This window comes from Pyxicephalus adspersus, chromosome 3 (assembly GCF_032062135.1).
Source record: "Pyxicephalus adspersus chromosome 3, UCB_Pads_2.0, whole genome shotgun sequence".
NCBI lineage: Eukaryota > Metazoa > Chordata > Amphibia > Anura > Pyxicephalidae > Pyxicephalus > Pyxicephalus adspersus.
The window spans coordinates 82,911,258-83,157,928 of record NC_092860.1 but is presented as its reverse complement, the minus strand read 5'-3'; the positions used below and the strand labels follow the sequence as shown (position 1 = coordinate 83,157,928).

At 37.9% G+C, this 246,671-nt stretch overlaps 7 protein-coding genes and 1 long non-coding RNA gene across 12 annotated transcripts in view; 3 read left to right on the top strand and 5 right to left on the bottom strand.

Annotated features, from left to right (window-relative positions):
* Positions 1–24,182, bottom strand: part of SHROOM3 (shroom family member 3) — a 172,341-nt gene extending 148,159 nt beyond the window's left edge. The window contains exon 1 of the mRNA XM_072405481.1: positions 23,456–24,182. Within this exon, the coding sequence (XP_072261582.1) occupies positions 23,456–23,599 (144 nt within the window). The 5' untranslated portion in view covers positions 23,600–24,182. The remainder of the gene's footprint in view (positions 1–23,455) is intronic.
* A 3,867-nt stretch (positions 24,183–28,049) lies between these two features.
* Positions 28,050–57,279, top strand: CCDC158 (coiled-coil domain containing 158). Of its 2 annotated transcripts, none has more exons than XM_072405480.1 (23): positions 28,050–28,164; positions 29,918–29,960; positions 32,606–32,754; positions 33,919–34,160; positions 37,079–37,185; positions 38,341–38,653; positions 39,141–39,214; positions 39,353–39,463; positions 39,677–39,779; positions 42,972–43,082; positions 43,261–43,467; positions 44,349–44,822; positions 45,020–45,209; positions 45,857–46,009; positions 46,374–46,486; positions 47,038–47,196; positions 47,932–48,024; positions 50,679–50,828; positions 51,173–51,276; positions 51,689–51,756; positions 53,643–53,813; positions 55,271–55,372; positions 56,739–57,279. In XM_072405480.1, exons 2-23 carry the CDS (start codon positions 29,932–29,934, stop codon positions 56,777–56,779), a joined length of 3,264 nt encoding a protein of 1,087 aa, XP_072261581.1. In that variant the 5' UTR covers positions 28,050–28,164; positions 29,918–29,931; the 3' UTR covers positions 56,780–57,279. The 2 variants fall into 2 exon arrangements, with proteins under 2 accessions (XP_072261581.1, XP_072261579.1); XM_072405478.1 differs by having other exon boundaries at positions 51,137–51,276; positions 56,739–57,274.
* Positions 57,280–66,632: 9,353 nt separating this feature from the next.
* On the bottom strand, positions 66,633–70,008 carry STBD1 (starch binding domain 1). Its single transcript, XM_072405477.1, has 2 exons — positions 69,073–70,008; positions 66,633–67,857 (listed from the first exon to the last, which is right to left on the bottom strand). The coding sequence occupies exons 1-2, from the start codon at positions 69,986–69,988 to the stop codon at positions 67,148–67,150; spliced, it is 1,626 nt and encodes a 541-aa protein (XP_072261578.1). The 5' UTR covers positions 69,989–70,008; the 3' UTR covers positions 66,633–67,147.
* A 10,469-nt stretch (positions 70,009–80,477) lies between these two features.
* On the bottom strand, positions 80,478–92,044 carry FAM47E (family with sequence similarity 47 member E). Its single transcript, XM_072407100.1, has 9 exons — positions 91,857–92,044; positions 91,673–91,734; positions 89,648–90,017; positions 88,727–88,899; positions 86,441–86,607; positions 84,880–85,067; positions 83,060–83,218; positions 82,033–82,110; positions 80,478–80,675 (listed from the first exon to the last, which is right to left on the bottom strand). Exons 2-9 carry the CDS (start codon positions 91,720–91,722, stop codon positions 80,532–80,534), a joined length of 1,329 nt encoding a protein of 442 aa, XP_072263201.1. The 5' UTR covers positions 91,723–91,734; positions 91,857–92,044; the 3' UTR covers positions 80,478–80,531.
* Positions 92,045–94,396: 2,352 nt separating this feature from the next.
* Positions 94,397–108,185, bottom strand: HPSE (heparanase). Its single transcript, XM_072405476.1, has 12 exons — positions 107,774–108,185; positions 103,022–103,170; positions 102,065–102,190; positions 101,803–101,976; positions 101,043–101,214; positions 99,496–99,543; positions 98,638–98,731; positions 98,117–98,223; positions 97,299–97,413; positions 96,693–96,820; positions 95,563–95,706; positions 94,397–95,438 (listed from the first exon to the last, which is right to left on the bottom strand). The coding sequence occupies exons 1-12, from the start codon at positions 107,962–107,964 to the stop codon at positions 95,279–95,281; spliced, it is 1,608 nt and encodes a 535-aa protein (XP_072261577.1). The 5' UTR covers positions 107,965–108,185; the 3' UTR covers positions 94,397–95,278.
* A 3,775-nt stretch (positions 108,186–111,960) lies between these two features.
* KLHL8 (kelch like family member 8) lies at positions 111,961–136,549 on the top strand. 2 transcript variants are annotated; one of them, XM_072405475.1, is made up of 10 exons: positions 111,961–112,065; positions 117,868–118,136; positions 121,319–121,867; positions 122,865–123,051; positions 126,362–126,505; positions 127,648–127,759; positions 128,632–128,800; positions 130,203–130,362; positions 130,831–131,032; positions 135,126–136,549. In XM_072405475.1, exons 2-10 carry the CDS (start codon positions 117,924–117,926, stop codon positions 135,163–135,165), a joined length of 1,776 nt encoding a protein of 591 aa, XP_072261576.1. In that variant the 5' UTR covers positions 111,961–112,065; positions 117,868–117,923; the 3' UTR covers positions 135,166–136,549. The 2 variants fall into 2 exon arrangements, with proteins under 2 accessions (XP_072261576.1, XP_072261575.1); XM_072405474.1 differs by lacking the exon at positions 135,126–136,549 and adding an exon at positions 132,068–132,689.
* A 2,933-nt stretch (positions 136,550–139,482) lies between these two features.
* Positions 139,483–210,788, bottom strand: AFF1 (ALF transcription elongation factor 1). Of its 3 annotated transcripts, none has more exons than XM_072405472.1 (21): positions 210,568–210,788; positions 197,633–197,753; positions 195,968–196,810; positions 166,098–166,139; positions 164,752–164,835; positions 164,234–164,270; positions 163,832–163,883; positions 162,903–162,958; positions 162,764–162,803; positions 160,171–160,300; positions 157,755–158,675; positions 153,741–153,841; positions 153,102–153,336; positions 150,852–150,946; positions 150,678–150,741; positions 148,357–148,493; positions 147,911–147,982; positions 147,704–147,797; positions 146,534–146,577; positions 145,903–146,117; positions 139,483–144,659 (listed from the first exon to the last, which is right to left on the bottom strand). In XM_072405472.1, the coding sequence occupies exons 1-21, from the start codon at positions 210,582–210,584 to the stop codon at positions 144,538–144,540; spliced, it is 3,522 nt and encodes a 1,173-aa protein (XP_072261573.1). In that variant the 5' UTR covers positions 210,585–210,788; the 3' UTR covers positions 139,483–144,537. The 3 variants fall into 3 exon arrangements, with proteins under 3 accessions (XP_072261573.1, XP_072261571.1, XP_072261574.1); XM_072405470.1 differs by having other exon boundaries at positions 145,903–146,120; positions 162,764–162,801; positions 162,904–162,958; XM_072405473.1 differs by lacking the exon at positions 210,568–210,788 and adding an exon at positions 201,170–201,917 and having other exon boundaries at positions 145,903–146,120.
* Positions 207,921–231,833, top strand: LOC140326660 (uncharacterized). The gene is made up of 3 exons (XR_011919914.1): positions 207,921–208,340; positions 211,788–211,815; positions 231,355–231,833. It is a non-coding gene; the product is annotated as an uncharacterized lncRNA (long non-coding RNA).
* The last annotated feature ends 14,838 nt before the right edge of the window (positions 231,834–246,671 follow it).

Genomic DNA, 246,671 nt, shown 5'->3' with positions numbered 1-246,671 from the left:
TTCACTCTGCACTGCAGCCAGCATCGAGGAGTCACACAGAGGCACACAGTATCAGGTATCAGAGGATGTCTTATTTGTGGGGGGGTGCTTTATTTTAATTGTTTGAGCAAAAATCGGGGGGTGGCTTATTTGATGGGGATGCCTTATCATCGGGCAAACACCGTAGTTCCAACCAAGATTGCTTGCTGCTTCCCAGGTTCTACTCGGTTTCAGCGGGGGCGGGGGCATGGGCAGCATGGAGTGAGGGTCTTCCAGCTAATGGCATCAGTATTACTCACCTCATTGTCTGTGTTTGAAAAGTGCTCTCATAAAATTTTAACATTTCAATGCCTCTACCAAAATACCTTAAAATGTTATATAAATATATTCTGTTGGTGACCAGAATCGCACTGGCTAAAGTGACTGACTTACCTAACATCCCTCTCGCCTTATTTTCGACAAGGACAGCCCCCATGCATTTGAATTTACCTAGAATCTATGGATCAGCTATTGTTCTTCAGTACATGACCCTTGGTGACGTGGAACCTTTTCCCCTTCATCATCTTCCCACCTTCTCTCCCCCCCCCCCCCCCCCCCCCCAGGTTATATGTGTCTTCCCATCTATAAGAGTATTTTGTAATCTCATGGCATTGTATTGCACTGTATTGTGGTGCTACTGGTGTTAACACTTACTTTGTTTTTGGTAATATTGTATTGGTCCCATTATAGACATTGGAAAGCTATGGTCGACACTATCATGGCATCTAGGTCCATTCATAACAGGTTACTTTAGGGCTAAACCTTTTTTTTTAATTCTTTTATTGTGTGGGAAACACAATTGCAAAATGACAATGTATTCACACACCACACACACAAAAACTTGCATTTCAAGCAATAATCCGCCACTGTCTAGTCTAGTTGAACATGTAGGTGGATTTCTGCAGACTAGGACTAATTACATGATGTACTGTAAAGTGGATGAATTGTAGACCTTTTTGTTTCAATAATTTTTTATTCAATATTTTTACAGACAATAACATTAAAATAAAATATTCTTACACAAAAAATGGACCAAATTTTTTAGAACACAAAGAAAAAACATATATAAAACTAAATAACAAAACAAATATAAATACAAACAGGTGTAATGGGGAGGTGCATAGTAAAAAAACATTTTTGAAGAAAAACCAGGTTTGCTAGTAACAGAAACAGTAGGTCACATGTGTAATAGCCTGCGATCTAAATCCGAAGCATGGTAGTCCAGCCAGGGAGACCATACTTTATGAAATCTAGAAACATCTAGAGTCATTAACAATCGCAGACATCCTTTCTAAGACCATGGTATCAGATAGCCTAGAAATGACTACTGAAAAATTGAGAGTAGGTTTCTGCCATGTGGCAGCTATAACCGCATAGTCAGGAGTAGTCTGGAGGATAAACGAAATAAGCGTGCGCTTATGCTTAAGCAGAGAAGGATTTGGCTTGTGAAGTAAAGCTTCCCAGGGATCTTTCTGTATGGTAACATTCAAAACTGACCTAAAATTATTATATACCCTAATCCAAAGTCAACGAACCTAAAGGGCAATCCCACCATATATGTCGAAAAGAGCCAACATTGTCATATGAGGGTTCAAAAGTGGGGCAATTAAGGATCCCAGACAGGGGTGTTTTCCTATACATCAACCCTGCGGGATGTTTAGGCCTGTCCCATAGACCTAGTGCATACGACAAAGTGGCGTCCTCAACTAGTGGTCACTTAAAAGATGGTATCCATAAAAGGTTAATGCATCAGCACTGAGGGCAGTTGCACCGCGTATATCTGGGCCTAGATTGGGAGATCTTGAGATGGCTGAAGTGCCACCAAGGGAGCCAATTGGGCTGCCAGCAGATATTTATAAAAAGTTGGAACTGACAAGCCTCCTGATAGTTTAAGGCAGTATAGTACTTTTTCAGAGACATGGGGTCTATTTGGATGCCAAATGAATTGGAGTTCTTTCTTTTGTTCAGCTTTAAGGACCTAAGAAGGAACAGGTATGGAAAGTGTGCGAAATAAATAAAGTAGCTTCAGGAGATAGGACATTTTAAATGCATTAATCTTACCCAGCCATGACAGCGGGTAGCCCTGCCACTTGGTGTGTAGGGTAGAGAGTTCTTTACCCTCCTGGGCGGTTCATTTGTGTCCAGATTTATATGTCTAAAAGCGGTACTTTGTTTTTCATGACAATTTATTTTACAGTATAATATAATAGTATGAGTATAAAAAAGTTTAAAACACAAAATCATGTCAAAATAATAAATTAAATACATTAAAAAATATATATTTTTTTATTTTTTAAAATTAAAATAAATAAATAATATACTCATACTAATATATTATACTGTAAAATAAATGTTCATGAAAGAACATTCCATATTTTTGTATGGAATGCAATACAAATGGATTGTAATTTCCCGCCCCGAACGAAGGTCCACATGCACCGACATCACCGGGAACTCCCCGGTGACTCGAGTGCAGAGAATGCCGGTCAGAGGAAGAAGCAAGACACAAAGGACAATGGAGGATGCTGGCGGATCAGGTAAGTCTTGATTTACTATTATTTCCTATAGGTTTAGCTACACCAAGTGTGACTCTGGGTTACCGCTTGCAGCTTCTTTTTCCTACCGCGAGTCACACTCGGGGTTACTGCTCAGGAGGTTAATTATTGGCAGGTAATTTACTTGGTAAACAGATGACAGCCTAGATGTGATTTTAATCTCTAGGTAAGAGATAGCCTCTAACCATTGAACATTGAAAAGCTAAGTGAGTTTGCAAAGCCTCCACTACCGAGGGTGGCAGAATGACATTCAGTGCTTTTGATTTGCTATCACTCACGAACAATCCAAAGATCTCAGCAAATGTGGACAATAAGGAGCCCAAATTAGGTAGTTTTGTGACTTGTGATGTGAGGGACAACAATATGTCCTCAGTAAAAAGCATGATCTTATGTTCCATGCCAAAAACTTTAATGCCAGATACTGATGCAAAACCCATGTACTTAACCATGGCGGAAGGGGAGGCATATAATGCGGATATCCAGTAAAGAAATTTGTCCCCAAATCTCCATTTCCTAAGCACATCCTAACGTCCACATTTAAAAGAGAAATTGGCCTATAATTGGCCCAGGAGCTGGAATCGGTTGATGGCTTGTGTATCATGGCAATAGATGCTCTCAGAGATTCAGATGAGAAACTGGTACCATTTCAAACAGTTGAAAAGAGAGCTAAGGTGTGGTGTGATAATTTCAGACATCTTTTTATAGATTAGTGGTGAAAAACCGTCAGGACCAGGTCTTTTACCCGTTTTTAAGGACTAAATAGCCGTAGTTATCTCACTTTGCGTAATATCTTTTTGCAATAGATTTAAACCAGAGGACAGCAGACTAGGTAAATGTATGTTGGCAAAACCTTATCAGCCTGCCCAGTGTCCATCTCTGGAGAGGTCGAATATAAATCTGACAAACGGGTTAAGAATTCTTGCACAATTTCCAAAGGATTGCTAGTGGGACGTTTTGAGGGAGTGCGTAACGAGATTGGCGTAGCTTTCGGGGCTAAATTGCACTATAATTTTGCTAGCAGGGTACGGGGTTTGTTGCCACACTGATAGTATTTCTGCCTAGTCCACTGTAGCTGACATTTGGCGGTTGGGGTCAAACATAAATTTAGCTTGGTACGAGCTTTGCGTGAAGCAATTCCTGGAGTAGGGTTTAATTTATGTAGTGAACTGTTCTAGAATATTCAGTTTCCAAACAGATCTGGGTTTATGTACGCTCTTTTTTCTTGGCTGAAGCTAGTTGGATAAGGTGACCCTGCAAAACTGATTTATATGCCTCCCATAGTGTCACATATGAAGGCACTGAACCATCATTAATGTAAAAAAATTCCTTGGAGAGGATAACCAATTTATGTACTACGTCAGGGTGTGACAGAAGAGAGTCATTGATCGAGCACACACGGGCGCGTTGTTGAACCTTTAAAGATCTCCAAGGAACAATCACCGGGTCATGGTCTGACCACGACATGGCTGAGCATGAAGCACCCAAATTTGGTCAATCCTAGAAAGGGAATCATGTGGAGCTGAATAAAATGTATAATCTGGAGCCTATGGGTGGAGTTCACTGGAGGCCCATATCCCTAAATTGATCGAGAATGACTATCCTGTCTAAAGGTGGGTTACTAGAAGATTTAGAACATCATTTACCATTGAAGACAATGTTCGAATCTCCACAGCATATAAAGGTACCACACGTTAGTCGAGCCTCCCCATGCATCTTCCTAAAAAACGGAGCCGGAGGAGAATTTGGGGCATAATACACAAGAAACCTAACAAAATTTTGAATATTACCACTTACTGGCCATCAGGCTCAGCCACCTGGTTCACACATACAAATGGCAGCCTCTTGTGAAACGCAATAAGGAAACCCCTATGTTTGGTAGCCGCTGAGGCATAAAAAACTTGAGGGTATTGTACATAATTAAACCTGGGACAGGAAGATAGAGAGAAATGGGTTTTTTGAACTCATGCTACGTCTATACCCGAGGTATGGAAATAATTGAACACCGTCTTTCTATTAACCGGTGAATTTAAACCCTGTGCATTAACCAACAGTACTCGGAGGGTCATAGATTAACCAGGAAAGAGAAAGGACCAATGAATCTAGCCAACCTTCCCTTCGTCATTTTCAAAGTCAAAAACACGATCACAAGAACACAAGACCAACTACAGTAAAGAATATTAAAAAACAAATCACAAAATAAGCAGGTGAAGCATAAAGAACCGAAACCTCCACAAAAAACGATAGGAAACGCTATCAGCTAATGACTCCATTAGCTGATAGCATAGCAAGAAATGGACGTAGAGCCTGATGTTTAGCCAAGGTAGAGGGAGCCAAGTCAGCATATAAACTGTATTCTGTGATTTGAAACTGCAAACGTAAAGCGTTGCAAGCTCTCAGTAAAAGTAAATCTTCAGTGCGGAATTTTGCTATAATATCTCTGGGTGGGCCATCCTGTATTTTTAGGACCTAAAGAACGGTGGATCCTATGCATTTCCAGGCGTTCAACCGGGATCTCTGGGCCTAGCTCATGGAATAGGGCTGTAATACATCCCTGTACGTCAACAACTGTTTCAGGAATACCTCTTATCCTAAGATTGCTCTGGCGCGCACGATTCCCACAATCTTCTAGTTGATCTTTTAGCAAAAAAATTTCCTTCTGGGCCACCTCTAAATCCTGATCTAAACTTTCCAGAACTGTCGTGGAGTCATCCATGCGGGTTTCCAGGGATGCAGTATGGTGACCAATGTCGGGGTGTAATTCCACTTTAATGGAAGTGGATGCCTGCAACAATTCATCACAAATCATAGATTTCAGGCATTGTAGGAAAGCCGGATCGTCACTTTTTGATGTCTCCTTTAGCTGAGGAGGAACCGATTCCATGCCGTCCTCAGGGTTGAAAATTGTTGTCAGGGTTGAAAATAATGAAAAACCATATATAAATATTTTTTATTTATTTTTATTTTTAGGTTTTACAGAATTTGAAAATCATTGAGCCCCGACACACTGCTAATATTTCCAAGGTAACAGCAAGTAAGCATAGCTGCCTTCCCTTTTGTAAACTGATATTGGTTGAGTGTAAAGCACTTAGAATAGACAAAGCTCTATACAGGTGATTTAAAGCAAAATTGCATACAAAAAAAGTTCTTTACAACTCTCTAGGAAAATTATTCCTAATGAAAAGCCCTAGCAATATAAATAAGTGATACTGTAAGCTTCAGTTGTTTTAATTTACTGAAAACAAAGAAATCCAATAACCTCCTGGCTTTAGGTTCTGTCTATACTTTTGCTCGGTTTAGTGATCCAATAATAATTACTGCATGCTTAATTGTTTAATTTTGTAATCTGCATTGCAAGAAAATAAGCAATGTCATAGTGAACAACAAAGATCACTGTAATTACTGGGTGCACCTTGGAGCTAAATGTAATCCTACTTGGTAAACTGATAGTCTATTTAAACGCATTGCTATTTAAAGTCCTTTTATGATTTTTTTTCCACAAAGAAATACACATATCAGATTATTGGCAGACATTTTTGGGATTAAAACATGCCCAGGGACTGAGTAAACTATTGCATAGTTTTAACAAATTATTAACCTGTCAAGAGAATTTGAATTTGGAGAATACACTAGCTCAGGTAAAGTAGAAAGAAAAATAAAAACATGGAATTCATGCACATTTATTACTTAAAAATAGGCAATATTAATACATGAATTGCAGACACAAGTGAAGCAATATATCCTACAACACCTACACAATCTGGTTAATCCTACTAATTGCAAATATTTTGTATGTAATTGTGAATGTTGCTTACACCTCACAATCCATGCTGGTTGAATATATAGTCCTGCCACAGAATTGAGTATCTGTACAGTGAAACTCAAGCACATGGTTTATTTTAATGTTTTATTATGTTTCTAATATCAAAGGCTGACAAGTATTGCCAGGGGGCAATTACCAAGCAAGGTGTAAACCCTTTTAACATAATAGAGCTAATAAGAAACAATAAAACTTGTGGTTAAGCAATATAATTATGCTGTACTTGTTGCGTTTCAGGTTGTGTTGCGTTTCAAGCATTGTGTAGGAGAAAGAAAAGCAGATATCGTTCGAGGACAGTGGTAGCCAAATTATAGGGGGTTCAAATTTCAGCTCCTCAGATCACCAAGGGACTGCAGATAAAATTCATAATTGTAATGCTACTGAAATTTGTTATTATTATTATTACACAGTATTTATATAGCACCAACAGATTACGCAGCTCTTTATAAAGTCCATAGTCATGTCACTTGTTGTCCCTCAAAGGGGCTCACAATCTAATGTCCCTACCTCAGTCATCTGTTAATAACTTTAAGTATGTTAATCTTTAATACAGGTCATTTTTTTTTTGGGGGGGGGGGCAATTAACTTAACTGCATGTTTTAGGAATGTGGAAGGAAACCTGAGTAGCCGGAGGAAACCCTTGCAAAAACAGGGAGAACCTGCAAACTACATGCATATAGTGCCCTGGCCAAGATTCGAACCTGGCACCTAGAGCTCCAAAGGCCAGAGTGCTAACCTCTGAGCCTATGTGCTGTCCATTGTTAGGCACTGCAGACCTTCTCTCGATGGCCAAATACTGCAGGCATCCTACTGGACAGGGTGAGAGACAATAAAGGTTCTACAGGAAATAGAAAATGTGGACATGCTATGAGTTGTTGGCGACTGGGCACAGGTCTCAGTAGACAGTCATAGACATGTTTCATGAGACTGCTGGAGATCACTGATAATATAGCTCCTTCACAAATCATTTTTTTATCTGTGCTTCCTGTCACCCCATTAAAATTTACTTTTGGCACATTTGATATTTCTCACTGCAAGATTTAGAGAAAAAAGAATAATTTTTTCCTAAGAACAATTTTGCTTCACAGACTGTAGACTGCAGGCCACATAGTAAATACAAAACCACACATTGGACACTGAGGGTGTAAGGACGGGTCTTGCATTAACCACCTAGCCGTTAAGCCCGACCTTCGTACGGGCAAAAAAAAATGGCTAGGATGGTTAAGCCCGTATTTTTGTCACATCCTTACCTCCATGGTCCCGCTGTGCACATCCAGCGTCGTTTTCCTATTCCAGCGTCGTCCTCCGTCCATCGTCGTCCGCCGATCTTCCTCTCCAGCGTCGGGTGCCAGCGGGACCGGTAAGATACCGGCCGGCGGAACACAAGATACCGGCCGGCATCTTACCTGGTCCCGCTGATCGTCCACGTCCTTCTTCGTCCAGCGCCGGATGATCTCTGAAACGAGAAGCCGTCTGGCGGAGAAAAAAAAAAACGGACGGCTCCTCCCTGCGTGCGCGATGACATCGGCGCGTGTGCGGGAAATTCAAATAGAAACTCATTCATTCATTTTGTATTGGATTCAGTACAAACTCCTGTATTCAATCCAATACAAAATAATTCAAAAAATTACAAAGTATATAATTGGTAAATTCAAACTGTCATTTTGTATTGGATTGAATACAAACTCCCGTATCCAATCCAATACAAAAAATAAAAAAAAATAAAATAAAAGTAAATAACTTGGAAATTCAAATTTATATTTTGTATTTGATTGGATACAAACTTGCGTATCCAATCCAATACAAAAAATAAAAAAAAATAAAATAAAAGTAAATAACTTGGAAATTCAAATTTATATTTTGTATTTGATTGGATAAAAACTTGCGTATCCAATCCAATACAAACTAATATAAAATTAATACAAAGTACATAACTGGTAAATTCAAATGCTCATTTTGTATTGGATTGAATACAAACTCCCTATTCAATCTAATACAAAAAAATAAAAAAAAAATAAAAGTAAATACATTTTTTATATTCATATTATCTACTAGAACCCCTGTTCGGACAAATTTCTGTAAGTTACAGGTCTACAATTTAAAAAAAAAATTTCATGAAAAACAGTGGATCACTTTTGGTACAGAAATCTAGACCTCAGTGTAACGCTCAGGTGGTTAAAAAGATTAACAGGTTTGTCAAGCTATAGCTATATGAGGATAAGTGCAGTTTTACTTCTAAGGCTCCATCAAAAAGGTGAAAAAAATGTAAGGGTGTTTTAGAAGTTCTCTACTCTGCTTAAAAAATTATATCTTTGTTACTGTTGTAACTGTTTTATTACTTCCTGTCTGATTAAACTGTTTTCAGCCAGACAGTAAAGCTACGTACACACGTCAGGTTTTTATCGCCCGATAATCGGCATTGGCCAATTATCGGGCGAAAATCTGCCGTGTGTACAGTCGGTGTCGTCCATCGTCCGGACGACCGACCTGCCGGATCCACGGACGATGGACGACAGCCGATTCTAATGAAAGGGAAGGGGAGAGCGCGCAGCAGGGTGCCGCTCCGTCGCTCTCCCCCTCCCCTCTCCATAGAGCATGAACGGTGCTGTATGTACAGCACCGTTCATGCATCGTGCACTCCCTTGTCGTTGGAAAGGATCGTGAAAGATCCTTTCCAACAACAAAAATTGCAAGTGTGTACGCAGCTTAAGTGAAGGGAAATCTTTCCGATGGAGCACCCAATGGCAAAAACACCTAGCAGGTGCTTCAACTCAATGATCATACGAATGCGTGATCACTGTGAACTGTAGATTTGAAGTTTATTTCAGGGCATCCATGAACATGAGAACATTTTTTCAAGGGTTCCTACAGGGTACACAGGTTGGAATAGTCTGTTTTTGCCCCTCTTTTTAACATTTGGCATTCTTTGTGCAACTTCTCTCTAAATCTACACTGCATTTTGGGATTAGCAAATTAGTAAATAAATAAACAACTGACTAAAGCTATTTTGTTGGTCCAAAATACAAAGGACAAATGTGTGCTCTGTTGAAGTAATAAGTCATTGACCCAAATAAGGAACAAAAATAATTTTAATGAGTCGGCTGCCATAGTCAATTGTGCGTGTTTCTTGAGCAAAGCGCAGTTAGCCATTAAATAATGTGACAAAGCCAACATTTGGAATCAAATGGTTTGATTTGATTCCAAGAAAAATAATATTGTGCTTTTATAACTCTATTCATATTTATGTTTTTTTAATCATCTATACATATAATTGTTATGAACTAAGTAATAGCATTGTTGTAGTTTTGGAATTGTAGTGGAGAGAAATATGAACTCTGATTGTTTGTTTCTGCTATTTGGGGTTCTATTTACTTCCTGTATTACTGACAGTGGTTTTTACATTTGCCATCCAATATTAAGAAATGCCATTTTAGCTGACAATTTTGGTCAGAAAGTAATTTTTTCTTTATTTGCAGCCTGTGTCATGGCCACATTAGGAAGCACTAAAAATAATTTTGTACAAGAGACAAAACAGCCATTTTGGGTAGAATTTCCTACCATTTTGTGTTTAGGTATTCTGAAGTTGCTATATTTGAGTAGCTTTAAACCGTCTAGTCTAAAAATATGTGATGTATTTTGAAGTTTTGCTTCAAAAGTGTGCTGTCAACTAAGATACAAATGTATGGCGTCATAGAGACTGTGCTACATTGCTCACTAAGTGAGTTTGCTGTAGGAACAACCTCTATATGTCTAACTCCTCTACACCCTATTCAAAAAAGTGTTTTGACTACACATTACAAGCAAATATAAATTATAAACAGGTAACGCACAGTACTATAATATGGAATAATATATATTATCTATGAGGTCAGAATATACAAATATTAGCAGTTGGACATGGTAAATTAAAAATAAGCAGATGTCTTACATATTGTTCCTATTTATATCACACAATTCTGTAATAGTAATGCAGAAATTTCCGTTTTACTTTTGTGCAACAGACATTTGTTGTCAGACATCTATTACATCTGTTGTGCAATGCCTAATAATGTTCTTGATATTTACTTCTTTTCATTGTTCAGTTAGTACTTCATTGTACTTTGTTTACCCAGCAATTATGTACTGAGTTTCGTAATCTGATAGCAGTGTGAGAACTAGTGTACAGTTCACTCAGGTGATATTCTTAGCACAATCTACACATTCAGTGTTTGGTAAGTTTTCAGACTTACATTACTTCCTTTTTGTGTGGTCTTGGAATTTGTGTTCTATTTTTCATGAGTTTTCTATTGCAAACCTTCATTATTATTATTATTATCATTATTATTATTATTATAAATAAACAGGATTTTTATAGCGCCAACATATTACGCAGCACTGAACATTAAATAGGGGTTGCAAATGACAAACAAATACAGACAGTGACACTGGAGGAGAGGACCCTGCCCCGAAAAGCTTACAACCTAGTAGGTGGGGGAATTACCACACAATATGGGGGGTGATAGGGAGTGGAGGGAAATAGTGACGGTTTCAAAGGACAGAAGAAGATGGGTAGGAAAGTTTAAAAAAATGGGTGCTCTCTTAAATGGGCAGAAAGTAGGAGCAAGTGGAATAGGACGGGGAAGACAGTTCCAGAGAATTGGGGCAGCTCTAGAAAAGTCTTGGAGCCGTGTGTGTGATGAGGTTATAAGTGAGGAAGTCAGTTGAAGGTCATTGGAGAAGCGGAGTGAGCAGCTGGGGGAGTATTTTTTTACAAGGTCAGAAATGTAAGTGGGACAAGAACTGTGGAGGGATTTGAAGGCAAAGCACAGGAGCTTGTATTTGATTCTAAGATGAAATGAAAGCAAAGTGTAGAGAACTGCAAAGAGATGCAGCAGAAGAGGAGCGGTTGGAAGGATGGATGAGTCTTCAAACATGTAAAAGCAGAAAAACTGGAGTTCTGACAAGACTGTACCATTAACCGTAATTAAATGGGGCTGATATACCTACCTAGGCAATTTAAGGAAGTTTAAAGGACCCTTATTAATTGAAAGCAGGAATCCTGAAAGACTGTTCTAGATCTGAGAGTGCAGTGCACACCTACACTAATATGTAAAAATTAGGTAGAATGCTGGATGTTCAGCCTGTGCCAGATGAACTAAAAAAAACTAAATTCCGGTCTGTCAAATTACTTTTTTTGCTGCCTTCTATTTTTGCCAATCTTCCATTGTTGGTATTAGTTTATGGTACAAAACTGGCATCTGAAATCTCACTGATCTAGCATTTTTCCTCCCTTTTACTCAGCTGTCTTCCCTAGGGACACACTGGGTCTACTAAAATAATAAACATTGACATACAGCACCAAATTAGAATTCAAGGAGTCTTTGGATTAGACGTGTCCACATTATTTGTGGTGTTACAGGTTACAACCTGTTCTGAGGGTCCAAAATGTCTTCTTTCTTTTTATGTGATAGTGAACCCATACTGTTGCTTCCTTATTAGGAATTATTATCATTAAGGTTAACTTTTCTGCTTCTTAGAATGGCTCCCTCCTCACTGGACACTGGTGATGATTCATATTCATTGTCCAATGAATAATCTAGAGGATAATATTTGTCACTGGAGGCTGAATTACTGAACTAAGAACATAATGTGCTTCAGTCTTTGAACTATGTGTGTCACCATTCTGTCTGTGCAGTGTGGAAAATGAATAAATCAAAGGTAATGCTGTACAAATAACAAAAACTTTTTCCTGGTATAAGAATGAACATATCATTCTGAAAGGTAATTTTCTTGGTATGTTTGTATTGCTCAAAGTCTGTAGTGTATTAAAGAGTAAAGCTACCAAAATGCAACATTTCAGTAACTGTGTGTGTCCGACTGGTGTCTTTTTTCATACTTTATGATCTCCCTACCACAAATCATTCTTGTCTTGTGTGAATACTCCTGTTGCTCCAATAGAGGAAAATGAACAACATCTGTATTCTCGCCATTCTCTAAACCTGTTATTAAAAATTCAACAAGGATAGGGAGAGCTAAAAGCTGATCTGGAAACTTAAGCTGAGAGAACCCTACCAAAAAGTTTCCATGAGATAAAATAAGTAATTTTATTAGTTTTGGAATATTTGGAATCTGTAGCTTTTTCATATGTTAATATTGATCAGAATTTGTCACATTCTTGATGCAGTCATGTGAAAGTTCAGTCGAAGATTGTTAGCTTGGCATTACATCTAGACCTCATTACCACAATCACGCATTGGACAGCTTAACCCTATTTCAATTGTTCTAATAACCAATCTCACTTGTTGGAATAAAAGAGAATAATAGAAAAGCTGTGTTGTACCATGCTTATGATGTAGCTGTCCTCACACAACCTCAGAACTGTCCAATAAAGTATGCCTAGTTACAACAGGAAAGAAATTCCAGTCTTTTCCTAATTAATGAGAAACCAGAAAACTACGGACACAAACCAAGTGCTTGCAGGAATGACAGACATTACTGCCAGTTAACTTAAATGAGCCTGGCATTTTTGTGCCAACTAAAAAGCAGCAGCACGCCTCATACTGAAGGCTTCCTGATTTAGGAAACTAAGAAGTAGCAGTTGCCTGTCATGTCTGTTTCCTGAGAATACTCAATGAGCAGAAAATGCACAGATTAGAATACACAGGAAGTATTTGTTCACAGAGAAACACAGTGCTTAAAGTCTTTAGAGGAATGTGGGGATTTCCTACTTAATTCTCTTTATTCTCACATTAGTCTATGATGATGCATTTTTTACACTTTTTAACAACAAAAATGAATATTCCAAAAAACCTATTTAACCTCCCTAGCGATTCATTTCTTTCCGGTTTTAATGTCTAAAAGCGGTACATTGTTTTTCATGACAATTTATTTTACAGTATATTATATTAGTATGAGTATAATAAAGTTTGAAACACAAAATCATTTAAAAACAATATTATGAATAAATTAAAAAATCTATATATTTAAAAAAAAAATTTTGGTGGCCTACTGGGCCAACTCCTGGGGTGGATCGATGGATGCTACTTTGAGTTGATTGCTTGTTACCGCTGTTGGCATTGGGGGCGCCGTTGGCCATGGACTACTCTGCATTAATGAGATATGACTATTTCTGTAAAATTGTATGCCTTTTCACGCTTTTATTTGCTTTTGCCATCTGTATACACTGGTTTGAGTTCTGTAATTGTCTCTTTTTATAAATAAATGTTAAATAAATAAAAAAAAAAAAAAAAAATTTAAATTTTTAAAAAAAAAATACATATTATACTTATACTAATATATATACTGTAAAATAAATGTTCTTGAAAACAATGTACTGCATTTACACATATAAATCCAATGTATTGCATTCAATACAGTTATTTTGTAATGAATGTAATACAAATGGATTTTGAATTTCCCACCCCGCCGGCAATGTACACACGCACCAACGTTACCGGGAACTACCCGGTGACTCATCGGATGCAGAAGCCGGCCGGAGGAAGAGAGAACAAGACGGAGATTGCGGCGATGGAGGGCGCGGGACGCTGGCGGATCAGGTAAGGCTGTATTTACTATTACCTCCCATAGGTTTACCTACCCCGAGTGTGACTCGGGTTTACCTCTTTTAGCAACTTTTTTTCTACCCCGAGCCACACTCAGGATTACCGCTAGGGAGGTTAAGTAGAGCCTGGGACTAACTAAATAAACCCAAAATAACATGGAATTATCCACCAGGTTGAAAATCAGGCATATATGTATGACCCTGGGTGCAGTTGGTGGAGTGATAATCCAGTGAAGCAGTCTAAAATCAAGGTGTAGTGATGTGTCCTAAAGAAATCAACATGCCAGATGTCCATGCTGTTTTGGGGAGCCAACAGAAGAATTACCAGAAGGGGGTACTACCATAAGACATGGAACTAATATACTATTTTCTTCAAAGCTCACAATTATCAGATAATGTTTACTATATGTGCTTCCAGTGCTGATAAATCTTAGATTCAGCACAAAAGGCCACACAACAGGACGCCAAGGACGGTATTCACAATGCTAATATTTCTGAACATGCAGTTTGTGCCAATTTTATTTTTTATCTGCCAATATTCTCCTCTTTGTCCCTTGCATGGGCACCCATTATCCTCCCTGCCTTTCTGCTCCTCTCCTCTTTAAGGTTACATCTTCATATGAGATTAGCATTGACCTCATTGTATGTGGCCTGCCCTAGTGGGTAACATTACTTAAAAAATACAGCGTCAGTTATTAAGCCAGTTATTAAAATCTGGTGTAATATTTTACCAAGCTTGGTGATTGTATACCATTAATGTGGATGTAATCCCTATTTCTCCAGGCAAAAGAAAATCTCAGTGTAACAAAAATTATTTTAAAAAACAGAAAACAAATGTTATATTGTATATGTTTATAAATATGTTTAGTTTGTAAATATGTTTATATTGTGCTTACTGTGTCTCAAAAAACTGCAGCCATTCCAGCTAGTAATATAAGTAATAGTAGTATTATATATGCCTTTTTCATAATAATAGCATTTTTATTAGTAAATCCCAGTATAGTTTGGTTGTATACTAGTGACTATGACCACTTAGATCATGAGATGTATCTGTTTTAGCATGCTCATCATCATTTTTTTATAATTTATATTATACACACATTCTAAATAATAATATGTAACAGAAGTGGAACATTTCAGTTTCCTGCAGGCATGATATTTAATTATGTAAAAAGTAAAATACCTAAGAAGTGGCAAAGGCTCAAGTTGGCAGATCTTTTCTCTTTCTCCATAATCAAGTTGAACGCTTTACTTTATTAAAAAGAGGCCCAAGCTTCTTTCTACATAGACTTCTAATTATCTGGGCTACATTATCTCAAGTTTTTGATTTTATCTCCTACTATCATTTTTCAAGTACCACTTAATTTAAGTAAAAATAAATTAAAAATACTTCATTCTTTGTTAAATCTGTCAAGCATGACCTTGTTGGAGGGGAAAAAAATCTAGTGTAAATTCAGTTGTGGTAACTTGACAAAAGAACACTTTATCTGTAAACCAATGCATATTTTGAAGAAAGGTTTTATAGAATGTATTATTCTTTAAAGTAAATTTAAAGCCCAAACCTATTTTTTTATTTTGGATAGAAAAGAGGGTGAAGGAAGGTGTTGTGTTTTAGACTGATTTGCCCCTTTCTGGTTCTCAAACTGTATTGTTCTGCAGTAATGCTGGGCACAAACATGGCAGTTTTTAGGCAATTTTATCTACAATCAATCCACATTATGATCTAAACTGGTCTGTAGTATCATTGTATCATCTACAATGATGACGGTAAACTTTTACAAACATTTAGAATTATTTAGGTGCTTATAAAAGTTTTGCTGGTAAGATGTATTCATATTATTGGCCATTTTTGGGACTAAAAACAGTTTGAAATTGTCTAACAACTGGAGTGTGTGGCCAGTGTGTGTCACACCTTTTATGTCTTTACAAATATATCCAAAAAAACTATCACTATGGCAAACAAACATAACAAAATTTTTTTTTAACTAAACCTGTTGTCTATAGTCTGTTATAAGTGACATGTTGACCTCTGGATGAGGCTAAATATCACAGCTAGCTCACCCCTGTCCCCGGGATCAAGAGTGACATTTGTGTAGAGTGTAGTAGACATCCCTGTGTCCAAAAAGTATCTTTGCTAGACCTTGCTAGTCGAAAAGGGTTATTTTCTAGAACTAGTTGGTTTTGCCAAGAATGGGCCTGTTATATTGGAGCTCTCTAAGACTGACGATGATGACTATCATGAAAGAAGCTGGGTGATCCAGCAAACCCGGAATACATTTCTTAAATATCTTTAATAAATCAGGGCCAATGTGTCTAAGGAGATGGTGCTGATCTATACACATGTTAAATTTCACATTGTCAAAGACTGAGATGTGTGTCCAGTTTGATGTTAATGTGTAAACTTTAACACTTTGATGACTTGAAACTAAGAGTTGGTGCCTTTAGTGGCAGAACACCAAGAAGCAGGACTGCCACACACACTCTTTGGCTCTCTGTGACCAAATGGAGAAGTACAGGGGTGAATATGGTGGTGTAAGATGACTAAGTAGATTTGTGGAATGTGAGTCTGTCTGTTCTAAAGTGAGGAAGAACAATTTCTAGCACAACAAATCTCTGCTAGAAGCAGGGAAGTTAAAGTAGAAGTCAAGGCTAACTAAGTGGCAAACATTATAGAGGTGTTGCAGTCACAGACTCAAGACCCAGGACACATGACAGGAAACTTGATGCATGTTTCCAAGTCAAACAACACCACTGGTGTGTTATAGGGTCTTTCACGATAGGTGGAAAAATGTCCAGTATGACACTAATTTTATTTAGCTCTGTCGCATAAATTTACAGAGATTTTTGCTTAAATTTGATTTTTCCTTTAAATCATCTCTAAAAGTAAATGATTCTGAGTAAAGCAAAATATTTTGTCCTCAGTTTGGTCCTTGCTGTGTGTTGAATGGGAAAAAACCAGAACAAGTCCTACTACACATTGGTGGACCATACAAAAAGAATATATATAATATATGATTACATATTACAGATACAGGTGTTTAGAAGATTAAATCAAGATTATTTCCGCCCTTACACCAGAGAAATTTTTACATTTGTTATTTTACAAACTGAGTTAAGGTGTTTTGTTGCTTCATTTTTTTGTGGATATTACATTTAATTTACCTATTCTGATTTATTTTTCAAATTCTTTAATTAGGCCTAATTTAACATGTAGGCACCTCCCCCATTGTATGTAACTTATCTCCTATCTCCTAGATTGTAAATTCTTTGGGGCAGGGTCCTCTCCTCCTCCTGTGTCATTGTCCGTATATGTCTGTCATTTGCAACCCCTAATTATTGTACAACACTGTGTAATATGTTGGCACAATATAAACCTTTTTAATATCAACAATTACTTATGGTTGTCTGCATGACAAAGGAAAAGAGGTGAGGGGTTGTAATTCAAGAATCCATTTATAATACCCTGGTTGCCCCTTCCACCAGCTATGATCTGCTTGAAATTGCATACAGAAGTACAAAACAAAGTGAAGATATCACTGAATCCACAATAAGGTATGCAATATAATGGAAAGTAGGTTAGGAACCAGGAACAGGAAAAATACTGGTAGATCACACTTCAGTTATAGGCAAATTGCAGTATTTTATCAAAACTTGGTATAATTGTGCTCTTGTACAGTTCTTTTATAGACTTGGCCTAATGTATTTATTGAAATATAGATTGTTATAAAAAATCATAATTAAAAAAAGTTTATAGAAGGAATAAGTGAATGGAATGGCCTTCTTTTTTTAGTCTGAGATTCCTTCCCTACATAAGGTAAAAATAAGACAGACAGAATCCTTGGCTAGGATCTTGTCTTTTTAAATTATAATGATATGGCTATTGAAACACATTCTATACTTAAAATAATCTCCCAAATATACTACTTTTAGCTATGTACAATGGGCGTGAGCTTATTTTAGAACAGAACCAGTTACCATATTAACATTCCATCGGACAATCAGTACTGAACCTGTATTGTGCTCTTTCAAAGTGAACCAGCTTTTTTAAAACTTCTCAGCTGGAGACCTCAGAGTTTTAAAAGAACAATTAGGCCAAAAACTTGAGTGATGTTCAAATCTTTTCTGTTCCTCTCACAATAATATGCTGTGCAATAAAAGATTTAGTTGTCAAAGTGGTGATATTTCTCACTAATTACTGCAAGTCTAAATTTATTCTTAACAACGCTGTAATAATGTGTTAATGCTATTATAAAAAATATAAATACATAAAATGAAGACTGTGCTGTATACTGAAAATAGTTTAAAAGTCAACAAATTACAAATTCAGTAAAGCAGAATAGCTCTACACATTCTGAGCACAATAAGCAAAGGCCTATGAATGTGCCTGATTGATTCTGAAGCCAATAGAAGGCGTTCACAGGATTCCATTGTATTCCCTGCTGAAATGACAAACTCATACACCCTCTTCTGCTACATAACATTGACTATCTAATTACTGTATAATTTTGCACAGCATAGAAAACATCCTGGCCTACAACAGCATTATTAAACATTATACTATAACAAAAAACTGTATATTGGGCAGAAGTCAAACCTCTACAAAATGGTTTTGAATATGCATGCAAAAAAAATATTAGGTTAACCTCTTCACTTTGTGTTTGGTAATGGACACTGCACCTTCCACTGAATAAGCATCAGAAAAAGCAGCAGGTTCCTTAAGCCCACCTAATAATTCAGTCTGATCTAACCCACTCTTCCCCATCTGTGCTGCCCTGGTCCTCCCCTTAGACCAGGGGTGTCAAACTCTGGCCCGAGAGCCAAATCTGGCCCCCAATGTCCTTTTTTTTGGCCCTCAAAGGAATCCTAAATATGAATTGCAGCTGGCCTGCCGCTGCATTGAAATAGCGCTGCTACTACAATTCCCAACATCACTCGCATCTATAGACCAGCAGGCTCTTTACCTATGCATAGCCCCGCATTGGACTGTTTTATGGACCAGATAATGCCGGTAATTTTAGTAGTGGTGCTATTTCAATGAAGACAGAGTTTCAGCGGGGGGCCACTCATAAGATTTAGCCCCGTATTGGCCGCGTCTGGCATTTCCAGCACTCCCCCTCAGCTGTACTTTTCCTTGCTACTCCAAGGAATAGACTTGAATGGTTGGATTTTCATAGAAGACAATTTGGTATTATTATTGTTAGCCTGTGCAAAAAGGTTAAAAGGTTATTGAAATTTAACTCAGAAGGCTACAAATAGCGAAAGAGGCATAAGATTTTTTCTTAAGTAAACTTTAAAAATTCATAGGCCTCTTTGTCTATTGAGCTGAAGTCCTGGAAACTGAAGATAAGCAGGGTGATTATGCTGAACTTGAAGAGCAGTAGAGAGATCTGCCCCTGTCTTGCCAGCACTGACACAACCTCTGCCTCTAAATGGTCACAGAGCCTGGCACAGTCTTTGGACTCCTCTTCCTAGGATCTCCTCGTCCTGGCTCCCAAGGACAGATCTCATGCAGCTGCTACAATAATGTTGAAAATGATAAGAAGGGGGATTATACCTTTAGCCACTGACGGCCAAATTTATGAGAGCTTTAAGGGAACAGTTACATTTTCCTATTCTTGCTGATATCTGCATATAAGTCACCTCATGATTTAATGGAATAATCAAAGGTAGATAGTATAAATCGGTCTTTTCCCTATAAACTGACAACCTATGAATGTATACTTTTAAAATGCTAAGTAATTACATTAAGGCCCTCCACCCTTTTCACTGTGAGTATGATATTCTTGAAAGTGGAAATAAACATTAAAAACAAAAATTATGACCAGTCAGCTCTTTATTGCAGATGGGACATAACTTGTAAAACACACTTACCTGCCTGTTTGCAATCTTCTATCGAATGTAGACTGAGCTGTACATGAGCAACTCAGTGTACAATGTGGCCATACCTGGATGCCAGGAATGAACAAAATCTATGAATAAATTTGCAGAACGTACGTAACTCTAGCCATGGCAGAAGACCCAAACCTAGAAGACTGAGCAAAAACGTTGGCACCAGCAATGGAGCAAGGAATGCTGAGTTATAACCAACTTTAAAATTGTAGGTATTCTTAACAATTGCATCACTTATTTTTAATTTATGTACTACTGTTTTCTTACTGTTTTAGTCATAAGATATCTGTTTATTATTTGTATATTCTCATATTTGTGCATTTTATGGAATAAAGGCAAATAACATTCTAAAGACAAATAAAGTGGCTTAAATGAAAAACAATTAGCATTATACATAAAGGTCTCTTAGGAGTCAAGCTTTTGCCCATTTAGGGCAGCGGAACATGTACAAAGACCAAATGTGCATGTTAAAGTAAATCCAAGGCTCAGGTGTTAGAACTTCACTCTCCATATGTATTTGGTCATTTTTGTGTGTTCAGATCTCGCAAGTAAATGCAACATAGTAATTTTGATACTATCTTATTATATATCTAACTTTAAGTTTTCAACTTTATATCACATTAGGATTACTTAGAATAGTAGTCAGTAATCAATGACTAGAAAGACTGAAAGCTTCCTCTGATCAGCCTTTATTTGTTCAGATGAACATCTAATGCATGATACACTAGGGGTTCTATTTAAAAAAAAAATACAAAAAATAAAGGGAATGGGACATTTTCTCAAACATTCCCTCGTGGTAATCCAGGTCCACGTGTTTCAATGGCAGTAATTGATTCCTATGAGGGAATGTGAGATTCCCTGTTTTATAGATTGAGCCCTCAGTGTATAATGAATTAGATATCCATCTAAACAAATGAAGGATGGTCAGAGGAAGCTTTGAAGATTAAAGTTAGGATGTCAAAGTAAATTGTTTGTGCAATCCAATGCCAGAAAAAAGACTGGCAGGAAAAAGTAAGAATAATAGAATGACAAGAGAGGAGACATCTTTTTTTTTTTGAGAAAAGATTTATTTAAAGAAAGATTTAAATCTTTGTTTCTGAAATGCTCTCTGCCAAAAACAGCGTTGGCCCTCTCTTTAAATATATAAATGTTTATGTTTTGACTCCACTTTTAGCGCTGTGTCCTATCAAGAGAAGACGTCTTTACAGTGAGAAGTACGACAGATGTCACTAGAACAGGTGTCCATTGCAATATTCCCTGTCTCTTCCTTTTTTGCTGAAAACTTAAATTTTTGCCTTTTCCCCACTGACATTGTCACATGGACAAATAGAAAGTATATTTCCCTAACAAGAAGACAGAAAAAAACAGAGGTTCCTACTCCTCACCACTGAACTGAAAATTAGGAAAAAAACAAGTTTTTTTCTTTAAATACATTTTGAGCTCTTTTTATAAAACCGAGAATCAAACATTGCCTCATTGCAGGATTGTTCTTTTGATATTTGAAGTTAAAGCTGACAGAAGAAATATGATAAATTGTAAATCATCATGTAGAAGCAAGTAATAATGTTAGGTTCTAAAACAAAGGGGGTAAAACCATAACTAGACATAAAGCTCTGAAAGCATCCATCTAAATTAGACAATTGAACTATATATGAACCATCCTTAGAATAGACAGAAAATGTAACCCACAGGGTACAGAGTTTTAACGTTATGAGTATGTAATGCGTACTGAAAGACATTTTCGCTTCCACCTGCTAACTTTACCCTTCTCTTTCACACACATGGGTCTATTTATCAATAGTATCAAGCAGATAACTTGTTTGTTCACCTTTATTTCTAATTAACAGTTTTAAAATCAACAGTGATCATTTTTTTACATTCTTTTCTTCTTTCAATGTAGGAACATGTCTTATATCACTCAGGAACCCTTTCTTTTTTTGTTTTGAAATGGTTTATACTGCTATTTCATCCCCTCCTCTTTTCCAGAGGTTATTTATCCCTTGATGACCTATGCCTGCAGTATTTTGTATTCTCCTTTACAAGTCGTTAGTGCTAAGTTCATGATTTACATGATTTACATGTCTTTAGTGCTTAGTTCATGATTAAGCGGTTCTGTTTTACTGAAAAAACGTGGGCTTGTTGTGGGATAAAGTATTTATCATCCTATGGATACTGTCCGTTTTAAACAAGCATACATTTCCCCTATTTTTACAAAGCTTCCTAAAGTAACAAAACCTGCTTACCATAACAATTGGGAATATTTATACTAATGGCTAAAACATATACAGTACCATGAGGATTTTAGGGTTTTTCTGCTGAATCTATGAGATTGTATTGCTGTGGTCCAACCAGTAACAAGAAGAAAAAGTAAAAATTGGAAGGAGTTAGCAGCAGACAAAACAATCACCAAACGCTTGTAGCCAGCTTGTAGCTAGGGTTAAAACACATAGCCAGTCTGACAGTAATGGACCACATGCCTTTGGTATCAGTGATGTGTACAACCCAAACTTTTTTTGTGGGAAAGGGTTTAAACAGAAACTGTCAGGTTTTACAGACATTGGAGGCTTCTTTGAAGATACTTCTTCACTTTCTGGTTATCCCCTGGGCATTGCTTATCTGGTGCAGATTTTCTCTTCTCTTCCTGTCTGGTAATAGTTGTCACAAGAACAGGAAGTGAGAAGGGAATCTCCCTTAACAGAACCCCCAGATAACAGTAAAACCTGGACAGGGTTCTAACCTATAATTTGTTTAAAAAATGACTATAAAAACACCTATATATGACCAAAACACATTAGTGTAATCACCAATCTAACCTTAATCCTTTTTGGCTCCTTGGGGGCTCCCGATCAGATTGCTTGATTATTCATACACACAGTCATTTGTATACCATTTTTCCAGGTTAGGGAAATATAGAACAGATCAGTATGTGATCATGTTTTAAAATATTTGTTTCCAAGTTTCTATCATTCTATCAGCCATAATTTTGCAGTAGATTTAAAGTATCTTCTTTATGCCTTACAATCCTACACAATGGTTGTGGGTTACTTCTTTTTAAACTTGTGATTTGCTAAAGCATTAAAACTGTACTCTAGAATAAAAATTTAGCTGATTCATTTTAGGCCTGAAGAGAGGGCACAGTGACAAAAAGAAGAGTCAATTATTGTGGGCTTCTTCACTCACTGTCCAGTCACAGGGAGGAGTCTAGAGGGGGGCTTTAAGTAAAACAACAGCAGAGATAGATCTCCTAGAGATTGCTGTGACATGTTAAACAGCTGTGTAAATCGTAGGACTTATTCGACAAACATAATACCCAGCCAGGTACAACACCCACCTTACATGCATTTCATTTTTATAAATGGCTGTTTGTCTTAGATTTAAAAATTATTCAGAATAAAAGAATTTAGAAGATCAGTTTTAAAGTTTTCACTAAATATATATCAAAAATTGTTTTAGAACAATATGAAATCAAAACCCACACTCTCTTTGCTTTCCCTTTAAACACATACTTACATATTGTATTACCTGTTCAATACATTTTTAATTTGTTGATGAGTATATGTACAAAGTTCATAAACTAGAGAAGTGGGCGCACATGATCAATGAAAATATATTGACTTATATATGCTGGTATATTACCTTTGAGATGGTGAGGGGTTCTCCATGCTCCAGCCCTCCTTTTAGAGAGAACCCCCATGGAGCTCCACCTTGAAGAGTTGCCTGTAAGTATAAAGATGCAACACCCAGCTGGTGGGGGGAAATTTTCCAGTCCATGTCGTCCATGGCCTCAATCAGTCAACATTGTCACTTCTCATTAGTCCTTATGCAACTTGTGAAGGTAAAGATCTCCCATTAGATGTCCTAAAAATGAATGCAGAACACAAACGACCACATGAGCTGACTCTTGTGCCCTTAGGAGTTGATTAAATAGAATTCTCGACTTCTTTCCATTTACCGCTATCTTCATTCCAAAGGCAGGTCCACAGAAAAAAATGTTGCTTCATACAGGCAACAAACATCAAACTATTAAAACTATGCATGCAGAACAGTGACATGTAAAGCAGTGTTTGTTTTTGATTGATGATGCTCCTTCGCCTTTCCCCCAGACTTACCATTACAATAGGCTATCTTTTCAGTTCATTGCATTCAAAGAATGAGATCTCTTAGCTGTTTTCAAGCTGCATGGGTTTCTACTGAGTGAGCTATAACATGCTCCTGTAGTCCACAACCCTTGGAATTTCCACTTGTTGCTGTGAATGTGAAATTATATCAGAACAAAAGCAAATCAGGCAGAACTTATGTACAGGTCAAGCCGAAAGTCTGCAGGTGGATGTCCTCAGAGCAGAGGAAGTGAACGTGTAAGGCAGATCTGTAAATTCCTCCTCTTTCTCCAGTACATCAGTAGATCAGACCATAACTGCACTGGGAGAAGGAGGGGGAGTGGAGGGTGTGAGCCAAGGATTAGTACAAGTCATGCTGATTTTACGCAGCAAGTACCCAAATGATATGCAGCTAAGAATAGAAAGAGATGCTCGAGAACTGAGTGCTTCAACACTTCATGTATCAGAAATCTTGGCACTATGGAACATTCTGATTGCAGTATCTGCTCCTAAATCCAAGTTATGTATTAGTTAACACAGTAAATGCTTTGACAAGGCTAATAAAACACAGACTTTTGGCTCTTGAAAAACTTTTAACACTTCTGTAACAGTAGGTTTTGCTGTGACCAGTGTACCTGGAGAGACCTCATCCAGGTTATTCCTCACCATACTAACACTCCTCTGCAGTAAGCGATTACTTACAAAAGTTATGAGCAGTGATCTTTTGTTGCAGGGGGAAGTAGGGCTAAATTAGCTCCACTCCATCTAACCCTGAAAGCTAAAGGTGACAGCAAATGCCAATGTAATCATAGGTGATGTCATAACACTTCCCCTATTCTAATCTACTACAAAACATAATGTGCTCTATATAGTAGTACTCAACCTGTACCAATGGTGACTGCCAGCACTGAGGACCACTGGAGACAGCAATCTGTGCTCCACACCTCAACTGAGCTCTATAACACCATGGGCCACACAGTGAGCAGGCTGCATACATTAAAGCTCAACTCCAGCTTTACTTGTACAGTTTTATAGGTTCATCCTCCCCTACTCTAATAACTTGCTTTGATTTTACTGCATACTGAACCCATTCTAGCCCAACTCTTTCTTTCACTGGATTTCAGTTCTTAGCATGTGTTTAATACCAAGGCAAGGTGCTTATGACAGATGTCACTGCTAAGTAACATATAGGTCTGATATTCTATACAGCTCTGCAATAAGTCTTCCATGGGTCTGTTACAATGGTCTACACTGGGGGGTTATAAATAAGGTCTGTGAGGTCTGCACTGAGGGGTATTATTGGGGGGGGTCTGTTGCTGGGGGGTATCATTGGGGGGGTCTGTCGCTGGGGGTTATCATTGGGGGGGTCTGTCGCTGGGGGTTATCATTGGGGGGGTCTGTCGCTATGCCATGGGGGCTGTCACTGAGCATCTGTCAGTGAGGTGTACTCCTGTGGTCTGTCACAACGTTGGTACTCAAGGATTGCAGCAAACGTGCAGTAGATGATGTGCATTAACTCAGACTCTATTTCACTATACCCATGACTCTATAGCAGTTTCATTAAAATATGAGAAAGATATGATTGTGCCCCTGACCACTGGTGGTGGGTCTGTGCCTGATGTATGCAATGCGATTTTGTCACTGAGGTCTGAACTAAAGGCTCTGTCACCGACTTGACTGTCGGTGAGGTTGGGCTGCACTGGGGGTCTGTCATTGAGCATTCTATCACTAAAGGTTGCACATGGGGTTTGTCAATGAGGTCTGCAATAGGAAAATGTCAATAGGGGTGCATCTCTGAGGTCTCTTACTGAGGTGGTCTGTACTAGGGTTCTGTCATTGAGGGGTCTATCACTGAGGTCTACACTGAGGGACCCTGTCACTGAGGGTCTGCTACTGTCCCTTAGAGACTGTATCAAATGTGTGCGGTAGCTGCTGTGCAGACTTAAAACATCCTAATATTCAGCACTATTTGGCAATGCCAATTTTTTCGCTGTAGAAAAAAGTTTGAAGGTACCTTTGAAGTGTAAATATTTAAATATCAATAACATGGCTGCATGTTCACTTTAAGCATGATTCTACATATGAAAATAAGTAAGAGACACAAGTAGCCATAAAGTTGTTTTTTTTTTTTTTTTTTTTCATCTGCAGGCTAACAGCTTTCATGTAAAACTGATCAGGACGGCTGTAACGTCACCCAACCACTACTACAGACTGCGGAAATGCATGCTAAGCCCCTGGTTCTCACCCAGCAAAATGCTTTCCAAGAAGAGGAACACAAACACTTTATGGGGTGTCCTAGCAGGGAGAATGGAGGAGAGATCCTATGTCTGAGCCTTCCTCCATAATATGGACATAGAAGTACTCTGCTCTGAGCAGGTTCACAGCTATTAATGAAAATATAGGCTTGCACAATGAAAGTATGTTTTTTATTGTGAGACCTTGCTTGTTCAGCAACAAACACCTGACTGATCGCTGATTTTCATAGCAATATAGTTCTCAAATTCTGCCCCAAGGTCCCTGTCCCACCAGTCATTTTTTCCTGGTGAAAAGAACTCCCCAGCAACAGAATCACTAAGGAGGGCAAAAAATCCTTTTGAGGGTAGGTGCCAAGGGGCATCTTTTTCAAATCCTGTTTGCCATTTAGGCAGCATGGTGGCTCAGAGTTTAGCACTGTGGCCTTTGCAGCCCTAGGTCCCAGGTTTAAGTCTCAGCCAGGACAAAATCTTCATGGAGTTTGCAGGTTCCGTGTATGTGGGTTTCCTCCCAGATGCAGTTAGGTTAATTGGCTTCCCCACAAAAATGACCTTAGACTATAATAAAGACAAATGACTGAGGTAGGGACATTAGATTGTGAGATTGTGACATGACTATGTACTTTGTACAGAGCTGCATAATATGTCAGCGCTATATAAATACTGTGTAATATTATTTACCCTTTCTGATTATCTGAAATAATGTAATTTGACTAGTAAACACATGGCAAATGCATGCATGCCATTGAACAGCAAAATGGTATTTGACTCTTAGGCTCGCTACCACTGGCTGCGTGTAACAATTCTAATTGTTGCCTCTAAACTGTACTGTGAAAGTTGGTGGGACTCCACCTGCTTTTTTTTATTCTTGTGTACAATAAGGTCTATTATAGATGGACTGTGACATTGAAGTGTGGTTACCACATACATGAACCACGCCTGTGGTTGAGGCTCTACATGTAGTGCCCCGGGGCAAAGAATGGGGGCGGTAGTGAGCAGATCACCTCCTACTATAAAATGATGTGATGCTGACTCATTAGGAAGCAGTCAGACCTTGCGGGGGCTGAGCTCCTGGTAAAGTGCCAGCCATAGGAAGCTGCAGTTCCCACCGCATGTCTGAACAAATCATTGCCCAGATTTTATGACATCTCACTCATCCGTGACTGAAATGTTGCAGAATATCTCTTTCCCCTGCCAACCAGAAAGCAATGTAGGGTGACATGGGCACATTCCTGGGTTCTAGGAGGGAACACAAAGAATGTTTCTAGCACAGGCATGGGCAAACTACGGCCCAATAAGGTTGTTTCTCCGGCCCTTTGGGTGGTTGGCGTCTCTGGAAGGAACGGGCACCGGCCAGAGCTGCAGAACACGTCCCCCATTTGTATCCTGGCTCCTGGAGGTGGACGTGTCCCTGCACACACCTGCCCACTCTCCCATCGCAGGCTCAGCGGGGTTATGCCATCACGATGTCACGCTCAGTGGGGTCATGATGGCATAACCCCACCTACTCTCCCATCGGTCTGGCCCCCCTGTCAAATTTTATATCAGATTGTGGCCCCTGACTGAAAAAGTTTGCCCACCCCTGGTCTAGCAGCTATGAGCCAGGATAAAAAAAACACTGCAGTCATTAAAAAGTACATATAAAAACGTTTTGTTTTTCTACAATGCATACACGTTCATTATACAACAACTTGATTAAAATGAATGATAAATGCCACGATATTAGATAGGAAGATATCCTAACTACCTGTAAAAGTAGTTTCTATAACACCTGACACATCCCCAGTGAGGAGCTCAGACATGGGCTGTGTGTGAACCTGCTGGCAGCTCCCGGGGTGGGCGGGGTCCATCCCCACCCTGCAGGCCTGAGGTGTCTCCATGGAAACAGAGAAGCGTCTTTACTAAACCGACAGTGTGTGTAGAGAGGGGGGTGGGGGCGCCTCATTTCCCCCCATAGACAAAGCGAAGCCCTGGTATCGGAGTGGCACGGACACTGGTGAGACTTTATCTTGTATATGGCCAGGGATGTGGGTGAACCCAGGCAGCATTTGTCTGCATTGTCCCCACAGCATGGCTGTCCTGGGATATCAGGTTCCTGTATTGTGCACCTGTACAAGGATCATGGGGGCTGTGATTGCAGAGATACTGACTGCAGGAAGAGCAGCCATTACTTTTATTTTGTACATCACAATACATGACTATGTATTGTGAAATATCGTGATATGTGTACATCAGTCACGTATTGTGTGATATCGTGATATGTGTAATCCATCACGTATTGTGTGATATGTGTAATCCATCATGTATTGTGTGATATCGTGATATGTTTATATCAGTCAGATATTGTTTGATATCATGATATGTGCAGATTGGTCATGTCTTGTGAGATATCGTGATATGTGTACATCGGTCATGTATTGGGTGATATGTGTACATCAATCAGGTATTGTGTGATATCGTGATATGTGTACATCAATCACGTATTGTGTGATATCGTGATATGTGTACATCAATCAGGTATTGTGTGATATAGTGATATGTGTACATCGGTCACTTATTTGTGAGATATCGTGATATGTGTACATCGGTCACGTATTTGTGAGATACTGTGATATGTGTACATCGGTCACGTATTGTGTGATATGTGTACATCGGTCACGTATTGTGTGATATCGTGATATGTGTACATCGGTCACGTATTGTGTGATGATAACGTGATATGTGTACATCAATCACATATTGGCAGCTGCCACTTGCAGCAACATACACGCTCAATTATTGTCACAGGAAACAATGTTTCCTGAACCCTTCCAGCGACAAAAGAGTGATAGATGAACGAAGAAGCTCTCCTAGTCCCTGCTGCTCAAAAACACCCCCACAGAGTGATGCTGCCACCACCATGCTTCACTGTTGGAATGGTATTTGGCATGTGGTGAACAGAGCCTGGTTTCATCCAGACAAAACATTTAGAATTCAAAATAGTTCAATCTTGGTTTTATAAGGACAGAGCTTGTTCTTCAAAGTCTGAGAGTCCTTCAGGTACTTTTTTGCAAACTCCAGGTGGGCTTTCATGTCTCTGAGGAGAGGCTTCTGTCTATACACTCTGCCATAGAGCTTTGATCATTGGAGGACTGCAGCTATCTGGATCTCTGGAGATCTCTGACTGAGGTCAGAGTGATTATCAGATTCTCTCTCAGCTCCCTTACTGAGGCCCTTCTCTCGTGATTGCTGTTTGGCTGGCCATTGGAAGTTCTGGTTGTGCCACACTTACTCCAAAATGTGTGTACTCTGTTACATTGTACCCATGCTGGTCACTTTGAAAAAACATAACACACTTTCCTAATTTCCTTTCTTTTAATTTAACATGAAAGCTCAATGATATTAAAAAATAATTGATAATTGCCAAATTGATCCATGTATGTTCTGCATTAGAAAGCACACCTGACCCAGGGAATCTCGCTCTGTAAGTAAACTAGTAATTTTTTATTATGGAATTTATTAAAAGCGATGGCTAACTACAAGAATTCACTAAAGACCCGTCAGGTATACGATAAGAATTTGTGCCATGTTACTGGAAAAGAAAATAAATCTGCACTGATCCTATGACTGTACAAGAGGGTATAACAAAGGACACAGAACAAGGGCAGCAAACAGATGGTAGATTACAGGCTTCAGTTTTACTTCTTTCCCCCTATCATCCATACTTGTAACCAGTGATCAACATGTAACAAATGTCTTTTCTTTTTCAGATGTTACCAGGGCAATGGCGAGCAGGAACCTCCTAGCACTAAGGTACTAACAAAACATTTCTGACTAATGCATGTAAATATGGGACAAGAGTTTTGGAATGGATTGAGTGATGTGTTAATAAAAGACCCCAATATGCAAATTCCAAGAACAAAGCTAGCTACCTGATATTCTTTAGTGTATTTGTTTTGACTCAGTTGTTTGCTGTGCAATATCATTTTTGTAAAATAAAATGATGATATTTATTAGGATCTATATTACAAGCTAGAATAGAGTTAAATGTGTTATGAGTAATTTTAAATCTGTTTCTCGGAGCTGGCGCCGTTTATTGACCTGAAAGGTAGTTTTCTCAGCTTGCAGTTTTACACCTGGGGTTTGACTGATAGGTCAGTTATTGATTAAATAAACATAGGTCTCCTTTCCTTTGTGAGCCCATTTCTTGCCCCTCACCACCCTTTAGTACAAAAACTTATTTATTGTGCACAGATATATTGCAATGAATAGAAATCTCTGTGGTGTAATAAACTCTTATGTGATCCTATATATCTAGCCATGTGGTCAGGCATTGAACATCTCCTTCACGTCCAGCCCAAATCATATTAGGAGGAAATGAGGAGGAAGTAAAAGAGGTTCCTGTTGCCCAATTGCACTTGGATATTACACAAGTACCCCAACAGAAAAAGGCTTTTCACCAGTCCTAGAAGTGAGCTGTGTTTAGGTCTGTGTGATGCTGGGAGGAAATCCCAACACCAGCCCGATCCCCACCGCATGTCAATGGGCTCTAAATCTCAGGCCCTAAATCTCATTTAGGCAATGTCCAACGGTTGCCAATAGATATTGGATGACCGAGACAGACTCCTAAAGCCAGTCAGATCCTTGACATTCAACATCTTTCCTCTGTCTATTGCCATCTTTTGTGCGATTTTAATCATTTTAAATTTAGGAATTGTGATATAGTTGTTATGGGGAACATTTTGAAGTTTTGGAAACATAGCCTCAAAATATACATTAGGATCAATAAGCATTCATGGCAGCCGTTTTTTATAACCATTATTTTTAAAATCTTCATTTAGGTTCCAATAGGGGCAAAATACAAAAAAAAAAATTTGTACGTTTATTGAGCAGTTAAACATACAATACAAACATGGTTGATACAGTGTGTGTGTGTGTGTGTGTGTGTATATATATATATATATATATATATATATATATGGTATTTATATACCATCTGTTAACATATAAAATCCTTGCATGTAGAAAATTCTAGGACCTATGGAACTTTCCTGTAAAAGGCATATATGTTGATTTAGGAATCTGGTCATACATGTTACAATCTGTGTGTACAATTTTGTTTATTGTTTGCCTTGATTTGCATGGAAAAGAAGAGCAACACAGAGGCAATAAAAATTCAAATCAAAACCTGTGCAGTGAAGGGGCCTACCTGAACGAATTTATGTATATGTAGGAGATTTAACTACATTGTTACTAGTAGGCATGTTTGCCCTACACTAATCTGTAAACAAAATACATGCGTAGATATATGTTTGTATATAAGTGTGTATTATGTGCATATATTCATTTGATTTTGTATAGTTCATTTACTTGCATGTCCATGAACTGTAGCATTCTAAACAGGCAAAACCTTTTTCAAAATAACTAAACTAATTGTGGAAATTTGCCATTGAAATGTTTTTCCAACAACCTTGATTAGCTGCTATTGTTTACATGCAGAGTTTTGGTCGGTCTCATTATGTACCAAAACAAAATTGCGGGAAAAAACCCAGATATTATGCAATGCACCAAAACATACACTGACTCATAATTATAATAACAACTGCTGAGTTCCTTAAGCTTGTCTTATTAAAGCAGCACTATCTGAAATTCTTTATTCTGTTATTCATTGTGATACTTTTTATACATCCACCTCACTTTTTGCTTTGTCTACCCCAAAATTGCATCATATTTATGTTTTTCTTCAGAAACTATTTCTCCAGGGGAAATAACTAAAAAAATATTTATTAACATGAATAACTAAATATTTATGAACACTAACTATGCAGGTACTGCACATGTACCAGAAAGCATAGCAAATCCAGTGGACACACACCTGACTTTTAGCTGTCACTTTGCAAATATAAATGTAGCAGTCATACACACTGACTTTGGCTCTTGGGAACGCCTGCTAAAATAAATTAAAGATCAGTGGGAAAAAAGTCTCTAAATTGGTGACCAATGGAAAGAACGCCCCCCCTTACAGCTAGAATATGTCCTTTATAAATACCTCAAGCAGCTGAATGGGAGTGCAGAGCCTCCTCACGCATCCCAGGAGGCTTTTGCCTGCTCCTTCTGTGCATGCCCAATCTCAGGCATATGCAGAAGGGACTTTTTTTTTCCTGTAATGGGAAAAAATGCTGATCTCACGCATGCCCAGTGAGATCGGCACCCTATCTCATGCCTGGCAGGCTACGTCACCCAATCTCATGCCTGCACAGTGCGAGATTGGGTGACGTAGCCGGAAGACAGAAGAATGCATCAGCATGACAGCCAGGCAACTAGAATTTTCAAAAAAATAATCAGAAATGGCAACCTCCATTTGCACAGGGATGCATAATGATAATAAATGTGGGTCGTTTTTACTTTTTTATACATTATGTATGCATTGTTCATTAATCACTTTTTTTTTTCCGTAGGGCAGAGCTGGATGAACAAACTAAAGAAATCCAGAAATTGCAAAAAGAAGTAGAACGAGCTACACAGCATACAATAAATCAGCTGTCCTTGCCTCTTCATGAAAAATGCCACAAGAACACTGCCAATGATGATAATACCAAATCTAGATGTATGTTTTGCTATGTTGCACTTTTTTATGTTTATATATTTTTGCATGTTAATTCAAATTTGCTGTATAAGGGTTATAACACTCTTGTTCTTATCTTCTGTTCAATAATATTTTATCTATTTTTTTATGCCACTAAAAGAATCTTTAGAATTTTGAAAAATATGTTAAAGCATTTACATCATCCTCTGCCTTCCTATAGATGCCTATAGTGGATGCAAAAACATCACTAGAGCTAATTTTTTGTGTCCATAGATACAATTACCCAAAAGCCTGATGCATTTCTGCAAAAGGCCATTGATCTACAACTTTATGCTCGGGATGTCTGTTTAGACTATTGCAAACAGCCTTGGTCTTTTAGATAGGTACTTTTTAGCAGAAAAGGACTAAGATTAAGATAGGTTAAAGTAGCTGAAAAACCTCGGTCCTTTCAATACTGTTGGATAGGGTTAGGTTAAAGTATAAAAAAAACTCAAAATGTAATTACATTTAGTTGGCTTTAGGGTTGTGTATTATAATCGGTTTTAGTGTTTAATTTGAAAATCCTCTTTTTTAAACAGACACTAGGGCTGCGTACACGTCAGATGATTCGGACGAGAGTCTGACGTGTACAGTGTTCGTCTGACATCGTTCATGGATTAATCCTGTCAGATAGAAAGATTCCTTTCCCTACCCATAGTCTACTTTTTTAGATAAAGTGGTTTAGGGGATGTTTAGAATTTTCGGAAATTTCAATGTCTCTCACAATTTGCCCTGGCAAGAAGCAGTAAAATATCCCTAGTTATTAAGTTGGTTTTGTCAGTAGGGTATGAGGACAGAATTTACATGGCGTTACCACTTATTTGAAGATTATACTAGAAGAACTGAAAATACTTTTTTAAGTATACGCACCTATCCCCAGCGGACATTAATAAAAAAATCTGTCAGAGGTTGACCCACGCCCCCACTGTATTCAAAACATAGAATAAAAATACACTTACCTGGAGTTGGGCTTTAATGAAAATTAAGGTGGAACTTTAGTCACTCAACTTCTAGCAATTTAACATCTGTACATTCCTTCGTGCCTATATCATCCTTTGCTCTTCTGTAGGCTATACTAGCTCTGACCACCCAATTGGACATGTATAATGTGTATGTGTAAATTTCTATTTTTTGTCTATTTTCTAGTATCGCATGTTTCCAGTTCAGCAAGAGGTAATCGCAATGTGTTATCATCAGTGCCTCCTCAAACTTTTAAAAGTCAACTGCAGGCTGGTCTTTCAAGCTATATAGAAGGTGGCTTGGCAACACAATGCAGTGTATTGCAAAATGGACTAGATGGAATCACTTACCTGTCTGATAAACATTCTGTGAAGACATCACTGAAGGATTATTCCTCGCTGTTCATAAATTCACAAAGACCTGAAGAAGTAAGTTAAACATGATTTATGTTGTGTGTTGGTGTTACCACACAGGTACCAACTGTCCAGGGTTAATGAGTGATTAGGAGATGTTGTGTTTCAGTCCAACCCAAAGGTAACCTCTCACAACCTGAGTTTATGATAGTTTTATTGTAATTGTAAACCAGTCATCAATGGTCCACTGCTTATGTTTTCTAGTAAAATACAAATGTCACAGGCAACTCAAGTTTATTCAACGTTGTTTCTTCTACAGCCAATGATGTAACACTATGAAGTGAAGTTGTGCTGACTTCAATTATTCAATTACACTGGGAACCAATTTTGAACACATTTTTTTGTTGACTTCAATTTTTAAGCTATTTACACTAAAATAGGTATGCTGATTCTGAACGTGCAATTAGTTTTCTTCTATCTCATCAGGTTTTTTCTCCACCACTTATATTAATGCGATTACTGTAGCGTGGATTTGTACAGGCGATTCATTTACACACAAGACTGTGGTCAGAGGTTGTGTGCTGCTCTACGTAGTGAATAGGCAAAATTTATTTTTATACTTACACACGTATATCCTTTCTTTCGGATCATGTCTGGCTCTGCTGTTTCTCATCAAGTGCCTAAACAACCCTGATTCATTTTGTTAATTCTGTGGCAGTTTCACCATTCCCAGTCAAAGGGCGAACATTTGTAGAGCAAGCCTATTTGGCATATTTCAAAGTTAAACCTGGTGATCAAGATAAGTCTTGGGCCCCTCATAAGGTGGGCAAACAGTGTGTGGGGGTTTACGGCTGTGGACAAATGTAACACGTGATAAGATGCCATTCGGTATACCTATGGTTTGGTGAGAGCCAGGAGATCATTTCAGTGACTGTTACTTTTGTATAGTGAAAACTTCAGGACATAACAAGAAAAGTAAATGTAACATAGAGTATCCTAGTCCACCATCCGCTATACGCCCAGTGGCTCATTCAGATGAAATCACATTGCCTGTTTTTGTTACACTACCCTCTCTTGAGAAACATGATCATGGTGATGAATTAGGTGACAACAATGATGAAGAGTTTGAAATTGAAGGGGACTCTGTTCGTAAGGGATTTGATCAGCATGAGTTGAGTGATTTGGGATTATCGAAAAAAGCTTCAGAACTCCCAGCATCAAGACTGCGTAAGAAAAACTTACTTGAAAAAGGAATGAAGGTATCGTACTTTCGAATCAGAGAAATTGCATTTCTGCAGTACTTTAGAGCTGACAGTGGCTTTGTGTATTGCCATAACATACCTGGTTTATCGGAGGAATTGGGAATGCCAATCTATAACTCAACTGAATATTCATTGATAGCTCAAAGTGGAGCTTAAAGTGTGTCCTCCTTCACAATGGCAATATATTTGGGTCAGTCCTAAAATGGTATGCTTCCTTCTTGGTCAGCAACGCGGCTATACCAAGTATCTTTGTTATCTGTGCTTGTGGGACAGCAGAGCTTGTGAGAGGCATTAGGTGGAAAGGAATTGGCCTCCAAGATCTGCCCTAAAACCAGGTGATACAAACATTCCACATGAGCCAACTGAAGGAGACTGTTTTAAGTACTTCATTTTGACATTTCCTAGCCTGTCATTTGAAAAAATAAAGGCCGGTGTGTTTGATGGTCCACAGATTCAGCAGCTCATAAAAGATTAACATTTCATCAGGAGAATGTCAGAAGTCTAAAAGAATGCTTGGTTATCATTTAATGCCATTGTCAAAGACTTTCTTGGAAACACACGGGCAAATATTTACACAGAATTGTCCAGAAACACTTGGAGAGCTACAAAATGCTTGGTTGCAATATGAGCATTTTCTGCATCTTTCCATCTTTCTAACTTCCCGTAAAACCTTGGTGCAGTCAGTGATGAGCAAAGTGAACGATTCCACCAAGATTTGAAGGTTATTGAAGGACGGTATCAGGGTAGATGGAATGTACATATGATGGCTGACTATTGTTGGAGTATCCAGCGGGATTGTCCTAACACTGAATACGCCAGGAAAAGCTATAAGCGTAACTTTTTGCCTTACCTGCTTACCCGAATAATTTTCAAATGTTTTACTGTAAAAAATTCTCATAGATTAACAATAAATCCTTTGTATGAACAAAAGAATTTTAAACTGTACATTCGAGTTATTATTTTATTATTTTTTCATTGTATGTAAAAATTGTATGTTTTTTGACAAAATTGGAGAGTACCCTGTATCGTAAAAACTGTATGTGATAGCAAAAAACTAGGGTCATTTCTGGATTCACCACCCAAAATTTAGTAAAAAAAACAGGTGTAAGATCTAACTCAAACAAGAAATGCGTTCTTCAGTGTTATGTAGAAACATATTTTCACTTTATTTGACCTCATTTTCTAATTTAAGGAAAAATTCACTTTGAATAGTAAATAAATACACATACAAGTTAAAATTCTCTACCACTTTTTTATATTGGAGTCATTTTTTAGAACAAAAATGCTGAGCTGCACATGCACGTTATTTTTTTATAGAAGATAGTGAACAGGCAGATAGTTTTGCTTTATTGCAGAAGGGACATGGTCAGTCCCTTACTGGAGTGAAGACCTGCATGTTCACAGATTTTGCAGGAGTGATATATGTATTACTGTAATATATGTAAGATGCGCTACATTTAATAGTAGTGTCTTTTCAGGTATTGAACTAAATTGAATTGAACACCATTGTAAGTTACTGTAAGGTGCAGTGGGTTAAAGCAGAAGAAAGTCAACTGCTGTGTGTCAGGGTTTTGCCATTATGTGCAAACATGCTAAGCTTTCTTTCGGAATTTAATTCTTTATTGGCCAGGTGCTAAAGACATAGAGCCTTTGGATTTTGTAGTTCTAGTAGTTTCTGTTTTTATTTATTTTTAACTAGACATAATAATGCTCAACATTTTCTCTTTATAGAATAAAAGTATACGAGAGAACCTTCAACAATCCCTCGGCCATTCAATCAATGAAGTGAACTTGAAGGTACAGGAACTAGTAAAAAAGAATGCTGAGATGGATATTAGGTAAGCATGTTCTTTTTCTTTTGTCCTTGCTGGAGCGTATATTGGCCATTTCATTTAGCGCCATTTTGCTCACATTTGGAATGGCTTGGGGAAGGGTAGTACTGGAAAAAGCAAAAGTTTGTATGGCAAACCATATTCCACATTTAGGCTGATACACCACAGAGATGTAGTACCCACTAACCAATAACAAATGTAAAGCTCAGTATACTGAGAGCCAGGTGGAAACAAAAACATGTTTATTCTCTTACAAATACTCATAAATGTTTAAATGATATGATGAAAAACTTAATGTGAAAGGGAAGGATAACAGAAAATAAACACAAAGGTACTGCAACAATCACCAGCCAATCCTCATTTTTCCAGGTATTAAATAAAACAAGAATTTCAATTGGTTTTTAGGAACAAAGCAAAATTATAGTTTTTAATGTACAGCACTGCGTAATATGTTGGCGCTATATAAATCCTGTTTAATAATAATAGTTTCCCTCCAGTCCAAGTTAAATACATATATATACAGGCCCTATGTCTGCTTAGGAAAACAATGTATTTGCTGCTAAGGCTGAATAGCTGTTTTAGCTATTCATCAATTTCATGCTGTGTATTGAGATTAGGTATGCTGGTTTGGACCTGTGTTGACAGGTTTGTGTTGATGCCATCAGTTTAATATAAGTTTGAATTGCTTCTGAAATTCTTAAATTTATTGACAGGTGCAGTTATACTCCTTCTTCATAACGTGCCTTTGACCTGCTTTTTGTAGGCTTTGTATTCTTATGGAGTTGTATAGCAAATGCAAAACCCATCTGAGGTTGACAAAAGCATTCTGACACAGCTCTAAAGTGTTTTTATGCTAATACAAACCTAAAACATAGTGTACTGGTCTCTGCCATGCCGGGCAGTGTTTAAATTCTTTGCAGGACCAGGCATTATTATAGAGTGGCTAGGCTTTACAGCTAACTGCCTAGAGCAGGTAAATTACCCTTTATTCATCTTTATGAGCCACAGTTGCACTAACACACCACAGCAAAGACACTTATTTGAAGTCTTGCAGAGTATCTGTGTATCAACAGACTTAACCATGTTTTGACTGGTAGAACTTGACCTAATTCGTTTTTTTGCATAGTATCGTAACCTATGCATAATTCTGATTTTATGCAGATGTAATGAATCAAAAAGCCAGGAAGAAGTCAATAAACATCTTCAAATTAGAATACAGGAACTCGAGACTTCCAATACAGTGCAAGAGGAAATGCTGAAGCAGGCCCATGCCTATATTGATATTTTGAAAGAGATGTTGCAGAAGCGGGATCATGTACACCAGAATATTCAGGAAACCATTTTAACATATATCAATTGTTCTGGAAAAGAAATATCTCCAACCTGTGATCTTAGCAACCTTGGAACACTTGTAGTAAAGGTGTATCAGGAGCTGGCTGAAGAAGTGTCTTCTCTCAAAACCAAACTTAACACTGTAAGTTAATATGTTGATTGTGTGACTGAGCTGTGGAATAATACATAACTTAATAATGACCTGTGCAGCATTACGGCTTATGGGTTAGCACTCCTGCTTTTGCAGCGCTAGGTCCCATGTTCAAATCTGGCCAGGACACTGGACTGCATGGAGTTTGCAGGTTCTCCCTGTGTCTACGTGGGGTTTCCTCTGGGTACTCTGGTTTCCTCCCACATCCCAAAAACATACAGTTAGGTTTATTGGCTTCCCCCCAAAACTGACCTTAGACTACATTAATGACGTATGACTGTGGTAGGGACATTAGATTGTGAGCCCCTTTGAGGGACAGTTAGTGTCCTGACTTTGGACTTTGTACAGCGCTGTGTAATATGACGGCGCTATATAAATACTGTGAAGATAATAATAATAATAGCTGAATGTCTTTAGCCTGGGCACAAGTCTGCTTCAAAGGACCCAAACATTGACTGCAACATTTTGCCTCCCTTAGAGAGAAGATCAAATTGATGTTTTGAATAAGGAATTAGAATTTAAAGAAAACAATTTAAAACAATGTCAAGAAAAGTAAGTTTTATTACTGAACAACTCAGGTAATAGGCATTTCTTGCTTTGTTTTCTTGTATTTTATGTTGAAGATTATGTGGATAAAAGCAGACTTATTGTTTTCAATATCTGATATTTGTTATTTTCTTCTGGATTTAGGTGTGATAATTTGAGTAATGAACATGAACAGGAGATGGCAGCAATGAGCCATGAAATGAACACTGCTAAGAGTCATGCCAAGACTTTGCAAGATCAACTCGAAACCTTATGGTATTTTTTTCTTCATTTGTATCAAACTATTTTTATTTTTCACACATTTTAATTTGTATTAAACAGAAGCATTATACAATTACAGGGTTTTTAACCATCCTCCTAATTTTCTCAGCTTTAGGCTTAGATACACATTGAAAATTCTATGGATAGAAGCATTATGTACTAATTTCTAGATGTTAACCCATTTTGTTTACAATAATTTTATTTTAGGCAACAGAATACAAAGCATAAGGATCATGTAGAAAAGTTGGAATCTGTAGCGTCTGAACTACGCTCTGAACTAAAAAGCTGCAAGAGAACTTATAAAGACAAGGTGAGAGCACAAATATCCTTCTAGGACACTGTAAAAATTATGTCAGAGCACCTAATTACTAAATGGATTACAAATAGAAGAACAATCTGGGTATATTTTTTTAAAAACACACATAAAGTGTTCTATTTTGTGTTTGGTAAAAATTTGCACAGTATTTTTCTAAGGCATAAATTGTGGCTTCACTGTGTACTAATTGAACTTTATTGAATATTAAACAATCTTATATTATACCAGCCTAATCTTAAAGGCAAAGACCCCACCAAAAATCAAGATATTCATATCACACAGTCTGTCAGCACTAGACTGGATGATTCACTCCCATTATAGAACACCATGATAGAGATGAAAGAACAATATATCAGGAGGGATCAGTAGTCAGTCCTTTTCGGGTATATGAGCAGAGATAGCAGAAAAATGAGGTATGTGGAGCAGGCTTGAGAACTTCCCCTTACAAGAGTTCCCCTTACATTGTCACATAGGTTTCCCAATAAAAGCTAGGGAACTTGCCATTCTCTCCCTGTTGCTTACTGGAAGCTGAACCCCAAGCAGATTTAAAAGGCACATACTAATACATTTCTGTATTTATAAATACATCCTGAAATTTATTTTTTATATGCATTCAGTTTAAGCATCTGAATTTAATGAGCATCAACCTTTCTATATCAGAGCTTAGACTAGCATTTGCAGCACAACCAGCCAATAAGTTTCCAAAGAAACAGCACCATTGTATGCATTTAATTTGTAAAAGTAGCAGTTTGCCTGATGTTTAGCTATAAACTGCATGCTTGGGCATTATGAGCATGCATTCTGAAGACAAAGATATTAGTTAACTTACTGTATGCCTGTGGATCCAGCTGTTCTGTAGAGTTTTTGTTCCTTTCTTAAAATTTGTGGATCTAAATATCTGATCTCAATAATGATTCTCATAGGAAGATGTCTCAGAAACAAATCAATTTATCTAACTGTGAAACATTTTACCTGAAAAGTGTAAAGCTAAGTATACACTAACAATTAATGTCATTCTCACTTCAGAGAAGCCTGTTCTGTTCTGTGGAGCAGGGAGTAGAAATCAGAGGCATCCTGCTGGATGAGCAACAATGGTATACAGAGGCATTAGTCCTTAGTGATCCAACAGGTCAATTCACTAAAGACCTGCAAGACATCAGGGGACACATGAACAGGATGCTAACAAAAAATAGAATGTGTTTGTGTATAGACCCTAAATTAAAATGACACACTTTCCTTTTGTGCTAAAACTCTGGGGACCTGGATAAAGATAGGAATATTCATATTAGGTGCTGCTATCTTAAAAGCATGCATATCTAGGTAGATCAAGTATCTGGAGACTTTTCTGCCTGCATGATTGTTCCAGGTCAATGACTCACAAAGCAGTAGAGCAACATAGTACAGCAGAGACTACAGCTGCTTCATTTTCAAAATCAAGGCAGCAATAACAATTCTACTATTTCTGTCCTAAACCAGTTATATGAAGTTTGAGCAAACTTTATTCTAGAAAAAAAATTTATAAACATTTTGCATTTTTTTTTCATACATCATATTTTAACTGGTTTAATCAGCTATTCTATGTTATGATTTTATGATTTTTGGTTTCAAGATTTCAAGTGTCACATGTCTTGTTAATTTACACTTGTTAAATGCCAGTTTGTATTAAGAAGCCTGGTGTTTCACTGTTGACCTTACCAGAATATTCTTGCTTGTCATATATACTGTGCCCTTTCCCTCTCGTGGCATGAAACCAAAACCCCAGACGTGACACACTTGCACTCTTGTAACCACTTCTGTTATATTTTTAGCCTGTATTACATCATATGCCCATGGTATTGCAGGCTTTTTCTCGTCCAAGTCCAAAAGGGACTATCTGACCCTTCCAAATTATTTCAAATATTGACACGTGTTTTTTTTCTCTGTGTTCATTTTTATTTGCCTAGCTCCAACATCTCTTTTGTTTTTACAAAATATCAGATTTTTTCCTCAAGTTTTAAATAATAAATTAATGTGCTTATCTGGTATTATGCTGTGAGACAGCAGTCGTTTAGCTCATTCTGCATAATAGTGAGGAATGTAGAAAAATGTGTTTGGGACATATTCACAGATAACCAATCATTTGTGCATTTGGTCATCCTTTAGCTGTTACCCAAGCAGTGTTAGGAAATATTTGCCTGTTTGTCTTGTATTTTTTACATTCTTTGTGACCTATGTATGCGTTGCCTGTCATTGTAGGCCAAACAGACTTTATCAAATGTTCCAAAGCCATACATGCTAGGTTTCAATTGTATTTCTAGCTATTTTTAATGTAGCAGTAAAATGTTCAAACACCATATTTGTCTAGAAAATCCCAAATGCTATGAATGTTGCTGGAAAAGGAGAGGAATAATCTACCAGTGGGTACACTTGATGCACCTTTCAGAGGAACCTGTTGAGGTGCATATGGCCTCTCAAACCTTTGGCCCATGGCCCTCAATAGAGCTGACAGGTCATTTGAGATAATAGATTGGCATATGTGTAGCTGATCTGGTAAAAGGTGTTCATATGCAGAAATGTTCAAGTCGACAATGCCCACACTGGTTTCGAAATAAAGGCATGCAGGCGGTGGGTTACTGGATAGCAGCAGGATGCATTATGGACAGGCGGATGACTAGTATCCAGAAAAAAGTAGGATGGTATGCATAGGCAGCAAGCAGAAGTGGCACAGATGCAGCAAACTGGTTAAAAGGCAAAGTACAAACTGGGTGACTAACAGGCAATAGGTTAAAATTGACAAATAGTCACCCTGCCATTTAATGGTAATAACAGTTGCCAATATTGGTAATTGTCTTTTAGTTGATAACACTAATGTATTCTGAGCCAAGAACCTCCAGACTTATTATAAATTTGCACACTTAATAAAAGTCAATGCAGTCTTATGCCGGGAGCATTCCATGGAATACCAAAGGCTCTATATTATAGGTAAAATTAAGGCACACTGTGGTGTCCAAAAATTAGGAGTATGGTGGTCAAAGATATTACATAGGAACACTGCAAATTACTGGAACCCTTTTCTACTAAAGACAAAGGATTAAGGGTCATATGTAAATAACGTACATTTTCCTAAATATAACACCCCTTTTTATCAATATGTGAGAAAATAGTTTGTTACTGTGCTTGAACTGATTTTTTTTTTTTTTATTCTAGGTGGAAGAGCTCAGTAATCAGCTTTTGATAGCCAACACTGCCCTGGAGAAATCTCAGAACGAGCATACTCAACTCAGTCAGGATTTTGATAAACACCAGCAGGAATTAAATGTAAGAATAAAATATGTGACCTTTTTTAAGCTTGTTCGATATCCAGTTATAGAATCATAATATTGGTAAATAAATTATAAATTATTTGAACAATGTAAGCTGTAGAAATATTAGAAAATGTTTACCTATAAAAATGGAATGAGTCCAATAAATAATTTTTTATTTTTTTTTGCTAAAGGATTTGCAAAATGCTTATAAAGTATCTGAAAAACAGCTGCTCTTGGAAAGAGAAAATAATATGCAGTTACAGGAACAAACGAATGTCCACAAGCTCACCAATGAGCACTTACGAAAAGAGTTGATAGAGCGGAGTATGGAAGTGGAGCGCCTCCAAATAATATTGACTGTGGTAAAAAAAGAGAGTCATCAAAAGGAAGAAGAAAAGGTATTGTCTTAAGGTTATGTGTGATGCTGCTGTGCCTTTATCTAAGGTTTTACTGAAAGCTGAAATAAAGTCCATTCTTATGAAAATGCATGGTATTCCATGACTTTTTACATTTATGGCAGCTTCTAAGCTATAGACATGTATTAAATGTTCCACTAAATGTCTGAACTTCTCTGTAGCAGAAAAGTGCTTCTCTGTCCAAAAGGTTGAAAATGGTGACATTTTGGAAATGTGTCAGACTTGCCCTGCCTTGCCCAAAAATGCCAGTTCATTTTTATATACTTAGTTTAAAGAACCAGGAAGCTGCATTCTGGTAGACAATTGTAATATAGGTATTGTTGCAGGGGCATATATGGGCATTGTCACTGCTTAGCCTATATGTCAGTCATCTCCTGGCCACACCTAGACATGTCCACTGCTTACTAGATTGACAGCAATGTCTCTATTGCTGAAACCTTCCTTGGAGGCAGTGTCTGGGAAAGGGATCACATGAGACACAAATGAAGGAGCATTTGGCTCAGTCATAAAGCGTAAAGAAAATGTTTTGTTCAATTAATGAAGCTTGTTTTTAACATAGTATCTGAATTTGGTAATTGTTTAGTCTGCCTTTGGTTATACTTTTTTTGTAACATATAATTATGTTGACCATATAACCACTAACTGTTACCAAGTGCCAAAAATTGCCCTCCTCTGACAAATATTGTTGTGAGTTTTGGGCTAGAAGACCCAGCTAGTCACACAAGTTGCTAAAATCAGTGGAGGCTATGTTTCCCATATACTTGATTATCAAACTAATAAAATGTGGCTCATTGAAGGTATTTTATTTATTCACATGGAAACATACATATGAGTAAACTTTATTTTTTGTTATTTTGTCCCAGCTGAAAACTATTAAAGACAAAACAGCAAATTTGAACATATTGACATGCCAATTGGAGTCTATGAAAACTACATTGCAGAAACTGACAGAGGAGCTGGCAGCCAAAACACAAAGACTGGAAAATGCTGAGAAAAACATAAATGAATTAAAAGGTAATTTGGCAGAGAAGAACAAAGCATTAAAGAATGCAGCAGAGGAGCTGAAAAAACTGCGTTTTTATGCAGAGTCCAAAAAGAAGGAACTGCAGCAGTTAAAAACAACCTCAGAGCAAATGTCAGAGATGTTGGAAGATACAGAAACATTAAAGCTGCTTTTAGTGGAGAAAGATAACATGATAATGACACTGCGAGACCAAGTTCAGACTTTAACTCGAATGGTTGGGCAACAGAACCAAAAAGTGGGGACACTGGAAGCAGAGAAGTCCCAACTTCTAAAGGAAGCATCTCTAAGGGATGCATTAATACAGGACAATAAGGTAAATGCACATAATAAATATTATTTAGTTACTAATTGTTGATCGAAATCTTTACTTTTCATTCTCTAAGCTAAAAATATTTCTTGTTCACCTATGCTATTGGTTTGTCATTTGTTATACTACATACATATGAACAAAACATACTGTATGGCTGCCCTGCACTGTCCTTTTTTTTTGTAAATTTTTGTGATTTATAGGATGTGGCAGAAAAGAAAGACACAAAAATCCATGAGCTGGAAGAGATGTGTATATTGTTAAAAATAGAGAAAAGCAAATTGAGAAATGAATGCATTGAAAAGACTTGTGAAGCCAACAGGTTAAGAAAAGAAAGAAAGGAAATTGTAGCTGAGCTCAAAGAAACGCAAAGTGAGCTTGAATGCCTATCAGGTAAATTTAAGCATAAGGTATTGTACTTGCTATATATACCCAAATTTTGGTTGGAAAATCTGATAGTTTCTTGTGTATAGGAAATGCATAATGTAGCATAATAAGTGTGCATATTGACACATACTGATCACCTTTAAAAAGGTGTCAGGGAATCATATATTAGGCAAAAGGAGTCTGGAAGTAACAAGAGGGACATGTGGCATAAGGACAGCAGTACACAAAGCTGAGTAACTCTTGGTCATATTTTTGCAGATCCTTACTGTTAAAGATATAACATCAGCCTGTAACTGTTTTTGTTCTGCAAGGGTTTGTGGCTTCAGAGTCATATACTTCATGTTCTGCAGCACTCAATTATCATGTCATTGATGGATTGCCCCATAAATGAACTAGTGTCAGCATGATCTTTCAAAACACAAAATGAACTTCTATATGAGATTTTTTCCTACACACCTTACATACCAAAATGAGGTGAAGGAACATGTATTATAGAGATTTCCAAACATTTAAGAGCACCTCTATGCTCTCGAGGTTGAGATCCCTCCTTAAACATTTCAGGACACACTCCCCTGATTCGCCAGAGTTCACTTGGATATTGGGTTCATTCATATTAAGTATTTGCTAATGTTGTTCTGTGTTCGTTTATGCAGAAAACTATAAAACACTGAAAAGGAACACACAAAATAAAACTGAAGATACAGAAAATGCAACTTCCATTCTTAAAATACAACTGAAAGCAGCTATGGCTGAACTTGCGCAGACCAAAAACACCCTGAAAACTGTAGAGGGTTGTGATGGCCATGGTAAGAAATGCTAGATTTTACTCTCCTAAGACATGCATGGGAGAAAAGAAAGAAAAAAATAATTGAACTGTTAATAGGATACTGTAAACTAGGTAATTGTTTCGTTTTTGTTTATTAAATGTCCTCTAATGTGTTAGTATTGGTTTTAAAGTGAATCTAAACATCAAAACAAACATTTAATGTATTGCAGCTTTCCTGTTCTTAGATATAGGGGTTGCATTCTTTTTCTTTGTATAAGGCTAGGAACATTTTTAGCAAAAATGTTATTTTTGATGAAAATCCTTGTCCTTGTCACTTCCTGTGACTTGAAAAGGAAGTATAAACACAACTTTTTTTTTTAAACTCCTTTAATATCTTCTTATAGCTATTAAAATTGCAACACAAATGCAAAAGAAAATCACTGCCAAAAGAGAACAGATTGACGCACTACAATGTAGGATACAATTTTTGGAGGAAGCCCTGTCTAATGCAACAAAGGTATATTTTGTATATTTTTTCATTTTACTATAAACTAATACTGTCTGTATTGTAATTTTCCTATTGTACTATGTTTATTGTTGTCATATATCCCATCAAAAAATGTATTGAAATATATAGCTGGAGCTCGCTCCTAGTTGGGTTAACAATGACCAAAGCTATGACACTAGTGTTCTGGCCAGCCTCCTGCTGCCTTCTGCACCACATTATTGGCAATGAGATTGCTTGCCTCATTAAGGAACCTGTAGTTGTGTGTAGAATGTGGGAGCAATAATAGCTTCCGCTTCAGTTCTATAAATCCTGGGGTTAAATGAAAGCTAACTAAGTAAGTATGCTTAGGCACTTCTTGGTACCTGTTGTTTTATCTTGATAGTGGTGACCATCTTTTAGAGTATGGAGGTTCCGTTCATGTTTGTGGTAAAAAAATGTTAACTCAGTTGCAACATTTTCCAATGTAGTATATATTGAGATGAATTGTAATCACCAATTTGTTTCTTTGTGTATTTTTTTATCTTTTTTTTATTAATATTAATATTATAATTATTATTTAGGACAAGCAGTATATAAAACTGGAAAAAACAAAGTTGTTGAAGGAGTGTGCCAGTCAAGCAGCTGAAAAAAATAGACTGTGTGATGCCGTTGAGGTCCTGAAGTCAGAGAATATAGCTCTGAAAGTAAATGTGGCAAATACAGAAGCCACCCTAGACAAGGTAATACCCAGAAATGCTTGTACCACTATATTTAAGAAACAAAAATGGGAAACTGATTTAATAAAGCTCTCCAAGACTGCAGAGGATAGACTATCATGGGAGAACTTGCATGATCTAACAAACCTGGAATGGATTTGGTCATGGATTGAAAACATTTACAAAAACAGCATCCAGGTTTGCTGGATCACTCATGTTCTTCCATGATAGTCTATCTTCTCCAGCTTTGAAGAGCATTAACAAATCAGTCCCATAGTCATGATATTCTTAATTTTGTTATACATTTCTAAATAATTTTTATTTTTGAATTGTATGCTATTATCTCTAAACTTTATATTTCAATTTTCATTTTAAAGGGTGGCCTTTTTTTGCAAAAAATATTTTAGCAATGGATGTCAGGGACTGGTATGTGTATTGGACATATAGGAAGATTTTTGTTTAATTATTTTTTTCTGCTTTTAGTCCTGTTTGTATGTGTTCCATTAGCCCCAAACCTGGACAGGCTCAGAAAATTTGTCCTCTGTATGTCCTGTGGACTACCCCCAGCATCTCACAGTGCAGTTTTTCCCTTTGGCTTTTCTACCGGCTGTTGGGGAACATACATTTCATTGTAGGATGTAGCAAGTGTTTTAGTTGTATAAGCTGTGTCTTCTGTGGCAGGTTCTCTGTATTGGTTTAAAGAATAATCCAATAATTATGTTCTATAATGTAACTGGTGATTTTTCTTATTTGCTGCAGACTTTGTTGCAGTTTTCTGAATGTCAAGCAGTAATCCAGCGTTTAGAGCAAGAAATAACGCTTTTAAGGTTACAGCACACACTGGACTTGAAGGCAAGTAAAATTATTCCAGAACTTTTTTTGTCATTTACTTTAAACAATGATGAAATAGCAAGGATATCTTTGTTCTCCTATGTGCATAAAAGTACACCTAAACTTATTTTAAACTTGTATTTTTTATAGTATCTGCTATTATGTAATTGAATGCATAGTGCCAGCAGGGGCTCTTGTTCATTGATTGAGATTCCCCTCATTCTACTGGCTGGGCAGTGAGGGCGATGGTACATGACATTCCATCATATATGTGCACAAAGGTCAGAGGTTTTGTTAATTCAAGAATGATACAAATATTTACAGGAAGGTTTGCTGTATCAGATTTTACATACTCTATTTGTGTTCTGAGCTTTCCCAATGACACATGTTTTTTAATACATTACCAGGTGTCAGTAGTATCTGTTACTGTCCTCCAACTAGGATGTATTGCCACACTGCAGCTGTCTTTTTCTTCCAGTTATATAGAAAAATAACTTTAGCTACTACGTGCCTGATTTATTAAACCTCTTCAAGACTGGAGAGGATAGACTACCATTGGTGAACCTGGATGATCCAACAAACCTGGATTCGATTTTTTAAAATCATTTGCCATTCTTTGGCAAATTTTTTCAATCGTGGATCACCCAGCAAATTACATAATTTGTTATGCAGAATAAAAATTCTGTGCCCAATGCCAAATCAATTTATTGGCCATTTCAGAACTATGGTGTGTACCACAGCATTCTGTAGTAGGCTCAACCACAGTCCCAACCACTCACATTCACCTCTTGGGAATCAGTTTATGCACAGGGCTGCAACAGATAGCACAGTTCTGGAAAGCATCAGGTTGCTATTGGGTGCATGGTTTCTTTTAAAAGAATCACACCGCAAATTACATCATTTGTTATACAGAATAAAAAATCTGTGCCCAATGCCAATCACTTTAATGGCCATTTCAGAACTATGGTACACCACAGCATTCTGCAGTAGGCTCAACCACAGTCCCAACCACTCACATTCACCTCTTGGGAATCAGTTTATGCACAGGGCTGCAACAGATAGCAGCGCAGTTCTAGAAAGCATCAGGTTGCTATTGGCTGCATGGTTGCTCTTGGAAGAACCACACTACAACTGCATCCAACTGTGTTATCTGTGGTGGAGTTTGCCACTCCCAAGCACACAGTAGCAATTTGCTATGCAGATAGGAGCAGCCAGCCACATAGTTTCCTGCCATAAAAATAGGGTTTATAGAAAGGGTTCTTTTAAAATGTTATTACTTGTTTTCTGGAAATGTATAAATCCTTGTGAAACAGGCTCCAAGCCACCACTTCTAGCACAATAACAGCAATATCCTGTTATACTTTCTTTTCCCTGAACTCACAATTTCTTCCAAAATATTCATCCTGTGCATGAAAACAGATAAGATTGCAAGTTCAATCTCCCTGGAACTTGCCCACCTCCTCTCTTTCTCTTACGAAGGTTAAATCAAGAACACCAGGTGGAACCCTTATACAGAATAACAGTAATATAAAAAGGTCAACATAGCATACATTTAATATATATAAAAAGCGTTAAAAAGGAATATACAGCTTAAAATGCCAGCTCAAGCACAGCTGACACTTTTACTTGATTGTCTATCAAATGCACTTACATTCTGAAGCACAGCTGCTGGTGTACTAATTCTGTTTTATGACCTTTAAAATAAAAGGTTAAAAGCTAACTAATGAGTGATCACACGTGGTAGTGGAATGTCCTTTATAAACATTGCTTCTACTAAACACTGTGAAGGTTCTACTGGAAACAATGAATGCAGCCTTATTGCACTGAGTGTATAAACAGATGGAATACACACACACACACTATTATTATTAATATTATTAATATTGTTCAAGGCGTTCTTGTCTACAAAAGACTCACCCATTACCTGAGCACCAACTCTCTCCTTGACCCCCTCCCGTCTGGTTTTAGAGCTGCCCACTCCACTGAAACAGCCCTTACTAAAGTGTCCAATGACCTCATCAGAGCTAAGTCTCAAGGCAACTTTTCCCTGCTCCTTCTCCTTGATCTTTCCTCTGCATTTGACACTGTTGATCACCCCCTTCTAATACAAATCATGCACTCCATTGGTATCTGTGACACTGCTCTCTCTTGGTTTGCTTCTTATCTGTCTGACCGTCTGACCTTTCAAGTTTCTTTCAATGGTAACTCCTCCTCACCCACTCTCCTCCATGTTGGTGTTCCCCAAGGATCAGTCCTTGGACCGGTCCTCTTTTCTCTGTACACCTCCTCTCTCGGTAGTCTCATATCCTCCTTTGGCATACAGTACCATCTGTATGAGATTGTAAGCTCTTCGGGGCAGGGTCCTCTCCTCCTGTATCACTGTCTGTATTAGTCTGTCATTTGCAATCCCTATTTAATGTACACGCTGCGTAATATGTTAGCGCTATATAAATCCTGTTTAATAATAATAATAATAATAATAATATTGTTGTTATTATTATTATTAATAAACAGGATTTATATAGCGCTAACATATTACGCAGCGTGTACATTAAATAGGGGTTGCATTTGACAGACGAATGCAGACAGCGACACAGGAGGAGAGGACCCTGCCCCAAAGAGCTTACTATACCATATAATGTGCTAATTGCTAATTGTTTTGTTTATCTTCATAGGAACTCAATCTTCCATTTTCACAAGAGATATCTGCTAGACCAAGACATAGGATAGCTTCAAAATCTCTCCTTCAGCCTTGTGATGATGAACAAGGTCAAGAGCATGATTTACTTGTCAAATCTTGCCCCAGAGTCTTCATGTATACAGAGGTAACACATGATCTGTCATCATAATAATCCCTATTGGCAAGATCTTTGTATTTTAGTGGGCAAAGTTCTATTTGTGTGTAATCTACTACAATAACGGTACTTATCTGCCCAATTGTAAAACTGAATATTCTAAAATGTTTGTGTTTTTTTCAATACATCTGAACATAAACTGTATATTCTTGCTAAGGGGTGACAACAAGGGGAATGGCCTTAAGCACCTGATGAACTGGAAAATGTACCCATTAAAGTTGTAAAACTATTTTTCCAGTCCAGTTTTTTGCTGACTCTTTTGTTGTTTACTGTTTCAGTCACCTGCTAATTTTAACATGATGGAACCCTCTAAGGAGGCAATAAATCTTTCAGATGGCTTACCTTGTGCACCCTTTAAAGATGAAGCACTTGTGACACCAAGTATGAAAAATGAGAATACACCAACCCATATTTCTAAGTAAGAATAAATATCTTTCTGGTAACTGAATCCTTTCTTTTTCAGACTCTACTGCTACAGGCACTCTCAGCTTTCAGATTCAAGTCATATTTTTAGCAATCAAAGAATGTTTGCATCTAGTTTAACAGCAATATAAAAAATAATATTATATATAATCAAACTGGTCTCATTGTCCAGGCCATTGAGACTCAACTGGGCATGTGAAGCAGCCAAGGAGGCTGTAAACACTGCTGTCAGGATGTGCAGTCCAGCATGACTATTCTATTCTGTGAGTCTTCGGGCACCAATTAATTTCTAAAGTACCTGTCCTCCTCTGTTTTTGTGTTTTAGATGCAAATTGCAGCTATCCTTTAACTTGAAAATATTTGTATAAAATATTGACTTCATTTTCATGATTTTCATCTGCTTTTAGGGAGCTATTACCATTGCACACAACTGATCTTGAAAATAACGTTGGTTGCTTATCACCTATTAACTCTGGTAAGTTTAGGGACTTATTTACATTATTTTTGTATCCTATGGTGACATTTAGTGGTTTTGCAAGCTAGGAGAACTGATTGCCCTTAACAGAATCAGTATAGCTTAAGTCTCATTTAAAGTCCTCCTATTTTTATGTAGCACATATATGTGGCAAACTAATACGGACTAGCTCCTGACTTTTTTTTTTTTTCATTTTAGATAGGCCGTAAGAACAGTAAATAGGTCAATTGTGGGGCATTTCCCCTACATATAATTACATAGTTAATCAGGTTGAAAAAAAGACATAAGTCCATCAAGCTCAACCACTATGATCCAGCAGAAGGCAAAAAACCCTGGTTCAATTTGCTCCAAAAGGGGAAAAAATCCTTACGTGTTACTAGAAAATCCAGCTTTTTCTTGAAACAATCTATAGTAGTTGCTGAAACTACTTCCTGAGGGAGCTGATTCCATATTTTCACAGACCTTACAGTGAAGAATGTCTTCCTTTAACCAGAGCTTAAACTTCTTTTACTTCAGATGCAAAGAGTGTCCTCTTGTTTTGTAACGATCTTAAAGTGAATAATCAGGAAGAGAGTTCTCTATATGGACCATTTATATATTTACACAGGGTGATCAAATCCCCCCTTATACCTATTTTCTTAAGGTAGAATAGATTCAGTTCAGCTAATCTCTCCTCATAGCTGAGCTCCTCCATTCCTTTTACTAGTTCCCTTCATTTCTGTTTGTCTAGTAGGTAGACATGAAATGGGGGATCAGGAAGACACAGGAGGTAAACATCTGACGGAGCTTTACCTGCAGTCTGTTTTTCCACTTAAAAATTTCCAATTATTTAAATTAGACACCATCCACAAATAAACAAACAGAGGTTAACATCGCTTCCTATCTGTCCTAAAATAGGAAAGAAAACGTTTTGGTTGGATTTGGGCTTTAATGTGTGTCTAAACCTATAAAGAAAAAGTTTATAAATTGTAGCCTACCAAACCTTGGATGCAGTGGGTGCACTAGGTTTCCATTTTTTAAGCTTCTTTTCTGTAGTTTTTAACTAATGATTTGTCAAACAGGACACTTATTGTCCTACCACAACACTTACTATTGTACTGTAAACCTCCATTCCAGACTATTTTTCAGTTTGGATATAGATGACCAATGCCACAATAAATTCTTAACTAAGTAGTGTTATGTAAAGCCAGAGCTAACATGATGGCATGCTTAACTGGTTATTTCAGGTTGACCTGGTTCTTCTTTCAGTTTCTATTGTTTTAGATCTTGACCTTAAGATTGCCTGACCTGACCTTTTGTTTTGATTTCCTAACTCGAACTTTTGCCAACGTTCTTTTTTTCTCCTTCTATCTGGTAATGTTGTACTATTTAGTGTAATGCTTGGTTTTCACTCACTGCTACTTAGGTGTTACCAACCAAATGGGGGATATGGTTAGAATCCCTGTGTGTTTGTTTTCTTTTTACAACTGTCCAAGATGGAAATTTCCCTCAATTTGTTTGAATACCACCTCACTTCCTGTGTGAAAAAATTTCTGTGTGTGTTGTAACACCTCCTCAACTTTATTATTATTATTATTATTATTATTATTATTAAACAGGATTCATATAGCGCCAACATATTACGCAGCGCTGTACATTAAATAGGGATAGCAAATGACAGACTAATACAGACAGTGATACAGGAGGAGAGGACCCTGCCCCGAAGAGCTTACAATCTAGTAGGTGGAGTCTTTTATAGACAAGGCGTTCAAGGAGTTTGGAGATATATGGGAGAAGGGAGATAGGACGGTAGTTGGAAGGTAAGGAGGGGTCCAGTGAGGATAACTTTTGGATAAATGTTAAAAAATGTGGGTCTCTTTTGTGTATTAATTGTTTCTCTATTTTAGTGAGCCCCTGTTATACCTCCCCTCTGAAAATGCATTACAAAAGCAAAGAAATTCTACCAAGATCTCCAGTACATTCATTGCTGACAGCTCCAACTACTGATACTGATATCTGTGACAAATTGGACAGAAATCATTTCCTTGAACATGTCTATGCTGATAGCTTTCCAAATGGTATGTCATTTTTATCTGTGAATTACTCGTTTTATTTTCTGATCTAATAGTTAGAACCTTTTTTTGGGTTGTTGCTGTTTCTTTTCTTTTGGGGACATGATCCTTTACTACCTGTTTCAGACAAACAGGGATTATTATCCTGAATTGGTGCCACTGGAACAGATGACCAGAATTGAAAATCTCCCCTCACCTAGTGTCAACTGTAAATGTTGGATTTCCACATTACAGATGCCCCATGTCAAGTGCCAAGAAAATGCAACTCCATTGTGCATGTGTGAGAGAAGCATCATTATTGGGCACTTAGGAATTAGGTTAGGAATTAGGTTGCGAGCTCCAGAAGAACTGGAGAAGATGGTAATATTTTTTGTAATATAAACCTAATGAAAAGGTTTACTATACTAATAAACCCTATGCATGGTTTTAAAGTAGTATGTTCTTAAATAGTACCTAGAAACCCTTTCAACAATGGCTTTTCTTTATTAGACCAACAATTCTTAACTGGGTATCTATGGAACACTAGAATTTCTCCAGCAATTTCTAGGGATTCATGACGGACCTCCATCTGATAATGTCTGCATACTTCTAGGTCTACAACCACTTGATAGAGATGGCAGCTTTACAACAATGATCTTATTACTGTCTGTAAGGGTGGTATTCTGACCACCACAATAAGGACAGGCATTCTTTCCTGACCTCCAGTGTAATGGGCATTCTTCTCACTGACCCACACGATGTAGCATAAATGTAGTCCAACTTACCTGCTGATCAGTGAGCTGGAGGTATGTTTTAAATAGCATTTTTGGCCAAATTGTGCTGCTGCTGCTGCTGCTATGGAGATAGAGCATTAGACTTTGATGTTTGGCAGCATTGCCTGGATTAGAAAATTTGGGGTAAATAATGACTAATCCTTTGTCTAAAAACAGTATATAAATATGTGTTTTCACTGTGTATATCCAGCTGTTTACCTGGAGGTCATCATTAGCATATACATGGATACAAGCGTGGGTAATAACTTACCGGTATATCTAGTGAGGAAAGAAATATAGGAGCTGTCACTGCTAAACAAGTCATTAACTTGGAACAAATATGCATTACAGAGGTGTTTACAGATTTTATTTTATAAGTGTGTTTTGTTTTACATTCTTATCTTGCATTCACTTATCACTGGAATTATTTATAGATGTTAGTACATTAGTACAAATAGGATATAGGAATTTGAGTAATTACCATTGTGCAAGAGGGGGGTAATATTATGTTAGTATTAACAAGACAATATTCTCAATTTCCAAGTGATTATAAGCATTACAGCAGCTTTGTTTGTGTGCCTTAAGATAGTTATCATTCACTAATCATTTCTGAATTCTATCTAGCATTTTATCAGATTTCAATTACTAAAATAAGATATGTACTTACAAACTTATGGACGTCAGTTTTAATTCCTGCAATTTATTTTATAGGTGAACAGTATAAAGAACTTACAAATAGTACCTGTCAGATACTTCAGCACAGATTGGAATGTTTACAAACCATTGCTGAAGATCTGAAGATGAAAAATATAGGTAAGCAGAAAAACAGGCCAGTATTCTGATATGTGTATTCTTTTTCTCCAGTATAAGAATCCTTGGATTAACTAATGCTGACAGGGGATCACACAATCACTTGGCAATGATATTTAGGTAGGCAAGATTCATCCAGTTTACAGAAATAGTGTTAGAAATTTGAGTCTTAGACTTCAAAGTAAACAAAACATTGGTAAAATTTTAATTTGGACTAAGAACTACAAGGCTCTATCACTCAAATGGTAATTCACGTTAACACTGATTCCATTGCAATCAAACAAAATCTAGACATGCACCGTTCTTTTATGACAGCACAGCACAATAAGCACAGAACAACAAATGGTACGTGAATTGTGTTCTGCAGTGAGGGTCTGTTTTCACATGTTAGTCGCTGTACGCACTCCCTTCCACAGGAAGTAGCCAATATACTGCAGATATAATTTTGCAATATAATTAGTTTTCTTGAGGACACACAGCAGACTGACAACACTGCTGCTAATTGCATAGGGGTATAACATTGTCAGCCTCCTACACAAAGTGCTTTTACTGAAAGGATCTTCAGGTAAGAAACTTCCTAGTAAATTCACAACTATTATTTCCTTAAGAGAACCGTATACAAAAAATTATGCAAAACACACTAAAAAAATACACATTTTTTACACTAGATTTTACATTCAGCAGTTACTGGAGGCAATTTACGCTGTAAACATCTATAACTTTCTACAAGCTTGAACTGCAGGGAGAGCCAAGTACCAATATCAGCTGTGGCATGTTGCAACAGACATTTAGTAATAAAATTTCCACAGACAATTTCCATTAGAGTAAACAACACCCATGACTGATAAATGTTGAATATCATTCAGGCCAGCCAAACAGCTTGTCAGGCCATATGATGGACAAATCCGCTCTAGTTAGTTGCTTTTGGCCTCTTGCAAATAACATTGTTCACTTAGGAGAAGAGTAAATACATTTATCAAAGGATACGTAATTGAATTAATACAATTGTGCTTTATATGTAGGCTGTTTTTTTAGCATCCTCTTTCCAAAATCTGTATTCCATAAAAAAACCTAATAAAAAGAACGCAAATCAATAGCCAGGTAAATGGTTTACTGAAACAAAGCCAATAACCTAGGTAGTCATGTCCATTTCTGGAAAATTTAGAATCTAGAAGAACCAACTGCAGCAGTCATGGAAGCCAAGAGCAAGTGATTATTTAAATCCCTTAAGATGTCTTTAGTAATTAGCCAATTAAAACTTTAATGTACTTAGAATAAGATTTTATGCAGTGCATGTTTTACCAGGATGTGTAAAGGCCAGTGTTAAATTTGGAAGACTTATGTTTGACATTAGCTTTTTCTTTTTCAGAAATGTCACTAATGATTGGGAATCATGAAAACGATTGCTAATATAGCAGGAGAGCCAGAAATCATTGACATAAATAATCCAGTGCACTTTATTTATTACGTTTACAGCCCTTTCTCAAATCATGGTATAAATAGTGAATTGCAGAAACCTGAATATTTCTGTGTTTTTTAAAATAACTGTCACATTTTTCCACAAACAATGCTATTTTACTTTGCTAATTTATGATTGGTCCTTATGGATTACTGCATACCATTGTACTTTACACTGCAATAAAAAATACCCAATTTGGTATATGCAACTATTCTTATTGTGTATAGCTTGTAAAATGTTTGTTTTTGCAGATTCTAAAACTATGTAAAGTATACATTTTAATACAAAAAAACTTTAGTTACAGTACCTTAATGCATTTTTCATTTAAAAAGTTAAACTATAATTTTATTTCATTTTTATAGTTCAAAGCTGTACTTTTCTCCATTTACCAGCTGTTTGTACTGTTCTTTTTCAAACCTGACTATGTAACTATGATATGAAGATGTGGCTTCCATTAATCTTCTTTCTACCACAAACAAAAAGGCTGCATGAATCCAAGAAATCCAAGAAAATCCTAGGGATCTAAAAGGCTGAAGTCATGCTTCCTCCCTACAATATCTGTTGTGCTTAACTGCTACTAAATGAGGGTTTACATTTCTTAAAAACTTGGATTCCCACCTGCCAATATGCTTGACTGCTTCTGACCCCAGTTCCTGCTGCTGATAGCAACCTCTTTTATCAACACAACACAAGAGTTGAAGCCCTCCATAAAGTTGGGCCATTAAGCAAAAGATCGCTGTCCACCCTCTGTCCCTTGTCTTCATTTCCTTTCTTTAAACTTTTATAGCCTGTGGAATAATTAAATCTTTAGTGAAATAAAATCTTTAGTGAAAAAAAGCCCAGAGTGTCAGCAACTTCGCTAAAAATGCCTGGAACATGCACTGCATGTAAGTGTATGGTAAACTTCAGACAAGACAATATGAGTTGCCTGACCATCAACTCATTTAAGGCTGTAACCATTGCCATATTTTCTGAATGAAAAACAATGAAATGGTTAACTAAAGTTGTCCTCACACAAATACTGCCACCTCCACCAGAAATATCTCAAGAAAAGCAAGGTTCCTTGTCGAACCTGATTTTGCCCACTCCAGTGGCCATTTACCCTAAAACCATGCATCCTGAAAATATGCCAAAAACAAATGGCTCCTGCTGTATTAATGAAGAGCTGTATCGCAAAATTATTACTAAGGGGTCCTATCCAAAATGACCTCCAATTATAATCAGTCAAGAAGGTAAACCAAACCAAAAGATTATTCATAAGGTCATGTGCGGAAAGCAAAAATTTTAAAAAGCATGTTAAAATATGGGTAAGAATAACCAAATGTTTAAATCTAGTGTCAGCTGCTGACTTTTTGTTGTTAATTTTTGGTAATTGCAAAGCTCCTAAACATAGTATTGCCACCAAAATTGTTTAAGGGAGGAAGGTGAATAGGGGAATAGGTGCACTTTCCTAGTGAGAATTTATTTTTAGGCATAGCTGTCAAAACACATTTTTTATAGCAATCAATGGATAATTAGCATGATAATGTCACTCATTTGCATTTAGATGCAATAGGTTTTTGTCTTAAAGAGGAAGTAAACTTAAAAATGCCCAAAATGAAAAAAACACCTTCAATCCCACAGCGCAGTGGTCTGAAGGTGTACTTCACTAGGTCCCACGTCGCCCCAGCCATCTTCGCCTCTTCTTCCGGTGCGAGATCAAGTGACAGAGGTTGGAAAAAAAACGTACCGATCTCACTGAGCATGCGTAAGATCAGCAATTTTTTTCGCTTTTCCCAAAAATGCTTATTTACACATTCATATCTTTGTGTTTTTTTAACTAATAATTACATGTGCCAGGTCCAGTAATGTCTAAATATGAGATCCCGCAGTGATCAGATGATTGTATTGCATCTTTGCTGCACAATGACAAGAGCATTGTCCAGTTGGGTGAGCTCTTGTCATCGTTTAAAACCAATAGGGCAAGAAGTTAGCCAAGAACTGATGCTTACTATGTTCCCTTTTCAGACCATTCTCTGTAAACCCCAAAAATGATCATGCGTAAAAATTTCGGCAGATCAGCAATTAGCCAATGAAAGCTGTCTTCAGTTCTCCCCCACATTGACAGTATATGACAATGACAACACCTGGGCGGAGCTCTTCTCATTGTGTATGCCAATCCTGCAAGGGATTGGGCAAAGACAGCTGTCCTCAGCTGCCCCGTTGTCAGATAACTTCAAAACAATGATAGGAGCTCCACCCAGCTTGTCACTATACTCAGTCAATCTGACGAAGTAATTGTGTTCCACCAATTCAACAAAGCATCAGCCGAGGACAAAGAACTGTATATTACACTGGGGAACAATTTTCAACACATTTTTTGTTAACTTCGGTTTTTAAGCTTATTTCCACTAAAATAGGTATGCTGATTCTGAAAGTGCGGTTAGTTTTCTTCTATCACGTCAGGTTTTTTCTCTACTGCTTATATAACTGCAATTACTGTAGCGTGGATTTGTATAGGCTATTCATTTACACACCAAACAGTGTGGTCAGAGCTTGTGGGCTGCTCTACATAAAGAATAAGCAAAATTTATTTTTCCACTTACACACGTATTTTCTTTCTTGCAGATCATGTCTGACTATGCTGTTTCTCATCGTAAGTCCCTAAACAACCCTGATTCATTTTGTTATATCTGTGGCAGTTTCACCATTCCCCGTCAAAGCGCTAACGTCAGCACATTTGTAGAGCAAGTCAAGTTAAGGCTTGGGCCCCTCATAAAGTGTGCAAACAGTGTGTGGAGGGTTTACGGATGTGGACAAAGGGAACAGGTGATAAGATGTCATTTAGTATACCTATGGTTTGGTGAGAGCCAGGTGATCATTTCAGTGACAGAAAGTGAAAGAAAAATACATGTAACATAGGGTATCCTAATCTTCCATCGACTAAACACCCAGTGGCTCATTCAGGTGAAATCCCAGTGCTGGTTTTCGTTACACTACCCTCTCTTGGAGAACATGGTTATGGTGATGAACTAGGTTACAACAATGATGGAGTTTGAAATCGAAGGGGACTGTGTTTGTAAGGGATTTGATCAGCATGAGTTAAGTGATTTGGCACGTGATTTGGGACTATCGAAGAAGGCTTCAGAACTCCTAGTATCAAGACTGCGTGAGAAAAACTTACTTGAAAAAAGAACGAAGGTATCATACTTCGAACCAGAGAAATTGCATTCCTGCGGTACTTTAGAAATGACAGTGGCTTTGTGCATTGCCATAACATACCTGGTTTAATGGAGGAATTTGGAATTCCAATCTATAACTCTATAACCAATCTTTAAATGGCGACTATTCATCGATAGCTCAAAGTGGAGCTTAAAGTGTGTCCTCCTTCACAATGGCAATATATTTGGGTCAGTCCCAATTGTCCATTCAGTTTCTCTTTCTGAAGAATATGCAGACATAAAGAGAGTCATTGAGTTGTTGCAATATCACCAACACAATTGGGTCGTCTGTGTTGTCCTTAAAATGGTATGCTTCCTCACCTCTGGACTTCTGTGGCTGAATCCAGCCAGAAAACTGCTTGTATAGAGGATTCAGAAGAGTGTCTGATGACAATTGACCAAATCTGAAAAGGTGGTCTACAGAACTTTATATGTGTGCTCTTTAAATTGTAAGTACATCTGCCTTATTATCCAAAAAATGATGTTTGAATAATAATGTTCCACAAAAACTGACCATTTTAGTGAGCATGTCTATATGACTATAGTCAGAACATTGGATATTAAGCTTTGCTGGTGTCTAGAACTAATGTGAAAATGTTACTGTTGCATAAATATTACAAATGTAAAGCATATTCGACAATGCACACAGCAATCCTTCAAATGCCAATAAAAAGTAATGTAATGCCTGAAAAAAAAAAAAAAATGGTATGCTTCCTTCTTGGTCAGCAACGCCGAAAGACCAAGTATCCCTGTTATCTGTGCACGTGGGACAGCAGAGCTCGTGAGAGGCATTGGGTGGAAAGGAATTGGCCTCCATGATCTGCCCTAAAACCAGGTGATCCAAACATTCTACATGAGCCACTTGATCCAAACATTCTACATGAGTCTCTGCATATGAAACTGGGTCTGATGAAGCAGCCATCTTTCTAACTTTCCATAAAACCTTGGTGCAGTCAGTGATGAGCAAGGTGAACGATTCCACCAAAATTTGAAGGTCATGGAAGGATGGTATCAGGGTAGATGGATTGTACATATGATGGCTGACTATTGTTGGAGCAACCGGCGGGATTGTCCTAACACTAAACACTCCAGGAAAAGCTATAAGCATCCCCCCTGCAGCATGGCGCCTCCGTTCTGCAGCTGGATCGTACACACTTCCTAGGGGGAGAGAAGGGGAACGGGTGCAGTGCAGTTCCACCCTTTTCAAGGGGCCCTGCAATAAATCATCAGGCAGTGCAGAAAGCCCTGCCTTACTCCTCCCTGCTGTTTCCTAGCACCCCCAGCTGCACATCTATAGGCATGCTGGGGATGTGTTTCAGTGTGAGAAGGCTCCGTGTAACAGTGGGGAGTGGAAAGAGAGGCAGAGAGGGCAGTCTGAGGTGAGCAGTGCTGGGTTTCTTGTGCACCTATGACAGGTGAGCTGTAGCTTTCCTGTCACTATAGTCTTGTAATGCAATGTTTTGCCATGCAATGCACGTGCAATGTTCTGCCATGCAATGTCTCTCTCTCTCTCTCTCTCTATTTCTCTCTCTCCTCTCTCTCTCTAGCAGAGCTAGTGTGATAGGCAAAATACTGTGTGATTACTATGACAGTGTAGCAATTAGCAATGCATGGAACAAATAATTCCCAAATATTAACGTATATAATTTATTAAATATTTATTTATACAATTTGGTTCAGAATATTTTTTTTCTTGTTTTCCTCCTCTAAAACCTGGGTGCGTCTTATGGTCCGTTTAAGACCTAACAGCTGTTTCTGCAGAACAGCGCCATGAAAACATTAGTGGCCAGTGTACTGGAGTCCCTGTATTGAAAATGCGATCTGAAATTCATCCCGGGAAATTGAAGGATCCAGATTATCAATGGTCATATTTTCGATTGTCAACTGTATGTAAAATTGGTGTTTTTGCCAAAAATGGTGAGTACCCTGTATTGTAAAAACTGGATGTGATAGCAAAAAACTGGTCATTTCTGGATTCACCACCCAAAAATTAGTAAGTGTAAAATCTAACTCAACAAAAAATGCGTTCTGCAGTGCAATTAAAAAACTAAAGAAAAACTAACGTTTTAGACGTTACTATGTCAGTATCTGTGTATCTTTTGCTGCTTATTTGTGAACAGCTGCTGGTGTAAAACGGTTTTTAGGTTAGTAAATTGATAAGCACACAAACACTTTATTGGCCACAACCTACCTTTTTATTGTTGCTTACCATGTCCATCCTTTTATGTCTCCAGTCTACCAATCGTTTGATGACTATTTCCAGTAGGATAATGTGCTATTTTACAAAGCCTAAATCATCTCAAACTGGAGCATGAATTTATTAAAATGGCTTCCACAATCAGTTTTCAATCCAAAAAGAGCAACTTTGGAATGTGGTGGAATGGAAGATTCACAATATGTACGTTGACAAATCAGCAGCAACTGTGTGATGTTATCATGTCAATTTAGACCAAATTGAATGTGTTCAGCACTTAATTAACACGTCTTTACCACAGTTCTGCAGGCAAATGTGGGACAAACCCAGTACTAGCAAGATGTACTTAATAAAATTGCTGGAGAGTGTATATACAGTTGTGTTCAGAATAATAGGTCAATTAAGGCCCTTATTTAAAGAGGAACTATACCCAAAAAAACAAAAACACATTCAATCCCGCAGAGCAGACCGATTACTCCGAGGGTGTCCGGCGTCTGGTCCCGCGCCGTCCCATCATTTGTCACGGAGCCAGCACTCCTGAGCAAAAAGGCTCCGGGTTCTCTACCCCTTTATGTAAAGTAAAAATTCTGAGTATAAGTACGCTTTAAGGAAGGAATGCAGCAAATGTACACGCTGTAAAATCGAGCATGCCAGACATTGTGATGAAGAACAGCAAGTTTTGAATAAAAAGTTTATTGGAGAGTGGAAAACATTTAAAAAAGTGCAGAGAATGATAGGCTCAGCTTAAAAGATTTCAAATGCTTTAAAATGGCAACCAAACCTGAAAGACATGGACGAAAACAGAAAACTACCATAAATCATAGAAGGTCTAAAGTTCCCCATGAATACTGTTACAATGAGAAGACACCTATGTGAAGCTAAGCTATCATCGAGAAACACCTGCAAAGTCCCAGTGTTGACAAAATACATGCTGAAGAGGCTACAGTTTGCCAAAGAACACATTGACTGGCATAAAGAGAAATGGTGCAACATTTTGTGGACAGATGAAAGAAAGATTGTTTCTTTTGAGTCTAAGGGACACCCACAGTGTGTCAGACGACACCTCAAGCACTGAATTCAAGCCACAGTACACTGTGAAGACAGTGAAGCATTATGGCATCATAATATAGGGATGTTTCTTATACTATGGTGTTGGGCCTATCTATTGCTTACCAGAGATCACGGATCAATATGAAAACATCAAAATACCTGAAGAGGTCATGTTGCCTTATGCCAAGGAGGAAATGCCCTTAAAATGGGTGTTTCAACAAGACAACAACCCAAACACACCAGTAAACTAGCAATGTATTGGATCCAGGCCAATGAGATTGATGGTATAGAGTACTCAGCCCAATCCCCAGACCTTAATCTAATAAAAAAAAACTTGTGGGATGACATAAAAAAATGCAGCTAGAGACAAAACAAAGAATTGTGAAATGAAGTCCAATCACAATGGGCTGGAAAAACCTGTTCACAGGTGCTAGAAGCTGGTGGACTACATGCAACACTGATATGCATATGGTTATCAGAAACAGTGGTTATACCACTAAATATTAGTTCAGTGATTTTAAGGAAAGCACAATTTTGAAAGATTTTTCAGTTTATACAGTAAATGTTTGTAAAGAAATGCAGAAACAATTTCTTTTTTTTTGAACAGCCTAAGATTTCGTTTTCTTTCATTTTTGTAAAGGAATAACACATATATTGATATATTGTTCTTCATGTTTTGATTTGGAATAGAATGTGTATTGTTCCCAATGCATTTACATGTATGGAAATAAAGGCTATTACAGGTAGTCCCCCGGTTAAGGACATCTGACATACGCACGCCTCCTTGATACAGATGGGGCTTCCCTGCTCACTCGTGTGCAGAACAGAGGCTTGAACAGGGAGGGGCAGTTTGCATGACTTGCAGAAGAAATATTTTACTAAACACAGCTGAGGTTGTGGGTGATCTTAGGGGGGAAAACTCTTTCTGCACCCGCTTGTAACTCTTGCCCGAGACAAACTCTGCAGTTACTTCTTTTTGCATACCAAAACACAGCTTGCTCCAGAAGTTATTGAATGTCTAGGCTCCATCCATAGAGATTTTTTTTTGCTTTGTTTGTGATTAGCTCACAGTGAGGATTTTATACAGTTACTGACACCACGCTGCCTAATAATATGTTGAAACAAACATCTGTCCTAATTGCATTTATTAAAATAATGTACCTGTTCAGACTTCCAAATTCAACTTAAGAACAAACCTACAGTCCCTGTCTCGTATGTAACCCTGGGACTACTTGTATTTTGTTCTTTATTCAATTTTATTTAAACACACTGCTAATATTCTGAACACAACAGATTATGTTTATGTATTTATGGATCCAAATTTTATAGTACCAAGTTTCTGCTTGGCATACACTTAATGCAGTGTTTAGAGTCACTGGTGGTAAAATAGAAGTAAACAAGTATAAAAACTAAAAGCAAACTAAAAAAGGCCTGGCAGCATTTTGCTTTGCAGAAAATTATCTTGTACTTCAGTTCTTGGCTAATATATACCACCTAACTTGTTGAATGCTTATTTTCTAAACAGTTCAAAAACTTGTCACTGTCCCTAATGTTGCCCAATAGAAAAAGCAGTCAGTTGCATCTGCCAACACTGCTCATCAATACCTCAAAATTCAGGAGAACAGATTTCTCACTGTATAGGAGGTAACTGCAATATGGTGATATCCTGTATATGTTAAGGAGAATATGTTCAATAATTAGCCAGTGTAGGCATTTTTTGAGTGAGGGTGCCTGGTATATTTGGAGAGCATATGTGATAGTGTTAAAATAATATTTTCTTTGGTTCAGCCCCCACCCTGTTCTTTAACAACAGCAGAAATTGGGAGGAGTGGTTGTCACAAAGTCAGGGTCATTAATGGCTATAAATAAATTGCAGAAGAATGACATACTAAAAATAATTAAAAGAAATGTCTATATTACCATTGCCAAGATGTTCCATCAATTTCTGTCCTGGGAAAATATCTTCAGTGGAAGCCAAAAAAACATGACGAAGACTCTAAACCTTTCCCACCCACTCTAAAATTAAATACAAGTTTAGGCCATAGTCGGGTTTTAAAGTAAACCAATACTAAAAACAGACTTATTTTACTAGCCAGTTTAGATTTTTTGCATGCTCTCTACATTACCTGCCACAAGGTTTATCATAAACACTTTACACTTTGATGTATTGCTGGTGCCTGAAAGGAGAAAACAGGGCACAAATGCAGGGCAAGCAACTTAGTGCTTGTTGCCAAAGTAGCCAATCACCAAGCTGAAGTTAAAGAATAACTTTCCTGGGAGAGATGAAATGAGCTACCTTTATTTAGACCTACTTTTTAATTTATGTCACCTGGCTATTGTGTTGACATTCTGGATTGGGAAAGTTCACATTTTTGATTTTTAAATATAGGTGCAGTCTGCTAGGCTGAGCAATTCAATGCCTTTTGTCATTGCTTGATATTTCTCAGTCTCATTTGTTGTCTCTGCCACTACAAAAGATGCTCCGCTGCTGATCCCACTTTTTTTATTGTCTAATGTCAGTTTAATATTAAACATTATTTATTTTACACCAACCTCTTTGTGTCTGGAGGAAAAGCTCTGGATTAGGAAGGAATTCTTCACTGTAAGGTCTGTGAAAATGTGGAATCAGCTCCCTCAGCAAGTAGTTTCAACAACTATTGTAGATTGCTTTAGGAAGAAGCTGGATGCTTTTCTAGAAGCACAGAATATAACTGTGTATTAAGGCTTTAAAGAAAAGATAACAGTGACCGGTGATCCAGGGAACATCTGATTGCCTCAAGAAATCAGCAAGGAATGTTCCCCTTGTTGGAGGGTTTTTTATCTGAGATATGTTTATTTCCCTAGTGGTTTACCTTGATGACCTTATGGGTTTTTCAATCTGATTTACTATGTAACAAAGTACACAGCGCTGTACATTACATTGGGGTTGCAAATGACAGACAGATACAGACAGTGACAGAGGAGGACCCTGCCCCAAAGAGCTTACAATCTAGGAGGTCCTTTTGCTGAACTTAGAATAAGATTGAGAAGAGCACCCTTGGTAATCATATAAACACTATACACCTTGATTGACATAGGCTCGTTTCCACTTATCATTCATCAAGCCACCGTGGCAGATTGATAAATGATGTTGGGCAACCATTGTTTATGTCAAATTCACCCAAGAGGAGCAAGACCATTTGTCTTGGAAGACAATTATATGGCATGTGTACGCAGCCTACGTTTGATGGGCTGGCAGGGGAACACATTGATGGGTTTTTGCCATTGGTCAAATACATGTAGGCATCACAGAGCATGTTCACAAAAATTAAATCCTTGGTATAGAAAACAAAACCAAAAAAAAAAAAAAACACAGCTTAATACTTTTTAACTTTCCATTCAAAAATACCTTTATTGCACTGGATTCTATTACAAATATATAATAAACTATATAAAACCGCATCTCTTTTTTTTTTTTTTTTTTTTACATACACCTATGGACAACAAGAACAAATGTTTAAGAATATAAAGAAACAAAAACTATAAATGACCACATTTCTAATAAGCAGGTTTAGTAGATTTTGTATGCTTAGCATCAGACAACTGCTTACCTCTGATTCATACCAACCAAAACAAACATATTTGTAGGCTAAGCTGTAACTAATAAAATCTGGCCTAAAAGCTAGACTGGTAAATACATTCTTAAAAGTTCAAAAGGCCAGACAAAGCCAGGTAATCATTAAACTACACTGAGCAAACTTACAGTTTCACAATGTAACAGGCCTAACCAACAAAACTATTGTATCTTTCCTAATTACATTCTACTACAGAAGACATAGTCTAAAGTCTCTAGAAATACCAAGAGGATATGTTAGAAACATCTAGAAATACTTCTGTTATGGATAACCCCACCACTGTTGGGCAGCAATATCTTCATGGTTGGTTCTTAAATGCCTGTTGTTGCACTCCTCCCATCGTTTTATCTTCCCATTTTCCACCATCACAAATTTCCACTCTATGTTAGCATCAGCTGGCAAAGTGACTGTATATGACCAATACCCATCTTTATCAGAAGTCAGAGGGACAAAGTTTTCCCATTCACCAAGTTTCTCATGATCTCCTGTGACTGCAATCATCTGAGAGTTGGAGTGTGTGATATAGTGCACTTTGAAACTTAGACTTACACTCTGTGGAATTGGCTGTACAGCAGCAACCCTCTTTGTCCTTTGAGAGTCAGCATCATATTGAGTGACAAAGCAACCATTATCCCCAGAGTCTGATTCTTTTAAATCAGGTCTTTCCTCTTCTTGATTAGATGAATGTGAGAGAACATTACATTTGTCCACAGTAGAACTGACATGACTTGTCAAAATTGCATCTTCTAATTTCTCGGGGACGGATACCTCTTCATGAAAACTTTCACTTGTTAAGTTGTTCATTTGTGATATGTGGCCATTGACTTGGGCAGCTGACTGATTTTTACCAGCCAATTCTGATTGTTCAGAAGATTGAAGTTCTTGGTCAATATTTTCATTTGCTGATCTATTTAACTGAGAAACTGAAACATTCTGTAAATTGCCATTTGTTAAATCCTCTTGAAGACTCGCTATGGGAAAAAAAAATGTCACAAGTCACCACATGAAAACATGAAGCGTTATCAAAGTTTTCATATCATAATAAAGTAAATAATAAATAAATAAATAATAAATAAAAATTTAAAGTTTTTATAGATTTAGGATTGTAGCTTGAAACAAGACAATAAAGCCAAACTGGTATCTCACACTTTTGTCTCCATTTATAGATCCGCACTCCTCCAGGCTGAGATTTGGAACAGATTGTACTTTTCAAGTACTGCAGATTGTACTATCTGCAGTACTTGAAAAGTCATTATATATATATATATATATATATATATATATATATATATATATATATATATATATACACATACACACACACACATTTTTTTATATAGGGAAAGTCCAAAACCCAATCAACTTCTCATTTCTGTGTCTTTGCTGAAGGTACCTCAACACTGCCTGGCTTGTAATCCCATTGTCAGCAAGCAGTTAAATGAAGGGAAACCCTCTAACTTTTTGCCAGTCTATTCTATTAAAAACACATGAATGTAGTATTTTTGGTGATGTAGGACACTACAATGCATTTGTTTTTAAAGGTTTATAATTAAGAGCTGTCATTAAAGAAGGGTATGTTTTTCAGCTAGTGTAGGTGACTTGTTCAGGGGTAGGCCTGCTTTATCCTCCTGGCTTCACTATATTGTTATTGGCATGGAACAAGAATGCCAGAAAGACTTCTCACCAGGTTGGTTAATTACTTGGTAGAAGCCAGGATCATAATGATAGCTCTGGAACCTGCATAAAATCAAGTCAGCACTCAGTTTTTGTTTTTCTTTATAAATCTTTTAGAGATCTAAAACCCAGCCTAAACGTATCTCAGGCAACTGTGTCTGCCCTAAATCAATAAAAAATAAATACCTAATATAAGACACTCTTCCTTGCCTTTACCTACACTGCCACCATCCACAATGGCCCAATGTTACTTGCACCAGGCTAGGAATATCCTCCATGTAACAGCACAATAATTGTCCACCCAGGCACAGATCCTGGTTTTATGGATTGCAAAGGGCAGCAGAACTCATAGCTATTTTACAAGCAATACACATAAAGACACCAGGTATGTCCAGCACAAAACGCCTTTTTAGAATTTTGGATAACAATAAAAAAAAAAAAAAAAACATTGCGGCATTTTTGACCTCAAGGAAGATACTGATCACTCAACCATGTATACATTTTTAAGATACCTGTTGCATTCTCCTTTTGAACATGATCTTCACTTCCATTCATCTCAATTAGCCCATCATCTTGAACATGAACAGGCTGCATCAAGTCATCCACTGTCTTGGCACTGATGGACATCACTTTATCTGGGACAACTGAGGGTTTAAGATCTTCACCAAGAGAGCAGCAGACTTCTGTGGCAACCACTAACTTTTCGTCTTTGGTAAAAGAGGGTCTCATATCTTCCATGATTTGCACCCCATGCTTTTCTACACCAGCAGAGTGGTTGACTTCTGCCCTGATCTCCACCAACTCTTCCCTTTCCTTGTATGAGACTTTTAGGACATCTTGAGTGCTCTGCACAGCCTCTGCCCCAGGGACAGTGATTTGGTGTACATCTCCCCTTCTGTTCTGCACAATGTCTGCCAAGGGATTTACATCCAGCTGAGTGATCTGCTCTTTTGTTTGGTGTGCTGACCCATCTGACAGGTTGTGATGTTGGCCATACATCTCCCCTGCTTTGCTCGCCCCTGCATGGCTTGCTGTGTGGTTCAGCTCCTGCTCCCTATACAGATCTCTACTTTTCTCACTGAAGGTGTCAGGGTTTGCTTCATCTGGGGTATTTTCTGTCTGAGTGTCCCCAGGGCTGCTCTCCTGGGTCTCCCGAACCCCTGGTGCTGCTTGGGAGGTCAGTGCAGACACAGAACTTTCCAACTCCTCAGGCTGGGAAGTGTTTTTGCATTCGGTCCCCTGCACTGTTTCTGCAGTCTCAGGTCTGTGTTCTGCTGTATTCTGTGTCTCCGATCCATTCTTCTCCCCTCTGCCCCCGAACCATACCCAGGCAAACACAGCAGTGATTATACCCAACACCAAGACTGCCCACATGCTGCTGTTAGATGCAGAGCCTTGTCTTCCCTGCACAGGAGCCCCACTCACCATCCCACATCCAGCCTACGCACACTATTAGTATCCCAGCCTGATGTCTCCGCCCCCTTCTCTGGAGACCACACCCCCTCCGCTTTATCCCAATTACAGTATCACCTGTACAGCCCAGCTGCCAGCGTGCACGAGACTGAGCGCGTGTCAGCCCTTCACCTCCGTACTGCGCATTGCAGATTTGCTCCGCCCACTCCTCGCATGACCCTGCCCACCTACCTAAACTACAGGTGCCTGATTAACTCCTTGTGTCCTGCTTTGCAGCTACAGCTCTCATCTTCTGAGAGTGTATTTAACCCTTTCTACACCCTAGTATAATATGCACCCATCTCAAGTAAGAAGTCATTTGTTTCTGCCCTCTCTAATACCCATTCTGAGCTCTGTCATTATACCCAGCATTTCTCTGATTCTATTCTCATACATAGATAACACCAACTATGCACCTGGGCCTAAGCCCCGCCTATATTCCTACCTGCCTGGTGTGGGGTGTATGGGGCCACACAGGTATAGTCTGCAGCACTGACAGAAAGCTTGGCCCACAATTTTGGACGCCTTGCAGGAGAAATGCCCTGATACCACGGGCTTTAATACTCTGTGTGGGATGTATGGCACTATCCAGCACACTACATTGTTCTAAGTACAGTATTTGAAAAAAAAGTGTTGAGTGGCCTGAGGAAACTGCCTGCCTGCCTGCCTGACCACTTTCTGTCAGCAAGCTTCAGCACATGAAACGGGCGGGGTCACATGTGAAGGCGGACGTGACTGTGTGGAAATGGGTGTGGTCATGTATTTGGTGGGCAGGGTCATGTGATTGGCTCTGTGCTTGAGGTTGTACACACTGGCTGTGGGGGTAATCAGGGGATTCTGAATTTTTACGTAATTTTGGACACCATCCCACCTCCACCTGCACAGCCTATTAGTATCTCAGCCTGATGTTTCCCTCCTTTCCCTGTTAGAGATCACAGCCCTCCCTGCTTCATCTCAATGACAGGATCAGCTGTCTGCACTGACATCAGGGGAGATCAGATTATAGAGGATGAGAGACAATCTTGGATTACAGAGGGCATGCAGAGAAATTTTCTCTTATATAACCAGCATCGCTTTAGCGTTTCTATTTAAAATGCTCATTTGGAGCTCTTGCCAATTTACATCATGTGTCCGTACATGTGTTCAAGTATCATAAAATGGAAACTTTGAATCGTGCTGGAGGACGCCTGTTCAGGACTAAACAGCTACTGCAAAATAGCATATTGCTTTAATATTACAGCCAATTTCAGTGCATTACTATATATTTCTATTTTTTTGCAATTTGTGTCCTATTAGGGCGATTTCACTTTCTATCCTGAAAACTCAGTAAATGAGAGAATATCTTTCCAATGTGAGGAACAACACGAACATTATAAGGAATGTGTTTTTGTATCTTGTTCTTATGGGAGTTTATACAATGGATTGAACCCCACATTCAATTTGAGACAGTGATGATCAGAACAATTAAAACACAGTACAATAATAAAAACCCGGGCCTAGTACACACATTTTGATTTCCACTTCGCATCATTCAAAATTTCACAAAGTAAATTTTTTCTTTAAAAGGAAACTTGTTTTATTTATTTTTTGATAAATCAGTGTCATAATTAACTCTTGTCTGCATTTTCATCCACTACCTTTTATATTACAGATTATTAGACTAGAGGGGACAGACAAAGCGGAAACAAAATATCCATGGCTGGATGACTCAGCACTGATTCATTTCATCATTAGAAGGAAGTTTAGGAAATATCCTTGGGCAATATCAGAACATTAACATTCGGCTACAGTTAAAGGGAAACAACTCATTGATTAGGATAACATATTGTGTGTGCGTGCTGCTCAAAGTACATAGGCTCTGCATTTGCCAGGGAGTGCTGTATGAAGGTTTGCTTTGCTGCCCAATGTTCCAGACTTGCTAAGCTTTGGCTTCTTTGATTCCCTACAAGTGACAGCTGTTCCTACTTAGGGCTCCCCTAATGCACAAAATATTTTTAATATACATAACTTTCTGTCAGGTGGTACGATGGGTACTTTCTCAATCCTTTACAGCAGTTGGCAAGTCCTAAGAGATACAGAGAATCGTGCTGATGCCATCCTCTCAGTGCCATTCACCACATCAAACACTATGATGTCAATTTATAAAGCAGTGAGTCCTGCATTCCCTGGTGGAAAATAAATCACCGCCACTGAAACACATGGAACTGGAAGATTCTCCAACAGATAATGTTTCACTGAATGTCATTATTTACTGCTTCATAACTAGACCCCTATGAATAAAGAGTGCCATAGTGATGCCTTCTTAGCATTATGGGTCCATGACACCCTTCATTTATTTGAAAGTGTATAAAAGAGTAGGACCAGTGGGGTCACGTATATGCAAAATATGTACAATCCCTCAAGTGGGATGATTGCCAACCCTGGTAGTAAAATCAACAAAACAAAACAGAGGGGAGAAAAGGGTTTTTTTGAGGCAATTTCAATTATATTCAATAATCAATATACAAACAATAATCAGTATGATTCCACCTAATAGGCAAACAATTTTTTATATAATAGCAAGACTAGACATTTATCACCTACTGTACAGATATTTAGTCATTATCAGAAATGAGTTTAGCAAAAACTGGCTGTACATTGATGCAAAATAAGCGATGGAACAGTCAGCAGGTGCCCGCAGCCTTGTTACCCGATGCGTTTCACCTACATTAGGCTTCTTCAGGGGTAGCTGTGCTCCTTAGTATGTATAATCTGAGTGCAATAATAAAATAAGAGAAATTATAAGTCTAACATAACAGTATGTTGCCAGTATATACAGTCAATATAAATCATTAGGTAACATAAAGCATCTCAATCACATAAGAACGTTGGTATAATATATATGAGATACATTGTGAAGTTTTTTTTAGAAAAAATAGTAAAAAATTAGGATAGTCCTGATAGTGCAGGTATAAGTGTTAGGAAACATCACTTACGTTGACCTGGATAAGGAGTATTATGAAGTAGGTAAGTAAAGGGATCCCACAGTAGTAGAATCTAAAATAAATAAAATGGTAATAAATAAGTTGCTAGATAGTATATGATCTGGAGTACTAAATATTGACCCAGTATCATCTTTAATGTATTGACTATAATTTCTAGTGGTTTTTAAGTACAATATATCCCATATATATAGAATATAGATTAAAGTAAATGTTGTAATAAAAGTGCAGTTTAATACAATACCATTTAGAATTTATCCGTTACATTTATTATATATATTTAATATATACAAACATTATATCCAAATAAAATAATTCAAATATGACATTGTTGTAACTCCACACTCCAACTAAGAACAGAGATGGGTTTTCTTGAGAAAGAAAGCATACAAGTGGGAGTCAACTAAAACTCAACCCACCACTCGGTCCTCACACAGCCATACCGGACCCACACCCCACAACCTCCTAGGCATTTGGCATCCCACAACCATCCCCACACATTCCCTCTATCCCCACTCTCTCTACCCAGACCCCTCCCACACACACTACGCAAGGCGAAAAACGTTACAAGAGCGACCTGATTGAGTAATCACAACAGGACCCAAAAAGAAAGCCATCACTGACCACTCATCCCTTATCCCAACCCCCCCAGTCCCCCCATTGCCACATCACTAAATATACCTATTGACACCTCCCTGGCTAATAGCACCTTTACCAAACATACTATCACAGACCAACACACTAGCTTGGAACCACCCAACACCCTCGAACACCTCTCTCTACCCCTGAACTCACCGGAATTTGCTCCACTACCTTCTATACCCGTACCTCAGACCAAATTTACATTTGGAGCCATCCCCAGAATACCCATCAATGATACTTTTTTAAGGACACTTTCCTCCAAAATACCATCCCAAAAATAATCAAAAGGATCAATCCAAAGTTTTTTCTCAAAGATCCCAACAAAGAACCCAACTTGAAAATAATTAATTTATCATCCTATAAACTCAATAAGGAAGAAGAAAGTGCTAAAAATGGCCCTTACTTCTGCCCTTCGGGCAGAGTCAACAAATTTGAACTTATTAAAGAAGTACATTTATTCACACGTAACCTCACCCTAAAATTGATGTTTGATAATACTGAAAAACCTAATACTCCACAAGATAACTCCTTTTTGAAAAACTTCAATATTCAAGACTTTATAACCTTAAAAACTCTGCAGGAACTTTTGAATGAAAATACTAGTACCAACACGGTAGATACAAGCCAAGAGATCACCACCCTTCCTAAAAAACGACCCAAATCTACATTTTACCCACCTCTTTCCTATAACGTCCATGTCCAAACTTTTGTGAATTTGGTCATTAAACCATTTTGGAGTATGACTTCAAAAAATTACATCCCCCTTCAAACTTTTAAAAAAAAAACAAAAGTATGCTCTGAAAAATCTTCAGAATAACAACTTGATTACCATTAAACCTGCTGACAAGGGAGGCTGCATAGTCATATTGGATAACAGGCATTATGAAGTTATGTGCTACCAAATTCTCAACAACACCGAATAGTACCAAACCTGATACCATCACCAACTTCTATAAAGAATATTACTCCATTATCTGATTTGGATATGCAGCAGGTACCATTGGTACCCCAACAAAAAACTATCTTTGGAACAAACACCCTGTCATGCCAACCTTCTACAGTCTACCCAAAATCCACAAAAACCCCACCAACCCCAATGGGCGCCCAATCGTCGCTGGCATTGATTCCATATCATCCAATGCCACCAACTTAGTGGAAACTTTCCTCAGATTATTTGTAGTGAACCTCCCGTCATATTTACGAGACACCATACAACTACTTGATATTCCTTGAGGGACTAGAAGTACCCCCCAATTCCACTCTAGTCACCATCGACGTGGAGGCCCTCTATAACTGTATCCCCCATTCATTGGGCCTAGAAACGATAAACTCTGTCATCATTACCAATAACCCCATGTACCCAGCCTACAATGCATTCATACTATCACTGCTTAACTATATTCTCACCAAAAATATTTTCACTTTCAACCATAAACATTACTTACAAGTGCAAGGCGTGGCCATCGGGACGAAGTGTGCCCAATACGCAAACTTCTACTTAGATGAATGGGAGAGACAACTCTTTCTAGATCCTAAATTCACAGAATTCCGATCCCACATTTTAATGTGGCGTCGATATATCGATGATATCTTTATCATCTGGACTAACACCACTGAATCCCTTCAATGCATGTTCAATTTTATTCAAGTTAACACATTCAATCTCAAATTTACAATAAACTCACGTGCCAGTAAAGTCCCCTTTCTTGACATCTTCATAATGTTCACTGATAATCACAAAATCTTAACAACTCTGTATAGAAAGGAAACAGCAGGGAACACAATCCTACATGCTGAGAGTTCCCATTCAAAACCTTTACTTAAAAGCATAGCTTACAGTCAAATGCTTAGACCAAGAAGAAATTGTTCCTCTGACTTAGACATCAGAACTGAAGCTAAAGCACTAACCACTAGACTCTTAAACAGAGGCTACAGCAAGTACAGAGGCTACAGCAAATTGCTAAAAAAAATCATATCACAAAGTCTTGGTTACCAAAAGGGAGAGCCTGATCCATCCTTCTCCCAAATCTTCTACCAACCAGAAACTACATCTGATTACCAGATTTAATCAGGATCACAAAACAATCCTGTCGAAACATTGGAACATCCTATTGGGGGATACTAACATTAAAAAGCACATCAACATGAAACCCCAAATAACCTACAGGAAGTCAGGATCCTTAAAGGACTCCTTAGTCCAAAGTCATTATGATCCCGAACATACAAAATCTAAAACCACCTTGACAAATGGCATATTCCAATGTGGCCACTGCAGGCAATGCAACTGGATTCATGAGAATGAAGCATTAAAACTACCTAATGGAACTATACATAGACTTCACGAACATGTTAATTGACAATCCATGGGCATTATATACTTATCACAAATGGCAAAATGCTAACGCCTATTAGTGTTCACGTAGGCACCGTACATAAATTTGATGCGAATTGCATCAAATTTGCTGCCCTTGAAACCTAGGGTAACCTAGACAAAACTCTATTACAACATGAAAGCAAATGGATCTTTCTAATAAAAACTAACTACCCACCTGGATTACACAAAGCATTTAGCTTCAAACCTTTTGTGTAACTTTCAGCATATCCTGATTTCCTAATTTTTGGTCATTGCTCCAATAAAAGATAAATCTCTGTTCGTAGTTTCAATGGACTATGGTTACAACATTGTCATATTTGAATTATTTTATTTGGATATAATGTTTGAATATATTAAATGTATATATCAAATGTAACTGATACATTCTAAATGGTATTGTATTAAACTTCACCTATATTACAACATTTATTTCAATCTATATTCACATTATATATTTGATATAGATTGTACTTAAAAACCACCACACTTTTATACTGTTTGTTCTTGTATTAGGATACAGAATTTTTATTTTTATTTTTACATTCCTTTTCATTTCACATTTTTGCTATAAACAGTATCCACACCTCATGTATGTTCCCGACATAGTTAACCTTAGTTAACCTGAGTTAACCTTGCCCCATGGGCGTCACTATGATGCCCGCGGGACGGGGTTGATGCATTGCCCGGACAATGGACGAGACTCTCATTGAGTCCCGGACGTTCTGACGTCAAAGGGAGATCCGGAACGCTGACGCCCACATGCCTTTAAAGTGGGTCCCTGGAATCCCTTGGGGCGTGCATCCTATCCTCAGGAGGACGCTGCTGCTGCAGCACACTCTATCAAGTTGGTGACATCGATCAGGTATGTACTCTTACCTTCATTAATGCCCCTACTTATGCTCTTTTAGACTTACTGCACACGCAACAGTATTTACCCTTTTTTTACTTTTTTATGTGCCTTTTTTCATGAGCCAACAATTAGTACTCTAATTTAAACATCAATAGAAATTATAGTCAATACATTATAGATGATACTGGGTCAATACTTAGTACTCTATATGATATACTATCCAGCAACTTATTTATTACCATTTATTTTAGATTCAACTACTGTGGGATCCCTTTACTTACCAATACGTTGAATGGGTAGGCCATATAGGCGACCCTCATCTCTCTTTCTCTTACACTATTTTTTCTAAAAAATGTCACAATGTATCTCATATATATTATACAACGTTCTTATGTTATTAAGATGCTTTATGTTACCTAACGATTTATATTGACTGTATATACTAGCAACATACTGTTATGTTAGACTTATAATTTCTCTTATTTTAAATAATGCGCTCAGATTATACATGCTAAGGTGCACAGCTACCCCTGAAGAAGTCTAATGTAGGCGAAACGCGTCAGATAACAAAGCTGCGGGCATCTGTTGACTGTTCCATCGCTTATTTTGCGTCGGCGTACAGCCGGTTTTTACTAAACTCATTTCTGATGATGACTAAATATCTGTACAGTAGGTGATGTCGTCTTGCTATTATATAAAAAATTGATGGGACTGAAATTGAGAAGGTCTTGTATCATTTTTTTCTGCCTATTAAGCGTAACCATAATGATTATTGTTTGTATATTGATTATAATTGAACTTGCCTCTTTTGTCCCCACTGTTTTGTTCTGTTGACCCTTCATTTATAGTTTGTCTTCCATTTGAATGCTGGATGTAATTCAACTCAGATGCCTGAAGAGCCAAAAAAAAGTTTTGTGAAGGAAAAGCTCCAGAATGAAGTCAGGCAATACAGCCATGAAACCAGCAAAATCAGAAGAGCTCAGCAATGACAACACCTGTATTTCTCTCATGTTTTAGTGGTGTCTGTCCATGTGACATGCTTACCAAGAAGTCATCCAGGAGCATTCTGATAAGAGGTAGGGAAGCACAAATCCATTTGCAGCTCTTAGGCAATAAAGCTGTGTTTCAAGCTGCCTAAATAAACCAACATCCCGTACTGCAGGTAACAACATTTATCAATACAAACTTTGTATGGATGGGCTGTGTACAGTATAAATATTCTATCTACATGCAGAACAGATAGTATGCTACTATATCAAATATTACTTGTATACAGTACACTGAGATGGGACGGAACATTTGATTAAGCCCTATAGCAGGACATCAGGAAATTTGATTATACATAGCTACATTGACAAGATCTTTCCCTTTGGGTAAACTGAGTGCAGCCATAATCTAACAGTTTAGTAATTACGGGAACAGGTTTACATCAGAGGGGACCGCTTAATGTTATGGGTAGCTTCAGCTGACTGTGTGAGGATAGGAGGAAAATTGAATGTGTGGTGTGTACACAGGATGTGAGTCACTTGAATGTGTATGCTAGGTGGGAAGGTGAATATGTATGGCAATATTGAGGATAAGTGTTAACAAGCAATAGCTCTGGGATAAGAACTAGGTTTGTCTAATGACTTTCATTTTATATTAAAATGGTGGAAACTTCAGAATGTAGCCTGCAAAATATCTTGAAAGATTATTTTTTAAATGGTACTGACCTTTTGACCAGTTGTTAGTCGATAAAGCCAGATAACAAATTTTACTCATTTGTCTGTTTCGATTATTCTGAACATACCAGAGTAATTACAGTACACAAAGAGCATTGTATCTGAATTCCTGTGAAAGATACATATTCTGATACCTTACTCCTTGCTTAACAGAAAGTGAAGTAACTCCTGATCTTCATACTTGTTCTTGGCCAGTGGCTCACAATATACTGGGGCATTTAGGTAGTAGTACACTCCGGAAACTTGAATTTGCAAAAGGTGAATTCAACAATGAAAGTCTTCATCTTTTTTTTTTCTGTATGACTTCTTCAAGTTGGATGGGCTGGGACGAATACACACTGCCCACAGTGACAACCATACCATGCAAAAGTGTCTTTTTGTGATCTCTAGTCAAAAACATGAAGGGGACAGGTCCAGACCCATAAGGTAGTTGATGCAGTTGCAGTTAATGGAGGCATTAGCTTCAACCACATTTCCTCCATCTACCATCACAAAAAGGGCAAGAAGGGTTATCATTGCAGTTTTATCAGGACACTTATAATTTACTAAAGTACATTTAGTTTTTGTCCAAGGCGCTTGTGAAAGTCAGTGATTTAGAAGGAAATTGGCTACTATGACATGGATGAAAAATGTGGGTTCCTTCCTGGCTTTTATATTTATGCGGCACTAACTTGTAACAAGAACGTAGCAAAAAACAATTGAAGAAAATGTCATACCTTGCAGTAAAAGAAGTTAGGCGTGGCAGCTTACGCATATCTACTCTCATGGACATATGTACTTTAAAGCTAAGGCATAAGACACCAATTAGTTTTATGTTTTAAATAAATAACCCCTGCTATAATGAATAAAGATAATATAGAACTCACTAGCTAATTAGACAAAAAAAACACTTATGCGAGTATTGGTCTCCTGATTTCCTTGCCTGATGGGTCCACTCCCAAATACCTATATCAATACAGGAAACAGTAGTAACCTAGAGGATGGCAGGTGGAAATACACAGTCCTACAGGGAACACAAGACACTGACACTCCCCTAAACTGTTGATTTTTGTTGATACAGAAAGCTCAGAAAGCAACATCTCTGTTTGGAGTGGCATTTAGCAGAGCTGGTGCCAGAAAAGATAAGGGCAATTCTTATTTCACTTTAAAATTGTTGTCAGAGTCATTTTAACAATAAGAACTGAATGTATTTAGTGTAGCTAATATAAATACCTGGGCATGACTTTATATCAGATTCTTGTGTTTTTTTTGTACTGTAGAGGCACCAGGAGCCAATCAAGTGCCACGTAGTGTATGATGAAAAATAAAATGGTGACAGGAGAGAAAAGCAAATGTGATCTCATCAGTCTGTTGCTGCCGGACAATGAAGTCTCAATTCAGAAGAATCAAACAAATGTCTGCAAGCTGCATTTGCTCATATATAGCATTGCGAGATCTGTAGTAGTAATATGACAAAAATAATTTGCGGAAGATGCTAGAGGCAACCAGATCATTAGTCTAGAGCAAGGGGCCTCAAACTATGGCTCATGGGCCACAGCCAGTCTTTTGAGCTTTTTGTACCAGCTCTTCAAGCATGAATGCCAGTGGCCCCTTTAAGCTACAGTGACTTCTCAGCCCAGGTTATTCAAAATAACAATCCTGGTGTACAAGGCAAGGTAACTATATGCATGGTATGAGAGAAGATAATATACTTTTACTTTGAGACGTTGGATAAATATTCAAAACTTTTCAAAGTAGCTGCTTTATTTTTCAATCTTGGAAGTCAAAAGGTGAATTTGAATATTTCAATACCCTTTATGGCTGTATTTCCTATTTATAATGGTAATATTTTAATGTATTTGCCCTTCTACTTTACACCTTTTAGTACAGTTGAATATGAGAGTGATCATACACAATAAAACTAAGCAAGGTAATATTTAATTGAAAGGAAGAAAACGTGACTGCAATAACATTAGTTTATTATACTTTCTTCATGGGTTGATGCTGAGCCAGACCGGTACCAAATGTTCCCTGCTAAAGATGGAACTCGGGATTCTTTTGGAATTGCGGTTTCGAGAGACACAGGATCTTTTTTACACAATATTTTGTTGAGAAACTGAAAGGAAATAAAATCTGTTTGAATACATGCAAACCATGATAATGTTATCAAAAAACAATAGAAAGTGTCCATATACACCACTAGGGTGTGTTATGGTGCATTATGCGGCACATTAAATTGAGTTGCTTTACAGTCTATTAATTTAAATAGGATATCAAATAAGCCTTGAATTGAGCATGCAGTATTTGTGTATAAGTAGGTATGGTAGCATGTTTTTTGCTGGGGCAATACTAAGCTATCAGAAAACTATCTTGGAGTATAAATCACAAAGGATGGCACTGCAGCTCACCAACAGGGTTCCAACACATGGTGGTTTAACATGGTATATGTGTATTATAGTGCACTAGTGTGAATGGACCGTTAACACTTTCCGTCACCACAGTAATTATTACAGCAGACATATCCACAGGTTTCACAGGGAAAAACATTTATTGGGAAAAACGTTAAGCACCCATGTTGTGGGTAGTATCAGTGCCCTATTGCTCCACTGTTAACACTGACATCTTTTTCAGCTAGGTCTTCTTTTGGAGTTAGCATGGGCATCCTAATTGTTGAGTCTGGAATAATGCAGCTTCCATACATGCACACAAGATTGAATTCATCCAGATACCCAAAAGATGCCAGGCTAGTAATCAGAGCTGCACATGTGCAGCTAATGTATCTTTAGAAAAAGTATTTCTGTCATACAAAATTCTCAATCTACAAAAAAGAACACGGGGTCTTTTTTGCAATAAAAGCCTTTGTTCTTTTGATCAATATTTACAAACAAATCAAATCTGTCTACAACTGATCAAGTAGAAATCAATGCTGGTGTACAATGGTGGGACAGACAGCTATACAAACAAATCATTCGTTCTAAATATTCCTTTTAGATTTCAAAATGTAAATTGGCAGGCATTGAACTTTAAATTTCTTTTTCACAATGTTTTAGGAAAATGTAGGTGCTTGACCGAATATGTACCCAAAGTAGTTAGGTGGTGGCAGCTCCAATCTTGCCTATGTAAGCAGAATTAGTCAAAGTAAAGTATCTTATCTCAGCAACCAGTCTAGGTAAACAGTTCTCATGGGAACAACTAGGACTTTGATGATCAACAGATAATGATTTGTCCAAAAAGCAGAAGTCAGGGTTTTAGTAATAAATGTGTGTACCTAAATTACATGGTCTACCATCCATAGTCAGATATAGGTAATAATAATAACAAGAGAAAATACAGGTGAAAGCGCTATTAAAGGGCAATCCTAATATTTTGCTTCACTTTCCCTCAGAAGCACATGGCTTTAAAAGTTTATAATCCAGTGAATATTTATCATGAAAAAAATACTGCCCAGGTCATAAAAAAATAGCACACATCACCTCAGGTTTTCTGTAACCTTTCTTCTCAATAAACTCTTTAAAGGCAGAGGTTCCATGAAGCTGCAACAATTCTTCATCCTAGAATGAAAAAAAACAGATGCTAAATAAACTAATTCCAAGATTTAGGAAACAAAACCTGCATTTAGTAATGCACAAAATGACTGAATTGCCCAAAGAATGTAAATATTATTATTACCAACCAGTATTTATATAGTGCCGACGCAGCGCTTCACAAAGTCCGAAGTAATGTTACTACCTGTTCCTGTTGGTCACTATCTAATGTCCCTACCATAGTCATATGCCATTACCAAAATCTAAGGTCAATTTTGGGGGGAAGGCAATAAAACTAACTGCATGTTTTTGGAATGTGGGAGGAAACCAGAGTAGCAGGGGGAAACCCACGCAAACATGGGTAGAACCTGCAAACTCCATGCAGAGAGTGCCCTAAACCTGGGATCTAGTGCTGCAAAGGCCAGAGTGCTAAACCGCTGAATAAAAGATTTTCCTTCTATAAAGTTATATATGTGTCTGAATTTTAGAATCCAACTAATACTTTTCACAGTTTCTGTTCCAAAGCTTACATTTGATAAGCCACATGCCTAGTGTAAGGCCCAGGAACCGAGGTTAATATTGTAAGATTGTGGCTGTTGGGAGTTACAGTAAAGTACGATGCAGGTGATTGGAGGTGACTGGCCACTCTTCCTGTTGCACCAACATCAAAGCATCAGCAACATTTTCAATCTAGTAAGCAGTATCCTATTGGTGTTGGTCTTTGTCAATGCACTAGTGACTCTACATTGCAAATGGTAACCTACAAACATGCGTCTGTCTTGTCATCATTACTGTGATATGCTCCCAGTAAATTAAATATCTGGGTTCTATATGAAACAAAAAGAGCATATATGTAAGAAATATTTGAATGACCACCCTTTCCTATCTGGGGTCAGTTTTATTGAAATGGAAACGGCTAATCTATTGTGTTTTAGTTCATTAAAAAAAAAAAACGTTTATTTTTTATGTAAGGTACCTTTTGGCTAAGCTTGGTTTTTGAATGAATGCCCTTTTCCATATTTTCCATTGCTGGGTCTTTTAATGGCTCATTGGCTTTCTGTTTCTTCCATGTTTTAGGATCCAGATACCAAGCTCCATACCTAGATTTCACCCAGCCTGGGCTGTGCATAACCTCCTGAAATATAAACCAGGTCAGAATCATGTTGTCCTTTATTTCTTGTCTAAAGGCAAAGAATCATGAGTAGGACTATCACATCGTCCTACAGCAGCCTAAATGTGGCACAAAAACTTGGAAATAAAACAGTAAATTAAACAAAGGCATTTAACAAGAAAAAAAACACACTGAAGAGGGCTAATACACACTAAGAATAGAAAAAATGCTGAAATATAAAAAAATTAGTAGAAACGATCTACGTTTAGACTGGAAGCTAGGTATTAACATGAACACCATTAGGTTGGCTTTTTTTAATATCAGAAAAATTTGTGTGTGTCTCTACTTTTAGAGATGCTTCTACCTACCATTTTTTTTGGTTAGAGTCACGCATTTGCAGCTCAGCATATCATGTTCGTACAATTTTTATCCTTCTGGCACAGAACTACAGTACACATGCACATTAATTTATTCATCCTGGCCTGGACAATGAAGATGCTGAAAACCTTAAAACAATGACATTGTTGTGCTGGAGGGATTCGTTTCAAAGAAATCCATCATGATGAGCAAATATGTATACTTGCACAATCTGGCAAAAATCACAGAACCCATATTGTTTGTTTCTGCTGGAGGCTTAGTACTGCTTTAAAGGTTTCACTTTTCAGCATCATTCACTGATGAAGACCAAAAATGGGCCTGATTTATTAAAGTTCTCCTAGACTGGAAAATATACACTATCAGTGAAGCTGGATGATTCAGAAAACCTGGAAAGGACTGGTCCAGGACTAACAAATAGCAAATGACTTAAGAAATTCATTCCAGGTTTGCTGGATCACCCAAGTTCACCAAAGAAAGTGTATATTCCCCAGCCTTGGGAGAGTTTTAATGAGTCCAATGTGTGGGGTTTACTCAAGACTTATTACCCACAATCAGTCCAGCCTTAGGTGCAGATCCCAAGGGCACATCCAATCCCTCACCAACTAAATTTACAACATCAAAAGGTCACTATTCAAGGAAATTATTCCAAATGCTTCTGCATGGTCTACATTTAGAATACACGGGCTGTAAGTTTGCATCATGTTTTTGATCTCTGTTATATTCTGTAATTCTTTTTAACTTCTTCCAGGATCTCTATGACTATGTACACTTCTGTTACCGTACACACAATAGATAGCGAACGATCGTTTGTTTCCAGCGACATTCCTCATTCATCATCGTCATTGGCCAGTCGTTGTTCACTTTTTTTGTTAATGATTATCGGATCGGTCGTTAATCGATAATTATTTCACGTGTGTACATAGCCTAATTCCCCTGGAAAAAAACATCAGAGACTATAACGAAGTACAGAGACATAAGGCAAACTAACGGTCTGTGTATTCTTAGTTGGAACCATGTTTGTATAGTAGCATTTGAAATAATTATTTTTTAGAATAAACATTTTTTTCAAGTTTCAATATCCCTTGGAGTATCACCCACCAATAAAATGTGCCATTACATTTGGTTATCTAAGGTATAATGATACTGGGTGCTAATGGGTGCTTGGTCAAGCAACTATATCATGTAACAATGCCAATTACAAGAGGTTACTAATACGATTTATCATCTAATGCCTATTTGTTTTAAAATCCCATGTTTCTGCCTATTCTGGCACACATTTGACATGTAAAAATATATACTGATCTTGCCTTGAACTGCTCCATGGACAAAGACTTTGTAATATCTTGTTGAGGTGAGACACCCACAGACATTCTCAATTCTGCCGGTACATTGTTCAGCTCTACCACATGGATTGGGATGCTGAGGGTAGGCTTTGTGTCATATCCGCTGGCAAACAGGCTAAAGATGGTGGCTTCATTGACACTGCAGGTTTCTCCTCCCTAAAAGGAATACAAATGTAAAGTCAGCTCCTGATTAATAGATATGAAAAGACATGTTTCAGGTAAATACAAATGCAAATTATTATTAGGAAGTATCACTGCATTAAATTAAATATGCTAAAATTAGGATAAGGGGAGGTACCTTAGAAATTGTACATACTGCTGTAGCCCTATCATTTATTACAGAACAGTTCATAAACAGCTAAATCATGGCACAACCTATTGTTTGGGGTTAATATTAGGCAAGTGTACAATGAATATGATCTAGTAATGTGTAGTGTTTCTAGCAATGCCTAATGCAGACCTTTTATAGCTAAAACAGGGCTGTAAAGAAAAGACTTAGCATTTTTAGAATAAATCTAAAAACACCATAATATGCACACACTATCATTATAAGAAAGTATTGTATATTGTGATATTTATTATTATGATTTGTGTGTGGTCATTTTGAACATATCTTCTGTTCTTTATTCTAACAAGCCCTTTTTATAAAACACAGTTGCCCTTTGTGACTCAAAGATTGATACATCAATCAATCCGGTTTTTCTGGTTTGAGAAATCATTGCTTTGTATTATCCAGCCAGGGGAATTCAAATCTGAAAACCTGTATTGGCTTTTACCTATCGATGGGAATAAATAGTTTGAACATCCAAATTACTTCAATCAGGTTGTCTGTGATCCTCAGAGGGATAATAATTGACAAGTCCAGCTGCTGGGGATGCCCATAAACACAGACATCCCAACCTGTTGAAAAACTTAATCTGTGCTCTTCAGTGTAATAAAGGAAAGGTCAAACATTGTGCATGTGATATTATCATTGTCAGCCAAGTATCACTGCATGTCCAAGCAATTAGGCAAACTGTTGTTTGTGGTTCTCAGAGAAGTAAAGACATAGTAAAAAAAAAAGTACCATAGTCTGGCCTTGGATACTCATTTGTTTTTACTGAGTTTCTTATCATAACTTGGATGCACCACTAAGAAACAGTTATACCCTCAGAGCAGCAAAGTGGCTTATATCAAGTAACTGATTGGCAGGCTTACAAACTGAGAGAACTCCAAAGGTCAAAAGTGAAAGCCACACACACTGGGTTTCCATATTCTGCCTGAAAGTGAAAAACCTCATAAAGAGCCGTCTACTAGACTAAAGGCAAGATAACAAGACAAGCCACAATAACCACAAGCCACTTGAATATTTGATACTGCTTGGCAGCAGACAGGGATAGGGTACAAAGAAGGAATCCTAGGTTGGCCTGATTTCAATACTTCTCAGCTCTTAGGATAAGTGCACATAAACTTGAGATGCCCTGAACTATTCCATCTAGCAAACCTTATACTATACAAGAGATACTAAGTTTCAAGTAGTGCACACTTGCCAGAGATGTCACCCAGTCACAGAAGTCCTTAGTCACTTGCTTGACACTTTCATCTAGTGCTGGTGCTAGTGGTTTTGGAATCTTGGATCTTTTTTCCTCCTTTACAGGCTCTTCTTGTTTGGCTATCCATGTATATGGATTTTTGACTCTAGATTGTTCACTCCTGAAAATACGAGAGGTATATAAAACATATGATCAAATCTCATTATGTATTAGTAATAGACACTGCATTTAGTCTGATATATTCACAGCATATGGTTTCCAGTACGTAGATTTCAGCTTTATTTCAGTGAGTTGGACAAAAAAATTGCAAAAAATGTGAGGAACTAAACCTTTATTTTTACACAATCACTTCATTTCAGGGGCTCAAAAGTAACAATTGGACAATTGACTCAAAGGCTATTTCATGGGCGTTATGTCATTATTAATTAAGCAGATAAAAGGCGTTGATTTGGGGGGGGGGGGGGTTGCGCTTGTATGTGGAAGATTTTGACAATCAGACAACATGCGGTCAAAGGAGGAGTGGCAAAATCTACAGTTTGGTACATCATGAAAAAGAAACAAAGCACTGGTGAACTCAGCAACGCCAAAAGACCTGGACATCCACGTAAGACAACAGTGGTGGATGATCACAGAGTGATTTCCATGGGGAAGTGAACAAGTGAACAACATTCTCCAGGAAGTAGGCGTATCGATATCCAAGTAATCGATATCCAAATACTATAAAGAGAAGACTGCATGAAAGTAAATACGGAGGGTGCTCTGCAAAGTACAAGCCACTCATAATTCTCAAGAATAGAAAGGCTAGATTGGACTTTGCTCAGAAACATCTAAAAATGCCCGCACAGTTCTGGAAAAACATTCTTTGGACGGATGAAACCAAGATCAACCTTTACCAGAATGATGGCAATAAAAAAGTATGGAGAAGGCTTGGAACAGCTCATGACCCAAAGCATAGCACACCATGGCGGAGGCGGTGTGATGGCTTGGGCGTGCAGTGGCACTGGGACACTAGTGTTTATCCATGATGTGACACAGGACAGAAGCAGCCGAATGAATTCTGAGGTGTTCAGAGACATACTGTCTGCTCAAATCCTGCCAAATGCAGTCACATTGATTGGGAGGCGTTTCATAATACAGATAGACAATGACCCAAAACATACAGCCAAAGCAACCCAGGAGTTTATTAAAGCAAAGAAGTGGAATATTCCTGAATGGCCAAGTCAGTCACCTGATCTGATCCCAATTGAGCATGCATTCCGCTTGTTGAAGACTAAACTTCCGACAGAAAGGCTCACAAACAAACAGCAACTGAAAGCCGCTGCAGTAAAGGCCTGGCAGAGCATTAAAAAGGAGGAAACCCAGCATCTGGTGATGTCCATGAGTTCAAGACTACAGGCTGACATTGCCAGCAAAGGGTTTTCAACCAAGGATTAGAAATGAACATTTTATTTTCAGCTTTTTTATTTGTCCAATTACTTTTGTGCCCCTGAAATGAAGCGATGGTGTTAAAAAACAGGCTTTTGTTCCCCACATTTATTATGCAATCTTTTTCTTCAACCCACTGAATTAAAGCTGAAAGTCTGCAGTTCAACTGCAATTGAATTGTTTTATTTAAAATTATTTCTGGTAATGTACAGAACCAAAATGAGAAAAAAAGTTGTCTGTCCAAAAAAATAAAAATTTGCATAAAATAGATATTTGTTACAAGTTACAAGCTCACTTAAGGTTTCTTAGCTTTTGGTAGTTCATTAGAAATGTATCACATGATTTCACAGAGAAAATGTGGAATTGCTCAAATTCTGTGAGCCTTATTTTCCCAACTAATCCCCTTCAAAACTATTGTTTCAGTATTTGGAGGATGCAGGACAGTTATTCTCCTAGGAACTATACAAATGAGATCTCTTTGCTTCAGTTCCTGTTGGAACAGAATTGGTTGGCCCTTACCAGTGATTTCCACTCCCTCTGTTAGATTTTTTTTTTACCATATAATATAGAGAAGGCAATATAATTTGCTTAAACTCATAAGGAAGGATTGAACACCCAGTTGGAATTAGGAACCATTGAGGAAAGATTTCACAGATCTCTTCTAGAGTTTGCTTTACCTATTATCCCTTCCTCCTACCTCACTCCATTATGTTTAATACTACAGCACCAAAGTGCTTGAAGAAGAAGCAGGTTAACGCTATCATAGGTCCGCTTTACCAAACCATAACAATTCCTACTACTTCTAAATCGGACACCACTGATAAAAAAAATGAATATGGCTAAACAATGCTTACATAGTTGACAGCCTTGTGCTGGCTTCACGTGATTTCACACTTTGTGTTTCCTGCAGTTCTTTTGCTGGAGTTATGACGTCTTCCTCTTGATCCTCAGGGATAGCATCATCAGAACCTGAAGGACTCTTTAATCTCATTTCAGGGTCAAGTATTTCCACAATGTCTTCAAACAGCTACAGAAAACAAATAAAGTAAGATTGCCAGAAACTTGTGGAACTACATCAGACACCAGACTACTAGTCTTGCCAGACTTTTCCACGTGTTTTTAAGTTCACTTAATTTTATATATTTTTTTTTATTTTAAACATGCAAACAGCTGAGTCCATTGTTAATTTACAACTGTATTCCCTTGCAGTCAGTTTTAGGATACTTGCTCCCCTACCAATATTAATGACTTCCACTACAACCACAGCACAATTTGGACAACAACACTGGTCAAAACACATCCTTAGGCTGCTAATTGGAAGGGGTAAATGAGATTCCGCTAGCATTCACCCTAATAATATTGCAGGCGGCTGATGGATGAATCAAACATAGCCAAGGTGAATGCCATTTAACTGTCAGTAGAGAATATTTTATTATCTCTTGTCAAATCTTGGATACAATGTAGGGGCAAATCTTAGGAGGACATATTCTTCCATTATTTTGCTAATATGTTTTCCATGGTTCTAAGACTGGAAAACACAATTCATAATTATGCAGGTTAAATATATTTTCAATTTCTGGGATGAAGTTTCCTGTAAAGTAATTTTTCTTACCTTTACAAAGCAAACTATTTCCAGTACCTACTACATCGAAAAATGCACAAAGGAATAGGTACTGAAAAGAGTTACAATTAGGAATAGAATTTTAAAAAAGAATGAAGAATAGATTTTTATATTATTTTCTAAAACATGTTTAAAAGTGAACTGTGGCCCTTACTTGAGGTGGTATGCCGTCTTCTAAGTGAGGGTAAAGAGCCAGTGGGTGTTGTGTAAGGCCATATTCTATCTCAGCAATGTATTCCCGCCGTTGTTGCTGCAGTGGGAGGAGTTTCGAGTAACAAGACTGCTGTACTGTAAACCTTTTGGGTTTCTTGACAGGTTTTAAGGTATGTACTGAATCCTGCAAGATTGGAAGATGAACACCAGTGGATGGAACATTTGTAGTGTCTGAAGAAGCAGGATAACCATCTCGGAAATCATCTACACCTTTTGGCAAGAATCTCCATTGGTGGCAGTTGAGAGCACCAGATAAGTTTAGTTTATGGTTGGTTTCTTTGAGAAACTTTCTGTGCAGCCTTTCCTTATACCTGCAACAACAAATGAAACACAGAACAAAAATATAATTATGTACTGTATATCCAAGAGTCAAATCGTTGTAAATTGACAAGTAGATGTTCTGCCAGCCACATGGTAAACAAAACATGCTAATGTTTAAAAAATCTATAATATGACTAAATAATGAATATACTAATGAATCGTGCTAAATATACCTGTTCTGAAAGTTGTATGTGCTTCTAAAACAAAATGAAATCGCATGACTCATGGGGCAGCAGCTAATAGTAAATCATAGTCAATACAACCACAAACTTTAATTGAAGTCCCCTATAATACTCTAGTATATGAAAGGCAAAAAAGGCAGCAAAGATGACTGCCTAAAAGCTGGTTATTCAATGTGTTACCGATACAGATAGACAAATATGAATTTTTGGCTTAAAGCAGACCTATCATCAGATTTTTTACATTATGTAAAGGGTGGCTGTCTTACTTAATGGAAAAACATGGGGGTTTTAACTCCTTTTTACATTTTTGGGGAGGACTCTGCCCTTTCTATCATTACTGCTGTGGAAGTAAAGACTGAAGGGGAAACCGCAGCCTCCTAGGATACCGGCATTACATAGCCTAGGAGGCTGTGGGCTGCTCGTTCTGTGCATGCCAGAGATTGCGTGTCATCAGGGTCTTTCCCATAATGCAAAATTAAAATGTGTTCAGTCTCATGCATGTGCAGTGGGATTGGCAATTTGTTTGTGTGAGTTTGGGTGACATTAGAAGAACCTAGAAGAAAGAAGATAGTGGTGCTGCATGGAACAGCAATCACTGGAAAGAAAGAGGGAAGCTGAGCCAATGCAGAACTCGCTGGGCTTGGTTTGTGGATGGAGGGCTTGTCATCAGGAAAGGTAAGGGATATTTTTTTTTTCTTCGGGTTCAGCTTTAAGCAAAGAAATTAGGGAGGGGTAGGAAAATATAACAATTTGTTTAGAGTAAGACTGGGGTCAATAGGAAAATTGTGATTTATTTTTGTTTATTACCATGGTGGAATTTTAACAGTTTGCTTATTGACCCTAATCTAATTCTACGAAGTTTGCTACTTCTCGCTATCCTCTTTCACAAAAAGCTTTCATGCATTAATCCAAAAGCCCCCAATATTGTCATTTCTTAGCTCATTGGCCATGGCTGAAAGAGAAGCATAAGATTAAGTGTTATTAAGAATTTTACTAAACAATCCTGAAATTTTAACAGTGAATCTACAATTGCATCAAACAATGATATCACATATTTAAAATACTTGGTGAGCTGTATTTAATACAGGAGTTATTCTTCTATACAGGTAAGCTGTGAAATAATTCCATACTGCTATATACAGGTGTGACATCAAAGTAGTTAAAACATATAAAGTGAGCACATTTCACAATCGTTCTGTGAAGAATGGCAATAAGCAATGTTTTCGGTTTTATTCCCTTTTATAGTTTTAAGGGTTTGGTCCTTGAAAATTAGAACTGTATAGGAAAATCAGTTTATTCTACAGATGTGACACGTGTACTGCAGCTTTTGTTTATTTTTGCGGAATGTAAGATATCAGTAATGTGTTTTCAGTTTTCTTAGACAAATCAGTTTCATGTTATATGTGTAAATCACAGTTGTTAATAATTGTTGAGTGAATAATAAAAATGGAACACAGACTTACCAAGGGTGACGAGGCTGCTGATCATTTTTACCCTCGGCCAAGGAGGACATTTCTCATCAGAACTAAACACAAAACAGAATATTTACTGAGATGTACACATGTATTCCATCTAACAAAGACACAGGTCATATGATCTAATCATTACTGAAAACATACTGCATGGTTACATGTTTCCTATAATCACCTGTATACTGATTAATACATAAACAGTGCTTTGTAGTGTTTACATGCCCAGCACCAGCCAGCTCTTGTTTTCCCTTCTATTTTGGTTCCCATGGATACCAAGGCATTCCTAGCAACCAGTGGCACGAGTTGATGATGTCACTAAAGCTGGACGAAGTTTATGTTCTGTTTTTTTCAGTGATGGTTACGTTAGATGGAATCAGTTGGGCTTCTAGTAACCAACATGCAAAACTAATAAAAATATTATCGAACATTTGTCTGTTTATGTGAAGCTGGTGTATTTCTGTATACGAAACTGCAAAGTCAATCACATAATCTACTGTCTCCATCTAGTGGTAGAAAGTGAGAAGAGCAGAGAGAAAACAAACTTTCATCTAATCAGCATGTGGAAATAAGGCTTCCTGGATGTGTTTGATTCCATGACTTGAGTCATTTCTGGGTCATTCCCCTGGAACAATCATTCAAAAATGCTACAAGTGAAGTCAGGGCTTCAGATCTGTATTCTTGGTACACATCAGTGAACTCCAATGCAGTATGACATTTTAAGTAATACAGATAGGGTGTTTTTGTCCCCAGGTATCATTGCAATTATAAAATAATAATTTTACATGTGCATACTGGGAACAGCATATTTTCTTACTGCATGTACAGATTATAAATTCGCAGTCATTATACCGTGCTCTTCCGGTGCATGTGAACAGTGCCCACAAGAATACTTCAACCAATCAGTGACAGGTCACAAAAAATATCCAAGTTTTTGTCTAAATTGAGCATTTATACCTTAAAGTGAAACTTTACTTAAAAAAAAGCAAATTCTTTATTACAATGGGCAGAAGACACCCCTTATGCAATAAAACATCACAATATTTTCTGTAATGTACACCAAGCTGTACATGCACAGCTAAGTACACATTCCTTGCATACCTGGTTGCTGGGAATGAATAAAGTCCTGTGCACATGTGCAGAAACTACAACATTCTATCCAAGCCAATCAAAATGGCTGAAGATCCTGAATGCAGGACAGGACCGGAGGAAGATGCCAGTGCCCAAGATGGAGTGGGAGAAGGGATGTGTGTACTTAAAAATGTGAACAGAAAGATACAACTTAAAGCAGTAGAACAGGGGTCGTCAAATTCTGGCCTTTAAGCCAGATACGTCCTAACCAGTAGTTTGTTCCGGCCTAATGCTCCCTGGCCAATTTGGCCTAATGCTGGCCGGCAACCCAGGGGTTGCTGGAGGATCGGCCAGGGGGCGTTAGGAACTACCGGAGTCGTCGCTGCGGTAAATAGGGAACGCTCCCTGAAGAGAAATCCCTCTCCACCACAAGGCATACCGAGGAGAGAGATTTCACTTTAGGGGGCGTTCCCTGGTGGTGGCGGGACTCAAGAGTCCGGCCTAGGGTGCTACCGCCCACCCCTGAAATGGCCTAGTGGCCATAAAAGTTTGCCGACCCCTGCAGTAGAACATCGACTGCCCGCTCAATTGTTTTTTTTTTTTTCTTTGAAGTTTAGGACCCCTTTCATATATTTCCCCACCAACTATGTACCAATTTTTTTTTTGCCATCAATTCAATATAATGTGTAAGTTGACCTTTGCATGAAATCCAGTCTGATTTTATTTCCCCACCATGACTAATCCTGGGACTTTATTGGGAAAAGATGGGTTTGTAAAACTAAGCTAGCAATGTAGCCAAAAAAAAAAAAAAAAAACATATCATTTTGGGTAGTCTCCAGCCTGTCTCCTGGAGACATCACAGGCTCAGGGCAATGGGTGGGTTGTGACATCACTCTAGGGGAAGTTTCTTCACCTTTCAGTGGCACACGGCTGTTCGTCCATTTAGTGGTCCACGACCTGCAAAAGGTTGGAGACCACTGGTCTATAGCACTCCTTTGGGTGGTTAGATTATTTATTCATTTAAACCTTAAAGTGGAATCTTTGGCAAATAACACATGCACCATAGCTACACGTAAAATATAGGAAGCAGGTATCAAAATACCCCCCCCCCCCCCCGAGTACCAGAATATAACCTTGTATAAGTTTGATGAAGGTTCTTGTGTAGCAGATAAGTAATTTGCATGAACAGTACAAGGTAATACTCCTATATACACAGCAGAGAAGATTTTCTGACATCACTATGGTGCTTGTACTGTCTAGGACAGCCTGGGCTCATGGAATTTGTGCGAGATAACATTGGGCAGATTAAACACCTCCAGGGGAATAAAGTAATGTACAATATAACTTTGGCTTACATGGTGACTATTTAAAAAAACAAAACTGGTTGTTCATTTTATTGGACTATTGATTTGTCCACTATCCCCCTCTACTTTTCCCCCATTATGCAAGCCTCTTAATGTCTAACTAGGCTTTTTATACTCTTATTAACAGAGCATGGCACAACATAATGGTAATATCAAACTTTACATTTATATAGTTTTTAGAAAATAATCCAGTCCTTATTCTTTCTTAAAAAGCACACATTTTCATGTACTTTTGTATTGACAGAAAATAGACAAAATAGACAAAAGACATGTGACAACTGAAAAGAGTCAAGTCTTTAATCTCATTCATGTATGTAACAGTAATTGAAAAACAAACTATAACACAATCAGTAATTTACTGAACAGTTTAGCAAAAATCACTTGATTTAAAAACAACAAATCCAGCAGCAAGAGTGCATACCTGAGGAAATACATTATTGATTATCAAACAAACACAGTACACAAGATCATCCTAAAGTTTCGGATGAAGAGAAAACAGTGCAAATTCAAGTTTAAAAAAAATATATATAAATATGTGCAAAGAGCTACCAGATTTAAATACAATACAAAAAAAGGCAGTAAAAAGGTGATTTTTGTAGATTTTAGTTGTCAAAAAAAAAAAAAAAAAAAAAAGACACACACCTAAAAATTCTGTCATAATATTAAAAATAGATAAAATAAACTGCACACAAAGCAACATTTGGCAAAAAAAAAACAACATTTCCACACAAATCAAATTTCCTTACAAGTTTTTGTAAATGATAACAAAACTATAATAGATAGTTTGGACACTCTTAGCAATAAGTAATCCAAATCAATCTGGCACTTTGGCGATGGCAGGCTGATAATTTAATGAAACAGACTTATGTAAACACTTGCTGTACGCACCATGTTATTAAATATTGGATTATGTCCCAGGACAATTCTGCAACTTCATTAGGAGACCAACGCACAAGATATTGTTCATTTTAGGATGTTCCGCCACAAAAATAGGGTGCAGCTGTCCATATCACATTTCAGAGTCAGCATGGAATCTGGTCCACTTTTGTTTCAATTTTTTAAAACTTTTCTTAAAATGAATGATGTATGGAGAATTTTAGGAAAGCCCAGTATTTCATACTGAGGCTTAAATGGTGTCCAATAAGGCAGCCGTTTCCTTTAGAAATCACAAGCAAGCACTGGCCTCAGCATCTTTTACAACATAAAAGACAAAACTTAGAGAAGGGAGAACAAGAGCAGAGCCTGGAGCTTTTTCCTTTCCATGTAATGTAGGCAGTGTTTCATTATCAACCATTTTCAGCACCTCACCATTCAGCAAGACCGTTCTAAGGAAACAAACAATTGAAAAGTGAAAGGGTAGAATCTTCAAAAAAAAAATATGTTTTGGTACAGATATCTCAGGCCAGCACTAATGTATGTACTTCACTTTCATAGTCCTGGTTGACTTACTTGGAGAAAAGTCCTCCATCTCCAGGTAGAAGCAGATATTCATCAATTAACTTTCCAGACAGAGAGCTTGGCAACTGTATTTGTTGGGAATTGTTGTTCAGGTTCAATGCAAATATGGAAACATCTCCCTTTTTGTATTTTGGACTGGTAAAATAAAGACAGACCTTTAGTATGCCAAATATCTCATTAGTGTACAATCTGAGAATAACTAAATGTAAAACCAGTTATAGGGAAGATTAGGATATATGTACCTCATCTTGTAAATGTGAAGTCACCCATCACATTAAAAGACAGATAAGAGCAAGAGAGGTGAAGCCATGCACAACTTTTCAAGAGAAGGCAAGATTTGGGCAGTATGGTTTCTCACTGGCTAGAACATTTGTCCTTGCAACATTTGGGTCCCAGGTTCAAATCTTGGCCAGGACACCATCCGCATGGAGTTTGTATGTTCTAACTGTGTTTTCATGGGTTCCTTGTGGCCACTTCCATTTGGCTCTATTGTCCCACGAGCATACAGTAAGGTTATTTGGCTTTCTTAAAAAATGGACCCTAGACTGTTATTGACGATGATAGAGATATTCGATTGTGACCCCCCCCTTGAAAGACAATGAAGTCTATCACCTATAAGCACTGCTTAATATGTTGTCACTGTATACATACACATAAAAGCAAATAGCTGAATACACATAAAACTACTTTTGTTTTTTATATTTGCCAATCCAGCGTTCATAATTCTGGAGCCAATGCCACTAAGCAGAACTACCAAGACAAATGATCTTCATAGCTCTCTATGAGAATTACACTTTCCCCACTGAAGGCCAGCGCATAAAACATTGAAAACCAGCATGGGAGCATTCTTGCACGGACCAAATCATAGATGTAAGGGGGAATCTCTACCACTTAGCATGATGTAAGGGGCCTTTCTCCCACATACCACCAATGCAAGAAGGTATTTCTTTATGGACCACCTAGTTAATTAGTGCATCTATCTTATCTAGTTTTTTTTTTTTTTTACTACTGAAAGTTATCATGGTTTTTATAGAGAGCGGGAGGGGGTATCAAATACTCAAGAAATTACACATTTACAGAAAATAAAAAGAAACAAAAAAAAAAAAAAAAAAAAAACTTACTTGTTAGCATTTGTGCAATGGGCATAAACCCGAGTCTTTGGTTCACTTATATTCTTGGGGTTTTTAAAGCCGACATTCAAGACAACCAATCCAACCAGTTTCTTAAACAGCAGAGATAACCAATAATCCTATTTATAAATATTATATTCATTATTATGCAACACCTAAGTCCATCAATAACTCAAATGAAATATTTACATTTGCCATTAAATGCACAATTCTCAATTCCATCCAAAATGTTTAGGCTTGGATAGCATAGAGACATACCAAAATTAACACTCTTCCCCCATTTCTGAGGAACGATTTCCTTTTCTTTAGGGTTTGCTTTGACAGAAATATGGAAAATTTAATAGCACCTGACGCAGGCTAAAACCTGCATTGTTGAATGTCATTTATAATGAATATACTGCCTTAATGCAACACACATTAAAGCAAGAAAGCAAGTGTAGTAAAGCCATGATCATTCTGGGGTTGACCTGTGTTTTTACCACCTGGCTTCAACCAGGCAACAATAAAAAGCATTAAACTAGTACGCACAATTTACCCTGTTGTCACCATGTACTTAGGGTGGCTAAATGGAACAATATGGATTTTTGCATAACTTACAGGCAAAGGTTCAAAATCAGAATCCACCAGATTGTACGATCCTGCACCAAAAAGAGCCTGCCTCATAACCACATCAATTCCCAATTTAGCAGACAGTCCCAACTTGTCTAACCACCTGTTCAGAATAAAAAAAAAAAGTGCGATAGTGACTTTATGTTTTTATTTGTAAATGGATAAAAATAAAAAAAATGTACAAAACAAATAGTGTAAAGACAAGTAGTATAAATACATGTGGACCACAAAGATTTTCTCTTATGTTATTCTAAAGGCTGTTAGTTTGTTAAATTTTAATATTACAGGTTAAGATACTAGATTGCTCTTTGTGCAAGCTCTTACAGATAGTACTCTGAGAAGGTAATGGATAGTGCCGATTACAGCTACATTTGAGTTTCAGACTCACATGTTAAATACTTAGGGGCCTCAAAGGTGCTAATAAGCATAGAAGCCATTTGTAAACTTGATTATGCTCTATACAGTATATAAAAAAGGATTGCCATTACCCCTAGCCAGAAAACCTCTCGTTTTGAAATTACTTTTACTTGGGATTTAGGGTCTAAAGTGGGATCCTATTCATTAGAAACTTGCATTCCTTTATTCAAGAAGACAAGAAAAGTGCTTCAGTGGCCAATGAAGATCCTTCATTCCCGCAACCCCCCCCCCCCCCTTTAAAATTTCTAGGGTTGCTTTATGGAGGCTAATGTTTGTCTGTGCACACAAGCTAGAATTATGGGAGGTTCATTATAAAAGAAACCTTATGCATGAGTAATTGTTAGTTTTCCCTGGACTGGACTTTTTTGAACTGTCGCTATCATACTTACATAAATCCATCAATGTATGCATTTGACAATCCTGGGCTTCCACCACCATATGCAGAGCTTGTTTCACCCAACCATACCAACTTTCCAGGAACAGTCCGATTAACAATCTAATGCAAATAAAATATTTTTATGACAATTTGGCAAAAATTTATAATTTTCCATATAATACACTTATAATACCCTACACTAATAATAAATCCAGGCTACATCACAAAGTAATTACCCTCTACTAGTAGCTTCTTTAAATAATAAACACCTAGCAGTTTGTTGGGAAGCCAATAGATTTCTACAATTGAAAACAAGAAGGGCAATAAAGTAACCCTTACTTATCCTTTCTAGTTACCACTAAAAGTTGCTATGTTAGTAGCAAGTTGAAAAAACTATTACTTCCTGAAAAACTAGTTTAACATAACTTGTGTTTTTTTTTTTTTTTTTTTTTACAAAAATCAGCTTAGTAATGATGCTTGATGTCAGGAGTGACCCCCTGCTTGGAGGCACTGCAAAAATGGCTTCATACATACCTGCAATACAGTCTTTATTTCTGAAGCTAAAGAGTCCAATATATGAGGATTAAGAAAGTCTTCTTTAGAAGCAGTTCGCCCATCAACATAATAGCTATTGATAGTTTAAAGAGATAAATTGCAATTAGTATACATAAAAAAGTAAGAGCCATGCTAACTACTTTATGAACTAACAACTGCAAGTCATTAAAAGTATTGACCAAAGCAAAAAATTCTCTTAAAATCTTTATTTTATTTTATAGACTGGGAAAGGATACGATGCCCCATAATGTTTTTACTTCTAGCCAAGTCTTTGTTGGAAACATTTCCCTCTAGCTTCATGTTTTAAATTATTTCAGACAGAAAATGAAAGAAAATCTAATGAAGGGCAACCTTCTATTCTACTACAGAAAAACTTTGCATTGCTGTTCTCACATGCTGTCTGGTAAAAGCATTGTTAGCGGAACAGGAATGGAGAATAAATATCTCCAACACTGTCCAATGCAGCAATCAAAGTCAATTCCAATCCATCACTATCCAAAACTAGAAAGAAAAAAAGCTTGAGATACGTTGTGTGAAGCCAAGGTAGTAATCTGTGACCACCGGTCAGCTTCTAAACTGTCCCTGAAAGTGAGGCCCTCCTTGTGTGGAGTCTTTGAAAATTTGTGTGACAATGCCACATCACCATGCATGGGCTTTTAAACCCCATTTTTCCCATAAACTTGTGGGAAGGACACTGACATTTGACTCGCACTACAGATTGATGGGAGTAAGGACAATATTTTCATAGGAAAACCTTGATTTATTTGATAAATTTTGATTTATGCTTTACTAAGAGCAAAATTAATGCATTACAATAACGTTTATGTTTCTACTTACTGGTGCCAAGTAACAGAGTTTATTACTTTACCACCTGCTTCTAGAAAGCTGCAAAAAAAAAAAAAAAGCATATTTTGTTAATCTTTTGTTTTGTATTCTTTAGATTTGATATGGGAAAATTCTGAAACAAAACACATTTGTTGTCACCAAATTACCCCTCTGCATTGCATTGAAAACTGCAGTATACCAAAATTATATATGGCAGTCTGTCGTGCAGGAGTATATCAGGGAAATAAATACACTCCCTTCCAAAACGCCCTTCCAGTGGCATTTTTTTCCCTAAAGAAGTCTCCCTAAGGGGAAGTGGAAATACCACCTTAAAAAGATAATAAAACCATGTTCCTCTTGATAGACTGTTCCCGTTTCCTGTCCCAGTCAACAGGGAAAAATTTTCAATGAAGACATGGACAGCAATTAAAAAGTGACAAAGTTTTAAACCTTTCATTCATTATTAAAAAAGGAAAAAAAAAAACACTTTTCAAAGAGAAAGACAGGACTAACATATACAAATGTCCCACCTTACTGTTACAGAGTTGGTACAGAGCTGTCCAAGACAAAACAGTATCCTGGTAACTATGGTTGTTAGTGGACAGAATAGCCACTTTCATGTTCACTGGAAAGCAAACGAGCAAAGAGAACTCTAGTTCACACATACAATAGAACAGCAAGCCAGTATATCATATAAAAAAAGCCACAAAACACATGTATTGGGGTGCAAAAGATGCCAGCTGCACTGTCCTCTACCATGGAATAAAAATGGAGATTGTTTCATGTCTGTCTCTGTTTCCTTGTTGTGTTGTACAACAAATATAGAAAGAACAAGAGTAGAAGGGGTTTTGAAGACTAAATTATAATTATGTAAATCAAACAATACATCATACATAATTACATATAATTATACGATAGATCTTTTGCCAATTGTGTAATCATGGGATTGGGATATTCTTGCTATGCATCAAAATACCACTATCATTGATATAACCGTGTCAATCTCTTTCACCCAACACGTTTCGACTACATTGGCTTCTTCAGAGATATTTTATGGACTAAATGGTCTAAACAGAGAGGTATAGTACAGATACATAGGTATTACATATATAGAGATTGCATTTACTCATATTCTTGTAACAAGTTTCAATACGTAATCATTTAAGGTGCCAAACATAAAATAATCATTTAAGGTGCCAAACATAAAATAATGCATCAGTCTATTACCATGACTTAGTGTATATACACACTCAGCAAAGAAATATAAACTATATATTGCTATTCAAGGTGGTATTGTCACTTCAGAGATATATTGTATAATTATATGTAATTATGTATGATGAATTGTTTAGGATTACATAATTATAATCTTAGCCATCAAAACTTCTACTCTCGTTCTTTCCATATTTCTTCTGCCATGGATGCCAGTGTAGTACATGGAGGTGCCTGTGCCGAAGATCAGTAATTATTTGTTACAAGGAGCACAAGGTGGGATATGCAATTAATTCAAGTGTTCTCAAGAAAGGTAAGGTAATCAAGAAAGGTACATCAATTTTTACCTTGTCAGCATTTTTTGAGATGATTTTTTTGGTTGGCCGATATCAGGACCATAGAGTCCAGAATTTTTGTAGCAACGGTACTTGCCGAGTATCCTGTGCAAATGTACAAAATCCTTGCCAAGCTGAAAGCCATCAACATGTAGTCCAGACTTCTTCTTGAAACTGTTTGGTTCTGGACAAAAATAACCAGTAAAAAAACAGGAGGTCCACCTAACAGTATTTTTTCTTAAAAGGCACCTTCTCACTTTAAACAGATAATATAAAGACAAGGTAAGGAAACTACTTACAGTCCCAAAAATACCTGATGTAGGGTGACAATGAAGCTACTTCATAAAGTACATTACAGCAAGCCTTACTGGCAGGATCACCAGGAAAAAATGCAGATAAGGAAGCTAATGCTGCCACCACATCAATGACTGCTAACTTGCAATATATCACATTTCTGTTTTTAAGTTTACATACACTTAAAGATACAGTTTTTATATTTGTTATGAACAGAAAGTATCTCCATGCAATAGAAAGGAGAAATTGCCCTGCTTAATACACCAATCATCAATCTCTTTCTGAATCCAAAGGATCGATTTTATTGCAGTCATTGGACTGATAAAGGGGATATGAAGAGGATTACACTGTACAGGGTCAAGGTAATTAAAAAAAAAAAAATAAGGGGTCATCACACAGAGGAATTGGACGGGGCAAGTGGAATTATTTTTTTTTCAAGTTTTTTTTTTTATTACCACTAGGTGTTTTAATACTTTACCATTGCCTAGTTCCCATGATAGGTTATACTTCCTTGAGGCACAGTAATCAATAAGCAGTTTGGCGTTGGAGCTATTCCACTGATCATGTGCATTTCTCAGCAAGGCATTAAGTCCAAAAATGAGATGTAAGCCTGAGCAGTTTGCAAATCCGTACAACAGATCTATGGTTTCTTCTACAAAAAAAAAAAAAAAATTATAAGGGCAAATTTGCAATAATAAATTATATAAAATAAACATATATTATTAAAAATATCAACTTACTTGTTATTGTAGAATTTTTGTATTTTTTAAGAAATTCTCCTTTGAGTATAATTTGCTCTTGGAATATCCACTGATCTTGAAGTTTATTTTGCACATAAAGAGCTTTGTTTTCTTCGCATTTGTTAGCTGAAAAAAAAAAAAAGTTACTTATGAATTGCTGAAAACAGAATTGTTTCTTCTTGAAATTCAAACTTTACTTTCATGAAATCTAATAGCACTCCAAATATTACTTTTATCTTGGTTACTGCAATGAATGTTTAAAGTTTTCCCCAGTTTTTTTATTCCCTCACTTCCTTTCCCTGGGACTTATGTACATGTTTATGTATGGTGCAGTTGTCAATTTGAGAGAAAGGCACAGATAAAACCCTCTCCTGTGTGCCTGCATCTGCACTACAGTGCACCCACTATACACATCCCATGCACAATATGTACAATTTTAGTTTAAACTCAGAATTAATGACTGAGCTGCTATATGTAATGAACAAATTGCTGTCTCACATACTGTACATATTTATGTGCTTTACACAAACTTAAAACACAGACACCCTAAACGTAAAAATCTCTAAAAATAAATATTACAATAAATTTAAAGAATTGTTTATCTAGTACAAAATAAACAATACACTATTTGCTCTTTCTGTTTGACCACATCCTTGCACAATTTAGCTTGCAAAGCTTGTCTTTTCTGTTTTCAGAACAATTCACCGTGCTTACATATGGGCCTTACAACAAAACATTTCCTGTACATTGACACAACCATCATTCCCATCCAAAAGTTACATCAAGGAGTTACATCAATTTAAAGATGTATTCCTGCTCTATCTTCAGTCCTAAATAGACTGAAAGTACTTTTACTAACGTTTTCCTTCTCAACCCACTGTTTCTCTTACTTTCCTTAACATCACCGTCTTTTTGATCACAGAAAAAACATGCATTGCTTTATTAAGCTTAGGTCACCTTGGTTTCTCAAATTAAAATCCCGGAAAAGGTTTTCCTTCTCAAATGGATTTTTTTCTGGATCGAAGAACAGGAAATCTGATTGCGTTCCTCCAAATCTCAAGAAAGCAGGAGATAAACCTCTTGTTAAAGTGATTAATTTTTGAGATCTAGAAGAAAATAAAACATTTTAAGTTCTTGCTGACCTGCAAAGGTACACATACTGCTAAATTTAAATATAGAAAAAAGTAAAGCTATGATTTCTCACGTGTACTTTACTTCCCTGGTTCCCCCCCACTCACCATCTAACATACTAATTATATTTTATCATCAGACTATATGTGTCACTACAAAGTTCCAATTGACAAGACATTTTACAGCAGGACTTCTGCAGTTCACTGTTAACCAGTCCTTAAACTCCCCAAAGCACTGGTTATCTTAGAAACAAATTAAGCCGGTTAAAATCACTTTTTTTTCAAGCTTTTGCCTGTGGTCCAGTAATTTTTCTGAAATTTGACATCGCGTCTCCAGGCGGTATGCCATTGGACTTCTTCCAGAGACTTGAATGAGACCCCTTTAACCACAATGTTTGCAAATAGCTGAAACACTTGAGACTGGCACTGACAATCCCTCCCACCATGTCATCACAGGATCTAATGTGGTATTATTGAACACAGACTTAATTTAAAAATATCATTGACATATTGATGGAGGAGGAGAAAGCAGGGAAGGCAGCCATATAACCTTCACTTAGAAGTAAATGATCTGCTATTGCTAACTTTTTTATATCATCAGGTATGTTTAATATTAGACTAAAAAAAAAAGTTACAGAGAGAACTATCAGCTAAAGTCCAATGACAGTATGGCACATATAAATGTGGCTCATATTAGGTACATATTTACTTTATTCTAAAAACTAAGCAATTCAATTTTCCATACCCACACCAACCAATTCCATGGCCATAGAATCCAAAGGTTTTGTCTAAATATGACTAATTATAGCATGTACCCCATAGAAGGATGGCACGGCAGTTACATAAAGCCAAGAGACAAATGTGGTACATCAGTGTACCAGGATAATAAGAAGCTTTCAAGTTACTCTGTCACTTTGCCTAGTATGGTTAAAAGGAAAGATTGTACACTAACAAATTTCCAGAAAAATAGAAGTGTATTCCAAATGGGGGTCCAGTGTTAGGTTTAAATGGATTAAGAAGTGTAAAGTCTTTCTCCGCCAAAACCCCTGATTGATATTGCTAGGTTTTGTACAGGGGCTACAAGGACATACAATCAAAGTCACTAGGACACCAAGACCAATCACAGTAAGGCTCATGGAGAACCAGGACAAACATTTTGTTTAGGCACTGTGCAGAAATATTATTTGCCATTTTTCTATGTCTTTTTAAGCTAGCTTTCCGGTAATATTTGTTATCCCTTACGGCCATTCAACTGGACTTGCGCGTGTAATATTGAAGATGTTTCGTAGCTTTCTAGGCCATTTCAGCAGTTCTACCAGTGTAAGGATTTTTCTCCAACATTTATATCCACACAACACATATACTGGGGTATTATCTTTGCACTGGTAGAACTGCTGAAGTTTCTTGGAAAGCTACAGAGTCCTCACATTACGAGAAAAGTCCAGTTGAATGAGCATAATACTACTAGTATTGTTGAGTTGAATGAGCATAATACTACTAGATATGCAATGACCTAGATAGCCGAGAGCATTCACAGACAAATAGGCAATGCTTTATTTTCCCCTTATTCACTGAAATTAGAACCACACTTTCTCCTGCATAACCAAGGACTTTAGGTAATCCTAAAACATGCTCCATATCCCTCTGCCACTGACGGAGGCACTGTATCAGAGGAAACACAAACCCATAGTACCATGATTCACACTGAACTGCTTTGCAACTCCGCCAAGTGAAAGTTTAGCAGAGGTTTGTGTAAAATGAATACCACAACTGCAGAACCCTAAACTTTCAACACACAGCACTGCCACTCATACACATTAGAACATAAGCAAAGAAATGAAGGAGAAAGGCCAGGACAGATGAGAAGTAAACTGGATATAAAATAAGCTTGGCTGAAGGCTGTTGTCTCTAACGCTTGTGACAGAGTGCAGGGAAATAGGATTAATCAATTTCAACCCAGAAGTGAAGTTCAGCTTTAATGTGAACAAACCTGGTTTTTTATTGTCAGTAGCACACGTACAGCGTAATAATTTTTTCCTACACTATTCTTGCACATTTTAGCGAACTAACACATTATCTTGAGTTGCATTTTACCTTGTCATAAATAAATTTGCTCACGCTTCCCCATGTGACCTAAAGCCTACCCAGACTAAGTCACATGGTATTAGGAGCATTGTGGTTGTTTCACAGCATTATTATTCATATTAAGCAGGGGAGTCTGATGTTCTGAACAAACATCTGGAGACTGGGGGGGGGGGGCTGGGGAAAAAGAGTGTATACATAACATACAAGTCTGTCCTTATTTATAGACATAGAGACATAGTTACAAAGTATACATATAAACAATTTTTTTTTAATTAACATTATTAGTATTCATGCCCAGCCCTAAGCTTTTTGTTGGAATAGGGAAGAATTAGACCCTCGATCATTGATTTATGTATCGCTTGTTTGGTTATGAACATTTGGTTATCATCACACTTAAATCCATAGAGGTACATTAGACATGGCAGTTGGCTGTTTAACAATCATGATTCAGTCAGGCCAGTAGAGTAATAAATGCTTCTATGTTATGGTTAATGGGAGTAACAAATGCTTCTGCAACAGTGGTGAGTGGGGGAAATAAATGCAACTGATCAGTCGCAATAGGAGTAAGAAATGCCCATGCATCAGTAGTCATTGTTTGAGTTTTTTTTTTTTTGAGAAACAGCAGTTTTTATACCTATTGATTTCCACTGGACAACAGTTAGACAAGTGTTACTGCATTGGTACTTATACAATTTCCTAATTACAGTGGGGGTAGTAAATACTTCTGCATCAATGGTCAGGGGAATTAATAAATGATCCAGTATCAGTAGAGACTGGTGCCCCACCATTTGTGGTTAAGGGGAGGAATGTAGTCCCATCACTGGCAAGCAAAGGGAGAGTATTGGACCCCATCATTTGTGGTCAGTGGGAGGAATAAAGTGCCATTACTGATGATTATGAGAAACATAACGCATCCCCCCATGCATTCAAATCTAGAGAAATAAAAGTTTTGGCTTTGGATAAACTTGAAGATACCACTGTAAATACATATGCTATCAGTGGCAGCAACAGATTGACTTTTCTCTGCAAAACAATGTTAGGAGTTGACTATACTGGTACTCACAGGGACACACTTGCTTCTGGTCTGTCTGGCTTCTTTATCTATATTGTCATAGTTTGTGTTGTGGCAGAGCTAGTCAATCAGTAACTCTGCTCCATGAAAAACCTATTCTGAACAGTCACCAATGCATCAGACCCAGAGTAACCCCTTTCCCAGGAGAAAGGTAGGCATCTTAAAAAAAAGTTTTCTGCTTTTATCCACTTGATTTCAAAAGGTACTATAAGATATAGGTAATGGCTTTAGGACTGCTTTTATTGCCAAAATAGTAAATTAATATCCAGAAACTTTTGGCCGTCGTTGTTAGAAAATAGAGGATTATAACACAAACCAGGGTGGTGGTCATTTTTTAGATACAAGTCAAACATAAATTGTAGCAGTTTGTCTGTAGCATTGAAAGCACCCCCCTCCCCCCAATTCTAAAAAGTAAAATAGACCGCTAGGGGTTTAAAAAAGCTTTCACACACTAAAAAATCTTATCTTAGCCCCGGCTGCTGACATCACATGTGTCTGGAATTATTTGCTCTTGAAGTATATTTTTTGTGGAATGTCAAGATTTTTCTGCTTTTTTTTTTATGTCTTCAGATGACTCAACATTGGGTGGTGGAGGTTGGGCTTTCCATAGATCAGACTTTCCATTTGTTATTAAACTGTATGATAAATGCAGTTTTACTAATTTCTTTGGTTACACTTTTAAAATCTAATGCTAAACAAAATGTTTAGCTAACATTTTAGAGAGGGAAAGGAACATATTTGCTGCCTATATATATATATATATATATATATATATATATATATATATGTTACATAGTCATTCTAATGCCAATGTGCACATTATTTTAAAAAGGAAAAAATTTAGTTTAAAGTTGTGATTTTAGCACAACAAAATGAAATCAGAAGGTTTAGAAACAAATGGTAAAAAAAAAAGACCAAGCTGTCTAATTAGGGGTAATCAAGGATAAGAAGAGATTTATAGGAAACAGCTTTTCTCAGAATTGTAGGTTTTCCTTATTAAGAAGCATCTGTTAGCACACAAATCAGGTCTCTGCATTATAGTGGCAGAGAAGGCACAAAGACTATACATGGATAGTGCCTTTTTAGGGGATCCATTATTACGACAACCATATCCCGTCTAATATCCATATCCCTGTCAAATGCAACTGGAAATATCCAGTATATACTCTAAGAAGAAAATTTGAAATAGACTGCACTATATTGGTAAAATGCACTTTTGGAGCATCCTATAGTCTTCACACATGTTATTTGCAGAAAACAAATGTTTTTATGGTGAATGTGTGTTATAGAAAACCAGAAACATTTAAAAATAAAGGTGTGCCAAGACAACACACTAAAATTCTGCATTGTCCCTAGAATTCCCATAGCAGTCAAACATAGAACATTTAATAATCATTATAGGAACAGTAAAATGCTACTCACCTAAGAAAAGTAATGTATTTTGGTTCAGAAGCAAGGCTGGCATCAATAGTAACAGAGAGGAACCTTGGGTTTAAAGGAGGTCTCCCGCTAGTTTTTAGCTGTAGTTCAAGCTCCACAACATTCTCCAAAGATTCACCCCTGGCGAATAATACAGTACCAGCCAGAATCACAATGCAGGTAAAGAAATGCATGTGTCTGTTTTTGTGTATAGGGCTGAACAGAGATTTAAAGGAAGCTTTCCAGACCGGACAAGCATTAGAGTCAGCTAGAAAAAAAACTCTTTTCCTCTCCAGGACATGTTACACCACAGAGGAAGCTGTGTTTAGAGAACAAAATTCTCTTCTGCAAACTTAAGGCTGACTGTTCTGACTCTGCTGCTAAAGGTCTTTTTTAACTTCCTTCTTATAATCTTCACAAATAAAACTTTCTTCTTATATTCTTCACAAACAAAAAAATATTGAGGGGGAAAAAAACTTGTTCATAAACAAAACCTGAAAAGGAAAAAAAAAACTAGAAAAGGCTGTGTGTGTGTATATTACATGCACGCAGAGTAGTCACATGACTTTGGGCAGGTAAGGGGAGGAGGCTCTTATAAATGTAACCAGCCCCACCTGTGTAGTATAGGCTGCAAAGAACCAGGATAAAGGCCTTTGTACTAATATCACAGCGCTCAGCTGTTCTTATTTTGGAATTAAATTATTTCTTTCCTTTTGCAGTTCAGTTTATTGGTCCCATTGAATGCCCTAATGCTGTTCAAAAGGATAAATGGTTTCCAGAGACTTTCTTACTGACAATTCTGATGTCACCAATGTAAATACAATTTGTTTAATATTCAGTGTAAAAATACAAGAGTACAAAGTAGCATTTGATTCTGACCCAAGTTAGCTCTACTTACAACTTTCTTTGATCTACATGCAATACAATAACAATAGCTCTTTACCTATTTCCCAACAGTTTTAAATCTAAAGAGCCTTTATTTTGCATATAATCCTTTACTGTCTCAAAAGCCTTTAGTCCATTTTCCCTGCACACTATGACTTCTACACAGCCAGTATTAGAAGCAATTGAGCACATATTTGTTTGATGGATTACAAGTATTATCCAGTAATATCAAATCCACTTTTTGTCTTGAATCTCCTTTTTCAACTATTTGCTTTCTGTCCTGTCAGTCATTTAGTCTCCGCTTGAATGATCTGTATGCAAATGCAGTCAGTTCATGAAGACCTAAGTGCTGATATATTGATTGAGAGGCAGTGCTATATATTGTTTATATTTCACTCGAACTTCTGCTAAACAAAAGTGATATACAAAGAAGTCTGGCAAGCTGTCCTTTTTTGTTTGTGAGTTATAACGCCTATTAAAATGTCTGATTTGGTGGTGCTCTCAAAAGTATGACCCCATCCACCTGATCAAAAGATGTCTTCAGTCTAAATCATGGTGAAGGTCACAATTGATGGACCCCATGTTGTAAAGGTAGATGAGCCAAACCGAAGTTAACCAACCAGTTTATGGGCCTGGCCAGATGCATGTTTTTGATATTGTGTTTTGTTAGGTTGTTATAATGTTTCAGCCCTCGCTAGTATTTTGTATGACTTTTAAGCCCTACCTCTCTTGTTCTATCTAACTCATGTTTAAAGTTGGATCAACAAATGTTACTTGTTAGTGTCTAACACATTTTTAACGTTTTGCTTTTAATTTCATTGTATAATAATATTACATTTAGTTTCCAATGATTATTGTATGTCGGTTAACATTTTTATTTTCAATTATATGATTTTGTGCAGTATTATGTGTGGTAAGTTCTCTGCTATTCCCATCCCACCCACAATAATGCTGCTGTTATGACTCCCAAAAGCCTGGCCACATGCAGGTAAAAGGCTCTTTGGAACATAGGTGGGATAGAGGAACTGGCAAATGGCACATTCTGATTCCTCCTTCTTGCAGCTGTGCAATTTTGGGAATGATGTCACAGAGAGTAATAGGAGTAAGTTCCTGCTATAAGTACAATGTAAAACAAAAAAAGAAAGTTTAATGTAACTTAAACCTTTTAATAACATTATAATTTTTTAGATGCAAAAGGAATCTAACCCTTCTCACTTTCCAGGAAAGTGAGAAGGGTTAGATTCCTTTGCCAGGTTTTATTGTTGTCTTGATCTCCCCTGGGGATTTCCATACTCTGATTTTCATTCTCTTCACATTCTCTCCTGGTGGGTATGCTCCTCACAACAAATAATTAGGTTTAGAGCTGACCAGCGGGACAGAGATAGTAAGAAAAACAATTTAAAATTTGAAATTGAGAACTAGCAGCATACACCTATGTGCTCTCCTGGTTCTGTGATTGCATGATTCCAACGGCTGGAACTCTTCAGTTCTCAATTATGTGGTCACCATGACATTCTGATTACTGGAAGTTTGTTTGCAGCGTGGCCTAGATAAATTGATATATAACTTTATTCTAAAGCATGTCTCATTAAAAACAATGCACTGCATGAGTGGCTGATAACTTGCTTTCCTGTTACAGCATTTATGCAGAATGTCGAAATATGACTCAGGTACAGATCTTGCCTGTTAGGTTTGGAATTCACAAGTGTTTCGATGCAGCCAGAGTTGTGCAAAAGGTTTCATTGCTATTACATCTCTCTAGAATGTTCAATGAAATTTCAATTAGGAAGCAGTTGCAGAATTTACTCTTAGTCCAAACAATCTTTATTGTGAGCATATTAGGTTACCCATTTAGCATTCTGGCTCTCATGATATTATTACCAGGCCCTGTGTATTTCAAACTAACTGTTTGATTAGACCCCTGACTGAGGTTACTGGGGGTTCCTCCAACTGTGTCTGGGCACTCTCTCTTTTAATGACGCCTGCATAGTTCTAGGGCATGTGACTTGGTCTTTTAGGTGTCTATACATATAAGGCTCTATATGGGGGGCAATATTTCCACTAGCAACCAATTAAAGAGGCTTTTTCTCCATTGACCCCCCTAAAATTGTTTAGTGGCAGTTCCCTGTTCTTTGATTTTTTTTTTTAAGTTTCCTCAGGGTGAAAAGGTTAAGAATGGCTGGATTAGACTATGTGCCATGGTTTGAATGTTTTAAGACCCCCAAAAAAACCCTAACAAGGACCCTAAGAAGTTCCTGCCAAGATCCGCCAACAGTTCCTTTAGAAGACCCAGCTACGACCCTATGAGAACTTTGTGAGAATCCTGTAAAGATCCTACAGGGACACTGTAAGGACCCTGGGAGTAGTCTGAAAAAAAATCCCTATTCAGAATCTGTGAGAGCCCTGTGAGGACCCTAACCAAAACATTGTGAGGACCATGTCAAGTTCCTTTAAATTCCCTGTGAGAAGCATAGCAAGTCCATGTATGAATCATAGGAAAACCCTGCAAAGATTCCACTGGACCCTCTATATAGGACCTACTTGGACCTTCTATGAACCTAAGATGACCTGGGGACATTTTAAGGACATTGAACAGGACCCTGTAAAAATCTTTTTAGGACCCTGCCAAATCCCTACAAAGCACCCAGTGAGGACCCTGGGAAGGCCTTTCAAGGCTCATGAGAAGACCATGCAAAGACCCTGTGGGGATACTGTGAATTTTCCTTGGTATTTAGTTATATATATTTTTGGTGTGAGGTGTTTTTTTGCCCAGAATTCTGTATTTGAAGTGAGATAAATAATAATAATTAATAATATAATTATTATTATTCTAAAGTAGCCTGGATACTGTGCCTAAATCTGATCCTTGCAAAGGAGGTATTTTCACTGCCAGCCACTAGGGGGAACCCTGGGAACGCGTCTATCCGTATTGATAATGTAGCCTCTCATGTCTGCCAAGTGCTTCAGCTTGTTCCCTCCCCTTCCATCACACAGGTGTATGGGTTCTGTCCGTCTCCCTGGGATACCATTGATGCCGTAGTGACTGCAGGCTCCAATGAGCCCTGCGATAATCCCATGGGTCACAATGTAATATAAATGTAATTTAAAAAAAGAATAATAGAATGAGTAACACAAGCACGATCATTATAGAATATACGCACTAGGAGTCCACATACTGCGCATGTCAGGCTTAGGAAAACAAGATTCGTGGGAATCTGCCCATAACAAAGATGGACGCCTGTGTTCGGTAGGAGGGAGCATTGCGCGCATGCCCAATAAAGGCGCCGGGAGGAGGAGGGGCTGAAATGAGAAGCAGCTGGGAGAGATAAGGGGGACGAGCAGGCTGGGAAGGCTCATCGTTTAAATGGTGTCGATGTTGCATTGTTGGGAACAGACTGCCTTGTATTAAGGTGATTGGTTATCTGACTTTATTATCTCTCCTTGTGGTGTCTGTGTATATAGGAGGTGTCATGTGTTCTGGGAGAATTCTATTCATCCTTCTACTCACCTGAATGTTTACTTTATTCAATGCAATGGGAAGGAGTGTGATCAGTGTTGTGTAGGTAGTGCTGTGTAACCATTACATGGGATTGCTGTGCTAAGCCTGATGATCTGATTGTTGGTATATACATGGGGTGTAGATTGCAGAGCACCATTCCTAATCTAATCATCGCTGGAGCAATCTAATGTTTATAGGGCTCCAGCATGCTGCCAGCAAAGGCATGCTACAGGGGGAGGTAACCAGGTGTGCTGGAAAACCTTAGGTTTTATCATAGCTCAGCATTAGAGGTGGCCATGGTGTTCATGGTCACCCCTTGTAGATGAGCAGGGGGATGAACTGTTTTCCATAGGGATGAGATTAATGCCCATCACTAAATGCCTACCACAATCATGGTATGACTTCCCTTTAATGTCTATGGTGGCTTAAAGTGGAATGAAATCTCTGAACCACCCTAAAATTTTTAAATTACCTAAAAACTTATGATCTCCTTTAAATATTTAGAAGGTATCAAAATGGGTCAGAGTTCACAGTCTGCCTAGTTAGGACTTTAACCCCCCCCCCCCCATCAATGTTAAAACCCTGCCTTACACAAAGAAAAGTTTATTTCTTTTAATAACTCCTGTCTTTGCTCTGTGGTGCCGAGGCAGAAGTGGGCCTTCTGGTGGGATCACAAGAAGATATGTGGAACTTCATCTTTTCCAGAGTCCCCTGAGAAAGCCCATTGACATCCATCCTTTTATTAGCATATTGGGGTGCTGACAGATGCCATATTGCATAAAGGGTCTGTGGATGTTTGATGTTGGCACTCACAAAATAAAGTTGCTGCAAACCAAACACTCCAATGCCTATTTTAGTTTAAATGACCTGGAACTGTATACAGGTATTCCCCAGGTTACATATAAGATAGGGACTGTAGGTTTGTTCTTAAGTTGAATTTGTATGCAAGTTGGAACAGGTACATTAGTGCAATTAGGACAGATGTTTGTCTCAACATTTTATTAGGCAGAATGGTGTCAGTTAAGCTACGTACACACGTCAGATTTTTATCGCCCGATAATTGGCCGATGCCGATTATCGGGCGAAAATCTGCCGTGTGTACAGTCGGTGTCGTCCATCGTCCGGACGACCGACCTGCCGGATCCACAGACGATGGATTTTTTTTTTTTTTTTTTGTTTTTTTGTTCTTGTTTTGTTTTTCCTCCCTAAATCTGTGTGGTTGACTCTTGGACTTAGTGGTGCCCTTTAAATTAGTTTGCCTTTGTTAAAAGCAGTTTGTGGAGCCTATGTGCACTTTGTGTCCTATTTCTATTTCTGACCCTAATGAAAAGCTACGATTATTTTTGATGGAAGCCGACTCATATGTTTCTTCATGAGGAAGCATATTGTGTTGTAGGAGTTGAGGCCAGAGCATCTATTACAGACAATCTGTTTTGCGTAGGAAATAATGGACAGCTTTATAATGTCCAATGAATGCCTCTAAATACCATGCTTGTGGAATGCCATGGATATGCTAACGGCAGCACAAATTAATGAGTATTCTGTATTTGCACGCTTTAAGTAAGCAGCACAATAAACTATGCAATGAAATGACAAAATGCCCCTCATTATGGAAGGTTTCCATAGTTACTGACTAATTGTGCTAGCATTATATTCTCGGGGAGCTAGGAGAGAGTGAACCTGTTTTTCCAGTCTATTTATTTGCAGTTAGGCTGCTGTAGTTCTTCATGGGTTGTTGATGGGGATATACAAGCAATGTAATGCTATGACATAGTTTGTTAATGTCCATCTTAATTGTTTGCTTTTTAGCAGCTTTGCACTCTTCCTCGCCACCCAGTTCATCAGCTTAAACATGTGAAATACGATTCTTGGCCCCTGAACAGCTTTTTATCAGCCCAAGCACCTCTAATCTGACTTCTCAATGGGCCTGATTTATTAAAGCTCTCCACGAATGGAGAGGATACTTTCAACTGTGAAGCTGGGTGATCCAGCAAACCTGGAATGGATTTCTTCCAAGTCACTTGCAATTTGCTAGCAAATGTTTTGAATCCTGGACCAGATCCATTCCAGGTTTGCTGGATCACTTCTGTTTAAACAGGCAAGGTAATGTGAGGACCCTGGTCTCTTGCCTAATTCTTAAGTGCCAAAATTATTATAAGTGCAATAAGAATTAATCCGGGGAATTGAAACTGGAATAGGAACAAAATTGGACATACAATCACAATCTGCAACTGCCATCCCCTGCCTTTGGACTGATTCATCCACCTGGGCTCCAACGCACCTCTACTGCTGCCATTCTGAACTGCTATTTCACCAAGCCATCTCTGTGACTGATTCAACCTATCCCACTCCTGGATCTCAACAAGCTTAAAAGCCTCACCACAACCCACATTACAGAACCGGCTCTCATGGACTGTTTGCTACATTTATTGTACTCATATGGTTCTCAATTATCTGTTAAAATGTATAATTCACCATGCACTCTCCTTGCCGGCTCTACTCTCTGTCCTCCCCAGTCTGATAACTCATTGTCTCTCTGCTCCTTCACTCTCCTGCTTTCTCTGTCTGTGCTCCGGCACCTTTTTTCTTTACTGATACTCTCTGGTGACATCTCGCCCAACCCCGAGTCCCTCCACAGCCTCTCTCATCTCTACACTTTAAGCAAGATGCTCCCTTCTCCTAACCTCATCCCCATTCATCCTACCCATAAGTCCTTACCCCCCCTCTCTCTGGTAGTTTATGGGATGCCAGATCTGTTGGTGATAAATTACTTCCATACACCACCTTCTCCTTTCTAAATCTCTGAACTTTCTGGCTCTCACTGAAACGTGGCTTTCGTCTTCTGACTCTGCTCTCTTATGGAGGTCTGCACTTCACACATACCCCTAGACCTGGCAACAGAGCAGGGGGTGGTGGGGGTCTCCTTCTCTCACCTAACTGTACATACGGAGTTCTTCCTACCCCACCCTCTCATATTCACCTGTTTTGAAGTCCACTCCGTCCATCCATTACCTCCTCATTTGGACTCGCACAGAACATCAATGGCCCCACACACAACATCAATGGCCCCACACACATAGCCGTACACACTTTAGACCTGGTATTTTCCAAACTCTGCAACCTCACCCTCCTTGACAACTCGCCATTTCCCCTCTGATCACAACCTTATCACCTTCAACCTATCGAACTCTTGACCCCCTTTGTGACACCCCAGACCTGGGCAATGGCAGAAATATCCGTAACCTTGACCACAACCTATTCTCAAACTCCTTGCATTCCGAACCCCTACCCTCTCAAAAATCACATCTCTGAATATATCTGCCACTTTGTTCAACCACACTCTTTCTCTGGCTCTGGATATAGTTGCACCTGCCACCTTCCGCTGCCCCCGTCCCTGGCACGACAATTATACCAAACAGCTACAAAAGACTGTTCGTGCAGCTGAGCACAAGTGGAGGAAATCTGGCCTCATTGCTGACTTTGTGGACTACAAAGAAACTCAACCTGGATAAAAACAGAACTCGTCATCTCTCCCCCTCAAATTCCACATCTCCCCCTGACATATATCTAACTGTTAGAAACACTGTTATTCGGCCCTCCCCTCAGGCACGTTGTCTTGGCATTTTTTACTCCCCATGTTCAGAACATTTCCAGGTCCTGTCACTTTCACCTACGCAACATTTCCAAAATCTGCCCCTACCTGTCCCCAGAGACCACCAAATCTCTCCACAGTTCTTGTCCCACCTACCTTTCTGACCTGGTAAAAAAGAATATTCCCCCAGACCGCTCCTCCAATGACCTACTAATAACTTCTCACTCATAACCTCATCACACACATGGCTCCAAGACTTTTCTGGAGCTGCCCCGACTTTCTGGAATGTTCATCATCCTATCCGACTTGCTTCTACTTTCTGCTCATTTAAAAGAGCACTTAAAACCCATTTTTTTTTTTTTCAAACTTGCCTACCCATCTTCTGTATTTTGAAACTGTCCCTACTTCCCACTTCTACATATCTCCGATCCTATTGTGTGTTAATTCCCCCACCTCCTAGATTGTAAGCTCTTCGGGGCAGGGTCCTCTCCTCCTGTGTCACTCTGTATTCATCTGTTATTTGCGCTATATAAATCCTGTTTAATAATAATAATCACCCAGCTTCACTGTTGAAAGTGTTTCCTCTCCAGCCTTGGGGAGCTTTATTAGATCGGGGTGTACAGACCTCTGGTAAAAGACAACTGCAATTTGAAAATGTAGAGGTGTCTGTTGTGTGGAGGTTTATTTTGGACCAAGTTTCATATTTTGGCAATAAACAAAAAACCTTACCTTAAAAGGAAAGTTGAATTGTAGTACATGAAAGAGTGTAATGCAAAGCTTCAAACAGCTTTGTTGAAGCTAATAAAGCATTTCTAGGCACAAAATGTCATATACTGCAGCTCACCAGACCCTCTTAGTTCCTATTTTCATTAGGTTGAGAATATATCTTTTAACTTTTGACATTCCTTGTCCTTTTTCCGTGAGGTTTAAAGAAAGCATAAAGAACTCAATCTTTATTGTGTACACCATTATCTCACCAACCCACTAAATAATTGGGATGAAAAAAGACATGTTGGAAATTCGTCTTATGTTACCGCTTTGGTCCCTTACATAGATGTATAGGATGTGTGTTTACAGAATTACCAGGTGAAAATAAAGGGGGGGGGGGGGGGGAGAGATTAAGTCCAAAGCAAAGTGCTGTATGGTATGAACATGGGATGCACATGTCTCCTAAATAAAAGAAGGGTTTCGGCCATAGAGACGGTACTATCAATCCAAACAAATGGCAAGGACTAGGTGTGGCCAGGTGCTCATTGGCAAGAGTCAGGTTTGTGAATCGGCAGTGACAATGGCTGAAGGCATGCCCCAGCAATGTTTCATTGTTGTGTTTAAGGCAAAGCTTATATGATGGTGGCAGTATTGTGCAGTATTGTTGCCATATCATCACAAGACGCTGCATTTGGTGGACTGACCGAATCAACAGGTATTGGCTTGACTTTACAAAGGAATTAAGGCAGATTTATTTATGGTCTGTGGTGTGTGTGTGTGTATATGTATGTATATATATATTTAGTTATGCTGGTCTGTATACATTTGGTACTCTGGCAGATCAATGTAAAGCCTGTGTATCCATATTATGCTATGTTCACCTAGATGAGAGTAGAATGTCTCCAATATGCTGCAGATTTTTATGATTTGGTGGCGAGTGTTTCTGTAGCTATATGTCTGCTACCCTGTTTCCCCGATGATAAGACACTGTCTTATTTTTTTTTGGAAGGCCAAAATATGCTCTAGGGCTTATTTTCAGGGGGATGCCTTATTTACCCATGAAGAAGACTACAGTACACAGTTATTGTTCATACGGAGTCACCCACCGTACCACCCGATTCTGGTAAGTAATCGGTGGGTGGCTTATTTGCGGGGGGGCTTATTTTTCATTTTTCCCTAAAAAGGGGGGGCTGTCTTATTTGATGGCCCTGCCTTATCATCGGGGAAACACGGTAAAGTGTCTTTTCTATCTGCTGTATGTATTATAAAACCTGATGGTAGAGTCTAATTGAGCATTTATTAATTCTCAGAGTAACTTGCTCTTATTTCTTCATACATCTGTTGTGTAGATGTAGGATAGCAATGTTCACATTCATAGAATGATCTACTGACTGCCTATTTTTATTGCTTTAGAGACAACAAAATGGCAATGCTGAAATGAAGGTTTCTGGCTGCACTGGGACTTATTTATGCTGCTAATGGCATCGGAATCTATGCACCCAGGACCAACCAAGCCACAACCAATCAATGGGAGAAGGAACCTTCATCCGGAGAAGTCCTTCACAAATGAGGGAGATGGTGATGGCTCATTTGTCTTTGAAGCCAACGATGCATGGAAGGAGTTTCACCGCTCCCTTTTCCATTTCTATGAAGTGGGTGAGCTGTGTGATGTCACTCTTAAAGTAAGTTTGACTACTTTTTACAACAGCTGAGTGACTATAGTGCCAAAAACTAGAACACTATGTATGAAGGCGGTACGTAATGTTGTTTATTAGACTTGGCTTTATATGTTTATCAGCTTCAGTATTTTCCCCAGACATTTTTTAAGCTGGCTGATAGGAAGCTGTAGGTGAATGGTGGCCCTGTATTGTGACCCAATTTTTCAGCAACCACCCAAAAACAGCCGAGTGATGCACCCAGCTAAAAGGGGCTGGTTAGAACACTGAGCTTCTCTAGAGAAGTAGCATTAAAAAGACCTTCCACATTCTATGTTCATATGATGTCTACATACATTGATCTGTCACAACTGATTTACCTATTGGAGCAAGGTTACTAATGGCCCAACATATTTATAAACATGCAGAAAACTTCTGTTAGTGGACTTGTAGTGTACCTTCGAACAGAAAATGTTATCTCAAAACTGGTTACTACTAAAGGACACAATCAATGCCCTGGGCCCACATTTAACCTTATTTCCTAGCACTTGGTATGCTTGTCTACTCAAGTGATCTTTATAAAGATATTTATGACTGTTTAATGCCCAACTCTCATTTGTTAAGCTGCGTACACACCTGCAATTCTTCTCGTTGGAAAGGATCTTTCACGATCCTTTCCAACGAGAAAAGACTGCACGATGCATGAACGATGCTGTACATACAGCACCGTTCATGCTCTATGGAGAGGGGAGGGGGAGAGCGACGGAGCGGCACCCTGCTGCGCGCTCTCCCCTTCCCTTTCATTAGGATCGGTCGTCGTCCATGGATCCGCCAGGACGGTCGTCGGACGATGGACGACGACCGACTGTACACACGGCAGATTTTCGCCCGATAATTGGCCGATACCGATTATCGGGCGAGAAAAATTTGCCGTGTGTACGCAGCTTTAGTCTTTTATGTATACTTATGTCTGAATGTATTGTTCACTCCAATGTACCCTGAGCTGTAGATCTCATCAGGAGTTCCTGAAACGTTAGTTCAAAGGCACCTCCATATTTAAAAGGTTGGGAAAGGCTACTTTAGTTAAAAATAATGGGAAATCCTTTGTAATCTTTCCATATTTTTTTTTCCCTTTTTTGTGTATTTGTTCAGGAAGTTCATGGCTTGCTTATTCCTCTGATATGTGTGTTTATATTGTAGCAGTCCACTTCCTGACTTTTTGGTGAGAACAGACATTTGTAAATGATGTCTCTGGCTTTTTAATTTTAAAGGTGCAATGTTTCATTTGGTGTGTGTGTGATTAGGGTTTCACCAACAATTTGCTACATAAATAAATCCTACAGGTTCTTGATGATGGTGCTCACACTTACATGAAGCATCATTCAAGTGCTGCGAAATATCACAGGTGCTCTTTAGCTCTTGTGTTATGTAGCATATAGGAAATAATTCTGTTGCTTTCTTTTCTTGGAAAAGCTGGGAACATTGTATCAGAGCATTTTTAGATCTGTCTGTAATTATTTACCAGTAAAGAGATTTATTTACCCGGTTGAGACTGACTTTGACAACCTGTTTCACATGAAAATTGTTAGATATTAAACGGTTTAGTTAAAAAAGTTATAGTTTATTGATGCTCATGTAAAAAGATTTTTAAAGAGAGCCATTTGCAGTCATATGTTCACATTTATGCAAAAATGTAAACTTAGCATCTTCAAGGAAAGGTAAGCTGCAATAGAAGACACATTTGGTTTAGAGATTCTTCAAATTACAGTCCCTCAAGCCTAATGAACCCCCCTAGCGTTCTAATTTTATCTGTATTTCCATGCAAAAAATGTTTTAATTTTTTTGCATGGAAATTTATTTTATATTGTAGGCCTATGATTCATATGCATAACTCACCTGATACATGTAATATAACTGTACAGTAGCGTGTGTGTGTGTATATATGTGTGTGTATGTGTGTATGTATATATATATATATATATATATATATATATATATATATATATATATACGTACATACTTTTTTTTCTTCTTATATCAAGATTTCTTTGTATTGGACTCAATACAGCTATTTTGTATTGAATTCAATACCTGCACCGACGTCACTGGGAAACACCAGAGATCGTCTCAGCGTTCACCGGCTATAGATCGGAGGGAGAAGCTGTGTCCCACGGGGACAAGGACCAGCAGGATGCCAGGGGACAACAACGGAACAAGGTAAGTGGGGTTTTTTTTTTTTTTTTTTTTTTTAATCTTTTTAGCGACCCCAAGTGTGATTTGGCATTACCACTTTTTGCATGGAAAATCCACCCAAAGTCACACTCGGAATTACTGCTATACCCACTTTTCCCCCATTACGTCTCAAAGCCTCATGATTTTCTTCTTTCTATTCTTCCCTGTGATCTTTGGCCATTTTCATTGGCAATGCCGGGATGACATTTATTCAGTCCTGCCAAGCGCAGTGTAATCCGGGGTTACCAGGTATCCTTGCAACCAACACTAAGCTGCACATGTGTAGCTCAAAATGATGCCACATATTCTTTGCAGCTTCCACATTATTTTGTATAGGTAGTAAGTTCATTAAAACACATACTTTATTCAATACGTCTAAAAAAATTAGATAAAACATTCATGGTTACATTAACCACCATAAGCCAAGGGAATGGTCTAGGGATCTAACAAGGCTCCCAGGATAGTGGGGAGTTGCTAAAGGAATAGTAGAAGCTGAAGGGATGGACATATAATGTATCACAAACTAGTGTGATTTACATTACACAGTAATAATAAATTGTTGGTGATGTGGTTCTAGGTATATCCTGGAGCAGTTTTTCTCAACCAGGGTTCCTCCAGAGGTTGCTGGGGGTTCCTTGAGCAATGAGAAGTTGGTGCCTCTCAGGGGTCAGTTTAGCTGACACCAATGATCATTTTGGCTACATTCTTTGGTGACATTCTTCCCACTGACCACCAGGCTAATGTACTGTGAGCTGTGGAGATAGGTCTTGGGGAACCCGTGTATAATTTCTATGTGTTATTTTATGGGTTACCCCATGTTAAAAAGGCCTACAAAGGCTGTCCTAGGGCTATGCAACATTCTTGTGGGACTGTGAACAGATCTGCAGTGCATGTATATGTAGAATATGGTAGTACTGAATAATCTAGATTAAACTAAACTTTGAATTCAAATATGTTTTTGTTTTCCCCTAAAATAGGTTGGTTCAAAGCTGATCCATTGCCACAAACTTGTCTTGTCATGCGTGATACCCTATTTTCGTGCCATGTTCCTTTCTGATATGGCAGAAGCGAAACAAACAGTAGTCGAGATCCGGGACTTTGATGGTGATGCTTTTGAAGATTTGGTGAGGTTTGCTTATTCATCCCGAGTGACTCTGACAGTCGATAACGTCCAGCCACTTCTTTATGCGGCCTGCATTCTTCAAGTGGAAATTGTGGCCAAAGCTTGTTGTGAATACATGAAACTCCATTTTCATCCCTCTAACTGCCTTGCTGTGCGAGCATTTGCAGAGAGCCACAATAGAGTGGATTTGATGGACATGGCAGATCGCTTTGCTTGTGACCATTTCACAGAAGTAGTAGAATGTGATGATTTTGTCAGCATGTCCCCTCCGCATCTTTTCAAGCTGCTGTCTTCTGAAGATCTTCATATTGAAAATGAAAAGCAGGTCTACAATGCAGCCATAAAGTGGCTTCATGCCAACCCCCAGCACCATGAAGTGTGGCTGAATGAAATACTGTCTCAGGTATTTTATTGCTTGTATAAATATTCCATTTAAGATTGACATTTGCAGTTTTTTTTTTTTTTTTTTGATATAGCAGCAATTAGATGAATTTACCGTTAGAGGGAGAGGTAGCCTTTGAACATTTTCTTGTTCTTAAAGTATATCTAAAGCCAGTAACAAAATGTCAATATATTGAAGCTTACAAAATCCTTCAATGTGATAGCAGCATTAGTTTTCTTTTTACACTTGGAAACCTACCACTTGATTACTATTGCAAACGTATGTCTCTAATTGTCTCGGGGCTTATAGAAATCTCATTTTAATTGGCTCATGTTTATTATTCTCAACAAGAACAATGCCTCTCTATCCGTTATAGATAGGCAGGCGATAAGAAGTGTTTGTGGCACAAATCAAAGGAGCACGCTAGGTTGACAATACCAGTGTTCTCCCCAGACCCTCTGGCTGTTTTTAGGTGGTTAGTGAAAAGTTGAATCACAATATTGGGACAGTTGGGACATATTACAAAGACCACGAAAATTAAAACGGGACCTACTAAGTGGTTGTGCAACTACAATCACTTGGAAAAAGTGTTGCCCTGCCCACTTTTAGACCACCCACCTACATCTTCTCCCCACTCCAAAAAACAAATTCTGAGAACACACAGAGAATACTGAATCTCCAAACATACAGAACAGTGAGTGAGCATTGAACAGGAATTGTGTTCAAGGAAATCACTGGGACGGAACAATGAGTAAGATACACTATATATATATATATAGTGTAACGTAGGTATCCCAGGAGGCTTTGCGCTTACATTCATTCTCGATTGAGGTGATCGAGAATTAGGCGGCGGTGCTGCACCCTTTTTGTTTTATTATAAAAAAAAAAAAAGGGTGTTGCTCTTAAGGTTGACTACCCTTTTTTGTAAAGTGAATGCAAAGATGAAAGAAAATGTCTGCGTTTAGGTATACTTTAAGTATTCTAATTTTAATGGTCTGTGTGCAATTCTTTATTACAGGTTAGATTGCCGTTGTTACCTGTTGAGTTTTTGATGTCTGTTGTGGCCAAAGAGCAGATAATCAGAAAGGACCTAAAATGCAGAGATCTGCTGGATGAAGCGAGGAACTATCACCTCCATCTGAGCAACCGGGCTGTCCCTGACTTTGAGTATACGATCCGCACTACACCAAGAAAACAGACCGCTGGTAAGGAGCAGAGAACTATACATGTCAAGTTATGCTTAATCCTTCCTTAGGTTGGTTATACACATTCAGTCAGAAGATTGCTGAGCCCCAAGGTGTTTAGATCCCATCCCCTCTTAAAGATTTGCTTTAGTCTCCTCTCCTTCCGTAAATGCATATTTAAAACTTGGTAGCAAATCACAAGACTAGAGGCTGCAGCAAAGGTGCTAATATGTTATATATTCTTGAATGAACAAATGTGGTCAGCATCTTGGTCCAAGAAGTAAATTCTGACTCTAGATTATAGGAACAAATATGATGTTATCCATTTGAAAAGAAAAGCAGGTAAAGGCATCATTGGGGAAAGTATTGTGGTTTTTGTGATATCTGTAAGTGCTACATTTACACATTACATAGCATGGATGCTTTCAACATTGCTTTTCAACAAAAAAATATCTGATTCTATGACAACCTAAAGGCTCCCTGCACTTCTGCACAGACGCAAGACTGAGCCACAAAGTCTCCTTATTAGACCTCCATTTGGTCTGCATAGAAGGGGGTACATGGTGGAACATGGGCTTTGGCTGTTTCCATAAATTTTGTTTAGTCAGTCTGGTGATTTGTTATATGTATACATCTTCATCCCATTGGAGTTTTCCACAATTTGCAGTGTTGTCCCATGAGTTAAAGTGAATTTAATGGAGATCAAATCACATCTACACAAGATGGGTCCCTTGTTTTTAAAGGAGTGCTAAATTCTAATTTAGGATTTGAAGGCATTTGTCATTATAGCTTTGATTTTAAGGATATTTGGGGGAAATTTAACCATACCTTCTGTAGCTCAAACTGAATAAAGGGGCATTCCTGTCTGACCTTCCGGCTTGGCATTAACCATTCTTGATAGGGTTGCAATTGTGTTTGCCAACCTGTCAATATTACTTTAATTTTATCAATTCACTTTAGGGTTTTACATACCTTATAGGTGTGCATGGGATATTCGTCCTGCAGCATTGTAAATTTTGCACCAGCCTGATTACCGTTGATGGTGCAACATTCTATAATAATGGTAACAATCCCGAACAATTATTCCATGAATTGCCAACACAAATTGGCCTCCACATTTCTTCCTCCATACCTAATAGGCCCTCCCACTGTATCTTCTATAATTTGACAATGTATCTTAACACTTTGGAGTTTTGCATGTTTCTAGTCTTTGATTTTGAGTCATAATGCCATAAAATGTGCTATAGGCACATAAAATGTTCAGCACGGGTTTATCTCCATTATAATGTAATGTATAAAACTCCAATGAAATATTGAAATCCTCTTGTTTGCAGATGGTTCCTTTTTAAATATAGTGCAGGTGGAACTGATAAACAAGAAACCTTATTCTAACACTTTGAGTGATGGTGTCTATTAATGTGAGTGATTTGTAAGTTTTGACCCCACAGCAATTTAGGACTCTTGTGTTCGCCCCCACCCCCCCAAACAGAACATTCTGGGCTGTACAAAACTACATGGTAAACATACTTCCTGCCAGCAGTAAAAGTGATTAGCGCAGTGGTTTTAGGAAACAGACTTTTCACTGTTTTGTTATAAGCAGATTTTTTTTCTTCAGGATTGGTGTCACACTGACCTTCTAATAGAATTGGACTTTTCAGTATGCAGAAACAATGCTTTACTGAGCTTTGAGAAAAAAGTATTCTCATTTATTTGCTAATTCTGGTTGTTAGGTCCATTACCACAATAAACTTTAAATAATTTAAACAACTCAGATGCAGTTGAACTGCAGACTTTCAGCTTTAATTCAGTGGGTTGAACAAAAAGATTGCATAAAAATGTGAGGAACTAAAGACTTTAACACCATTGCTTCATTTCAGGGGCTCAAAAGTAATTGAACAAATTAAAAAGCTGAAAATAAAATGTTCTTTTCTAATACTTGGTTGAAAACCCTTTGCTGGCAATGACAGCCTGTAGTCTTGAACCCATGGACATCACCAGATGCTGGGTTTCCTCCTTTTTAATGCCCTGCCAGGCCTTTACTGCAGCGGCTTTCAGTTGCTGTTTGTTTGTGGGCCTTTCTGTCCGAAGTTTATTCTTCAACAAGTGAAATGCATGCTCGATTGGGTTCAGATCAGGTGACTGACTTGGCCATTCAAGAATATTCCACTTCATTGCTTTATTAAACTCCTGGGTTGCTTTGGCTGTATGTTTTGGGTCATTGTCCATCTGTATTATGAAACGCCTCCCAACCAATGTGACTGCATTTAGCAGGATTTGAGCAGACAGTATGTCTCTGAACACCTCAGAATTCATTCGGCTGCTTCTGTCCTGTGTCACATCATGGATAAACACTAGTGTCCCAGTGCCATGGCAGCCATGCACGCCCAAGCCATCACACTGCCTCCGCCATGTTTTACAGATGATGTGCTATGCTTTGGATCATGAGCTGTTCCACACCTTCTTCATACTTTTTTCTTGCCATCATTCTGGTAATGGTTGATCTTGGTTTCATTTGTCCAATGAATGTTTTTCCAGAACTGTGCTGGCTTTTTTAGATGTTTTTGAGCAATGTCCAATCTAGCCTTTCTATTCTTGAGGCTTATGAGTGGCTTGCACCTTGCAGTGCACCCTCTGTATTTACTTTCATGCAGTCTTCTCTTTATGGTAGACTTGGATATCGATACTCCTACTTCCTGGAGAGTGTTGTTCACTTGGTTGGCTGTTGTGAAGGGGTTTCTTTTCACCATGGAAATGATTCTGCGATCATCCACCACTGTTGTCTTCCGTAGACGTCCAGGTCTTTTGGCGTTGCTGAGTTCACCAGTGCTTTGTTTCTTTCTCATGATGTACCAAACTGTAGATTTTGCCACTCCTAATATTGTAGCAATTTCTCGGATGGGTTTTTTCTGTTTTTGCAGCTTAAGGATGGCTTGCTTCACCTGCATGGAGAGCTCCTTTCACCGCATGTTGTCTGTTCACAGCAAAATCATCCACATACAAGCCTGGCTTCTGTATTGGCTCCAGTAATGTCTGATTCTTCTCTTATTTTTTAGATTATAGAGTAATTATTTAATTCAAATTATAATGTATATAGGTTTGTTTGTGAGTGGATGTATCGGGAATACGTGACTAATTGTGTTCTGTATGTAGGCAATTCGGATATTTAAAATGTTTGGAATATCTAAAAAGACTGAAGTGCTTTTAGAAAATATCATCAAACAACTGACATGGTGGATGTTCACACAGTAATAATAAATATTTGTGCTTTTGCCCTCATTGGCTGAAACTTGTTTTATAATCTGGAGACTAAAATATGTATTATTTCCCTCAGGTGTCTTGTTTTGTGTGGGAGGAAGAGGTGGCTCAGGGGACCCATTTCGTAGTATTGAATGCTACTCTGTAAGCAAAAACAGTTGGTTCTTCGGTCCAGAAATGAACAGCCGGAGAAGACATGTGGGTGTCATCTCTGTGGGAGGTCAGTACAAAATGCTATATTTTACATTGTACTTACTAATGATAATGCAAGAAATGTGTACTATTACAGTTTGTTCCCATGAACGGGCAGTTACAGGGGTGGTTGCATTGTTTACATCACTTACAACAAATGAGTGTTTTAGTTGGTGGCACATTCCACATTTTCACATGCTACTTGCAGCTTCAGGTAGTGAGTTGTCCATTTAACCCACTGCATCTATGCAGCACCCACGATAATATTTCTCTTCAGTGTAGTCTGAAGTTGTACTGAAATAAAGATTGTATGGCATAATGTGCGGTGTGTATATTACTGCCAGGCTAATATTGCAGTAAATATATGTAAAGGGTCCCTAAGAATTAAAGGACTGTCATGCGATGCAGTAGTAATCTTCCCGGAGGAATACTTAAGAGGGAATTTTCAGTCACTTCTGGTGCAGCTCCAGGACAGTAAGCAAAGTAAAATGGCCCTAAGTGGAATACCACTACAAACATATATTTTTTAATTTTTTTATTCTTTTCTTTCTAAAACAAAATAAAAAGTTCACTTTGACAGTAGTTGTAGTAATTTCCCTGTAATCTGTAGCCACAGCCAGAGATTATGCAGCTTCTTTAAGCTTTAGGCAAGTTGTATTTCCTGTTAGAAGCAAGAAGTTCTTTGTAAGCTCTGACTCAAATTTGACTCCTATGAAAGAAAACAATCTTGCCCAACCTCCCTAAATAGCATCAGGCTCCTCACTATTAGTGCGGTCTCATTAAAGGACAGAGTGTGGGATGCATGATCCTACTTAAAGTACCAGGTATTACTTTCTCCTAGAGACAGATGGACCATTGGGGGTTAGAAATGTGACCAGGGTACTTCAACTTGCCATTTTCCGTCATTTCAAATTTCCACTTGATTACTACAGTTTCTTTATGCTCCAGTGGTGAGGTAGGGCATTCTTGATCTGTATGATTATGCAGTCACCACCTGAAGCCTTTAGGCACTGGGAAACAAAAAGGTCCCAGCTACAACCCACTCTATATATAACTTCAATCCCATAAAGACAATAAGGGACACATGTCATTCCCTTTTGCTCATGGTCTACTCTTGGTGCTGCTAGCAACTGAGGCTTGCTGACATTTTATTTCATTCCTATCTTTCAGGAAAGGTTTATGCTGTTGGTGGTCATGATGGCAATGAACACCTGGGTAGTATGGAAGTGTTTGATCCACTCACAAATAAATGGATGATGAAGGCATCAATGAATAAAAAAAGGTATTGTAAAAGTGTTTATCTTCCTAAAGGTGCATTTCAGATTATCTGTTACCCCCCAGTATACTAATTTGTGATTTTCTACTTCATAATATGTCCTGCCAGGCATTGGTGTGTGAGATGCCTACTAAAAATTTTGTAATTGTGTTATAGGAGAAGGGTATTCAGCAATATTGAATTTTTTTTTTTTTTTTTGCAAATAGCTTTGCAACACTATACCAGAATCAGTTTAGAGTCATTATAAATGTATGCATAATCAATGTTTTTATTGTTGAAATGAATACCTAACAAAGCTCCACCGCACTGTGGGTTTTTAAGTTGGGGATACATCAATATAACAAAATAGACTAATACATAGGTAATGTACTGCGTTCCTCAGGGGAGGTAGGGTAGGTGGAGGTCGTACATCTCAAAGGATTGGTCATAAGAGGCGATTGATGTGTTAAGGTTAGGCTAGGTACACGTGTCCGATATCAGTCCTGAGGCAAGAATCTGGCGTGTGTACAGCGCTCGTCATTCATGGATCCTTCCTGGCGTTATTGCATGTGTGTACATAGCCTAAGCTCCCATGGTAGTACACACGGAGTTCTCCAAGCCCACGCTGGGAGGGCTGGTATCAATCTATACATACAAATATATCTGATCTTTCTACAGGGGACCGCAATCATAAGTATTATGATCCTCTTTACTATTAATCCAGTCCCATTAGGGTAAAATTGTAATTGTCAGGAAATGATGGTAATGTAGAATACACAATATTGAAATCAAAATGAGTCTTTCTTTCTGTTCAACCAACTTAATGAAAATAGCTCAAAGCTATATGTTTAGTAAACATCTGTACACAAGTATATAACTTATTGTCTGACTTTCAATAGGAGGGGGATTGCTTTGTCGTCGCTTGGTGGCCCAATCTATGCAATTGGTGGGCTGGATGACAACACTTGCTTTAGTAATGTGGAGCGATATGATGTAGAATGTGATAACTGGACTCCTGTGGCTCAGATGAATACACCTCGAGGTGGTGTTGGATCCGTTGCTCTTCTGGTATGTAAACCCTCCATCTCTATTGCATAGTGCAGGTCTGTAGCTCTTCTAAAGTGGTGTCTGCCTGCCCCATATTAGCACTATATGTCTAATAAAAAATGCATATACATATTTGATTTTAAGGACAAAATTTTGAGCCACCTCATACTTTACCTGCTCTATATTCAGGAAAGTGGTTTGGGTGCCAGTCTTAGAAAAAGTACTACGCGGAATACCAGGGAGCTGCAGGTAATGCATAGCATTTGGATATGTTTTGTCTGCCCAAGCCAAGGAGGACACAGGTTGCTTCTTGTCCCCCCTTTCTTAATGGTCTCTCTGCATTCCGAGCCTTTGGTCTATTTAAAACACTTATAGCTTTATCTTTGCATATTGGTTCATGAAGTCTTACTTTATTATACACTATACTTTGTCAGATTCTACATTTATAGAACCTTTGACAAGGAAGCAACTTGGGCCATCTCCGACCAAACTGTTACCATAAAGTCCTTGCATTCAGTGTGAGCTCTGTAACATGAGACTTTCTAAAATTTGACTGGAAGATGGGACATTACTTAACCTATGGTTTTTGTATTCATAGAAATAATAGAGTTTAGACAGATTATTACTCAGATTATTATAACTCGGCATACCAAAGCACTAGAAAAATAAGAAGCAAAGGAACAATATGTACCACCCTCACCAAAATTCTAGTGCCTTTACAATAGTCACCTAGTATCTAGAGGAAAAGTAACATTTTCTGAACTAAGGAAACTTCTTAGACTTTGTGGAAAACAAAGCCTTAGAGTCCAGATTTTTGATTTGCAGTCTGTAATACAGCGAGCTATTGCGCCCAGACATACACCCACTTGAGAATTCACTTGATGGCTTTTGCAGCTGCATGCAATATTTTTAGCTTTCTAGAAGGAATGAGTAGAATCTGCACATGCCACATCATAAGTATAGGTTTAGGAAATTGAAATGGATATAAAACATGTGTTTCCATACTTTGCAATGGTGTGTTGAAGGGTAGCATTATGGCTATGGTTACAGACAGGACCCAGACAACTTCAATTCTTTACATAGCTGTATGTAATACTATAGTGACAAACATGTAGGATAATGTGCATATACATCACAAGTCACTTATTAGCTGATACACTTCTGTGCAACACATACATCATTTGTTATATCACTGCTAAATCCAATACTTGCCTTTTAGATAATCCAGCTACAGTGAACTGAAAGATTTATTAAACGCACATTACTATTTCTGGATAGAGCGGCGTTAGTTATATGTACACCTAACCCCTCTAGGATATATCCCATCATTTTTATTCTTTTAATTTTCCTTGCTACTGTAAAGGAAAATGTGTTTTTTTTTTTTTTTAACTTTATTGCTTTATTTACTTGTGTGTATTTCTAGAACCATGTCTATGCTGTTGGAGGAAATGATGGGGTTGCTTCTCTTTCAAGTGTGGAGCGGTATGACCCCCATCTGGACAAATGGGTAGACATAAAAGAAATGGGCCAGAGAAGAGCAGGCACTGGTGTGAGCGAATTACATGGCTGTCTGTATGTTGTAGGTGAGTGTTGAACTTTCAGGGTTTTAGATGTCCAAGGCAGATGAGCAGTACGCAGAGGCAATGAAGCATTCCAGTAATATTGGAATAAACTCCTGTTTTATTGTACCTGTAACTTTAGAGAGCCTCCTAACATGTAAACAGAATTTGCAAATTTATTTCTATAACTTTTTTTTTTTTTGCCCACATTACTGGGCATGGACATGTTTTTGATATTGAAAAGGCATACATGCAAGCAAAGAAGAGAGTCTGTAGCCGCACGTCTTGAGGAACGCTCCAGAAAATATTCTGTATTTTATACTCAAAATAGTATAATGCAGAATAAAAGGTTAAGGGGGATTATATATATATATATATATCATTTTATGCAGAAATAATTATGCTGTAAATAAAAAAAAAAAAAAAAAAAAAAAAATGCAAATAATGTTTGGCATTGGTTCAGTGTTCACCATGTATATTTGTTTCCTGTAGGTGGATTTGATGACAATGCCCCTCTAAGTTCTGTAGAGAGATACGATCAGCATACCAACAGGTGGGAATATGTTGCAGAGCTCACTACTCCAAGAGGAGGGGTCGGTATAGCTACACTGATGGGAAAAATCTATGCAGTTGGTGGCCATAATGGAAATGCATACCTAAACACAGTGGAGTGCTACGACCCAGTTATGAACAGGTAATTTTACATGACACTGAATGAACTTGTTTATTGCATTACTCTTACTAGCACCAAAGCTTGATAAAACCTGTCTCCACTGTTATATCCCTGTGGATTGGATAATTGCTGTCTTCATTAGCAGTTTGCATGTACATTGATCTGCCTGAGCTCCAGTCGCAGATCTTATGGGTGCTGATGCGAAGTATAGTAACTGATACTAAGGTCTATAGTGCTGAACAGGCAAAGGCCGTAAAAAGCACTCCTCAGATATGGCATATACAAACATGAACAGAGGACTGGGACTATGAATTTGGAAGCTATAATGCTCCACCTGTTTTGATGCAGGTATAATAAAGTGGTGACATCTGGCTGGTACTCTGCAGTTGTTGTATACAGGTTTCATAAGAGGTTACCCATAGCACTGCGAATAATTTCTCTAAAGCAGTGAGTGATTTAAATATTTTGCTGAAAAGTCTCTGCCAATACTACCCTACCACTTGATAGGTTTCTAGCTTTTAGTACAGCTTGCAGCCACATTACATAATCAAGATCAGTGACCATTAGAGGAGGATAACATGGCTTAGGTGATAGACTTGATGACCAGATTATACAGAGACAATGGGCCTGATTTATTAAAGCTCTCCAAGGCTGGATAAGATATGCTTTCATCAGTTAAGCTGGGTGATCCAGCATACATGGAATAGATTTCATAAGTCATTTGCTATTTTCAATTTTGGACCAGATAATTCCAGTGTATCCTCCAGCTCTGGAGAGCTTTCATAAATCCGGTGCAATGATTTTGTATCTCGTCAAATAAACTTGGATGGCCAATATAGAGGTATTTTTGAAATAAAAATTGTTAATAAGGGTTTTTTTTTCCCCTGACAACCCTAAAATAGACTTTCTTCCCTCCACTCCTAGTACTTTAACTACCTAGGCTCTGTACTTGTCTTTTAATAATTCAGATATTTTACATATCTGATGATCCTATCCCTTGTATATGTTCTTTACTGGCTTATGTCCTAATTATGTAATTTTTTTTATTATAAATAGGTGGGAGCTGGTGGGCTCTGTGGCTCATTGCAGGGCTGGGGCAGGAGTAGCAGTTTGCTCCTGTCTGTCCAGTCAGATCCGGGACATTGGCCATGGATCAAGCAATGTGGTGGACTGCATGTGAATGTTCTACAGACTGAAACAAACGTTAATGAGTCAATAACAAGACTGATCACCTTGGACTCCACTAAATCCCTATTTCCGGTATTTGGATCTGTGTGCCAGTAGATCTGTCCATATTATAGACATGAGATATGAGATGGCAGGTCATGATGAAGGTTGCGCTGAAGCTACACTTTTGTTACAATTTGTGGCTGTGACGTGTAGTAACTTGGCGATACTTTTTAACTGTATTAATTTTTATATTCTTTATACATAGGCCTAGGGTGAGTTGGTATTGCACCTAGTAAATTATTTGTTGATGTGCCAAATGCTATTTGTATAGAATCTACACATTTTTATTGAGAAATATTTTTGTCCAGTGTAAATACACGGTTTGGAAATTTCAATATGTGTATATATAGAAGTCTATTTATTAAACAATTTGTTCACTGTGGAGTGGAAATACACAAATTGTGATGTTAGATTTTCAACGTCCATTTAAAATAAAGTTGTCTTAATACTTTTGTTGTCTAGTGTCACAATGTCCATATTGGAAAGCAACATCTGTGCATTCTTGTAGCAGAGCAATAAAGGATCATATTTCTTTGTATGCTGCAATAGTTCAAAGTTTATTAAGTCTGAACCTGTTCATATGCTCAGGCATATAAGTGGTCACTGTTGCTCATGACTAAAGGTCATTTACCTGTAAAATACATACTTGGAATGCAGCCGCCAAAAGACCCTGAAACCGCTAATGTAAACCAGAAAAGGGAAGAACCTAGGACATGGCAGGAGGGAGACGGCTGTACCAGAACATTACCATGACCTAGATTAGTCAAATATTCTAGCAAATTCAAATGTACTTTGCAAATAAAATTCAGGCCAGACTCATAGTTGCTTTGCATTAACACATGGCTTATTACAATACATGTTTGCCTCTGACATTTTTGCACTTTTGATCTTAGATATATCAATATACTGGAGCGAGAATTCAGAAATGGCAGGTTTCCTTTGTGTTGGATTGCCTGTGCTAACATAATATTTGTTTGTAAGGGGTGATAGGAGCAGAATTATAATGGGCAATCCACTGGATAGCTAGAACGGTACCAAGGTTAACAGAACATGATCTCCCCATTCAATAAATGGCAATTGACTATCCTAATTGTCAGTTTAAAGAATGATTGCTATTTTATTAAAAAATGGGTGCTTTTTACTGTGACCCTTTTATTGGTGCCAGCAAGTTTAAGTGGGAATTGGCAATTAAAGTAAATAAGCTTTACATGCTACTGCCAAATGTTTGGGTATCTGCATTGTAACTTTAGTGTTTTAATGTTTTGGCTGTATGCACGTTTTGAAATCCTAATTGCCAGTCAAAATGTGCAGACCAGAAAAATTAGTAACTTTTGTGTACAATGCATCTGTTCCTGTAACCACTTAACTACCGTGTTTCCCCGAAAATAAGACCTACCCCGAAAGTAAGACCTAGCACTATTTTGTAAACCTGCCCTAATATAAGACCTACCCCAAAAATAAGACCTAGGAGAAAAAGAAAATAAAAGCATACATACTGGTAAATTAAAAAAGTACTCACCGAGACAGCTCCAGATATCTGATCCTGCGTGTGTGTCCTTTATGCTGGCTGCAGCCTGTGTGTCTTTGCTGCTGGCTGCAGGGCGTGTCTATTCCTGAGCCAAACTGAAAGTAAAAAGCCTGCACACATGCCCCCGCGATTCTGAACAAGGAAGCAAGCTGCTGATCCCTGCCCTAACGGAGATCCCTGCACTTAATTACGGGTAAGTGATCAGAAGGGGACAATGGAGTCAATGGAATAGAGTGATCAGAAGGGGACAATCATTTCATAGTGATCAGAAGGGGACAATCATTGCATAGAGTGATCAGAAGGGGACAGTCAATGGCATAGAGTGATCAGAAGGGGATAATCAATGGCATAGAGTGATCAGAAGGGGAATTTGAACGGCACATGAGTGATCAGAAGGGGACAATCAATGGAACATGAGTGATCATGAGTGACTTTCAACAATAAATGTGTACTGTAGTCATCTTCATGGAAAAATAAGACATCCCCTGAAAATAAGACCTAGTGTGTTTTTGGGAACCAAAAAAAATATAAGACAGTGTCTTATTTTCGGGGAAACACGGTATATATTTTTAAGTATCTGCTCCTCACTTTGTATATGTGGGTCCCATAGCATTGTTTGTACAGAAAATAAAGCACTAATTGCTATTTTTTTATTCATATTAGATAGCTTCACTGCAGCCAGTGTATGTGTACCGTACATAGTAACATTCTGTATTTAACTATTTTAAGCTGCAGAGAAAACATTTATCTCACATTAATATAAAATAATGCTTACTGCTCCAATTTTAAAATGGCTGAACAACTCTTCCAAATGGCAGCAATTAACACTCTGGCCTTTGCAGCACTAGGTCCCAGGTTCAAATCCCAGCTAGGGGCTCTATCTGCAGTTTGCATGTTCCCACTGTGATTGTGTGGGTTTCCTCCCCATTTCAAAAAACATGTAGTTAGGTTAATTGGCTTAGTCATAAAATGGACCTTAAAATGTACTAAAAACATGTCTAGGGTAGGGACATTAGATTGTGAGCCCCTTTTGAGGGACAGCTAGTGACATGACTATGAACTTTGTAAAGCGCTGTGTAATATGTTGACGCTATATAAATACTGTGTAGTAGTAATAACACTGGGGAACAATTTTGAAAAAATGTTTTTGTTGACTTCAATTTTTAAGCTTATTTACACCAAAATAGGTATGCTGAATCTGAAAGTGGGGTTAGTTTTTTTCTCTACTGCTATATTAATGTGATTACTGTACCCTGGATTTGTATAGGCTATTCATTTACACGCAGGACAGTGTGCTCATATGTAGTAAATAAGCAAAATTTATTTTTCTACTTACACACATTTCCTTTCTTTCAGATCATGTCTGGCTCTGCTGTTTCTCGTCGTAAGTGCCTAAACAACCCTGATACATTTTGTTATATCTGTGGCAATTTCACTATATTTGTAGAGCAAGCCTATTTGGCATATTTCAAAGTTAAACTTGGTGATCAAGATAAGTCTTGGGCCCCTCATCTATATCCCTTCAGGATATACAAGAAAAATAAATATAACAGAGTATTCTAGTCTACCATCAGCTATACGCCCAGTGGCTTATTCAGATGAAACCCCAGTGCCGGTTTCGTTACACTACTCTCTCTTGAAGAACATGATTATGGTGATGAACTAGATGGAAACAATGATGAAGAGTTTGAAATTGAAGAGGACTCTGTTCCTAAAGGATTTGATCAGCATGAGTTGAGTGATTTGGGATTATCAAAGAAGGCTTTGGAACTCCTAGCATCAAGACTGCATGAGAAAACTTACTTGAATAGGGAACGAAGGTATCGTACTTTCGAACCAGAGAAATTGCATTTCTGCAGTACTTTAGAACTGACAGTGGCTTTGTGTATTGCCATTACATACCTGGTTTAATGGAAGAATTGGGAATTCCAAGCTATCTTTCCTCCTTCACAATGGCAAAATATTTGGGTCAGTCCCAATTGGCCATCTAGTTTCTTTGTCAAGTATATGCAGACATAAAGAGAGTCATTGAGTTGTTGCAATATCACCAACACAATTGGGTCATCGGTGTTGACCTTAAAATGGTATGCTTCCTTCTTGGTCAGCAGTCGATATACCAAGTATCCTTGTTATCTATGCATGTGGGACACCACAGCTCATGGGAGGCATTGGGTGGAAAGGAATTGGCCTCCAAGATCTGCCCTAAAACCAGGTGATCCAAACATTCTACATGAGCCACTTGTTGATAGATTATATTCCGGCCTCTGCACATGAAACTGGGTCTGATGAAGTTTGTTAAAGCTTTACCAACTGAAGTAGACTGTTTCAAGTACCTCATTTTGGCATTTCCTAGCCTGTCATTTGAAAAAAAAAGTAAAGGCCAGTGGTGTCAAAGATGAACATGAAAAGAGTGCTTGGTTATCATTCAAAGCCATTGTCAATTACTTTCCTGGAAACACACAAGCAAATAATTACACAGAAATTGTCTAGTAACTCTTGGAGAGCTAAAAAATGTTGGTTGCAATATGAGCATCAAGGTGCATTTTCTGCATAGCCATCTTTCTAAGTTCCCAGAAACCTTGGTGCAGTCAGTGATGAGCAAGGTGAACGACTGTACCAAGATTTGAAGGTCATGGAAGGACAGTATCAGGGTAGATGACTATTGTTGGAGCATCTGGCGGGATTATCCTAACACTGAACACTCCAGGAAAAGCCTAAATTTTTACCTGAACCACTTACCTGATTATTTTCAAATGTTTTACTGTAAAAAAAAAAAAAAAAAAAAAAAAAAAAAAAGGCAGAGTAACAATAAATATTTTGTATGGACAAAGGGAATTTAAAAAAACAGTACATTCAAGTTTTTATTTCATTATTTTTTCATTGTATGTAAAAATTTGTATGTTTTTTTTTACAAAAATTGAGGGTACCCTGTATCCTAAAAACTGGATGTGATCTCAAACACTGGCGTCATTTCTGGATTCACCACCCAAAAATTATTAAACATCAAGTGTAAGATCTAACTCAACAAAAAATGCGTTCCCCAGTGTAATAAGTCCTGGATGCAGCTCCTAATGCTTGATGTAAAATTTTGTTTTCCAGAAGGTGGCAGTAGCTAGCAGAGGAAAATTTACATAAGCTGCAGTCAAGTATAAATTTCAGTCTTTTACATTAACTCTTAGAAGGTATTGAATCCACATACACAGAATATATTGACGCCTAGCAGTCCTTTTGGTTGCTAGCTGCAGTAGTTTTCCAGCTTTTTCGTTTTTGAATCTAAAAGTTACCAATTTTTGATCTACCATTCCATACTGTATGAGGAGCAGGGTGTTATATTAATTTAATGCAATAACTCAAAGCAGCACCAGCAAGTGAGAACAGGTAAGTGCAATTTAAAAATAAGTGATCATGCACAGGTAAGTTTAATAAGGCCCTGCTATGCTGTTTTTATCTACATTAATCTAGTACAAAGCCTGGCAGACTCCTTCATTTATTTTTAATTTACAGGGTAAAGGTAAGGCAATCATAAGAATACTAGCACCGCAATTGCTTCCCTCGTTAGAAACAGATTGCCAACCCACTTACCCCAGTCTGTGAATAGAAAGTGAAGGAAACACAGCATGTTGTTAAAATATTAGTATGCACTCTTACTGCAATACAGACTGTGATTGGGAGCAGCTAAACATAATGGCTCCAACTGGCTCAATGTGCATTCCCTCCATCATCTTGTGTGAACATTGGGGGTACAGGGGGCAGATACCGGGTCAGCTTTGGGACCAGCCAGGCCCTACATTCTACTGCTGTGTAAATGAAGACAGAAAATATTTTTGACAACTCCATTCACATAAAACATCAAGTCATAATAAATGTCAATAAAAACAACATTGTGCCTATTGAACAATTCTTCCTAGTTAACCTGTATAAGTTATTACTCAAAGTATAGTAGGCTGCAAGTAGCTTTTATAAAGAGGTCATCTGTGCCAGCCCCCTGCATTTCTCAGGAAACATTTGCTATAAGCACATCCTTGTTAGGATAATAAACTTAAACATAATTTTCCCTGTAGAGGGAATAGCTTCACACTCTAATTGGATTTGCATTTTCTGTCAAATGACTATAGCACCTAGTTTACTGCACACCATTGCTTCTAAATCCTTAGTACTCATCTCTTACCAGATGCCTTCAGTCAATCACTCTCAAGTATGATAATCCAGCATGAGTGGATATGTCCAACTTGGAATCTGTGGTTTTCCTCTGTGGAGTTCTAAGACACAAGAGTGTAGGGTCATGTAGGCTAGTGAATGATCACTTCATCAGAATTGTTTCACACTGGTGGATTAGCAGTGAATACAGGGAATCCATCTGTGCAGAAGATATCTCCCTAAACCACACTGAACTATTACAAGCAGTACATTTTCTACCTGAAAGTTTATATGTAAAGGATTACTGACAACAAAGCACAGACAGAAAAATGGTGAATTCCCATGATTGCCTACTCTGAAACTTACAAAGGTAGTCAGTGGGTAAAAAGCATTTTAATATGAGGACTGGATGATAGCTGAAACCTAGAATCTAGCAACCTAAACAGCTAATGGTCCAGGCAGGTACCTACCCTCCCATTCCAAAGTGGTTCAAAAATAGATTTTTAACATTCAATTGCAGCCTGTTAAGACAACACAAACTGTATTAGCTCCTACAGCTCCACATTAGGCTGAATGTCTAAGAAGTTATAACGTAAGACTTCTGTCATTAGAAAGAATCTTTCACTATCCATTTTCAATGACAAGAAACTGGAAGATGCATGAATGAGCATTGTACATACAGCGCTGATCTGCTTTATGGTAAGGGGGAGGAGAATGAGCAAGTGGCACCCCGCTGCACTCTCTCCTTTCACTTGTATAGCAGCCGTTCATGGATCTGCCAGAATGGATCAATGGACAAGCGCTGTATACACGTCAGATTCCGTCTAAAACTAGCCCTTAAGTGATGATTAAACGAGCATCATCTGACGTGTGTACATAGACTTAGACCTGTACAGATGTCAACTATCTGCGCTGGAAATAATCTTTGCAATAGTTTCCAGTGGCGGGAGCCTGACGATCTGTGTACACACAGCGTTGTTCTGTCCGATGGAGTGGGGGGGAGGAGACAGCGGCCCCCCACTGTTCTCTATAGGAAAGTACACCAGTAATTCCATCTCAGTACTGTATTTTTTTGCCCTAACATTGCGTGACAGCTATACACATGTTAACAATCATCTAGCTTGTGTGTATATAGCTTTAAAGCAGAAGTGCCAGCTCAGCATCAGATATGCTTACAGAAGTTTGCTATCATTACCATTAGGAGCTGAAAACAACTATTTTTAAAAACAGTATGAATATCCTATAAGGATTCAATTGAAGATAACTAAAGGCATTGTTAGCTAAAAGCAGCTCTGAGTTGGGACGGAATAAATTCTGAACTCCCGTCCCATATGCTTACTCCAGGTCTGGACTCATTAGGTAATGAAGAAGAATGAAACTAAATAACTATATATGTGGTCTTTCTGTACATAACTATATGTATGCACAGATAGGCCACATATACAGTTTTTGTACAGATAGAACACTTTTACAGTGTATAGAAACAACCAGGTCCAGAATCTGATCCAACATTTTGCGGACAATACTATACCATAGTCTTGGAAAAGAATGCAAAAAAGAAAAACATTCATAAAAATGTATTTGATATTTTATTTACAGCTTAATTCTTGACATTTCTCTTGCCAAAAGAAAGAATAAATCATTTAAGTTCCTCTGTTCTTTACAGCAAATCATCATTGTCAACATTATAATTAACAAAATATGAGTGGCACAGCTTCTTTGGAAAGAGATATAGCATAGACTTTTTTTTTCTTTAAATAAAAGATAACAAACAAAATCACATCTGTTAGGTCTCTTTGTCCCAAAAGAACTGTACAAGGCAGCTATAGAATATTCACAGAAGCCCCAGAATGCAGATTTATTCCAGAAAAGTTAAAATACAATTATCTCTAATATTTTTTTTTTTTACTTTGCACATTTTCCCATTGCACATAGCATTATGATATGTAATAAAGGAGTGGCCTTGTGATGATTTGCCATTTGGGGGATCACTGAATGCTTGCCATCAGGTTAGATTTTAGCACAGGACAAAAAGTAGTTATAATCATGTAATGTAGTTTTGGAAATGCTTTGTGGCAGGGATGTTCAACACGTGGCACTAGAGCCCCTGTCTCAAGCATCATGATGGGACTAGTAGTTTGGCAACAACTATAGGGCATAAAACTGTTCATGCTACTAACCGTAAATCCATTTTATAGCCTCTGGTTGACTGTTTTTAGAATTAGCTGCATAGTTGTTAAAGAAAAAAAATGAAATGTATAAGGCACTGCATTCCAAATCACTCAAATTGGTATTTTACATTTGATTAGAAAAATAGATTCTCCATCAGTAGGAAAGTTTTGCTTTTTGTTCTGTGCCCACCTTATGTGGGTATAAGGCTGCATTTGGTGCACAGTGACCAAACTGTAAATTGTGTCTGTGGTGACCACATTTGGTATATTTTAAACGAGTTTGGCAAAGTATCATGACTCATTTTTGTATTTCTCACAGTCCCCAGCCCCCCCCCCCGATAGCTTTATAGATCATTTCCATGCAATTCACAGTGCGGTCAGTGTGCAGTGTTTGGTAAACTCCAATTGCTGAAGAATACTTTTGGCAATGAAAACTAGGACCTCTCCAGGCTTCATATAAAAGTAGGGGGTGGGGAAAAGTATTATATAATACTGGTTTTACCCAAACAACTGAGATTTGTATAGGTATGTATTAAAGAAAACAGGAAAAAAAATCTCTATGTATGCAAAACCAAAAAAAAATGTTATATATTTACAGAAAACATAATATTTAAAATCATTTAAACTGCATAAGGCAAATTAGCTTTTTTTTTAATATTATTATCTTAATTATTATTTTGAGATCACCAAAAAAAAAATTATATGACTTGAATGAAAAAATTTTTGGAGTATTACCATCTTCAACCATGTAAACCTTTTCATACTGTTTATTCTTGACACTGATTTAGGCAACTGTATTCCCAAAACTGGAAACATAATTCAGTAAGAACTATTATAGTTCATAAGTAGGAAAATGAGCAGCAGGATAGCGCATCACGTGATGGCGTCATGTACGTCGACTGCTCAAGAACTGGAGTGGGCAAAAACATGCCCGGTAAAAGGCACAGGAAAAATTAATTTATATAATAGAGTTGCAAGCTAAACGTCTATAATACATTACAACTAATGTTAACACTTACAGCAATGTGAAGATATACCTATTGGTCAAGGGAGTTTCATCTAAAAATGGGGTAGAAAAGTCATTAATGATACCCAATTTAGAAGGGAAAATGACAAGAAATATGCTTTCCTACAGTTTTCCTATATCTTTAGCCAGTGTTTTATTAGGTGGCCCCTTGATAAAATGAAGTGCTGATCAACAACGATCAATCTTACTGTTTGCCCTTTATTCCCACATTCCCAATCTGAAAAATCACACCAACCATTAGAATATCTGGTATTTACTAGGGGCAATTCAATTCTAATAGTTAAAAAAAAAAAAAACACACAACATTGTCTCTCCTATGGGGCACCTTTTTTATTATTAAAAACTGAGCTGTTGCCCATAGTGACCAAACAGGCATCTTGATCAAATCTCCCAGTGTATAAAAAGGTGGAACCTATCTGCTCCTTTATGGGCAATCACCCCAACCTTCCTAATTTCTATTGTCTTTTATGTAGGTTTTAGATGGTTCCCAATGCAGAATTAAAGCTGTGCAACTCACCTATCAACTTCCATTACAGTGTGCCACCATTTTCCTTACCTTCTTCCCAGTCTGTCTTTGTAAAACAGATTGTGAGGGGACATCACCTGTCCCTTTTCTGCAGTAATGACCTGCCTGATCAAGCTTTTGTAAAAGTGGAACTTTAGTTCCATTAGAAGTTTAACATTTCCATGCAATGAGGTTTTTTGTTATTATAACCACTACCAGTAACCTGGTCCCATTTCTTTCTCAAGGACAGTAAATTGCTGTATAAATATTGCCAAAATGTTTACACATTTCAAAAATAGAAATCCCTTGGGCAGACAGACTCAATTACCAAAAACCAGAAATAGATTAGTTGGATTTCTGTAAGACAAGTTTTTTTTAGCTCTTTTGTACTGTAAATACATGTCTAACCAAGGGCCTTGAACATTGTAAAGTATTAGGCTAATTAGTGTTTGTCCTAAAAGAAGTGAATATACATAGAGATGACCTTCCTACAATTACACTTCTATACTGCACATAGTTTAGTCTGCACAGAGAACCTTGCTGACTTTCTACAAGCTTAGTTTTTCAATCCCCAGCAAAACCTAGGTAACAATCTGCATACATTTCTATCTGTTGAATAACTTTCATTAATAAAACGTTCATTTGAGGTCATTTTTTCCTGGTAAATCCTGTTGCAGCAAACACAGCATTTACTAATTCACATGCCTAAAAGCTTTCACATTCAAAGTAGTAAGAAGTGTTAAAGCTATAATGCATGCTATAGGTTTGATTCAGTGAGTTATAATGAATGGTATTTTATTATTTTCACAGACTGCACCGGTCCCCATTTTGCTTCCTTTTCTTACATGGTCAATACCAATGGCATAGGGACCGCACACTTGTTAGCCCAGTTACTTGGGGGCACTAAAGTGTTAATGAAACATGCTGCCAATCAACTTGCGTTTGAAAGTACAGGTTCTGGGGACTGATTAGTAATCCTGATTTACTAGCTTTTTTGTAACAAACACCAGTATCTGAACTTTCCCATGTCTATGGACAAAACAAATATCAGGGGTTGTATTAACCTTTAGCCAGGTTAGACAGTGAAATATGTACAGGATATCAAGAAGCAGTACATAAGCTTTAAACAAGCCCTCAGTGACCTCTGTGGCTGCAGGCACCGTGGAACATTTTATCCTAAACCTACAGAAGACATGCACTGAAGTCACAGCTCATCTTCCCCTGCAGCACAGGCTGGGTGGCTTTCCAGGCTTCTAATGTAAATAGTGGGTGTTGCAAGATCTGAACGCAACCCGATTTTAGAAAGTTCAGATTATTAAGGATAGCATGTTCCTGCAGATAACGGTATTAGTTAAAGCTTTCTTAAAAAACTAATTTACTGTTCGTTAAGCAAATGTACATACTTTAAGGTCCACACCCTGCTCAATACTCATATTAAAGCCTAATTAGCCTACAATGCTAACTGTTCTTGATAAATAAATGTTTTCCAAGGATATATCATAAACCTTACCTGAAAATTATAATAAGAAGCAAAGCCAAACTTCTTAGCTACAACTTTGAATTCATCCTTCAGCATATCCAGGAATCAGTCCAGTTAAACATTATATATAAATGGTATCTAGGTAATATCTGGACAAATGCTACAAAATTACTATCATTTATACATCGACTCTAAATATGATGTATTTAGAGCATGGCATACTGATTATGACACATTAATAGCCTAAGAAGCATCATCACCAGTTGGAAAAGGTTTACATGGAGTCATTTTTGAAACCTAATGCAGTCATCTAAAAGACTGTACATTCTTGTATTGTAATAAGTGCTATCATTTGATGAAATACCAGTCTTCTGGAATTCATGACTGCATGTGTTTGTGATTTAGAAAGATCGGTATTACAGTTTGAGTGTGCTTTTGTAGGGAATGTTCACATACTTTAGTTTTTCCTAAAATTGTTCATTGGCTCACCAGTGAATAAAGATGAGCTAAGGGGATGCCAAGTCAAGCATTATTGAAAACAAAAGTGGTAAGAATATCAAATTTGCCATTTCTATGATGCAGAAGTCTTCCAATTCAGAAGAAAAGCCCTCAGTGAGGCTCTGATATTTCAAGAAAAGCCCGAGAACATAATGGCTAATCCTAGTTTGGAAGCACAGCAGGGATTCTAGAGGCTTATCAATCATAACTGATGGCAGTGTTCAACTGTACCCCCAAAACAAAATTCATTCATCACTTTATGGAATTCATAATGGTTTCTATATCCTGACTGCTTAGAAACCAATAGTATCAGAACCAGCAGATATAAGATGCAGAGTTGCCCTGTTTCAGATCATACAAGTCTCACAATGCAGAATTTGCTACTTTTGCTGAACAACATCATATACGGGGCCTATAGGACACTTGAAATTTGATTTAAGGCACAAAAGCTCTGAATTCAAAGAGATCTGCAAAACTTGCAATGTCATTTGTTATTTCCAGTGATGGCAATACATGTACAATCAGTGTGGCTCTGGGAACATCCCCTCCATATGTTGAGGGCAGGAAAGGGACAACCTGTTGAAAAAGCCTAGTAAACTTTCAGTTTGTTGATCTGATGAGGCCTGCTGGGTGGACTGATCACAACATACTTATCTTGAACCTCTATCAAAAAGACACCTCCCCTGTGCTGGTTTTGATTAGAAATGTTAAGACCACCGATGTGACTGACCTTTCCAACACCACTTTGCAATTCAAGGCCTCAGTTGATCGAGAAGTCTCCAGTTTCGCACATGATCATCTAGGCAGGGTTCAGCAGGCTTCCAGTCGTACCAAATCCCAGGAGCCAAATTTAATTTTTCTTCTTGTTTATAGAACTCATGGGCCCAAATGCAAACGCTAGGTGTACAAAGTGCAAATCAGTTCAGAGAGTAAGTGTCCCCAAGCACAGTTTATGTCACATTTGATTCCAGTCTCAGCCACTGTAAACCCTGTCTAGTGTAGTGTACCAGTTCTGTCATGGAGCTGTTTAAAGCCAGGGGGCAAACCATTGCACTGAGATCTGCAAAGAAATCTGAAACAGAAGACAACATGAAAACATGTAATCAGTTTGCATCATCAATCTATTTTCTGTGGATTTAGAAGAAAAAAAAATTGTACAGAATACAAAGATATCAACTAAAGCTACTAATAACCAGGGCATGTTTACGGTCTGATGTAATGCATTACACTTTAACTGGGCAATGACTAGTCTGCAACCTTTGTATATATAACCCATAATCACACAAGAGGGATTCATATACAGTGATTCATAACAGGTAGTCCCTAGGTTAAGGACATCTGACATATGGACGACTCCTAGGAACAAATGGGGGTTCCCAGCTCCCTCTTTTGCAGGAAGAAGGCTTGGAGGGGGCGGTTTGCGTGACTTGCAAGAAACCTTTTGCTAAACACAGCTAAGGTTGTGAGTGATGGTAAGGAGGCGTGAGCTCTCTGCAACATCTTGTAACTCTTTAATGACTCTAAGACAAACTCTGCAATTGTTTCTTTTTGCATATTAAAGCACAGCTTGCTCCAGAAGTTAATGAATGTCTAGGCTGCATAAAGGTTTTTTTTTTTTGCTTTGTTTGTGATTAACTCACAGTGAGGATTTTTTTTACAGTAACTGACACCATGCTGCCTAATATGTTGAGACAAACATGTGTCCTAATTGCATTTATTAAAACAATGTCCCTGTCCTGACTTACATACAGATTCAACTAAAAAACAAACCTGCAGTCCCCATCTCGTATGTAACCCGGATAGATAGGTATGTTGCATTAAAATAATAGCGTGCATATGCTAAAGTATTTACTTTTACTATACATCCACTCCACATCCTTCACTTTAAAAGTAGTTACCATCCACAAACAGAAAACACCACTGTGGCAATAGTTTCTGACTTTGTGCCAGAAGCTCTTAAAGGAAGGTCAAACAAGAAAATTCAACAAAAAGTCTGTAGTACTTGGAAAGTGGTAGGAAAACAAGCCTGTTGTGATTTGTAAAAACTTTTTTTTGCTACCTTTTGTTCCTTTAACATTGGCACCTTGCCACTGTATCACTTCATCTAACTTGAAAGAACAGTCTTGTACGGTGATATGGAGGAATAGTAAGGTACAATTTGTTATTACTTATACACTACATCATGTATATGTAATGGTGTTCAAATTGGGAAAAAATAAGCCTAGGATTTTACAAGAGTGTTTGTGTTAGGTGAAGATAAGTAACCATGGACCTTTTACTACCTATATACATCAAAAGTCATGAAAAAATGATACCTTTGTTTTTCTTTGCTAGCAAATCAGCTTGTTCCCAGATGTCATAGGCATAGAGGATGTAGGAGGTGATATTGACGTAAGATGATGCCATGTGATGTATCATCTGAGGGATTGTAACAGAGTTGCTTTGGCTTCCACTGTTGTTGGACCCTGGCTGAGACCCTCCAGAGCTGGCAGGAGAAGGTGTTGGGGACAGCGGAGACGGTGTACCGGAACTTCTAGCACAAAAGATATAATGGATTGTTTAAATATTAAAAGCAAAAAAGCACCCGCTTAAAATGATCCCCATGTAACCCACAGAAAGTGCAGAGAGAACTGAATTGGAAATGATAAATACAGGACTTTTAAACTAGCCAAAAATAGAAATGGCATAAGCAATATGTATCTTCCTCTTTCACCTCAAAGTTTGGTAAATGCAGTGCAACAGGGCTAACTTTTTCACTGGACAATTGAAGACAAACAAACGATAAAACGGAATTGTAGGATTTCATCATATTAGTTATATTAATCAGTCAATATTATTTATATAAATGAAGAACATGGCTTTCTTGCTTCCACTACTGACAAATTTCACAAATTATCACATTCTACCAAAGTTTTAATTAAAAATAAATAAATAAAAAAAGCTTACCTAGCAACACATGGAGAAGGTGCTTGAGCAGCTCTGGATGAACTCTGTTAGGGAGGGGAAAAATGTTAGGACTGTGGTTTGTCACATGATGGTAACACATTATTCCAATATTTTTGAAGCAAACAAGTACATGACAGTTTATTAATGTATGTCACCACTTTTTCAGCTCTTAGTCTGAAGCCTATTTTTGATTCTGTTAAAATGGTAACCTCTTAAAATTAGTTATGAAATAGGCATCTCAATAAGAAGCAATCTCTTTAGTTTACTCAAACAGAAGGATCTGCATATTACTTGATGGTTGTTGATAGAGCTACCTTGTGACGATTGCAAAACATTTGCAATAAAAGTTTAAAGTTTTGTGCACAAACCAATGCAATATTAAAATAATTACAGAAGCAAAACAAACATTTATCTTCGAAGGATAATAAATCCAACTTTGACTGGTCAGGCACTGACTACTCAACTTGATCATGCGTTATGTTTGAACTTATCCCATAAAAACATACATTTAAAGCTACAATCAAAAGCTGTCCCTTCTGCAATTCCAAAATTTGGAGGCCCCAATATGCATATATTGACATGGGAAGTTTAAGGTTGCCCTGCTATCAAAAATTAACAGTTTGGTTCCCCATTGTTTGGGGAATGAGTTACCTTTACTTTTCAAGATCTGATACGTAAATATCTGACATAGGAGTTTCAGGGCATCCAAGAAGCCAATAAAATGTGTATTAATGCATAGGTGGGTACTTGCTTTTAAATACAGTGCAGATATAGTTTTTTTTTTTCCCAATTGAAGAAATTCACTTTATCAGAAAACCAGAGTGCCAAGCAGGTTGGGCCTCAACTCAAGATTCCAGCAGTATAAAAAGAGTGTATTGGGCACAGGGGACTAATCAAGGACTGCTGTGGGGGTCAACTGTATACTGGAAATGACAGACAGTCATATAAACAAAGTGTTGCATGACTTGATTTCTGAGTGTAAAAAAGTCCAGATTAGAAGACCTAACATTTTTACATGAGAGTTTGGTTCGCGTATATATGAAATGACCTGATAGAATCTAATATAACTTGGGGAAAAAGTCCCCTAAAAGTATAACCACCAAATTGGTACTATAGCTTTTCATTGACAGATAAAAAGAAAAAGAGATCTAAAATGCATAGATGCATTACCTTGAAGTGCTCCCCAAGAGTGCGGGAATACTTTAATGCAGTGTCTTTTTTGTAGCGAAACATTGCCATGTAGAGAACGGACTGGCAACGCATGCTAGGGGCAGTAGAAAAATTATACATGTAAGCAAGATTACAGGAATCAGTCTAGTTCGACAAACATGTTCTTCATACACTAGAAGGAGACATTGGGGCTTGCTGAATACTTACCATAAAACTGCAAAAGCTTTTTCATGTGCAGGTGCTGAACTATCTGAAAAGTTCTTTAACTTCATAATAAACCTATGGAGTAAAAATGAAAATAAAAATCACCCTGAATTTAGGAAATGGGGATCTCCTGAGATAAAGTGCCTGGAACATCCACGTAGGAGAACAACATAAAAACAATTGCTTCATCGTTCAACTTTAGTTTTTTCATACCCAGTACCTCAGATTCAACAAAGCCAAGATCATCAAGACAAATATGCTTTCAATAACTTTACAATAAAACTAATAAAAAAAAATATTTAAATATGAGAGGACATTTTTACCACATGGGGCATTGTGCTGAGGAACACCAACATACTTAAAAGTAAGATAGAGTGGCACAGGAATAGGGAAACATTATTTGGTTATTCCACATACTCTATATTTATTAGATATTAAGTTTCACCTACTTTATTAGGTCAACTGTTTCCGCAAACATAGTGTAGGCAGGCTTTGGTGCATGGACATCAGCTTCCATTGCAATACCACATTCAATAAAAAACATGGCAGCATCTAGGTAATTGAATGACTTTCCAATCTTGTCCGACTAAAACAAGCAAAGAAGACATAAGGAATGAAACAACTTGTCTAAACAGTTGAAAACTATATCATCGGTGTTGTCAAATGTGTGTGTAATGTCAAATATACAAAGAACTTTCTTTAATGATCTGCCCAAAATTCAAATGCACATTGATTGTGGTGTGTGGTAGTATGATCCACTGACATTCAATATACCAAATAAATTGACTCAATTAAAAATCTTTGAAAAAAATATCTTGTATAGCTAGCTTAGGGGCTGCACTAACAGATGCAAAGAAACAGAAAAAAGTAAGCTCTACCTCTTCAGCCCTCAATAAGACTTTACAGTAGATAACACCCAGGATTAGTTGATATTGTGAATGACAGCCGGGAATGACCTGTGCTAATCCAGAACAAATTAACAGCACAAATATCATTTACAATACTGACTGACTCCCAAGTGCTGCAGTAGGAAAAGTGTATTAGATGGCATCCAGGCCCTGCACAGTTTAGTTGTTAAATATTCTGCAACACTAGGATTCTGAGTACATGATGGCAAAAGAGCCAATACAAATGTCTAGCAACATGGCATTGTTTAGTAAAACTATTCTTTATGATAACAATACTATTTAGTAACTTGGCTTTACTCCAATTACAAAGACACCAAGAATAAATCTGGTAACACTGGAACATTTTTGTAGCAACCAAGGATCTGGTCAAATATAAACAATCTGGCAGAACAACATGACCCTGAATACTGTTCTTAAAGGCATTGAATTACCTGCAATAGGTTGGATTTCCAATGATATTGCTGTGATCTAAACACATGCTGTCAGTCTGGAAACATAATGCCACTCTGATAGCATGGCGCATGGACATTAATTTAATAAATCAATTTGGCAAGTACCCAACTTTGATTTTATCCTGGCTGCTTTATGCTTTATATACAGTAAACTGGTCCAGGTATTTAAATCTAGCACTGAAGAGGTCTATACACAGTGACATAAATACAAGCATGTGAAGTGGTTAAAAATTATCACTGGCATATACATGTATAACTAAGTGTTCCTGCTGGGAAGTAGTTATTCATTCTCACAGGAATGTAAACAGTAAAAACAGGCAGGCTGCCAGGGAACATATGGCAAACTGCATCTACATATTACAGCAGCTTCTAGATGTAAAAACAGAAACCTATAAACCACCAGCTTGTTCAGTGCATGCTAAAAGGAGCCCCTTATTCCACTTAAACACTAAACACTCCCCTTCTATTATATACTGCTTCCACACCTTCCGCAAGCTCTTTGGGGCACCTTCCTCTCTCCTCTTCCTGTGTCACTGTCTGTCATTTGCAACCCCTATTTAATGTACAGCACTGCATAATATGTTGGCGACATAAATACAGTATAATAAAACAATAATAAACACTTGTTCAAAACAGACTTGAATTACTACTAAGGCAACCACATTTTATCACTAAGTTGCTCTTTTTTTTATGTTCTGCATTTTAAAATGGAACCGAAGTTCCGGAAGGAAGATGCGCCCAAGCACTGGAATGTACACAGGTGAATAGGCCGGGTTTATTTCCGCTTTAAATTTTTTTCCAAAAAATATACTAAAAAGACTGAATAATAAAGCTACTAATTACCAATGTAATGACACAACACAAACACCTACAGGAACCTATAAATCAGTTAATCATTCCCACTTAAAACCCACAGGAGCTTTTATACCCAGGAATCTCTGGTAAGCTACTGGATTGACTTCATTCTGCTACTCAATAATAACCAGAAAAGCTACTAAACATAGCAATGAGCTTATTACACAATGAAAGACCAGGTTCTAAGTTAGTAGTTTAAAGACCCACAAAGTGCTCCATACGAGTGCCATTCATCAGACACCCGAATTAGTTTATGGAAAAATGGCAAAATGGGGAACTGTTTGAATACCTTCAGACTGGCTTGAAACAAATGCCAATGGCTACACAACAGATCGTGTACAAGTTTTTTTGCAACGGGTTGTCCTAGAGACTAAAAATGCATGTAAGGTAATCCAGTCTGTATAACAATACCCGCTCTAAATGAGATGCTATCTATGGTCTATGATGTACTACTAATCTCAATTAGTTCAGTCACAATGAGTTGATACATGTTTCTGCCATCGTAAAACAGAGTTTAAAGAAAGACATGCACCTGGAACCAGCATAAAAACTTACCATGGCATCAGCTTTATGTTTTAGTTTCTTGGCCTCCTTCATGTAATGTTCTGGCGAATGTAACCTAAAATGAAGAACAGACATTTAATGACAGACACTTCTCTGTGGCTCCAGGAACACAGGTAGGCATATAAATGCTAAGCATACTGAGAAGTAATTATACAACAGACGTACTTTTCTTCAAACTTCAGTTGAGGTCTTGTTGGCTTGGCAGTACCATTTGGCAAAGAAGGCACTGGGAAAAGGTTTGTGTTACTTTCTGAAGAACCCTGGAAATTTTTATAAAGAATTTAGTCCATAACTGATATGAAAAATATATACCAATACCAATAGCTAAACAAGAATCAATAAAAGTTGTTTAAACACAGCGGAGCAAAAGTAAATACCCGATATAAATATAATTAATAAAAATAACAATGCAGAAAATGAGCAGCTGTTAAAACATTTAAACTACCGTGATTAGGTTTTTAATGAACTCTTTTACATTTACAACTTGACTGCATTCCTTCTTTGTATCATTCCCAGTGTAGTAAAATAAATGCACCTGCATACAATAAAACGTGTAAATCATACTTGTCTGTAAGAAAGAAATGCAACATTCAAATGGCTATTGCCACAAGATTGTCACTTCTGATCAATTTTCAACTTTAGGCTTGACCTTTCACGGCCTGCCACACGGTCATATAGCTGATCAAGTCAACTATTTTCTCACGTTTGAAACAGTAGGTTAATTTTCTAAATGAAAAGAGGCTTATTTTCCACATTGGAAAATAAATGTTAGTTTATTATATTAAACCTTCATTCAATTTGAACACCTAATCATGTGTGAAGTGAATGAAAAAACAGGATTTTTATATGATTGCTTGATTGATATGAACACAGCTTCTATTTACTGAGCTCAGTAAACATTTACTTTGCTAAGGGAACAGCCCTTTCTGTACTAAACCAATAACCCCTAGTATATCTGCAAGGAGAAAAGAGAAAATGTATTTAAATTATTCTTATGAAAAAATGGACTGCATCCACAGGTAGTCAATGAATATGCAGAAAAGATTTTCCAAAAATGTATTCTAATAACTTACAACAGTTTGCCTCCACACCTCCAACTGATGCTCCAAAATACCATGCAGTAAAGGCAGCAATCTGTTGTTTTTAGTTCCCCCCCAAAACAAAATGCCAAATCGTTTTCATGTCAAGCCCTACCCCATCACAAAACCTCAGATGCTCAATCTGACCTTTGGGACAAGATACTTTTGAGATCTAGAAGCTCTAGATATTTTTAATTCTCTACTTCCAGACCCTTAATATTACATAAGAACAAGCTGATTGCAAGAGCCATCATAGTTAGTAAATGGAGTTTGATTATTGTGGTTACAAAGCAAGGAAACATATTCTGGATAGTTAAGTAACCCAAAAAGCATGAACAAATAGATAGGGCTAAATGAAATTAAAATTTACAAACTGCACTTTAATAAGCACAAAAGGAAGGAGTACTGTAGAAATGATGTTGTCCAACCACTAAATGATGCCACGGAGAGACAAGCTTATGTTGACCACCATGTGAAGCAATGCTTATGCAATATGTGAACCACATAGGTAAAATCAGACTGGGGGCCAAATTAAAAAAAATGCAGGGATTAGAATCAAAAGTGCACTTCCTTGAAGGTAACTTGATATTTAATCTACAAATAACCCAATATCACCATTAGTATTTGTTCTATTAAGAAGTTACAAGAAATGTGAACTAAATCAACCACTCATGAATAGTTAAACTCCTGATTCAAAACCTTCAGAGTGATAACCTGCACCAAAATTAGATGTGTTACACTATATAGCAAAAGACACAGCCCAAAATCTAAATTTTACTAACCTAATAAATTACCTAAAAAAACATGTTAATAGTCATATTAGCATACAGAATTTTTGAGTTAAAATCTGCTGAAGAATGTGGAAATAGCGTGTAGACGAAAAGTGTAGAATAGTGAAGAAAAAAACCCCTTTAATATACATGTATTTGGTGTAACAACACTTACTGGCTAAAACCTATAAGTGTGTAAAATAACACTGTAAAACTAAACTGGAAAAATGTAACACATTTGACTAATCTGCATTGTTAAATTTTGACCTTACCACAGATAGTGCTCAATGTTTCTGCACCCAGGAAGAATTAATAATAGTTTTGCTTAGCACAGCAGATCACGCACTCAGTCATCCAAGCTTTACAGAACAATCCACTCAAACTATTTTGAACATTTTTACAGAGACCAAAGCAACGCAGCATTTTGTTCTGTCATACACAGAGCACTTCAATTTCTTTCTGCCATCATCAGCGAAAATGCACCAGATGGTATTAGCTGCCGCACCGAACTACAGAGATGGCTGAGGGAGATTAGAAATGACTTGCAATTCAATCCGTAAATGTACCTTGCTGCATTTTGTGTGTTCGATACTTGTTTCCTCCACCTTTCTTTGTTTGGGAGTGGTAGGTTCTTTGCTACTGGTTTTGATGCTGCTTGTTGTGGATTGCTGCCTGCATGGGCTGCTCTCACTTGAATGCCTCTTGTGTGCCATTTTTTCAGGTTTCTTTTGCTGTGTGGGAGATGTGGCCTTTTGATGTTTATGTTCTTTAAGAGAGCCTTCAGAAGAGGTTTTCGGCACTCTAAATAAAATAAGAAAAAAAAATGCAGTATATTAACTACATTCAAACATTGGAAACCTGAGATGATTTCTACACCTAATGGAAAAAAGGGACTTTCAGAACAATTATACATCCACAACCACAACATACGCTATCTAATTTTTCCCACTGACATTTAGAAACCAGTTAGCATCACTGGAACAAGAAGCAATGAGGAAAAGGGCCAAAGCTCTTGCCAGTGGGCATTATTCCTGAACTGAGGGAAACACCCAGTCCTCCAACTGTTTTCATTCTCAAAAACTGCTACTCATCAGTACATTAATCAGGAATATAATAAAAAAGGAAAGATAAAGCAAATGTGGATCCATTTTTCTTCTTCAATTCAGTATCTAGTAAAATTCTAATGGTAACATAAAAGTACTAACTTTTTCACTGATTCCTTGTGACCAGAAGAGGCTTTTGTATCATTATCCAACTTCATTTTCTTGTGTGTTGCATGAGATCCAGTTTTCTCTTTTTCTTCCACCTAGCAAAACCCAAGCAAAAAAATAAATAAAATGTTACACCAAAAAAGTTGACAAACTGAGTGAACTGAGAATTATTAAAACTTTAGGCAGCTGCAAAAATCCCCACAAAACATTAAACACTGACTGCTTGCAAACATTGGCAAAATCACAGACTGAAGTATCCAACTGCAATGTCCAAAAGTAGTCAAAAATATTATTTACCATATACAGATATACAAAAATTTAGGATCCTAACAAAAACAATGAACATTCACTAAATGATTAAATAGTGTACCAGTGCTGCTGTGAAAGTGTTGGGAGTGGCTGGCAAGGTGCCATTCGCAGGGGACTATGCAATGTAGAAGCCATTGTGAACCTGCTCATAGGCTCTTTGGAAATAAGTGCAGTTTTCTCTTTCTGAACACCACATAACAGTGCATGTTAGGTTTTATTATAAGTTACAGAGAGCACTTTAGAGCCTCTGATGTCCTTTGCATAAAGCTGCAAGGACGACTTATGGGCTACAGGAGGGAACCGACATATTATTGGCTTCCTGCACCTCCAAGCACACTTTACTTTATTTCAAACCATGTTCCACTTTGATTTTTAGAGAACATACCTGAGATGGGTTTAAAGGAAATGCAGCATAGCTGCTTTATAAATGGGCACATTTGGTCAGTGTGTATAACATATCTATACAACTTGAAATTTGAGGCTTCCAGTTATATTTGTGAAATAATATGAAGGAGAACAAGGCCTATGTCAGCACTAACAATCTGTTATTCTTTGTATTCTTCAACATTAATCAGAATATAGAAACCTACAGTATATTTAAAGTGGTTTTAATTGTGAAGATTCAGACTCAAGGGAGTCTGCTAATCCCACAGGTTGTAGTTATAACAGATGTGGCTTTTTATTGAGTCATTTTGCACGCATTTTAGGGGTTTTAGTTACAATTTCATGTTTGTTTACTCTTCTTTAAGGAGGTATTGCACGCTATGTCCATAGCTCACAAGCACCTTCTGTATTATGGTTATTTTGTGATGTTTAGGGTTTTCTCCCTATTGTACCTGCAACCGGGAGCGCTGCAAACACTGCATGTGAATATGTACAGTTCAGCAGAAATCTATAATATTGGTTTTAGTAGTAAAAAAAAAAATTCTGCAACCTAACTGTTTGAGCCGATACAAACTCAACACAGTGAATGTATATTACAATACTCTGCCCTCGTATTACTGTACAAGTTAGCTTCTAGCAAAGAAGCAAAGTTAATATTTTACTTATAAACAGAGCATTTCATGGAAACTATCTTTTGGGTATTTATAAAGCAGCAAACAGAAAATAAACGATGCTACATTGACATACAACCATGGGGGGGGGGGGGGGGGCACATAAATTACCTGAGTAGCACTCCCCACACAAAAACAAATACCAAGTGTTTAAGATTTCATTTGAATTGAATAGTACATTGCAGGTCAACAAATGTTAAAACACAGTATGCAGATCTTTCCAACACGAAGAAATGGTGTGTTAAGACTCCAATGAACACTATGGATTTTATGTGTCCATATATATGCAACAAAATGCACAAAAACCCATAAGCACTTTATATACTTTTTTTTTTTTACTGTTTTGCAATGACAAAAGTAAACCTTAATGGATTTAAATCAGACATTTTGTAATTTTACTTTTCTTTTAATCAGACATGATTTATATTATTGTGATAAAATTCTTCTAACAAGCAAGTCAATGTGACAAGTCTATATTAGTAGGCATTAAGTGTGGGTCACACTGGGTGCCTAAAGGACAGAATAGAAACATCCAGTGGATAATCTTCAAATCCTGGAATTGTTTGCAATGCCTAAAACTGTTAAAACAATTACAATTTTGTTCGATTGATTACTTTGATATAACTCAATATGAGTTCACAAAAGTACCTTAAACTTTCTTTTCCTTTTCTGCATTCCTTTCTTTCTGTGTAAAAGCAGTGGGTTTTCTGCAGAGACAGCCCTAGAACTCTAAATAATTAGTAATGAGCATGAGAGCTATACTGATTGCAGAGCTATAGGTCTGGCTCAGCAGAGTGCATGTCTGTCTCATGCAGTTTACAGCTTTTACACATACAGCAAGGATTCTTTACTGCAGCAAGCTGCTAGGGGACAGGGTTGTTTACTCAGATTGTGGCTACTTTCTGCAAGAAATTAACCATAATCCTTTGAACACATTTTGTTTTAAGGCACCTAAATGTATTTAGGTTCTTTTATTGGTATTGTAGAGCAGGGGTGTCAAACTCTAGCCCGCATTGTCCTTTTTTATTTGGCCCCCAAAGAAATCCTAAATATGAATTGCAGCTGGCCCACTGCTGCATTGAAATAGCGCCGCTACTACAATTCCCAGCATCACTCGCGTCTATAGACCACCGGCCTCTCTGCCTATACGTGGCCCCAAATTGGACTGTTTTATAGACGCAGGGAATTGTAGTAGCGGTGCTATTTTAGTTTTAAACTTGGCCTGCAATTTTGTCTAAGTTTTAAATTTTGGCCCACTGTGTATTTGAGTTTGACACCCCTCTTGTAGAGCATCTAATATGCATTGCTGTGTCTATTCCCACATCTATAATCTTCTAAGGTTTTAACATTCTAGCTAGTCACATAAAGGAAATACTCTAAATATTTATCCTATTTATTTTTGCTTTTGTTTCTAAAAATGGAAAAATAGCTAACAAATAGCCAATATTCTAAAGCAGAAACCCCACAAAACTTGTCCTCTGTGACTATCTTCGAGAACAGAAGTACAATAAGCTGTCCGTTCTGTTTTTCTAAAAATGTCTTTAGATGTCATCCGCTAATGATTCCCTGATCTGACATAAGAATTTATTCAATAATGTGTAAAAATGTAACAATATACATTGTGCATACTAGTTCCAGTCCAGTGACTCAAAAGAATACTGAAAAAAATAATGGGACTGCCCAAGATTAGATAATATGGATCGGGGTCACAGAGGGTAATGCTTGGTGGTTGGCAGGCTGATTGGGATTATTTTATTTAAATATTTTGAGATCATTTTAGAGCTGCACACAAGTCCCTGGTCCTGAAGGTGAGGTGGCTATGTTAACCAGAGTTGGACAGTTAGCTGTGGAGGAGAGAAGTCTTTATCAGGTATGAGTTTGTTACTGGCCACAGATGATAAAGACAGCTCAAAGCTACTTTCACTGGCACCTGACCATAACTCCTACCCAACCCATCTGCAGGACTAGGGAATGGGATGAAGCTCTACAGAGACCAAAAAAAGTTTAACTGACTCCAATTGATCTGCAACAAAAGAAAGATCAGTAATGGGACCAGTATTATCAGTTTTCTTTTCAGTCCCTGCTTTTGTTTTGACATTTTTAATATCTAGCAACAAATTATCTTTTAAATAATCAGAGGCTAATGGTTGTTATTCAGTGTCTGTATTCACCCCACAACAAGAAGAAGAACAAGATCTTTAGGACAGATTGTTTAGGAATGTTTTTTTGGACCTTTGCAAGAAAGTAAGGGGCCTGTGTTGATGTATTTGATTTAATCAAGGGGGTTTGTTTTTTCATGTACTGTATATAAGAATGCTTTAAGTCAGGTCAGAAGTAGGTCAACTGCACTTGTCAGAAAATTATAAATAATCGACCTACTTTTATCATCATACATTGCAAACTACATCTTAAAGCTGCAGGCACTTTTGGAAGCGCTGCAGGAAATGACAGATTGACATATTTAAGGTATCAGTTTGGTTTGTCCATGTGGGCAGCAGGAAAGGCAATTATTTAGTTTCTTTGTCAAGTATCTCCTCTATAGCAATCTGGTTGCTTTAACATAATAAAAAAAAAAAAACTTGTTGTACAGTTTAAAAATAAAACAAATCTACTGTGGAAAAGTAATACAGGGATATGAAATTACCTTTCTCTTGGTATGCTCCTTGCCAGGTTTATGTGAATGTATCTTCTCAGATTTCTCCTTAATCTTATTATGAGAATCATGACTGCTAACATTTTTACTCTTTGATTCATTACTTTTCCCAGATGATCCTGGGATTCTAGTGAGCAATGACAGCTCAATTTTGACAACAAGAGCAAGAGGTTTATGACTGTTCTTGATAGGTGGCAGCAATCTGTTGTCCCCTATTGGTAATAACACTTTGTCTCTGTGAGAGTCCTCCCGCACAACAACTGCTGGATGAGATACATTAGTCCTATGATTAGCTTTGCTTTGATTCTGCCCCTTTTGGCCAGAGGGACACTGTGGGAGTGATGAGGCACTCAGGTTTTTGTCTGTTTGAGTGCTTGGACACTTTTTGGTGCTGCTACTATGTTGAGAACTTCTGTGCTTTTTACTTTCACTACTATGTGCAACAATTGTGTGTGTGTTTTGTTCCTTATAGTCACTTGGTTTTGATTTTTCTTTCGTTTTAACAGTTGGCCTTTCTTTGGAAGGCTGGTCTCTTGGCCTGTACGGCAGTGGCTCACTTTCAACAGTAAGACCTCCCTTTGGGTCATTCGGAAATGAGGCCTTGACAGGTCTCCTTGGCTGTTTTTTGCCCACAGTCTGCCTAGGAGTTACAGTTTCATTGGCTATAGGGGAGTCTGGGAAACTGGGTTTGATCTGGATATCTTCTTGAGAAGTCCAATTAACCTTTTCATGGTGAAGCTCAACGGTCTTTGGGGAGCCATGAAGAGGGGATGAATGACAGTCATGATCTTTACTCTCCCAGTGATTTTCTTGTTCATGTTCGTGTTCCAGAGTGTTATTGTGGTTCTCAGCAAGCGTTGCAGGTTTGACCATGAAGTTCCCCAACTGCCAGTCAGATGGCTGCGTGTCATGCTGTAAAAGAATTAAAATGACAAACTCAGAAAAAAAGCTAATTATCAGCTTTTTTGCCATGTTTCTGGATAATGGAAGGAAGAGAACCCCAAGTACAATATGTAAGCTAAAAAACACACAATTGTAACACAAATGGAAAAAGTGAGGTGAAGTACAAAATAAGTAAACTAGTATACAATGCAAAACAAAATTACTCAAACGCTGTGCTTATACACATCACAGATTACGGTCATCCTCTTGAATGTTTTCTTACAGGTTGGTTGCTGCAAAAATCAACCTGTAATATAGATTCCAAGTCCGAAGGTAGATCAAATAAACTGACAGCGGACCTGAGCTAACCAGTTAAGTTAAATTTCATTCACATGGATAGATTTTCTTGGCTCATTATGCTGACTCACTCAGGAAATAAAACCAGTAAAGAGTATTACCATGCTTACAACTAAACGGACAAGTAAAGGTAAAAGCAGATCTGCAACATATTAGTAGCAACATGATGAAGACAGTTAATTTTTGTTTTGTAATCAAACTATACGTAAACCCCAACAATAAACTTCTCTTATCTGCTCAGTTTTGGTCTAATAAAAGTTCAATCAAAGGAGTTTTGTAAAATTCACTTAAACAGGTGACAAAAATACTACAATCCTAAAAAAATAAAAGAAATGTGTAAAAAAAAAAAAAAAAAAAATGAATGCAGCCACCTCATGAAAATGCTGTTTAACTGCAATATATTAGAATTTTGTTTTGTTTTTTTAAAACACACCTAACTAGATTAGTATGTTATCTGCAAAAGCAGAGACCATCTGCAACTTCTAAATTAGCAAATCACAAAGGAAGCAAATTAGAAAAAACATAGAAAAACCTTTTGATTTGTATCTAGTGATCTAGTGTGTCTACTTTTACAGTAATTATATACAATTCCCTGATCATAATAGGATGCTTTTATGGCTACCTATTGCTTGTTTGAATCAAGTCAGGCTTTGGCTAACCACAGTCAGGCCATGCCTCATCTAAATAAAAGTGATAAGACGTTCATGTGCCCTCAAACCCACCCGGACAAATGTAAGGTTTCGGTATAGGTGGCACACACATTGTTATTATTTCTTCATGTTTTCTCAGTGGAAGAGTCAGCCCTGCAGTACCGAGGTGACAAACTGGAAAATCGATTTTCCTTAATAATGTGTGCTTTCATACCACCCCTAGCAAACATCTATATTGCCCAATATTTTGCTTAACTGTTGAGGAACATCCACCTACTTGAGAAAATTAATTTTAAACAAAAACCTGGTGTTGTTGCATCTTTTAATTCAAAAAGGAGAGCTGGACCTACTGTTTGTGACTGCTATTTTTCTTTCCCAATTTACAATAAAATTTGAGTAGCATTAACGGATTAGAGTTAGGGACCTTTTCCTTCTACACGAAATCACACCTTTTTTTTGCATTTCATCTTAAATAAGCATAAATTACATGTGCAATGTGTTGTATCTAAGCACATTACCGTATTCTCTTCACTATCACTTGAGCCACTGTCACTCTCTGTGTCTGAAGAGCTGTCGGTCTCGCTCCCTTCGGTTTCCACGCTGCCGGAATGTGCCGAGGCCACACTGTCCACCTGTGATTGTACAACACTGCCAACAAAACACATTTGACAAACTGAGATTGGTGGTCTAAAGTAATTTATTAGATAATAAATGTACATTTCTATAGTTCTTACCAATAAGCGTTCATGTAGTCGCATAACATTTTGCAATCTGTATAATGTTTAACCCCTTTTGCACTTATATTTCAATTCAATAGGGAATCAACTAGTGATTGTATTTTTTACCGTATAAAAGAAAAGACTAATGCAAGACCTGTTTTAAATAGTGATTGTAGATATTAGCTAGCAAATATAGCTAGATTACAGTGGATTAAGTCCTTTTTTGATATTTGAAACCCAAAATACTTTGTGTTAGGATCCCTATTTTAAATAGATATAATGGTAAAACCGATCCTAATATAGATCAATTATTAAACAAGTTAAAGTATACCTAATACTTGTTTGCTGATTGAAGGGGATCAGTGAGAAAAAAAAACACAAGCTGCCTTCCATTACCTTAACAGACATGAAAACCTTCTGATGGGTGCCAATCTGAGTAGAAGTTTCACACACTAAAACATACTGTACTGTGCATGATTGTTTATACAGCTGTCATTACCCAAATCTTGCAGGTGCATTTGTCAAACTTTCACAACATATAGTTAACTACAGGGGTCAGAAAACTTTTTGGACTACTAGGCCTTTTCAGGAGGTCAAGAAAGCACACTAGGCCAGAAGAAACAAGGTGTCCAAGGAAAGGTTTTTTATTTAGAAATACAGTACGATCAATGGGAAACATGATTTTGCATGTTCTTAGAGACAGATACAATATCAGGTTGTAATGATGGGGAGTTCAGCAACAGAATGTCAATAAGGTGATTGTCAGTAAGCAGAGAGCGCAGCTTGTTCTTACAAAGCATAGCTGTGCAGAGAGAAGTGATAATGTGCAGCCCAATGGGCATGACGCGCCTCCCCTGTCACGGTGGTGGAGGTGGTGCCCAGCATGAGAGGGGGAGAGGGGAGAGAGGGGGAGAGGGGAGAGAGGCAAACACAGCGAACAGAGAGCGCAGGACATTGGCGGCTACCGGCAGCAGCGGGATTAGCCCGGGGGGGAAGTGTTGTTCGACCGGAACGAACTACTGGCTAGGCCTTTTCTGGCCTAAAGGCTGGAGTTTGCCGACCCCTGGTTAACTACATACAGATTCTAAACTCAGAGCCCACATAAATAGGATACATTTTGAGACACTGCTGAGACCATTAGACCACATTAGATCACACTTGTAATAGACCTGCATTACAAGTGTGGGTATTGCATTCCCATAGGCGAACAAAAGCCTGTTGATAAATGTCCTATAGCATATTTTTTTGTAGACTTTCCACCCTGTTCTGTTGCAGGCATCTTTTATGGGTAAGGCTGTCCACATGCAGGAAGATAGTATACGATCATTCTTTTAAACATGTAATGCTGGTTGACTATGGTTTATGCCTAAATCTTGATGAATAACTAAATTGGCTTGTTACTTGTTAATAGCAGTGTACATTTTCAAACATTGGTTAAGTTGAAATTTATTTTAACCCAATAAAAGGGCCGTAGTCTTAATTTTCCCACATTCTTGCTGTTGTGTATTTATTTACTTTTATGCCTGCAATGAGCTCTACAATAGATAATTGCCTTAAGGGGCATTTAATCCTATCATGGCAATCTATCTTTTGAGGAAAAGACCAAAAACCAAAAGCATGACAAATCTAGCTAAAGCTATAGTATAGGAAGCAGGAATACATATTGTATTCCTTCATAAATCAAGATAAGATTTTACATGAATTTACACCTGCACATTACCTGGTTATGTACACAACCAAATTAACCATTGTTGAGAAAATAAATCCTGGCAATGCAATCTGATCAGATACCATGAGCCACAGCTCCATCTTTGCAGTGGTCTAGATGAAGACTTAAGCTGCGTACACACGGCAAATTTTTCTCGTCCGATAATCGGTATCGGCCAATTATCGGGCGAAAATCTGCCGTGTGTACAGTCGGTCGTCGTCCATCGTCCGACGACCGTCCTGGCGGATCCATGGACGATGGACGACGACCGATCGTAATGAAAGGGAAGGGGAGAGCGCGCAGCAGGGTGCCGCTCCGTCGCTCTCCCCCTCCCCTCTCCATAGAGCATGAACGGTGCTGTATGTACAGCATCGTTCATGCATCCTGCAGTCTTTTCTCGTTGGAAAGGATCGTGAAAGATCCTTTCCAACGAGAGAAATTGCAGGTGTGTACGCAGCTTAAAGGTCTACAGAGCCTTTTCAGCAGAGTCTTTTCAGCAGACATGAGAAAGTAAAGGATAGTCTGCCATACAGTAATTATAAACTAAATTCATAAAATAAGTTAATAACTATTGCTACAATAAATTATAAAAACAGCAAGAGTCAGAAATAAAAGGGCAAGAAAGCCACAAGCAGCTATCCAAACCATTAAAAACAGAATGCAGCAATAAAACAAAACCAATACCTTGATGGAGCAGATGAGGAAAGTGGCTTCTCAGTAACCTGCAAAAACAAATATAGAACAAAAGAAGTTTAATCTAATGTAACACAATAAACACTGGAAATAGCTATTTACTGCATAAAGAAGGATAACGGGTAACGTACCTCCTCCTCATCGCTGCCCTCACTATCACTGAGCTGGAGATCATCTTCCAACATCCTAAAGGCAGAATAAGAGTCATAACTTTACGCCACCACAGAAAACAATAAATTAATGGTATGGTGCTGCTATATATTTATATTTAAAAAAAGTTGACAAGCTCCACCCCTGTGACTCATTTAATGCTGTAAGGCAGAGAAACATATCAAGCTTTGTAAACTGTATTAATATTGTGTAACATATTTAACATTTCTAATACGAGACGATGAATAGTCATACAGAAACAAATTCTGCTTGATGGCATGGTGGTAATTTTTAAACTGCAACAGCTAAAGACAAACCCACAGGGTTATTTATAACAAAAAATAAATTGTTGCTCTGTAAGTAAAAATAAAAGCCATGGATAAAGTATATCCACAAGGTAGCACTAGGCTAGCAGTTGAAAAAGTTTCAATAAAGACAACAAACTATTTACAGTTATTAAAAATAACTTTAAAAATATAATTTATTAAAAAAGAATGTTAAATCGCATAAAAGAATCTTTGTATTCGTAGGGCATATCATTATTGTGCTGAGGGACAATGTGCTGAGACATTTTACACAACTGATCTTTTCCAAATGTATCTGGAAGGTCAGCTCCATAAACATCCTTCATGCATCTGGTTTGTCGCACTTAGCATCATTGTGTACACAAGGTATTTGGTGGTGTATTATAAAATTCAACTCATATTTAGCTTTATTTAAAAAGAAAAATAGCACAGGCTATATTACACAAAGGCACATCCTCTAATGAACATCTATTTTTCACAAACAAACTTTAAGACCCATGCACTAATTTGCATTGTAGTAAGGCAAATTTTACTAAATATATTGAGTTCTCTGTTTTTTTTTTTTTTTTGAACATGCATATCCAATAATATCTACAGTACTTACGATGATCCCTTTTGTGGGCTTGGCAAGACTTTTGGTGACGTGTCATATTGTTCTGTAAATAGGACAAGTAAATTATTTTCTTTTCTACTGAACATGCCTGGGTCCTACTAGGTCCAGGCATATAGATTAAAGTCACAGTTAGGGACAGTGACAAGCAGAAGGAAGAAACCACTGGTAAAAGTAAATGAAGGATGTGAAAGTAAGGCAAAGTAAGACAAAATAATTTGGTACTTAAATTTTTCTTGAAGCTTCTCAATAATGTATCATAGATGCATTAAGGTTAATGGTATTATCTAAGAAGTTTGTTACACAACATTAGCTTTTAAATAGAAGTAAAATGGCATTTTAGTTGTTACTTGTCATACCATCAGCGTTACTATGCATGATAATTTTGGCACTTACTCTGGTTTGCTTTTACTGATGAAACTTGCTGACTTTCCTGAGGTGAAACATAAAAAAAAAAAACATGAAGATAGGTCAATTATTACTAGGAAATACGCATAGAAAAAAAGCCCTTGGAAAAAACATTAAGAACCTTCAATTTTTTGACAGTACCATTATACCGTACTTTTAAGCAGTCTAGATAAAATATTACTTTCTAGTCAAACTACAGCCAAAATTAATTTTTATTCAGGATTTTACAGGAATGGAAAAAGACTACATTAGGATACAGACAAGAACAAAAATTGGGTAAACTGTTATTGTCATACAGTGCCAACCCCCTAATTGAGTTATAAGTTCCAACAAAACCGTGATTGTCACCAAGCAAAGACTCTCTCTATCATACTATAAAATGCCTAAAATATTTAGCCATACCAAGCACATGATGGGGTACTACACTTATTTTTAACAATACTTAAAATGTAAGTAAAATGATTAAAAAAAATTTTCAAAATAGCACAAGCACAAACAGAACAAACCTTGTTAAACGCAAATTTTGAAGGTTCAGAAGTGCTTGGTGTATGAATGGCTGTTAGTGGTGGAGGCCATGAATGTGTCATTTCCTAGGAAACATAATACAACATTGGTAAACTGGTTACCATTATTACCAAATCAATACCAGTATTATAATTCTTCACTCTATCTTGTTTTTTTGAGGAAATGATCTACCGCAGATTAAATTCTTAGTGCTGAAGAAGAGCGGACACATCTTGTGCAAACTGCCAGTAAATTCACCAAAAACTAAGCAGTTTCTAGAAAAGTCAGTAGACCAGTTATAGGAGCACTGAGAACAATCAGTTTTGTCATGATTGTCAAACGTTGTCCGTTAACAAAAGTATGACATCGAGGCTGTATTGAAAACTAGGAAATATGCATTGTCAGTGTAATCTTTTGGCACCACTGCTATGCTAACCATCTTTGACTATTTTCTCATTCTACATAGGAATAGCCAGAGGCTACCTACAAATGGCCCATTTTCAGCTATATTGGGTAGACTCCCAACTTCTGCACAACATGAACATTCAGGTAGTGCTGGTTATTCCAGAGCCGCCCTGCAATTTCACAACAGTGTGTGCTGTACCTGAGATCAGTAAATTCTTTTTTTACTGATTCCACACAGTTCACAGCTGCTTGATTTGCCTCATGTCACCATGTCGCCACTTTAATTTTTTCAGTATAAGCTCAGAAAAATTAAGTATTCTAAATGCTTACCGGCTGCCATCTTTCTGTCCATACATTTTGTATTCCCTTGCAATGTGCTTTTGAACTTTTTAGGCAAATTAACCATTTAAGAGGTGAATTCCTAGCATAACCACATTCTTCTCTCCCTCCTACCATGTTGTACCTCTCAATTTTTCTGGGATTATCCAATTTATTTGGCGTTAGCCCACCTTCTCCATTACTAATCTCCCTTCCCATATAGCTACCAGATTATTATAGAGTGTCACAAGAGTAAAGCTCCGAGTCAGCTAACCTTACATCTAAGATGTTGACAAACCGCAGATGTCTCGGGCCATTTGAAAGTCTACACAAGCTTTCACAAGTAAACAACATGCATAAAAAAGGTTAAATGCACATGGACAAACTAAAACATTTGTTTGTTGCAGGTAGTATAGTTTAACATAAAATTTAATATATTTCTATACATTATACATAAACACCATTGAACAACATATACAATACAATGTAAGGCAATGTACAAAGGTCTAGTGATTTTCACAATGAAAGAGGAAAAGTTATATATAGGAATATTTATAACCTAAATATAAAGATTTTTGTCACAGGTATTTCTCAGTTTTGTTTTTATTAAAGTAATAACACATACCTTCAAAATTTCTTCAACACAATGAGCTTCATTGGTGAAGGTCTGGAATAAAACAAATTAACATTATATACCCAGTGCTAAAAGTACGGCTATAATTTACAGCAAACACAAGAAAACAAATATGCAGATTTTCAGAGCAACCTGGTCACACAGTTGTATTTTTCAAGTGGACTGTTACCATGCATTATAAGTAGATACCAAAGGAAAGATCTCCTACATTTTTGTAGGGCCCCTTTTTAATGGGATCTGTTACCTTTTGTAAATGCACTAATTCTTCAAAACATGAAGCCTAGGGAAACTACAAAATCTAATTTCAGTATATTTGGCATCATTTCCCCCTGTATACAGTAAATTATTGTGAATCTCTTGAAAATCAAGGATCTGGCCACCTTTTACAGGTGGATAACATTATGCCACTTCCTTGCAATTAGCAGTAGTCTTGTCAGCTTGCCCTTTGTGGTTTTTCAGATGGCTGTTCAGCTGCCCATCGAGTCGATAAGATGGTCAGCCCAACTCCCAAATGAAGGAGTATGCACAGCTGACTAAACAACCCTAACCCTAATAAGAGAAACAAACAAATTTGGGGTATATGTACACAAACATACAACTACCTAATTGTCTATTTAAGCCTAGATCACATGGGATTAATATCAAGGAAGAATTTTTAAAGACGATACAGGAACTAATCAATTTTTTACTATATAACCATGAAAAGCCATGCCATAGTTAATATGCAAATTACCCAGAAGAAAACCGACAAAACCAATAATGATCAAATAGCTAAAAACCACAAGAATCTCTGTACCTTTAACAAATACTGAACATATAGTTTTCATGTGTTGGGAGAGGCTTCTGGGTATGCATTTCTACCCAAGCAAACAAGGGAGCCCTCCTAATGCATGCTCCAAAATGAAAAACTATTCAATACACTCCCAAACTGTTCCCAATCTTGAACACATCCAAAAACAAACTTGGTTGGAAACACACAAACATGTACCCATATTAAAAAATAATTAATGGATGCTCTAAAAACGAGGTCTGTTGTCAAATCAAATATTTTATCCTATAGATGAACAATGGAAAATCAAGAACCTGTCATATATTAGTAGCCGAGCTCCCATTAAAACTAAAGTGTGAAGGAAAAAAGTACATTAAATGAAGTTACTAAAGCCAAAAATGTTCTGAGTACCTAAGTCAGAAGTGACAATCAGTACCCCCCCCCCACTGGCGCTAGATAAGAATGTCTTATTTTAGAAATTTTGCACAAAATCAAAGACTGCTAAGAAAAAGTAGGACATTTATATAAACGTAATCCACAAATATTAAATCAAGTTTAGGAAAGTGTCATCCTTGGCTCCCATTCACATATTCTGTACCCATTGTGAGGCCTGTAATGAAAGCCTGCACCTTCTGCATCAGACATGTATACTCCTTCAGGCACTCTACTCGAAGTGTTGGATGGCTAGACAGAATGCAAACTGAAATTCACACACTATGGAAGTACGTTTACATTTTACAACACCCATACATATTTACACTAACAGGCAGTACTCCTAAAAGCTTTCCATGTGGTAGTCGGAACAGTCTAGCCATGCTGCCTCTTTCAAGTAAAAGTGTGGTTGAAGGTTTCCTTATATTTGCATGTACGAGATATACCTTCCCATTTAACAATGGTTTAACAAAGTTGGATGCGTTAGGGCACCTGTTACCCATTTAAGCCCATTATTTAAGCAAATCTAATCATCCCTCATAATTTACAAGTACATGTTGATCTAAAAAATTTATATCATATAAATGTACAATATATATATATATATCTCTATCTATCTTTAAAAGACAAAAAAAGCAAAGCTGTTTTTAAAGTACCACTGTACTTTAGGAACCTCTTCGCCTTCACAATATGTACATATAAATGAATATAAGCTAGTCTGAATATAGAGGGTTCCCTTTTTTACACAGTTAAATAGGACAACTGCATTGCCTCAAATATAAACCTAGGGCACAAACTGCGTCCATCATTGTTAATGTCCAAAACAGTACTCAACAAAAATACCAATAAGATTAATGTGAACAAAAATATTCATGGTGTGTGTTTTTTAAACGTTTATTTAATAGAGGGAAAAAAAAACGAGTACAATCGCATGGGCTCAGTCCTTTTTCGCACAGGTTAAAGTATTTTGAAATTTTACGTTGGCTGTGATGGGTCACTTTGTTCTTAAATGATCTTGAGTGCATTGATGCGGTGAGTGCAAATGATGCGGTGTTCTTATGTTAAGTGTGTAAAACTCTAAAAATGTCTCAGAAGAAAAAACATTTGTTGTACACTTTACATGAGAACACATTACCATTTAGTTGTGTGACCAAGGAATAAACCCATTTTCTTTTTCCAATAGCATTTCCAGGCCAAAAAAACCCTTGTTTTACACTCCAGTATATACGTCACTTACGTATGTAGGTTTATCTTCTACAGCCTTTATTGTGCAGTGATGCATATTATATAGGCACTAGTACATAATGGAAATAAATTAATCAGTACATAGTGTTTCCTACAGCTTATGAACACACAAATTCCCCCCACAAAGTATTAGTCTTTGGTTACAACAAATGTCAAATGCAGGCATGAGAAGTCCGTTTAATTTTACAGTCCATTTGCTACAGTAGAGATGTGCATTTTTTTTGCAAGTCAATGTTTTCAACATGAAAAGTGCCTCTCGGGGATTTGGTGAACATCTGCAGGTAACTACATGTAATTACTGGTGTTTAATTCCATTCCCTCATTCAGTGATGCAGATGTACGTCGACAATGAACATCAGATACAAGCACATTCAATCAAAGTTTGGAAAATGTTACTGAAAATTTAGTAATAAAAAGTAATGTCAGCCAAATATAAACATTTAGAATAAAGTATCTTCCATGATATAACAGTATGCCCTTGTTGGGTTAAATTAGTCCAGGTTAGGACTAAAACTGAAGTAGAGGTATATAACTTACACTGACAAAAGAAAACGGATCTGAAATGTGCTTTATCATGGATCTTTTTATCTTTCCTGATCTCATTCTCTAGGTTGCTTTATTCTGAGTGAAAAAAAGTCTGCAGCCCTGACAACACAGAAAGGTAATTACTGCTGGGCCAGAAATAATCATAAGGTCACATCTGCATTGGATAATGCGAAAAGTATATGCCCTTTTTTTTTGTAGCTGTTCTGAGATCTGTTTTTATATATAACTTTATATATCACCCAGGATCCATATTTGACTATTTCTACCACTAAAATGAACGTAAACATTTCTCCGTACCAAACGGATGCATGTAACCCAAACATTACATACTCAATAAGGATGTATTTCGGTTTTAAATAATGACTGTGAAAACGTTTCATGGACTTGTGGCTCCAGTAAACACACAAGTTTGTTTTTATGAGTTTATTTATTTATTTTTGTTACTAGTTCTTTAAAATGTTAGGTACTAACACAAAGGTGATAAACTGGTTTGTTTTGTTCAAAGTTGTGCTGATTTGCCTTCAGGGCAAAGTGCAAAATGATCTTTTTTGGGCAGTCTCCACAACACACAAGCTTGTATTTACATTTCCATGTGTAGAAAGTGGAGAGCTTCATGGGGGTGTAGAATTTTCCTTTCTTGCCTGCATCAGAAAGCTGCTCTTAGTGTCAAAGAGTAGCTGCCAACTTGTATATGGAAAGGGACAGTATTTGCCAAATGAAAATTGCATCAGTGCTTCTGACCTTTATTATACCTTTCTATTATTCTAGAAAAGAAAAACAAAAATCCCTGTCACTTCACTGGGAGTGGGTAACCTGTCACTCAGTAGCTACAAAAACAAGTAGGTACTATGAAGCTGAGGGCCTATTACTGTCTATAGTAAATAGTTAGCAATACTGAGAAGGGTTTACTAAAAGATTGTTTTGTGGTTTTTAAAAGCAGCATTGTAGTGTTGAAAATAGTGAATTTGTACAATTACCAAGAAAAAAATATTAATAACATGTTACTAATGAAAGGAATAATTGTCTGTTATGTTCACTATACACACATACAGTTATAGGTGGCACTACTGCAAAGAAAAAATGGCACATACTCCAATAAAGTGGATACTGAAAATCAGTAGAAATGTTGGTAATATTCTATATAAAAACAAAAAAAAATGACAAAAATCAGAAGGTCTATATTTCAGGAGTTAGGTAATTCTTTGTGGGAATTACTTAAGGTGTCTGTATGAAATGTAATTTGGAATATCTACCACTGCATTATACATACTCACTATCCACTTTATTAGGTAGAGCTGTTTTAACAGTTTGTTAACTCAAATCTATGATCAGCCAATCACCAGAAGAGGGGGGAAATAATAGTATTTAGGAAATTTTAACAGGATCAGAATCTGGTGTCAACATGAAAGCATAAATTCATCTAATCAATGGTTCATGCTGCTGGTGGTGTAATAGTGGGGGGGGAAATTTTCTTAAACTAAACTACTTTAGTTTTAAACTTTGAGCACCTTTGAACCAATTGAACATCATTAAAAAGAAGTAATTTCAGATCCCAATCCAATAGAGCACCTTTTAGATGTGGTTTAATGGATGTGCAGCAAACAAATAAGCGGCAACTTTGTGAGGCTGTCATGTCAATATGGAAAAAAAATATTTCCAGTAACTTGTTAAATCCATGACAAAGATTAATGGCAGTTCCGAAAGCAAAAGGGGGCCTAAACCAGTACTAGCAATGTGCATCTATATAAGTGGCCAATTAGTTTATAATAAGCAGTTGCTTGATCCTGCCAAACGTCATGTTTCTGGGTAACAGCGGATACAGATAATAGAATCACCCCAACTAACAGATTACTGAGGAAAGAATTACTCCAGATAGAAGTAATATCATCGATATCCCCCATCCGAGGTGCGTGGCTCAACTTCCTCCTACTCCCTGCAACGTCCATTCACTGCCTAGCAATGAAATGTATTTATGCGCCAAACCAGCAGACAGAGAAGCTAATACATACGACCAACATAACTAAGCCAACAATGTCTAAAATGGTGGAGGGGGGGTTGAAGTCAATCTGACGTTATTGGATGCAGGAGTATAGTTTAATCAAACTTTTCACTAGCTGCTAGTGTGTGGCTAATATGCACTGTACAACGCAATAAGTCAGTTGAGGCTTTAAAAAAACAGAATTGTAAGTTATATCCATTTTTGTTATGTTAATTACTGCATTTTAAAGTATCATTAGCTTCCACAGGGTGGTACAATAGACAATACATAATAAAGACACTTAAACAGGGTGAGAAATATGGATAAAGCCCAGGTGAACATATAGGCTTGGAAAATGAACATAGCTATGAGGATAGCAAGGGTGAGTGAGTGCCAAACTGATGGTAGGAGGAAGTGGAGAAACACCAGAAAATTCTGTGTGTCAAAATAAGTGACTAGAGAGCATGGGGGGTTGTTGCTAGTACAGCAGAGGTTGTGTTTAGGATGGTATTTAGAATTTGGATATATGGAAAACCATACTGTTGAAAGCTTGGTAAGTAAAGCAGATCCTAGATATACCTTCCAATGTTGCTCAGTTTTCTTGTTACAATCCTAACTTATATCCTTTGGTGAGCGACCAATGGTGGTACTTGTTGCAGTGGGCAGCATCAGAGAAATCAGAGGTCATTGAGGATGGACCAAGTTGGAAGTGCATGCACAAACAGTTTGGTGGTACCATCAGTGAGAAAGGAGCTCCTGAGAGATTATTTTTTGTTTGATTTTTTTTAATTCAGGCAAGGATTAGAGTCCCATTGTAAAATATTGACAGTTTAATTTTTTTCTGTATTTAGTTGAAGATGGCAAGAAGACATGAAGGAGAAAACAGTATCATTCCAGTCAATGAATAGTCTTGTCGTGGCCACCTATTGTTCTACATTCACACAACATTACCTTTGGACAATTTACTGGCCATCAACAGATGTCTACATCACTTGACAGAACCAGCAGACATTCATTGTCACTTTGGATTATGAGTTGCCACTGGTTTATCCAATACCGCTAATTACTAACTGGGATACTGTTCTCAGCATAACTACTGACAAGAACACAGAAGAAACGTAAAAGGGAACTTCAAAAACCCTAAGGCTATGTAGACACATGCAATATTTGTCGTTGGAAAGGATCTTTCACGGTCCATTCCAACGACTAACGACTGCACAATGCATGAATGAGTGCCGAACCCCTTCACTTCCATTAAGATCGTTCGTTGTTCATAGATCCGGCAGGACGGTCGTTTGGACGATGAGTGGTGTACACACGCCAGATTCTCGTTCGATATAGGCCCCGAGATGATTATCAGACGAGAACCATTGCACATGTGTACGTAGCCTTAGATCAGTACCTATACATAAATGAATCTATTTGTCATCATTACTTATTATTGGCGCCATAAGGCCCATCTAAAAGCTCCACACTACATCAAGTGCAGCAATCTCGCTGTACTATTAAACATTTCTATTAGTAAGGATTGGGGGTGTCAACCCTTTACTTGTGAATACTGCTAGATGCTGGTCTTGGCATGGAGACAACTCACCCCAGCTTTTTGAGTATTTAATTAACTTTTGAATTGGAGGATAACTGTGCCATTACATGCGGAGATCGATTTACAATCTTCTCCATTGGCATTTTTCCCTGTGACTTCTGTTGGCTTTAAACTGGCCAATGCAGTCATGATAAACTGACTGCATTGGCCAGAATCTGTACCCAGAACCAAACCTCATATACCTATAGACACCTTAAGACCGAAGTAAAGTGATAATCGGGGTACAGTTTGTGCAGACATCATTGTTAACAGGAACTTTTTTTGTCCCCGGATTAAGGGGGGTCAGATTGAAAAGCAGAACATACATTTATTAATACACAAACATTCAGGTTGGTATTAAACAAGAGACCTCTAGGCTACATTCAAGATGCTCATTTTAATTACAATAGTACAACTTACTCTTTCCTAGCGTTTTGGTTTTGGTCTTAAACGAAAAGAAAGAAAGAAAGAAAGAAAAATGACTCAACCCTTTTCAAGTGCCAGCAAAAGGCAAAAGTGTTAGGAATAGGTTAGCTGCCCAAAATGCTAAAAAAGTTCCTGTTTAAATCCTAATTTGGCTGATACTCACTGATCACAGAAAGGAAAGTACACCTTTTACTTCCAAATACTTCTGAGCTGAACTTTCTCTTATGTTAAGAGAGTCATAAAACCGAGGACATTACAGCACATTTTGCTATGCTACATTGGAACAGTAAAAGGCCATTGGGATTTTGCCTTTTCCAGGTTCCATGTTTAGTAAAGCTAGCCACACACTGTCAGATCCTTCGCCCAGACGAACAAGGATGCTACAAGCAAAAACCCTAACCAATTCAATGTATATCTGTCAAATTCAGATAAACGCGTGCTGGGTCTAAACGCGTGCTGGGTCTAAACGCGTCATCAAAATGGCTCAGTAGACCGCAATGTTGCATTGTAGTAGGAGATCCTGGTTCATTTTAAAGCTGGGGTTGCAAAAACAAATTGTTTGCCCTCTCTCTCAATTCATGTATTTCTTGCTTGTACTTTTTAACAGTGAGGAATGAAAAAAAGGACAATAAGGAATAAGAAAGTGATAAAAAGCAAATGGGCAAAGCACAGGTTTATTTTAATGAGAGGAGGCCAAAACTATAGGAGTTAGACTTTAGGCCAGGTTTATGCTATATAAAACAATAGTGTGCAGAAGAGCATCTCTGGACACAGACGCATGTGTTTAACTTTAATGATGATACATTAGAAGATTGACACATGGGTCTCAGAAAGTAAGAAATGCAGCTACAATGAATACAGAATGATTAAAAAAAATGGATGCTTTATGAGTATAAAACAATGATTAATGAGAAAAGAAGGGTGGTAGGGTGAAAGTTTGCTATACAAAGTAGGAATCCATGAACCCATTTTGTCTGATGTTAACAGGAACACTGTGGGTAACAGTATTGTTTTACCTTGGACCATAATCCATAGAAAAATTACCAGAATCTTGTTGAATCCAATTTGTAAATTAATCAGGCTCTTCTGAAGGCAAAACTTTTGTTATAACCAGTGCTAGATAGATATAACTAATAAAGGAACCACCGAGTTAATTCTAGCATATTAAAAGGTTTTATTACACAGCTATTCATAATTCCCTGTCCTCTGTAAAGAGATGTAAAATGCATTAAAATAGAACTGCAGCTAAACATACAGAAATTTTAGATGGGAGTCCATTTACAAAAATCAATGAAATTTTACAAATCACTTTCCCCATTACTTTTTTTTTTTTACTTGCTACTGTTGTTTCTCATATCACTTGTCTGCATTCACAATGCAGGTGCCTTTCCTGAGCTGCCTAAACACTGCCACCTTCAGCTGCTTGCCTGAAAACATGCTATCCAGACTGTAGTTTCCAATACACCAAAACATTTGTGGCTCGCATTTCATACTTTTCTGGTTTCCTGTTAATTACCACAGCACTAAGAGTGATAGGATGTCGGGTTATATCAGTATTTAAAAATGCATTTACCTTCTCCATAATGTGGCATTTTACTGTAAAAGGAGCTACACTTTAAAATACACAATAAGCAGCTCAGCAATGAAAAGTATACAGATGTTACCTATTCTCCAAAACAGGCCAACCTTTCACTGGCATAAAACAATTTGTGATTTCACAAAATTATATATTTCTTTTTTTCCGACACCCAAAAAATGACCATTTTTAGAACAGTTCAATAGAAAAGTACAGTATTTACAAAATATAGATCTCATTAGGTAAAAAGCTACAATATACCTTGTCCATACACGCATTTATTTATTTTTAATGTAAATGACCATTTCATTTACAGAAAAGATGAGATTAATGTTTCCATGCTACATACATTGTAAATAAACTGTACTGATCCAATTACTTTAACTGAAAACTGTGTTCTGGAAAAAGTAGGAAGAAAAGCAATTGTTTTATAATACACACACGATCAGCTGTAATATAACACCATTCTCCATCCCACTCAACTGGTTTTAGCTCAATGATAATGGATCTGTCAATTCAAAACTTCTAGATTTGTTCATCATATCATAAAATGATCAGGTTTATAGATTTATGGACAACATCACAATAATCCATATCCACGAGAAGTCATTTTCACAAGTCTTTTTTTATTTTGGCTCCGATCATGAAACAATTTATGTCTTCCTTTATTTAGCAGCCGGTTCAATTCCCAGAAGACTATACCACTTGGGAAGAAACTGGTATTGTGCCCATAGAAACAAATCTGTGTTTGATTCAGTGAAAATGTGTCAAACGTGGTGACGTCCACTTAAAGTCTATACTCGCATAACTCACTTTTAATAAAAAAAGAAGCAAACATATATACACACATATACATGGAAAAAAACCTATGTCTGAACACTGATTGGCGGCATTGCTTTGTGACTTTTCATTTACAATCTAGATATTTGTACTTTATCTATCCCAAGAAAATGCTGAAGTTCTGCTTTAAGAGTGTGACAACGTTTTAGTTGTTTCAAGTCTGCTAAAACGATTTTTGTCTTATTTATGTAGAGAAATTAACAACAGGTCAACAGATTTACTAGAATGAGACACATGAGAGCCGACTGGTTGCTAAAAATAAAGCACTTCACTTTTTTTTTTGTTCGCACAGGTCCAATAGTATCCTTCTTAGAAGTACTGCCACAAAAAAAAAAAAAAAAAAAAAAAAAAAAACACAAGCAAAAATCTCCTTGCTATTGCATACTATTTTATTGATGGATAGGAAATAGCAGTTTATTCATCAAAACTATCTGCAGATTAGGTATTTCATAGGATTTAACATTTGGGTCTACACTAACATTGAAGCTTTTACTGTAAAATGGCCATCTCATGCAAAGCAAAGAGGAAACCACCATAAACACAGGTGACTAAACCAGCCGCACGTACGACAGCACATCAAGGGAGAGACATTCTGTAACATGCTATATAGTTAATTGTTCTTCATGTTACCCTAGGGTTTATTCTGGGAGGGACGCGTACAACTCTCTGTTGATTTGCCTTACAAAATGCAGATAGGTCATACAAGATATAAATATATTATTCTCATACACAGAGATCTCAAACCATATAGTCAAATATCAACAAATCAAGCCAACCACATGCACAATACGAACATGAACAATAAAGCAATCGTGTCCATATCAATTATATCAGGTAAAAACTTGGTCATCACTTTTTGTTTTTCGTACAACTTTCACTCAGTGTAAACAGCTCACACATTTGTTTATTTGTTAAGAAATCAGGTGGGATTAAAAAAAATAGTTGGATGTCATGGGCATGTATTATCTATAAATGCAAATCTCTTGATGAAGCTGTGGCTTGGACCTTATCTGGAGATTATTAAGCATATGTCTGACACCATCAAAGCCAAACATTCCCTATCTCTGTTTACAGTGATTTCAAGCTGAAGGAAAAAAAAAAAAAAAAAGAAGGAATCCAATGGCGATATGGAGTACTTGGAGTACTGAGTACCTGGTTACCGCTGACAGCTGATCACAGTGCGAAGACGATCTTACCTCTGTGAACATGTCTTACATCCCTCCTACATGGCCACAAGCTTTGTCTGTCTCCACACCAGCCCACTTGTCAGTCCTAATCAGTGTTAACAGGTTAGCCTGCTTTCTCCTGGCAGCTCCACGGTAGCTTTCATAGGAAAGAACTTTTAATCTCTTCCCTCGCACAGGCAGGGCCATGAGAAGGCTCGCTGAGCTCCCAGGCATAACTCCCTTGGCTGCGCTCCTAAAAATGCTCTCTCAAGTAAATGGTTGCTTAGCAATATTTGCCTTCCCCTCTGTATATTTGAAATTGGCAACATCTGTCCCTCTGGCAGTTCGCTGACTAGCGTTAAGACGACATGGTGAGCAGCGGATCACACAGGTAAGCACACCCACTATTCTGAAATGGCCTCAAGGTCGGATTGAAAGCTCGCTTCTTTGAATTTTATTGAGCGAGTTATCTTACAGTCGGGGAGGGGCGGCAGGTGATGAAAGCTACAGTGCTCAGGGGACCTCCTTAGTAACCTCACAGAGTAGTAAGAAAACACCTGCTAGCTCCGAGCCATGAGCCCAACAACATTAAAAAAAAAAAAAAAAAAAAACACATACAGGCGAGTTGTGTAGCCAACAAGGATTTTATGACCCACAATACCTTCTGCAAATAGTATATTATAAAATATAATCGCACACATATGTCCACAAGAAAAGAAAATATATATCAAACTGTCTGAAATGTGTAAATAGAAAAGCAAATTTGCATATTATACCTTTTCAACTATATTTTGTTTCAGATATGAATGGTCAATCCACAGTATAAAACAATCAACAGTATAATGTATCCCATGATCTACCTAATAAAAACCAATAGGAAGTAACAGAAACACACAGAATAGCTGGTTTTGACCCCAAGCCCAGACACAAAGCAAACATTAGGATCAGTGTTCTTGGGTCTTCTGTTTAACAAACATATACATATTTATAAATTGGACCCTTTACCTTTGTAAGTTAATGCGTTGATGTAAGCTGTCAGAATGCATATAGTCCATCAATATGGTGGTTTAGCGGCTAGTGCCATATTTAAGTAGTGATCAGCATCATTACCACTTTACAGACGACCAGACAACACCCAACACATAGCGTTGATAGTGTTGAATGCTGTAAACCACAAAAGAAATAAGTGGCGTTTGTGTCAATCATCCTGAGTGCCAATTTGGACATGATGGCTACATTTTAAAAGTAGCACATGCAGTTGGAATGAGAGTAAATGGGCCACATGTCCCAAGAGGTTCTAATTCCCTTTTAGAATAATTATGGTATGGTGATAAAGCATTGATTGCCACTATACAAAATCTAGTTGCTTTCTGGTGTTTTAGAAGTGGCTATCAGATTCAACACAATGGAGAATTTACTTTCCCTCAAGCCCCCATCACTTGAATGAATTAAAGTGTTTACATAGGTGGTTTTGAAAGGCAGTTGTCCAGAGTTTGTCACCTGTTATGGAGCATGCCGTGTTCTCTGATGTCTCTTTCAGCATCTGGTATACAGTTGTCTCTTGTTCAACAAAGTTTAACTCCTGAACTTCTGCTAAAGCTTGTCAACACTGACAAACACATACACAACTGTACACAGATAAATATGTGGTTGAGAAACGGTGACCACACTGCTTCACAACAATCCATGTGAAAGTCCTTAATAAAATATTTTAAAAGTGTATATTATGCCTACAGGGAAAAAAAACAAAAATATTGGAAAGCAAAGGGTTAAAACCACTGTCAGTAAATTTGTTGTCTATGTTCCACTGGGGAGATCTCCCATTACTTCCTCCGCTGAATATGCAACCGGAAATTAAACAAAACCTCTATAAAAGTAAAAGAATTTTTTTTAACATTGCTAGAAGTTTAGGAACCTAAATTTGACTTGGTATTGGCCAAGACCGAAATACTGTCGAACTGAAAGTAGGCCTGGCTAATGACCAGTGGTGGGGCACAGTAAATTTACCTAGGATTTGAAGAATTTATTGGAGAAGTTAGATAATTGCTTGATACATATCCAATTTTGCCAGACATACTAGAGTAAGAGAAATAATTTTAAGGCCATTGTTTAACTCTAAACCAGTGACCTGTATAAGTGCTGCCTATAGACAACAATGGAGGATTAGGAAATAAGGATTTCATGGTTTATGCACTCATTTTTTAATGTACCATTTTACTGAAAAAATGTGCAGGTCCTGGACCTTTCAAAGCAGTACGTGAAAAATGACAAACAAAAGGTCTGGTCACCCAAGATAAAAAAAAAAAAAAAAAGAGCTGGTCTGAAAATTACACTTGGAAATGCATTTTTGTTTAGTTGGATCTCACACTTGTTTTTTTTTTTTAAATTTTGGGTGGTGAATTTAGAAATGACTCTAGTTTTTTGCCATCACATCTAGTTTTTACGATACAGGGTAGTCTCCATTTTTTTCAAAAAACTTACAAATTTTCCATACAATGAAAAAATAATGAAATAATAACTTAAATGTACTATTTAAATTTCTTTTGTTCATACAAAGGATTCGAAAACATTTGAAAATTAATCGGATAAGCGGTTAAAGTAAAAATGTACGCTTATAGCTTTTCCTGAAGTGTTCAGTGTTAGGACAATCCCGCAGGATGCTCCAACAATAGTCAGCCATCATATGTACATCCCATCTACCCTGATACTGTCCTTCTATGACTTTCAAATCTTGTTTGAATCGTTCACATTGCTTATCACTGACTGAACCAAGGTGCCCCACATGCACAGATAACAGAGATACTTAAGCTGCGTACACACTTCCAATTTTTATCGTTCAAAATGAACGACGAACGAACGACGAACGATCGGGCAAAAATCGTTTGTAAAAAAAGTAACCAACGACGCCGACGAACGAGGAAAGTCGTTGGAAATGAACGACCGGACCGGCGGATCGGATTGGACGACAATCGTTGACCATCGTTTGTGTGTACGATTGTTCATTGATCGTCCATGGTCTGAGCATGCGTGATGAACGAATGTTCGTTCACTTCCTGACGTGCACGTCACTTCCTGTATCGCTCAAACGATCGCATCTATTGTGTGTACAATATCTACGAACGATCGTGTCGTTATCTGTATGTACAGGATCGGTGCTATACGATCGTTCGCAGATATCGTGCAAGATCGTTCGTCGTTCGTTTACCAACGATAATAATTGGAAGTGTGTACGTAGCTTTAGTGTATCCGGGTTGCTGACCAATTGTGTTGGTGATATTGCAAAAACTCAATGACCCTCTTTAGGTCTGCATATTCTTCACAAAGAAAAACTGAATGGCCAATTGGGACTGACCCAAATATATTGCCATTGTGAAGGAGTACACACTTTAAGCTTCGCTTTGAGCCATCAATGAAAAGTCGCCATTCAGTTGATTTATAGATTGTAATTCCCAATTCCTCCATTAAACCAGGTATGTTATGGCAATACACAAAGCCACCGTCAGTTCTAAAGTACTGCAGAAATGCAATTTCTCTGGTTCGAAAGTACGATACCTTCGTTCCTTCTTCAAGTAAGTTTTTCTCACGCAGTCTTGATGCTAGGAGTTCTGAAGCCTTCTTCAACACTCCTAAAACCATGTGCCAAATCACTTAAGTCTTCAATTTCAAACTCTTCATCATTGTTGTCACCTAGTTCATCACCATAACCATGTTCTTCAAGAGAGGGTAGTGTAACGAAAACCCGGCACTGGGATTTCATCTGAATCAGCCACTGGGGGTAAAGCCAATGGTAGACTAGGATACTCTATGTTACATTTATTTTTCTTGTTATATCCTGAAGTTTTCACTATACAAAAATAAATGTCACCTAAATGATCTCCTGGCTGTTGCCAAACCATAGGTATACCAAAATAGCATCTTATCATGTGTTCCCTTTGTCAACATCCGTAAACCCTCAACACACTGTTTGCACACTTTATGAGGGGCCCAAGACTTATCTTGATCACCAAGTTTAACTTTGAAATATGCCAAATAGGCTTGCTCTACAAATGTGCTGATGTTCGCCCTTTGACTGGGAATGGTGAAACTGCCACAGATATGACAAAGTGAATCGGGGTTGTTTAGGCACTTACGATGAGAAACAGCAGAGCCACACATGATCCGAAAGAAAGGAAATACGTGTGTAGATAGAAAAATAAAATTTTGCTTATTCACTACGTAGAGCAGCACACAACCTCTGACCACACTGTCTTGTATGTACCGTATTTTTCGGACCATTAGACGCTCCGGACTATAAGACGCACCAGGTTTTCCGCACGGGAAAACAAGAAAAAAAAAAATTCATTTGATTTCCCCTGAGATCCAGCGTGCGGCACTTGTGCCCGCCCATGAAGGCGGCGCCGATCGGCATTCATGAAATCAATCGGCGCCGCCTTCGTGGGCGGGCACAAGTGCCGCACGCTGGGACACAGAGGAGGAACACAGACATTGGCAGATAGCAGCCTCCTACAGAGGAGGAACACAGACATTGGCTGCTATCTGCCTCTGTCTGTGTTCCTCCTCTGTGTTTCCCTGTCTTCCAGCGTAGGACACTTGTGCCCGACCCACAAAGGCGGCGCCGATTGATTTAATGAATGCCGATCGGCGCCGCCTTCATGGGCGGGCACAAGTGTCCTACGCTGGAAGACAGGGAAACACAGAGGAGGAACACAGACAGAGGCAGATAGCAGCCTCCTACAGAGGAGGAACACAGACATTGGCTGCTATCTGCCTCTGTCTGTGTTCCTCCTCTGTGTTTCCCTGTCTTCCAGCGTAGGACACTTGTGCCCGACCCACAAAGGCGGCGCCGATTGATTTAATGAATGCCGATCGGCGGCGCCTTCGTGGGCGGGCACAAGTGCCGCACGCTGGGACACAGGAAGAGGACACTGGCTGCGGGGACCGGCGGGGATACAGGTAAGTAAAAAAATATGCATTCGGACCATAAGACGCACCCTGATTTTCCCCCCACTTTAGGGGGAAAAAAAGTGCGTCTTATGGTCCGAAAAATACGGTAAATTAATAGCCTATACAAATCCACGCTACAGTAATCGCATTAATATAAGTGGTAGAAAATAAACCTGATGTGATAGAAGAAAACTAACTGCACTTTGAGAATCAGCATACCTGTTTTAGCGTAAATAAGTTTAAAAATGTAAGTCAACAAACAATTTGTTCAAAATTATTCCCCAGTGTTATCAATGCACTCAAGGAGGAAAAAAAATGTGCAGCCCCTCTGCACTGCACCTCAGATATTAGCGTGATAAATTTTAATCTAGGAAAGGTTCATTTATATGCTGCCTGATAGGCGTTGCCTGCTTTCACTGAAGATTCTGGTGCCCCAAGATTACCTTTGCTTAGTCACATTTATACTTTCTTAAAGTAAAACTAATAGTATATCATCTTCTTACTGCCACTGAAACCACAAGGATCATATCCAAAGGAGCTGTACTGATAGGACTCCTTTCTCTTCAGCTGTTAAGGCAGTAGAGTTTGTTTACTGAAGGTGCAGGCTACATACACTGCGCCACTTGCAATCCAAGCGGAAAACCAAATAGGCACACCAGTGTATATACAATACAATTGTCCCATTGTGCAAATATATCACAGGCCAATGGTCAAAATGAATTAAAGTGAAAGTATAGTCTTTAATGCTTTTTCTAAATACACGTAAAAGATATATAAAGTATAAGTGTAAAGAAAACTTTAACAGATGAGCCAAAACGAGACATACTAAAGATTTGCAGACAAATTATGTAGGGATATTAGGACTTGAAATCTTCTAAAAATCCACACTGAAACCTCTAGGTATTGAAACTTTTGAAATGCTATCTGCCAGGTTAGTGTTTTTGTCGTCTTTATTGGCAAGTTCAGCTTTTTACAATAGACCCTCTGCAGTCTAATCATATGAAACATCCACAATGCTACAGATCGCTATTTTTCACCAATGAAAAACAAAAAACCTAGATGGCATAAAGACATCTGCGTTTATATACAAAGCTGTGACAAAATGTAAATGGGCTACCTCTTTTATCCTGAGCTTTGTTGAAAAGAACAGATAAATACTAATTATTGCAAATTCTTTAAATTACCCATGTTAGAAAAAAATAAATACTATTCGAAAACCCTTCCCTTGATATTTGTATTAGAAAAATTGAAAAAGAAGGAAGTGAATGGCTTGGGGATGACCAGGTCAACCCCACATTTTAGGCATACCTACAACATTGCTAAACCAGACCACTTTGACAGATACTTCTGACCCCTGCCACTCACCTTCTGAACAAATGTTACAATGCAAGTACTGAGCAGAGGGCTGCTGCACATATATAAGTGGCTATTGAGCTGTAAGGCAGCCTGAACAGTTTGGTAACCCAATGGTCCTTAGTGCACCTGTGCCCAGACTATGAACACTTAATACATACATATGCTAAAGAATATGCTAAATGTAATACCTCTGACTGCTTTTAAATATGATTATGTCATTTCCATATTACGTAGGATTAAGATCACACCAAAACGGTTAAGGTGGTTTTGAAAAGTTTAGACAGAGCCCCTAATCTTTAGCGAGATGGTAGTCTGCATTTTACAATGCCATACACACACACACACGGCTTAACTCAAGCGCCTATTGCTTGCTGAAACGAAAAGCATTAATGCAACTTAGGATGTATTCAGAAACTGCAGCCTCTCCATTTCATAACCTAATTATATTGTTTATACTCCACCCCAGCTCTCCACAAATCATGTTCAGACAAATAGTGTGATGAACAAGACAGAAAAAATGATTCATATCACAAAATGCCAATAAATATTTGCAGCATGCATACATGTCACAAGAAGTCTCGACCAAAGTACTACAAGGCTTTGGGAAATAAATTACAAGAAATGTATAAAACAGGGGTCAGCAAACTCCGGCCTTTAGGCCAGATATGGCCTAGCTGGTAGTTCGTTCCGGCCTAACACCCCCTGGCCGATCTGGCCTAATGCTGCCCGAGTTTCGGTGCCACCCCCTTGCAGTTGCTCCCCTATTTACCGCGGCCGGCCCTGATACTTCCGCCGCCGCAGTAAATAGGGAAAGCTCCAATGCATACGGAGGAGAGTGATTTCATGTGGGGGGGCGTTCCCTAGTGGTGGGTGGAGCCATTAGGGTGGGTCTGGCCTAGTTTGCTCCTGCCCACCCCCAAGGTTTTAAATTCAAAACCCAATGAACAGGTTTTCAACTACAGCAAGACGTGCCTCACTCTTGCCAAGGACACACATTTAACAGCGGACTCAATGTTAAATCTAATGCTATTTTTGCAAGTAGCTTGTGTGAAAACAAGTACTCATGTTATTTGCCCAACATTGACAAACCACAGATTTACTCTAAATGCTCATTTCTCTGATTAATTGCATATACCTGTTTTATACATTTTTGGGAAACTGCATTAAGCCCATTGGGCCAATATACCTGTATTCACTCTTTACAAAAATGTCTCATATATTCCTAATTGCCACAACAGAAAAGTGGAAGCCAGATACAGAAAGCCAAACAGGCAACAATTAACTGAAATGGAATATGCCTTTTAAAAAAGTTTAGGGAAATGGAGAAATGGGAAGTTACTACCCAGATATCCCAGCAAATAAAAAAAATGCATCTAAGGAACGAACATCAAAAGAGCAAAACTTTATCCTGTCCCTACCGTGTTTGACCAGCCTAAACGTCTCAGAATATAGTGTACAACCATACCCTCCAGTGCCCTTTACAGAAGTGCATGTTGATAATATGTTCCCTGGTGTGGGAGTATTATTTTATGTCTTTCAGATTGCTGGTTTAACAATGCCCTGACCCTGACCTGGAACAAACCATGGGAACAGCACTCCAAGCAGCATATTTTTGCGACCCTCACTACCAGACCAAATGATGTCATAAAAGAAGATGGTGAGCTGGTAGCTATTTGCAGGACATTGAAAAGCCCCAATTAACTTTTAACAACTCAACAAGCCAGCTTAATGAACAATGCTGCCATAATTCACTGTGTTCTCAGAAACACGCCTGTAAATACACAGCGTCGGGCACAATTAATCAGTACAGTAAGTAAGGTTCATGGCAGATTTAGGAAAGAGTTGAAGAAATACTTTTTCATTTGTATAAAAACAATATAATATGGCAATATTAAAGTATTTTTTATTATGCTCAAATGGTAAACTATACTATAGGTATCAAGGGGTCAAATAGTTTCATCCCAAGTAATTTTCTTGTGGTGTCCCTCACCATGCTTCCTGCGCTGCAACGGTAAGATAGGTAGCTCTTATTCACTAAACAGCCCAGTCATTCACACTACCCATTTCTCCTTGACAATCACTAACATTCACAAAATACAATGTGCTTTGTGATAGGCCAACAAGAAAAAGGTATCAGTGAGTTATTTCCGCTCCACTGGTCACAGGTTCCCTGACATCACTGAGTAAAAAAGCAGGACCTGCACTGGAAGTGAGGACTCTAAAGGTAAACCCAAATTCTGTAGTGCCAGTCATTGGAGAGTGAAGATAAGTAAACAAATTTGTTATGTTCTTCCTAGACAAAACAAACATTAATAATAATAATAATAATAATAATAAAACAGGATTTATATAGCGCCAACATATTACGCAGCGCTGTACATTAAATAGGGATTGCAAATGACAGACTAATACAGACAGTGATACAGGAGGAGAGGACCCTGCCCCGAAGAGCTTACAATCTAGTAGGTGGGGGAATTTCACACACAAAGGATGTGAGATATGTAGTGTGGGAAGTAGTGATGGTTTCAAATGACAGAAGAAGCCGGGTAGGCAAGTTTGAAAAAATGGGTTTTGAGTGCTCTTTTAAATGAGCAGAAATTTACCCTATAAGTGCCTTAAGGAGCCACAATGTAAAGCTACGTACACACGTCCAATGGTTCCTACCCAATATTCGGCTCAGGGCCGATATCGGATGAGAATCTGGTGCGTGTACATCGTCCGTCGCCTATCGCCTGAACGACCATCCTGGCGGATCCACGGACAAGGAACGATCCTAATGCAAGGGAAGAGGGAGAGCACGCAGCGGGGTGCCGCTCCTTCTTTCCCCCACTTCCCTCTGTATAAAGCAGAACAGTGCTGTATGTACAGCACTCGTTCCGGCATCGTGCAGTCCTTAAACGATCTTTCGCGATAATATATAATCAATAATTGGACGTCTGTACCCAGCTTTAGGGTGATTTTTTTTTTTTTTTTTTTTTTTTTTTTTTAAGGGAATCTGTCACTAGTATTTACCTCTTGTCAAGAAGCAGTAAAGCAGCTCAGTCTACATTTCAGACTGCAAAAAAGGTAGATAAACAGGTTTAATTGCAAAAGATACACTTCTGCAATAAACAATGTGCCTACATGCACCTTATTTTCAGCTATTTAGTGCCACGCATTGATATAGTACTTGATGCCAGGCCAGACCACGGGTACTCTTCCATGTTGGTAGGTTTGGCCCAGAATTCGAAGATTTTGGTATGCAGTATACCAACTGATCTATATGGTCCTGGCTAGACCTAGACGTGATGTTCAGCTGACAGCATGTAACCCTTACCAATTCAAAAACAGAGGGCATGGAAAACAGCAAATACCAACAGTCAACCAAGTGAAGTCTAAAATGTCATGGTACCTGATGAACAAAAAACTTGTCTGCTTCGCATTTTGGGCATACATTATTAAAACTCTTCAAGGCTGGAGAAAAATTTGGGAGCCCTGGGCCCAACATTACATGTCCTTAAAGATAGATCCAGCTCTCTTCCTTGTTTAAAGGATTTTGGAAACAGTCCCAAGACCATTGTTCTTGTAGTTTCTTGCTGTGTGTTATGACCTAGCCCTTCCCTGCCTCTACTTCGCCTTGTTCTCCTTCCTTTTCTTCCCCCTCCTCCACCTTTATGATCTGTTGTTTTTCCGGTATAATTTAATCAATGTAATTCCCATTGTATTTTTTATGCATACTTTCCTGTTTAATGGTGTTTAATAAAAAATTATTCAAACTATATACAACATAATACATCAGGATTAACACAGCACATGCACCTATCGTCTTGTATTCACTTATCCTAAACATGGCTGAATTACAGCAGCAGGAAGAGGATATGGAGAACACCACGGAAGCTGAGGGCACATGGGTGAGTAGAGGCTAAAAAAGGAGATCTCAATAATTAGAGAACAAAGAGGTGCCTTATACCAATTTACTTTCAGCACACTCCGTATTACAAGGATACCATACTGATGGCAGGACAGTGAAACTGGCACTCTGCCACTTGACCCAAACATTATCCTCTTATCAAATTTCAGTTTTTCAAGTACATACGGTATGTTCTCAGGAAGCTAAGCATTAAAAAGGCTTTTGTACAAGATATCACAGGACCACACAACTTGAAAAAGTATGTTCATTTTTTCCAATGAAAGAACTATAGAGCAGAGTTATGAAATCCACAGTAAAACAAGCAGGACAAATTTCTTTTGATTAATAAAATGTTGTTTTACATAGTTATCATAATACCAACTTTACAAGGGGCACATTATCAAACTGTAAGGCAAGGTAATGGTTATGTGAAAAAGGGGTTTATCACATAACTTGTTTTAAAAAATGTATGTCGTAAAAACAACTAAGGAATCGAACGCTATGCAGAAAATAAAATAAGCTCTATGTGCAACCTCTTTAAAAGCAAAACATTAATATACCAGATAAAAGTTGAAAAAGGCATATTTTTGGAACCCAAAAGGCGAACATTTGGCATAAATACAGTATAAAGTTACCATGCTGGTGGGAACTGGCGCATACTTGAATTCAAACCGACTCAAATATTCCCTACAGAGTGCTCAACTTTCAGTCACAGAATATCATGGTACCTGTCAGGATAAGCCACACTACACTTGGTGTGGTAATTACACTTTGTGTGGTGAACTCATGACTCCTGGAAGATGCCATCACCCACTGATACCATCATCACACTCCTCTGTTGATGCAGTCATCCAATTCGCTTACACAGGGTTAAGATTCCATGTCTCACACTAAATTAGCGATCGTTGCCACACAAGACATGTAGCATATTCCAAATAACATTTTTCACATGACAGCATTCCAGGGTGGTGATTTGCTAACTCACACCTAGAGAAAGAACACATGTCTTCCCCATACCTGGATGAACTGGGTATTTCTCATCAACTACAGGAGAGGAAGGGAGGACTTGGGAGCATCAGCGTGTTGGAGTCTTTGTTAAAACCAAGATTCTTTTTTTTCTTTAAAAATTTACATTAGGAATAGAAGAGATACCACATCAGAAACAATCACATCGAGAATGCTTTACTACACACACTAACTTCCAGCTGGTCATTTGAGAGTGACCATAACAAAAAAAAAAGTAATCTTTGTCAAAAACATTCATTCCCTTGTAAGCTTCTCAGGTTATTCACAATATTACTTTTTTTTTTAGTTACGGCACATATACCCTTTACATAAGTTGGGTTTGTAATTAAAACATCTTTTGTGTTTTCACAAATGTTAGCTTTTGTTTGTAGATCTTTGCATTCATTTTTTTCTGTCCTAGTCCACAAATCCGTAACTTATTGATTAATGATTATCAACCTAAATCTAAACTCTTGTCTAGTTGGGGCCACATTTGTTTGGATGTGGGTCTTATCCTTTCTTACATTTCATTACTCAACATGTGAGAAAGAATTTTTGGTGTGGCCATCTTAGTTGTCAACAGATTAAAGGAAGTTGCTCCAATTATAACAGGCGTGTGGCCAAACCTAAGAGGGGTTGTAAAACTAGCACAAAAAAGGCAATGTTTGGAAGCATAAGAGGATGTGTCAACTATTCAGGAGAGGGACCCATGGAGGTGTGTTGGCCAGAGCAGAAAGGTCCATGAAGCTGGTGACTATTGTTTGTAGGTCCTATCTGTAATATTGTAATATTTATTATATGTGTATTTGTGTCTGTCAATTTATAGGTCTCTGTGCAATTTTTTTTTTCAGAACTGTTGTACGCTCACTCCTTAATTGATGACCACCCCAGGACTTGCAAGGGGAATTTTTTTTACTGAATATTCATATATTCAAAATGAATAGGGATTTTATTTTCAATAATAATTTTCTTACACCGTTTTCCCTTACTATCATGGAGGAAGATGAAGAAATTAATGAACTTTTTAAAGAACTACTAAAAATAAAGGAAACATTGTGAACCCAATCATTAAAACTATAGATTCTTGAACACAATGCAATTTCAGAAATTAATAAAAAAAATAACCTGGTGATCCTACTCTCCTATCATGAACATAACTGTTCATGACAAAACTCTACTCTGTGTTCCTGCGTTTTCACACTGGCTTTTGATAGAGACTTTCACATGCGCAGACATTGTGTATGGTTACCACTATCAGCAATCTACTATGAGAAATGTATTGCAGCTTTCAATCAAAAGCATCTAAACATGAAGTAGAAGAAAGTGGCTACAAGAAAGAAAAAAAAAAAAAAGGCAGCACTGAGATCTTCAAAAGGTTGAGAAAAAAAAAAGGGGGAAACAAGAAATTTAAATTTCTATTACTAATAAGACAATACTTTTATAAAACAAGTGTCATCCACCCAGGGTTTAGATCTACTTTAAAACAACTTGAGTCATTGGCTGCAAAAAAATGCAAAGATTCCCCTGGTAATGAAAAGGTTAAATGAAACACAAGACCTTTACCTATATATTAGTCGAGGTCTCCTTACCTGTACTTTGTACTTCAGTGTAGGCTGAAACAATTGAACACTACATGCACATACAGAAATATCATTAATTTATCATGAAAAAGATATACATAAATTATAAAAATTTTCCTAAAGGTACAGCAACATCTATACGTTTTGTATTATGACGAGTCCAAGAAAAACATTCAGAGAAATCTGCAGGAAGCTGCTGAACTGCAGTAAACACATTCTTTAAACCAGAGATTTCCAGGCAGAATCTCTTCACACCGTACGTACATTTTGTACGATTTACCAGCCACAACACAGGCTAACTAACTTGACTCTAAAACTTATAAAGAAAAGAAAAACAAGTGATTAACGTCACATCATAATACTAGGATGTTTACAGCTGATCCTTGCTGTGCCAACCCCTGGGAAAAACCTGGCTGCAGTGCACAAAAATGCAGGCTCCAGTGTTATGGTCTATGTCTATGCAAATCTGTCAATAAAGAGAATATTTATTGACAGAAGAAGAAGAATTTTGTGACAAAAAAAACTAATAGATAATTGTATCTATAGATAGCTGTTGTGAGCAGCATTAAAGTAACTACATATGTGAAGGGGTTAAGAGTAGGAAGTCAGGAACTGCTGCTCAAATGGCAGATATAAAAAGAAAGGCTTGATGTTGACTTGATCTGGCTTGCTGCAATTATTCTGCTGGTTAAGATCTGAAAGGGGTCTATAAAGGGCTGTTCTGCCTGCATAGTAAAAGTCCACGTGAGTCACTGCATAACTATCCGCTGTGGATTATTACATTCTGCAGAAAAAGCTGCTAGTCTATTCAAGAGACAAGGCTTAACTTGGCACAGTCGCCATACCGAAGAGCTGCCAATAATAAAATAACAGCTGTAAGTGACATACAGGCGCTGGAAAATTAATTAATAAAGAGCAATGTGGAAGAGGAAATCTCTTTATCTTAAGGTCATTACAGTCCTGTGAAGTAAGGGGTCATGGAGCATAAAATCTTATTTTTATTTTTTTTAAAGAATTATTTCACCATCTTACTTTTTTGTTATTACTACTACAAGATGGCAAGGCAAAAAAAAAAAAACAGGAGCTGCGAGACCATCATGGGGTTTAAAATATCTAAAATCCTGCCCTGTATGCTCGTTCAAGGCCAGTGACTTACAATGTATTAAAGCCATAGTTTACAACTTCGTTCAACCTCTCTCCTATCAATACAAGGGTGTTTACAGATACTCCATAAAGATTGATTTTATAGTTAAAAAAATATATAGTTTTGGTGCCATTAAAAGATTATTAAAAAAAAACTGATAGATTGCAATAATTTGTATGTGTCTATTTCTAATAATGATTTGATAAATCCAATTCCAACAAATTCAGTAACTTTATGGCTTGGAACACCGTGGCAGATGAATACCTGACATAGTTGTGCTCAGGGTGAAAAATTCCAGGGCTATCATCCACTCGCCCTTGGTGTTTCGTTCTACAATGAATTCTCATTCATACTTTATGTACATATACAGTTGCTGTTACAACACGTTGCAGAGATTTAAAAAAAAATTGCACTGGGAGGTGCATTAAAAAAAGTGCTGTACAGTTATCCTGGTTATATACCCAAAATTACCTATTCAGCTGCAAGATTTACCAGCAACACTGGTACTTACCACACTACCATTTTGATGCCAGTGAACAGTGCATTCTTCTTCACCATGTTACCTACATTTTTACATAAATCCTTTCCATATTTCTACTTTGTTTGGGAACCAGTGATGTCACCTAGCTCTCCGTGTTCTATATGAAATGCAGACAGACCATGGCTCCAGCAGACCAAGGTTCCAGCAGGATACTACTATAGATTCCTAAAAAAAAAACATCACAGCACCCCATCTTAGTAGCTACCCCAAGAGCCCTCAGCCTTGACACAAGCAGTAGGCTGGTTGTTAGGAGTTATGCAAATACTAAAATGCCCTGTTGGGTGGGTGAAATCTGAAGGAGTCGGCATTCCTGGGCTTGGTAGGTAATGTCCACAACTGACACAGAGGCCAATTGCTAAAAGAACTGAAATCCAATGAATAAAAGGACCAGGAAGAGACAGGCTTATGTATTAAAGGGTTAGATGAAGCTTTATGTACCCTAGCCAGGAAAAGGGATTGGCTCTATCTGAATTGCCAATAATTCTAATGCACAGCTCATAGTGTAAGGTGAAATCAATGTAAGCAATTTTAGTACAGGAGAGAAGCCTCTACAACTATGCAAGACAGAAGGTAAGGTTGGAATTCAGCTTTACATGCAACAAAAACATTCCATGCCTTTACAAATTCGTCACGATAGTGTAGAGTACTCAGTAGAAGACTCCATCACACTATAAAAAAAAGGCTCAAACTAAACTTAAGGGTCAGACCCCAATTTAAATCTTTTATTTTACCTTTCTAGACATTTTCCTGTTGAAATTTTCCTGATTATTGGCTCCGGTAAAGGAAACCAAATGAAAAATACAGCAGGTAGGAAACGTTACTAGCAATTATCATTGTGCAAGAGCTGAACAATGATTAGTCTCTGGGAATTTTTATTGGGTATAAAATATCCTTTAACTACACCCTGTGACTCATTTTACACTGTGTAACAATCTTTTGTATATTTAAATAAGGCTATTGGTTAAGGTAGGTCTACACTGGTGTTAACGTCACATTTTAAATGCCCATACAGCTTCTGTAAAAGCTTTTAGGAGAGTTCATAAAGGAACGAAGTGAAGAGGTAGAATAGTCATAAATGCCCATAAACATTAGAAGGTCACAAATGCCCATAAACCCCTAAATGCTCCAAATGCCCTTGTTGAAATGGTGATTTTTGTGTCTATAGGCATTTCTTTTGCAGTTTTTTTGTGTTTATGTTTACAAGCGTATTGGGGTGCATTATTACTTTCCAAATGCTGAAGAGTGTGTTTTCTTTACAGCCCAGCAAGAAAATTCTATGATATGGATTGAAATAACAAACATGGGTGTTTAAAAAAAAAAGCAAAGGAAACAGTTGATGCAGCCTTATAGTTAATAACACAAAACCAAGCATTACATGTGCAGATATTGCTAAAATGTCCAGGCACTATAGTATTACAAATGCTATCACTTGCAGCCAGGAAAAAGAAGATGAGGCATGAAAATAGTGATGCTAATCTACACAGGGCAAGGTAATAGCCAGGCTCTGCTTTTTAACTGCTTCAGAAAGTCATTATCAGGCTATACTGTCTCCCAGGGGTCTATCAATAACAAGACTGGCTGGACAAGTGTTTCATGCCCCTAACACGGCGTACTTCATGTTTAGAAGGAAAAAAGGAAGAAAAACAAAAATACACAACCTTAGAGGCACAGACTGCTTATTGCTCAAGGAATGAAAACATCATTTGGGGAATTTTTTGCAAAATTTCTACCTCTATATACACAATATATTAAAAAGGCATGTTATGGCACATAGCCATCACAAAGTGAACATGGGTAATTGTATACAGTTTTTGTAATGAACAAATAATACAATATAGGTAGTGTTTTAATAATTCTCATATGCCATATGGAATAAACCAAATCTATATATTAGTAACAAAATAAAAAGCTATTTAAGGATATGGATTTATGAACTTTCATGTAGCAAGGCAAATGACCAAACAGACAAGAGCCTGTTTTACCTTGACTAAGTAATTTATTGTTTATTTTGTTTAGACTCTAAACAATTTATATTGTTTAGACTCGGTCCTAGTAAATTAAGTTACCCCCCCATTATATCAGACACCTCAGACATTTTTGACTCTCCCTCCTGCACTCTTGGGTACCCTTAGAGCTAAGCTAGATAATGGTACCCACACTAGGTAATTGTCACCTGAGACAATCACAACAGTTTCTTTCAGGTGACAATTATCTAGCATGGGTATGTAACATAAATTTCCTTACCAGACAATGTCTTGCCAGGTAACAAAAAGCTCAACGGGACACTTGGATTGTAACATAATGCTATTTGGGAAAATATAAAATTCTATACAAAAACACAGGTTGGGGAAAAAACTGTTCACAACCTTTCCTCTATGCTTAACGGTATTGGTAAACACACAGCCTGTATAATTGTCACTCAAGAGTTCATGATTAACCTGATCACAAATAAAGAGGGTATACAGATGTCCCCAGATTTCTTTTAAAGAGATCCAGGTGGATCCCTAAATAACAGACTGGACAACCAATGTCATTTCCTATGGTGGGGACACAGCAGGGTGCCTTCAGCTCATCACCCCCATACTTCTCTCTATAGAACTTAACAGCACTGTTTATACAACCAGATATAACTATATTTCCAATTTTTAAATAATAATGCCTAGACATACACTATACGATACGCTTTAGGCACACAAATTATGGCATGGCGTTTTCTTTTAAAGCAAACTTAGAATAGCTACTGTGAAAAGCGCCACCTGTTAAGATTCCATTAGACGTACGTGACATTCTTTTACTTGATGATAATCAAGCAAACAAAGCATAACCAATGACTTTTTGTAGAAATCTGACCCATTTTACATAAAGGTAAACGTGTGTTGCAGTAAGGCAGCTAATTTATATAAATGGGGTTCCTAATGTGAATGAAAACTTGCTCTTGGCAGCATGTTTTGCTAGTGTTGGGGCTGCCATTCACTATTAGCAATGCAGAGCAGCAACCCATATTATATGGAGTACTGCAGCTGCTGTGAAAAGGTCCTACATCAAGCGTATAGATATTCCCTGTATGGGTTGACACAATTTAGTTTAATGTAAATTAGCTTATCAATGAGAGTTTAACCTTTCACAAAGAAACTCATATTAAATACATACACAAAGACTCTTTCCCTTTCTTTAAATGCAAGCCCTAACTGAGTGCATACTGATGGGGTGTTATTTTCTCCACATACCTGATTCATATAATCTTCCATTGTATTTGCAGTTGTTGCTATAACACTATTTATTCTGCAACAAAACTAAAGCAAAACAATACTCCATACCAGTAAATGTATACAAATCTGTTACAAAACTACAGATCTATATAAATGAGAGTTGAACACGGCTGTATAGTAAAAAATTAACTCAGCAGATATATCATTTAACACCATGAGCAAAAAAAAAATAATATTTTTTTTGCTAATGTTTCCTCAGGCTAAGGTTAGGGACTACTAATAGCAGCAGCTTTAACAGAGGAAAGTCTTCAGAACCTTGGATTGATCAATAACGCTGGTCATGCAGACTGACAGTGAAACTCATAAAGGGGTTTGGAAAATGTAACAAGCTAAGATTTGTAGCTATATACAACATTTGATATCATGATCGCTTAATACATATATAATACTGGCTATGGTACCGACTGGTTTCCCCAAGCGGTGTCCTCCAACCTTTTGCATGTGCTCTTCTTGCTCTATTTCTTTTCTTCCAGTTTAATTGGTCATATAAATTGACAACACTGACTAATCATATATGACCAAAATGTGTGAAGATATAATACCCTTTGTTGTATTGTAGGCAATTTATAAACAGATTTTCAATATTCATGTCCGAAGCATGATAAGAAACTGCGATATGCTTTAACAAACAAGGAAGTCAGACAAAATGTTCCAATTGCCAAGTTCTAACATGGACACAGCACAACGCTTCCAACCTCAGACGTCAGGAAAGTACAGAGGGTAAAACAAACACTGAAAGTATATTTGTGTAGCAGATCACAACCATATGTCCAGCTAAAGTAATCCTCTTTTTCTTTTTTTAAACAAAAAGGTACATGGATTTTTTTATTGTATAATACACAATATGATTTCATAAGAATACAAAATACTGTAGATACATTTTTTTGGGGTCTTACTCTTCCTCTAGATCTAAACAGAACTGATACATAGAGATTCAACAAGACAAATCTATATTTCTAAATGCTTTATGTATAAGATGACCATTAATTAATCTGTTCATCTCTGCCACCCCCTCCATTGCTCCCAAGCTGTGCTGCACCTTCAAGGCACCAGGACAAAAAAGCCCTTTTACAATGGTTGACAGGGAGCAAGAAGGAAAAATCAAATACCCAAACTCTCCTCTATGAAGACAGCTTGGAGCTGTTCGGCTCCGAGCACTTCCAGGTTCACTTATTTAGAGCATTTTAGTGTTCCTAATTTGAGTTGCACGGTTACTAAAATAATTTTGCAGCATATTTAGTATACTGTCTGTTCCATTATCTGTATGTATAAGTCTCTAAACCTTTTTCTAGTTGATTTATTCATGTCATATCCTTGATTTATAAAAACATTATAAAAATGTTTTTGGGAAGAAAATAAAAAAAAAACTTAAACTTGCAAAATATCAGTGATCCTGAAACTAAGGTGCAATATAACACCAGTAATGCACAAAGACACTGTATTGCTAACATTACACTTTCAAACTTCATAATAAATAAAAAAAATAATAAATAAATATGTACATACACACAGCATACACAACATATGTAATAAATATGATTTACAAAGTTGATTGTTTCAGTGAAGAACTAACCTCGTATGTTTCAGATGCTGGTTTGGGAAACTTTTCCCTGCATTTAGGCTTTAAATCAACATGCCCTCCATATGATTCCTCATGGTATTCCTCTTGCAGTGGTTTCAGATCTGGTGAATGAGTAGGAACTTGATCCTGACCATCCATGGGTCGCACATAAGCAGTAGGCTTTGGGGGTAGAGTACTATTTGTCAAATATTTTGGGAAAGTTTGTGAGGAAGGCACCAAGTTAGCAACAGTAGCAGTACCTTCTCTGCTGCCCGTGTCATTTACAACTGGAGACTTTGCCGTACGGTAATGAGATTTTTCATGATTTTGGCCACTCCGCTGCTTGGAATCAACTTGATGGCTGGAATGTAATGGGGACAAAGGCTCAACTGGAGGTGACAAGGAGGACAGTAGAGGGGAAAGGGCTGAGATGGAAGATGGGGAACATAACTGTTTAGCAGCTCTACTTTCTTGGGTTTGCCTAACAGCTCTCTCCATAGAAACAGCACCAGGTTTCTGTTCATGAACAATGCGATTCTGAATGCTCCCACGACTTTGGCTGTGGCTCTTTTTCAGTTCATTTGAGGATAGTTCAGAACCTATACGAGGTCTTTGCCGGGGCCCTGAGGACATATTAGAAGGCTTTGGAGGACCCGAAGACCAACTAGTACTGCTGTGAAGAGAGTGCTGCTTATCAGATTTCACTTGTGAAGAGACTGGTAAAGCACTTGAAGGGATATTAACAGGATTCTGGCAGGACTTTACACCAATCAGTTCCTTTACTTCTTCATAACCCTCTTCATAATTACCCAGCATACTCTGTATACGACTTGACAACTCATCCCCTTTACTTGTCTAAAAAAAAAAAATATATATATAATATTTTTGAAATACATTGAATATTCCTATTGGTGTTATATTTAAAGTAGGTAGAAAAACTTTAAAACAGCAATTACAGCTTGTTACAATGTTTATTTCCTTCTTTTCATTAAAAAACAGATGGGATTCTTTAATTTTCAGATACAAAGTACTTTAAGTAAATCTGCCACATCACTAGCAAACAAAGATACTAAAGGTAAAATGAAGTGAAATTGGTGTAATTCTGGAGCTTAACTTTTAATAGCCTCCTAATTGATTCTTGTGCAGCCCCTTGGACCCTAGACCCAATATGGGATCCCGAGTAGAAATTAAAGACTGTCATCACAGTTTCTGTGCTTCTCTATTTAACATAAGCAGATCATGGCTGGTGAAGGGGGTGTGCGCCTGCAGGGGTGTGCACTGCTAGACAAAGCAGTGACAAAATCCAACAAATATAAAAAGCAGGCATTGGACAGTAAGGTGGAGGAGAAAAATAGATAAGCAGTGCTGAAAAATTCAACACCAAGGAAATTAGGGGGAAGTTGCTCCTGACTTCCTGAAGTTTCTAATGCACAAGCTGTACAACTGTGCAAGACTGGAGGTAAGGCCCAGGTTCATCTTTAGGCTTTACCCCACTGGTGCAAAGCCATAACAATAAAATACAGAAGGTCTTAAACTGAAAATAGAAATGGCCAGTCTTCAGATCTAAGGGGCTCCAAAGAAATGGAAAAGAATGGAACTGAAGACCCATAGTTGCTTGCATTTAAGTACTAATAACTTTCTTTAAGCCAAGTTCAAACAAGATAATTGGTAAAGTACCTTGTAAGGTTCTGGAAAAAGAGGAGCATGATCACTGAATGGATGTCTTTCTTGAAGAACCTCCTCTTTTCGTCTTTCACGTTCTCTGATTCGAAGTAAATTCCTATCTTCATTGTATAAGCTGCCAAAAAAAAAAATGGTCAAAACTTTGCACTTTATTACACTGAATATCTAATGCCATATTTTTCACTACACTTTGCACTTCCCTCTTTGTTAACCTGCTTTGGCTAAAGAAAATTATTTGTTGTCAAAACATTGTATCAGCAGGTACAACAAATATACACACACACGCATAATGCAACAATCACCATTCCTTTCAGATCATTTGTTGCAATTGGTTTTCCTATAACAGTTTAAATGTAATTTTTAGGAAAACATTACAAGAGAGTTAAAGAAACCAACACATTCTGTACATATGCCTAAAACTCCTAACTGATAAATATACACCAAAGCTTAACCACAAGCCAAAAAAAAAAAAAAATTAACACAATGCAGTTTGCCAGTCTTTCAATGTGGTGGCTGCATTAGGTTTGTTTTTAAGGCTTTAATCCTCTTTATGTTCATCCTCTAACCCTGCAAATAACATACTTTCTATCTCTTTGTGGGCATATCAGTGTCTCCACTGTATTTATAGAAGCAGACATGGTTGAACTTTAAACATGTCTGCCTTTGTTCAGTACTTCATAAATTCATGGGCTTAGTTGTAACATATTATATATATAAATATGTATTGGTATAGTTGGCCATGCAACAACAAAAAAGGCTTTTAAAGGTTTGAAATTCCTGCATCATCAGCAATGGTCCTTATCATATACGGTTAGCAAAATATCAGAAACGGTGCAGCTGTTAAAGTCTGACTTGCTGCACTCTGATAAGATGGAAGTAGTGAAATGTTTTCAAGAGATGACATGCATGTTTAAAACTACAACTACACTACTGCTGGTAGTGAAAGTGCAACCCTGGGTATACTTAAATATCCACTCCCAAGTTGTCATGGTTTGTACATCAAGCAAGGTAGATGTTGTATTACCAAATTTTTTTTCAGAAATTAGAAAATTCTAAAAAATGCAAAAAAATATTCTTATCAATATATAGTAATATATTACAAACTAAACAGAGATGCAAAGTTTGAAACTATGATTTTCTGATCCTTCTATTTCTCTGCTTATTGAAAACAATAGACTCTGTAATGATAGTAACCACAGGCCAGGTACTCGAGGTTAACTAGGGCTGGAGCTGAGAAATAGTGTGGTATTAAACAAATGATATATATAAAATTATGAAATTGATTTAATCTAGATAGATCAGCAGATTGATCATACACAGATTAGGACTAGAGTACCCATTCAGAGATCAATTAGAAATGGGTAAGTGCTGACCTTAAACTCTATAAATATAATATTTTTTCTCAGTACGGCAGCCCTCTATGTCATATTTATACTGGCTTGGCATTTCCCAGGCATTCCCTGAGCAAGACCGTTTTATGTCATGTTGACTTTACATGCATTCTTGGTCATTTTTTAAAGCAAGACTGGGTAAACAGGTAAATGAGCAACCAAAATGTATATGGTTTACTACAGGAAATTATCTGTCAAAAGATTTGTTAATTTATACAGACTCTTGATATTTGCACATATGTTCCACAATTAGGTAACTCATGCTTATGTCCCCCCACCAGACATTGAATATGAATTATCAATTCTGCCCAAAGAGCAGGGAGATGGGACGCTTCCGGGTAGCAGATTGGTTTTAATAACTAAAGGTGAAGTGAAAAAATATATATAGGAAAAAAATAAGTATTTTAACAGTTTATCTATTCGGCTGTAGTTTTTTTTATAAATATAGAAATGTGCAGAATAAACCAGGGTTCACTCCAGTGGATAAAGAGAATCTGTCTCTTCTCAAAAACTGCAGAGACATGACAGACTGCAGGAATATGCCACTGTTATCACCATCAATGAACTGAACTAGAAAAATTATTTGAATTACATATCTTCAGCATTAGTAAAAAATAAAATAAAAAATAGAATAGAGGAAATAAGCCGCACTGGGATACAAAAGGAGCACATGGCAATAGTTCACGATTCAAAAAGATTTACATAAATTCAGTTAGGACTGGCATCAACTATAAGCTAGATATATATACAAGGCATTACCCAACCCAGACATTCTTAACTGTTCTGAACAAACTATATAAAAACCAGGGTTTACCTGGACAGTTTAAACTCATTTTTAGTTCCAAGTTAAAGACTTTATATACTATCAATCAGTGAAATATTAACAAAAAAAAAAAAAAAAAAAAAAAAAAAAATTAGGAAACACAGAAACTAAAAAAAAAAAAGGTGGGCTGGTTTTCACAGCTTGACGTCAATTCACTTAATACTTCGACAGTCTGGCTGTTAATCAGGAGCAGTGATGCACTGTTGCCCTTTGCATTCATGCACTGAAGCACTTTGGTATTTCTTACACAATGAATAAACAGGAAAATATTGGATACAAGTTAGTTTTTCTTGTAATAGCACCAGAGGTTTTCTAAGCTCAAACATTGACTAAACCAGGGGTGCCCACATTTTTTTGGCTTAAGAGCTACTTTTACCATGACCAAGTCAAAATAATCTACCAACAATAAAAGCTTGGACTTAAACTCCTGTGCGCGGTGGAGTTGATTTTGAAAGCAAGGCTCCACGATCTACTCGCGCTGCCCCCGCGATCCACCTGTTGGGCACCCCTGGAATATACCATCCTTTTGTTTAAACATCAGTTACACTCAGACACAGAATAGGCAAGCCAACTGTAGCTATGTTACTCAGTCAGTAATTTCATTTTTTTTAAAAAATGCTTAGTTAAGCAGCTTTTAGTCTGTTACCCAACCAGCTGTTGATCACATATTACTACTTCTCCTCCTTCCACAGAACAATGGCAGAAAATTTATTATGCTGGAGAGGTCTGTGTCATGCCAGATTTTGTCACCTGCTATTGCATCTTGGATGACTGGTCCAAAAGGCTTAGACTGTGAATGTCAACCCCATTGATAAGCTTCTGTTATTGCTCCATTTTGGTCAGCTAGATGTACCACTGGTAGCATTTTGGTATACCCATTTTATAGGTGCAAAAAATTCCTGCTAATCTTATCAAAAATAAGAACCTGTCCACTATACAAGGTCCTCCTGTTTTGTCTGAGAAAAGTCTATTTAGCCCTGCCAATTCTTACCCTGGATTAAAGAATAATTAGCCATTTGTCAGGCAGACCTAAAAGAAGGGGTAGTTTAGGATACGGCAAAGTCCTTGCAATTACAACCAGAACAAATACATTAATATTTAGTAGTTTGGTACACTGGATTGTATTGAAAATTTATCTGGTTTGGCTAGACGGACCTACCCCTATTTATTGAACCATATTTAGAATAAGTGAGAAGTTTTTGAGCATTTCTATGAAATATAGCTGTCCATTGATCTACTAATCATCTGGCAGGCAGATCCTATTCAAACTTGAAACAATCAGCTATATATACAGTAAAATACATTTATGGGACCTACCAGATATAGCATGTTGTCCTAACAGTCCAGAATTTACACCCCCCGCCAATGACCTCCCTTTTCTCTACAAAAGATTAAAGAGTTACAGCTCAGTCACCTCCTGACCCAGTTCACATGCCAAGCGAAACAATCCAGACTTACCTTAGGTGTGATTGTATGAAAAAAGAAAATACTTTATATGAAAAAAATGCATATCGCTGTATTTAAAATGTTAGTGGTTTTTAAAATACAAATAACATCTTTTCAGTGTTTTTCCCTTTTAATTCTTTTGACAAGGTAAAAGGAATGACAACAAAAGCTTGTGAATAAATAAGCAGAGAACTCTGTTCTACAAACTCTCACGTCAGACACGAGTTTGCTTACGTGAATAGTTGAAGCAGTCTTTGGTTAGTCATGCATCAGTGTTAAATGCAAGTTGATGCTACTATGGAAACTACTCTGAACTGCTTACACGGGTACAGCGGACTCGTCGTTAATCACATGGACCGGTCATGCAGCCCAAATGCTTCCTAGAGTAAAAACTACTCAGCCAGTATTGAGAAAATGAAATTAAAGAGTGGGCACATGATCACAGATACAATATACACCATTGTAAAGCATTCCTCTAAATGTATATTTAAAGAGTGTTAAGAAATATGATAATAATAATCATGATATTATTCAGTGCATTTGTAAAGTCCCACCTCATGATCCTGCCAGTGAAGTCCACCTAATGCAGCATCCTGTGATGGGGCTCTGATCACCCTGCTTGCACTATAGAGGGAAGACATTGCAGATGGCCTCCTCAGCACTGTTCCTATAGTTATCAATCAGCAGATAACCACACCTAATCCTGCTCATTGAACCAACAGCACTGACTGACAAATAAAGAAGGCTCACCGAAGGGGAGGAAGTAAAAGTAGTTTTGTGTTTTTTCTTTACAAGGCTTATCCAGCAATTTTTAGACTTCTATACCGGAACATTTAGACATGCCTTAAAATTGGTCACATACTAACACCCTATTTATAGGCTGAAATGTAATTTTCTGCAGTGGCAAGACTTTGTGGTTTTGCAATTCCTATGCACTGCTAACCCATTCAAAACAAATACTATGCCTTATTGCAGCATAAACGTTGCAACAGCACAGTGTGGAGGGGCCGTAATAGTTCTGAAATGTTTATTATTTGGCAAACTGTTCTATTCCTTTCATCTGTGCTTGCATTCTGCTATAATTTGTTTTGTACATTTTTTCTTTCTTCTGTATAATTTGGGAAATGAATAAATGAATACGGTAGTTTTAACAAGGTGCTATGGTAAATAAATGTAAACCAACATGTAGCCATAAATGTGTTAAATATCCACACACCAGCCATTCCCCTGCAAAATTATTTATACACTACTTCCTTTTTACAAATACTATCTATTGAATAACCAAATACTCCTTCCCAATTAATAATATAAACAGGAACATTTTCCAACTAGTACCTAAATAATGAAGACATTGCAGAACACATGTCATGTACAAAAATGGTATCGATCTGGCTAGTTTTTCCAATGTATGAAAGTTGTCTGCACCATAGACCTAATCCTAACATTTTTAAATAACTATAGCTCTTTCAATAAAGTGCAAAATAATTAAGCAGCTCAGACTTACAAAAAAATCCCCCATATAAAAAAAGAAATGTTTACATACACCAATACCATGAACACCTAAAATGAATCAGCATCCAATCAAATCACAGAGCCCAGAGCAGAAAACATCCACAGAGCAACCTATACAGAGGCCTAGGGCCCAGTGGGTGTCAAGGGAGCCTTGGTACAATGTATGCTTCCACAATAAACCAGCAGTATAGTGCAACTGGTCAACGGTATGTACCGGTCTGTCCCTGGTAAACAATCAGTGTTTGATGAAAATGGATCATCCTAGTACAGAAAATGTAAATCTTGTCCCCTCAAGACTGTTTAGCAAGGGATTGTACACAGAGATTACTGCAAGACGAAAGATAAAGGATTACTTTCCAAAAACTCCTTAAATGAACTTGGCCCTACCTAATGCTTTCCCCCCAATCTTCACCTGTATTTAGTACATTCTGCCATCAATATACAATGGTGCCAATATGATGACACTGCTAAAAATTAGCACAATTTACTACTAAATACCAGTAATATCAGCTTATTTGAACATTTGTTTATCTATTTACAACTTTAATAAATATTTTCTAAAACCACATGGGCTTAGGTGCAGACATTTGTTTCTTACTCACTGTGCAGATCCACATCAGAAAATAAATGCCTGGTCTTTTAACTCATTATTTCTTTTTATTCTCCACAGTAAGTACAAACATTCCCTCTACTACTGATTAACACTCCAACAAAGAAATACAACCATGCAAACATCAAACAGTACATAAGGAGACATAAGTTCACACAAACAGCATGAAAAGGTTTTACAGAAAACAAGCCACATTTGCGAGGATATACTTCCCTTCCCTCAAGGACACGGCTTAATTTAGCAGCTCTACAATGTAAGCAACAGATGTTGCACAATATTTTCCCTAGAGTGGAAAAAATCCACAATCAAAAACATGTAGTGTCATTTAATATGCTATATAGGCGAAGAGCAGACACCAGGACAACTATACAATAAAGCAAACTAAACAATCGACAGGTTGTCAATTAATGGGTTTCACTCACGGAAAATGTTTAATACAAACACTTTAGTTTACACCTGTGACTAGGACATGATCAGTTTTAAATAGGCAGTCATACATTAGATGGCGAGCCATTTTGAGGGACAGCTAATGACATGACTATGGACTTTGTAAAATATGTCAGCGCTATATAAATACTGTGTATTAATAATATTATTGAAGACTTGTTAAAACTGCAACTGTGTATTTCAGATCAGTGGCTCATACTCTTCTCAAAAATATTTTAATTTGAGGGCTCAAGGTTTCTCTTGGGTCTGGACCTTCTGTAAACTTTCTGGACTATTTTTTTTCTGTTTAGCTAGTGCAAAAATCTGTAATTATAATGAGATAATAATGGGCCAATGAAGATCTGCTGCTTGCACATATGTTACCAAGAGAGGAATGAACTCATAAGGGTAGGTTCAAATCTGCCTTGGGATCCAGCAATCCTGGCAGCCAGGCACCCCGCCACTCAGACTACAGGGCTGGTTCTTAAAGAACCCTCATTGTCTATAGGGCTGCTGCTGGGAGACGCTATGCTCCCCAGAGAAAGCAGCTCCCTGACATAAGGAAGCCGTAAAAGCACAACAACCTCAAGGACAGTATGAACATAGTGTAAATCTGTTGGTGCATCTTAAATGACTAGTTTGCAGCATGGGTTCATATTTTACAAGTGCTCCCAATTAAACTACACTGCCATGGACTATCCACACCGTTCTATAGCATTTACAAAGCAAGACGGGGACCACGTCAACACACAGGAAAACGGGACATGCTAAGCTGTAAAGTAGCAAGTTAACGTTTGCAGGTTTCCGGTTATAAAATTACACAGCTATGTGGACAACAGATAATATTATCAATTACAATCAACAGTGCCGTGTAATATATTGGCGCTTTATAAATCCTGTTTATTATTATTTATTAATACAAATACAAAGAACACACTTTTACTATACACTTCTAACAGTTTAATCTTTTTACACAACTTCTACAAATGTTTACAATGACCATACAACAAAAAATATGAAGATAAAAGTCATATTGCTATAAAAACAAGAAAACAATGCTAAGGAACCATTCACCTGTTTTGGAACTGTTGAGGCACTGTTACAATAGTCTAACCTAATCCAACATAGCTGTGTTAGGAAAACAGCAGGTGGTTCTTAGAGTTCAGGAGTGTGTGGCCATTCCTCCCTTGAGCTGTGCTGTAGGTAGTGTCCAGTGTCACATTTTACCTTCAGCATAGCACCCTGGCTCCCCAGCTAAAGCTGCCCTGTACAAATACAGCACATAAGTAGGGATGACCTTGAATAGACAGCTTTCAGGAATCACACTGAGCGCATAAATTGTGGGACTGGGGTGGGAGCAGCCAAGCAAATTTTCCTAATATTTGGCTCTAGGGGCAAGGGCAAACAGTGGCCCACTGGGCAGCTAGCAGAAATATTACAGGAAACATGAGGCATCAGAGGCTTCAGTGTAGTTGGTTTCCATTTTTCTCCTTGCCAAAGCAGTCAATGTGGTTTAGACCACAGCCATTTATGTTTTACCTAAACTTTCTCAGCAATTTGTGCTTTGTTCAATAGCAATACAGCACCGGATACAGTGATGGAACACTAGACCAACAGATGCCAACTATATATGCTGTAACCTATGAGTAAAGTGAAACAGGTTTCCATCCGTTGTCCAGTCACATGGTGGTGGAGAGGAGTAGAATGTTCAGGACCACTTCTCCAGGACTACTGCAAGGCAGAGCTGTGTAAATATGAAGACTGGATAGATAAAAAAAAAAAAAATAACTCCTCTTTAGTCAGGCGTCAGCTCTGATGTACTGCGTCTTCATTTCTAGTGTGACTTTCTTTACTCTTGGAAGTCATACCAGCAAAAATCACATCTGTCACTCCACTACACTGTGCAGTATTCCCCATTGCTCCTCCCTTAATCTTTAAAGATTGAATAGGGAAGTGGTGGGGGGTGAAGTTAAGCCAGTACAGACAGTAATTAGACGCTCCCAGAAGAGGAGAGGACATGAAAGAAAGGAGAGGGCTGTGATAGGGAATTGACTCTTCCCCTAGGCAAATTTGCCAGCAAGTAAGAAGCACATTGCAAGTAAATAAAAAATGTTTATGAAAATCACTGCAAATTGCCTTTTGAAAAGAATTGATTTTTCTGTGCTTTTATCTGCACCATTTTAGGCTGGTGAAAGGGTCTTTAAAACAATCAACAAAAGGATCTCAGGTTTTGAATAGATACAATACACGTTTCATACATATGCAATCCTGTATGGTCAATTCATGCAACAAAGCCAGCCTTGCTGAACACAATCAGACACTTTGGGTGCTAACATGCGAAAGCCATGCATATAAACAAAGTAACTAATCAAAATTCATACAAATCCAAATCTCTTAACTAAAATCTGATTGGTAGCTACAGATTATAACACTTTATTCATCTTTAAATATATAGCTTCCAAGAAAGGAAGCCATTGGTAGACTTTTTTCTTGTTGCTTCCAATGATTCATGTTTATATCAACGCCATGTCTTATATAAAGAGAACCGTTCTAAGTTGCTTAACTTTCTACTTCCTAGTTACCTGAAAAGCTTACTTTTTCTGTAAACCTTAAAGAATGTTGCTTGTTTTGTATTCAAACTAAGATAATGGGTTCTTGGAGTCACAGCTAGTTAGCATCTCTAAATACTTAGGCTCCTTTGACATGCTATGTAGGCATTCATATGTAAAAGAGCAAAACTTTCCCCAAAACACCTTCTTAAGTGTTAAATAGCACTGGCCACTCCTTGTCTTGAGATGAAGTCACTGTTAGGGTATATTTCCCATTATAAAAGATCCAGGGAATATTTTGCTGGTGGTTTAAAGTTATATACCTTGGTTTAAAAGTCGTGATTGTGGGAGTGTCCATGACCAGTGGAGTCTCCCATCAGATGCTGGCGCACACAAAGGTCAGGATCATACTCCGCTCCACATATTTTGTGATTTTACAAAAAAGCAATTCAAAGACCCTGGCATTGCTAAGCCCTGAAGATTTCTGAAGACTACACTTGCAGTTTAATCTTATACTGTGTCAAGTTAGAGTTTAGTTCACTTATAAACTAGTGTGAGAATCTTTGTACGTATGCAGCAGAAAACCTGTCATGTGAGATTATAAATGCTGACCACACCTGGCAATGCTAGCCGCCTGGCTGTCATGCTGATCTTAATGCTTTGAGTCACCGGCACTGAAATAGTACTTGAATACATTGTGTGTGACTAATCTAATCTGTACACTTTATTCTTGTAACTAAAGGTGCGTACACACTTCCAATTTTTATCGCTCCAATCGAACGACGAACGATCGATTGGGCAAAAAATCGTTCGTAAAAAAGTAACCAACGACGCCGACGAACGAGGAAAATTGTTGGAAACGAACGACCGGACCGGCGGATTGGGCGACGATCGTTGAACATGGTTCATGTGTACGGTCGTTCGTTGATCGTCCATGTTCAGAGCATGCGTGATGAACGAACGTCCGTTCACTTTCCTGTCGTGCACATAGTTCCTCTATCGCTAAAACGATCGTATCTATTGTGTGTACAATATCTACGAACGATCGTGTCGTTACCTCTATGTACAGGATCGGTGCTATACGATCGTTCATATATATCGTGCAGGAACGTTCATCGTTCGTTTTCCGACGATAATAATTGGAAGTGTGTACGTAGCTTTAGTAGTAAAACCAGTGATTTAGAATAACAGCCAGGCAGCTAGCATTGTTGGAAAGATCAGCCTTGACAGTCTTGTATTTTTCCATTCATAAAGCGTTTTATTAGTGGCATGGTGCATTTAAACAACCCAAATTAATTACATTTTATTTTTAAAGCTATTGGTCTAAATATGGAACAATAAAACAAGCAGACCACTAAACAGAAGTAGAACTTTTACATGACAGGATAGGATTATTTAAGTCCCTGGTTGAAAGACCCAGCCCACATGATTGACAAAGGTAACATGCCATCTGTCTAACTTTTCTGGTAACCTCCATTGCCCATTTACGTTTCTAGGTCACTGGATAGGGGGTGGGGAGGTCACCAGTGATATTAGAAAGGGCTGAGGGCTGTTCGCTCTATAAAAGGCTGCAAACTGCTAACTGCCAGGTCAGCAAACCTTCACTCACCGCGGCCTGAAAGGACCAGAGCCGGCTTCTCTCTCCAGCTGTCATGGTGCCTTTTACTGCACAGCTCAACAAACAGCTTAGGCAAACACTTTTTTTAAATCTGATTTTAACAGCAACTGCCAAAACTCATCAGGAATGAGGATGCACCAAGCTCTACCATGGAAAAAAGAAAAATCATCAATCTGCTGCCATTGTTTAGGAGATACAAAAATATTACATGCAGCAGCAGGAATGTGGATAAAAAGTAACATTGCTTCCATCTGATCACCTATATCAATGCAATCGCATACATCCCAACAACATGGATGAAACAAGATCTCATGAGTGGGAAATTATGTAAGCTTTGACCTCCATATATAACTTACTGCCTAAAATGGCAAGAAATGGCATAACCAACTGGGGAATTATTTTCAACACTCGGCACCCCATCTGCCATTACACAGCACTGTCACCACGTCATATAAAAATGCATCTCAACTTTTGTACTCAACTATTTTGTATAGCCTTTTATTATGGGGAGGATGAACAAGGGTCAGAAACAAAATGCCCCTAAAGCCTTAAAATGTATTTACCAAAGTTGTTCATTGCACTTATATCGTATAGTAAAGAAAATAAAGCAAACTAGCAAGCAGTGTTTAAGTTGAAAAGCTAAGCACCCCTGAATGCAGTGCCCCAAGGTTGTATATGTTACACATGTTGAGAAGTACTGCAGTATCTAGTATTAGCACTTTTTGCTTAGGCCTTCATTAGCACATTTTTACTAAAATTACACAATGCTGTTCTACCCAAAAACAATTGTTTCCTATTTTTGGGAAAATTATCTACAATATACTGCCAAAAGTTGTGAAACTTGAATTTCCTAAAATTTTCCATCAAGCGATGATGCTGAGCTCCCCCTGTTGCATTTGGAATCCTTTTAGTTGTATCATCTGTATAAATAATGAAACAAGTTTCCCCAGTTTTCATCTTTCATACTTTAGTTGTATAATTAGTATAGTTTGAGTCCTCCTGTTGCATTTGGAACCTCTTTAGTAATCTGCATGGATCGTAGTGCTTAGAGCCCCTTCAGCTTCAAACACAACTAATCTATATAAAAAAGGAACTCCCCTGTTGTGTGACACCCCCTTTAGTTGTGTAATGTGGGGAATTAATGAGCTCCACCTGTTCTGCTTGTACCCCTTTAATTATTTAATCTATAAATATGATTGAGAGCCCCTGTTGTGTTTCATCATTTATATAATCCAGGTTGATTGGTGAGGGAAGCCCCCTTTAGTTGTATAATCTGTATAGATGAAGGAGCTCCCTAAATTGCCTTTACTTGTATGATCTGTAGAGATTATTCATGTGTTGTATAATCTGTATAAATAAATGAACACCACCTACTCTGCTTGGAACCCACAGAGAGGACATATATATATATATATATATATATATATATATATATATATATATATATATTTATCACCCCTATTCATTTATTTGTACAATCTTTAATGAGTTTTCACAACTACGTATTATACCCCCCTTTAGTTGTATACTTGGTATAAATTACTGAGCCCCATGTTGCACTTGGAAGCTCTTTAGGTGTAAAATCTTTGCCGATTTATGTGCTCCCTGTGGTGTTTGGAGACCTTTTAGTTGTATAATTTGTATAGATTCGGAAAGCTCACCCCGTTTCATGTTGAACCCCTTTATTATTACAAATAATCGAGGAATCAGACAGCAATTTGGTGAGCACTGTCCTCATGTCATTATATATATATATATATATATATATATATATACACATACATACACACACACACACGAGAATCATGCCATGGAACATCTGAAGATCATTTGAAGTGTTAAACCAATGTGAATTACCGATAGCAGTTCTCAGAATTTTCAAATCCCTTTGCTGACATGGCACTGGCCTAATCACAAGCCAAAGCAAAGTGATTCTAGAAAAGATGGAAGGATACCAGGCTGTAGCACACATCATCTAAGATCTGCTGCTACAATAAATTGAAACAAGTTTGGTAAACAGTTTAAAGTGTTTTCAAAACAAAACTATAAAGAGTAACAACTCAAATAACAGTAAGCAACCCAAACCAGCTGGAAACCCAACCCCAGGCAGGGTAAATGGGGCAAGGCGGCCATGTTGGGCAGCAGAAGGGTTAATTACAGGCTGGGCCTCCCCAATGGCCTGCCACCCTTTGTATGCCAGCTGGGGAATATTTAGACACACACACACCTGTTGGCTTGCTGAGCTCTGACAGAACTGGATGTGGAAAATATAATTTACAAATGACACATTACATGACTAAAGTGTCACATTACTACTACCCATATGGGTCAACCTGCTGCTCTCCTCCCCCAGCACCTACAATGATCAGATTAGCTATAGGAAGTGCTGAGGGATTTATTGGAAGGGTCACAGGACCCCAACACCACTGTCAGTGCCCCCACACCACTGTCAGTGCCCCCACACCACTGTCAGTGCCCCCACTCCCCTCCCCCACCACTGTCAGTGCCCCCACTCCCCTCCCCCATGACAAGTTGGAGACCTGGCACCTCTTACCTGGACTGGGCAGCCATAGCGAAGTTTCTCACACCAAGCGTCCAGTGTCCATGAGGTTGTCGCGGCTCTGTCCTACCCAGACGACCTCCGTAATAGGCTGTGCCCTGCTTGCAACTCTCCGCCTCGGCTCAGTTACATTATTTTGGCTGGATAGGTATGTGTGTGTCCGCTCAGCCTTCCCCAGCCTGTGGCAACTCGCACGTCTCTCCCAACAGCAGCGCTCTGTGTCCAAACCCCGCCCACCAAGCGCTACAAGACACGCCCCCTACACTTCTAGAGAAGAAATCCCTTGCAGCATACGCCCCTGCATGGGTGAAACCACTCCCACCCACTAGGGGACGTAAAAGTTTGAAAACGGGCTAAAATGGCTATTACATATACACAGACTTAAAAGCGGAAATTGTTTTTCTTTTAAAAAAGGTACGTTTTTGTAAAATGTCTGTTTACAGTAGGAGAATGTGGTGAATGTTAATTTTTAACGCTGATATGGCAGTAGTACATTCCATACCGTACATGGACTTGTGGAGTGGAGTCAATGAAGCCGCATTGTGATTGGACGCCACGTAGGTTGAGGGGCGGTATTAGAAGTTCCAATCCGCCAGTCACAGGGGAGATGTGCTCTCAGCTGGAGCTTGGAGACGACTCTCATTGGGGGATTGGCACACTGACGCAGAAGCACACAGAGAAGTTTTCCCAGCTGTAGTGCAGGATATTGCACATTGATGTTGGTGTGCTGTCACTGAACTGTTTGCTCACCCATAAACAGAGCTTGTTAGTAGGGTATATTAGGAAAGCAAGGAGTGACAGGCATTAGTTACAAACATCCAGGCTGTAGTTGTAAAAAAAAGAAGAGGGGGCATGCGCATCATTGTTATGTAAAGGCCTCATTCCCACTACACCCCTGCAAACATCTCTGAGCTTAACACATTGGATAGTAAATTTACACAGGGAAAAAATTTTGAACACATTTTTTGCTGACTTCAATTTTTAAGCTTATTTACACTAAAATAGGTATGCTGATTCTGAAAGTGCAGTTAGTTTTCTTCTATCACGTCAGGTTTTTTTCTCTACCGCCTATATTAATGCAATTACTGTAGTGTGGATTTGTATAGGCTATTCATTTACATGCAAGACAGTGTGGTCAGAGGTTGTGTGCTGCTCTACGTAGTGAATAAGCAAAATTTATTTTTCTACTTACACACGTATTTCCTTTCTTTCAGATCATGTCTGGCTCTGCTGTTTCTTGTGGTAAGTACCTAAACATCCCTGATTCATTTTGTTATATCTGTGGCAGTTTCACCATTCCCAGTCAAAGGGCGAACATCAGCACATTTGTAGAGCAAGCCTGTTTGGCATATTTCAAAGGTAAACTTGGTGATCAAGATAAGTCTTGGGCCCCTCATAAGGACAAAGGGAACACGTGATAAAATGCCATTTGGTATATTTATGGTTTGGCGAGAGCCAGGAGATCATTTCAGTGCCTGTTACTTTTGTATAGTGAAAACTTCAGGATATAACAAGAAAAATAAATGTAACATAGAGTATCCTAGTCCACCATTGGCTATACGTCCAGTGGCTCATTCAGATGAAATCCCAGTGCTGGTTTTCATTACACTACCCTCTCTTGAAGATCATGATTATGGTGATGAACTAGGTGACAACAATGATGAAGAGTTTGAAATTGAAGAGGACGAGGACTGTTCCTAAGGGATTTGATCAACATGAGTTGAGTGACTTGGAACTATCGAAGAAGGCTTCAGAACTTCTTGTACTTTCAAACCAGAGAAATTGCATTTCTTCAGTACATTAGACATGACAACGTCTTTGTGTATTGCCATAACATACCTTGTTTAATGGAGGAATTAGGAATTCCAATCTATAACTTAACTGAATGGTGACTATTCATCAATAGCTCAAAGCAAAGCTTAAAGTGTGTCCTCCTTCACAGTGGCAATATACTTGGGTAAGTCCCAAATCACCAATCAGTTTCTCTTTGTGAAGAATATGCAAACATAAAGAGAGTCATTGAGTTGTTGCAATATCACCGACACAATTGGGTCATCTGTGTTGACCTTAAAATGGTATGCTTCCTTCTTGGTCATCAACGGGGATACACCAAGTATCCCTGTTATCTGTGCATGTGGGACAGCAGAGCTTGTGAAAGGCATTGGGTGGAAAGGAATTGGCCTCCAAGATCTGCCCTAAAACCAGGTGAGCCAAACATTCTAAATGAGCCACTTGTTGATAGAAAGAATATTATTTTCCCGCCTCTGCACATGAAACTGGACCTGATGAAGCAGTTTGTTAAAGCTTTGCCAACTGAAGGAGACTGTTTCAAGTACCTCATTTTGGCATTTCCTAGCCTGTCATTTGAAAAAATAAAGGCCAGTGTGTTTGATGGTCCACAGATTCGGCAGCTCATCATCAAAGATGAATATTTCATCAGGACAATGTCAGAAGTCGAAAAGAAAAGCCATTGTCAATGACTTTCTCGGAAACACACGAGCAAATATTTACACAGAAATTGTCCAAAAACTCTCGCAGAGCTGCAGAATGCTTGGTTGCAATATGAGCATTAAGGTGCATTTTCTGCATAGCCATTCTTCTAACTTCCCAGAAAACCTTGGTGCAGTCAGTGATGAGCAAGGTGAAAGATTCCACCAAGATTTGAAGGTCATGGAACGACAGTATCAGGGTAGATGTACATATGATGGCTGACTATTGTTGGAGCATCCGGCGGGATTGTCCTAACACTGAACACTTCAGGAAAAGCTATAAGTGTAAATTTTTACTTAAGCGCTTACCCGATTAATTTTCAAATGTTTTACTGTAAAAAAGAATGTCATAGAGTAACAATAAATCCTTTGTATGAACAAAAGAAATTTAAATAAACGGTACATTTGAGTGACACACAGCTCCCCATGCATGTAAGGTTCTAGGCCTGTAAGTTTAATGGTCCATATGTCCGCAAAGGCTGGCGACCATGTGGATGGCGAGAGAGACCTTTTTTCATTGTTGCTATTACACTAGTTATTGTAAACAAAAAACATTAGAAATAGAATGAAAAAAATCGTATTGAATCTCCTCTCAACAGCACTGAAAAATGGAAACCAGCATTTACAGAACCAAAAAAATGTACTTTCTAAAGTACACTAAGAAAATACATTTTAAACAATGCTGGAGTTTCCTTCCTGCCTTTAGAAAATTATTTAGGAAGTTAATGTTTGAGAAAACAATTGCAAACCGAAGGGTGTTTTATATGGCCAAGAACTTGCTGCTGGCATTTATCAGCTCAAAACCTTTGAAGTGACCATGTACTGTCCCTGCACTTACTAAAGTCTGTATATTGGACATCATAAAATGGGCTTTGTTGGGGAACCTTGCCAGGTTGCAGCCCTGTTGTATTTGGAGAGGCAACAGATCACAGCAGGTTGAAATAAAGCACAGAACAATGTTGTCAGAGATCATGGTCAAACAGGCAGAAGGTCAGCGCAGGTTGATAATGTTCATAGTCATGAAACAGGTATAAGCCACAAACAAGTATCTGAACTGGAATGGAAGACATCTTCTGATTGATGTGCTATGTAAAGCCTTATCTTTTGAAGGAAATTGTGGAGCCACCCTATCTTTTAATCAACCTATTACCTATTACAAGTTGTGTTGCAGAATGAACCTAGTGGTAGATGCTGCAAGAATTTTGGAGGTTAGTGATACATCTAGGAATTTGGAGGAGGATAATGTAAGGCAATGTAGATAAGGTTATGTCATGTTGAAATGTTGTATGTGAAATGTTCACAAGGTGAGGTGATATGCCTATTTGGCATGCTACGCAAAAGTAATGGCAGGTAAATATTTGCCAAGAATCATGTGGAGATGTCAGCTCATAAGGTGGAATATGATGACATGGAGCTATACAAATGCCTATATGAAATCCTTGGGATCCATTAGCAGACTCCAATTTGCAGAGTGTATTCAGGGGATTGTAGCCTAGACTCAACAATCATAGCCAAACATCTTTGTTGCCCCCCTTTCAAAATTTTCCTCCACTAGTGAACAGTGAGTCAAAATAATATATGGTATACAGGTAATCCCTGGGTTACATAAAAGATAGGGACTGTAGGTTTGTTCTTAAGTTAAATTTATATATAAGTCAGAACAGGTACATTATTTTAATAAATGCAATTAGGACAGATGTTTGTCTCAACATATTTTTAAACACCATGGTGTCAGTTACTGTATAAAATCCTCACTGTGAACTAATCACAAACAAAGCAAAAAAAAAAACTTGGAGCCTAGACATTCATTAACTTCTTGAGCAAGTTGTGCTTTGATATGCAAAAAGAAACAACTGCAGTGTTTGTCTTGCACATTAAAGAGTTTCAAGATGCTACAGATCAACTCAGCTCTTAAGATCACCCACAACCTCAGCTGTGTTTAGCAAAAGATTTCTTCTGAAAGACATGCAAACTGCCCCCTCCAAGTCTCGATCCTGCACACGAGGGAGCAAGGAAGCCCTGTTCGTATGTAGGAGTCGTCCTTATGTCGGATGTCCTTAACCTGGGGACTACCTGTACTCTACACTCTTCTAACCTGTAACAAAGCCTGCAGAGAATCTGTGAACTGCACCGCAGCATGGTGGGTCAAACAAAGGCCCTCCTGCTTAGCTAGGTCAACAATGATAGAGATTTTCTCTTTCCTAGCTGCCTTAATAGCTGAAAGGTATTCTTGCCTGACAACAACCTTGAAGGCTTCCTAGGTAGTCTGCAAATAAACTGATTTTATATTAAATTCTTAGTAAATTTCTAGAATATGAAAAAAGCAAGGTCAATACGTGAAGAGAAGCCAAAGGATAGTTAGAGGTAAGAGTATTGTAAATCATTAGGGTGCTTCTATCTCCACAACTCTAGCAATCTTGCAATACCTGCCCATTGTTGAAGATCAGGCTTACAGGCTCTGGAAGGATTAGAACTATCCAAGGTGAGTCTAAAATACAATTAAAATCACACAGTATTGAAACTGAACGTGGCATATGAAGAGACAGTCTTTCCAGTATTGTATGAAGGAGAGAAATCTGAAAGCAGGGAGTAATACAAATATTCACCAGGGCCAGAACTTATAAACCGACAAAAATGACTATCAAATATCTACCCCCAGGATCAAGCAGAACTGTTTGTACATTACATGACAGTTTTTTGTGTATGAGAATAGTAACCCCTCCAGCATAACAAGAGTAAGTTGCATGGAATGCTCTTTAAATGCTCTGAGTAAGGTAAGCACTATGCTCCCCATCAAATAATTTTTCTGCAGAAATATAAAATGTCCCTGACGCTTCTTGAGATACTGAATACCAGAGACTACAAACATTTTTAATTTAACAAATTACATGAGGTAAAGGTACGGAGTCGTGGAGATCTGAAGTGAATAAACAGAGAGGGGAACAGAAGAGAAACAGAAATAACCAAGTAGCCAGGAACCAAGGAGCTGATATATGCACAGCATTCTTACCATCAACACCAAAAACAACAAATCCCTAAATCCCCCAAAGAACTTAAATAACAAAATATATTCTTTATACTTTCCTGAGAACAAAAAAAAAAAGAAAATATTTAGAATAAAGCAGCTTTATAGCTCAAAACCAGTATCAAACAGGGGCGCGTTCCAACAGTCTCTTAAGTAGCAAGAAACCCAAACATATCCAATGCCTCCATCACATAGCAAACATAATTGTCTCAAGGTCATAAAAGAGGATAGAATCTGATAAAAGAGAATCTGTAACTGTCTCGCAATTTGTCAGGAAGACACTAGATCTTGCAGTGATCACGTGAAAATAAAAGATAACAATAGGTTAATAGTAACAAGCAACACAATTCAGATGGAGATCCATGATGGAGGTGGTAAGTAAAAAAATAAAGGGAGAACTAAACCTCAGGATCCAGCCAGTCAATTAATTTTGTCCCACCTTTAGAGAGGATGCACCCATCCTCTGACATGGCCTTTAGTGTTGTCATGGAATTTGCACTTACTGTATTATCGCAACAAAAAAAGTAAACATGGATGTATATGTAACAATATCTGAATATAATGGTGTGATTTCACCATTGGCAAGTCTAATTTGCAAAAGAGGATAAAATGATCTGTTTTGTGAGATCCATACTATTAAAAGTTTTCTAAAAGCAATACCAAGGAACATGTTTGTTCTTGTTATGTCTTCAATATCTATAAATATATTATAGTGTATGGTTCATTTGAAGTTTCTTAGTTTCAACAAGTAGTTACAAGTACACTCAAGGCCAGATGGCATTCAGTCTAAGTGACCCCATTGCATGTCATCATATGATGTCACACTGCATCAGATGCACCTTAATCTGTTCCCAGGCTTGTACTGCTATACTGTCAAATCACATAATAAAATGTCAGTAGCAGGCTAACTGTTGAAGCTTACAAGATAATGACTATAAAATCTTAAATACCAACAATGGTAGGTCACATGTCACACACGGAGAGATAGGACCACTAGGACGCGCTACAGCTTGCACGGATGTTGTGTCAGCCCTGAGAAGGGCCAAAGCGCAGAGTCTAAGCAGTAATCAGGTCTTCTCCAGAGCCTCTGATGGTGAGGATGTTGCGCTGCTGGTTACTGCCAGGTTGCAGCCCTCGGGCACACCAAGGTGGGCAAAACAGGCTAGCAAATCACAAAGCAAAAGCATAGTCGAGGAAGTCCAGGGCTGAGGCAGGCAGCAAGCAAGTGAGGTCAGGTCACAGGCCAGGGGTCAATTGCCAGGAATCCAGGAGACAGACACCAGTGACACAGGGGCCACTGTGAGCACAGGGAACACAGAAGACGCTGGAAGCAACAGATGGCACAGGTGAATCAGGGATATCCACAGACAGACAGGAACACTGGAACAGCACAGGGAAGTTGGCTGGGAACCCACAGACTGGACAACGAGGGGTCAACGCAGGAGCTGGACAGAGGAAGCACTGAATTAGGCACCAGGTGAAAAGGAACTAGCTCAACAGAACTAGGGGCTTGGAACAATGAAGACACGTTGCACGAATACTGCTCGAGTGCTGTGTCTGAGCTAGCTAAATAGTCAGGGATGGTTAAGAGGCTATTTCCTGATTGGCCAGCGAGTTGGACGAAGCTTATAAATCTTGGGAATGAAGGCACACCCAGAGTCAGAACTGCCCGCATGAGCAGGAGAGAAATGCCTGCGCTTTAGAGGGGATGAGGTAAGTGTGACAACACACAATGTGTTTTAGACCTAAAATTAGCTTACTTACCACTGGGAGCCTATTAGTGGGTGGAAATCCAGTTACATACAAAGGTTAAAATAACCCTGTTGTGAAAGAATTACAGGGGTAGCCACTTGTGACCCATTTTTTAAAATCCTAGCTGCCTGGTTAATATGCTAACCATCTAACTCAATAGTTTCTGCTGTGCTGAATTATACCAGAAAAAAAGGTCTAGAGTAAAACATAAAAAATGATTTTTTTTGGACAGTGATTTACAGCACTTAAGCTACGTACACACTTCCAATAATTATCGTTGGTAAACGAACGACGAACGATCCTGCACGATATCGGCGAACGATCGTATAGCACCGATCCTGTACATGCAGATAACGACACGATCGTTCGCAGATATTGTACACACAATAGATGCGATCGTTTGAGCGATACAGGAAGTGACGTGCACGACAGGAAGTGAACGAACGTTCGTTCATCACGCATGCTCAGACCATGGACGATCAATGAACGACCGTACACACGAACGATGTTCAACGATCGTCGTCCAATCCGATCCGCCGGTCCGGTCGTTCATTTCCAGCGACTATTCTCGTTCGTCGGCGTCGTTGGTTACTTTTTTTACGAACGATTTTTGACCAATCGATCGTTCGTCGTTCGTTCGTCGTTCATTTCCAACGATAAAAATTGGACGTGTGTACGCAGCTTTAAACCACGGAATCTACACAAAACAAAGGTCTTTCATCGAAGAATTCTATAATGGCAGTTTTTCATGTTTCTCATTATATGTTTTAAAATAAACTCTATATTTTGACTATTCGGCTATTTAGGCAAAAAGAAATGTTTGAATAAAAATGTTGTACTCTCCCTAAATTTTTCTTCTTAACCTCCCTAGCGGTAATCCCAAGTGTGACTCGGGGTGGATTTACCATGCAAAAAGCAGTAATCCCAAATAACACTCAAGGTCGCCTAAAACATAAAAAAACCCACTTACCTTATTTCGTTGTCATCCCCTGGCATCCTGCTGGTTCCTGCAGCTCTTCTGGACACATCTTCTTTCTTCCATCTTCTCCCGACGCGTGCAGAGACGTTCTCTGGGGTTTCCTGGTGACATCGGTGCATGCGTCGGTGCGGGCGGGAGGATCGACAGGAAATTTAAATAATTTTGTATTAGATTCAATACAAAATAGCTGTATTGAGTCCAATACAAAGAAATCTTTATATAATATATATAATATTATTTTATAAACTATCTATATTATACATGCTAATGTATATGTTTACCATATTACATGTTAACATATTTAACTTATTTCATTCCTTTAACTTTAACTTTAATTAAATTTAACTTTTTTAATTACATGTTTAACATATTACATGTTTAACTATTTTTTTTAACAGATTTTTTTTTAACGTTTATTATTAAATGTAATAAATTTAATAAATATTGGACATATTTTTGTGAGTTATGTCTAAGAATTATAGGCCTATAATGTAAAATGAATTTCCATGCAAAAAAATGTAATGCTTAAGCAGTTCTAGAAGGAGTTAAGCAGTTAAGGGTTATGCAGTTCTATGAGGGGGGCCACGGTCCTTGATATACATCCCAACTCTAGGCCAATGGTCTATGAACAGCAGCTGAGTCAGATGTGGTTCTTTGCCAGGCTTTATTGCTACATTGTTGCACTATCCCTCTTGCTAACAGCAATGTTGGGGTACAGTTCCTCTCACTGAAACCAAAGGTGGGGTTCCATTTCTCACACAGTGTAGTCATTCCACTATGGAGTGCACTCCATGCAGGTTACCAGCATTTTGGGCAATTGCCAGGTTGTAAGGAAAAAAATTATCCTTTAATCTTAATTTTTGTAAATAGATGATCACCAGAACATCATTCTTTTGTGATTAAACTGTTCAACTATGAAGTACGGCATGCTGGTAATCTCTTTTTGACAAAATTCAATTCCTCATACTGACAACAATGATGGGACATTATTTTTCCCATTTATACAAACAAGGAGGCTCAATTTCTCCCCCATTATATTAATGATAAGACAATTAATTCCACTGACACCAAGGTTGGGGCATTAACCTTCCCTCTGATACCAACAATGAAGCAGTATTCCTTCCTCTAATTCCAACACCAGGGCACAGTTTCCCCAAACACAAAATTTCTCATACTGACTTTTTTCACTCCAGAAGGCCTGTACTATAATTTTTTAGACAACATACATAATAGGCCTGATTTATTAAAGCTCTCCAAGGCTGGAGAGGATACAATTTCATCTGTGTACATGGGTGATTCAGTAAACCTGGAATGGATCTGTTCCAGGATTCAAAACATTCGCTAACAAATGACTTTAAAGAAATCCATTCCAGGTTTGTTGGATAACCCAGCTTCACTGATGAAAGTGCATCCTCTCCAGCCTTGGAGAGCTTTAATAAATCAGGCCCATTGTTTCTAACAGCTCAGTCCCTCTGCTGCTGCTTCTTACATTGTCAACTACAAGAAAGTAACAACAGTTTGCAGATTACTGGTTATGGATTAACAGAGAAAATGTTTCCTGCAGTGGACTGTAGAAATCCTTCTTGAAGAATAACCTTTAGAGCCCAAGACTATGTATGGTAACTTAACATATGATACAGCTTGTTAATTGAGCTCTTCATTCTAAACTACCAATTGCAAACTGGCTTTGGTCCCCTGTAAATTGCACATCCTCCTCCATGTGAAGTGAAAGCTGTATTTTATTTTGGGAAATGAAAAACACTCTGAATGCTGTTGGTGAAATAATATCAGAAAGTCCCTTCTGCAACAGCTTTTGTGAAAAAAAAACGCTACATAAGCCTCCAAGGACAAAGGCTCAGTGGTAGAATTCATGTTTTGCATGTGTGAGGCCCTGGGTTTAATCTCTGGTATTTCCATTGCTCCCTTAAAGAAGTAAAGGAGCAGATATATATATATATATATATATATATATATAAAATTGCATGGTTTTAAATTGGCACCTTGAATGAAAAGTCCAACAACTTGATAATAACAGCAAGAGCAGCATGCCAAAACACTTTACAATGATGTAAGTGTAAAAGGAAGCTTGGGAAGTCTGAGTAATCCACATTATTGGCAATATGGTGCTAGAGAGTGTTGCCTGACTGGATCACATGCAACACTTGAGATCCTGAGAAGTGAACATGTCTGTAAGAGATGGAATGACATTGCAATATAGGGTAGTTTTTATGTAGTACTAGGGACAACTTTGCCAAAAATATACGAAATTGCTCTAAATTTCGGTAGGAAATTAGCTAGGAAACGAGAGTACTTTTGTGTGATTCATTGGACTTAATTATCTTCCTCTCTAGAAGAATATTTTGCAGAGAGGAAAACTACATTTTCATCAAGGATTTTATTTTCAGCACTTTTCTTATCATGTGCAGTTTAGTTGTAGGTAAATTTACCATATAATCAACTTGTTGACCTTGGCTTTCTGCTGTTTACCTGAAAAGGCATCTAAAGCTAACGTTTTACAGCCTTTAACCCAATGGCCACCATACAGTGAAAACAAATGAGGAACGCTGCTAGTCTGCCAAATACAAAATGCCTTGTCATATTGTCAAATTAAACTGTAGTTTGCTTTGGAAAATTAAAAAAGGAAAGATACAGCTTGTTTTTCGAGCTCTAAACCACAAATTACAAACTGGTTTTGGTCCTCTGTAAATTGGACATCCTCTTCCATGAGAAGTGAAAGCTGAAATTTATTTTGGGAAGTAAAAAACACTATGAATGTTGGTGGTGGAACAATATTAGAAGATCCTTTCTCCAAACATAAGGGCATATCTGCTTTTTTGATTTTGTGAAAAAAAAGAAACATCCAAAGACATAAGGGATATAAAAAAAAGTAGTAGAGCGCATGTGTGAGGCCCAGCATCAGTTCCCAGCGTTTCCATTGCTTCTTTAAAAAAGGAAAGGAGCAGATATTTCTGAAATAGTGCCTTGAAAGAAAGGTCCAACATCAGCAGATGTGTTGATGAGGAGTAGCCTGTTGTAAGGATGCAAAATCTAAACATTTGACCTGAGATTTTATTAACTTTATGAAAATCAGCTCATTAGTACATTTTCTCTAAGTTTAAGTGAAGCTACGTACACACTTCCAATTATTATCGTTGGAAAACGAACGACGAACGTTCCTGCACGATATACACGAACGATCGTATAGCACCGATCCTGCACATAGAGGTAACGACACGATCGTTCGTAGATATTGTACACACAATAGATACGATCGTTTAAGCGATAGAGGAACTATGCGCACGACAGGAAAGTGAACGGACGTTCGTTCATAACGCATGCTCTGAACATGGACGATCAACGAACGACCGTACACACGAACGATGTTCAACGATCGTCGTCCAATCCGATCCGCCGGTCCGGTCGTTCGTTTCCAGCAACTTTCCTCGTTCGTCGGCGTCGTTGGTTACTTTTTTACGAACGTTTTTTTGCCCAATCGATCGTTCGTCGTTCGATTGGAACGATAAAAATTGGAAGTGTGTACGCACCTTAACCCACAGTATTGGCAATTCATTAACTTCTCCTTCTTTACAGCAACAGCTATATTACACTGAAGAATGTCACTTGACAGAATCACATGCAACTCTTGGGATCCTTCAAGAGTTCTTTGAAGGGTCTAAATCATTTTAATGGGTAGAGAATGGGCATGATATATTCAAGCACAACAACACTCACCTTGTTTATTTATACATCTTTTGTTTAATTGTGTATTTAAAATGATACTTTGCTGAAAAAAATGAATTAAACATCTCTATGTTTGTAGGAGGTAACATAGCAATAGAAAACAATTGTACTACTGAGAACTTCTTTGCCAAAACACACACAACTGCACTTAATTTAGAGTAAAGTCCAAGTTTTTTTTTATTATAAACAAAAAGTATTTAAATTTGTCATAATGTTTTAGGAAAAGAAGTTTATCAGGGGTGTTCAGATAAATCCAGTTAGAGATGATTCTGTCCCAGATTTTAGCTTTTCAGAATTTGCATTGAAACTCTGAACTTTACCAATCCATATTATAACCTGAGTCTTGGATTTCATCAATCACAAGTAGCTGCAATTTCACACCTTCATCTGTCTTCTATAAATGTCTAACACTACAGCCCCCTATAAAAGACAGAGAATAGCAAAAGGACGTGCCATTATGTGGTGCCTGGTACAGAGTTTGGGTCCGTTTGCAGCAGTTAATAGGGAGAAATATGAGTACAACAAAAAATTTGAATATACACAGACAGTGCTTGTCATTTTGTGCCTACTAAGCTTTAAAGGAGAGTTTCTTATCTCTTGCCAATAAAAGAAAAAACACAATGCATGCCAGCTATTTTGTGCTTCTGTGCTACAAGTGTTGAATTACATAGGAACAGCTTGGAGCAGAAGCAGAAGAAGTGATAGGAAAAGCAATGTAAAAAGAGGCACACAATGTTTGCCAAGGTAGCATTGCGTGCTACTGATAATTAGGGAAAACGTGTTTAATTAACTTTAATTGAAATTAAAATAAAAATAAAAAGGAGCATACAGTGTTTGTCAGAGCAGCATTTTCTGTTATTGCTAATTAGGGAAATTAAATGTAATTACCATTATTAGGATAAAAAACAATATACAGTATATATCAAGGTGGCATTTTCTGCTACTGTTACTGCGTATTAGTGAAATTGAAGAGTTAAAAGAAAGAAATAAAATTAAAACTTTTAAATTATTTGCTATGGTTATATAATACTATTGCTAACAAAATAGCAATTTTTTTCATAGTTTGACTGTTTAACACATAACATCACAGCAATTATTTCCAATTAACTATTTGCAATTTTTTCATCTTTCGTCATAAAATTTGGCAGTTATTCTAGTATTTTGACTGCTGACGTGTTGATTGTTGGTCAGGAGATCAGCCACTAGTGGATTCAAACTAGACCTCTTGGATCTGGATCCAGAGTTCACTAAACCATGGGTAGCAGAAGGGAAGGCACCAGAACCACTACAAAGCACACCTTACAGGTAGATGCAAACTGAAAAAGGTCCGGTTTACCCCTTGTGGACTGCCTGGCATTTTCATTATCTCATTATTATTATTATAGTCACAGCAGGGAGATGAAGACAATGAAAATTATACGAAGGGGTGCTAAGAAGTTCCAGGCTTTGCCCAGAAAGAAGGGAGCCAGAGTTAGGAAATAACACATTTATTCAACATATCCCCCCCTGAGACTGATGCACTTGGTACAGGGTAGTTGCAGCTTTTCTAGACTGCTCAAATAAAAGTCCTTGGTTGGGCAGCAAACCAGCTCTCAGCAGCATCTTTGACGTCAGAAATGTCCTCAAAATGTTGCCCCTTCAGGTGTTTCTTCAAATTCGAGAACAGATAATAGTCCGAAGGGGCCAGGTCAGGTGCACGTGTATGCAGGTGCATTGTCCTGCAAAAAAAGGATCACTTTAGTCAACTTTTCACAACATTTCCTCTTAATTTCCTCCTTCAGCTGGTCCAGGAAGTTAGCATAATACTGTCCGGTGATACTAGAGCCCTGAGGTAGGTACTCAACCAACAGAACACCGTCTTTGTCCCAGAAAACAGATGTCAAGACTTTTTTGGCTGATTTCTGGGTTTCAGAACTTCCTCGGCCGCAGGGACCCGCTGTGGCGCCCTTCCTTTGACTGTTCCTTGGTTTCAGGATCATAGATGTGGAACCAGGTTTCATCCTCAGTCACTAACCTAGCCAAAAAGTCCTGTGCAGTTTCAAAATGGGCCAAAGCTTTGGATGCTTCAACTCGTTCCTTCTTCTGGTCACTGTTTAAACATTTCGGCACCACTTCACTGAAAGCTTGCACATGTCATTAGGCTGTCATATGCCCCCACACTAATTTTTCTATTTCATCTGGAAGGGGGCAAAGCCAGGAACTTCTCAGCACCCCCTCCTACATTACACTTAAGCCAGAAAGCTTTCTCCACCACACTATAACTAATGTCCATGTGGGGACAGGTTCTTAACCCTCTTTTTTGTTTTCAGATAGTATTTGTCTCTCAGAAAACTGTGACAAGCAGTTTGTATGAATCACAAAAATTGGGAGCTGTGTGATGATTCACAACAATTTTGAAATCCAGGGAAACCATAAGAGAGAAATGCTGGGGAGGAAAGCATTAATAGTGGCACAATTGCATTTGCTGTTTTGGTTTTGCTTCTCTGGGTGGAAGTAGTGGGGGTGTTGGTGGCAGAAGTGTGGTAGTGGTGATGCTGCTGTTGGTAGTGTATTTCAAAAACCATGTCTCAGAAAACAGCAGGTAGACAAGCACCTCTTTGCGTATGGCATATGGGTGAGAGTGATGAGGGGGACAGCGGTGGTGAGAAGGATGAAGCTACTGAGCAGCAAAACCGATTGAAAAAAAAAAAGTTTGGAAGGCAGTGTAGTGTTATAAACTTTGCAGGTCACTGCATATTGAAGTTGCATATACCTCTGACTCTCACTCAGTCTTAAGAACTTCAAGCCATGCAGCTTACGTTTATTAGGTGTTCCTTGTATTGGCATTTTTTATACCCACTCCTGATGATGTATCTTTGTTGTGTGCTTCATATGTGCTCATCCAACACATCTACTGTCTGATATTTCCCAGTGCAAAAGCTACATAGTAAATATAAAAAAAAATATATAGGATTTTTTATACCATATATAAAAGATTAGGCAACAAATAGGGTGTTTTTAATACTAAAAACTAACTTTTTAAAGTTTGATCTTTTTAGCTTTACATTATCTTTTAAAAGAAAACAGCAATTAATTTACTGAAAGTGTGGTCGATGATTATCTGAAACTGCAAAAAAACATATATATGAATAGGTGCATTATCATCAGTAGCTGCACAAATATATTCTATGAGGGGAAATAAAACAATAGTTGGAACTCCAGAAGCCAGGTTTGTATTCTTTGGGTCAGGTCTTTGTGACCTGCAAATTAGGAAAGTCTGCTGTTATACTTAATGCATCCTGTTAAAGGACAATGGACTACTAAGAATTACATTTTTATTAGGCAATTTAGTTTTTCCTTTTGCTAACTGTGATTCTTTAAAACAAGAATGAAGCTATTTTAAAATGTAATAAAACATATTTAAATGCATTTTGATTTAAATTTAAAATTGAATTTTATATTTGTTCTATTTTATATAGAATTACATTTTTATGTTCTACCCTGTGGATTACAAAGCTAATCAGTCTTTTGAGAACACATTACCTATGAGGGAACTATAAAGTAGAAAAAAAGAATACATTTAAGTTAAATCTTCTTATATTTCCCTCCATTGTTGGTACTTTTCTTCATCAGCATGCAAATAAACTTTTAAACCACAAAAAGATATTGGTAGAATCCATGATAACTAACATATACTCAATCTGCTGCTAAGAAAGTTTAACGTGGAAATAAATAAATCTGCAGCCAAAGTAAAACTTTATATCTACCTAAAGATTGAACGTGTATTATATAAAGTCATATAAATCTTCATTTCACACTTGTATTATGCCCCTTCTAAAATGTTTTGTGTCACACCAAATACAAGCAGTGCAAGTAGGTTGTTGCAGCACATCTGATCCATGAAAGCTCATCAATCATGGTTGAAGCTTAGAGGGTCAAAGGTGGGGGGAGTAGTTTTGCCTTAAGAAATTGGTGAAAATCCCAGTGGCTAGTTATGCTAATAGAGACATACCTAAATAGATTTGGAACTGTCATTTTGGCAAATGGTATCTCTACGAAGTATGATTTCACAGTATTTATATAGCGCTGACATATTACGGAGCACTTTATAAAGTCCATGGTCATGTCGCTATGTAATAATACATTTTTTGTTATTTGTAATATATGTTATAATTATCTATTGGGTCACAATAAAACTTTTGGTAGGCATGTTGTGTAAACAAATCCCCCCCAACAATTTTTTTTTTTTTGAGATTGTAGAATTTTTCAACAGAATTACAAACAGGATTACAACAGGTAACAGTGGATCTTGACCATGGAAACATTAGTGCAGTATACACTTAGTCAATAAACCGTATATGAATACAGAAAAATCTACAACCAACATTATGAAATACATACATACAGTAGAATGAGTGCAAATTTCCTGAGAACCAAACTAAAAAAAGAAAAACAAAAGGGAGTGGGGAAAGGATAGAAGGAAGGAGTGTGACTACAGCCTAAGTCAATAAGACTCTGGGTATCAACTGAACAATCAAGCATAATATTGGTCCCACGTTTTTTCCTAATTATCCATGGTGTTTCTAAGGAGAGTGGTAAGGTATTCCATGAGACGCACTTCCTGAATTCTCCTATATAGGTCCTCCATAGAGGGGGGCAAAGTAGCTTTCCATTTAGTTGGGATCAGTGTCCGTGCAGCTACCAAAATATGTGATACCAGTTTGCGAGCAGTGAGAGAGGTGGGTCAGAGGATCTAAAGATATCTGTATCTGAACCACCTCTGAAAGCAGTCCGAAAGAGTTAACTCAAGACCAATAGCCTTCAATATTAGGACAGGACCAGAAGATGTGCTCTAAAGTGCCTTGGGGGTCCCTGCAAAGCCAACAGTTAGGGTCAGTACCTGGGAATAGCCGCTGGAGTACAACCGGGGTATGGTACCACCTAAGGATGATTTTATATAAGTTTTCCTTGTATAACGTACAAATAGAACTCTTATTAGCGGCTTCCCAAATCTCCTGCTAGTCATCCAAGTCCAGGATCTGCCCCAGTACCTTCTCCCATTGCAGCATGTATTTGAACTTGCTTGAAATTGCCCGAACCGAACTGTGCAGGAGGCGGTATACAGAGGAGACAACACCTTTAAGCTGCGTACACACTTCCAATTTTTGTCGTTGGAAAGGATCTTTCACGATCCTTTCCAACGACAAGGGAGTGCACGATGCATGAACGGTGCTGTACATACAGCACCGTTCATGCTCTATGGAGAGGGGAGGGGGAGAGCGACGGAGCGGCACCCTGCTGCGCGCTCTCCCCTTCCCTTTCATTAGGATCGGCTGTCGTCCATCGTCCGTGGATCCGGCAGGTCGGTCGTCCGGACGATGGACGACACCGACTGTACACACGCCAGATTTTCGCCCGATAATTGGCCGATGCCGATTATCGGGCGATAAAAATCTGACGTGTGTACGTAGCTTTAGAGTACAGGCCTTCCGCGCACAATCTCTCAAAGAAGGTCATGTGCTGGAACGTAGCAGAGGGCTGCAGAACTAGAATAAAATGTCTAATTTGTAAGTATGCGTAAAATGAAGTACGAGGGAGCTCAACCTTATCACAGAACTCTTCAAAAGTAAGCAAACGTTTCTCCACAGGGTGTAACAGATGTCCGATTTGAAAAAGGCCTCACTCCCTCAATGGCCCCGACATGGCCCTAACAAACTATCTGGAATTTGTGGGGTTTTAATCACTGATGTTAGCCTTGAAGCCTTGGATGAAAGTCCATATCTATCCAAGCAAGACCGCCACAGGTTCCGTGTAAAAACCATGGGTGCAGGAAGATCACTGTCAATCAGGGACAGAGATAAACTCCAAAGCATCACATTAGGGTGTGCAGGAGCGATCCAACTTGCCTCCAGTTCCCTACAAACACTGGAGGGGCGGGGTGACGTCCACAATGGAATATATCGTAAATGAGCCGCTGGATAAAATTTGTGTAGGTCAGGGGCTCCCATACCCCCCAGTTCTCTGGGCGTACAGATACATGTTTAACATGTTGTATGCCCAAATAAATCTTAGGAAATCCGATTGTAGTTTCTTTAGGACTCCTGATGGTACCCCAACTGGCAGGGTCTCAAAAACATATAGTAGTTTAGGTAGGAGCATCATTTTTAAGGCAGCCATTCGTCCCAGTAAAGACAAGGGGTAATTTTTCCATTTATTTAAGAGAGACTGAAGCTCTCCCAACAATTCATTTTAATTTCAGGTTGTAGGGCAACAAAACAGGAAAAAGGCTGAGGGGGTGAATATTGTTCCAAGGTTTTTTAATTTGTAATATTATGAGAACTGTTTGTACCCTATTTCTACACATATAGGCACAGCAACTATTCTCATACATTATACTTTGCGTTAGGACAGTAAGTGGTAGCTTAATATTTAAAACCTATAACATGGTTATGATGTTCGGTCCTGGCTTGGGGTTCTTGTTCCCAATTTAGTACTACCCCTATAGGAGCTATTGGTATGCTTGGGTTCTCCTATGGTACCGGTGATGACCCTATCAGGAACTAGAATTGACAATACACCAACACAACAATAACAATCACTAAATTCTAAACTTTTTATTTAACCTCCTGGGCGTTACACTGATGTCTAGATTTCTGTACCAAAAGCGGTACAGTTTTTCATGAATTTTTTTTTTTTAAATTGTAGACCTGTAACTTACAGAAATATGTCCGAACAGGGTTCTAGTAGATATCATGAATATAAAAAATGTTTGAAACATACAATCATGTAAAAAAAAATTACTTTTAATAAAATTAAATAAAAGACACAAAAATCAGCTTAAACAAGAATGCATAAATAAATGAAAAATAGTGAAAATGCGATAATTCGGTATACTGTATAGTAATATATTTTTCTAAAACACCTGCCTAGTGTCCAACAGTCCAACATCACATACCTATAGACAAAACCACATAAATATATTTTGTATTATTTTGTATTGGATTGGATTGATCCAATACAAAATATTTGAATTTCCCGCTACGACCACCATCGACGGGCGCACGCACGGACATCATCAGGAATCGACGAGGGACGCGTACGCGAACGCCGGGTATTCTAATTCTTTACAAACTTCTGTACTTCCACGCAAAAAGTGTTAATTTTTTTGCATGGAAATTTATTTTAGATTGTAGGCTATAATTCACCAAATTACTCAAAAATTACTTATAATTCACCGAATTACCGCATAACTCACCGAAATTTGTTCAAAATTTTATAAATTTAATAATAGAATTTTTTTTATAAAACATATTTTTATAAAACAAACATTTATAATACAATTATATATATATTATATAAGGATTTCTTTGTATTGGACTCAATACAGCTTTTTTGTATTGAGTTCAATGCAAAGGATTTTGAATTTCCCGCCTGCACCGACACATGCAGGGACGTCACCGGGAAACCCCGGTGATCGTCACTGCACTCGCCGGATGAAGAAAGAAGACGTGTCCGGAGGAGCTGCGGGGAGATGGTGAGTATTTTTTTTAACGATCGACGCTGGAACAGAACGGATCATGGCAGCGGGGACCAGGTAAGTGAGGGGATTTAAATAGTGAGAAAAGTTCGGGTTTATCGATTTTTGCAAAATCGATAAACCCGAACCAAGGTCCAAATGACACCCGAACCAAAGAACCAAATGCACTAGTGAAAAGATACTGACACTGAAGTAAATATGATGCAAACATTTAAAGCAGAACTACATTTAAAAGTAAGAAAATGTAAGCAGGCAGGGAGAAGCAATGTCTCTGCTGCAATAAAATAAGCTTACCAGCCTGTTTGCAATTTTTGAGAACACTCACATCTCCTCACCCTGTATTTGGCACAGGCACCTACACCCGGTCTTCTTTTGGGTTCAGATCTTTGGTAATCTTGATTGGCCATGCCAGAATGACATATGTGTGAGAGTTAATTCATTCCCAACAGCCAGGTATGCTGGGATTGTAAACTAAGGTGCAACTGCAGCTGCTCCCTTAAAATAACAGCCTATTTGAATATCCAAAGCCCTGTATTCTTTTTTATACTAATATAATTCTTATACTGAAAGCTTAGAAAAAAATCTGCACAACATAACACATTTGACATTTTAAATTAGGTTGACTTGTATGACTGTTCCACATACAATCTATAGATATGTTAAGACATGCTATAATCACTGGTGTTATGTGTACTAAGTGATCACTTACAGCAATCCTCATGCATAGTTGTCAGAAAAGAAAAGGATACCCTTTCCCCCAGGCTTCAAAGTCCATATTTAGAATCTTAATTGGCAAATCTCCAGTTATGGATGTTATAGCTGACAATGTTCTCAGTACAGAAATAGCAGATCATATCTTAGGACATAATGTAATACAGTAGTCAAGCTTAAATAATTTAAAAGTCCCTACTAAGTGCATCTACATACACTCCAAATATTTGTAAATAGAAAAAAATGATAAGCTTTAGAATATACATAGTTACTGAAAACTGGATATATAATGTGTTGACTTTATAAGATGTGCTATGTAACACCAGTGGCGTGCTCATATTTCATAGAGCCACATTGCACCAATGTATAGTCTTACACCAAAACAAAGAAACTTTATATGCACATATATACACATATTCTTTTTATAAGATGTGGAAATGTTTACAGTATATGCACTCAGTAGAAAAGGCTTCTCTCAAAGTGGCCCTGTCTCTGCAGGCACCAATGATGGAATACCTACCACTGACTTTTAATACAAAGGTAATTCTATTTTTTTCTTCTTTTACAGGTGACATTATGAATAAAAGTGGCCCTGTGGTGAAAACCTTACACTTGAACCTGAGACAAATATCTAAGACACAAATTAATGAGGATCAGTTAAATAATTTATACATAATGAAGAGTATTTTTAGTGCATAATTGTGAGTATTAGCCCAACATTTAACTTAAAGACAAGGTGGCTAAAATCGAACTCTATAATTTTGGATATTTTTGGAAATACCGGCCTATTGGACAGACACTTGTTTAAAAAATGTTGAAGGGAGACAAAGAAAAGAATGACAAGAATATAGTGATTGGATACAATTACAACAAGTATGAACATGCTATTGCAAAGACTGAAGACTGGAACGGATGATATTATTCCCGGAGAAACCTTCTCTATGTGGTTGCCAGAAGTGGACAAAACATTACCGACACTTAATGAATAAATCATCCACCTTCAATCCTCTGTCCTGCAGACCTCAAACATGTAAGGAGAAGTAAAAAAATAAATCAATCACCTGTGCTGCAGTGCTCACTTGCTGTTCAGGAACATATTAATACGAGGTAAGTCTTTAGTCTTCTGCTTTTCCTTGCAGTGTTTAGTCACAGACTGGGAGTGAAAAAGTATAACACATAATATTTTTGGGGGTACATTAAATTTATAAGCTGGGAATGAAACAACCCGTACAGACCTGTAAATATTACATAACTGCAGCAAGGCTTGCTCACTTTAACCCATGCAGTACTCCTTATTTGCTAGGTTACCTGCTAGCCTATCATCTCCAATCTTTGAGGGCTTTAATAAACCAGTCATGTTGCATCGACTTAATTTACCTAGCAGAAACCCAGACCAGACAGGCTTTTTTACAACAAACTTCTGGTAAAATTATGTGCACATTTATAGTATTGTAAGCAGGCTTTATACCTGTAAAAACCTCTGTTGTGCAGACATCCAAAAGCCGTGAAACTGCTGCTTGGTGCCACCATGTGGGGTGTGATTTCATCAGCTTCTAATGACACTAAAGTGACTCAACTGAAACTCAATTGTATTCTCGCTTGTCTCCTCAGGTGCTACATAAAAGGTTAGTTAGGTGAAGGATTGGGACAGTGTGCACCCACCAGCAGGGTCAGGAGAAGGACCGCACTTGGGGGTCGCACTGGCCAGAGCTGTGGACCACGTCTCCAGGAGACATTGCAGGCTCAGGGAAGTGGGTAGGTTGTCTCTGGACACAACTCCTCCACTCTCCCATCACAGGCTCAGACCTGGGATGGGAAAATAAGTGAGTTCTGGCATTATGACGTCACTCTGGGGGAAATTTTATTTTCCCTTTGAGTGATACACGGCTTCCCGCGCACCCTGGACTTGGATGACTGCGTTTAGTGCTCTGCAACGTGTAAAAGTTTGGGGACCACTGGCGTAGACAGTAAGTAAACACTCCCAGAAAAGGAAAGGGCTATGATATGAAACAGGGATGTCTTCCAAACTTGTCAAATTTACTAGCAAGTTCAGAGGCACATTGCAGGTAAATACAAACTGTTAATAAAAAAGAAAGAAACACTAAACAAATGTTTGTTGATTTTTATGTAATTTTTACCCTTAATTTGTTTTTAAGGTGTATTATCCTTGTCTTAATCACTAGAAGTATAGTCTGATTCCTTCTAAGGTGAAAGGAGATGTAATGGCCCTCTAACATAGATCACTTTTTAGTTTAGTTTGTTTTTATTTGGTAGGACAATTTCTTTGTTTTATTATACTGATTTAGGTATCTAGGCAGTTAGTCACAGTGAAGCAACACACCACTATCACGTTCTTCAAATTACATTGCTATTTACAATTTTACAGTGTTTGAAAGAATGATGACACAACGTCTTTGGCAACTCCATAAATATCAAGTTAATCTTGCATTTCTGCTATAAACGAATTGTTGTGAAAACATTTACTTTTGTGAAATTGTGAGAACAATGGTCTCCCTGCAGCTGATAGCAGGGATATTCTGCAATGTGCAGAAATTTGCTAACCAAAGAAAATGGCAGCAGGTTGTGTGTCTTCACCATCAATCAGCATGCCATGAGCACCCACGAGGGAAGCAAAGGAGAGAATCAAGGGGAAAAAAAGAGTGAGAGAGAGAAGAGTAAGAAAGAGGGAGGGCAGAGGGATAAAGAGGGAGATAGAAAGGGGAGAAAGTCGACCCCAAGACCCAACATTCCAACAAAGCTGTCACATGATGCCAGTAAACTTTGAGTTCTACCAGGCTCAAGTTTACTCTAATAAAGTGTTTTTCCACTTCTGACTGCAATTACAAGTTAGCACTAGTTCTTCTTCCAGCATTGATTTACACTGTCCATTTCTCAAACTGTCTTATACAGTTGCCTCTGCTGCAGTATCCGTGACCTTCTAGACTAATTACTAAGTCGCCCTCCTTTATCTCAAATAACCCCTATTTGAGTAATGATCTAATAATAAAGCTGCATACACACGTGCAATTATTGTCGTTGGAAAGGATCTTTCACGATCCTTTCCAACGACTAAGCACGAGTGCTGTACATACACTGCTCTATGGAGAGGGCGGGGCGAGAGTGACGCAGTGGCAGGACGGTCGTTCGGATGATGGACGATGGGCGCTGTACACACGCCAGATTCTCGTCTGAGTCGAATATTGGGTGAGAACCATTGGACGTGTGTACGTAGCTTAAGATTATAGGAAGACATCATTACTTTCTCCTGACAGAATACACACTTTACAGCTACACCTCAGCATTCCTTACAGTTCCATAATCTCTGCACTACAACAAAATAGCCATACAGCTTACTTACGCTGAAAAGCCTTCTTGACTTTGACAACCAATTTCTTGTAGGCAGTTTCAATTTTTCTCTGCTTTATCAAGCTCTCAGGTGAATGTCACCCATGACAATGGGAACATGCTTCTGCTCACAACTAAAGTTAAATAGAAATTAGGTGAGGTAGTCTATTCAATGAAAGAAGTCTCTGGTTCAAGAGGGGCCATTTTGTTGCACCCTAGTTAAAAGGGAATTTTGCTAGCCAGTGGCTGAGACCTAGCAGGGCAACTAATAGGGTGTTGGGGTACCATGATGACACCTGTCAAGAAAAATCTGGGATGGTTGGGAGCTATGTTAACCTATGTTATGGAAATGTATGTTATTGTCCCAGGTTATAGAGCTAGATGAATACTTAAAGTGAAAACCAACCGATTTCCAAACCCAAAATGCCAATCCTAATTATTTATTCTCATTCAATAATAATGAAGGACAAGATGGGGGGATTCTAATGGTTTAAGATAACAGAGTTTTTTAAATTGTATTTATAATTAAGACTTATTCATCTTCCATATGTACTATACATGTCACCCTATTAAAGGTCAGTGCGTTTCACAGTAAATGTTACCTGGGTTACAGTAGTAGTTAACGTTCTTTAATGTTTTCTGTGAAATCTGAGGACAGAAGCTCTAAGAAATTGTTTAGTCTACCTTGATAAGTCCCCATCATTCAGCACATAGAACATTGAACTGTGATCAGACTTTCAGTGTTCCCAGAATGTTGTGCTTGGATAAGAAACAGAGCGGCTCGACACTATGTCTTTTCTGGAAACATGACTCACTAGAAAGCTCTTGACAGTGGAGGGGGAAAGTTGGCATGATCTTCTTTATATATAGTGAACAAAAAAAACCCTCAGTTTGTTTTTCTCTTTTCTGGATTGTAGCAGAAGACATTGGTTGGTGTGTAGGAAAAAAAAAATATTCAAGTATTTGAATTACAAAGCTACTCATTAGAAACATTGACGTGGCTGCCTAAAAGAAATCCACTTTCCAGTAAAAAACTGCAGCTTCCAAGTACACTTTTTATGTTGATATCTCTGCCAGTGTGCTTTGTAAAGGAAAATAGAAAATGCTTTTATTCAGATTCACATCTTCATTAGTAGAGTCAAATTTTGTCCAATATTTTAAAGTAATGCACCTCAAACATGAACAGTATGTAACCAATGTGTATTTAGGGTGTTAAAGAGGATCTGCAGCAAAAACTTTTAGTCTTACAGTGAGAGGGTTAAGCTGCGTACACACGTCCAATTTTTATCGTTGGAGATGAACGACGAACGAACGACGAACGACCGATTGGCCAAAAATCGTTTGTAAAAAAAGTAACCAACGACGCCGACGAACGAGGATAGTCGTTGGAAATGAACGACCGGACCAGCGGATTGGATTGGACGACAATCGACCATCTATCGTGTGTACGGTCGTTCAGTGATCTTGCATGTTCTGAGCATGCGCGATGAACGAACATTTGGTTATCTGTATGTACAGGATCGGTGCTATACGATCGTTCGCAGATATCGTGCAGGATCGTTCGTCGTTCGTTTACAAACGATAATAATTGGAAGTGTGTACGTAGCTTTAGGATCACTGTCAGGTTTCTGTTTCTGTCTGTGATCAGGAATTCTCAGTGAAAGGAATTTTTTCTCATGGGATACAAAGCAGATTTGGATTCTCCTATCTATCTTACGTTTTTGTGGCAAGTAAATACCTACCTTATAGAGCAATGTGAGTCGATCCCGGAGCCCTGCCTTGCCCCTTCCTCCTGTTTATTAGCAGCTCTGCTGTACGTCTATAGGGATGCTGGGGATTTCGTTAGTCAGAAAACACCAGGAACTTTGCATCCTTCACTCCAGGACACTTTCCTATTGGGAAGGCGCGTGTAACAGTGGGGAGGGAGGCAGAGAGGGCAGTCTGAGGTGAGCAGTGCTGGGCGGCCAAGTCAGTTCAGGCTCGGGGTCAGGGTTTAATTACCAAGATACCTTTGTAAAGATAAGCATTTCTTTTTCTTGTGCAGCATGTCATTTTCCTATGACAGGTGAACTGTAGCTTTCTTGTCACTATAGTCTTGTAGTGCAATGTCTGTGCAATGTTCTGCTATTTAATGTCTCATTAGCTCCAGTCACTTCTGTGTCATACTCGGTAAATATATAAATAAATATATATTTATCATTTTTATTGTTGGTAGATCATTTTGACGTGGTCGTTTTAAAAGTAGCTCGGAAGCCAAAAAAGTATGGGCACCCCTGCTTTAAAATGTTGTTCAAATGTAAAATGTTGTAATGATATTTCACATTTAGGAACAATGCATTATAGGGCTATTTCTGCAGTTTAGTTTAGCGGCCACGTGCCATGTTTTTTTAAGTAGTCAGGCTAGCTACTTTTTAAAACTAAAAATTAAATACATTTTCAGCTATAGATATATTTCAAACATGCTAGATTGATAAACTACTTTGGGTGACTGCTGTACACATGCAATATTTTCATCCAAGATGATCTCAATTGTTTGTCTTGAATGACAGTTATCTAGCATATACATAACTTATTCTAGCTATAGAAAATAGGCATCACATCCTTTTCAAAGTCATGTGCTGTGCATCAAGTAATATCCACAACTTGCAACGTTGTCAGAGAGGCGTTGCTATTTTGTTGTGATGATATTACCACATTACATGAATGCCTACAATGCATACAAGGATACATATGACTACAGCAAAGTTGTGTTGCCAGTCGAGAGGCTGCATTACTTGATGGGACCACATTATCAAAGAGGCTTGGCTTCCATGTTGGAAATGGGTTTGGAAAGTAGGAATTGGGTTCCAGTTTGGTGCTACCATGGGTTTCCCAGCAAATCACCAGCATTAATAGAACTTGCAAGGCATAAACCTTGGGCTGAAAATTACCAAGGTTTGCTGTCAAAAATACATTTTAATTTGACATTGTCACATTGCCCCCATGGCAGTGCATATATTTCCATGTCTTTCTTTTTAACCTTACGAATGACTAGAATTTAATAACAAAGAATTTCCTTCCTTAATCAGGTTTGTAAACCTCTGTACTTGTGAAACAGTATGCATACTCAATGAAGGCAGAATTAGTTGTTTTGTCCCATAGAAGGTTGGAGCTTACTAGTGCAAACTGGTTCCTCTGGTTTATGTGTTTTTGCATTGCTCCCAACTGTCCCCTATTTGCAGGGATTGACTCTATTTGGATTTGACCATCATTTAAATTGTGGTCCTTCATTTTGGAAAGATTTTGAACTTTTATAAAACGTACTTTTTAACCTCCAAAAAAATGTTTTGCTATTTTTTTCTGCTCAGAAATTTGGGAGCTAATAATCTGTAACAAAATCTAATGTCTTAGAAAATGTGATATTGATGCAATATATATTTTTATTCTTGTCTTTAGATATATTAAAGTTTTTAATAGCTGAAAAGTCCAGTTTTTTTTTGTGCATGTAGAGTAATTGGTCTATTTCCCCATATTTAATATTCTAACATCTTTGTATTCAGAAAAATCCCATAGGAATTATACCACCAAGGTCATGCAGCGATAAGGCTCAATAAATACGCAGTGTATAACCTTTTCCCTTTTTGACATATTTGGAAGGAAAAATGTTTTGAAAACTACCCAAGATCTACAAGGTACAATTTATTCTAGTAGCTAAAAGCAAGTCACATGTCACAATGGTAAACAGCTTAAACTCAGCACAGAGAGATGCATACAGATAATGTACATGCTATTAAAAGGATTGCAAAGGTCAGACTATTTTTGCAAACATTTAAGAAGTACACATCAGAATTGTGATGTTTCATTTTACTTGTAAAGTGGTTTAAGTATCGCCAAAAGTTTTTAGTCATAGCAAATAGGTACCTAAGCAGATAATCCTATATGTTTTGTGAGGTGTTGTTTCCCTTCAATAAAGAAATGAACGAAATAAGAGAAAAAAGGAAAAAGAAATTTACCTAAATTGGAGTGAGGAAAGAGGCTTATAGAAGCGCTGATAAGCAAGTGAGGGTAGAGGAAGGAGATTGAGGGGGGAGAAAGCAAAGAGAGAGGGGAAAAAAGGGTGGGAGGTGGAAGAAAAAAGGAAATCACAGAAGGCAGGTGGGGATGAGTCTGGTGAGAGACCACAAAAGGAACACTGTTGATAATTTTAGGAGGGGGTAACTAGCACTGAGAAGCATTTTGGGTATGCACAGGGGACAAATGAACTTCATAGTCTCAGGAGGTTTTGTAGTCAGTTCAAAAAAACAAGCTGACTGGACCTTATTAGAGATGCCACATAAACTGTGAGATCTTCTATCTTCCACTGCTGAGGGTGAGGTGAATGTGGATTGTCTTCATTTATCACTTTCTAGACAACAGGCTACTCAGGTCTAATCAGATCCTACCATTAGAACAATTAACAATAAACCTTGGTCATACCAGAGCCATTCAAACCATGTTAACTGTCAGATATAGCAGGAGAGCCAACATTTGAACTGCATGACCCGGGGAGCTCGGACCTTCTAGCCCATCCCTTATAAACACCATTGTCATAACTACCGCCTACTACCAAACCTCCCCCTGCTTACCAGCCACTCCCCCCCATTAAATACCCCAACACAAAATCTTGGATTTTAAATTGGCTGGCAAGCAGCCGTTTATTTAAAACACCATTAAATAAAGTTAACTTTCCAAATAATTAACAAACAAATATCCAAATAAAATAAATGCCAAATAAAATTACATTTTACACATTGATAAGCATACATTAACATAAATTAACACAACACTCCTTTATTAATATAATTAATATTAAAACGGGATTATATAATGTTAACATATTACATTGAATATAGCTTAATGAACCAACAACTTAATTCCCCTTTTAATAATACATAACCATTACAACAGTATCCATAATGTTATCAAACTCCCAATTATACACCCAAACAACCAAGCTGCAGGTCTCAGAAGGCAAAATCCCACCCAACAAGAATTGAACTCTTCCAACATCTCCACCTTGGCCCCTAGCTGCCCAGCACTGCCTTCAGGAGCCATAATCATCCGTTCACTATAAAGGGGAGACCCCACCAAAGGGGATCCCCCCTGCCAAAATCCACCACTTTTCCAATACACTGAATCCCTGCCTTCCAAGACCCCAACCGCTAAAACGAACCCAACTCTCAACTCTACCTAAACATAAGAGGGAGGGTGGGTGGGAAACTTTTTCTTTCCAAAAGAGGCCTCTCACTATCATCCAGCCCTTTTAACATCTCCCATTCCTAATCTCCTCCTACCCCACGTTGTATACTAGCCCAGCCCCCTCTAGCAACACTACCTTTTTCTTAACCCCTTAAAAGCTCTGGGCTAGGCCTCGCACCTGGTCATGTGACCCTGCGCCTAATTCTTATGGCTACGGGCCTTTCTGTTTTCTCTAAAAATCCAGGTGCCTCAGACAATCATGAAAGGAAACAGAACTATTGTAGTCACTGGATCCCAGTGAAACTGAAAACATTTTTAAGGGAGCTTGCTCAAGTAGAGGGGAAATTAGGATTGAGAATTTCAGATTTTGTTAAATTAGGATTATTGTTTGAGAGGTAGCTATGAATCTGTAGTTTTGTTTGGAGTTGGAAAGAATGGAAAGTGATTACGTAACCTGTCCATGTGGCAACATTAGGTTGTGTTTTTGCTAATGTGAATATCTGTTTGTCTGTGTTAACTGAACTTAATGAATTTTAAGAGTCAAAGTTACATAGTTACATAGTAGGTTAGGTTGAAAAAAGACATAAATCCATCAAGTTCAACCACTAGGGAAATAAGCATATCCCAAATATAAAACCCTATAAGACACAGTTGGTCCAGAATGAACATTTTAGGAAAACCTAGTTCTGTTTGGAATTCTGGGGGGGGGGGGGGGGCTGACAAAATATATAATTTGGGAAATGGGGCAGTATTTGCATCAAATACTTGTCAATGTATTAGTATTAAGGTTATGAGGATATCATTGGATTTACAATAGTCACCTTTAAGTGCATCGCATGTGTTTAAAAAGTGTTTGGGGAGGGGTGAAGTGGTATAAAGCAGTGGTGGCCAGTGAGCAGGGACAGGAGAAGGGCCTCTCTGGTGGGAAGCACTGGCCAGAGCTGCAGAACATGTGTCCCGTACTGATCGCAGGCTCAGGAAGTGGGTGAGTTGTGTCTCTGGATGGGTGGGTGGGTTTTGTTATCGTAATGTCACTAAAGGAGGAATCTCTTCCCCTTTGAGTGACACCCAGCTCCCCGCACATGTACAGAGAAAAAAAGAATTTATCTGTTAGACTTACTAATTCAGTAATATGGTTTCTGGACAATTTACAAGTTGCTTTTAATCGAGAAATGCAGTGAAAAAGGCAGCGGATGTGTTATTTATTTGTGCCACACTTGATCATTTCTCATATAAAGCATTTATGTAATTCCCACAACATATTAGAGTTAACATTACAAGTGACATTGGGAGGGTTTGGCAGTTCTGTAGAGTTCTTGTCCGCAATTTAAGGAAATTACAAAAGATATTAGCTATTAGTTTCGGATGTTGAAGTTATACTCAAATATTGCTAAGTGCATGGTCCAAAAATGTGATATACTCAATAGAGGAGGAAGTTACTGATTCATTAGGGAACTATTAGGAACAAAGAAATGGTTGTTGCGAGATTAGTTTTTTCAAGTCTTGATGGTGGTGGAGCTGCTAAACAATTAAAATTCAGAGGATCTTTTTTAAGATGTAACACCAGATAAATGGGAGTCACCTTTGGAAAACTCAAGATTGATATTGCAGTCAAAATTGCCTCTAATCATAATATTGTCATTAGCAAAGCTTTGTAACTGTCTCAGGTTGTTCAAGGAAAGTAATTAATTTGCATTTGTAAGATAGAAGTTATCAAACATAAAAGGCTGAGTCTCTATTGTTTCTTTAACAAAGAGATATCTGCCCTAAGGATCAATGAGAGTGTTGATAAACTGCCAAAGCAGAGATTTTGAGATCAGAATGCACAGTCTGAGAGTGGGTTTTGGTGTCTGTGAGTATATCTATGGATAGAGAGCTGTTGAATTTTGTCTGTTTTGAAGTAGAGTTTCTTCTAGATCAGCGGTCACCAACCAGAAAATTATTGTGGTCTGCGGTTCTGGCCAGTGCACCCCCGACTGTGCTCGGGAACCCCGCTGGGGGGGCACACCGGCCAGAGCAGCGGTCCAGGTCTCCCAGGGACATCGCAGGCTGAGTGGGTTGTGTCTTTGGATGGGTTCTTGCATCATGACGTCACTAAAGGGGAAGTTTCTTACCCTTTGAGTAACATTCTATGCAGATGCGTGGAACGTGCGGTCTAGAGCCGGAACATTTAGTGGTCCGCTGGTCCGAAAACGTTGGTGACCACTGTTCCTAGATAGCCCACATGTGTGGAAGCCACTATCCCATACACAGCTATGTAAGGGTAGAGCCTATTGGGTACCTTGCCAAGCCTAGAAATAGAAAGGATAGGAGGTCACTGTTTCCAATATCCAGGACGGATAATACAGTCTTCCTGCCACAATGTAGTTGAAGAAGGGCCTTGGAAATCCTCGGAAAATCCAGTAGTGTAGCAACAGGCATGGTATCAATTTCCAAAACAGGATCCAGTCAAGATGTTAATTAAGAGAATAGAAGAAAAGATTAGAAGACTACCATAAACCGGCACTACTTTTTTAACTTGAATATGGAAGGTATGACTCCAGTGATGGATACCTCTAACCTGTTGGATCTGGCCAAGGAGGGTTTCACAAATCACATGGTGAGATGGGAAAGGTCAGGCTGAAGTTGTGTCAAATTCCACTGGGCCCAAGCACCAGGTTCTGAAACAACAACATGTTCTTAGCCTAGATTAAAAAAATCCAATGAATGAAAAGGGTGGGCAAAGGACAGAAAAGCTAGAGAGGAACGGGCTAGATGATGTTGATTATCCTCAAGCTAGAAAATGCTGCAGTTTCTAATTCACACTGGGAAAACTCTGATATTAAAGAAAGCAATTCTAGTGTAGGAGAGAGAGGCCTGTATAATTGTACAAAAATGAAGGTAAGGCTAAAGTTTAGCTTTATATATTTTTTATTACAGTGCAACTAGATCTCTGTGTGAAAAATGATGTTGAACTTAACATTCTCCTTTCTTCCCAAATCCTGGGACAGTAATGAAATGTGAAATGTACTTTATTTATGTTCATTACCACTGACCCCTGAGAAATGTTTCCATTTTGTCCCAGGGAGAGTATCCAGCTTCTAGCTTTACCTCAACTTTAGAAAAGAAGAAAACATTTTATATTTTCTTATTTGGAAGAGCTCTGAGGTCTGAATAAACCATTCATCCGTGTACCTTTTCACAAGGCTGCAGATATTTTTGTTGTATGTTCCAAATTGGACCACAACTTCCCAAAATAAAAATTGGCAGTTCTAGCTAGTAATTTTCTTGTCTGATCTGAAAATATGATGTATGCATGGGTTTGAAGCTCTGGTTCTCAGTACTGCTAAAATCCAAACAGGATAATACTACAGAAAAATGCATCTACATGTTTTACTAGAGTTGCACACTGTAACAGGTAAGGTTTTATCCACAGCATCCCTGTGTCATGAAAAAAAACAAAACTTAACACCCAAACAATTCATATTGGAGAGGTGAAGGGTCATATTTGGTCAATAACATCATTCAGGATTTCCTGTGCTTTAACTTAGAGTTTGGAATACTGCATGTCAACCTAATTGTTCAATAGTTTATTGTAAATAACAAGGACTGCATTTTGCATCATGATTCATGTAGGTTGCATCTCTGGACAATATGTTTGATAGCAACTATGTGTTTTTATTTAATTTCAATATTTTTTTCCATAATGTGTTTATTTACTTTACAGGCTTTACAATTTTCCCTATGCAAGGTACCTTACCAGTCTTAAAAGGTATGTGGACAAGCATGGTAAAATAGGAGGGGCTACCCTGAATGGCTACATGCCTGAATAGAGGTCTTGTTGGAGTGTTAAGGGGAACATTATGCCATTATTCTCAACATTCAACTTTAAGGCCTCCCCAAGAGACACCAGCCTTACCAGTGTATATTTATGTTTTTGTTACATGTCCACCATGGCCACACCTGGCTGCCTTTGTGAGTGTAATATTCCTATCCAGAAAAATTGGCAAAGCATACTAACATTAAACCACAAATCAATTGTTTCTTTATTAGTCAAGTTTTAACCAAGATTTAACCAACCTTAACTTGAGCAGACTATGATTGAGCCAAAATGTACTTGAATTTCTCAGATTTTGAAGATCAACTATTTTGGAGGCCCTGATTTTCTGTGAAACAAGAAAATGTACACATTCGTTGTTTGATTCGCAAGAAAGTTTTAACAGCAGAGAACCATATGATGAAAGACCAAAATCTAAAACAGAAACAGCTGACTGCTGAATCTGGCCACAATGATTTATGTAAAATTCTAATTGAATAGACTGAACTCCAGACAAAAGTATTTTTACCCTTGCTGTGGGTCCCCTTCCCTAGTGCAAGGATGAGTTGCTTGATTTTATAAGGTGATGAAAGAATTTGAGTAAAATTACCTCTTCTCTTGTACTGCAGACAGCATTCTCCTCTGTTGCTGATGCTCCGGTTTGTGAGTTGGTTATTAAGGTTTATATAGACTTGCACTAAAAGTGATAGAACAAGAGGGGAACCTCATCTGTAGAAAATACTAGCTGAATGAAGTGTATGAGCTCTCCTGTGACATTTGTAGGACAATCATTCAGTTTCAAAGCAATGTGTTAAACAGATTTTTCAGTAATGGCTTTTTGTCTACATAATAGTAAAAGTGACATATCCTCTGATAGGCCTTTGTAAGCTTAATCAAAACACAGCAGAGTTATTGCTGATTTTGATTAGTTTTTAATAATCATGCCGTCATCTCCTGTGGCCTCAAATTTATTGTTTTTTGCATCTTCCACATTTCTTCTGATTTTCAAATTTGTATAAAGCTGTTTAAATGAGCAATTTTTGACATTGTAGGCAGAGCTTTCACCCCAGCAGACATTGTGTTGCTGCCATTTGGATAACAGCCCGCAGAAGTCTTTAAGTAGTAACAGAGAGCAGGTAAAGTGCAGCAAGACAAGGGCTTGTGACATAGGTTTATCTCAAAGAACCACTAAAAGAAAAAATGTAATGTTCTGCTATTTTTATAAAGGTTATTCATGTGTTAGAAGATGCTTATGCATCCAGCAATCCCTTGTCATAAATCAATGCAGTCTACAGCACCTTGGTTATTTCCTCTGACAGTGCTTCCTCTTCTGCTCTGCAGCTTGCAGCATCCCCAGTTTCTCTTTACCCGTGCATGTGCCTATCTCAGCATCCCACACATACATTGTGACAGTGCACGGCAGAAGAATTTTTGAGTATGTGCTGCAGCCAATGAATCTATTAGTTCCTGGCTATGATCTTGCCCTGCCATTGACTACTGGTCTTTTATAACTTCTCAGCTCCCAGGCACCAGTTTCCTGTTGTAACATATAGTTTGTCTGACCCGCTAGAGGTGTGTCTTTTTGCTGCAATACCTGTTCTGACCCTGTGAGTGTTTGCCGCCTTGACTGACCTTTGTTTGTGACTCTGCTTTGTTTTTACTCTTGGATACTTTATTTAACGTTCTGACAACCCGTGTGCAACCCCTGGCTTTGTTTCCTGGTGTAATCAAAAAATAAACTAAAAATCTTTGCGAAAAAATTTGGAAGGAAAATTTTGCATATTACTACAGTGGTTAGCTTTTGGTATGGGCTTCAGTCATAGTTGCAAGCGCTTCTGTAGTCTTTTACTGAAGAGAGGTTGAGTAAGGACTTAGTGCTGGTCTCTGCCTAGGCATAAAGGTAAAGAAATCACCCCCAATATAAATAAATATGCAAAAAATTATTGGGTAATCCGAAAAGTTCTTTTTCACAGCCATGTTTCCTTCACTTTAGATTTTTAAAATGACAAATGGATTAATTTAAAGCCTGGATGAAAAGGTTTGGTGCAAAATAGTGCAATATATTTTAATAACGTATTTTATTAAAAAACACATGTGAAACAAAAAAACAAAAACAAACATTCCCTTATAATCAGGGACAGCTGGGATCTATGGACATACATTTTAAATAACATGGATTAAAAAAGTAGTTAAATAGTTACTTATATGATGCAGTAATGTCTTTTTAACATTTAACCTTTTCTTCCAGAAGCATAATTTGTAACTATAGTAAATAAGTCCTTAAAATACATGTTTTTTGTGGAAGTCATTATTATATTATTATATTGCCACAGCTGCATAGGTTTTTCCATCCTTCCTCCTAGGTGCGTTATTTGTTGTATGGATAGCTGCAGTGCGCATTAATTTGTGACACAGAGGATATGCAGAGTCTTCAGTATAATTAATTTCCCTTCTGACCTGTAACTGCAGCAACTCATTGTTTATATTAACACTTCTGGTTCATACCAGTCATCATGACAGTATGGCTAAAAAACACATACACCAAGTCGAGTAAAAAAAGTAAGTACATCTAATAGAAATTGTTGACATTTGTAACACAATTGGACAGGCGAACATTAGATTTTCATTCAAGCAGAGCCTATAAATAAAGGAGTTCTTCAATATACCACACATTGACATGGTATTCGTTTCTCATCATCTAAACTAATGATAATGCAGATTTATCACATGAATAAAGTAAATACATTTGTACAATTACCCCCACTTTGAATTCATGATAATAAAATAATTTTGTTTCAAATTAGGTTTCAATGATTAGGACGTTGTTAAAGGGAGTATGAGGTTGTAACCCTATTTAAACCACTACGATGATATATTCACTTTGCTAGTAACCTGTGCTGTGTCATCGTGACAAATCAAAAGGAGTTCACTAAGGCACTCATAAGGAAGAGTTAGGAGAGGAAAAGGAGGCTAGACATCAGTGTCACTGAGGGGGAATATTTGTGTTCAGTTGGTGGGAAATTGCTGTACACCTTGAAAGGTGAAGGGGGGGGGGGGAGGGTTGTTGTGGATCTGGACTGAGAGTCTGGTCTGTCACTAAAGGAGTCACTGGGGTCTGCCCTGGGCGTCTGGTCTGTTATTAAAGGGGTCTCTCACTGAGGTCTGCACTAGAGGTCTGTCATATTACTCAGGGGGTCTCTCACTGAGGTCTGTATGTTACTCAGGGGGTCTCTCATTGAGGTCTGCACTAGAGGTCATGTTACTCAGGGGGTCTCTCACTGAGGTCTACACAAGAGGTCTGTCATTTTACTCAGGGGGTCACCCACTGAGGTCTACACAAGAGGTCTGTCATATTACTCAGGGGGTCTCTCCCTGAGGTCTGCACTAGAGGTCTGTCATGTTACTCAGGGGGTCTCTCACTGCGGTCTACACAAGAGGTCTGTCATGTTACTCAGGAGGTCTCTCACTGAGGTCTGTCATATTACTCAGGGGGTCTCTCACTGAGGTCTACACAAGAGGTCTGTCAT

Excerpts from the sequence above, each read along its gene's own strand:
- CCDC158 (XM_072405478.1), top strand. The coding sequence starts at position 29,932 with ATGGCGAGCAGGAACCTCCTAGCACTAAG. Across the intron at positions 34,161-37,078 it reads ATTCACAAAGACCTGAAGAA|AATAAAAGTATACGAGAGAA; the intron begins GTAAGTTAAACA and ends TTCTCTTTATAG. Across the intron at positions 51,757-53,642 it reads CTTATCACCTATTAACTCTG|TGAGCCCCTGTTATACCTCC; the intron begins GTAAGTTTAGGG and ends TCTCTATTTTAG.
- STBD1 (XM_072405477.1), bottom strand. The coding sequence starts at position 69,988 with ATGGTGAGTGGGGCTCCTGTGCAGGGAAGACAAGGCTCTGCATCTAAC. Across the intron at positions 67,858-69,072 it reads TCAAAAGGAGAATGCAACAG|CGAGTCTTCAAGAGGATTTA; the intron begins GTATCTTAAAAA and ends TTTTTCCCATAG.
- FAM47E (XM_072407100.1), bottom strand. The coding sequence starts at position 91,722 with ATGTCCTCCTTGGCCGAGGGTAAAAATGATCAGCAGCCTCGTCACCCT. Across the intron at positions 88,900-89,647 it reads AAGACGGCATACCACCTCAA|CTGTTTGAAGACATTGTGGA; the intron begins GTAAGGGCCACA and ends TGTTTTCTGTAG. Across the intron at positions 85,068-86,440 it reads CTGGGTGACATCTCTGGCAA|GAGAAACCTGCAGTGTCAAT; the intron begins GTGTGCACTACT and ends CCTTTTAGGGAG.
- HPSE (XM_072405476.1), bottom strand. The coding sequence starts at position 107,964 with ATGCATTTCTTTACCTGCATTGTGATTCTGGCTGGTACTGTATTATTC. Across the intron at positions 101,215-101,802 it reads ATCATGGGAACTAGGCAATG|AACCAAACAGTTTCAAGAAG; the intron begins GTAAAGTATTAA and ends ATTTTTGTCCAG. Across the intron at positions 95,707-96,692 it reads CATTGCACAAATGCTAACAA|TCCAAAATACAAAAAGGGAG; the intron begins GTAAGTTTTTTT and ends TTATTTTACCAG.
- KLHL8 (XM_072405474.1), top strand. The coding sequence starts at position 117,924 with ATGCTGCTAATGGCATCGGAATCTATGCACCCAGGACCAACCAAGCCA. Across the intron at positions 121,868-122,864 it reads TGAATGAAATACTGTCTCAG|GTTAGATTGCCGTTGTTACC; the intron begins GTATTTTATTGC and ends TCTTTATTACAG. Across the intron at positions 123,052-126,361 it reads ACCAAGAAAACAGACCGCTG|GTGTCTTGTTTTGTGTGGGA; the intron begins GTAAGGAGCAGA and ends TATTTCCCTCAG.
- AFF1 (XM_072405472.1), bottom strand. Across the intron at positions 163,884-164,233 it reads ATCAGTAAAAGCAAACCAGA|AACAATATGACACGTCACCA; the intron begins GTAAGTGCCAAA and ends TCCTATTTACAG. Across the intron at positions 162,959-163,831 it reads AGCCCACAAAAGGGATCATC|GATGTTGGAAGATGATCTCC; the intron begins GTAAGTACTGTA and ends TTCTGCCTTTAG.